General features: G+C 42.8%; 36 protein-coding genes and 1 long non-coding RNA gene across 91 annotated transcripts in view; 20 read left to right on the forward strand and 17 right to left on the reverse strand.

The window, feature by feature from the left end:
• Window positions 1–11081: 11081 nt before the first annotated feature.
• Window positions 11082–12340, forward strand: LOC116655902. The gene is made up of 2 exons (XR_004311004.2): window positions 11082–11415; window positions 12066–12340. It is a non-coding gene; the product is annotated as an uncharacterized LOC116655902 (long non-coding RNA).
• Window positions 12341–20498: 8158 nt separating this feature from the next.
• LOC26515280 lies at window positions 20499–21149 on the forward strand (the record flags this gene model as incomplete). Its single annotated transcript, XM_032454949.1, has 1 exon — window positions 20499–21149. A coding segment is annotated over one exon (525 nt), but the record flags the coding sequence as incomplete, so codon positions are not given.
• A 23-nt stretch (window positions 21150–21172) lies between these two features.
• Window positions 21173–22064, forward strand: LOC6506675 (the record flags this gene model as incomplete). Its single annotated transcript, XM_032454784.2, has 2 exons — window positions 21173–21499; window positions 21553–22064. Coding segments are annotated over 2 exons (732 nt in total), but the record flags the coding sequence as incomplete, so codon positions are not given.
• On the reverse strand, window positions 21961–22980 carry LOC6493284 (ribosome biogenesis protein BOP1 homolog). Its single transcript, XM_001957401.3, has 2 exons — window positions 22835–22980; window positions 21961–22771 (listed from the first exon to the last, which is right to left on the reverse strand). Exons 1-2 carry the CDS (start codon window positions 22860–22862, stop codon window positions 22050–22052), a joined length of 750 nt encoding a protein of 249 aa, XP_001957437.1. The 5' UTR covers window positions 22863–22980; the 3' UTR covers window positions 21961–22049.
• Window positions 22981–24281: 1301 nt separating this feature from the next.
• Window positions 24282–25588, forward strand: LOC6506676. Its single transcript, XM_001957400.4, has 2 exons — window positions 24282–24400; window positions 24478–25588. Exons 1-2 carry the CDS (start codon window positions 24370–24372, stop codon window positions 25515–25517), a joined length of 1071 nt encoding a protein of 356 aa, XP_001957436.1. The 5' UTR covers window positions 24282–24369; the 3' UTR covers window positions 25518–25588.
• A 590-nt stretch (window positions 25589–26178) lies between these two features.
• On the forward strand, window positions 26179–27356 carry LOC6506677. Its single transcript, XM_001957399.3, has 2 exons — window positions 26179–26325; window positions 26383–27356. The coding sequence occupies exons 1-2, from the start codon at window positions 26283–26285 to the stop codon at window positions 27336–27338; spliced, it is 999 nt and encodes a 332-aa protein (XP_001957435.1). The 5' UTR covers window positions 26179–26282; the 3' UTR covers window positions 27339–27356.
• A 286-nt stretch (window positions 27357–27642) lies between these two features.
• LOC6493283 (transmembrane protein 19) lies at window positions 27643–29082 on the reverse strand. The gene is made up of 2 exons (XM_001957398.4): window positions 28841–29082; window positions 27643–28775 (listed from the first exon to the last, which is right to left on the reverse strand). The coding sequence occupies exons 1-2, from the start codon at window positions 28947–28949 to the stop codon at window positions 27892–27894; spliced, it is 993 nt and encodes a 330-aa protein (XP_001957434.1). The 5' UTR covers window positions 28950–29082; the 3' UTR covers window positions 27643–27891.
• A 118-nt stretch (window positions 29083–29200) lies between these two features.
• LOC6493282 (POC1 centriolar protein homolog) lies at window positions 29201–30944 on the reverse strand. Its single transcript, XM_032454042.2, has 2 exons — window positions 29814–30944; window positions 29201–29743 (listed from the first exon to the last, which is right to left on the reverse strand). The coding sequence occupies exons 1-2, from the start codon at window positions 30702–30704 to the stop codon at window positions 29459–29461; spliced, it is 1176 nt and encodes a 391-aa protein (XP_032309933.1). The 5' UTR covers window positions 30705–30944; the 3' UTR covers window positions 29201–29458.
• A 112-nt stretch (window positions 30945–31056) lies between these two features.
• LOC6506678 lies at window positions 31057–32688 on the forward strand. The gene has a single exon (XM_001957396.4). The coding sequence runs from the start codon at window positions 31237–31239 to the stop codon at window positions 32065–32067; it is 831 nt and encodes a 276-aa protein (XP_001957432.1). The 5' UTR covers window positions 31057–31236; the 3' UTR covers window positions 32068–32688.
• A 6015-nt stretch (window positions 32689–38703) lies between these two features.
• LOC6493281 (zinc finger protein sens) lies at window positions 38704–43617 on the reverse strand. Its single transcript, XM_001957395.4, has 4 exons — window positions 43165–43617; window positions 41835–42937; window positions 39769–39919; window positions 38704–39549 (listed from the first exon to the last, which is right to left on the reverse strand). Exons 1-4 carry the CDS (start codon window positions 43322–43324, stop codon window positions 39299–39301), a joined length of 1665 nt encoding a protein of 554 aa, XP_001957431.2. The 5' UTR covers window positions 43325–43617; the 3' UTR covers window positions 38704–39298.
• An 8673-nt stretch (window positions 43618–52290) lies between these two features.
• Window positions 52291–53874, reverse strand: LOC6493280 (tetratricopeptide repeat protein 36 homolog). 3 transcript variants are annotated; one of them, XM_014908819.3, is made up of 4 exons: window positions 53775–53874; window positions 53355–53712; window positions 52785–52960; window positions 52291–52719 (listed from the first exon to the last, which is right to left on the reverse strand). In XM_014908819.3, the coding sequence occupies exons 2-4, from the start codon at window positions 53671–53673 to the stop codon at window positions 52648–52650; spliced, it is 567 nt and encodes a 188-aa protein (XP_014764305.1). In that variant the 5' UTR covers window positions 53674–53712; window positions 53775–53874; the 3' UTR covers window positions 52291–52647. The 3 variants fall into 3 exon arrangements, with proteins under 3 accessions (XP_014764305.1, XP_014764303.1, XP_001957430.1); XM_014908817.3 differs by having other exon boundaries at window positions 53355–53707; window positions 53775–53871; XM_001957394.4 differs by having other exon boundaries at window positions 53355–53869.
• Window positions 53875–55794: 1920 nt separating this feature from the next.
• On the reverse strand, window positions 55795–60197 carry LOC123257105 (putative cyclin-dependent serine/threonine-protein kinase DDB_G0272797/DDB_G0274007). Its single transcript, XM_044714681.1, has one exon. The coding sequence runs from the start codon at window positions 60195–60197 to the stop codon at window positions 59487–59489; it is 711 nt and encodes a 236-aa protein (XP_044570616.1). The 3' UTR covers window positions 55795–59486.
• Window positions 60198–60279: 82 nt separating this feature from the next.
• LOC6493277 (whirlin) lies at window positions 60280–89247 on the reverse strand. 15 transcript variants are annotated; one of them, XM_044714675.1, is made up of 18 exons: window positions 87406–89247; window positions 78181–79048; window positions 77980–78118; window positions 76800–76930; window positions 74735–75012; window positions 73307–73627; window positions 73076–73247; window positions 72906–73016; window positions 72810–72839; window positions 71532–71626; window positions 71076–71391; window positions 70343–70414; window positions 64894–64899; window positions 63603–63683; window positions 61515–61601; window positions 60663–60857; window positions 60506–60598; window positions 60280–60422 (listed from the first exon to the last, which is right to left on the reverse strand). In XM_044714675.1, exons 2-18 carry the CDS (start codon window positions 79033–79035, stop codon window positions 60294–60296), a joined length of 3111 nt encoding a protein of 1036 aa, XP_044570610.1. In that variant the 5' UTR covers window positions 79036–79048; window positions 87406–89247; the 3' UTR covers window positions 60280–60293. The 15 variants fall into 15 exon arrangements, with proteins under 15 accessions (XP_044570610.1, XP_032309672.1, XP_044570615.1 ...); XM_032453781.2 differs by having other exon boundaries at window positions 74735–75024; XM_044714680.1 differs by lacking the exon at window positions 61515–61601.
• On the forward strand, window positions 66201–70233 carry LOC6506680. Its single transcript, XM_001957391.4, has 2 exons — window positions 66201–66367; window positions 69814–70233. Exon 2 carries the CDS (start codon window positions 69826–69828, stop codon window positions 70066–70068), a length of 243 nt encoding a protein of 80 aa, XP_001957427.1. The 5' UTR covers window positions 66201–66367; window positions 69814–69825; the 3' UTR covers window positions 70069–70233.
• A 2887-nt stretch (window positions 89248–92134) lies between the features above and the next one.
• Window positions 92135–109133, reverse strand: LOC6493275 (ral guanine nucleotide dissociation stimulator-like 1). Of its 3 annotated transcripts, none has more exons than XM_032454604.2 (6): window positions 108994–109133; window positions 105926–106304; window positions 95562–95663; window positions 94466–95374; window positions 94255–94407; window positions 92135–94197 (listed from the first exon to the last, which is right to left on the reverse strand). In XM_032454604.2, exons 2-6 carry the CDS (start codon window positions 105950–105952, stop codon window positions 93052–93054), a joined length of 2337 nt encoding a protein of 778 aa, XP_032310495.1. In that variant the 5' UTR covers window positions 105953–106304; window positions 108994–109133; the 3' UTR covers window positions 92135–93051. The 3 variants fall into 3 exon arrangements, with proteins under 3 accessions (XP_032310495.1, XP_032310496.1, XP_001957422.3); XM_032454605.2 differs by having other exon boundaries at window positions 108656–109072; XM_001957386.4 differs by lacking the exons at window positions 105926–106304; window positions 108994–109133 and adding exons at window positions 99388–99927; window positions 102976–103861.
• Window positions 109134–109778: 645 nt separating this feature from the next.
• On the reverse strand, window positions 109779–112951 carry LOC6493274 (G patch domain-containing protein 1 homolog). Of its 2 annotated transcripts, XM_001957385.4 has the most exons (3): window positions 112824–112951; window positions 111362–112768; window positions 109779–111304 (listed from the first exon to the last, which is right to left on the reverse strand). In XM_001957385.4, the coding sequence occupies exons 1-3, from the start codon at window positions 112879–112881 to the stop codon at window positions 109896–109898; spliced, it is 2874 nt and encodes a 957-aa protein (XP_001957421.1). In that variant the 5' UTR covers window positions 112882–112951; the 3' UTR covers window positions 109779–109895. The 2 variants fall into 2 exon arrangements, with proteins under 2 accessions (XP_001957421.1, XP_014764301.1); XM_014908815.3 differs by having other exon boundaries at window positions 109779–112768.
• A 183-nt stretch (window positions 112952–113134) lies between these two features.
• Window positions 113135–118269, forward strand: LOC6506683 (dynactin subunit 1). 2 transcript variants are annotated; one of them, XM_001957384.4, is made up of 3 exons: window positions 113135–113333; window positions 113431–115003; window positions 115412–118269. In XM_001957384.4, the coding sequence occupies exons 2-3, from the start codon at window positions 113645–113647 to the stop codon at window positions 117857–117859; spliced, it is 3807 nt and encodes a 1268-aa protein (XP_001957420.1). In that variant the 5' UTR covers window positions 113135–113333; window positions 113431–113644; the 3' UTR covers window positions 117860–118269. The 2 variants fall into 2 exon arrangements, with proteins under 2 accessions (XP_001957420.1, XP_014764864.1); XM_014909378.3 differs by having other exon boundaries at window positions 113135–113256.
• A 6176-nt stretch (window positions 118270–124445) lies between these two features.
• Window positions 124446–149733, forward strand: LOC6506685 (bicaudal D-related protein homolog). Of its 2 annotated transcripts, none has more exons than XM_014909379.3 (7): window positions 124446–124724; window positions 125757–126545; window positions 146748–147044; window positions 147105–147293; window positions 147723–147788; window positions 147988–148168; window positions 148228–149733. In XM_014909379.3, the coding sequence occupies exons 2-7, from the start codon at window positions 126093–126095 to the stop codon at window positions 148902–148904; spliced, it is 1863 nt and encodes a 620-aa protein (XP_014764865.1). In that variant the 5' UTR covers window positions 124446–124724; window positions 125757–126092; the 3' UTR covers window positions 148905–149733. The 2 variants fall into 2 exon arrangements, with proteins under 2 accessions (XP_014764865.1, XP_001957418.2); XM_001957382.4 differs by having other exon boundaries at window positions 124447–124724; window positions 126361–126545.
• An 8-nt stretch (window positions 149734–149741) lies between these two features.
• On the reverse strand, window positions 149742–151772 carry LOC6493273 (gastrula zinc finger protein XlCGF57.1). Its single transcript, XM_001957381.4, has 2 exons — window positions 151226–151772; window positions 149742–151172 (listed from the first exon to the last, which is right to left on the reverse strand). Exons 1-2 carry the CDS (start codon window positions 151686–151688, stop codon window positions 149899–149901), a joined length of 1737 nt encoding a protein of 578 aa, XP_001957417.1. The 5' UTR covers window positions 151689–151772; the 3' UTR covers window positions 149742–149898.
• Window positions 151773–151806: 34 nt separating this feature from the next.
• On the forward strand, window positions 151807–159694 carry LOC6506686 (ataxin-2 homolog). Of its 2 annotated transcripts, none has more exons than XM_014909380.3 (6): window positions 151807–152016; window positions 152128–152237; window positions 155206–155261; window positions 155319–157655; window positions 157716–157874; window positions 157932–159694. In XM_014909380.3, exons 1-6 carry the CDS (start codon window positions 151970–151972, stop codon window positions 158172–158174), a joined length of 2952 nt encoding a protein of 983 aa, XP_014764866.1. In that variant the 5' UTR covers window positions 151807–151969; the 3' UTR covers window positions 158175–159694. The 2 variants fall into 2 exon arrangements, with proteins under 2 accessions (XP_014764866.1, XP_001957416.1); XM_001957380.4 differs by having other exon boundaries at window positions 155322–157655.
• LOC26514277 (nuclear RNA export factor 1) lies at window positions 152253–155221 on the forward strand. Its single transcript, XM_014910113.3, has one exon. The coding sequence runs from the start codon at window positions 153229–153231 to the stop codon at window positions 155077–155079; it is 1851 nt and encodes a 616-aa protein (XP_014765599.1). The 5' UTR covers window positions 152253–153228; the 3' UTR covers window positions 155080–155221.
• On the reverse strand, window positions 159683–160324 carry LOC6493272. The gene has a single exon (XM_001957379.4). The coding sequence runs from the start codon at window positions 160010–160012 to the stop codon at window positions 159740–159742; it is 273 nt and encodes a 90-aa protein (XP_001957415.1). The 5' UTR covers window positions 160013–160324; the 3' UTR covers window positions 159683–159739.
• A 1370-nt stretch (window positions 160325–161694) lies between these two features.
• On the forward strand, window positions 161695–165732 carry LOC6506687 (heat shock 70 kDa protein cognate 1). 2 transcript variants are annotated; one of them, XM_014909381.3, is made up of 3 exons: window positions 161695–161831; window positions 162007–162222; window positions 163863–165732. In XM_014909381.3, exons 2-3 carry the CDS (start codon window positions 162018–162020, stop codon window positions 165572–165574), a joined length of 1917 nt encoding a protein of 638 aa, XP_014764867.1. In that variant the 5' UTR covers window positions 161695–161831; window positions 162007–162017; the 3' UTR covers window positions 165575–165732. The 2 variants fall into 2 exon arrangements, with proteins under 2 accessions (XP_014764867.1, XP_032309811.1); XM_032453920.2 differs by having other exon boundaries at window positions 162013–162222.
• A 134-nt stretch (window positions 165733–165866) lies between these two features.
• Window positions 165867–180313, reverse strand: LOC6493271. 6 transcript variants are annotated; one of them, XM_032453919.2, is made up of 8 exons: window positions 179796–180311; window positions 173088–174226; window positions 171945–172091; window positions 171723–171884; window positions 171390–171566; window positions 171151–171279; window positions 167368–167660; window positions 165867–167236 (listed from the first exon to the last, which is right to left on the reverse strand). In XM_032453919.2, the coding sequence occupies exons 2-8, from the start codon at window positions 173545–173547 to the stop codon at window positions 167060–167062; spliced, it is 1545 nt and encodes a 514-aa protein (XP_032309810.1). In that variant the 5' UTR covers window positions 173548–174226; window positions 179796–180311; the 3' UTR covers window positions 165867–167059. The 6 variants fall into 6 exon arrangements, with proteins under 6 accessions (XP_032309810.1, XP_032309809.1, XP_014764300.1 ...); XM_032453918.2 differs by having other exon boundaries at window positions 171121–171279; XM_014908814.3 differs by having other exon boundaries at window positions 171061–171279.
• LOC6506688 (nucleolin) lies at window positions 174893–175498 on the forward strand. The gene has a single exon (XM_001957376.1). It carries the CDS (start codon window positions 174893–174895, stop codon window positions 175496–175498), a length of 606 nt encoding a protein of 201 aa, XP_001957412.1.
• Window positions 180314–180769: 456 nt separating the features above from the next.
• LOC6506689 (digestive cysteine proteinase 1) lies at window positions 180770–183134 on the forward strand. The gene is made up of 3 exons (XM_001957375.4): window positions 180770–180948; window positions 181327–182316; window positions 182379–183134. The coding sequence occupies exons 1-3, from the start codon at window positions 180900–180902 to the stop codon at window positions 182987–182989; spliced, it is 1650 nt and encodes a 549-aa protein (XP_001957411.1). The 5' UTR covers window positions 180770–180899; the 3' UTR covers window positions 182990–183134.
• A 1564-nt stretch (window positions 183135–184698) lies between these two features.
• LOC6506691 (zinc finger protein with KRAB and SCAN domains 3) lies at window positions 184699–185295 on the forward strand. The gene has a single exon (XM_001957374.3). The coding sequence runs from the start codon at window positions 184699–184701 to the stop codon at window positions 185293–185295; it is 597 nt and encodes a 198-aa protein (XP_001957410.1).
• Window positions 185296–185495: 200 nt separating this feature from the next.
• On the reverse strand, window positions 185496–186470 carry LOC6502839. The gene is made up of 2 exons (XM_001957373.3): window positions 185864–186470; window positions 185496–185506 (listed from the first exon to the last, which is right to left on the reverse strand). Exons 1-2 carry the CDS (start codon window positions 186468–186470, stop codon window positions 185496–185498), a joined length of 618 nt encoding a protein of 205 aa, XP_001957409.2.
• A 263-nt stretch (window positions 186471–186733) lies between these two features.
• Window positions 186734–188856, reverse strand: LOC6493270 (GATOR complex protein NPRL3). The gene is made up of 2 exons (XM_001957372.4): window positions 188630–188856; window positions 186734–188570 (listed from the first exon to the last, which is right to left on the reverse strand). The coding sequence occupies exons 1-2, from the start codon at window positions 188761–188763 to the stop codon at window positions 186797–186799; spliced, it is 1908 nt and encodes a 635-aa protein (XP_001957408.2). The 5' UTR covers window positions 188764–188856; the 3' UTR covers window positions 186734–186796.
• A 36-nt stretch (window positions 188857–188892) lies between these two features.
• Window positions 188893–206534, forward strand: LOC6506692. Of its 11 annotated transcripts, none has more exons than XM_032454348.2 (8): window positions 188893–188984; window positions 190021–190237; window positions 193534–196151; window positions 196606–197108; window positions 197168–197366; window positions 197434–203957; window positions 204018–204209; window positions 204270–206534. In XM_032454348.2, the coding sequence occupies exons 3-7, from the start codon at window positions 194170–194172 to the stop codon at window positions 204203–204205; spliced, it is 9396 nt and encodes a 3131-aa protein (XP_032310239.1). In that variant the 5' UTR covers window positions 188893–188984; window positions 190021–190237; window positions 193534–194169; the 3' UTR covers window positions 204206–204209; window positions 204270–206534. The 11 variants fall into 11 exon arrangements, with proteins under 11 accessions (XP_032310239.1, XP_032310240.1, XP_032310244.1 ...); XM_032454349.2 differs by having other exon boundaries at window positions 188904–188984; window positions 189998–190237; XM_032454353.2 differs by having other exon boundaries at window positions 188945–188984; window positions 190025–190237.
• A 263-nt stretch (window positions 206535–206797) lies between these two features.
• LOC6493269 (PAX-interacting protein 1) lies at window positions 206798–215353 on the reverse strand. Of its 2 annotated transcripts, XM_044714745.1 has the most exons (8): window positions 214987–215352; window positions 213488–214780; window positions 212315–213427; window positions 211791–212249; window positions 210101–211730; window positions 208750–210039; window positions 208461–208692; window positions 206798–208399 (listed from the first exon to the last, which is right to left on the reverse strand). In XM_044714745.1, exons 1-8 carry the CDS (start codon window positions 215059–215061, stop codon window positions 207796–207798), a joined length of 6696 nt encoding a protein of 2231 aa, XP_044570680.1. In that variant the 5' UTR covers window positions 215062–215352; the 3' UTR covers window positions 206798–207795. The 2 variants fall into 2 exon arrangements, with proteins under 2 accessions (XP_044570680.1, XP_044570679.1); XM_044714744.1 differs by having other exon boundaries at window positions 212315–214780; window positions 214987–215353.
• A 445-nt stretch (window positions 215354–215798) lies between these two features.
• LOC6493268 (CCR4-NOT transcription complex subunit 7) lies at window positions 215799–220661 on the reverse strand. 5 transcript variants are annotated; one of them, XM_014908813.3, is made up of 5 exons: window positions 220270–220648; window positions 219496–219664; window positions 218729–219075; window positions 218177–218594; window positions 215799–216570 (listed from the first exon to the last, which is right to left on the reverse strand). In XM_014908813.3, exons 3-5 carry the CDS (start codon window positions 219070–219072, stop codon window positions 216445–216447), a joined length of 888 nt encoding a protein of 295 aa, XP_014764299.1. In that variant the 5' UTR covers window positions 219073–219075; window positions 219496–219664; window positions 220270–220648; the 3' UTR covers window positions 215799–216444. The 5 variants fall into 5 exon arrangements, with proteins under 5 accessions (XP_014764299.1, XP_001957405.2, XP_032310582.1 ...); XM_032454692.2 differs by lacking the exons at window positions 215799–216570; window positions 219496–219664 and adding exons at window positions 217700–217912; window positions 217944–217958 and having other exon boundaries at window positions 217994–218594; window positions 220270–220661; XM_001957369.4 differs by lacking the exon at window positions 219496–219664.
• Window positions 220662–220872: 211 nt separating this feature from the next.
• LOC6506693 (sodium-independent sulfate anion transporter) lies at window positions 220873–225765 on the forward strand. Of its 5 annotated transcripts, none has more exons than XM_044714890.1 (6): window positions 220873–221018; window positions 222959–223563; window positions 223621–223896; window positions 224079–224751; window positions 224816–225010; window positions 225091–225765. In XM_044714890.1, the coding sequence occupies exons 2-6, from the start codon at window positions 222970–222972 to the stop codon at window positions 225105–225107; spliced, it is 1755 nt and encodes a 584-aa protein (XP_044570825.1). In that variant the 5' UTR covers window positions 220873–221018; window positions 222959–222969; the 3' UTR covers window positions 225108–225765. The 5 variants fall into 5 exon arrangements, with proteins under 5 accessions (XP_044570825.1, XP_014764868.1, XP_044570826.1 ...); XM_014909382.3 differs by having other exon boundaries at window positions 225193–225765; XM_044714891.1 differs by having other exon boundaries at window positions 224816–224995.
• A 233-nt stretch (window positions 225766–225998) lies between these two features.
• The window catches only part of LOC6493267 (protein TANC2), a 52207-nt gene continuing 2083 nt past the window's right edge, over window positions 225999–276122 (reverse strand). The window contains exons 1-8 of one of the 7 annotated variants that reach the window (XM_044714886.1): window positions 270811–270867; window positions 269857–270702; window positions 268788–269441; window positions 244810–244992; window positions 243225–243364; window positions 230651–231116; window positions 226482–229855; window positions 225999–226424 (exon numbers count right to left, since the gene is read on the reverse strand). In XM_044714886.1, coding sequence (XP_044570821.1) covers window positions 226098–226424; window positions 226482–229855; window positions 230651–231116; window positions 243225–243364; window positions 244810–244992; window positions 268788–269040 — 4743 coding nt within the window. In that variant the 5' untranslated portion in view covers window positions 269041–269441; window positions 269857–270702; window positions 270811–270867 and the 3' untranslated portion in view covers window positions 225999–226097. Of the gene's footprint in view, window positions 226425–226481; window positions 229856–230101; window positions 230414–230650; window positions 231117–243224; window positions 243365–244809; window positions 244993–268787; window positions 269442–269856; window positions 270868–274687; window positions 275603–276122 lie in introns of those variants that run through there. The other 6 variants (XM_044714888.1, XM_014908812.3, XM_044714885.1 and 3 more) reach the window with 6 other exon arrangements.
• Window positions 248377–248803, forward strand: LOC26514565. 2 transcript variants are annotated; one of them, XM_014910154.3, is made up of 2 exons: window positions 248377–248480; window positions 248532–248803. In XM_014910154.3, the coding sequence occupies exons 1-2, from the start codon at window positions 248411–248413 to the stop codon at window positions 248690–248692; spliced, it is 231 nt and encodes a 76-aa protein (XP_014765640.1). In that variant the 5' UTR covers window positions 248377–248410; the 3' UTR covers window positions 248693–248803. The 2 variants fall into 2 exon arrangements, with proteins under 2 accessions (XP_014765640.1, XP_032310584.1); XM_032454693.2 differs by having other exon boundaries at window positions 248389–248480; window positions 248536–248803.
• On the forward strand, window positions 256130–258753 carry LOC6506694 (trichohyalin). Its single transcript, XM_001957367.4, has one exon. It carries the CDS (start codon window positions 256936–256938, stop codon window positions 258640–258642), a length of 1707 nt encoding a protein of 568 aa, XP_001957403.1. The 5' UTR covers window positions 256130–256935; the 3' UTR covers window positions 258643–258753.
• On the forward strand, window positions 258940–259845 carry LOC6506695. The gene is made up of 2 exons (XM_001957366.4): window positions 258940–259056; window positions 259137–259845. The coding sequence occupies exon 2, from the start codon at window positions 259151–259153 to the stop codon at window positions 259595–259597; it is 447 nt and encodes a 148-aa protein (XP_001957402.1). The 5' UTR covers window positions 258940–259056; window positions 259137–259150; the 3' UTR covers window positions 259598–259845.

Raw genomic sequence — 276122 nt, forward strand, 5'->3', positions numbered from 1 at the left:
CAACCGTTCTGTAATCAGCAAACCTTCTGCCACTTTTCCTCATTCAAAGATTAGCTTAAATGTGATTTTCAAAATTTTGCATTTTTTTCAGGGGGTCCCTCTATAAAATCGCGAAAAACCTACCCTTCCCCCAAGATGGATACTTTCTCTCCTTCCGATAGGCATAGCTCTGCCAATTTGTATCCGATCAAGAAATAACCAACTGTTCTGTAATCAGCAAACCTTCTGCCACTTTTCCTCATTCAAAGTTTAGCTTAAATGTCATTTTCAAAATGTTGCATTTTTTTCAGGGGGTCCCTCTATAAAATCGCGAAAAACCTACCCTTCCCCCAAGATGGATACTTTCTCTCCTTCCGATAGGCATAGCTCTGCCAATTTGTATCCGATCAAGAAATAACCAACTGTTCTGTAATCAGCAAACCTTCTGCCACTTTTCCTCATTCAAAGTTTAGCTTAAATGTCATTTTCAAAATTTTGCATTTTTTTCAAGGGGTCCCTCTATAAAATAGCGAAAAACCGACCCTTCCCCCAAGATGGATACTTTCTTTCCTTCCGATAGGCATAGCTCTGCCAATTTGTATGCGATCAAGAAACAACCTACCGTTCTGTAATCAGCGAACCTTCTGCCACTTTTCCTCATTCAAAGTTTAGCTTAAATGCCATTTTTAAAATTTTCAATATTTTTCAAGGGGTCCCCCTAAAAAATGGCGAAAAACCGACCCTTCCCCCAAGATGGATACTTTCTCTCCTTCCGATAGGCATAGCTCTGCCAATTTGTATCCGATCAAGAAATAACCAACTGTTCTGTAATCAGCAAACCTTCTGCCACTTTTCCTTATTCAAAGTTTAGCTTAAATGTCATTTTCAAAATTTTGCATTTTTTTCAAGGGGTCCCTCTATAAAATAGCGAAAAACCGACCCTTCCCCCAAGATGGATACTTTCTTTCCTTCCGATAGGCATAGCTCTGCCAATTTGTATGCGATCAAGAAACAACCTACCGTTCTGTAATCAGCGAACCTTTTGCCACTTTTCCTCATTCAAAAATTAGCTTAAATGCCATTTATAAAATTTTCAATATTTTTCAAGGGGTCCCCCTAAAAAATGGCGAAAAACTGACCCTTCCCCCAAGATGGATACTTTCTCTCCTTCCGATAGGCATAGCTCTGCCAATTTGTATCCGATCAAGAAACAACCAACTGTTCTGTAATCAGCAAACCTTCTGCCACTTTTCATCATTCAAAGTTTAGCTTAAATGCCATTTTTAAAATTTTCAATATTTTTCAAGGGGTCCCCCTAAAAAATGGCGAAAAACTGACCTTTCTCCCATGATGGATACTTTCTCTCCTTCCGATAAGCATAGCTCTGCCAATTTGTATCCGATCAAGAAAAATCCAACCGTTCTGTAATCAGCAAACCTTCTGCCACTTTTCCTCATTCAAAGATTAGCTTAAATGTCATTTTCAAAATTTTGCATTTTTTTCAGGGGGTCCCTCTATAAAATCGCGAAAAACCTACCCTTCCCCCAAGATGGATACTTTCTCTCCTTCCGATAGGCATAGCTCTGCCAATTTGTATCCGATCAAGAAATAACCAACTGTTCTGTAATCAGCAAACCTTCTGCCACTTTTCCTCATTCAAAGTTTAGCTTAAATGCCATTTTCAAAATTTTCAATATTTTTCAAGGGGTCCCCCTATAAAATGGCGAAAAACCGACCTCTCTCCCAGGATGGATACTTTCTCTCCTTCCGATAAGCATAGCTCTGCCAATTTGTATCCGATCAAGAAACAACCAGCCGTTCTGTAATCAGCAAACCTTCTGCCACTTTTCCTCATTCAAAGTTTAGCTTAAATGCCATTTTTAAAATTTTCAATATTTTTCAAGGGGTTCCCCTATGGTGACACAGCATCCTCTATGTTGGATAGTTGCCCTTGTTCCGATAGGCATAACTCTGCCAATTTGTATCCGATCAGGAAATAATGTATTATTTAGTAATACTTATATTTTAGTTATTCAAGAAATATTCCTTTCTTAATAAATTTTTCTGAGTGCCGTTTTTGAAAGCGCCACTGTTCCGTGATGTTCCAAACAATTCTCAAAGCAACAATATGGTTGCCATGTCACGCAGCGAGTTGGAGTGTGCGAATGTATGCATTGTAATGCTAATTTAAATAACGATAAGCTCAACAACAGCAGCCACTGCAACTTCAACTACAACTGCAACTAAAGCTGCAACTGCAACTACAACAATGCCAATGATGGCAGCGACAACAATGGCAACAATAATAGGAAAACAATTTGGCATTCTGTGATTTTGCCATCCTTTACAGGCTGATGTTGTCGCTTTCCAAATTACCCTTACATTCAATGGAAATTTTTACAAATTGTTACAAAATAATTGCGATCTTAATTCAATTATTCATAATTTATTAAATTAAATAAAAAGCTTACTATTTTGATCATTTAATTTTATTTAACATTTATTTGTGGTAGATTTTAAATGTAAGTATTAACAAAGTTAAGTTATTGAAATATAATTATATTATTTATAATGATTCTTTTTCAGTTTTTTCTTGTATTTTGAAAAATCATGTCCCTAACTTGATCGATAGATTTTATGGTGAATAGAGTAATCATAGTTCTTTGAATGAAAAACTATAAGTTTGTCTTACTTTCCTCGGTGTTGCAGAATCCCAACCCACACACACACATACGAAAAAACATGGACGACACACATACGTGCCCCACCATGATGCAGCATTAGCGTGCGAGCGAGAAAAACAAATAATAAAGCCACTTTTGCATAAAGAAGCAAAAACAACGGGAAAAGAATAAGTTTTGCATGGGGAATACTCGGCGCGGTTGTTGGGGCGGTGGAGGGTGGCACCATGGTGGCATTATCCTTTCTATCACTTGTCACATTTTCCCATAATGGCGTCACCATTGTTGTTGTCGTTTTGCTGCCTGTTGCCGCTGTCGGCGCTGCAGTTGCAAACAATGAATACATTTGTAATGTTAATGGAATGCAACGGGAGCAGTGCGGAAACCGAAACGAGAACAACGCCAACCATTTTCCGTTGCCTATTCGCGTTTTTGTCGCCCATATTTGTTTGTGTTTATCAGCCAGTTGCCTTACCTCATAAAAGCCGTTCATAGCCGCACCACCCACAACCTACATTCCTGCTAGATCCTTCCTAGATTTCCAGCAAGTCACGCTCACACGCACTCTGACAAGATTTCGTTTTGATACGAAAAACTGTTTCATTTTTCAAGTCATTGAAAGATGGCAACTTGATGACTCTAGAAAGCAATACAATTTTTAAACTATATTACCATTTCAATTATATTTATCAAAAGAGTTATTAAATTTAATAAATTTTAGATTCCGGAATAAATAGTATATCCTCACGCAAACATCACTATCCGCCGTATTGAATCTCCTCCTAGTAAAGTGCATCGAAGCATAAAATAACGTACAATTTTTATTAGAAATATAAACAGAAAAAATATTCTAAATGCAACTCACTTGCACACATACATAGCTGCATAGACGCACAATGTGGCAGCCACAATAAAGAAATAAAAGGCCCAGTTGCAACAACATCAGCACAAAACAGCAACAGCAGTAACATAAGCCTCATAGTCGTCGTTGTCGCAGCAACATCAACAAAAAGCACAAAAGAATTTGCATTGCAAATGCAACATAATGCGCAACAACAACACAACACAACGCAACACACACTCAGAGGCACGCTGACAGACACATTTGCTTGCCACTTCCGAAGGATGTTGCTCCTTGCTTGTTGCCGTTGCCCGGCAGCGGCAACAGCAGCAACAACATGAAAGTATTTGCCTTGACAAGTATTTAAGTTCCTCGACTGCTTCTTCGCAGGACTCTGTATGAATGCATACATAAATTTTTATATGCATTTTAATGCATTCGAAATGCAGGAATGAAAAAATGCATATCAAGATGATATAGAGGTGCAACTAAGCTTCAATTTTATTGAAACCAGAAAGAGTCTAGTAAATAAAGTACATAGTTCAAGTCCAATATAAAAGAAAATTTAAACAGTTAAAAAAAATCATTTTAAATGTAAAGTCAGAGATAGCATTCAAATGTAAAATATATATAAGAATATTAATTATGAACTTTTCGTTCTCTGCGACATCCTCTCAAGCACTCTCAGGTATTTGGAGAGCTCTTGCATCTACTCAGCGACAGCTTTGGACCATTGATTGCCTTCTGTGAAGGACCTGCCGAAGCCAAAAGCCAGACCGCATCCTTTTGTCTCATCAAGTGAGTTAGTTGAGTTGGAGTCGCGACTCGCAGTGGCCTTTTGCATATTCATGCATTTCTACAACGGCAACTGAAAACTGATGGCAACAGCTGCCTTAACGCTAAGACCGCGGCAGACAGTGGTGGCCAGGAAGTACTCCACGGCACAGCACAGGCCCCGACATCGACATGGACATGGTTTGGGGCAACACTCGACTCTGGCCGCGTTGATTTGCAGGCAGAGATGCGAAGGCTGCGGCAATCCCAATGGTTCGTTTGCCTGGCTGCAGTTTGGCATGAATATGCATGAGTAGTTGAGCAGTTACAAGCCATCAAAACATACCACACACTCCACCGTGCCACCGAAGTGGCACAGTAGCAGGAGTGCGAGCTTTAAAACTAAAAACTAAAAAGATGCGCGGCATTTGCCTTCGCTTGCTATGAGAAATTTAACCGCGCGACTAACGAGTATATCGTTAGAGCCAGATCCATTCCAATGGCTTGGCCAATGCCTTCACACTTAAAAAATATTTTAAGTAAAAATTATACATATATAATTAAGAAAAAATACTTTGCCATTATTTTCAATCCTGGTTTATGTTTTTATTCTTTTTTGTTAAAATTCTAAAGTAACTTTGTCTTAAATTTTATTATTTTCTCATTTTCTTCAATAATTTCTTGTCTTAATTTTTATTTCTAAACCAGAAAACGATACATTTTAATAAAAATACATTTTTGTGGTCGTGGAACCACACAACGTGGCGTATACTTGATGACCGCCTCTGTTGTTTGACGTGTTGAGTTTAATTGGAACACTCCACGACGTTGCTGGTTCGGTCTGTTGATGTATCCATCGTCGCTTTTGACGTTGCAACCATACCACCCACCCTTCACCCACTCACCCCTCGTCTGTGGCATTAATTCATTCAGTTTCAAAGCTGCTGCCAGTGCAAGCAACACATATTCATTTAGTTGATTCTTTTTTGTTGCACCTTCTTTTGCACAAAGGATACGCCGTACAGTGTTAGTTAGCGCCCAGACTGCGTTTTCGGTTTTGGCCATCCTTTTTTCCATCATTAAAGCGAGTGAATGTCAGGACACGCAGAAAGGACGCAGGAACAGAGGGGCCAGCACTTTATTAAAATCTAAAGTTCATTGCTGAGCTTAATGGGCGTTGGCGGGTAAAAATGTGTTGGGAAAAAACCCCGCGTTGTCTGGGATCCTAAAGTGGAAGTTTACTTTAATGAAGATCATGATATTGAAATTTTATCCCAAGTTGAGAATCTTAATTTATTTCTGACACTCTCACAATTGGTGTTAACCCCTTTTGTAAAGAGGTTTCATTTCAGCAACTAGAACTGCAATTTTTCACTCTGGCTCTGTGGCATCCCCCATAATCCTCAACTATCATTCGATACTCCAGGATAAATTGTCCCGCCATTACGCAAATCGTTTTTGAGTAAAAGCCCAGACACAAATAATATTCATATTATTATGACAGCCAGGATTTTAGGGCTTCTACCCCCTTGTCGCTCCCGACAAATAAAAATATTGTATTTCAATTGTCAATTGAACTGCAGCCATCGAAAAGCTTGAGCCATCGAAATAAAAAAGATGAAATGTAATCAAATCATATGAAAAAGCCACGAAAGTTGAGAGCCATAAGCAAAATAATATGACTTCGATTTCGACGATGTCTACGTCGGCGATTTGCAATCTGAGAGGGAGTCTGAGGAAGTTTGAGGATGAATTTTTCGCATACTTTCGGGGTCTGACGGATCTCAGAACTAAATATCCCGTCGTTATTGTCGATGTTTGTGGCTTGTCAATGGTTATTGATTGTCTGGGTGTCATGCGAGTGTAATCCGAATGGGTCGGAAGCTTTTAGGACTCACCCCATACGGGCTGGAAGCATTTGAAATACGAGGCCGTCGTACTGATCTGAGCTCCTTGGCATTTGCATTACACACAACAGGAGCAGGCAAAATAAAAGATTTTGCCTCCTTCACTGAGAAATCAGAGCACATAAAAAGTAAAACGCGTTTTCACATATTCCAAACACAAAAGCGGCTTGGCAAATCCTTGAGAGCTAAGCAGCATATCACAAACGGCTCAGCAAGAAAGCTTCCTGCAGGACACGGCTCAGTCTGACATTGCAATGGAATCGGAAGAGCGGGACAGGGTCGAGGAGTGGAAAAACGCTGGGGATAGCTGGGAAAAATGGGAAAAACGGAAAAGCAGAAAGACTGGGATTTGGGGGTTGGGATCGGGATTGGGAGAAAAACGGTGACAGTTGAACATGCAGGCGCTGAACGAAAACTTTGTCATAACTTTGCTGAATTAAATTCTGGCGAAAGTCAACGCAACGATTCATCTTCTGTTCGTTCATTGTTTCCCGCATTGATTGCACTTTTTGAAAAATGCAGCAAGGCTTTCACTTTGTCTTCAGTTTCAGGGATGGGCCTTACTTTCGGGCTGATGAGGCAAAAACTTTGCTTGGAAACTTCAAATGGGGACAAAGTTAAGCGACTGCAATTTATATTGAAGTATAAACATCAAGTAATTATTTTAAAAATTAAACTATAATTTATTTCAGATAGCACACATTATCAGACATAACCAGTAACCAGTAATATCACTTCACATAGAAACTAACTTATTTCCAGCTTATCAAAATAAAAATAGAGCCAAATACTTTCAGAGATAAAACCCTTTTCACCCCATTTATCCCTAAAAAATGTAAAAGATTTTTATTCAAGAATCGTATTGGAATAACTCCACTCGTAAAATGAATGACAGGCCTCTTTTGGCGTTAAAGTCTTAAATCCTTTGACTTTGGCTTCAACTAAGCCCGCCCTGTCATATTAAAGCTAATTCCCCGATTTCTGGTTTGCCATTTAAATGCTGGTTCGAAATGTGATGCGTATCATGAGCACCCGCATGTCAATCACCGAGATTGAACGGAACTCCTCGCCCCACTACCACCACTCGCCAGGATAATGTGGGGAAAGGAAGCCGGCCTCGGCTTGGGTTTGATTGGGTTTGGTTTTCGTGGTGGTTGGTTTGATGGCGGTGGCTTTGGTGGATGCTAAGCAGCTGCACGTGACTCCCAAAGTGCCGGCCCACTCCACTATCGGAAACGAAATCTGTCTGCGTTTTGTGGCACTATCTTTACGGCTCGCCTCACACATGATAGAACCGTCGAGACCACAGTACAACTTTCCCACTCCAGGTGAAAGTTTGGCACACTTAAAGTTGCCTCATTAGAGTTCAAGTGTTTGTCCAAGAACCCAATACACAGAGAACAAAATTGTAGGGCTTTTCATTTTGTTAATATACAATACAATTAGAACATACAATAAAGATAATATTTAATGTAATCTTGAGGAAAAAACCTCCTGTTTTCTATTTATAATACTAATTTTTCCTTGTGCATCTTCAATTCTTTTCATCGTTCTGTCTGCCACTGATTGTCGAGTGCGTGCCAATCGGGTTTTATGCTTTTTTGGGGGCGAGAACACACAATCAAAGGTGTTGAGAATTAGCACAAGTTTAATGAAGTATCCATCCCAGGGTCGGCGATTGTCTGACTCTGTGGGGCTCTGTCTGTTTTTGTTTCTGGCTCTCTAAGTAGCTGCTAACCCAGCAGAGCACTCTTGCCTTTCACTACCATTGCCTTCTAAGTGGATAATGCATTTCCTCAGCCAAAAAGGAAACAGCAATGCCGAAGCTGGCTTGCAGGCAGGCAGGCAGGGCCAAAAAGACGACGAGGAGTCCTTCCAAAGGAGTCGCACGCACTCAAAGTGACTGGCAGACAAACTCACTTAGACACTCGGATTTGCCCAGACAATTGCCAGACAGGCGACAAAGGTGTCAACATCGATACACGAAGCCAAGAAAGGTGTGGGAGGATGTATTCTAGAGGATACTCTTATAAAAGTGGCAAGTAAAAAAATCAGCCTATCTTTCTCATCATTTCTTGAAACTTGCCACTATAAAAAATAATTAAAATTTAACAAATCTAAAGATATAATGAAAGCTTCTCTTCAAATCATCTTTCAACATTTAGTTGCCTGTCTGTGGGCACAGCAAAAACTGCAACACGCCTCGCTGCACAAACCATCCAGCAACAATAACGAAACACTTAATTCGTCGTCGTCTAGCGACGTCATCAGTGGCATGCCTCAGCTCTCCGACACCTTTGCCGCCCAACGCCCATCACACAAGATCTCCCGCCCACTCACATACACTCACATCGTTAGCAACTGTAAAAGCACCCGCAAGGTATGCTCTATAAAATTTTACTTAAAATGCCACAGCATCAGTCTGCCACGCCCTCGCCACTCGGTGACACCCATTCTCATTCCCATAGCCCATAGCCCGTGCCAGCTTGCCGACTTGCCGGCTTGCTTAGCCGAAAGTTTTGTAACGAAAATTGTTGTAGTCAGTTTTTTGGGGAAAGAGTCAGGTCGGGTTTCCATTCTTCTACCAGTTTGCCGCTGCCTGTGCACTTGACTTATAAGCTGCCATATATATTGGCCACGAAGGGATTCAGGGGTGAGGACACGGCATCGTCTTAGCCACGCCCATGCCTCGGCTACCGCCCACAATACGTTTGCAATTTCGTACACATACGTGAGGTAATTTTAAATTGTTTTGGACAAGTTTCGATGGCACTCTTGCACCCTGCTGCTACCCCTTCCCATGCCCCAGAAAGTATGCAACGATTTCTGTTTCTGTTTCAGCTTCTGCTTCAGCATCCTTCGCTTTGTGCTCTTCCTGTTTCTTTCCATTTACGCATTGGCGAGCAATGAGCGCAAATTAAGCGCAGCTGACGGAGTTGGAAAAGAGCAAGAAGCAGAAGCATATAGGACCCAAAATGGATGCCACACACACATACACCCATACCATTAGACAGCCGCTGATTTCTCCTCCAGTCCCGAGTCCTTTGTTGTCGTTGTCGTCGTCGTCTGCTGTTACATCAGCTTGAAAATTAGTTGCTACTTATATGCTTCACTTAGTTTTTCTTAAGTAGCAGGGATCAGCTCGCCATGTGTGTGTTTGTCAGCCAGGTGTGTGTCCTTTCAGAGATGAGAATGTGAATTCACAACTTGAGATGTCCTTGAGAGAAAGAAACTTTGCTATTTTGATATTATATTTAATTTTTACGAAAATATCTATTATTTGTCTGCAAGTTTTTTTCTTTTAAAAAGATTTCATAGCTATTATCTCACCACCAGCAGCTGGAGGATACCCGCTCACATTTCCTTCGTCCTCGTCGACTGGGGGATTATTTTCTTTCTCCGGCTGCATTTTGCACCCGAGCATTTTCTACTTAAGAGAGTCTGTCAACGTGATTGCACGTTAGCTCTACTCTACTTCAACTCTGGCCGGCTTAAAGGGGAGCACAGGATTTGCGGCAACAGTTGCACTTAAGATGGCAGCAAGTGTTGCACTCGCATTTTTCCATTGACTTTAAGCCACTTTGTCTCTCCGCTTTGATTTATTAATTAAAAAGCCCGAAGAAACAACACAATATAATCAGGTTTCTACCTCATAATAAATGTACACCCATTCGTATTTTCACAATTAGACTGATATGTATGAGCGAACGTGAGGAATGCCACTGCACACTCGAATGTTCAGAGGCTGTGTTTGTCACTCTCTAAGTTCATTAGTTTTGTGGCACGTCACTCGTTATTTTATTTATCGAATTATATGGCAGAAGCAGACACAAACAAACAGTGGAATAATTCCTCCTTCAATTTGCCTTTCCTCGCCGCCACCCACTCTGGGAAATATTGCGTTTTGGTTTATTAAGCATACGCCCCGTGCAACACACAAGCCTTTTAAATGTAATTAAATCGCCGCGGCGTGGGGTAGGGCGGCCATTTCACCCACTTGCCGCCTGCCTTTGATGGCGAATATTTTCAGTAAGTTTCGCCGCAGTTTTGTCATATTTGTATTATTCCGATTGCAGAATCACTTTGTTTTGTTTGCACGCTTAATAGCAGGTGCATAGGTGGGGGAGTGCAGAACACCGCCTATCCTGGGGCCTTTTCAACTACGAGTTTAATCCAATTACAAGGGGCTGCCACAGGACTTTGGGGATAGTTGTGGTGCCGGCATACGTACATAGGTGTGGTCCTCTAATTACATTAGATAATGAATTGAAATAGAATGAAATATTTATTATTTATTTGCTTAGATTTGCACTTTGTTGCAATTCATTTTACTCATTGTTGCCTAAGCTCTGTAAATAATTGTTTAATGGCATTTTCCATTTCCCATTCAACGAAAATAAACACCAACATGTAAAACGAAATGTGCTTAAATTGAAACATTTTCGTTTATCGTTTATATTTATTTTATTTATTAGATTGCCATTTTTTGAAGTTGGGCATTTTGTGGCAACTTAAATTGAGCTCATTTTGTGGTTGCCCATAGATGGGTATTTAGCAATAGGTTATCGGTTATAGTTCGCATCTAAATGCTTAGTTGCCAGAATGTGTGATGGGAGATTAGCAAGCAGTAAAATCAACAAGCTTAGCCGCAATCTCAATGGCCTTAATAGTGTTTATTTATGCGCCAGCAAAAAATAACCTAATGGCAATAAATTGCAAACTAAACCAAAAATAAACAATGAAAAAAGGGGGTAAGCTTTAAACTTTCAAAGATCCTAATTAATATCTTTGTTATTGGGGAACAAATCAAAGCCAAATAAATGAATTGACATGCTTTGACAGTAATGCCTCAATTGGCTTCAATCACATTATCCGCAGTCACCGCAACATTTAAATTTTACGGCACGCCTCACTTTCCACCACACTGCACCGCCGAGCGGATCGCTTTACAATACCACTCACACCCACCCAGAAGACTTGAAGAGCAAAAGGGCTCGGATTGAGGTCAGCGGCTGGTGGCTTTTATCATTCAGCATTCGCCATGTAATGACTTTGGTCAACAGAACTCATCAAGGATATGTCAGCTTACCCGTGAACCACCACACCCACACCAAAACGCTCATCACCCACCCAGTGTCCTTCGACCTCGGGAGGGGTGCCTGGGAGGTTGCTTGCGGTTGGAGCTCAGCGAGCATACAAAGCACTTAACTCGTTAGCGGTTAACGGCATATTGGTAAGCCAACGGTAACGCGAACAATAATTAAACAAGACCAGTTTGCCAAACGACTTGCTTACAAACATGTCATGTGACTTGTCAACTGGGGCCAACCGGGCCAAGGTCCAGGTGACAGGTGGCAGGACGCACAACGTGCAAATGATTGTTGGCCTGGCTGATTGATTGATTGACCCGCCTCCGAGGCAGAGCCACAAATCTTAGCCAGAGCATCACAACCAGATTGTAGCATCAATTAAGTGCAATTAATGTGATTAACAGAAATTCCTCAAAAAAAAAATGAAATGCTCTCCCATTGTCTGCAGTTGGCTGATTAAGGGCTAAGCCGGTAGGATTGGTTTCTGGGAATGCTGAATGGTCATGTGAATCAGCCTGGTCGAAAGCTGGCAAGGGGCCAGTCGAACCACAATAAACAGTTTTGAGGCAGCCAGTAGAAAAATTCGAAGTTCTTTTGATAGACTATGAGATACCTATGACACAATATCAAATCTATAACTAATGATATGAGAAAACATAGCAGGAAAAGTATTAAAAAGGGACTCACTTGTATTTATAATTAAAATTATTAAATAAAAATCTCATTCAGCATTTTATGTGTTCTCTAATACCCCATCTTTTGGCTAATGGACTCCGCTTAATGGGATATTAAGCCACGATGCTGTGAAGAACCAAAAACAACGATCTAGATAAAGGGAAAAACTTGCCAGCCAATAGCACACATGACTCAACACACAAAATACTTGGCCAAAAAATGCTACAGCCCAGACCAGGACTCGGGACGCAGGACCCAGGAGCCGGACGAGGACAAGGACGAGTACCAGGACCAGGACCAAGAGCAGGCATCCCCGGAATAAAAATAACAAATATCCACAGTTAATTGAAATTCCTTAACTTTCTCAATTAAACTTTCGTGCAATGCTCTCAACTTTTGTGGGGCCCGAGACGAGGGCGAGACTTGGCTCAGTCTTTTATTCAGTAGCATCAGCAACAAAAAAAAAACAGACTATATATAGTATATATATTTAAGTTTCCTTTAGACCCCGGCGTGCAACACGGCGTATGAGGAATGGCTGCTAAGACGAGCGCTGAACGTGGCCAACCTGTGGGCGTTTTTCGTCGCAACTTTATGAACTTTCCGCGTCGGATGATAGTGTGCAACTTTTGTAAGACTATTTGAAGTATGTGCAAGTAGCGACAACAACAATAACTGTCTGCTTAGCGCAGAAACGGTAAAAAAAGGAGCGGCAAGTGGATGCTGCAGCAAGAACAACATCTATAAACAAGATGAGGCTGCAACAAACTGCAACAAAGTATGCTTTAGAGATGGTAAAAACAAATGTAATATCAAACATTTCCAACAATAGGTAATCAAACTATTTATTTTAGGAAGATTAAATAAATTATAATTAATATTTTGTAAGTAGACTCACGCTTCCATCAATAGATGCTTTCAACTGACTCCATTTCCTGTCGCGTTTTGGGGCGTTAGTTTATAAAAAATGCACAAAGCTTGGCCGTGTTAAGAGCCATCCCCCATTGCTCCGTCGTTTCCTCTTCTTGGCCAAACTAAGTTCCCACCCCCCCTCTCAGACGATCCCCAGCCAAAAGTGGCTGCCTTACGACGTCTATGGCTCATTCTTATCAACTTTTGGCCGTGCTTATAACTTTTGCCAGAAGGCGACGGCAACAAGGAGCCTGGCAGAAGGACTTTGTTAGCTGCACGCGACAGAAGCGAGTCCTGGAAACCAGAATCCTCCCACAAATCCACCCGGGTAGCCCATTCAGACAACTTCAGCTAACAACAATAATTGATAATAATGTTTATGAAAAGTTGCCCCGCATCGTGGCCCCCCGCCATCGCATCCGCCATCCGCCATCGTTTCCCTGCCCTGTTGTTGCCACTTTGGCTATATAGTTTGGCATATCTTTTGGTCTTGTTCAGTCGACTGTTGCTGGTCGAGCAATTGGCCTCAATGGCGGCGAACAGGAGCCGGCTACTCGCCTAAGTTTAATGATATTTGTTTATTTATGGCCAGTTATTGTTAAGTTTCCGCACAAACCAGATTGCTCAGAGGCCACTTTGGCCATGATTTTGTCCAGCTCAGTCCAGGACAAAGGAATACGGCATTTCATTGGCCGTAAAGTAGAAAGGAGAACTCTTTGCGTCGCAGATCAGAGTCCCATCTATCAACCCCATGTTGAGATAGATCAAATACTCAAGGAGCTGACGCACAGCCTCCAGGATGCTGCGCTCAAAGGAGCAACTGAGTCCTGTGCACTTCAATTTAAACTATAAGCCAGCTCTCAGACTGCAATCGGGCTAGTGGGGCGCTCGGGGTGGCTGGGAGAGCTTTCACCTTTGTCACAACATTTGACATGACTGCCCTCCACCCTCGACTTTTGCGACCATTCACTGGAAATGCTTCGGTCAATGTCTGCCAGCTGGCGCGCATTTCCTTCTAAGCTCGAGCAAAAAACTTAAGACTAAGCTATTTTTGAAATATGATAAAAAATAATGTAACAATTCTAAATAGTCATATCTATTTTTATAAAAATAGTCTATTATCGAAATGTAATAGGCTCTAGACATATCTTTTTTTTATAATTTTTCTAAGTGTATAAACACCACGAATTGTAGGTGTAAAGAAAAACTGGAAAACAGGACGAACGCCAGGATACCCAAAGACTGTTGCTTAAGCTGGGCGCCAAGTGTTCAATATATCAATCAAAGGTGTTGAAAATAAATGAAAAATGTGTCGAAAGTTTATCATTGGACACGGGGGAGGGTCGCCTAACGGATTTTTCATTTTCTGAATTTTTCCTGGAGGGTCTGGTGGAGGTTTTTGAACCAAATGGTGCGTGAAAATAAAGTGGCATGGCAAGGGTAGCTCGGAACATGGCAGCTTTTTCCAAATCGATTAAGCTGCGACAACTTACCTGTTCCAAGGAGAACAGTTCCAGGTTCCCCAATCTCCTCATCATCCACACAGTCACTCCATTTTCATCGCCCTTCGAAACTGTTTAAAGGTTAGCGTTTGAAAAGTGAAAAGAAATTCTCCAACTCGGTTGTTTCCCCTGACTGGCTTTGGACCCGGTCCAAAAGCTCCCACAAGGCTAACCACAAAAGCGGAGCGCCGGGAGCCATGCATTTTACCTTCTGCATTCGGCAACTATTTTCCGAAAAATCTGTCGAAAATTGTTCACTTTTGCCCCCCTAGGCAATAAGCCCCAGAACAGAAATAAGTAGGACGGGGCCTCCAGACCAGAAGAAAAAAAAAACAAATACCATTTGAAAGTCTAAAGTTGCAAGTAACCTGGAAATTCTAAAGGAAGCTAGCATTGCAAAATGTTGAACTTAAAATGCCCTTTCACAAGGACTTTCATCAACTGGTTTGTTTAGTTTTAATACTTGAATTAAATATTTTCGGAAGATCTTCGTTTCCGGATTGCTGAAAACCTCTCAGGTTCAAAGGGTATAAAAGGCAAGGGCAGCATTAAGAAGCGGCAAGTTATTGGCCAAACTGTAGCACAAATTTCTGCTGACTGCTGGCAATAGAAGGGCTCACAGTGGGTTGAGACTAGATTAGTTTAACAAAAATATTTAAGTCAATTATAATCTTAATAAAAAATTATAATTATATGTCTGAAATTTCCGAGACTTGTTCTTCATTTCCCTTTTAAAGAAACTTTTTCTTCGTACAACTGAATAATAAACTAGAACCTCTATAAGTCCCTTATCCGTTCCACTCACATATTGGCTAAACGCCCCACTTCACTTAACTTTATTTTTCCCTTTTCCTGTTGCTTTTCAGAGCTTTTGACGTAGAAATTCTCCAGTGTTTTGCTTTCGGTCAAGTATGATTGGAATTTTATATGGCCAAAAGGTTCGACATGGACCACCAAGCCAAAATGCCGTCAAAATGGCCAACACGTATTGAAGAGCAGCAGCGGGTGGCGGTGCAGCTCGTGAAATGTTTGGCTTTTAGCTCTAGCCCTGGTATGGGTATTAGCTTTGGCATTGGCGTTGGCGTTGGCGTTGGCGGAGTGCTTCATCTGGCTTTTGCAGAGCAAAGCAAATTGTTACCGACTCGCTAGCGATATTATTATTAATTTATGTACCGGCGACCGAGGCGGCGAAAGTTCAATCGAAATCAATAAACTAGTCACGTTTGTGGCACCCCGGCCAATTCAATCCCATCGGTGGCCGGAAATGAGCAGCAAGCGAAAATATCCATTTGCAATTTGTTGCTGCCGATTAATGAAGCCGACCGAACCAACAGGGAACTGGACGGGACTTGGCCGATCCGAGGACGAAAGAAAGTGGCTAATTTATGTTCACTTATCAAAATGGCGCTAATTGAAAATTAGCCTGTTATCGCGCAATTATCTGTAAGCGTCCCTTCTGCACATGTGACTCCATTCACGATTCAGCTCTCATCTGTCAGGGGAAATTCAATTTCCATAGCCGATAGATAAGCGGCCCAAACCCGCAAAGATGCCCGAATGAACCGGATGCGACTGGAAGGCCTTGACTGGGCTTCAGGGTTCGAATATATACTCGGATATTTTGATTTGTGCGAACAGAGATTTCCCCCGACTCTGTAGATAAACGTGGCTAAATTAAGAGACACCCCCATCTCTCCCCTGATCCAGATCTGGCCGGAGTTAATAGACCATGGACTCGTTAAATTTATGGCCAATAAGCCGGGAATCGAAACTGCGGCTACAGTTCCAGCGCGTGGCTTGTTTTCAAAATGGTAGGGCGATGATATTGCAATTGCCAGAACAATGTTGAAAAGGATATGGCAGATTGCTGGCATAGATATGTCTAGTTAATGGGTATCGTACAGAGAGAGGACTCTAATTTAATGGTCTTGGAGTTACGCTTGATTAAGTGCATACAAAAAACATGTAATTAAATGCTTTGTAACCTCCTCATCAATTTCCGCTTCGATTATTTTAAGGACTATCCCATTTAAAATTTAAATAACCGCAGTGATGAATAGAAAATTATAGTGTCTCCTTGTTTAAAATTCTTGAATAATATTTTAAAAAAAAATATATAAGTTTAATGGGTGTGGTCTCTGTCGGCAAACAAGAAGGTATAGAGACTATGCTTTCGAGATATGAAGTAGAATCTCCTTACTAGAAATGTTTCCTATTTTCCCATATCCTGATATCCTGCATTTTTCACCCATCAGGGGGGTGTGAGTGTGCGTGTTGCTGTGTGTTTAGAAAGCCCATTTCAATTCCTTTTCTGGTCTACCAACAACAAATTGGACAACTTAAAGAGCCCATCAAATTAACTACACGCATCTGTAAAACTTTCGGTCATTTTCACTTGTTCTACATACATATTTATTATTATTTCCCCTGGTTCCTTCTATGTGTGGGCTTCTGTGAGTGCCATTTTTTCTTATTTTTTGGTTTGTTTGTTCTTGTCCATCTTCTCAATTTCATTTTGTCAGTTTTTGTTGAACTGGCACTACTGACATGACATGAACTGTAGTTTATTTATTATTTCTCTGTGCCTCGGTCTCCATCTTGCTTCCCTCCATTTTATTTATATCCTTAACGCATGCAAACATTTGTATGTCTGCGAATCAGGTCATACATATATGTATGGCGCTGTTAGTACGTCGTCTTGTAGTTTATTGTCAATTGTATGTGGCATTTATTTCGCAATTGTTTTCCTTTATTTTGTCACTTTATTTGCCTTTGCCCGCAGCCTCCCAGTGTCTTTTTCTGTTCATTTATTTATTTATTTTATTAGTTTTTATTGCTTGACAATTTTTCGTGCATATGATAGACAGAACCACAAGTTCTTTCTTATTCCCATTTTGTTTGATAAATGTGTACAAGGAATGCTAGAATTGAAATTAGTTTTTAGTGAAACAATAAAATGCAATTATTTTATTTTTTATAACAAAAGAAATAGTTTCCAGAGGCTATTTTGGATGTATGATAACCAATACTTCGCTTTAACTATCTTGAAAATGCATTCGTTCATTTTTTTTTTCTCCTTCTATCCTACCTACTATTGCATTACTAAAGACTACTATTCCATAATTGTCTTCGTCTAAGAGATTTTGGGATAATTCATTCATCGTTTGAACATCATTTAACATCATTCAAAGTCACTTGTCATTTCAAAGACTCCATCATATGGTCTGCGCAAACACAATAAGGGTCTTTCCACAGGGATCTCCAGCCATAAACTTCCATTGGTTGCAATGGGATTGGAATCCCCTTTCACCCGGGGAGGCATTACTTTGACTACAGCATCCAGAGGACTCGGTGGAATGAGGGGGCTGTGAGGGAATGGACGTGGACGTATCAGTACAGCCATCCATCTGATGGTATTTGGTTGCCCAGTTGACTCCTTGCCCCATAGTCGATTGAGTTGCCATGCGGCACGTGCAACATGAATGGACTGGGCGCAATCGGTCGATGCATATAAAAGGAGGCCTCTGTCCCTCTGTCGGCCAAAGCTCTTGGTGATTGGAACTGCCAAAGGGATACACCGAGAAAAACGTCTATTTTAGCTCGAGAGCTATGAGATCTAATCTTCAGGAGCTTGTTATCCTGACTGCCGACTAAGTAGAGATTTAAAGAACTCATATTTTAAGTTCCTAATTTTTTTTTAAACTGTAACTGTTTTTAAACTGTTTTTTTTAAACTGGAAATGGTTTGATGTGAAAATGGGTGCAACTTCTACGCGGGGCTTCAACTCAATTATCAAACTTTTGGCTGGCAATTCTGCCGGATTCCGCGGAGCACCTGCAGTTGAACCCGGAGACCTCACTCTCCGGCCGGACAGGCGGACGGAGCGACGACACGTGTTGGTTCGAAACAAACGGAAATGGATTTTTGATTGAGTGCACAATAAAATGTGAAATGCATTTTACACGCCAAAACAAGAGAAATACATAAAATGGAAGCGTATAATACTCCGCGCTGGGAGTGGAGTTTAGTTGTGTGTATTTTAATAAATTTCTTTGGTTCAAAAAAAAGATTGTAACTTCCCATCTCACACCAGGAAAAATCCGTTTCAATTTGGAGCGAAAAGTTGGCTTTTATTTGCCAGCCCGTCCATCATGAAAGTCAATTTATTTCATTATTAAGTGCATAGGTTTGGGCGTATCCCTTCCTGCATTTTGCCCTACTATCTGGCGGATGTATCTTCACTCCGTTAGCTCCTTTTGCTCCTCACTTTATGGCGCATATTTGGCCAATTTATTGGCCTCATGGCCAGCAACAAATTGCAAACACACAATGGCGATGGAAAATTATTGCGCCGTTCATTCGATTGGATGCAATGAAAAAGTTTCTTCGACGTCCTTCGACGGTTTGACTTTTTCTGCATTTATAATTGGAAATCCATAAAGGGCGGATCGTAAACTCGCCCCCCAGACTGAAGGGTCAGCCATAAAAACCAGAAACATTTAAGCAGAATTAAACGATGCCCTATCCGGGGTATAAAATCGATGGCAATGCATAAAAAAAACTTAATTTTTCTAAGTGGTCAAATAAAATGACTACTTATTCGGTTTTTACGTTTAGAATTCATTCGGCATAATAACAAATAAACCAAATAAATGAATATCTTACAAAGTAAGAGAAAACTAGAGCATAAGTTGCATCAAAAGATTCTGCCAAATAATATTGGTAGATATATAATAGTTCTGCTTGACACAAAATCAAATCGAATAAACCAAAAAGGACCTCAAAAGGAACTGGAAAGGAAGCCAAAGACAAATGCCTTCGGGACTAGCTGGCTCAGTCATGAGGAATCAGAAAACGTTGCCAATTTTCGACGATTTCCCTATGGCGAAATTTGTGTAGCCAACTTCTTGGGGCAAACGCCGGCATATCGATGTCGATGGCCTGTCCTGGCATGGCCTGGCTGGGCTGACTGAGTCCTGGTCTAGACATTGTCTAATGACAAACGCAAACCACAAAAGATGAAGGACATTGAGGGAAACGTTATGCAAGTCAGTCGGAGCCAAGTCAAATGGAAATGTCCTGACGCTCCGTCTGGCAGCTAGATAAATAAACGGAACTTTAAATGGAAGCCAGGACAGAGTTTCATCGATGAGTTTTTCCCGAGTCTCGGGTCTCAGCACCCGGAGTCCGGGGCTAATTCCCATCTACCAGAAATCGAAAGCGGAGCAAGGGAATTTCTCCGGATGAGCACTGGAGCGAAAGAATATCTTGATTCGAATTTCGAAATTCATAAAATGCATGCAAAATAAACCGAAAAAGTGGCGCATCATCATCATTTATTCGATTTCCCCCTCATCAATCTGACCCCCTTCATCCGAGGGCACAATCAATGACGACATCGACGTTTAAATTTGAAGGGGCATAGCCATTTGAAGCCAACATTTGCATAGACCAAGAGCAGAGAAAGATAAAAGTCGAGCCAGACTATTGAGGAATTAATATGCAAATTTCAGCCGGGAGAACTTGGCATTTCGCTTCCATTCAAGTGAAATTTCTCTAGCTTCTCTAGAAACTTTGTCTTCTCAGGTATAAAATTGAAATCTCTAGCCTAAAGAAGTTTTAGTATTATTTTTAAACACGAATCATGAAGACATCGTGGAGCTTGAAGTGTGGAGGTTTGTTCTCGGCAATATTTTTCCTATATGGTTTCGGTTTAGAAAGTAAAGGAATCGTTAAAATCTACCTAAGTGAAAATACACTGATAATGCCTCGAAATGTTAGCCAGAATTTTCTAGGGGGATAATTTAGGGTCGGGATTCCTAGTTCTCTGAAAGTGTATCTCTGAAAGATTCTAGAACTATCCACCAATTCCGCGAAAGGTAGCCCCTGTATCCCCTGCTGGGTTCAGATGGAAAATCTCCACAAAACCAAAAGGATCTGGCGATCGGCGCTAAGTTGGCAGCCATAATTGAGGATTAAGCGAGGACCTCTAGAACGCTGGCGGGTCATAAAGCCATAAATCGGGACGGGGAAATCCCGGCGACCCGCCGCGACGGGCGCTGAAATCCCGAATGAAAATTAAAAGTCTGGGAACGGATAAGTTTATGACATGCACACGCGCGACCAGCACCCACTAATTACGCCCGCTACCTGCGCAGGACATACCTGTCTGGGTGGTCCCTTTAAAAGGACCCGCCCGGAAGCATACATCACCATTGACTCCCGAGACGTCACACATACTAGACCATCGCAAAATGAGCCACAAGTCGGAGAAAAGACGATCCGGATCGGAGAAGCTGCACAAGGTGAAAACCTACGATTCAATGAAGAAACAAAAGAAACGGGCCCTAAAAAAGCTTCGCCGGAAAGAAGCTGGACCAAACTTCAGCTACCAGCTCTTCCTATACCGCCAGGAACTGCGTCGATCCCACTCGGACTTCTCCTACCTCCGCCTCTCGAAAGCCAAGATCAATCTCACCTCGGAACTGATTGCCAGGCATCTCGTGTCCGGAAAACCACTGAGAACCGTGGAAGAACTAAAGGAACTCAGTCGGGAGGTGCAGTTCAAAAAGCGCCTCGCCCACCAGGTGGAGCGTCTTCAGCAATTCCGCCAGCTGGGACTCACCGAGATGATCCTCAATGGCAAACGGACGACTCTATAATCGGATCGGATAACGTGGGAGGGACTACAGGGCGCATTAGACTTAGAGCCGGGCATTACCTTAAGTTAGTTTCTAGAACTTAGACTGTAATATTTTATCAAATAAAATATCGCATCAAAATTTAAATAGATACAATTTTATGATTCAATATTTCTGAAACATTTTCAGCTTTGCTTCTTTGTTTCATTTTGTGCTCTGGCCAAAATGTAACCCACTCCAATGACAGCCAAGAAGCCATCAAAGTAAAGGTCCTGCTTCAGGCTTCAGCTAGTTCCACTACCACAACAACGGAAAAGCCAAAGGTCAGTCCCACTGCCAAGACATTTAAGCAGGGCCAGGAAATCGAAGAAGAGGAGTACAATTTCCTCACCGATCGCCTGCCCGAGCTGAGTGAAGATGAGTTCAATAACTTGAGCGAAGATGCCAACCCGTTGCACTTCCTCAAGCAGCTACCTATGGAGAGAGATAATCACCAGGTGAGAAACTCCAAAAAAAAGTTCAATGATTTCAAGAATTAAAGTCTCCTAAGCTGCAGGAACCAGAAGTCCAAGTTCAGCCTAAGCCAGAAGTCCAGGTCCAGCCAAAACCAGAAGTAGAAGCTGATCCTAAGCCGCAAACCACTGCCCCTGTGATCTCATCACAGCCAAGTGGCTCCCCTATTTACATCACTATTCCCATTTACATCAGCACCGCGGGAAAACTGCCATTGACCCTGACCATTGGCGACCAGGAGCTGTCCTTGAACAAGGTACGAAGGAATGGAAACTCAGCTCTAGGCAGGAAACCACCGTCCACCAAGGCACCCAATTCACACTACAACCGTCTGCTTGAACCGCCCAAGAGGCGGACCACAAATCGTCATCGCAGTCAGCTCAAGAGCCACATTTATGCCATCAAGGATCGCCAGGATTCCATGTTCAAACCGAAGCAATGAGGATTTTGAATTATAAATTATGGCATTTAATTTTTTCTAATTAATAATAAATAAATGAAAATAAATAGATGTTATGGAACTTTGTGAACAGACTAGACAGCATTGCTGAGAGGGGCGGACGTGGAAGCCGTCTGCTCTGGAACCTTGACAGGCTCCGGAGTTTCCTTCTCAGGACTGGCCATAGCTTCTGTATTCTTTTCTGGCATGGTCTCAGAAGCGATCTCTTCCTCTGGCTTCTTAATGTCTTCGCCTTCGGTTTCGGACCCTGGAATGACCGTTACCGGAGTTTCCTCCTCATCATCATCATCGCCGATTACTTCCTCAATGGCCTGCTGGATGAAGTGCTCGAACTGCTGGAAGTACTGCAGCGCATTGTTGGCCACCTGGGCGGTGGGCAGGTCGGTGGTAACCTTTTTCAGAGCATCCCGGATGAGGACGAGCACAGGCTTGCGGACCGGAGCAGCTGCAGTGGTGGCGTCTCCCTTCTGGTCCTTATCTGCCTCGGCGGGGGTCTCGGTGCCAGTCTCCTCCTCTGGTGCTTCAGTGGTATCCGCCTCGCGACGCCTGCGAATCAGCGATTCATCCTCGTCATCGTCATCGTCCTCCTCATCATCATCATCATCCTTAGACTCCTCGGCCACCTTGTGGGAATCCACCGATTCGTCATCGTCGTCCGTCTCCTCGCTGGTAACAGCACTAGAGTTTTGGGAGTCCTCCTCCTGAACGGCCTGCCTAAATGCTGGGAAGTCGAGACTGGAGCCCGATTCCGCCACCGGAGCTGAGCTCACGGCACAGGCAAGGTAGAGCAGAGCAGCTGTTGAGAAAACCCAGATTAGGGAATATATTTTCAAGCCTGGGGAGATTTAGCTCGGCTCACCTAAAGTCAGGTAGATGGGTCTAACCATGGTGCTAATCCTTGATTTCTCGCTCTCGACTCCGTAGTGGACTTTTGCAGTTTTGCGGTCTTTATGAGCGAATCCAGCGCTCAGCTTTCGCTTTTTATAGGCCCCCCCAAAAATGAAAGTAAATGCGCGGGTAAACAAGGCGCTGTGGGCTGGCTCCGATCCCAGCGATCTCAAAGATGAGGTCTCTGGAGCGGACTGACTGCAACTCAAGCTCTCTTTCTAGGGTTTCTTTCTCCGCCCTCTCAGCCCATCTCGTTTCATTTCTTTCTTTCGTTTGACTTTAACTTCTTTGGTTTACTCGAGTCTCAAGACACCATACGCAGATCCCCAAAAGAAACCGAAATCATTTATTTAAATTTTCGGTCTGTCTGCTTTCTGGCAACTTCTTTCATAAATTGGATAATTTGTGTCCAAAGACCCGGGTCTGGGTCTCGCTCGGATCTGTTTGCCAGAAATATTAGCGAAGCCCGAGCTCAACTCCGGGTCTGAGATGCAAAACCGCTTACAAGATCACTTGGTATTCCTCGTTGGGGGACCGGGTCGGTCGGCCAAAAGCCCAATTATGTAATTGGACATGCTCCGGCAGAGACGATCTAATCGAACGCCCCCCACCATCTGGCAATGCATCACAGATCGGCTAACTTTCTAATGCTAATGGGAAATTTGAAAACTTTTCCATGGAACTACATTTTAAAATCAACAAGAAGTGATAACGAGGAAGATGATTCATCAAAACCATGGTGGTAATAATAAATGCAATTATGGATGATTTTAAATGGCTGATACCCCTAACCTTCAACACTCCGTAGTTTTTGGCTTATGGTAGAAAAAATTTAGAAATTCTGCGGTTAAGATCATCTAGAAAGAAGGGTCTTCGCTTCAATAGAAACCACAATTACAATTGATGGAAACTTCTGTAGACTGAAGCAGATCAGAGATCAGCATCGTATATCGTCAGAAGAAGAACACTTAATTGGACGCGGATTTCCTGCAAGCGATCGCCAGCAGAAGAACCTCATAAAATAACAACCAGATCTCCGAACCTTTCCAGATTGACCCAATTTCAGAGAACCGGATCGCTTGGACTGTCAAGCTTGGGCGACTGGGAATGGGATTGGGTCTCGAATGGAGGGCAGCAAAGGTGTTAAACACACAACCAGTTCCATGTCCCAGACATTCTAGATGGCTATTTCGAGTGTGAGTGGACAGACGCGAAGGGCAGGCCACAACACATGAGTTTGCATAAAATTTCACCAAACCGATATGATACCAAAACTTTGCGTACTTTCGTTTCGGGGGAATCCGAGGGGTATCGACATCTCGAAGCTGCGCGAAGTGTAAACAAATCCGGAGATGAACGGGCTGGCCAAGAAGAGAGTTGCAGTACCAAGAAAACCGGTAAGAGCGAAAAGAATTCCCCGTCGAGAGGAGAAGACTGGTACTTAAGTCGGTGCCTGCCACAAGATGTGATCAGTTGTTTTGGAAACCAGCAGCTGACCAAAGCAATATGCGACCATTCCCAGCTTTCTGTATCATAGGTAAGGCATCAAAATCAGGTCAAATCGGCGATCAGAACCATATATCCTATTATACCTATTGTTTTTCCTTTCTCCAGTGGCTGCTTGCCTGATTTTGGGAGCAGCTCCCGCAGAGGCCAAGCGCCGCAAGCACAAGGGCTCTGACCACCACCACCATCACGATCATGAGAAGTCCGATCCCCACAAGACTAAGACCAAGACCAAGTGGTCTACTTCCACGGATCTGGCTGGCAATAGCCAGGTGTCCACCGAGGAGCACGGCTACTATGTAAAGCGCACTTATGCGCCCTCGGAGGAGACTCAAGGCCGAAAGCGCCTGAGTCCTCCGTTCCTGGCCATTCCCATAGCCTGGTTCAGCTGCGACTCCTCCAGCCAGAAGCAGTGTCAAACCTCCAACTCCGCGGCCATTAACAGCGCCGCCCAATCCCTCAACGAGGGCTATCTCTGCGACGACGACTGCGAGGACCTGTACGAGCCCATTTGTGGCAAGACCAATACCGAGGTGGCCGTTTTCTACAGCCAGTGCAAGTTGAACGTGGCCAAGTGCCGATCCCACGGCCTCTGGACGGAGTTGCCCTTCGCCGAGTGCCAGGCGAAGTACCCTACGGAGACGGCCTATGCTGACAAGAAGTTCCGGGCATCCCCCTACTTCCGCGACCTTGCCCTGGTGGAACAACAAAAGCTGCTGGAGGAGCAGCGACGTGCCGAGGAGGAGAAGCAGAAGCTGGAGAAGGAGCAAAAGAAGCGCGAGAAGGCTGAGAAAAAGAAGATGGAGAAGGACTGCAGAGAAAGCAGCGAGGAGAAGGAGGATGAAAAGGGTGACAAGCCATTGAAGGATGAGCTCCCAGTCCTTCCATTGTTGCAGAATCATAAGCCCTTCGAAGCTCCTTTGAACGTGCCAGTGGCAGTGGCAGTACCAACTCCAGTTGCTGCTCCAGTTCCTGTTCCCGCGGTGGTAGAGAAAAAGCCCGAGCCCATTGCCCTGCCCCCCATGCCCATTAAGGAAGTGCCTACCCCCAAGCCCATAGCCATTGCCATGGTCGAAGCTATTCCACCGAAAGTGCAGACCCCGTCCAAGGGCAAGGACGATGACAGGCTGAAGTACACGGTGGCATAAACTAGCAATAAGATCTCATCTAAGAAAATTATTTATTTTAATTTATTTAAATAAAAAAGTAAAAGTATAAACATTTTTTCTTTTAATTATTTATGTTAAAAGTCTATATTTTAATATCTTTCTAATATGACGCACAAAGTAATGCTTACTCAGGGATAGTATTTGTTTTTCGGAGAAAGTAGCATTATTATTTCTGCAAATAAAAGTTTAATGCAAACTTTAATGCTTTTACTGGCTAAACAAATAAACAAGATGTTCTGAAAATACTTCTTCAGAATATTCTTCTCCATGAACCTGTACTATTCTTATGATAATAAGGAATATTATCTTAAAGGCTTAATTTTATTAGGAAATTGGAACTGGAATTTTTTCAAGAAATTAAAAAACTTTAATTCTGCGATAGTATCATTAGATATATCATTAAAAAATAGAATAGAAATCAGATTTCTTGCAATTAGAAGAGACTATTTTTTAGGGTTTTCTAGGCCTATGATCATCTCCCTTCAGAATTTTACGATTCTTGGGTTGATGCAGCTTCTGCCAGGTGCAATGCCCTTTGAAACAAGTTCTATAAACTGATTGACAGCGATATTCAAGCTTGAAAGGGCCATCATCCGGAGGCCAGAGCACTAAACCCAAAAACTAAGTGGGCGTGGGATGGATGGACAGTGCAACAGGTGGCAGCCGGCTGCCTATAAAAGCTGCAAGGTATGTGTCAGTAAATCACAGAAGTGACCCAACTGCAAAGGGTTCCGGAGTGCAGACATGTGGTTCTTAAAGCTCCAGCTATTGATCTTACTAAGTGCAGGTGAGTTTCAAAAAAATCCTTAAGCTTAAAACCATTTTCTAAGCATTATATTTTCAGGATTGCTAGCCATCCAAGCAGCTCCTGCTGAAGTAACTGATGAAGTTACACATCCTCCTGCCGAGCAGCTACAGACAGAGTCTCGATCTCGCAAGGACGATGTCCTGGACGTCGAGGATGACCTGGATGGACGCAGTGCCTATGTCAATAACCAGTTTGTGCCAAGCGAACCGGTGGAAGTGGTGGACGATGAGCAGAATGCACCGCTCTATGAGATTCTTCAGAAGCAGATGGAACAGGTCCTGGCCTCCACTGGTCCCAACGATCCAATCTACGAGCAGCGCGAAAAACAGGAGCGTCGCGATCAGCAGCAGCCACCCCACCAGCCTCCGCTTTTTTCCGGAGGAAATCGGGGAGAAAACGATCTGCAGGACGACTACGATGACGAGGAGGATCAAACAGACCAGGGATATCCGGAGGACCCGGAGAAACCAGACGCAGTGCCATCTTCTGAGGAGGAGGATCAGCCAGAGTCTGGTTACCAGGCACCACAGCTGAGCAAACCCACCAGTACCACTCGTAGGCCCAGCAAAAGACTTACCACGTCTCATCCAAGAACCTCGAGGCCAAAGTCCTCCGTTTCGTCCAGGACTACTGCTGTTCCGTTGAACCAAACCAGCACCACTGAGGCATCAATAACGAGCAGTACCACCACCACCCACCGCCCGAAGACCACCACGACTACCAGGCCCAACAGCCTGCCCCATGATCCTCAGGTGTACCAGCACAAGCGGCGCATCATCTTCAAGACCATTTCCACGGGCTCCCAGTTTGTAAACTCGCCCATTGGTGACCTCATGATCAAGTTCTCCATCGGTTTCGCCAAGCCAAGCACTAGCACTCCGGGAGCAGTGCCTAATCCCTCAAACGAGGCACTTCGGGCTCTATCCAATAATATTTTAAGAAATCTGGAACTTCAGAAGCTAAAGCGAGCCAATAAACTGCAAAAGGAATAAATGGAAAATTGTATAAAATATTTTTGTTTATTTTTGCGAGGTACAAACGTATATTTTCAAAATATTTTGTGGTTTGTAATGAAAATTTCTACAAAATGCAACCGAATATCGATGGGTACTTGGAAATATTTTCGCATTTATGGAAAAATCACCAAAACTTTCGACCTATTTTTAGAATTGATATTTAGTTTATTATTTTTGGAGAAATCAAAGCACCACTATTTGAAATCTGCAATTCATACTTTCCGTGCAGTAGCCATTTTTCATCTAAAGAAAAATAATAAAGTAGCTTTAACGATATATGTATGATGTCAACATGCGGGGTCGTTTAATGGAATTCTTAATCTATAAACTAAATGGACAGTCGTTAAGGCTTTTATGTATAGATATGAGTTTTAGCATTCCGAGCCAATCTGTGCCATATTATAAATATGTTCTTTTCGAGTCTTTTAGTATGTTAGTTCGCTTGGCGTTGTGGAAGCTTTACAAAAATATATATGTACTCCTATTCCGAGACTCTAGGAGCTAGAGCATAACAGTCAACGAGATAACATCAGCGCACAGGCCAGAATTTCTGGGCTAAAAGGGGAATGGTGACGCCGGTGACGATGCTGGATATTAGGTTCACACTATGGTTGTCCAGGATTCGTAATCCGCTGATGTGCCGCACGCCCTTTCTAGGTGCATCCACAATCTTTCCGTCAGCATTAATGCCCGAAAACTGCAGCAGGCCGCCTAAGAATGAATCGAGAAGCGATCCAAAGAGCCCGGCAATGCCGCCGAATAGGATAATGGGCCATTGTGGTGGGCTCACCAGTAGCATCTTCGACTCTACCGTGTAACGAACGGTGACAAAGTAACCGAAGCCAACAAGTAATCCGCCTAGAAGGCTCACCACGATCCCAGGCAATGAGACGCCACCATTGGTTCCGCGTGGCACTCTTCTCCATGTAATGATAGACACGGGATCTCGTCGAGAGAGAACACTTCCCAGCTCGCTGGACCAGGTGTCACCGTTGCAGCAGGCAAAAGCGCTCATCACAGCCACACCCAGCCAACTCGACCTATATTCCCGAGCAAAGTCAATGGCTCTCTCACCACTGCCGCAGTCGAGGAGGTAAAGAAGTGCCAGTTGGGCGGCCATGCCACCGTTACACAGCACCTGGACCCAGTTACGCTGGCCTTCGCCCTCGCGGAAGTCACTTTCAAAGCGCCGCTTCATGTTCGACCGGAACTTGGTGGCTCGGGAAGAGCTGAAGAAGAACACCACCAGGCTGGCGAAGAACGGATGACTGGCCACAGACAGGATGAAAGCAACCAAAATGCCGAGAGCTGCACCGGATCGGTTTACGGAGCCTCTCTTCAAAGCCACGGTCATCAGGGCAAGTGGAGAAAGTATGGAGAAGAGCCATCGCGCCGGAGAAATCACCCGCGACTCTGTGGGGCAATTAGATAACCTTTAGCTGGAATACACCTGGACATTAATTGGATTTTGATCTCACCTTCGAACTCGCCGCTCCAGAATTTTGATAACGCCACGTTTCCCAGCCACATGAACAGCGAGAGGGGCACGGAGAGGCCGCAGAAGAGTATGGGCATCCAGTCCCGCATTGTAATTTGGTTCTCCGGTCTCTGGTTGGGAATGCAATCTGTTGTTTAATGCCCTCCAGCGGGCACTTTCACCGCTGGCATTTGTTTATTTTATTATGTGCGCAACCTAGTGATGGCCCTGCCGGCGTATAAGGTTTCCTACGTCTATCGGTTAAAATCCATCACTAACTTTTTGACATTTTACAGCCCTAAAATATTGCCAACCTATTTTTGGTTTTTGTTTTACAGGACTTTGGCGGAAAATTCATACATTTTTGTCATATATGTATGTCATAAATTATATTTATAGAAGGTAAAAATATTTAAAAGGCGCTTAACTATTACAAAGTGTAAATGCCCTCCAAACGCCGCACTCGCTCGTCTAGTAACTTTAGCATCTCACTCATCTCCTCCAGTTGGGCCTCGCAAGAGCAGGTTTCCGAGGCGGATTCAAGGGACACGTCCACCACCTGTGGAAGGTTCATCAAGTTATGTGCGGCAAGGCTACTCAGGTATTGTTTTTGTGTTGGTTAAAATAGGCGCGGACTGGCGCTTCGAGGATTGAGGTCCAGTTCCTGGGCGGTTGGTGTCATGTGTCTGCTGTCAAGCACCTGGAAATCCTCGTCCAAGGTCTGGTAGGCCAAAGATTGGCGTGGATCAATGCGGATACTCAGGTCATTGGACTTGGCGTCGCTAACATTGCTCTGCTTGGACGAAGATGCGGTACTGGTGTCGCAGCCCGACGAAGCCAAGGCAGCCTTCGTCTCGAATTGGGATGCGTCGTAGGTGTGCAAGTTGGACTGCCACACCAGCAGCTGCAGGAGTAGATGATGATAAAAATTACCTCATATTAGGCGGCCCAAAGGCTAAAAGTTCAACACTCACCTGTCTATCGTTCCCAGCTGTGGCAAATTGTGCACCATCCTTTGTAAAAGCTACCGCATTTATTGCGTCAGTGTGTCCGGTAAGCGTATAAATTGGTCGGCCCTCCAACAAATCCAGAATGCGGATGGTGTGGTCATCACTGCCCGACAGTAAAAAGTGTCCGCCCGGATGGAAGGCCACATCGTTCACAGGCGCCGAGTGCACCACGTACAGTTGCAGTAGCTGGCTGGCGCTAACGTCAAAGATTTTGATGCGGTTACAGCCGAGGGCCACGGCCACCATGTTGCCCCACGGGTGCCAAGCAACTTGCCGAGGTGCCGCCCTCTCCTCTGTGAATGTGCGGACGCACTCGCCACTCCCCACGTCGTAGATGCGGAGTGATTTGTCGTCGCTGACAGTGGCTACCAACTTTCCGTTGGGGCTGAACTTTGCGGAGCGCACCCAATTGCACTGCTGGGCGAAGGAGGCGATGAACTGACGCCTGGCCACACGCCATAGTTTGGCGCTTTTATCGTCGGAAGCGGTCAGCAGCTGGTGACCCGTCGGATCGAAATCCACACTGCGCACTGGCTTGCTGTGAGCCACAAACTCTCCGGAGACGCCACGCACTTTAGGCTCCCATATCTTCACAGTTCGATCATGGCCAGCAGAGGCTATCAAGTTGCCCTTTGGAGACCAGGCCACCCCGTTCACCGCACCGGTGTGTGATGCAAAGCGGATGCAGCGAGCCGCCTGCTTCAGGTTCCACAGGATCACGGATGAATCCGTTGAAGAAGTCGCTATCTGACTCCCGTCCGGGCTAAAGCGAAGTTGTGTGATACCGCCCGAGTGTCCCGTGAAGTGGCGCTCCAACGCCGGGTCGCTGAAAAGGCCTTGCATGTCGGTCCTCATTGCTTTGCCAAATAAAATTTAATTTTTCACACAAAACTGGTTGAATTTGCCGCTGGAGTTTGAAAATTGAAATTGCGTCGCCAAGCCAACCCTGCAGTGTGACCGAAGCACGAAACGATTACGCCCGATTGGCATGCATTACTAAATTCGGTCGATAATCAGTCGATCAAAATTAACGACAGAGAAAATCTCGTTCCAATTTTTTGTTAGCCTATTTTTTCAATGCTATATGTACTTTGAAATAAATAATATATATCAATAATAATAATATTTTTAGTCCGCCAGTTGTCCAACACTAAAAACGGCTTTGATTGCAAATCAGCTGGTAGCTGCAATATCGATTTATTTTAGTATTGTTTTATTTGAATTATTAACTACCACCACTAAAGTTTCTGAGATCACTTCACGTATAAGAGCAAATTGCGTGGCAAATTACTTGTGTTTATATATACACCGACGTCAGAGCGCTGCTCCGATCAAATAAAGTGCCATAATTGTGTAATAACTAATTATATTTATTTTATTCTTCACCATGCGAAGACAATGGCTCGGGGTACTGGGACAACTTGGCAGACACAGCCAAACATTCGTAACGACTGCTTCAAGGAGAACACCATTTGCATACGACCTGCATTTGAAGTCCGGCGCCTTCACATGCCGAAGCTATTCCAAAGTCAATACTCCTCACCTCAGCTCGGAGCGGGCCACGGAACTGCTTGGCAACCTGGATGATGAGGAGCTGAAAAATCTGCGCGGTGCCTTGGGAAAATTAGATTCTGACAAGGAGAAGAAACATTTTGAAAGCCAGCTGGCCGTTGGCAGTTGGCGTACTCGGTTTGGACGCCTCTCGAACAAGCCTACCTTGGGCCAGGTGGATCCATCCGGCACCTTTTGTGCCGTCCCAGACGACTGGATGCGCAAAAAACTGTTGGAAACGGCACCCTCCCCTACATTTGGACAATTGTCCAGCATTTTATTCGTAAATGCTGTGCCCTTCATAGCCTTCGGATTCCTAGACAACTTCATCATGATAACGGCAGGAGAATCCATTGAATTTTATTTAGGCCACTTTGTTGTTTTGTCCACAATGGCAGCCGCCGGTCTGGGCAACACCATCAGTGATGTAATAGGAATAATGACCGCGACCTATGTCGAGAGCGGATGTGAAATATTAGGCCTAAAACCGCCTAAGCTAACGCCCGCCCAATTCGAGTTGAAGTCTACTAAACGAGCCGCCAGTTATGGACGCGTTATAGGAATCACTCTCGGCTGTCTTCTGGGCATGTGCCCGTTGTGGTTTACGGACGAAAAAAAGGAGAATGAGGACTCTGATAGTACTGTGGCTGTGACTGTTACTGATTGAAGTGCCTTAGCGTAGTAACGCGATCCAGGGTATTGGTCTACAGGAATATGGATAAGGAAAATTGCAAGCCTACAGGGACAAAAAATAAAGGATAAATCGAAAGTAATGACGCGGAAAAGTACTTAGCTGAATGCGTTTGGGCAAGTCAGGATATCGTGCGCCTGCGATGAACAACAAAAAGGATGCTGCCAACTAATCAGGACTTAAAGTTGAAGGAAATCCTTGCAAAGGAATTCAGGGAATCCCGGTACCCCCAACGGGAATATTTTTTTCAATTCCGTTCAGAGGCTAAAAATAGAGTCGAACGAGTCTGACCTATCTCAATGCTGTGCAAATCGCTTAACAATAGATCAGTATTCAATTAACAAGTGTTCCATTATTTTTACTTAGTTATTTTTACACCACTTGAATATTCTCTGTTGAAACTTATACCTTAAATCACATCTAAGACTCACAATTGACCAAAATTTTAAACTTTGTAAAGGACTACTAATAACTTGAGCTTTGTCGCTTCCGGTTCCCGGTTGGCACACAGCCCTAGATTTTTAACTGTATATACCGCATAGCCTGATTAAATTATTTTAAAATAAATGTTAAATAAATAAAACGAAAAATTGTCGAGAATTTGAATTTATTCTTCATTAATCTGCATCAAAACTTCAAAAATTCCTGGGGGATCCCCATCAAAAATTATTAAAATGCCAGGAGGGCCTTTATGAGCCTCTTCGAAGGCTATATCTTGACTAATAATGATCCGATTCTTGAGCGGGATACCTTAAACGATTTGTGGATCGATTCTCCGTAAATCTGCATCAAAATCTGAAAGAAAAATATTTTTTAGATTTTTTGTAAAAATTCCTGGGGGATCCCCTTCAAAAATTATAAAAGTGCATGGAGGGCCATTATAAGCCACTGCGAAGGCTATATCTTGGCTAATAATGATCTGATTCATGAGTGGGATACCTTAAACGATTAAAAGATCTATTTTCCGATCGATAGAAAACTATTTAGGTTTTCTCTCAATTTGTATCGCTTGCTGTGTTTGAAAGATTCACTCCAATAATATTTTTTAAAAAGCTATACCATAAAAAATACTTTTAATTCATGACAGACTTGCAGTTCGGCAAACATGATCAATAGAATGATTCATAATCTATCTGAGATCATGTTTAATTCGTTGGAATGCAACGAATTTTACACATTTGTTCTTTTAGCGCCCCAACGGTGACGTTTTCAAGTCGATGTAAATATGTATATATGTAGAATGTATATTTACAGTAACGGTTACATGTGTAGATAGAATGTATAAAAAAATTTTAAAAATAGTTTTTAAAAACAGAGACAGCGGTTTCATGATTCTCCATGATTCGGAAATTTGGTGGTAAAAAATGCAGAATTTTTTTTGTAAATCGCGGGCTAGCTCTTGATCCTTACCGCCTGATCCTCTGTTGGCCAGGAGGAGCACATAATCGTTGGAAGTAGTACCACCATCTAGGATCTTGGCTATCTAGGATCTTGGGTAGGAGGAATTGGTCCAGGATGACCAAATCGCCACTGAACATTATTTCCGCATCCTTTTTGGCAAGGCACTCGTAATATCCTTCTTTCTGCCATCGAACTCCTTGATGGTTCATTCAACCTTCTGTTTGGTGCTGTGTCCCTCTAATGATCCTTTTTTCTGACTTTTTTTTGGCCAAGTTCATTGCCTCTCTCGGCTGCTATCTCTATCGACTAATTATGCGTTCTCCAGAGTGCCGGGCAAACGACCCTAGAAGCCGTTCTGGCCAAAGGCTGACATCAAATTAAACAACGAAAAGTGACAGGAGTGCAACTGTGAAAGTGCAGCAGAAACGGCAAATGGCAAAAAGCCTAACAAACAAGGGCTACAAACAAAAGCCACCGACGAACATTGAACTCTAACTTTGGGAAATTATTGTGACAAGCACACGATTTCCACCTGTGGCTATGCACCTCTCGCTCGTGCCCCGTGCCTCATGCCCCATGCCTCGTAACTCGTAACTGTTCTTTGCCAAAATGCAGTTATGCCCGAAGCTTGGTAGTTGGGACTGGACTTTTAGCAACCCCTGGCCGTGTTTATAACTCTCCAGATCGCATAGACAAAAGGTCGTTGTCGTTCCTCAGAGGGGGAACCCAAAGGATTCCGTTCGCTCGGTTAAGTTCAACAAACTGTTTTATCAAAAAACTGTTGCACTTTCAAATAAACTAAGCTAATTTGCCCAAGGACCAAAAGGACTAAGTGGAGACGACCACAAGCTGATCAAAAATCCTTGGTGATACGAAAGTGGTTGATATTTTTATGAGAATAATAAAGACACTTTTTTAAATAAATATGTTATATAATATGACTTAAGTTTACAAGAGGAGAAAGTTAAGGCTCAGACATTAGGTGTTGATCTTTAATATTTTTTTTAAATATTTGAAAACCTTTCTTATATGCAAAGTAGCCTTTGGAAAGGTATCTATAAAGCCGCTCTGTTAAGGGTCCTGGATGCATGGCATGTGGCTTGCGCCACAAACGAGCCCAAGAACCAGGATTGCCGAGAAGACCCCAAAGGCACCGACCAATCAAGCTTCGGACCCTCGTGCCGCATCGTGGTCCCTGCCGCTTGGCTCGTGTCATCTGTTGAATTATAAAATATGGCAAGGAATTAATTTGGCCAGCCCCTGTAGGCCGGCAGAATCTGGCACAGCAGCAGCAGCAGCCAACAAAGAGGGAGTTGCAGGACCAGTGGAGCGGCAGGATAACGATCCGAACCGATCCGAATCATCTACCGCTATCTGCCGAGCACCTGTCGCCCAAAATTCGAATACGAATACAAATTCGAATCTGGACTCGAATCCCGGTCCCAGTCTGAAAAAAACCAAAACGAAAGGTGCGCTTAAATTCTTATAATGACTTGACTCGCTCGCGTCTTCAACCTGCTGATCCTTGCCCCGCCACCAGGAGCGTGCAACCTGCCCCTAATGTTGCATCTTCGGCCGCAATTTGTTGCCCATTGTGTGCCTGCCTCCGTCCACTTCTTCTGCATCAAAATCTGTCTATAATCTGTATTTCTTTTTTTCTGGTCTGGTTTTTGGACGCAGTCGAGGCTAAAAACACCTTGTGATCTTTTTATTTCTCGTGTCTCCTTCAAGGGTCGGAGGAAGGGTCCTGACGTCCCGTTTCCCTGCCCCTTTCGACTTTGCACCTTTTCTGACAAAATCCGTACGAAATTTCGTGTTTAGATTTTGTCATTTTAATTGCGGAGGATCGGCTTTTGTTTGGGTTGCCTTCTGCCTTTGTTTTGACCATTGCCTTCGCCTCGCTTTGGCATTATTTGGCTAAGCTCTCCGGATTGGACAGAGGCTCTTGCCTTCTGGTTTGCCAATTAAGCTGTTGGAATAGATTTCACAATTCGCCTTCTGGCCGAGGGTTGATTTGCATATCTGACTTGGATTTGTCACTGCCCTCTGTCCTCTGCCCTCCGAACTCAAATCGAAACAGCTTAAGATTTTCCAAGGGGGTGATGAAGACTAATCTGCAACTTGCAGACTAGTCGTTGACATGGCACTCTCATGGCTTCCGATTTGGCCAGCGAACTTGGCCAAACTGATGATGTCTTGGGCACTGAGTCATGTCTGAAGCAGGTCTTTTGTATCAACTCTTAATGAAGCCTGGAACCAATCAAAATATGACTTCTGTAGACACTCTTGAATGACTTTCCTCCTAAAAGGACATTTAATATTTTTATTGCAGCATATGCAGTCGTCACCTGTCCCTTAATGTCTATTAAGAATACCCCTTGAAATCATTCGAAACGCAGTTATATCGATATTACAAGATCGCCAGGTGACAATGCTCAATCAAACAAAAGCAAAGCAATCATAACTTATCAGCTCGAGCTCAAAAAAATAGTAGGGGGAAAAGGGACTTCGGCTTGGAAATGGATGGTAGCCGAAGGCAGCTTGTTGAAATTGGGTCACTTTTGGCCAGGCCAGGCAGTGGCAACAAAAGGCCAAAAGATCTTGTAATATCGATCGAGCGTGACAGGTGCAGTGGTGCATTTGCGATTGTTGTTGCTGCACCTTCGCCTCTGGATTTTGAGCGACAGCTTGTGGCCCAAAAGGCAGTGGCAGCGACTCCCCTGAGGGCCTAGATTAGATGCAGATCCATATCCAGATATCTCTTCTCATATCGGTCGTATTTTTTTGCGGTCTGACCCGGTCGGAGGGGAGAGATTTTTACGACTGTTGCATCTTTTGGCTTCTGCCGTTGTTGTAATTGCAAGTGCTGTTGGTGTTGCTGTTGCTGGTGTCGTGTGGCCCATGTCAACTGGTTGCAGGTCGCCGTTGTAATTTGCCTCTTGGCATATGGCTTTTTGCCGCAAACCGGCTTTGAGCACGCGTCTTGTCTCGTCCTGGCTCAATAATTGCGCGACAGGTTCCAGGATTCCAGCAGCAGCAGCAGCAGCAGCAGCAGCAGCAGCAGCAGCAGCAGCAGCAACATCAGCAACAGCAGGTGCTCAATGCGGCTAAAGGGAATCGGGAATCAGCGCCAGGCTGCTTACAACGAAAGGACATAAACATAAATGAGCCGATGTAATATTGAGCCGCTGCTCCTGCTGCTGTTGCTCCTTTTTCTTGAGCCTCTTCCTCGTCCTTGCCGCATCCCTTTTTGTCTGCCATCTCCCTCTATCTGTGCGTTACAGGTGCCTTTTCGAAGGCATCCCCTCCGCATTTTAATTGTGAGCCAAGTTCGCTTCACCTGCAACACACAGCAACTGACCTAAGACATCTTTTTTGCTCTTGCTCTTGGCTCGGCCCGGCTCTTCACCTTTTTCTTCTTATATGTTGTTTTTTTTTTTAGCCACAACTATTATTTTTATTAATAGCCAAAGTCAAAAGTCACCTGCTTGGCACCAAAAAGAAGTCGAGCTAAGGGTAGCCGGAAAACGGAACCGAGGGGAAAAGGATACAGCATGTTGCGGGTTTGGAGTTTTGGGTTTGGACCTTCTGACCATTTCTAAGATCAGTTTCCTCTTCTCTATTATTCCCGCACGGGTTTTCCATTGTTTGCGTTTTGGGGTTGCAGCTTTCGAGTGATAGCCATTCTTTGTTATCGAAGGGGTCTGACTCTCTTTTTCTTTCCTTTTTTCCATGTGGGCTTGGCTCGAGTGGGGCTGGCTGGCGGACTGGCTGTTGAATAAATTCCAAACGGCATGACAAATTATGTGGGCTCAGGTGTTATGCGGCAAAAAAAGGGGTTAATAAACCGAGAGTCACCGCTGCGGAGAAACTCCAGCATATGGCTGCAAACGCATGCCACTTATCGCTATATCTGGGTCTGCATTATGGTGGGGAAACTGACGATATTGGAACTATATATTTTGCTATTAAAAGATCTACAAGTAATACACAGTATTGTAAGTCCTCTGGGACTTTTCAAACCATCAAATAGTCTCCCCTTTTATCCTTCATATTCATTTAAATAACCTACTAATATTTCAATTTTGAATAAGATATTCCTTCCTTTCCAATTATCCTCAAAAATTTCCCTTCGACCTTGAATTATCTTGGAGAATTCTTCAACTTCATTGATCACCTGCTATCAAATATGCAACAATTTCATCTATGGTATCAAGCATCCCCGTTGCATCTACATTCTTTGACTTTTAGCTCTTACTTTACTTTGTCGGCACTTGTCGGAAAGTCCTTGAACTGCATTTTTTTTGAAGCGGCAACAATTGAACGGCATACTTCTTGATCTCCTTCCCCGGTTTTTGTTCAATATTTTGTCAATTTCGATCAATTTGTGGCGTGCCAAAGTGAAAAGAACCACTCCGTCTCCGACTCTGAAGCCGACTGCAGAAAGTGGCCCCTTTTTGGTTAAAATCCTGCGGCCAGGTTTCGCGATTTCTGATTGCGGCCAGCGATGAATGGCGATAATGAGGGAAGTCGGTGATTTGTAAACTGCCAAACTTCATTTCGGGCGTTTTAAAGTGCCGCAAAATGCATTCGGACATTTCGATTACCGAAAATTGCGATCAGCAGCAGCAGCAGCAGTCCTCAATGACCATTGCACTGGATCCCTCCAGCCACCATCCTCCTCATACATCCGCCTCCCTCCTCGCACTTCTCACTTTATTTTTCGTCAGCAATTAGTTCGAACTTCGAACACTTATTGGCGTTTTCCCCCGGGAGGGAGGGGGATGGGCGGTGCCGGTGTACCTGCTGTAACGCGGCGGTGTACAAAGGACATTCCCCACATGCCACATTGGCCACAGATCAAAGATCACCGCGTCACCCGAACCAGGAGCGGGAGCTGCAACAGGAGCAACTTATTCCCCAACAATTGAGGACGTGCTGGAATTTGTCTATAAAATCAGGTTATGAGCCAAATCCCCCCAAAAAATAAATATTTGGAGCGCTTTGGACAATTTTGGGGCAAGGAGGAGGCTGTGGTGTCCTTGATGCCCAAGAATGTCTCATTTTCATCAGAATAATGAGATATTTGGCCCCTCTTTGGTAAAAATGGTAATTGAATGCCATACATTTAATATTTAGCATTTAAATATTAATAAATTATAGCTTTAAAATAGTATAGCTTTTAAATTAAAAAAATCTTGTGAGTTCCTTGTTCTTTAACTTTCCATTTTATTTTCCAAAATATCATATTTAATCTACTAATAACTAAAATACAAATCATTGGGTAAATTATAAAATTATAATAATAAGCTAGAGAAAATTCACAATAATTGTATAAATAAATGAGGATGGTAATCGAACTAAACTTAAATAAATTAAAATGCTTAAATTTTGACAAGTTTTTGGTCGCCAAGTGGTGGTTGTGTTCCTTGTTGATGTTGTTCTTTGGTACTTTTAGCTGCCAATTTTGGGTTACGTTTAAACCAAATCGATATAGGTTAATGCAATAAATTAATATTAGTCATTAGGCTAGGGTCCTTTAACAACTACAGAAAAGTCTTGTTTTCTATATATACTATATACAGGCTTACAGAGCTACCGGGTTGAGCAGTATCTTAACAATAGTCATCCTAATCCTAGTTAAATCTTTGCGGAGGCCTAAACAAAACAAACTTTGGCTTCATAGCAACGACTTAGACGGGGATGAGCTCCTTATTCTGGACTGGTTTGGATGTGTGTCTACTTGGTGGTGCTTGGGGGCTTGGTGGTGGAGGATAAGGAGGTTTCCTAGTTAAATCCTGGCCGGTCAACAGCTGCTGCTGCTCACCTCCATCTTGAGCAAGGTCTGGGGCATGTCCAGGGGCTTGAGATCCTCGTTGGAGGCCTCCTCGTGGCGGCTTTCGCGATGCCTCCGCAGATCCACTTTGCGCTGGAAGGACTGATCGCAAAGACCGCAGCCGAAGGGCTTGTATCCCGTGTGCTTCCTCATGTGCGTGATCAGGTTGGAGCTCTGGCTGAAGGCCTTCAGACACACCGTGCACTTGTGCGGCTTCTCGCCTGGAAAACGGAGTCAAGGAAATCGATAAACACAATTAGTTAAATGCAGGTTCAAAGTTTATTAATTGTGCGGTTCGGCAGCTTTACAGCAATTAGGGAAATTGAAAGGCGATAGGGATCAGGCAGGGGGTGAGATTGTTTGCGTTAACACATTTGCTTGCCGCAGGACGAGGAGTCCATGGGACTGACTCTGATTTCCCCGTGGAACTTGCAACTTACCGGTGTGTATGTAGGTGTGCTTCTTCATGTCGGACTTCTGGTGGAAACGCTTGCCACAATACTGGCAGGGATATGGCCGGGTATCGCTGTGGATGAGCAGATGCGTGGACAGGGTGGATGAACGCTTGAAGCTCTTGCCACATTGTTTGCACTGAAAGAAACAAAATGGAAAGCAATGTTAAACACATGACACAAACAGAACGAGTCACGATTAGGAATCGCAAAATGCCCCATATTTGTACAGCCTGGTTTGTTTCGCTTCGAAAGCCCAAAAAGCTAAATAAAATCTGAATAGAAATGCCAAGAATATACTTGGCGTTATTTTTTGTGTGTGTCTGAACCAAATTCTCAGTGGCAACATGAATTAAACTAGATTTGTGAGTGCACAAATATTTGTTAGACAGGTGACGACAACACCCCAGCTACAGAGGGAAAACCCAAAGCCAAACTTTGTAGCTCCACATCATCCAGATAGGTTATTTTTGCATTTCTGTCTCACTCTTTGTGTGAGATACAAAACAGCTAAGTAAACAGGACGAGGAGCCTAGAGACTAGAGACTAGAGGAGACCCAATGCTAAATCTCAAGTCAAGCGACGATGTGTTTGTGGGCCAAACACAGCTGGGCCAAGTGGATCGATCGCGGATTGGGCGACACTCGAAAGATCCAATCCCCCAAGCTCTGTAACATCTTCTGGCCAACTGACTGTCTCTCAGTCTGTCTTTTTGTCAGATTAAATGTTTAAACAGTTTGCGTGTTGCAGCAACATCCAGCAAGTCTCTAAACATTGACACACTGACTGTCCCCCCACAACGCGGCTCAAATCGTTCATCAGCTCGGCCTACGTGGGCGACATTTATTAAATACTGGAGGAAGACTATGTATTTTTTGTTTCCAAAAAAAATGCGTAATTGTAAATTGACACAAGTGTCTCATATTTTGTCTCATATTTTGAATTTCTACCATTTTATTTATTTTTTGATGGTTTTTGTTTTTTTGGGATTTTCTATTTGCGCATTGCATTGGAGTGGACCATATCCAGGTAGCCGCAGAAGTAGCTCCACATTGGCTAGACCCGGGCCCAATTAGTTGGCCTATTGTTAAGCTGCGCTCTGAGCCGCAATGTCAATTTGCTTAGCTTCGACAAGGGAGCGGAAGTTGGCGAAACTCGAACAAAAAAGTCGAAAACTCGCTAAGACATAAAGAGCTAAGGAGAAACCCCAAAGTCTGAGTCAGCCGGGTGGCCCGCCGCCTACAGGGAACAGATGTAAAGTACGAATTACAGAAAAAAAAACAAATTCGAATTTATCCATAAAACAAGGAAAACTGTGCCCGAGCCTGAGCCAGAGCCTAAGCCCGCGCCTGCGCTTGCCACTTAACCCCTGACCATATGGTCCTGGAAACCTTTCTCGCTGCTGGCCTATCGCATTTCACTCGAATGTGTGAAAAAAACTGAGGAGAAAAAAAACAAAAAATTAAGGACTTGGTGCAGCGGGTGTTGATGGATATAAACGCAAAATGACATCGGGGGTAGGCATAACCCATAAGGGTTCGTTCGATCAGGACACCCGGGTGATGCCATCTCGAATTCCAAGAGGGTCGGTCGGTCGGTCGGTCGTGTGCCTCCGTTCAATCCAATAACAAAATGACAATTATGATTGTAATTTGTACATAAATCTTCCAGGGGGGGCACCTAGTGCCCAGTGCCCCCATACTGCCGCTAATCAAAATTATTTGATTAACTAATTGCGTGATTTCGATGGGACTTAATTGAATTTCCATAGAGCTCTATCACTATTTTATTACAGTATTTGCTGTGCCACTTTTCCAAATTGAAAGCGGGCGGACAATTAAAACACTCGAGGACAAAATATGAAACAATTAACACAGGGGAATACGGCTAAGGACACGCAACCTTACGCAAGGATATTACACCACGCGAAAAGGGTTGGACAAGAGGACTCTACTGGGGGCACGTGATAGCCCCATTAGAGACAGATCAGAGATTTGGCCTCGATTTCGTATTTGCCCCAAAATGATATATCCTGTTTGACTTTCGTTTCTTACCTGGAAATTCCTGCCGCTGCGCTTCTCCTCGCCCTCACCTTGGTACGAGGACGAAGAGGATGAGCGACGTGCAACATCTGTGGCCGTTGAGTCAGGATGTTGCTGCTGCTGTTGCTGTTGCTGCTGCTGATGATGATGATGATGCAACTGTTGCTGGTGCGTCTGCTGGTGTGGATTACGCATGTAGCCGAACTCGGCGGCAGCCACCAAGCCCATCAGAGCGGCTGCCGAACGGTTTTCCTGCTGCTCGTCCTTGATGTGTGGCTGCTGCTGCTGCTGTTTCTGTTGCTGTTGCTGCTGCGACTTCAAGTGCTGGGTTAGCAATTCCAGATTGCTGCCCGTTAGCCCGGCCATAAAGGCACTGCGATGGGCGTACAATTGCTGCTGGGCCACCTCAAAGTCCAGATCCTGGCCAGAAGTCGAAGGCGGCGCGGAGAGCGAGGAGATCGGCGATTGCAGCGACGAGACAGAGGCTGCAGTCCTTCGCTCATACTTAAATTTCCGTACAATGGGGTCCACCTGGTGCTCCTCTTCTCTCGCATCTCCCTCCAGCTCTGCATCTTCCTCCATTTTCAGAGCCAGTTGCTCCCTTCGTGCCGATCGCTCACACATCGAAGCCGGCGACCAAATGGGATTGCCCTGCGACCTCTGCCTCTGATGTTGCTGCTGCGGTGTTCCCGAGCTCTTCAGGTTCACCGCCCTCAAGGGGGGTGGGGTCACGTTCAGGGCTGCCACCGGATGCAGTGGCTCCACGTCGCTGCTGGAGCTGCTTCGGCTGCTGTTGTTGCTGCTGCTGCTACTGCTGGTGATGTGCAGGTGATGCTGGACGTAGTTCTCCTGATCGGAGATACGCTCTTTGGTGCTTAGGTTCAGTGGCATGTCCTCGTCCTGCTCTAGCTCCTGCTTGCTGATCTGCTGCATCTCGTGCTCCTTCTCCGGAGTTAGAGCATAGTCCCGATCCCGATGACCAGCAACTAAGCCAGCCGGCGACTTGGGGGTCATGGGGGTCAGGGGCGTGCCCAGAGCCGTGGCCGAAGACAGGAGGAATTGGGGCCACAGCAGAGCACTGGAGTAGAGCAATGGGTTGTACAAAAAGGGCAGATCTGTGGGATAAAAGGTGGGTTTTAAGAAAGTTTTAATAAAATATACTGGTAGTAGCAGATCTGCCCAATAAGAAAAGTTAGGAATTGCAAGTTTATTCTTGAAACTCCTTCAAAACCAAACTATTTAACTTTAATATTTCTTTATAGAATGACTAAATATTCATCTTTTATCAAAATGAAATATTTGATCCCCAAACTCCTACGAAACTCCATCTTCCAGGACTCACCTCTTCCATTAAGCTTCTGGGCAGCGGCTGAGGCTATCACGGTGTTGAAGGCGGATGCTCGCTGCATCCACTGTTTGTCCAAGGAGGCTCCACTGTAGCCCATGCCCGCCGGACTCGGCTGCTGGGAGTGGGGTGATGGCGGCGGCGATAGATGATTCATATTGAGTCTTGTCTGTTTTTTTTTACTTTTCACTGGCTTCAGTATATAATTTTTTAAATATTTTGGGGTATTCTTTTGGTAATACTACAGGGACACTCGGATGACACAAATCTCACTGTTTCACTCTCGAACTGATCTTCGAATTTTGTGCGGATTCTAGACTCGAAGGAGGCGAACACGTCCGTATCGCTCGGTGCTTCGCACCTGACTGAATCTTTGGCCGATTGCTCGGTTCTAAATTGAGCCAACGGTGAAGCGGCAGCGACTGGGCTCGACTTGGCCCGAAAAAAGGTAAAAATCGAGGTGAGTGTGCTGGTGTGTGTCTCGGTGTGTAAGAGTGGCAGCAAGCCGAATCAAAACGAGCCCTCTGTGGTGGTGGTGTCTCTTTTGGCCCTAACCTGTGTATGTTTGTGTGAGTGTGTTGCCAACTCTGGTTTTTCACCTTTGGCAGCAGTTGGCGGCTGTTGCAGTTGCTGTTGCTGATACTGATGGTGCTGCAGTTGTCCTGCACAGTTAGGAGCTGACTCCCCTCTCCACTGCCCTTGTCCTATCAGTGACTTTGATCGTGCCTCTCATTGTTGTTGGCAGCACGCGTTTCCTACTAATTGGTATGCAGTTAAAACTTCGGCGGGCGTTTGTTTTCTTGTCCTTTTCCTGCTGCATTGTAACTGTTACAGTTGATGTTGCTGCCGCACTGCCCCTGCCACTGCCACTGCTGTTTGTTGCTGCCACCAACTGTTGTTGGCTGGGAATCGGTTGGAGAGTAGGAGAAAGGGCCATCGATCTACGGAGGATTTCGTTGCCGATCGCTAATAATGGAATGCCGCAGGACGCGCCAAGCAAGGACGAGGGCGGCTACCGGGAGGGGTGACTTACAAATATTTATGTCGAAGGATCTGCAGATTCAACATCTGTTGTTTTTAAACCCAAAATACATCAACCAAGAAATTGATTCCCGAAAAATGCTAACTTTCGTTTGGAAATTTTCATAAAATTCAAATAAAAATCATCTTGAAAGTTTATTTGAGTTTCATTATTTAAACACTAGTTCGTCAACAAGTTTTCTAAAATTTAAAGGAGGATGGAACTAAGAGAAACTAGGAGAATATTTAGAAAGTGTTGTTGAATCCATTTTGTTGTTTTTTCATGTTTTTTAAAAACATTTCTTAAAGGATGAGACATTTTCTAATTGCCTCTTCTTGTATTTTAACAATAAGAACAAATGTTCACTATTTTGTTTCTTTTTAACATTTAAGAATTCTGTTTTTAAATAGTTTTGATTCAAAAATTAATCCCTTATATCTCCATGATTTTTTAATCAAATTTTAGCAGAAACTACTTTAAAATATTCAACTAATTCGGTCTAAATTCGCTCTTCTATTTTGCAGCATAGCTACAGCCTTGTTTCTTAAACTGTTTAAATCCTTTTAGACTTAAATATTCATTACAGGATTAGCTACATTATTAAAAAATAAAGTATCAATTTCTAATTTATTTCTGAATTTTTTTCAACAGACTTTTCTGTGGAAGATTATTTTATTCTCCCAAGTTCCCAAGTCACAAGTTTAATATTAAAAACACAATCTAATCATTAAATTTAGTTCCACTCTAGGATAATCACGAAATTAGAGGTTTTTGGAAGAGACTCCAGCCCCTTTCGATGCCTCGAATGGAAACGCTGCACGGGCTAGCACCTGCCACTTTCTCAATTTTTTTGTAGCGTCCTGGCGGCTGCACCTTTTTTCCTAGCCCAAGCTTATCCTTCCGCTCGTCTTCGCCCTCTTCCTGGTCCTTCGCCACGCTTGGCCACCTCGTCTTGGCCGCCTCAATTCCAGTTTATCTATCCTTGGCGCGGGCCGGGCCTACACCTGCCTAGAAAATGAAGAAGTGCCTGGCGCACTCTTACACATTTAACGATCCTTTTTCCATCGGGTGCGCGTCAGCAATTTTTATTCCCCCCCCCCACACTCACTTCAGTTTTTGGCGCAATTTCCTTGAGAAGGACATGTGCAGAGGACGACATTCCAGCGGACACGAGAGCGCCACGGGTCCGAGCTCGATGCGGAGTCTAAATTTGAGTATGTCGAGCTATCGGAGCGTGCGAATGCAGCACGAGGCTCGAAAGCGGGCCAAAACGGGGGAATTTTGTGGCACGATGAGGGCTGGCCACGTTTCGCTTGGCAGAGTTCTTGCCCCTGGCGGGCTAGGGCGCGTGCCCCTACCCGCTCACTAGCTCATCCCCTATGGCTTTGTAACGGATTCCCCTTATGCCACTGACATCTACATATCATCGTTTGATATGCGCAGTCGCAACACTACACTGAAAAGTAATTTTAAAATTATTTATTTAAAGAAAGAGGATATCCAAAAGGGCATAAAATAGGCTAAAAATTTGTTAAGTATTTAACTAAAATACAAATAAATTCAATACAAAAAAAAAGCTTAGGCAAAACCTTATTTCCTTTAAAATTTTTAAAACTAGTAACCCCCTTTTTTCTCCCAGTGTAGCACAAGTAAAACAGATCAAGAGTTGCCACCGATTTCCCTCCTTTCCATCGGGCGACATTTTATTTACGACACCCTCGGAGCGAGCCTTTGTTTGCTTTTTTCGCTCCCGGTCGAGCAAATCCCACGGAAATGCCGGTGCACTTGGACTCTTGGCTGGTGGCTGGTAGCTCGTGGCTCTCGGCCTGCTAATCGCTGATTGGCCAAAACCCTGACAAGAGGGTCGGGCGACGCTTACACACATACACGTTAGCTAGCTGTGTCTGTGTGTCTTTCAGCTCACCTGGTGAGGTGAGTTTCTGGCCCGCTTGGCAGTCTGTGTGGGCTGCGTGGACCGTTAGATGTTGGATTGGTTGACTGGAAATTCATCTCCTGATGAATTGTTAACTTGGCCAAGTGAATGGTGGATATGAAGAGTAGTAATGGGACAAGATCTTCATGATTTTGAGAGGTGGGTTCTATTGGTTTTGGGGATACTTGGCAGGAAGCTTTGTTATTTTCTTCAGATATTTCATTGTATTTTAAGCTTTTTATTAGTCATTTAAGAGATATAGTTTTTTTTTTTTTAATTTGAGCATATTGCTTATAATTTAAATACATATTCTAGAGCTTATAACTTATAAGTTATAAGTTTAAATAGCCAATACAAACATTTACTAAAAAATACAATTCAAACTATCTTCAAACCGTACGTAAAATATGGTTCTATAACTATTAAGTAAATAATTTACACATAAAAATATATTGTATTAATTGAACAAATATGTATCCTTCAAGCAATGAGCCTTCTTGGCAAACTAAATTATCTCCAATCGTGCCATTCATAATCCAATCTATGCTAATAAGTTTAGCTTCCGAAATACTTAACCGCTGAGATTCTTTACCTCTAGTTATTCCCCTCTTCCCGGCCCAGAGATCTTAACTGATTTATCGTAGTATCTGCCGACATCGTTTAAAGCACCGAGATGCCATTTAAGTATTCCCTATTTGTCTCCCAGTGGGTGCTGGCCAAGTGGCTTCTGCTGCTGCTACTGCTGCCGGTTGAACAAATTCCTTAAAACAAATCAGACGGAAATCTGTAATAAATTTATTATTATGTAGCCTGGTAGCCATGCGGATTATAATTGTCTTGGCAACAAATGTTGGCCGGAGCGGATGCCCACGGCGAGGCGACTGTGGCCACCGCCCCGGCTACTGGTTATGAGCACGACCAGGAGGAGTACTCCCCAGTCTCCAATCCTCAGGCTGCAGTCCCCAGTCGGAGTCGCTGTCGTCGGTTCATATCGTGCAGATTGTTGGCAATTATTAAAATGATAATTGCACAAATCTGGCTATCAATTGACGACCATCGAAGACCTTAGACCAGCCGCGAGCAGCGGCCAAAACGAGCGAAAGCCGCGCACAAGAAGCCCAAACCAAACCAGGCCCAAAACGCATGCGCAGATGCAGTCAACGGTTTCGGGTTTTGGCTTGGTTTCGACTCCGTTTCCCAGTCAGTGCCAACTTCCCAGTAGGTTTTAGCCCAGTCTGGTCTTATCATGCGGCGCGGCGAGCGCTGTGCAGCTTTTCGCCAGCGTTGACAATTTGGTATTAATTTAAGACAACAGCAGCAGCGAACCGGGCCCAGTCGTCCAGTACTCCGGGCCAGCAGAAAGTTGGCCGCTGCAGTGGCCACATGGTTGCTGGCCAAACAAAAGACGGACATTTACATGCTGCCATCGAGGCTAACAATGAAATCTGCGTAGTTTCTTGTGGCCCCCAAAGAGGGGGCGTAAAGGTGAAGTTGGAGGAAACGGGTCAAGATGCTTAGTCAGGCTTAAAAGTGTGACCAGGACTGTTAGTTTCTTAATTTTTATAATATTTTTAAAGTTTAGACTTAACTCAAAACTCAAGTTTGTAAATCAATTAGTTTGGAAACGACTAATAACTTCAAGAAGGGTGTTTGTAGCAAAAAATTCTTCCAAAAAATAAAGTAAAATTAAAATTTTACCTTATATTCTTAGTATAGGTTAAATTAATTTTAAATATTTTTAAAAATTTATTTTCAAATCTCTGGCCACTCTGCTTAGTTTTGGTTAGTTTTCTTTTGTTTTAGGCCAAGTTGTGTCCCTCCACTGCGTCTGGGCACAATTATAAAACAAAATTGATAAAATTATTGTTGGTGGCTACTGCTGCTGCTGGTACTGCTACTGGAACTCTTTGTGGTCCTCTTGTAGAAGCCACGATGGGCGATTAGGCCCAAAGCCAAAAGGTTGCAGTTTCCCCCAACTGACCAACAAAGATTCCGTGGCTGCCAGGAAGGAAGGCTCTGCTCTTCCGACCTCGTTCGCATGATGAAAATCAGCAAACAGCAGTCTATGGTAATAGGGATAGTATTCTTGTTCTGTCTGCTAGGTGGCCGACGAAAATTTATTTCAATTTCATTTGATATTAATTGCAAATGGCCTTAAGATTGAATTCCAGTTGCTTGCCTTATTTGGTGATCGAGTTGTGGAGGCTCAACAAATCGGGCTAGCAGCTTCTCACTGGGGTCTATAGAGGGCTTGTTAAGATTGTGTTTGTTTCCTTTTTTATTTTTTTTTATTGGGGTTCCAAGGCACACCGGCCTCCTCCTGGCCCAGAAAGGCTACTGGCGCCACTACAACCATTCCTGGGCTACAAATAAGGCAGCGACCCGAGGTCTCGCCCGCACAAATCTCTGACAGTTGAGCGCTGTTTGTCCATTGTCGTTTGTCCGTTGTCGGTTGTCGTTTGTCGTAATTAGCAGCCAAATAGTTGCCCAACCCCTGCCACCCAACCCCCAAAAGTACCAGAGACCAAGACCCAACTACCAATTGCCCCCACCTAGGGCTGTTTTGACCATTTCTGGTCGGGCTGTGCGAAAGTTCGGAAATCGGCTAGGTTAGGGAATCGGCTGACTTTCCAAACGGCAACCCACACGCTGACACAATTAAGCCAAACACATGTCGGCTTTGGCGGAGATAAGCCATTTATTAACTTTTCACAAGAACCTCCAAATGATGCCATAATCTCCGCTTACGGTTAGACATATGGAAGAGAAGAGACGGCTATCTGCATTGGCCCAAGATCCAAACGGATAGAATGGAACGGAAGAGTAATCACTGGAGAGGATACTTACAGGATATGGAATACTCTATGGTGATAGGGTTCTCAACTTTTAGTCAATGGTATTAGTTAATCAAAGTCTAAAGTTGAATAAAAAAAAACCATACCCTTCCCTTGAAATAATATTATATTTAAATCATAGCACTCGAAAAAGTTGTAATGCCCTAAGGGAGAACTATAACTTAGTGCTGGATGGGACACTGCGGCTACTGTTTGGTTTCGGGGACCTCCAACGAGCGCCGCTTGACAAGATCCCAGGCAGCAAACAAGCCCAAAGAAGTGGAACCTGAAGCTCGAGTAACAATTGAACTGCAATAAAACAATTTACCCAAAATAGCGTTTGGCCCAAGAGCAATCTGCTGGTTAACCCAGCATCAGCACTGATGCCGATGCACTGAAAGAATCCAATCATAATAAGCCTATAACAACAAATTCTATAAAGTTTTGAAGATATAGGAAGTGGAAGTATAGTATATAATTTATTCATTATGATTGAAAGTCCCTTAAAAACATTAATGTTTAAAACCTTTAATGGCTATTTCCTACTGTTTCCTACCCTAATTAAAAAATCCTGGAAAATAAGACCATTTTTTCTCAGTGCTCAACTACCACTGGGTCTGGACTCTGGGCAACATTTATCATTGAAATGTGGCGTGCGGTTCCTACGCAGCCGAGGAGGCTTTGCGGCACCAAAACGAGCTCCCAAAACTCTCTTTTGACTTTGGCGGTTGCTTTGCATATAAGCCCGGCTCGCAGAGGGACTACCAGAGGTGGCGGAGGGCGGCGTGGTAGTTGGCCGATAAACTAGCCTGACTGGCAAGTCATCGCGTAAGTCAGAGGCGGCAGTCGAATGGGCCCGCAGGAAAATCAATTCATTGGCCTGAACAGATTTCCCTTTATCTGTGCCTCCAGCCTGTCTGTCTTTCTGTCGGTCGGTGTGGCTGCCTGTTTTCCTTTGGACTACTGATTTGCATATGTTTGGCTTCGGTTTTGCGGGGAACTTGCGACAAAGGCTCTCATAATTGCTTGATTTAGAGTTCCATTCAAAAGGCAGAGTCGGCGCCAGTCGCCGCATCCCGGTGTCTTTGGGCCATCTTCGGCTCTGGCCCCGCTGGTGTAAATTGTCGCCCGAGAATGCTACGTGTGGAGCTGCGTCCTAGCTGTCCGCAAGTTGCACCAATGCGATTTCTTATTGTGGGTGTCTTGGCAGTGTGTGTCGCGTAAATTGCCAAGTAATTCATAAATGTCAGCTACCCAGGCGATGGGGGGAGATTTATGAGTTTACTTGGCCAGCCTGGAGGACGGAGTACAATTAGAAGTCTTTAACAAAGGTTATCTCAGGATTATCTCAGAGGAATATCTACCTTTGTAGTTATTATAGTTTAAGGCTAATAACTCCTTAAAAAACCTTTCCCAATCTTGTTGATTTTCACGTTTCAGCTTTCGATCAAAATATTTGCATATGCAGAAGCCTGAATTACGGTTTGGGCCAGAAACCTCAACGGCAGTGCGAAAGGTGAAGCAAAAAAATAAAAACAAAAAAAATACACAAAAACGGAAAGGTGAGCAGGAACGTCATGTGTTGGCCAAGGAGCTCAGCTCCCTTCAGATACAGATACAGATACAAAGACAAGCTACAGATACAAATGCATTACTGAAGCCCAAGCAAGACGACGACAACAGCAGGCACGCGCCCCGATCCCGAAACTCAAGGGCTCAGGTACGAGAACATAAGACTCTGGCCAACAGGGAAAAGGGCGCAAAAAAGCAAAAAGCCAAGAGAGTTCAACACAAAAAAAGGACTAAAATGCACAACTGCTGGGCATTCGCACACGGGTGAATAACCCGGAGAGACGATCCTCGACCAAAGAATCTCGATCTAGCCGGTGAAGCTATATGAGCTTATAGCACATATAGTTTATAATTTGTGGCAGGAAAAAGTCGAGATGGAAGATTTTATCGTATCTAATATCTGTGCCCGGTCCTCGATCAAATTACAGTTCCGGTCAAGATTGAGCATTTGGTTCCGCTTTTGTTTCGGGGATGATGTGGGCCCCCGATCACCGATCCCCGATTCCTCAGATGGAGATCCAACCGTTAACCTTAACTTAATGATTTGCCGGCAGCCTGCGCTTCAAGTGCAACATATGGCATGTTGCCCCTCCACTCACTCTCTGTTTGCTGTGGCTTCAGCACAACTGACGCAGGATACGCAGGATTGCAGGAGTGCAGCGGCCTACCTAAGATCGAAATCCATAGTCCATAGTCCTTAGTTTTTGGGTTTTGGGCTCACTTCCTATCATCCTTTCATCATCTTCTGTTGTATCCTGCGGAATATTTTTGTAAAAAGATCAATCAAAAATATTGAATCGCCCTCCTATCCAATCATCAGCTTCCTTAGAAGAATTTCCTAATTCCACTTGACTTGGCTTGTAGTTTTTTTCTGCCGTTTATACCATGTAATCATAGAAATTGGATGAAATCAGGCAGCAGGTGTCTTGAGGGAGAGAAAAAGGTTATGATTTTATTTTGAAATTTAAAAAAAAAAGTAAGTCGCTCTACTTTCATATTCATCTAAATATTTAAGAAATTTAAACAACTACTATTTATTTAGATAATTTTCCGTACCATTTTGGGTCACATAGGGTCCTCCGTTACCAAAATCCATTGTATTTTCTTTGTTTAAGCCTGTAGTTTTTTTTTAGGACTACTGCTGCTGATGGTCCTGTTGCCTGGCACCTGCACCTGCTCCTTGGGCGCAGGACGCGCTTCTTTTGACCGCAATCGTTGCCAGATCCCTGTTCGAAAATGTAAGACATGAAAAAAGCAAACACCGCTCTTACAAGCTAACAGAAGGAAGGCTGAAAATCGTGGCTCAGGAGGTCGCTTAACTGTTAAACTTGGCGCGCTTACAACGCAGGGGGACTTGGCTTGATAAATGGGGTTTCAGGGGCTGGGGGGACAGGGGCAGCAAGCAAGGATCCTGCAAAGCGTGTGCCAAAAACCACAATCAAAAAAAAAAAATCCGAAAAGCCCAACAACCAATCCGAGCCAGAAGTGCGGATTCCGGGTTCGGCTGCGACTTCGTCCTGGCCGAAACCACTTTCGTTTATTTTAATTTGCCTTGCGGTCAAGGGGAATTCGCAGCCAGCCTGCTGCAATCTGACAAGAGCCTGCTGCATTTAATAACTGTTTTCGTTTTTGCCGCTGCTCCTTTCAATACACTTTCAGAGGGTATTTCAGATTTATGAAGTATTTTGCCAAATGAGACATGAAGATCAATTACTAAAGGCTTGTGGGAATAGAAGGATAATAGTATTAAATTTTTATAATAATTAAAATTATGATTCTACTTTATTCTATTAGTGAAATATTTTTATATCCAATATTATGTGTATTAACATCTTCGGTTTAATAAATCGATTGGGAGCTCATCTGCTCCTTGTGTGTAAAACTGCCCCCCCGAGTGCTCACGACCTGGGGCCTAAAGCCCAGTTAAAACGGGGACCACTTGCGCTGCACGTGCCACTTTTTGCAGCTTGCCACATGATGCTCCCCACCGCAACCAGCAGACGATCCACCTCACTCGCCTTATCGCAGACAACAACGCGTCTCGGACTTAATTAATTTTTATTTATGTTAACGAGCCCTTTGGCTTTTATCCAAATCAGAGCATAGGTCCTCGAACTGGACTACTTTAGTTGATCGAAGGCTTGACGAAGCATTTGATTGCACAGAGCAGCGTAAGGATTTATCTCCACCAACTGGATAATATAAACAAATATTAACAAAATATTAACAATATTAAAGTAATATTTAGGAGACTTACCTGTTCTCTGGCAAATTTGCTGCCCAACTTAGCAGCTGCCTCAAAGTCGGACCGTGCAGCATCCAAATTGTCCAGCTTGCGATATAGAATCCCTCGCTGGCAATGGGCGTGGCACTTGGTGCGAGCCTCTACCTCCTTGGCCAGGCTTAAAGCGCGGTTCAAGTCATTCATGGCTTCTACAAAATTATATTTTTATGAAGAATTTTGAAAATGTAGAAAGAACGTATTTCGTAAAATGGTGGCGCCATCTATAGGAGAGAGGTTGTGAAATTGGCTAACGGGACTTGTAGAAAATTTTTGGAGCGGGCTTGTGGAGCCCGCCAATTTGAAATTTATATGAAAATTTGTTTTAATATGGTCATAAACTTTTTTGAACAGCACTGGTTGATTTTAAAGCGGAAAACATTTAATCGAATCGGCCTTTTTGCCGAAGAAAAAAACTGGCACCTGAACCCAGTTTCAAAACTATTCAACTTTTTAATTCTTTTAACAGGTTGATACAGAACAGAATCTTACCCAAAACAATTATAATTTTTATGATTCAAATAAATTATTTAAAATGCAACTTACCCTGATCCCTTTTCGCCAGCCGAAAAGTTTGGGCTCTGTTATTCAATACTGAAGCCCTTTCGGAAAGACTCAGAGCTTTTTGGAACAGATCCAGCGCTTCTTGTACATCTCCTTTTTCAGACGAGCAAATAGCCCGGTGCTCAAGGTCCTTGGAAGCTTTGACGGCATTGGTTTCAGGCTCTACACATCCATCCTTCAGATCTGATTCACATGGCACGAAGCTATTCGCCCCTTGAAAACCGCTCAGCTCAAGGGGATTGAAAATGGACTCCAGCACCTGCTGATCGTGTTTACTTAGTTTGAGATTTGATTGCGGCATTATACGATGTGGTCTGATGGCAGATTCGAGCAAACTAATCTTGAAAGCAACGTTGTTAAAAACAAAACACGGGGAACTTCATGCAAATCAAGCCAACTAACCAGTTCACATTGCTAGTCGCGTGCTTTAGACATCAGATCAGAATTATTTGATTAAATATGCAAGGCATGCTCGATCTTAAATTTAAATTTACAGTGTTGCTTGACAAGTTTATATGAACTGACCAGAGTCTGGAGAAAGATATACACTCCATCAGTATGACCACAAAAATAAAGAATTATGAAACAATTAGCACATTTCCTCCAAAGTTTTATATATAAAAGGCAGTCCCGACTCAACATATAATCATTTCTACTTCGAACGAAGTTAAGAAATCATTTTTGTGTTCTGATTTTCTTTTATTTATTTTTAAATTTGATTTTCCATAAATCAAATTTTTATATTTATTATTATTTATATTTATATATATTATATTTATTTATATTTATATTATATTTTATATTTATATTATTTATATATATTTAAATGTATGTCAAAAAAGAAAAAGGAATCAAGCCAATCTAAAAGCACGCCCTGATGATTTCCATTTAAAATTAATATAATAATTATTTATGAATAATTATTTAAGAATAATTATATGATATGCCAAATACCCATATATTGCGATTTTCTTCTTTTTTTTTTTGACTATATATTTTACCCTGGATTCTGCAATTTCATAAGTCCCTCAGCCCTATTGGCTATAATTCTGATTTCCATCTTTTTTCTTATTGATTTATTAATTTGATATTCCACAAGCCACATATTTATTTATATTTAAATACATGGTGCTTATTGATTGAATTAAATCTATGTATTCTGATTTCCTTATATTTTATTTATTTTTCAATTTGATTTTTCATTTGCCAAACATTTATATTTATTTATATAGATACTCTTTATACGAATAACTTCTTAAATGGGCTGTTGTTTGACGGGCTTTATCGTACTGTCCTGCTTTCTCCTGCTATTTTTTCATATTTTTCATTTCATTTTTTTTTTATTTTTATTTATTCTTTTTTTTTAATTAAAAAATTAACCATGAACCTAACGATTACATATAAAGAAACCCCCATAATGGATATTTGCATCGAAATAGTCCTAAAAGTGCTCTCGAACTCTTCTTATAAAAAATGTATGGTCTTTAAAATAAAATTCATACTTACTGCTGGTCCAAAATTGTACTGTTTAATAAAAACTAAGCCATATGTATATAAAAAAACGTTTTGTTTTTATTTTTCATATTTTTTTTTTGCTGTTTTCTTTATGTATACGTAAATACCAAGGACAATATCATTTTTTTTCACTTTTTTTTTGCAATAATATAATTAATAATTAATAAATCAGCGCTTTTGTGTTCATTTCCATTTTAATTTATATATATCATTATCATTGCTATGCTAATGCGTTAGATTTCTTCTTTTTAATTCCGATAAATACAATTATTTTGTAATGGTTTAATAAATTTTTGGTTTTTGCTTTAAATGTTTAACTTTATGTTTGTTCTTTTATAATTGTTCTTTACAATATACACAACTGAAAAGCCTTTTATTCGAATGTTTTATATTTAAATATTATGCACTAGTTTAGCTCGATCTTTTGCGTTAATGCCTGGTGTTATCTTTCCTAATTCTCACTTTGAATTTAAAGACTGGGATCAGGGGATCTGAAAAAGAAATTAATAATATGAGGTCTGGTCTTTGGGGAATTTCGTCTCGCAAGCAAAGCAAATTGGCCCTAAAAAGCGATTGAACCCAAAGCTAGAATAAAGAACTTGTATACTATATATAAATATATGTTCTTTGGGTATATGAGGACTTTTCTATGTTTCTTCAGTTGTTTATTTTTTTCAGTGGTGCTTCGTGTTTGTGTTCTAGTTTTCTTTCCTTCTTGATTTTTGGATATATGTATGTATGATAAAAAATATAAAAGTGAGCATTGAATGTTTTCCTTTTTCTATATAATATGTATATATAGGTATATATATATATATATTTTACAAGTTCGTGTCAAGATTTATGTGTTAATTTTTCTTTCTATAGCAGATATATAACCTTTCTTGTTATGTACTAGGTGGCACAGTTTGTTTTTTGTTTTTGTAGTTGGTTGCTTTTGTGGTCTGGTCTGAATGCATAAAATATACTTGATATATATCAGTTGGGGTTTTCGAAAGATAAACTCAAAAGCGAGACCTAGAAATTAGTATAGTTCTTGTCTATCCGGTAATATACACAATCATATATTTTTATATGTGATATATTGAAATATCTACAAGTTGGATTATCTCTGGTTAAAAGTCTAACTCGATCTTAACCATACAACAAGTTTGCTTCTGCTGAGGCTTAGCTATCATTATAAACTATATCTAGGTATATTCTATTGCTATTTACGATACGATATTTACGTGGTATATGGGCTTTGAGTTTCTGTAGTATGGTACATAATCAGATTTATATGATATTTATAAGCTTTAATTTTAATTGCGTTTGATGTGGTTTTTTCTTGTATTTTGTTATTTTTTTTTTTTTTGGTTGGTTGAATGAATTTAAATGCCGTTTACCCTTTTATTAGCATAACATATAGATAGCCTTTTTCGCTCTGGTATTCATTAGATATATATAGTTCTATACATTTTCTTTCACATTTATGGTTTAACTCTTTTGTGTAGGTATGTGTGTGGGGTTATTGAAGTGGAAATTGAAGTTGTTTCCTTGATTTTGCTTAAAATTGCTTTTCATTGTCGTTTACAATTTAGATATAGTTTAGTATACGATCTATATGCGGTATTTGTTTACGTTTTATTTGTATATTATATTAAATAGATATTCGTCTCGTAGATATCAAAGTTTGAGTTTTAAGCATTCTCAATAAAATCTATAGCAATATACAAAGGCGTAAGTGCGTTCACAAGGCGATCCTATTCAGGATGCCCCTTCCACGCATAAACATTGCAAAATGATTTTTATTTTCATAATTTTGAAAAATTTAACTTGAGTTTAATTTTCTTAGAGTTTCATTTTCTTGTATGTTTTGGTTTAATTTTTTTTTTTCTTTTTGGTAAATTCACTAACAATAAGTAACAGCATAAGCTTTTTGCTTGATTTTGGTTTACAATTTCCATTTTTAGCTAAATAATGTACATAACTGATATTCAGTAAAGCGTTTAATTACATAATAGTCAACAAAAGTACAAGTGAAATATCTCATATAACGATTCAATTTCAATATCAATTTCACAATTTTTTAATTAATTTTGTTTAATTACTTTTCACAGAGACATATATGTATGTACGTAAAAGGATTTATTAATAGAGAGAGAGAGAGATCTAAGCAGAGAATTATCCTTGTAGTTAAGAAAACAAGCCCGGCATGGGGTTCGAACTTCGAACCCGATATGCCACTATAGATATCATTAGACACAAAGTTAACTTCTCGTGGACTTATGGTGAACAAATTGCTCATATGACATGCGAAAATTTCATTTTATTCCAAACACTATCACACACAACAAACGAAATCAACAAATTCGCCGAACGATTGATTAAACATTGACCGATTGAGTGAAAGAGATATATATTTGTGATAGAGAGAGATAGATCGAGAGATTTGGAAAGAGAGCGAAAAATATGTTGGATTTTTTGTTTTTTGTTTGATCTATAAAAAGGATATTCTTTTTTACACAATACATATGAAGAGTTGCACTTGTTGTTGTTTGCCGTGCTCTTGTTAAAGTTGTTTCATTTTTTTATTTTTATTTAATATTTGCTCGTGATCGCGCCCTGTCGGCCTGGCTCTTCCTGCTTCAACATCGTTTAACTTTTTACTTAATGCCAATCAACCTCAAATTTTAAGCGTTCCATTTTTCTGGATTTTCTCTACAGCGTTTAATGTTATTTTTTGCATTTTACAATGGTAGAGTTAGCATAGATGCTTCCTTTCCTTTAGCAGATTCATAATTCGTTTACCGTTTTTGTTTTCGGGATAATATTGTAGTGGAATATTTGGCTGGGGATTTAGGCTTTAATTTTTCAGAGGATATCGTTGGTGTTGGTTTTGCTCTTAAAAACATTTAACAAACATTCAAAAATTGTGCAGCGTGCAGTTTAAGTTGTACTAATAACAAGGACATGCCTAGAGTGTTGCCAGATTGATCAAGGATATTTGAAATATAATTTTGAAAAAACAGTTTTCTAAAATACTGGAACTTGAATTGGAGCTTAAACTTTTGATTAATCTCACAACACTCCAAGAATTAAATTTAATATTTTGGCTAGAATTTTGAATAATGCGCTTTTCGGGCTAGATATTTTTTTTCGAGTGACTGCTGATGTGAGTGTGTGTTTGTGTGGGTGTGTGTATCTATGTGGCCGTAGCTACTGCATTTATTTATAATTTTTACATGGCTTGTGATTTAATTTTACGATTATTTTTTAATTTATACAAATTATCATTTGCTTAGGTGGGCTTCATATTTGTTTGTTGTTGATTTCATTTATCAATTTATCAATTAGCTGCTGTAAATACAATCAATTTGGCAATGCGCATGTGTGTGTGTGTGAATATGCCGTGCGTATGTGTTAGTGCCTGTGTGTGTTAGTGTGTTTTTGTTCTTGTTTTTGTATCTAACAAAAGCAACAATTCAATTGCTAATTCGCTGATTATTTTGCATTGTACAGTGTCTGTGCCGGTTTTTTTTGTTTTATTAACTTTTTTTGTGTTTTTAACTTTTCTTAATTTTTTTTTTTTCATCTCTGCATCATCTCCGTCTTGCTTACTGTATATAGGGGACTTTTAGATATTTTACTTGATAATTTTAAACATTTTTAAGCTCTTGTTTTTCTTAATGTATGCCTTATTCGGTTGTGGTTGCATTCTTCTCATGGGGATTTCGTGGGTTTATCATCATCAAATATAACATTGCTCTTACAGTAATCTCGTGAAACTAAACACTTTGTCTCGCCATTATTTTAAACAAGTAATGACTAACTGTCTAAACTACATTGTTCGATTTATAATCAATAGTATAATCATAATCATACAATAATATTTTATAGAGTTTTACACAGATTTACACATTTTGACTAGCATGTGTGGTTCGTGGTTCGATAGAGGATAAAGGATCTTAGGACTCCTAAGGTCTGATTAGGTCTTGGCTTTGGTTTTGTTTCTAGTTGAGGACTTCAGTATTTTAATTTTTGGTTTCTGGTTTGGTTCTACGTGTTGCCAAGCTGGAGAGATGCTCTTTTTTCTGAATGGTTTCTTCTGGTTGGCAGTGTTTTAATTTTGCATTTGATATTTCTGGAAAACCAAACAAATAATATAAGAATCTCCGGTAAAATATTGTCTTTACATTAGACATCGCTTTAGTTTCTTGTTTTTGAGCATCTCGTTGACATTTTTTTTGTTATTTTTATTTTTTGAAAACACAACACAATTCTACGGGTTCTAGTTAAGCTGGGGTGGCTCCTTCAAAATACATTTATCATTTTATTTATTTTTTGTTCTAAAATAAAATTTTACTATAATTTTCTGTCAAGCGCGTTTTTTTTGTTCAGTGTGAAAATAGGCGTGCATGTTGGAAAGGACTTTACTTCATAGGCTTCTTTTCTGTTTTATATTTGATTTGATTTTTATATATATTTTTCTGATTTTTTTTTTGGTTTTTGGAAAAGTTAGCACAATTAAACTGTTTACTGATTGAATTGCTGTTGCAGTTTGAAAGAATTTTTCCCAAATATAGCGACTCCAATAGTTAAAATTTGGTTTAAGTTTGTTTACTGGTAAACGGAATTATTATGAGATTTGTAGCTGCTGCTGCTGTAGCGTTGGTGTTGCTGCTGTGATGCCGATGAATGATGATGGTGGTGGTGATCGTGTTGGTGTCCGTGTTGGTGTCCTTGGTGGTGTCCTTGGTGGTGATCGTGGTGGTGGTGGTGTTCGTGTCCGTGTCCTTGGTGTTCCCGTTCGCGTTGTTCTCGTTGCTCACGCAAATTTTGCTGTCGATCGCGATGATATTCGCGTTGATCGCGTTGTTCACGCTGATCGCGATGTTCACTTTGATCGCGTTGTTCACGTTGATCACGTTGTTCACGTTGATCGCGTTGTTCACGTTGCTCGCGTTGCTGTTGAATGAGTTGCTGGCGGGTCGGTGTTTGTTGCTGCTGTTGCTCCCTCGTTGGCGTGGCGTGCTGCTGCTCCCTTGTGGGAGTTGCCTCACGAGATGCTTTTGTTGGAGTATTAGTGTTTAGAGTTTGTTGTTTATTTGCACCCGATGTTGCTGTTGTTGGTGCTTCTTGTGTGTTGGTGTTGTTTGTTGGTGTATTTGGATGATACTGCTGTTGTTGTTGGTGGTGGTGTTGCTGATGATGTGGATGATGGTTGCTGAGCGCGGCACTGCTGCCATAATGGCTGTTGATGTTGTTATGCAGCTCATGGGGCAGTGGCGGTGGATTCTTGGCTTTTGTTAGCGGTATTGGTGTTGGCATTGGTTTTGGCGTCTCCGTTAAATCGATGCCCCATTCGTAAAGGAACTCGAGTTTTTGTCGTTCCAATGGGTCACTGGCCGGCAGGGCAAGCAAATGTTAGGCTTCTAAAAATATCAAAGCTGTTGGCTTCGGTTCCAAATTTGATTTTTTTGCTTCGACAACTAAGAATGTTATTTCAGCCTTTTCACGATTAGCAAAGCATTCGGCTATCAGTCGAGCAACCTCCTACAAAAGAAAGTATTAGTTTAATTGCAAAGGATTCTGTCATGGAAGGCCCTAAAAAGTAGGCAACACTTTTTTTGTCATACCTGATGATGTAGGCCTTCCACTTTGGTTCCATCCACCTCCAGTATCAGTTGTCCGACTTCTAAGCCGCCCGCTTCAAATGCTGCACCATTTTCCTATTCGAAAATTATCAAAATTTTAAATGAAATTTTAAAAATAAATATCAGACAAGAAACTTACATGGATATTGATTATCCTAGGGAGCGGGTGTTTTGTGTTAGCACCACCTTCGATAGCAATACCTAAAATTGGTTTGGTTTTCTTAACTGTAATGTGTAAGTTGCCTCTATGATCAGGTACGACGTTTGGATTGTGTTCATGTGTTTGTTCAGTCGTTGAACCACCATTCTGCTCCGCTGACAGACGCTGCATGGACTGGAAATAGAAAATTCGTAATTATTAAACTGTGAATTAGCATATTGCAGGACACATAACTCCATGGGTAATCCTTTTTATCTGTCAATCGAAACCAAGTCAAGAACTACTGTTTCAAATCTAAGATTAGCTTACAATTCAAATTCAAGTTGTGTTTTGGTTTGATCAAAGCTGATAAAATAGATTTAGTGATTTGGTAAAGGCAAGCAATTTAACGTTTTGTTGAATCTGAGGATTTGGTTAAATATCTGGTATTCTGGTATTACGTGTGGGGCAAACAATACGAAAAGGTTCAAGCTATTAAAAGGTAGACCAATTTTAATTTACATATAGTATATAGGTTTGCTATTTTCAAATATTTGTCATAATTGTTGTTTATTTTTGAATTGAGGTTGAAATAGATAGAGAAAAAGAAGGGAGTATTTGTGTGATTTGTTGGGAATGAATCATGAAATGTTCTTGGAGTGACCAATAATTGTAATAATTTCAAATAGAATCCGATGGGTATTGTTTTAGTTTTTATAATTAATTAAATCTCATAGATATATTCTTAGTTTTAGTTGAAGTTGTTGTCGGCATTCAAGTGCTGTATTCTGCTATTAGTTGTAGATATCGAATATTGTTGTGTGCTTGCACTGGATTTCGAGTAGCACTCACCTGATGCCTTCGTACACCTTTATCGCCCAGCAATGTGCCGCCTTCTTCCTTCATATCGAAACTTCGTGAGAGTTTTGTGGCCAACTCCTATTTTTTGTGTGTTTTTTTTCAGATTTGGCCACATTTGATTTTGGCAATGTATTGGTTTTTTTTTTTTTTTTTGTATTTTGCACAGTGAGCAACATTTTTTGATTGATTTTTGAATGTAAAATGAAAATAGTAGAAATATTTGCATAAGAATTCGTTGTAGTTGCTTGTAGTAGAGATAAAAACGTTACAGGTTTCTTTTGTAGTTTGTTGTATTAGTTTAGTGAACTATGATAATAAGAGTTATTTGATTTTTTGAACGTGTTTGCTGTTGGTTTGAGTTTCGCTTTCACTTGCAAACATACATATAGAAATTTAATTGAATAAAGTATGACAAGAAGTCTATACGGTAGTAGGGTAGTGGGTGGTTGGTAAGTCTGTGGGTCTTGGATGGATTCTTGTGGGGACAGCAAAGTGCCAAAGCGTGCTTCAGAAAGAGATTTTCAATAGAATAGCTTAGTCTTTAATCACATTTATTTTTCTCACTTTAGAGTTTAGAGACTCTGACTTAAATCGTCAAAGTACTCAAGCACACTGTTTAAATAATTTCTCGTCATATTTTCTAATTCGTATTAAATATTTATGGTTTTATTCTGGAGCTAAGCTGAATGTCAAAAGTGCAAGGATATGAATATGCGAGTGCTTGTGTATCTGTAAGATACTTATGGTCAGTATCCGTGTATCTGTCGGTGTATACTAGTATCTGGTATCTGGATGTGTGTTTGTGCATTTTAAGGCTTTGCAACTATACAATATTTATACGTTCTATTTATAAAAGCTAATTGCAAGAGTTTGGCAGCTAAGACACTCAGATTTGATTCGCTAGACTAATTCGGACTAAGTAGGTTTTGAAATGTAGCGCTAACTAAAACTTCAGTAACTCCAACTTATTTTACAGGGCTAAGAGCTGCTAACTACGACTAACAAAGGATAGGAGTGCGTGTGTGGATGTATTCATTTTTTTCTTTTTATTATTATTTGATTGTGTGGAGGGCAGCAGCAGCTAAAATGCCAAATAAAAATCGGGAGTTTACACTAATTACAGGGCAAAGTATAAAGTAAATGGAAACGTACTACAAATCGATATATGAATGTAAGTGATTGGGTGACTTATGACTGGCTGGCGGTGAACCGAGACCAATTCATTTGAATATTGATACAGATATATTGATATTTTGCGTGTGTTTTTTTGAGAAATCGGGGTGACTCATGCGTAAATGTGCAAATGTATTTTTCAAGCTTTTTTTCTTTGTTGGCTTTTATTCGGTTGGCTCGTCTTTTTGACCTTTCGCTTTTAAATGAATTGCTGACTTTTAGTCTTGTGTCTTGTTTAACTTTTAGTTTAAATACTTACATTGACAATTACTTTACAAAGATACTAAAGAATCTATATGAAAAGTTTCAAGTGCGCCACATAAAATCATAAAAACAGAACTCCAATAAAGAAACAATCATTTTGGTTTAAGTTGGTGGGGCAAGCAAAATTTTATTTTTAATGAGAGCACAAAAACTAAAACACAATTCCTACAAATACAACATAAAACGCTGGAAATGCAATTTTTAATTTTTTATTTTTGGTTTTGAAAATTTATTTTTTGAGTTTAGTTTTTAGTTAGTTGTTTAAAAAATATTTAAAATATTGCACTTGCAGTGGCTGCGTGGCAATGCACATTCAAAACAATTAAATTGTTATTTGAGTTAATAGAAAGAGACAGAGTTACAGAGAGATAGAGATAGAGAGAGAGCGAGTGAGAGAGTGATAGCAATAATACTAAGTAGTTCAGGCTAAATCGAATGCAACGAGATGCAAATTGAAAGGTCTTCTCCAAAAGAAAACAAAATGCAGACTGTGAAAACACACTTCGCAGACAAAAATTTATTCCACTCAAGTTGCGAACACAATTTCTAATATTTTTTTTGTGGTTGCTGGTGTCATTGCTTTATTATTAGGTATTTGTTTGTTTTCGTTTAACGATTAACGAAAAATACATTGGCACTTACTAGAGGTCGTCCCCAATACCATGATTTGACACGTTGTGTTAAACCACCCAAATGTGAACGCAGTCCATCTAAGTAGCCGCCCTGAAATGCACACAAATGAACAAACAAGAACAATTTTGGGGGGAGTACGGGATCACAATATCCTGGGATCACGGCCATCATCCAACTCAATGGAGTCCGTGGATCGCATGGATCAACAACAGAAATGGTTGAAAAGTGAACGTGAAAGTGCCAAAAGTGAAATGAGAGATTCGATTCAAACTAAATGGGAGAGATCTGGTGTTCTAGGGATAACTGAAAAAATAGTTTTTAAAAAAATAGGAATTTGTAGGGAATATTTGTAGTTGGGTTCCTAAGATGTTTGTTAAAACTATTCAATCTACAATTTAGTTTATTACTGGTTATATATAATTGAAGATTCAATTTAATCTACAGGTTTTTACTTTTCTATATGAGCTATAATTGTTTTTAATACATTTTTCTTAAAGATTTTTACCTAAAACTAAGTTCTTAATCATTTTGGAGATGGGCTTTTACCTTTTCTAAGGCTACAAAACTAAAAACTAAAATATATTTGTATTTATTTTAAAAAATTTAAGAACTTTTACTTATTATTTACTATATTTTATAATATGAGAATCAGATTTGATATTTTTTTAGGATTTGTGTTGTTGACCATATTTGTTGCTAAAGTATATGATGTTGCCAGCCAGAGCAACAATGTTGCTGGCATCTTTTGCTGCCTACTTTCGGGCATCGCCTCTAATTAAACCGAATATCTGACTAATCTTCAATTTCTAAGCCTCTTCTACCGCGAAACCAAACGCGTTCATTGGCTAATTAGCTCTGGTTATGTCAAAACTTTTGTGTTTGGTAATCTTCCCCCAAAAGCTTTGTTGCATGAACGTGTAATCCGCCTCGGCCGGCGCCTTCTACTCCGCCCCCGCCATGTTGCATTCGAAAATTATGCACACGAATCCCCGCCAGCGGGGAAAATGAGTTTTAAAAAAACCAACACGAGTAGCTCTAGCTAAATATTTACAACAACGAGGCGTAAAAGATTTATTTTCCTTTTCGGTTTTGGGGTGTTTTCTTTTGTTACGATTACGATTGCTTCCTTATTGGACTTTTCTTTAATTTTTTTTTGTTTGTTATGTATGCACGTATATGTTTTTGTATTTAAATGTGTATGTGTAGTGTTGTTGTGTGTTGGTATGCTTTGAAAATATATAGTTTCGAAAACGGTGCTTAAAGTGTATCAAACGGCAAATGCAGCAAACTTAAACCTTACCTGTTCCTGTTTCCAGTTAATGCGATTCCATCAGATTGCGTATACGCAGCGTGAAACGAAAGGGAGATAGGGAGAAAGAGATGGAGATCCAAAAATCATATATTAATTATCACGGCGCAACTGCTAATGAGATATTATCTAAATTCAATGCCAAATGCCAACCGCCTTCTGGCCAGGCCATCGAACATCAACTCCCGCCTCCCAAATCCGTCAGAGTAGTCTCTAAAGGTTTCTGTTTACGTCATTCCCAAGCAAAACAAACTAAACTCAATGGAGACCATAAATATAAAAAAAAGAAAAGAAAAATGTAGAGCCAGAAGGAAACAAAAAACCCCGCACAGCTGCAGAAACTGTCAGCTGCATTTTCCAGCGCAGTCCCACGAATACATTTTATTTATTTGTCACTCCAGTTCGAGCATTGCGTAAATCGGACACTTACTATATGGTTATAGGTTGCCATATACTCACAGCAGTGGCCAGTAAATCTTTCCGATATAATTGCAGTATAATTTTTAGTCATAAATATTGACAATCTTTGTTTATCAAATTGTTTGCCATTGTCGTCGCTCTGGGTAATTTTTTACATTACTAGGCCATAAAAAGTAGCTTGGAAAAACGTTCGGTGGCAAAACGTCAAAGAAAGCAAAACTCAACGCCACAACAAGAGTCCCATGATGTATTTAGTTTATTGTTTTATGTAAACTATAAAATGCTCTAACTTTAGGGGATTATTTTTGGAAAAGTATGCATTTTTGGAGAGTGTTTTAGCAAAGATTTTAATGTATTTCGGGTTTTTTTTCCGTTGACGTGCTTTCTTGTTCAGTTTTGTATTTCACTTACAAGTATTAGTTTTAAAATAAATATTATTTCTAAATTATGTACTTATAAGCTACTTATGGTATTTATAAATAAATTATATTTATTTGTCAGTAATATTAGTTATTACGGGGTCAGTGTATCTTAAGTATTTATTTTAAAGCTTGAAGAGACTAAGGACTTTTAAAATCTAATAATAAATAAATAACCAGCTTCTTTATAGAATCTGCTTATAGCTTTTATTGTTTTTAAAAATAAATTTAAATTTAAGCATTCTCAACACATATTCTTTTTTTGGCCAAGGTCTCTGGCTTTTGACCAAATCCAATACCATCTGCCCACGACCCGGCGGAACAAAGAGTACTCCATGGTAGACTGCTGCGGCTGGCTGGGCATCGTCAACTTGGTCGGTGGCTTTTGGCAGCAGCCCCACATACAACAACAACAAAAGCAATAAAACGCTAAAAAACAAGATACAACAACAAGAGGCAAGAGGCAACAAGAGCAGCAACATGAGCAGCTCCGGCTTTGGATCTACTACTACCTTCAGCAAAGTCTGCAGTTTCAGTCGCGCGTCGTCGCTTCGAGCGTGAGGTTGTAAGCCAGATTTGAAAGACGGAATAACAGGGCTTTGTGCCGCCAAAAGCATCAGCTAAAAGTGCGTATACAAGGCTTAAATTGAACGAAAACAAGTTGCCAGTGGAGTTGACAAGTCTCGCGTTTCGTTACATTTCGCGCTCTGTTTGCCAGCAAATTGTTGCATCAAAAAATAATAATAATAATCGTGCCAGCAGAAGTTTTGTCTGATTCAGATGCTTTTGCTTTTCTGCACTTGATGGTTATATCATCGAAGTAGTAGTTGTTTTTCGTTGCTTTGGGATTTTGCCACAGATTTGTCGGAAATGTGTCGGCAACTTTATTGCTTTGCATTTTGCATTCAATTAACTTCTACTTCTCGACTTTTTCGGAGTTAATTTTCTTTGTTTTGATTTTTTTAATTGCCCAAGAGATGTTAAAACACGAGACAGGGAAGAGTTTCTTTTCTCCAATTAACTTGCTGACGGAAACGGGAGATTCTAAGTGTTAGGACTGCGAAATAGTTGCTAAACATTTCGACCCATAAAAAAGCCATTGGCTGTCAGTTCCTCAGTTTTTTGGTTGTTGGGAAAAGACAAAAAGTATCAGAGAGAAAAGAAATGCGCAGAAAACCAATGAAAGAACAAAGTATTTTTAATGGATTTTGGACAGACTTTCAGTCGTTCAGCCTTTCAGCCGCTCAGCCTTTCAGAAAGGGCCTACGGAGCTTGACAGCCTGGAAAGTCATAGCAATTGGAAGAGAAACTTAATAAAGTTTTTCCGCTGACTGATTTCATTGTCTCAAATTGAGAGTCTCAATCATCCAATCCAGGCCCTACTGTGACCCACTTCTTGTCACTTCTGATCGAGAAAATCCGATCCCAAAATATGATAAATGATTTAAAAGTGGAGAATGAGTTTGTAGGTCAATGAGCTGGGCCGGCCTGGCCGGCCAAATGTGAATCAGAATTATTCATAGTCAGTGTCACAATAGAACACAAAGCCAAGTTGCGATCGCAGGCGACTGCCTTCTCAACAATAGTGTGAATTAGAGAACAAATTAAATGCTCACCTTTTGTTTAACTTTAGAATAATTATAAAAAAAGACTCTGGCTGGCAGAACCTGAAAAAAATTTCACCACAACGAAAGGAACAGCAACCAGAAACTTGGACAAAAAAAAGTCACAACTTAGAAAAACGGGAAGCACAACTTTCACAAACTCACAAAAAAAAAAACTAAAAAGTGGAAAAACTGACAGAGTGCGGCTGAGGAAAAAAGAATTTTCCAAACAATAATGAATTTTTCCAGTCAATTGTCTGCTGACAGCCCATTTAACTGTGTTTTCCCTACGCACATCATTTTCAAACAATTTTTCTCACAAATTATTGAACAATTTTTTTCGCTTCCTTCTCAGTTAAGCTGCTCAGGGCAACCATTTCAAAATCAATCAAATTTATGACTTTGCAAACTTTTGCAGTCAACTCTTGGTGATTTTTTTTTATAATATTTTTCATTTTTTTTTTTGCTTTTAGCCGCAGCTCTAGTCGTAGCTGAAAATTTGTAACTCGAATCGAAAAGCTGGCAATCATCATTCAAAGCACATGCCATTGACCTCGTTGCGTATTCGGAGGCTGGGGAGCAGAAATGGGGGAATCGGGGGCAGCTTTTTGTCATTAGATGCGAAGGGAGACAGTGAGGGGAATGTGACAGAGTTCACGATTGCCCCACCAATTCGATATTCGAGTTGACAAATGGCTTAAGTCCCAAAAGTGGTATTTCATTAATCGCCTTTCAAGGCCAAGCTGGATTATGCACTCATAGTTGTGTAATTAAATAATGTTTTTAAAGGTTAAATTAAATTACAGAATATAATACCATCTACTCTATAATAATAATTATTATTATAATAGAAAATCTGTGAAAAGCAATCTTCTCCCCTTTGGAATCAAGTCGAGTATAATTAATGATGTCAAAAGATGACAAGCTGTCCAAATTGCTAACACAGAGCCTCGTGATAGACGAGAAAGAGTTTGGTATAACGGTTAATCAACTGCCAAGAATTCACACCTCTTGGACAAGACCTCTCGGCCCTCTGGCCCCCCTTGCCTCAATTAAGGTTCTCATTATGAGTGTTTTCTTCACACAGAAAAAAAAAGAATTAGCTAACAAGACAAGCAAATAAATCATAAAAATGAAGTATTTCTTATAGAATATACATATATATTTTTTTTTTGATGGGGCTTTCAGCTCAATCTCATAATTTCATTTTACACTCATTGACTTTTTAGACCGGATTTGGGGTTCGAAACTCCAAGTTATTTTTTTCCATTTTTTTTTTTTTGCTACGCATCCAAATGGTTTATTTACATTATAAACAACTTTTCTCCGTCTCTGTTGCTCTGAAATGCTAGTTTTTGTTTCTTTCACGCTGTCAGAGCCTGCTCGGAGCTACAACAATTTACTTTCCATTTATGTTTGCTCTTGACAAAGTTTTGTACCTTATTTAGTACATTTCTCTAATGACCCACTTTAAGTTTTTGGTCTTGGCCGGCTCCGTTCGCCTCTCGCTCTGTTGCTGCCACAATCTCTGCCCCTCCGGTATCTGCATCTCTGTCTGCGTAATTTCAGAAAAGTGAGTGTCCCATAAGCCAGACAAGCGACATCCCAAGTAACAGCAACACAACAGCCAACGGCAGAGGCAACGGCAACGGCAACAAAAAGTTGTTTGTCAGTTTTAGTTGAAATCAAACTGGTTACTCAGGCTGGCCGGGCAGTCTGGCTCCGTTCATCGACCATCCGACGACCATCGAGTGCATCTGTACATCGGTCAAGTCGGCCCAAATGGTGTCAGCTGTGTAAACAGGGCTAAGCAAGCGGATCGCAAGCCGTTTAGCTCCTCATTTACCCTGCCCCCCCCCCCCCACTATATAGCCACCACATAGCCTCCTCTACTGCCATTACCTCTCCCATGTCCAAATCAATTTCGTGCGAGCCGAATGAAAATCCTGCCCTGAACTTGACTGAATGCATGTGATATGGTTGAACGCCTTTTGCGGAAATTATTGCAATTTTCTTGTCTTCTAGCCAGGCACACATACACGCCAGTAGTCTGTGGCGGCGGGGGACTGGCGAATGGGGACCGAAGTTTTGTCGGTGAATTTACTTTCACTTTTGCGGCACTCACTCCTTGGCTCAACAAGTTGCAAGGGGGAGGTGTTGTGGGGGAGGGACTCCTCCAGGAAGTTTTGGATCAGAAAGGAAACATTCATCACCAAATGAAGTGCCCGAGTTCGAGTAGAGTTTTCCCTCCAAATCAAACAAAAACTCCAAAAGTGAATTAAAAAAGTTTAAGCCGTTTAGGAAAACCATTCTAAGTCAATAAGAATTAGTCTTTAAACCATTTAAAATTGCTTAGACTCATTAGTCATTCCTTTTCCAATTGATTGCAATGGCAAGCTCCGAAACTGATTGCAACTTGGCCAAAGAAAAACAAATCAAATCATTTAAACAAATCAAACATCCAACAGGCAGCCGACAAAATGGAAACCTATCTGACGGAGATCAAACAATTGCGCATACCACGCCCGAAATTCGAGCCCAACAGTTGCCATCAGCAGCACCAACATGCGGTGGTTAGCTCATCCTCTTCCTCGACCACGCCCACCCAGCCACCACCGCCCCTGCACCACCGGCAGTGGCGGCACTTTGTGCGACCCTTTACGCCGCCCCGCGATTACCATTTGCCGATGGTGGCCGAGGGTTCCATTCACGACAAGATGTGAGGCGAACTGGAAGACTTCTAAACCATACATAACCCTATATACGATACTTACATAAAATCTCTCTATAACATAAGATAGTGCTTAAGATTAAGTTTAGCTAACTCTAGATACAAATACAGATACAAATACAGTTTACAGATGCAAAGAATAAAGTATTGAATTGAGTTTGCTGTGAGAGTTATGTGGTATTTACGATGTGCTGATCATGAAATGGCTTTCGAGATGGTAAGTTTATGACCTATTTTAGGAGCACCCCGGAATAAATCCTACTCACCGTGTCTTGTTCGTATTCCGGTAAAAGGGTTTCGCTGCCCCGGCGAGTTCTGTGCTCATCACAGCCGTATTCCTACGAATTTTTGCAATAAACAAAAGCATATATATGGTATTCAGTTTCTTGAAGGCATTTTGGCTTGGCTCGCGACTTAATTCGACTTAAATGTATTACAACACCCAATAGCCAATTGGACAACATTTATAAAAGGAAGTAACAACATAACCGGAAACAGAGAGTCAGAGACGATAAGGCAAACAAAAACCACATGGAGCAGTTGGACAAACATGGGAATAAAAACGCAAACATATCAACACGACACAAAATACGACACTTACACAAAAAAAAAAAAAAACAAAACAAACAAAACGAAAGACAAAGTTACAAAAAGAGATAGATAAAGATAGAGAGTTACAGACACTAAAGACAATTAAAAAATATTCGATTTTAAACGAGTTTGAGTTTAAAATGACAGACCGAAATGTTCCATTTTTTGAGCCGAATGTCAATTTTTTCGTTTTCCAAGACAAGAAGAGAAAGGTCTGAGAAATCAAAATCTTAGAGCTTTATGTACAAGGAGAAGATTTATGAAGAAGAGGTAGACTTTATAGAGTCTGCGAGATATCCAAGACAGTCAGAAGACAGAAAAGAAATTCAGAAAGATTTTGGGCTTGCTAGTACACTTTTTGGAACTTTTTTTGTTTTTTTCTTTTTAGCGATTCGCGACAATCCTGACCTGTTGCTGATTGTCTTTGGCCTGCTTGAATTTCAATTGAGCTGGTCCCAACTGATGGTGGAGGTGATGATGACGACCGGATCCCACGTTGCCGCCTCCACCGCCCAGATGACGCAATGAGGCATGATGGGGTGGATAATGTTGCTGCTGTTGATGTTGCTTCTGTTGTTGTGGCAGTGGCTGTTGCTGTTGCTGTTGTGGTGGCGATAATGATGATGAGGACTGGTTGCTGGCTGTCTGATAATGGGATGCTGGCTGTGAGCGATGCAGTATGGGTCCCGCCGACATGGGCCTATGTGGCAATTGTAGAGCGGGTCTACGATTCCACCCACACATAATCAGAGATTTAAAGTAATACATATGAAACAAGGACAAATGATAGGGAAGAAGGATAAAGGATATCAGGATACAGGGGAAGGGTATATGAGGTTTTCAGGAAACTATTTCTCTTAGTACCGTTTGTGTATATCCGTTACGGTCATGCCCAGGCCCGAGTCCGATGAAGGACTCCGTCCGGTGGCGGCTATAATTTCCAAATCGTCGGCAGTTACCTGTTGAACGGAACGGAATGGATCGAAGTGGAACGAAACGAAACGAACGATTTGGTTTTTGCTTGAGACTGTGAGTGCTCCTGTGAGGAGCAGTGAGTGAGCTGGTGAATAGGATTCTAAGGATCTAAGCTTTCGCAGACAGAGACAGATAGGCGAGAGCGAAAAAGAGGTAGTGACTAATAGACAGAGTCAGATATAGAGAGAAAGAGCGACAGAGTGAAGTGCATTCCTACTACTTCGATATTGAATGATATATAATGTTATATAGTGCTGATTCTGGGTGACTGTTTTGGTTTCTTGGAGTATCCTTTTTGGTGCACTATCGGTGTCGATTACATAGGCTTTACAAAAACTCTTTTGATACTTAAAACTAAATCTAAACTAAATATTTTACAAGTACAGTTGGCACTCTTTTTAATGCAACTGTGGATTGTAAGCTTCTTAGATCGATTGTATTCCCCATTTGCCTTATAAATATGATTCGAAAATCCCCCTTTTTAAAAATATATATTTGTTTTTATGTACAAAGGTTTGGGCACTACAATTAAATAAAACTGTAATTGTTTTGTGTAATTTTTGTTTTGGAAAAATTGACATTCGATCGGATTGTTTTCTGTTTTTCGGAAAACAATTGTCTGTAATTTGCAAAAGGGCCGAATCGGAAGGTAAGATAATTTCGGATAGCAGTTTATGAAAATAAACAAAAATGACATGCAACTGTTTAGAAGTAAAAGAAAAAAGCAATAACTTGGTTTATACTTGGGTGGCTAAAAGAAAGTATCAAGTGTGTCTCGTTCAACAATTAAACTACAAGTTTTGTTTAGATTTCTTTTCATATTTCGAGTGTTATTTGTATTTGTTACTACAAGTTGAAAACAGATAATTTAAAGTAAAAGTTACAAACATATATAAGTGTGACAACAATCATCAACGACAACAACAGCAAGAGAGGAAATAAACACTTTGTAGAATAGATAAATAAATATGTATAAGTAGTATTTTAGACGAATAGTAGACAGTAGACAGTAGACTGTATTAGGTTGAACAGTATTCATGGTTTAGTTAGAGTTTACTTGGCTTAACATGCTCAGTTAGTTTCTTATTTCTTGCGGCAGAGAAGTATCTCTCCGAACTAAGTATATATTGTGTCTGTGTCGTAGAATAAATCTTCTAAAAAGCTTACCGGCAAATCACGAGTGGGGTCTCCCTTACGCTGCAAGGAAATCAATTTTAAGTTTACAGAACAATTTCAAGAGAGATGGAATATCCTTAAACTTACCCTATGCCTATCCACGCTGTAAGGATCGCGTTCCCGTCGATACACCAACTCGTCGTATCGCGTGCGATCCTCGGGGAACACAAGTTCCCGGATTTCCGTCACCAGCGTGTGCTGGAAACCGAAAAGATTTATGGAATTTCAATTGATTTGAAATAGGCTATAACGCTCACCTTCTCGTACGTGTCTAGCATCTCTAATAAGACGGCAACAAAGGCATCTATGGTCATTGCTTTCGCACTATATTCGGCAATGTAGTACGAAAGGCTTGCAAAGTGATGACGTGGCAGCAGCGAGCGAGCCTTCTCCTCCACCATGGTCGCAATTTGACCTTTTCGTCGAGCTCTATTATTTAATTGAAAGACATTAAATGGCGGTATTGAAAGGGTGAAAAGTTTGCCCACCTCGTTCCCGTCGGGCTGTAAGCATCCCAGGGCTCCATCTCGATGGAGGTGCATGAGTGCGGCACCTTGCCTACGTCACGTATCACCAAGGACATGCGCTTGTGGTACTTCAGCTGGCCCACAGCCTCGTCGTGCGTCACATCGAGAAAGGACTGCCCGTTGACCTCAAGGATCTCGTCGCCGATCATCAGTCCGGCCCGGTCGGCCACACTATCCTTGTCCACGCCGGTCACAAATATCCCCAGACCGTACTCCACTCCGCCGCGAATCATCAGGCCCAGCGACTGGCCCGGTTCGATGAGCAACTCCACACGTCGTATCCTGTGGGTGTACAAATTTATTTTTATTCATGGAAAAAGATGAAAAATCCAACAACGAGCTATAAATTCGAATCAAAGATATTTTTTGTGAATTATTTCAAATTTTTGTCTTAGTAATGACGTCAACTAAACATCACTATGATTAACTAAATGACATTTCTTAATTTGTGGCATATCGATACACACATCATTTAAGATATTAAGATTAATAATCGGATGACTGCCATTCACAGTTTTTGAAGTGGGTCGCCTCCAGGAATTTTTACAAAAAATCGAAAAAAAAATTTCTCCTCCAGATTTTGATTCAGATTTGTGGAGAATCGATCTAGAAATCGAATAAGGTATCCCGCTTAAGAATCGGACGAATATTGGCAAAGATATAGCCTTCGCAGTGGCTCAGAGTGGCCCTCCTGGCATTTTTATAATTTTTGAAGGGGGTCCCCAGGATTTTTTACAAAAAATCGAAAAAATAATTCGTTTCCAGATTTTGATGCAGATTTGTGGAGAATCGATCTAGAAATCGATTAAGGTATCCCGCTTAAGAATCGGACGAATATTGGCAAAGAAATAGCCTTCGCAGTGGCTCAGAGTGGCCCTCCTGGCATTTTTATAATTTTTGAAGGTGATCCCCAGGAATTTTTACAAAAAATCGAAAAAATAATTTGTTTCCAGATTTTGATGCAGATTTGTGGAGAATCGATCTAGAAATCGATTAAGGTATCCCGCTTAAGAATCGGAAGATTATTGGCCAAGATATAGCCTTCGCAGTGGCTCAGAATGGCCCTCCTGACATTTTTATAATTTTTGAAGGGGATCCCCAGGATTTTTTACAAAAAATCAAAAAAAATAATTTGTTTCCAGATTTTGATGCAGATTTGTGGAAAATCGATCTAGAAATCGAGTAAGGTTTCCCGCTTAAGAATAGGATGATTATTGGCCAAGATATAGCTTTCATAGTGGCGTCAATTGGGGCTTCTTTAATAATTTAAATCCTGCGAGTCCTTTGATTACAATATATCAAGGTTATACACTCTTAGGCACATAAAACATTTCAAAAATAATATTTTGAAGAAAAAGTTGATAAAATTAGTTGTTTTTAAAGACTTACCGATCCCTTCGATCGCTGCGCCTGCCCCCGTACTCCATGGGCGGGGAGGCGGGCCGGCCGTGGCGGTCCATCCAGGAGCAGGTCTGGCGAAAGGGCAGCCCCGCCCCGGAGGCGGCCGCCGCCGCTGCTGCCGCCTGGTTCTGTGGGTGCAGGGGGGGTGCCATCGACGCGTACATGGGGTCCCGCGAAGGCGGCCCGAACCCGTGGAGCGGGGCGGTCGAGTTCAGCGTGGGCGGTGCGCGCACCGTCATACTGATTTGGCGTGACGATTTCAATATCTGCACACATCTCTGCGTTAAGAAAAAATGTGGCAATAGAAGAGACACAAAAGAGGATACGGAAGATGCGAGCAGAAACGGAACGAACCAACAATAACAAAGATAGATAGATAGATAGAAACAGAGACAGAGAGAGAGAGAGCGACAAAAAGGAGCAAAATACTAACTAAAATTAAATAATTAAAATAATTAACAATACAATAGTATTTAAAAGTGGCTTGGACAATACTGTGTGGGCAGAGTGGTGGCAGAAATGCGACGAAATAATTATTTTATTAAAGTTTAATTGTGGGCGTGTCCGTTGTTGCCAAATGAAAGCCACCAACCGACCGACCATTGCCTCCTGACCTCTGACCGGCTGCCGGTTGCTGTGGCCACTTTCGCGTTAGCTGTCATTATTTTAATAGTTCTAGCCAAATAAACTAATGTGAGAATGTGTGCAAGTTTGTGTTTCTGGCCAAAAAGCATGAAGGTGGCCAGGTGGTGCAGGTGCTGAGTGGAAATTAGCTCTGTGAGTCCTCACACATGTTCGAAATTTGTTGCATTTTTAGGTTTAGTTATCTTTTGGAATTTATTCAGCAAACTAAGTAAAGCTTTTGTAGTTAAGTTCTACTTGAATAAAATATTTAAAAGTCAGCTTCTGTTTCGAGCAATTAGTTGAGAGCAATTACTTATAGAGGATTACTTTTGAATTTCACTTTGTAGAGGCTGTCATGTCCGTCCAAACAATCAAAACTTAAAATAATTGAAAAAAATATATCAAAAGTACAAAAATTATATATTAAAAATGTTCAAAAATGCGACTAATCTATTGCCAATTTTTTCTCAGTGTTCAATTGTATTAGTGTGTTATTGATTTTATATTCATATATATTCATGTCGAATGTATCGTATTTGGTTCAGTAATATCCATACAAAAATTTACCAAGTGCATAAAGATTTAACAACTACGAAAAAGTCGTTCAAAGCAGACAGCAATCGATATGGGGAGGGAGTAGCTGGAGGATATCAATCTATACTATATAGAATCTATATGCTTGTATATATATTTGCATTTCCGTTTATCGTGGTTGCCCAAACAAGTTGTGTCGAAAATGGTTAAAGTTTAAATTGCTAGAAAGCGTGAGAAATGGCACAACACGTTCTATGGCACCAAGACCTCGTCGTCCTTCCGCCCGGCTAGTAATCTATATGAAGAAGAATTGTATTGACTATCATAACGTGTCACATAAAATATTCCACAATAAATTGACTTTCGTTGTTGGGCAGGCCAGAAACGGAGCAGGGAGCAGGCTGACTAAAGGCAGAAATTCTTTTCTTTTGGTTACTCTGTCAAGTGTCGGCCATAAAAGACGACGATGGTGGCCCAGTCTACAGTTCTGGCCATGCCAGCAGGGTACACATGTTTGTGGCTGTGTACATGTTTGATGGATAGGGCCCTATAATGGGCAACTATTAAGGACCAGCGATTGACAAAATGAAGCTGCCAGGCCCAGAAGCAGCCAGGCTCGAGAATCGCATTAAAAATCAATAATGTGTACAATAAAATCAGATAATATTCTGTGATGGCAGAAAAAATAAAAAAAAAATGTGACATGACTGTCACAGGAGCCCTCATCCTGACAGCTTCCATTTAAATTATTTAAGGCATCTATTAATTGAAATTACTGTATGCTTTAATCGATTTTTGTCTAAGAATAACATATTCTACTACAAAATATTGAGGAAGAGTATAAAAGAGATATAAATATATGCGATTCAGTGTATATATTTCGAGAGATGCTCACCTTCAACGCCTCCTCGTGATTGATGGAGGTGAATGGGGTGCCGTTCACCTCTAGGATTGTATCACCGGGTCGCAGTCCGGCGCGCTCGGCCACCGAGTTCTCCTCAATGCGCGAGATGTAAACGCCTAAGCCTACGCGATGGCAGCGATTCAAAATAAAAACAAAGACAAAATCAATTAGCAAGCCCGCACTCAAACATTCAATTTTTAATAAAAAGTTCTCACACCTCACACTGCCCCCATCCTTCCGACATCCGTCCTCAATTACACCGATCCCCCTTTCCAAGGGCTTTTCACTTTGTTTTTCATTAAGCTCAGCCGGGAGGACTTGGAGAACGGCATGACTGGAGGTCTGGAGGATGGAGTGCGGCAGCCATTTTATGTTTAATTTATAAAGCACGGCCATGTGTGTGTGAGTGTGAGTGTGCGGCAGCCAGCACAATGCCAGAAGGGCGGACAATGGAGAAGGAGGGGCGGCCAGAGGCGGAAGCCTGCATACGGGGCCAACTTAAATAGATTTTTATCGATTTTAAAGCCGTCCGCATATTGCAAACTAAAAATAAATTCTATAGCAGGAAATGGGAAATAAGGGAAGGCTGAAAGGCAGGGGGGATGGTTGGATGGCTGGATGGATGGATGGATGGATGGATGGATGGCTGGACGGGAATGAAGGAAGGAAGGAAGAGCTGGTTAGCCAAAAAGCTAGTCAGGTGCAAAATGCACTTGGAAATGTCAAAGCTGCTGGCGGTTTGTCACACAGACACAGACACTCACTAGGTGGTACACGTGGAAACATGGACATAAGACTCAGAGCGACCCCGACAATAAAATGAAATTGAAAACTAAATTGCACGTAAGAGCTTCCCAAGCCAAAATAGGAAACCAAAACCCTCCAGACCCAACCGACTGGGCGTGACGTGGAATCAAACGGCAAGGGGGGCGTGGCTCAGGTGCCTCAGATGGTTCAGGTGGCTCAGGTGAGAAAATGCCGGTAAATTTCACCTGCAATGGCATTTAATCGAAAGTAGGATTTTCTACTTTTATCTTTCTAGTTTTATTTTTGTATTTAGACAACAAAAAGTTTATGGTGCTTGAGGATACTACATTTTCCAGAGATTGAGACCCAGATTTTGAAGATTTATTCCCTCAATCTAACCAACATATCATATCATAATAGTTACCTGAGTCTTTTCCTCCTTTAACGCAGATTCCAAAGCCATGATCTATTTGCTGGTCACGGGACATGGAAACAGTTCGGGTGGTGAGCTCATGAATATTCGGAACACTGCGATCCCTTTCCCGCTCTCGATCCCGATAGATCTTTAAATAAAGATATATTACTATTATATTATATATAATAATAAAAAATAATATCCATTTACCTGGTGGGTTGTGGAGGGCGGACTGCTGGCCGGACTACGCCTGCCCGTGCGATCCCGCGTCCCGCCGTTGCTGTAGTGATAGCTACTCGTAGGAACTGATGACGACTGCGTGGCACTTGCCCCGAACATGCGCAGCACCTGCTCCGGCGATATGGGTCGCTTCTTGTTGCCGTTGCTTCCCGAGTGCTGGCCCATCGACCGCCCGCTGGCGGCCGTCGAAGTGGGCAGGGTTCCCGCCGTACCGGCGGCCATATGGCTGGCGGGTGAGGAGCTGAGGTAGGCGCTGCCGCGTCCAGGCAGGGATCCGCCCTTCGTCGGCACGCCCGCCGAGTTGTAGTAGTAGTGCGGTGAGTGGGGGCGTTCGATGATGGTGTAAGAGGTGCCCGGCGGCGAGTAGTACAGCCCAGAGCGTCCACCCCCACCTCGCAGCGAGCTGGTGCTGTTGCCGACACGTGCTCCCCCCGCTGCCGCCGCTGCTGCTGATCCGCCGTAGGGTCCGCTGCCCGGCGGCGGACTTATCATGCCGAAGGCCAGCCCAATGTCCTCCGCCTCATAGCTGCTGGCGACTGCCGCTCCACTTCCGCGCAGATGGTGCGCACTGAGGCCCGCCGAACCGCCCGTCGGCACACTCGACGACGACTGCGTGGCGCCCGCAATGAGACCGCCCAAGCTTCCGGCTCCGGCCGAGGGTCCGAGCCCCAGGCCAGCGGCCGCTGCAGCGTTGGCGTGGTATCCATAGGATCGGGCGCTCCAGCGCGAGGGTCCAAGATCACAGAGTTCGGCATAATCGTTGCCAGCTGCGCTCATTGTCAGGGGGTCGCCGTCGTATGGAATGCCACTGCCCCCAAGGCGCATTACACTGCTGGAGCTGGAAAATATAAAAAAAGATAATTAGTTGTCTGTCAAAATGCAATTGCTTCTTGGTTCCCCTTCAATGATTTTTAATATTACTCATACGTAGAATTTTTTATTACTCATACGCCATGTTTCCTCATTAATGGGGGATTACTCATACGCAGAGTTGGCTCATTAAAGGAAATATTATACAAATTTCAGTTGTTTATTTTAGTCGTTATGGTATTAACACAAAGTAGTAAGTACCCTTTAGTTTTCCAAACTTTCATACGGGGCGTATGAGTAATTATAACTACATCACTCATACGCAACGTGGGACGCCTAGAGGTATTATTTTGAAATAATAATTCTATAAAAATTTTTAAAAATAAAATATATATTCCACAACTAACCCATAAATTTTATTTAACCATAAATATATTTTAAAAGCAATTTCATGAGAACTTTGTTTACAAGACATTAAGACATATATTTCATGAGTTTTGGACTGATGCACTCCTGCACTTTATGGCAGGTATATCCAACCAGAATTGGGTTAAAGTACCTCCCTCCTAGCTACCCCCTCCTCCCTGCTCCATTCAATCTGCAATCCCATGGACAACTTTTGTTGGCGAACGCAACCCGCTAAGCCGCAGTTCAGACTGAGCACCATATTCAGAGCAAACAATAGCTTAATCTCCAGAGTCATATGGTGTACAGCCCCGCCTATTCCCTACCCCATCCCATCCCACATATACATATTCATTTCCACACACTACCGATTCAATGGAAACTCATGGCCCATGCTTCATTATTTATGAGCCAACTTTGGTTGGGAAAACAAAAACAGGTTAACACAAAGGCAGAAGCTCCATGTGCTCCGCCTCTCAAGGGGCTGGATGCCATTCCCTCAGTATCCTTCCCCATATTTTCACACCGTTCACCGTTAAAAGGATGCGGCACTGGCGGAGATGGGGGTGTACTCTGTGCTCATACATAAATAGTTGAAAATTGCCGTGCTCACTCATAGCCACTCGGTGTTCCAGGGCCATGGCATGACGGCAGTCCTGAGAGCTCCACGGCATTGGTTAGGAAATTTGAGCTGTTATTATCCGCAAATATAAAAATTGAGCCAGACTGGTATGCATTTATCGACCAATTGATGGAGGGAGGTGGACTCATCAATGATTTAAGAGCACTGATAGATATAGAATTGATTTAAAGCTGGCATGAATAAGAGTGTCTGCTATCAGTAGTAGTTTCAGTTAAATAAATTTTTAAAAAATAAAACTCTTCTCTTGTAAAACTCTTAAAAAAAAGAATTCAATTATACCAATAAAAGTTGCATCAAAGCCATAAATAAAACGCTCTCGATTAATCGAGTGTGAATAGCAAATAAGTTTCGAGTTCTCAAATACTCGTTACTGTGTGGGTGTGAGTTGGGAAGTTGAGTAAGTGTGTGAGTGTAAGTGTGTGTGTGTGTGGCAATGGTCATAAAGGGAGCAGGGGGTGGTGGGGAGGATAAAAGTGCACTTTCTGCTAAGCGCTGAAGAACAAAGCGCCGGCCAATTTGGTTTGACGCTTAAGCGCACTTAGCGGTCGACCATTGGCAAACACAAACACAATGAGGACACGCACACAGTTACAGACAGACACTCACACATTGACAGAAATACACATATACAGAGACACCTACGTAATGGTTGGCAATTGTGCTTACGTCTAACAAGCAGCCAATAATGTCCTTTTTGATTTACCGATACACATTTGCATTTCTTTCTGCCACACAACAAATTGGCAAGCAGACGCCATTACAAATGAGCCACACACACACATATACTAAGATAGAGAGGAAGAGGAAGCGAAAGGATATGTGTGAGTGAGTATTTTATATAAATATCAATAGAAGCATCAGCCAAAGCTTGCCCATATTATATACATATGACAATATATTTCTTCCCTGCACTCTTTCTGTGTATTTTTTTTCATCTATGTCATTTTGTTTCTACCATTTATTCCTTTTTGTACTTTATTTTATTTATTTTGTTATATTTTTTGTGGCGTTTGTTCTTGTTCTTCGGCAGCAACTGCCTTGGCTTTGTTAGAGAATAAACGGCAAAAACAGCATGCTCCAAACGTATTTACTCATGACCTTGCTAAAGCAAAGCCAGCTCACACACACACACTTGCCCACACACACACATGTGCGTTGCTCGTCCTGTGGCAGTGCCAGCGAATTGTTGTTGTCCCCGCTTGGCGTTGGCGCTTGTCACAAGGACATTTTTCATGTGCGGAATGTGACATTTGTTAGTCTGACTCTGGTTTGTGCCAGCCAGTCGAGTCGAGGCGAGTTGAGTTCAGTTGAGAGTGCATAGAGATGCACTGTGTCATGAATTGTATTAAAAATAAGACAATTTTTAAGTTTTTTTTGTTTTAAGGAATGTAAAAAAATAATATTCGACTGCTTTCCCTATAGAGTATATATTTTAAAACAATTATTAAATAAGCTACTTAGTTCTAAGAACAGAAATTTCTCATGTACCTTCTCTTGAAATGTCTTAAATAAATATTTAAAATATTATTTCCTATAGCCTCAATTATATAAACATTTTTTAAATCTCTAACCACTGTCTTGGACTACCAGCAGCTGGCACTTGGTTGTAACTATTCCGATGTTGCCACTGTCCTGACCCCCAAAACCTGCCTCTTATCTCTGGACTGCTGCTGCCGCTGTTGTTTGATTTGAAAATAAGTTTTGTATGTTGTTCACTCCAGTTTTTATGGCACTCGAGCCTATTCGGTGCATGTTGCATTTAGGCCTGGTGGTGGGGGTGTATGGCTGGGTGTTGTGTATCGTCCTTTTTGGTCGAATGCCCGCCAGCCCGACTGTGTATTTGAAATGTTTGCATTTTTCAAATAATTGCTAAACATTTCGATGTTTGAGTATTTGCATACCGAGAAGTGAACAAAGAAATGGTTGAAATTCAGGAGAGAGGATGTAGGGCCCATACTATAGAACCCTTTTTCGTCAGGCATAAATAATTGATGCTTAATATGCGGCGGGTATTTAACATTCAGCTTTTCGAGAGGGCTTAATAGTTGCCGGAGGCATATTAAAACATTAACCAAAGCTGCAGACTTTCGCCTGTAAAAGCCCCGAGCATTCATCAACGTTCATCATCATCAGTGATTTTTTCCTCCCTTTTTTTTCAGACTGAGCTCGTTGTTATTTTTTTTTTGGCGGTAAATTTTCTGGGGAAGTAATTATGATAAATGCAGGATATATGTATGCGGACGAGTGTGGGGGCGCATGAGTTTGCCTCTGCGGCATGTCGAACTTGTAACTGGGTTAATTGCGCGTAAATATAAAGAAGGTAACACTCACACACCCCCACGGAGAAGAAGGAGGAACATGTTTACCATTTCCTGTTTCCGGTGCCACTGCCACTGGGGCTGCTGCTGTCAATAAATCTTGAAGAAGATCTCAGAGAATTCCGATAAGCGTCAGCCAAACAAGCTGCAAAGCAAATTCTCGAGTTACGTGACTTTCTTTTGTTTGCTTTTGCATGAAAATTTGCAATATCTTTTTGGCCCAGAAATGTTGTATAGACTTTACTGCTCTAATGATAAGCAGAGAATAAAAACTGCAACGTGACAATTACAGATCTCATTTATTTATGACTTATGACTCACGAGTAATTTGTTTCTTTCGAAATTTGATTCCCCCAAATAATTGTTCAAGCCCTAGTTCGGAATAGCTTTTATGTAAGTAATTGTGTAACCAGCAAGTAAATTCAATTTTCCTCTGGAGGATATTGATTACCCGCAGATGAATGAAGATAATCCAAGGACACTACCATCCACTCGACTCCGAACAATGGCTCAGGTCTGCTCTTTACCCCCAAGGATTCGAGAACAATACATAATGCAGTATGCACATACATCTTCATGTATTAATCAGTTTTCGGGAGGTTGTAGCTCAATTAAGAGGTCCTTTTGGCTATTTGAGAGTCTTGTCGGAGTGTGTTAGGCAAAGGATATAATTTAACAAAGGAACTTGCTCTAAATTTAAGAGGAAAAAAGGTTCTTCCTTTGGCAAACTTTTCACTTTTCTTCTAGACAGAGTTGAGGGTGTGGTTCCCCAATGATATTCTTCCGAGAGCGGTCACGTAAACGACAAACGAAGCCAGAAGAAAATCTGTTATAATAAGATATGCACAAATGCACATGCATAAGTTAGAATGGAAAGGAAAGCCAGTCAGCAAAAGAAGAGCCAACCAAGCTGACTTACATGTCAACTATTGATTTTTTAATTAAATATTAATGAAGCACGAAGAACGGCAACAACACCAATAGGAACAGCGGCAAAAAATGGCACAGAACACGCTCGACAGAACCGGAGAAACGTTGAACAAGGAAGTAGAACGCCTCAGGTATGCTACAAAAAAATACAGAAAAAAACATGACACAGAAAGAAGGGTAGCCAGGTGAACCAGGTAGGGGACAGGTATACGAAATATACGGGAAAATTACGAATTTTTAATCACACGTCGCGTTTGTTATATAAGAAAAAGTATAAGGACTGGGGACCAACCTATAGAATATATATAATAACGTTGGAAGAAGGCGAACAGAAATCAAATAAAATAAATATTCAAAGCGTCGTCTCGCTGGCCCGCCAACCTCCCGGTTTTCCGCTTTTCCGCCCTTTATCCCATTTTCCTGCTGCCTATTTCCCTTCTTTTGAGTAGGTCGTCTATGCACAGACACGCAATAGCACTGAGAAAAAATCTATCAAGTTTATACATATCTAAAATATAAGAATATACAATAGTTCTTACTGTATTCAAACTATTTTTTTCCCTTTTAAGCATAAAATTAAATTTAAACCTTCTACTTATTATCCTTCATATCTTCTTATAACAATTTCTCTCTGTGTTCTAGGACAAAACCAAAAAAGTAGGAAATATGTGGAAATGTAAAAGGCAAATGAAACTAACTTGGAGCACAAGGAGCCCCCTTAAAAGGGGGAGTGGTCGCCTGTGTGTGTGTGTGCCAACGAGAGACAGGACAGCCAGGACAGGCTGGCATTTCCTACAAAACACACTGAGCCGCATTTTGTCCAGTCACGAAAACTTTTTGGCCTAAGCCCTAAAAAACAAAAAATACAAAAAAACACTAACAAAGATATACACACGTAGGTACATCGGAATGGAGGGGAGAGAGTTCAGGTTAGCAAGAAGCACTCGAGTCGACAAAGTCTCAAGTTGAATGAAGAACTCACGCAACTTACACACAAGCAGGACGACCAGGTGGCAGGACGAAAAGCCTAACTAACATGTTATGCAGAGCAGGAATACCAGTGGTGTCCCCCTATGTCCTTTGCCGTGTTTACATTGTGTCTCTGTGTACTGGGAATGCAAAGTTGACGCATTTGAAAATTGAAATTTATGACGTTAATAAATAATGGTGCATAGTTCCATAAGAAAAATAGAGCCTCTGTTAAGTCGATGACATGTGTATATATTTCAATCATAATCTAAATCAATTGAGAGTGGGACATGTCCTGGCATACTTTTCATTTGACAATTTATGACGCCGCGTTTAAGTATTTTCCATAAATCTTCGAGAGAATATTTCACATAATTCGGGTTGCCAAACTGCAGCCCATAAGCCCCTTAATTATTGTGTCAGCTAACTGAACATTAATAAACCACCCATTGTCATGAAAATAAAATCCAAAAATAGCCGCCAGACCGAATGGGGCTCGAGCCAAAATCAATAATAAATACATAAAGGGCCCAACAAATAATAAAAACAAGGGCAAAAAAAAAGGGACACCATCTGAATAAAAGATACACTTTGAAAATTATAGAAAATATATTCAAATTGATATTTTTAACTATATTTTAAGAATTCTCCAAGCTCTTATAATAAAAATATTAATAATTCTTCAGCTATAAACTAAATTGTGTCAGACTCATCGTAATTGTTGAATTGCGTGGAGCCTTCGTGGTCCTGGCTCTGCCACAAATAAGGATAATAAGCCAGCAATTAGTGTCACCGATAGACTTGCTGATGCCACGAAACGAAAAAGAGCCAACGGCAAGCCATTTAAAGCCATTTTCTCAAAACCAGAAAAAAAGGGAAAAAGGCGAGTAACAAATAAAAGGTTAAGCGAGGCACTCACCCCTGACACAAATCTATTATCCTACATCCCTTTTAGAGAAACAGTTGCAGAAAACTTGCAAGGACAAATCGCACCATTTTTATTAATATTTTTTTTCCTATTTGCCTATTTGGGAAACTACTGACTGAATGGTCCTTCCTTTATCCTTAGTCCTACCTATTCTCCCCCACTTCTGGCACAAGTCCTAGAATCAATTCAATGGCGAGAGCTGGAGGAAACTTTCTTAATACAAGATACTTAAAGGACTCGTGCACGCTCACAACTATTCCGGAGGCTTTCAATTGCCACCTCCTGGGCTGGGGATTTTCCATTTATTAGGTGTGCCAGAGTGTGTCCTGAATACTTGTGTCCTGGCAGAAGAAGAAGAACTCAAACCAAAAGTCTTAACTGAATTAAGAGAAAAACTTGCAACATTTCTAAGGCTCCGCCCTCCATCAAGGTCAGCTTACTTAATGAGCTCCTGCAGTGCTCGAGTTTAACAAAAAGGATTATTTGATATGGCAGCTACGCCCCCCTTTTAACGATTTACTTCCAGCTGGACACCTGTGTGTGTCACTTACCCCTACTCCGTCGTTTCGGACTTCAAGATTGATTATTATGCCACCAAAAACTAAACGCAGAAGGGGCTCGGCCTTTCAGGTCAGCTTTGGTTTGGTCACTTTCGGGCCACCTAATGATTGCTGGCCGAAAAAAACCAGCCGGATAGTGCCAGGTCAGGGTGCGTTCAGGGAATGTTGTGGGGTGTCACCCACACCTTGGAATAGCATAAAACAATTATTGGCATTTCTTTCTTTCACCTTCCACTTACAGTGGCGAGGGTTGGGTTTTTGGCTTGGTTTATGATGGTTGTAATTAAGCTGGGAATGAGGAAACGAACAGGGAAACCCTAAATCGATAAAAATTCCACTTGAATTATGAGAGCTGCTTTAAAACGAGATCCATCACAACAAAGGATATTCTCACCTATCCTCACCTTGAACCAACCATTATTAACGATGGAGTGTCAACAATATAATAAGAGCAAGATATTAATAGCCTAAAAAACACATTCGTGGCTGACACTCGCCATGAAACATGGTCTGAGTAATAACTATTTAATGAGTTTATGTCACAGCCGGCCGAACACAGGAGGCTAAAACTACTTGGCTGCGAACCAAGTGGCAAGTGGCAAGCGGCAAGTGGCAACTGCCGTCACCGGGAGAACATTTCCATCCACTGACGCCATTTAATTAAAATTTGCGCCTAATTAATTGCCGAAAACGGAAGCGCACAGCCTGACAGGACATTGCCAGGGCACACTAGGCGTATGAGTGATTTTGCTTGTTTTTGGGCGTACGGGGGCAGTGGCACACTAATTGAAAATGAAATTTTGATTTTTGGCCTTTATGTGGTCGGGCGTTTTATTGTTCAGTTTGCATGATTGATTTCGATAGCTAAATATTTCCCAATTATGCATAAATTATAATGCTACCACTCCCGCCCAGCGGCCATCGCCCATCACCCATCGCCCAAAAGTAGGCAACACCTTTGTTGTTTCCCGTTTTTGTGTTTTTTCGGTTCGCTGGCATCATTTTTGCCCTGCATATTTGATGGCTGAGCTTTTAATTGAAACTGAGTTGTGGTTATTACGATTGTAAGTGGCGTTCCCAAGCGAGGGATGCTGGGGAGGGGAGTGGAAAAAATTTATGCAAATTAAGACTGCACTGAGAGGGCGTTCGCAATTAAAGGGAAATTGCAGCACGAAGCGGAACAAGAGGAAAAGAATAAAAACGCTGTAATTGAAGGGCATTTGAAGAGGGCGAGAGTTCTGAACACTGCTTGAGATAGGGATTGACGAGGTGTCCTTGAAGGCGTTAAGGATGGAGGATTTTTACAAATGGGAAATGGAATCTTAAGGAATCTTAACCTCTCGAAGTAGAAATTTAATTTATTTAATTATTTATAATGTTTAAATTATTAGATAGCTCCAACTATCACATTTATTATCATAATTATCATATAAGGATACCTCCTAGCAACATCCTTGATGCGAAATCCCTTTTTTGTAGCATACTTTTAAGGGCACTGGCATACAAACTTCCCCATCCATTCAAAAACCATCAACACAGCCATTTATTATACAAGTTATATACAATTCACATTCAGTCCCTTATCTATGTCCTTTTTGTGTGTTCATTTCACTTTTTGGGTTGCATGCTCACCTGTTTGAAATTCTAAGGATACATTAAAACTGCCGTTGCTTGCCGTTTGCTCTGGTTTGTGTGCGAGTGTGTGGCTATTGGAGGATACTGGCTGAGGCTCTGTGTGCTGGCCAGTGCTCGTGGTGGTGGTGGCGGCTTTGGGCTTCCTATTGAATTGATTGTGACAGGACCGGACGCTGGTCCTGTCCGCACCACTGTTGTCCTGCTGACAGGCTTCCTGCAACAGTCAGCTGGTCGATGCTGCTGCTGCTGCTGCTTGTGGCATGCAAAGAGTTTGCCTTTGAGTTCCACAGATCCTGTCACTTTATGCGCTTCCTGCCCCTCGATGCCGCCACGTTGTGGCGAGAGTGAAAGTATTTTTTTGCTTTTCGCCTCCTCCTTTGTTGTATTTTATCGTGGTGAGTTTCGGTTCGGTTTCAGGACTCTCTCCCTCTCATTCCCTCTCTGTCCCTCGCTCTCAAGCTCTCCTCTCCCGCTCTCTTTTTGGAGAGCAAATTTTTCGGTTGAGTAAATTTTTAAATTATTTTTTATTTCGATTTCTGGTGCAGTATTTTAATATTTAATATTTTTTCTATTTGATTTTATTAATTTTCTTAAATTTTTTGTAATATTTTTGTAGACTCTTCAGGGAAGCTGCAGGACATGCTGGATTAACGGATTTCGTTCTCTGCTCTCCGCCGAGCTGCACGCCTATAATCTGGCAAACTTGCGTACTCCGTGCCCTTATTCGTATTTCGTACACCCGTACCCGTGTACCCGTAACCGTAACCGTATCCCGAGCAAGGACTCCGAAACCGAATTTCGGACTACTGGCTACTGGCTACTGGCCCGACTCCGAAATCTCTGTCGTACGTGGCGAATTTGACGTTTTGTGTAATTTAACCTTCCTGCCCTACTCTCCTCGAATGCGTCATCGGGAATCGGACTTTGAATGCGAGCAGGAGCATAGACAGTAGCAGAGTCCAGGAGCCCAGTTGTATAGTCGAGTGGCTTATTTATTTGCTTAATATTTTATTTGGCACTCACACTCGCGCACACGCACACACACACACACACACACTATACACTTTGTTGCACATGTTTTCGTACTATTTTGCCCCGTTTATTTGGCTTGTTTTTCCTTCCCCGCGTTAACCATACGCCATGTTGTACGCCAGCCCCAGTTGAGGCTCAGTTGCGAGCCAGAAGGCCAAAAGGCTTCAAGGTTATTATTTCCTTGCTGTTTTTCCTTCTTAGCAGAAAAAACCGAAGATGAAACTCTCTTTCATCTGCAATTGTTATCCTTGTTCTTGATTTTTTTCGTTTTTTTTTTTTGCCAATTTAATGGTGGAGGTTCATTGGAGGCCCATTTGCAGGCCGTTCTTGGCTGTATCTATGGCCTGTGCATATTTGTGCACAAAAATCCCGAAAAAAAAAACAAGCAAAAGGACATCATCGAAGGAGGAAAATCGTTTCGCACATTACACACAACAACAGGGAAGAGCCAGAGTTGTCCTGTCTCTCTCCTTCTTGCGCCTCAGGCTGCCCATAATTGGCATTTTTGTTTAACTCGAAACATTTTTTTTTTTTAAACACTTTTTTTGGAAACTTTTTATATTTTTTGCTCTGTTGCTTTGTCGTTTTTACGCGTTTATATGGTTTTGGGCCAACGCTGAGCCCTCTGCAATTATTTTATGGTAATTTCTTTTTTTTTTTTGTTGCTTTTCTTTTCCACGAAGCGCGATTCGGGCTGCGATTTGTAGTCCCCTCGCCCCCTGCTATCAGAATTTTTTCGGCGGAGCTCCGCGTCTTGACCGTTTGGCTCCACTTCTCCGACTACTTTGGGGGCTTCGCTATATATCGCTAACCAGAGGCCTCGGCCCGAAAGCTTTTCCCCCGATTTTGGCGACATCCTGGCGAGCTTGGCGCCTCTCTCTGTCTCTCTCTCTTGTTGGTCTTGCACTCAAAGTTTGCGTTGTTTGGATTTTGTTATTTTAATGTTCACTGAGCAGTCCCCGAGCGACCAGGATAAGAGAGGCGGCGATATGGGGGTGCAGTCTCAGTCTCGTTTTTCGTGTGCTTTTGAGGATTTCTTTCGTGTAATTGTTTTCGTTACGTTTGTTACGTTTGTTATGGGCACCAGGTCCACATGCACCTAAAATGTAGACGTAATTGTGCACTCGGATAAATTTCGGGGGTACTATTGGGGATAATATTCAATTTTATTATCATATGCCACATCATAGTAAGTTGGTTATTGAAAGTAGATACAGTTTTTATATGAAAATAATTTTATTTTATTACCCTGTTTGGTCATAAAACTCTTTAGCCTTGATATTTATGTTTATAAAACCTTTTCTATCTATTCTCTCTAAGAAATTTTTATTCATAGAACTTAAATATAACAATTTATAAACTCTATTTATTTTTTTGTAATTTAAAAAAGTAAAAAACCAAATATTTAATCTCAATACCCCATTATAGAACTCTCTGTAGCGTTTTTTTCAATAAAGCTGCATTGAAACCATCTTCCAATTAAGTGTCTTGGTGTAACCATAAAAGCCATCCAACAAAACCCGCGCCCATCAAGAGCCTCCCTCCAGTTGCCTCTGCCTCTGCTCCTGCCTCCCAGCCGCCCCTGGCGGGACCCTGATGAGCAGTACTAGTATCAAAAGCAAAAACAACTCACTCAATAGTCCGCAAAACGAAATGAAGCCCCATCCAAAGCCGAGAGGCCCAAAAAGAAACAGGTAATGCGAAAGCTGCTGGAAAAGCTCTACTTTCTCTCTGGCTCTCCCTTTTCACTTTCTCTCTTTTGACGTTTCTCCCACACAAGGAAGGAATTCAACACAGCTGGCAAAGAAACGTCAAAATATGTGACAGGAGCAGAGCAGAGCAGAGAAGGCCAGTCGCAGAAGAAGAAGAACTTGGCAAACACCAGGAGGTCTATCAGGTAACAGAGCTCCTTTGCTTTCTCTTAGCCACTCTGGGGATGCTGTCCGTAGTGTTTTTTTTCGTTCGTTTTTTTGTGGAGAGAGAGAAAGTGGAGAGGTGTGGGTGATGGCACGACACGTTGTTGCATTTTCGCCTGTCGGAGAGAAGGCGCTTAAAAGCAGGCAACTGAAAATAAGGGGTTGAGTCCTTTGGATGGGTTTTATGCATTTCTGGAAGGTGTTCGAAACACCAGTCAGAACTGTTTCAAAACTTTTTTTTAGGTTAAAAAAATATATATTATTAATATATATATATCTTTTATTTCAATCAAATAATCTTCTATTCTTCTAAATATTTTAAACAAAAATAAGTTCAAAAACTATATTTTCTAAGAAAAAGGAAATAGAACACCATTCAAGAATACTCTAAACTTGTATGCTTTTTAGTAGAGTATAGAGTATTTAATACTTCGTCTTTGGAATATTTAACCAAGTTTTTGCATTTTTTATGTTTGGCTGCTTTTTGTTTGAAGGTTTCGACCTGGTGTCGATGGAAATGTACACGTGCTCTATATGGTCGAGGGAATCGTTAAGGATGAGGGTGCAGCCCTCTGTGAGAAGGAAGGTGGCGTGTGAGCCGAGGAGAAGGCCAAACTAGACTGTCGTCACTGCTTGGCTGTCGTCCTCCCCCTCTGACTTTTCAAACTTTCTAATTGAATTTCTTGCTTTGACCTGCAGCTCTGACCCTGTCTTATCAATTGTATCGTGTGGGTGGCGGCGAGAGTGTATTGGAAATTATGTCATACTGGCTGCGTCATTGTGTCTGCTTGAGGTTATTGATTATTCCTTGTCGGTTATGACGAAATGCGTTTGTAAGCTAAAAAATATCCCCCTCATCCTTCATAATGTGGTCCTTCCTGTTCTGCTCTTGACTTGCACAACTATGACGTCATTGTTAACCCCGGAGCTTTCACGATAGTGGCCCCGGCGCGCCCCCTTTTTAATGCCGCCCCTGTCCCTGTCGCTGTCCAACCATTCTGCAGCGCCCCTTCGAGCCCCCAGCCTCAACGTCAGGCCAAGTCAGCTCATTTCCATTTCCATTTGATGCCTGATGCGGATTTTCACTGACTAGTTTTGGGAAAGTTTGTTTTTGGAGAGCTTTACAAGTTTTCCCCAACCCCAACCACTCAAAACCACCCACTCAACCACCCACACGACCTTTTCCTTTTCCATCTCAATTTGTTTGCCTCTGTGGCTTTTATTATTGCCGCACGAGATTTATTTTTTGTCATTGAAGTGATCTAATTAAAGTTTGTGTGGACCCAACATTAAAAGCGTCAAAACAGTGAGACGGGCGATGGAGAGGGAGGACAGGAAAAAGGATAACGAAATTTGTTTTCAGCGAAAGTTGTGGGCGGTCGAGGCATGTCGGAGGTGCAACTTGTTTTCGTTTCCAAGCGAAAGTTGTTAAAAAGACAAAAAAAAAGTAATTTATTTCAGTTTACTGCCACCACGTAATGAGATGTTTTGACCCGCTAACTTGGTGCTTTCTTCTAACCCCTTCCTCGCAGGCTGGCAGGCCTTGAGGATGCTGATTTGGTTTGAATCCTTGGCCAAGTTGTCTTGGCATCAGCTGCCTGATAATCAGATTTCTCCACTTTCCTTTCCAAATGGGTTCAACTTTTTCCTTTGACTCGTTTGGGGGTTAAGTTTCAAGCCAGACTAATCAAAGTTTTGTTCCATTACTAATGCCTACTTTTAATTTAATTCTAGACATTCTACATCCTTTATCCTTTCTCCCTTAAAAGATTTCCAAGTTTATTTTTCATTTTGGTACAATTTATTTCGCAGAAGAACACAAGCTATCGCTGCCAATCAATGTATTTACAATATTATTCCGTTTTTCTTCTCATTTACTTCACTTTGCAATTAAATATATATCGTATTTAAGATTTAAATATCTGTATAGAGTCTTAACTCATTACTTTGCAATGTATGTAGGTTACTTACAAAAACGCAATTACAACTTCATTCTTAATAATCTTAATAGTTATCAACTAAAAGTAATTAGTTTTTGTGCACTCCATTCGGAAACATTCAAAAATGGATATTGTATCTTAAGTATCTTATAGCTAGTGTATATTTGTATTTATAATACACGTACAGTGGGTAAAAACATCTATACAAATATTCCACTTAGTTTTGTGTTTTTGAAAATCCTCAAAATAAAGTACAGATACAAGGCGGAATGCTAATATTCCGCTTTAAGATCCAAAAAATTATTGTACCACATTTAGAATATCAAGTGTTATGTATTACATAATACATATGTGTGTAAATATCAGCAAATATTCCAGTAGAGTCTCTATAAATATATGTTTTGGGTTGGTTTGGGTTTTCCATCGACTTATGCCATCGAGCTCTAGGCCTGGTGAAAAATCAGAGATTACAAAAGTTTCGCTAAACGCTAATTGACAGGGTTAATCGAGAGGAATCTATCGATAAAGTATCGATTCATCGAAACTATCTCTCCGCTTTCAATAAATAACTTAAACGAACTAAATAGAACTTGGTTTTCCCCACTTTTGTCATGTGCGAGTCGAACTCTATTTACAATCCTTCCTCTAGTTCCTTCCTAATCCTTTTTCCGCACTCCATGATCCTTACTCTTTAACGCTTACTCCTCGCCCTCGTATCCCAGACACCATAGCTGGGACAAGGGCACGGCCATCGACTAGCTGCCCGCCACACCCTCGTCCTTGCGGGGTCTTAGTATGAAGTTCAGGTTGTAGTTCGTGTTCACCGCATAGTAGACGTTGGCATTCTTTGGCATCACCAGCTCCTTGTCCGGCAGCACCTGCGCCAGCGTGAACCGATCGGGATCGTCCTCCAGACCCAGCTTCAGCATCGCATTGCGGATCACCTGCGGCGTCCGCTCGTTGTTGCCCAGCATGATGCTCTTGTAGAGCACTATTCCGTCCAGCTCGATGTTGTCCGTCTCGTACGTCACCCGGATGATGTAGAAGTCTGGGGCGGACTGGGGAGTTCCGCCCGCCGGCTGCACCAGCTGGGCGTTGATATGGGGCGATCCACCGTTGGTGGTGCCATTCCCATGCGACTTCAGGCCATTGCCCATGGACTGGGAGTGCGTCAGCTTGCCGGACTGGCGGCCGCCGGAGTTGCTGGAGTCCAGGGACAAGTTGGACACACTGCTCGAGGCGGACATGAGGGAAGCATGCTGATGGTGGGCGTCCCGGTCCAGGGAGTTGTGCCTGGAGCTGGTGCTGCTATTCAGCTCACAGTAGAACTGCGATCCGGCGCCACTGCTCGAGTTCGAGTGGATGGAGTCAGTCTTGCGGTGGCCCATTATGGAGGCAGCCGACGAGGCGGTCGTGTTCGTCAGCGAGGTGTTCGTGCTGACCACGGACTTGCGGGGTGCCGGTGGGGGCGGCTCCAGACGGCAGCTTAGCTCGAAGGCCTCCCGCTCATCAAAGACCGGCATCGAGTTGTACCAGTGATCGAAGAGGGCGTCTGCCTGCAGGTTGTAGGTGTTGGCCGCTCCCTGGAGCAGCTTGATCTGGGCCAGCACTTCGAACTCCTTCCGCTTCTTGTCGAAATTGATGAGCTTGTTCTCGGTGAGGTAGTCGGGATTGGCCGTATGGATCATGGTTAGGTCTGTGAGGAAGGTACCCAAGTAGGGTATCGTACCGTGGGATGTCTGCGTTCCAAGGTTCTGGATGAGTTTGTGCAGGTGACGATCACTCTGATCGCTGGCCGGATCCGGGTTCTTGGCAGTACCCTCTCGCTTCAGCACCTCTCGCAGTGTCCAAGCGTTGTTGTCCTCCGAGCAGATCCGGGCCAGCTCCGTGAAGACTTCCATCTGGAATGGGAAGTAAAATTAGCTATAGCGTTTCTAAGGATTCTTTGGGAAACTCACTCTCTCTTTGGGCAAGACCTCCCAGATCTTGGATAGCCTGTAGATGGAATTGGAGTTCAAAGCAGAAATGATGGCCTTCAGGGAACTAAAGTTCTTGAGCATGCGCAGCTCCTGGGCAATATCAATCCAACGTGAAATATTCAGAGCGCGCTCCTGATAGAAAATAATATATTTAATTAACTCCTTTTAATATTTCCAGTTAGTAACTCACCTGTGGCTTCAGACGATCTATGAGAATACTGGACACCACCCGGAAGAGCACCGCATTGAACTGGTTAATGGTGGCCACCACAGTCTCCGATCCGCCGCTGTCCCGCCGCGCCCACGTATGCCCCAGACACTGGTGGGGAATCAGTCGCTTAAAGAGCTCCGTGTCCATGCGGGTCAGCTGCTCGGCAAAGTGCCGCACGGGCACATGGGGGAAGCGGAATGCTTGCAGGAAGTGAGTCGGTCCTCGGTAGATGGGTCCATGACCCATTGGCGAGAGATACAGCCCGTTGAACTGGTCCGTCAGGTCGTAGGAGGAGCCATAGTGGGTGGGAATCATGAACTGCTGCACCTGCTGCGTTCCAGCAGCCGAGAGCCAAGAAAGTCCATTTTCACCTCCTCCGCCGCCGCCACCGCCTCCGCCACTGCCATTGCCGTAAACAGTCTGCCGGATGAGCCGCTCCAGGCGATTAAGCACCTTGATGTGCAGATCGGAACGCTTCAGTCGCTTGGTGGCGAAGGCCAAGATCTGCTGCAGGTTCTCCTCGTGCCAGTCCTCCGGGAAGCCATCCAGCCACACATGCAGCGCCGAGACTAACGTCTTCTTGTGCTGCTCGTGTATGGAGGCGTGCGGATCGTAGGCGGGGTCCATGGCCTGGCCGCTCTCCTGGGCCTGCTCCACCTCCTCCAGGTGCTTCTCGTGGAGAGTGTCGTAGCGCTGCGTCAGCAGACTGAGCACCTGCTTGGGCGTGGAGAAGGTGCGGTAGGTGGACAGAAACACGTTGATAAACGTCGACTCCAGCTCCCCGTCGTCGGTGGCGAGTGCCTCCACCAGACGGGCCAGTGTCGCCGCCTTAACGAACCGGACTCGCACGGTCTCCCACTCCAAATGAGAAATCTCATCATCAGAGTCCTAAAAAAGTAGTTTATATTAGAGATTGTCTTAAGAACTCTTATTCTTTAAACTTCTTCAAGGCTGCCTTCCTTAATTTCCTAATTGATTTAAACTAAACCCCAATCAATTAGAAAAGCCATTTTCTATTTTCCAACTGAACTGCAGCCGACTAAGTAATTGATTTCGGGAAAGTGGATTTACTTACATTGCTGGCCGTGGGCGTGGGACGGTGGTATCGCACCTTCTTCAGGTAGACCGTGAAAATGGCATTCTTCTCATGCTCTTCGCCCCAAAGGCGCCACGTGGGCTGAAAGTAGATTAGTTCCAAGTTAGAATAATAGTATTAAATGCATTAACTAACTTAATTAATGGATATACTAGTATATATTAGATCATTGTGTGGAAGTATTCCTTTTAAAATGCCAATTCCTATAAATAATCTTTCTCAATAATCCAAAATCAGAGAAAATGTGTGTCAAAGACCAAGATCATTGCTAATTTGCTTTATAATTTATCATATCCTATTAATAGAAACCATTTCCGATGTGTTTTTCATTTATATCCCCTTAATACGACACGAAAAATTCTCAAATATTTCCAATCTAAACACTATGTCTCTCGATTTTTGGCAATTGTTTTGAATATAAAAACTGTTTGTATTTGTGGAAATTGCTGTTTCGGCTGTCTGGCATTTCCATTTTCATTTCCATTTCCGTTTCGAATGGCATCTTTGGCAATGTTAAGGCCCAAACAACATTTGTTCATGTCTAGTCGAGGTATTTTAATTGAAACATAAATTCTTTGCTAATTTCTTGCGTAAAGCAAGCCCCAAAAATGTTAAAAAATATTTCAATAATTGCTCTGGCTAATTAGAAGTGAAAAGTGGGCTTGAGACTGAAGGACTATGATGAAATCGCCACAAATTAATAATATTCAGTAACAGTTTTTGTTCAATTTCTTTCCCAAGACCTCACTTACACCCCTACCCCCTGAAATACTTGAAATTTTTTCGCTTAATCAAAGCCAAGCTATTAAAATTCTAATTAGAAAACCGTGCAAGGCAAGTCTTTTAAAGTCTTTTACAAACTATGTACCTCGAAGTGTTTATGTAAAAACTATGTAAGTGCTAGCACACCCACCCATGCCCCATAAGTATTCAAATTAAAAATTACTCGCAGCCATGCCAAAAGCGTGAAAAAAACATTAAACCCAAAGAGAATGAATAAGCATAATCCAATTGAATAAACGTGCAACAAAAGCAACTACAGCGTGCCACAAGAGAAAGGCACGCAAAAGTTTATTTTAGGTAGGGGTAGGGGTATGGTAGGGGTGTGTGTGTGTCTGATTTGTGTGTCTGATGGGTGCCCGATGTGTGTTTGTTGTGTGTATGAGGGGCAGTATGAGTGGTGGCGCCCACCAATAATAAACAGCAACAAAAAGTTACAACAAAGTCGTTGACTAAGAGAAGCCCATATAAAAAGATTTTAATATCATACACAGGGAGAAAAAAGATGGCAATTTATGGCACTTATCAAAAATGATTTATGTCTTATCTACATATAGTTTTGAACTTCTATGACAATATTTTCCACTTGATAAGCCCTACCTAGGGTAGGTCTAGTTTATTTGATTATAATTTCATAAACTTTTTCTTTTAAATTTATTTATAAATTATAATATAATTAATAATTATAATATATTTTATTATAATTATCTTAAAAAAAGATAAAACATATATAATTTCCCAAATTATTGTCTGAAGTATTCAAAATAAGATTTTAAATCAAAAAATTTGTATTTCTACTAACTACCTTCTAATAGTAACTCCCTTTCTTATCATACCACTTATGCCAGAACCACTTGAGAAGTTTTAAAGAAAGAAATATGATTACTATATTTTATAAACAATTAAATTTTTTTGCAAATAATGCAAAGAATTCTTAAATAACTTTAGAGTAGTTACAAATAACCTTATACTCTTTTCTCATCATTACACTTAAGCCAAAACCACTTGAGAATTTTAAACTAAAAGAAAGGCGAGTGAGACCTGAGTTCAACCCCTCAGTATGTGATTATAATATTTTATAAACAATTAAATTTTAATTTCTGTGCAAACAATGCGACAACAGTAGCAAGGCCCATCTGACCCCAAATGGGAATCCGTGGAGGAATTCGAAAACATAAACATGATTTGATGGGGGGGGCTGTGGGATTGGAAATAAAAAACAACAAAAAATAAAAGAAAAAAAAGAAAAAATAGAGCCGGGGAGGTTAACACACGAATGTGGTGGGGTCATCCATCCATCCAGCCTAGACAGGCCGGGCGGACGTCCCAGACGGACAGACACGAATCTCATGTTGATCCAATTAATTGCCCGCATGCGCTTTAATTATTCCAAACAAAGGCGAGCAGAATTGCTCAAATGTTTAGTTCGTTTCTGGTAGGCATTTCGTAAATTTTTATTGAAGTACTTTAATATTTCGTAAAAAAACATGTAACAACAAAAGAAATACGCACTTTTTGTAGTTTCTCAGAGCGTTAGCACTAAGTGGCAACAGCAGAAAAAAAGGCAACAATTTGTTTTTGTTTTGTGTAATTGTGCATAAATTTTGTTTGCCGCCGAGATGGATCTGGAAACAGCTGAAAAGTTTCCAAACGGCCTTGCAAAAATAGCAGACAAGATGGGGAAACATAAGGGCCCTTGTTTATGTGGAAATCTTGCGTTCCACTTGCACCGAAACAGTCCCCAAAAATATACAACTTAGTAGCATAAGGAAGTAGTTTCCTGCTATCCTTAATTATAACATCTGGGGAGAAGTGTCTTCTTTTTATGGCTATGACTTCCTGGTCAAGTCGCCCCAAAAACTGCAATTATTTTATCTAATTGTAGAGTAGTTCCCATATGTATGTATTTTTTTTGCAATTACATATACAATGTGAAGGCAACATTTAATCAATTCCGATTCCGATTCACGATCACCGCTGCCGCCACAGACTTTTTCTCAGCATCGGCATCTGCCAAAAAAAAAAACACTTTCTTCCTCTGTTCTTGATACGTATTGTGGCAAACACACACATCAACTACATATACTTGTATTTATTTAATTTATGTGTTATTTATTTGGCATTTGTGTGTTTTTTTTTTGTTTCTGAAAACGCTGATGCCTTATAGCGCCGTTTCCATACTTGGTTCAGTTGTTTTTGCTGTTTAATTAATGACGCATTATGGCATCTCGGTTCAATTCTCATTTGCGTCAAAAGCGAGGCAAGTGCTACAACTGCTGCTTAAAAATGACTTAAGAGCACATCTTGGATAGCAAATCGAGTATAAATTATTGAATTTAAATAACCACCTGACTCATTGTTGCGAAACTCAAGAGCAAAGGTCTTTTAATTCGATTTTAATTGTTGGTATCAGTGACAATGCTAAGGGGAGTACGAGGAAGTGCTTTGAAAGAAAGAAATCTTAAAACATCTTTCCTTAAATTCGCAATCTGAGCATCTATGGCCTCAATGCCTAGCCGTACGCTATGCGGCAGCGCCTCTTAGGCTGTCTGTAGCGATTATATTCATCGATTTCCGCCTTTTTATCAATCTTGTTTTATTATTTATTAAGAGTATAGTCACTATACTCTTAAGAGTTATAGTCACTCTTATTAAAGACATTTTATTGTCAAAAACAACAAAGAAATCAATGAAATAAAAGAAGTATTCAGGTCAAGTCGGAAATAAAAGGAAAATGATTTTGAGAAAACCCGATAGACAAGCAACTGAATGCTACAATTATTGCGCCTTAATTGGCACTCTAATGCCTTACCTCACCGCCTCGAATTCTTGCATGCAACTCAAGCAATTAATTAGTGTCATTTAACAATCAATTGGGCAAACATAATTAAGCCGGATGTGACTCAGGCCAACACGACTGCTATTAGCCAATTCATTGGAAACAAACAGAAGCCGAAAAGAAATAAAACGTTAATAATTTCACTTATTTATTTATTATTTAGTAGACCCTGTTAGTCATTATTACCTTCGTATAGGTGTAGTTCTTGGCATGCAGGTCCTTGGTCTTCTTGGAGAGATTCCTCAGAGTGGCTCCTGTGCAGGCGCACAGGTACTTCAGGCTGGCCACCACCTTGCGCTCCGCGTTGAGGACCGCCGACCTGGAGTCGAGGTCATCGTAGGAGTGGTAGGAGCTGTTCCTTCGCGGCTTGGCCGATGCCGAACGGGATCGTCTCTGCTGCTGCTGCTGGCACATTTGCGGAGGTGGTGGTGCCGGAGTGGAGGACTTTTTCCTCTGACGGGGGCAGGTGTGGCAGTGGAACTGCTTCTTCGGCTCCAGATCCTGTTCCGACTGGTGGTAGGCGCAGGACTGGCTGGACGTGTTGTTGTTCACCTGACGCCAGGCGCTGCTGAAGTCGGTGTTGTCCAGGGGCGGCATGAGGGCGCGATTGTAGCCGGCCAGGTCCTGCAGCTGATAGGCGCAGGTGTGACTCTTGATGAGCGCGGGCTTCTGATGGCTATGCTTTTGGCTGTGCGGGCATTTGCAGGAGGAGCGACTTGTGAAATTCTGAAATGTTTGAGTGTCTGGTATAGAGGCTGTTTCTAGAGGGTTTCTCAACCCCTGCTTTGTACTTGATCTTGGGCTGTGGTTCATTGATTGACGACGTCCCTCAACCCACTTGAGCTGTCGTCTCAGTTCGTTCACAGAGCCCCTGACCTTGGCTACAATTTTGACTCCAAATACCCGTCATCACACACAACGCCATCGCATTGTTCAGCTGTGTTTTGGATTTTTCGTTTGGTTTTTTTTTATGTTTATGAGCGGCAAATGGCCAAAAATAGACAAAAAACAATCGAGCAATCCGACAAACAAATAAGTGAAGAAAAACAAGCCAAACAGTGACTCTGTCTGCCTCAAGTGGCGCTCACTCACTCACTCGGGAGTCTCCTCCAAATTTGGCCAAATGGGAAGTGCCGGGCCTGGAGGGGGATTTCATACTGTGCCTAGGCACGTCGTTCATCCCGGCCTATAATCGTAAACAACATCCCATCGGAGATGTGTTCAACTTTTACCAGGAAGTTATTATAGTTGCCTGTTGGCCAATATTGTTTCTGGGCCTTAATATTTCACGCCCGTTGACAGCTGCGCACAGGTCTGGCCATGGGAGGATACTCTACTCGATAAGGAAGCTCTCATCTTTTTCAATAATTATTTTTGTTGCCTGAGTAATATTTCCCTCAAAGAGCATTTCCAGTTCGACCCGACCATCCAACCGAAAGCCACAAACAATCTTTTCAATATTTTGCCTTGCTAAATATTTTCTTGTCTTTGGCGTGAAAATTGCGTTGCGTTTTCCTAGCTTTATGGCAGCGGCCGAGATGAAACGGCCCAGCCCATTCCGTGGCCATAAATTCCAGGCCAGGTCGGGCCATCTCTGGCTATTTCGCAGTTTCGCTAAATTACTGCTCGACCTGGAAATTACATAACTTGTTTCTGGCCAGAGGCTGATGGGAAGAGAGATGTCATTCAGTTGGTTAATCTCGGTTAGGAAAGCCCATCATTTTTGAAAGAGAGGTCAGACGTGCGTGAGGAACCTCGAGAAAGGTCTCGAACTGGAACGTGCCTCGCGTGGCCAAATGGATCAAATGATGGCCAGAAACTAAATTACCAGAAAATGCAACAAAGGCCAAACAATTAGAAATCATTTCCTTAATTTCAGGCACGTCCTTCCAGAACATGCGTCATATAGTCTAGGAATGGGTCTAAGATTTCCAGACAATCGGAACAAAGCTCTCAAGTCGAGCATGAATAATAAAATATATCTGAGAGAGAATGTTTCTCTGAAGCATTATAATGTTTATTATTTTTTTCTAAACAAATTGCAGTAGCTCTAACCCTGAAAATTGCATTTAAATGATTAAGAATTCTTGAAACAACCCTGATATCCACGAGATAAGAGACAACCTAGACTGATATTATGAAATCCTTGAAGAACACTCGACTTTGTAATAGTTTCGTTCGAGATGCCTTCCTCTAATCAATATGCACATTCATTGCACTCACTTTGTACTTAATTTCATTCACGTTTATTATTACAACGAATGCCAAACGAGAATTCTCATTCTCATTCTCAGACTCGGTCTCGGTCTCTCGAAACAGAACACGACTCTGGCGCGGAATTAGCATATATATAGGGGCTCTACCTTTCGGGGGAAATGATTCATCAGAAAATACCCGCCCAGAAAACAGCGTCCGAAATAAAAAGCTCATTAAATGCGATGAAACATTATATTATTATAATAATTCGAGGCAAGTAATTGTCAAACATACTCGTGTTTGTGTATACAACCGCTCCAATTATAAAGAAATAGCATCCGATGAGGGGGGATTTGGAAGAGCCCACATCATCTGGCTATATATAGAGCAGGTGACCTTTCCTCCAGAGAAGGAAAACCGTGTGGGCGGTGGGGGATTTTCTCAATTACAGAGCATTTGCAAAAATAGCCAAAAAAGTCAAAACAAAGGAAATTGAAGGAAAAATCAAAGGGGATTCTGTTTGTGGGGGTTTCTTTCTAGATAAGATCATGATAGTCCCTAGTACTACCCTCCAACACATAGTATCTGTGGGATATCTATTTATGGATCGGCAATCCCTGGCACGAGTTGTGGGGGAATTGCAACAAAACGGCAATAAAAACAACAAGAGTGCGCAGCAAAATTGAAAAACGCCAAAGAAACAGAGGCCACAGAGACTGAAACTAGACCCATACCTGAGGGGGGGGGGACCCACACCCTCCCCAGCCTGACATCCAACTGACTGACTGACTAAATGACTCTGACGGACGGACGGACGGACGGACTGTCTGTCAGTTACATGTGACTGCATCCGACAAACATTTGTTGCTCCCCTCGCTCGCTGCTCAGCTGCTATTATCAAACCACATCCGCTGAGAAGCAGCAGCAGCAGCAGATGATGATGTAGGGGGGTACTACGGGTGCAAACAATACAAAAAAAAATACAAAAAATATATATCAACTTGAACTAAAGCTTGAGCCACTGAGCACCACAGAGCATAGCTGGTATTTATTTTTATGCGTTCTCCACTATCCACTCGCAACTCTCCAATCTCCAATCTCCACTGCAGAGTGGAACGCAGGGAGGAAGAGGTGGAGCTTTTGTTTTGCATACAATGGGGGGGAGGGGTCAGGCCCTCCTCCTCATAAACCACCAAAAACTGCATGACCCCTGGGCTGAAATTATGACAGGTTCTCCATATGATTCATTCCTAGTCCTGCTCCAGAGTGGGGTTTTATTTCTGGATTCCAGCAAAGTGGCGTGGCGTAGAGTTTCCATGCCATTGCCTTTTGTTCATAATTTTTGTTGACATTTCTTGTGATTCGAGCCCAAGACAGTACCTGAGTACAGTAGTCACTCTCTACAGTTAACCCGATCAAGTACAAAGCTATGGAACTTAAAAGAGAGATGCACATTGGTTCGTTATAGGCTATCTTTGCTGTTGGGTAGTTAGTGCTTAGTACCACTGTACTGTACACTGAGAGAGATAGCTAATCTTCATGTGCACCTCCTTTTATCCTGTAGTCTGTAGTCTTTACCATTTGAGATTGGCTTTTGTTCCTTGAGAAGTTTCTTGAGCTGAGATTTCCGTTGTTCCTACTCTGTTGCTTTAGTTCTCACGCCTCCTTTAATGGCCTAACTGTTATTTATATCCCTCGGCACAGAGTGCAGTTCAATGGGGACTGTTTGGAGGAGGAGGAAAATCGATATTCCTACTGCTCTTTTTTTCCTGAGCTGCTATGCCGTGGCGGTTGTTCAGCTTCCTGAAACAAGCTTCCAGCGATGAGTCAACGGGACGTCGCGGAACACACCCAGGAGCGGGTCAGTTTGGTGGGTGGTTAGTAATGGTTACTGGCTACTGGTAGTCCTTGGTCCGTTCGGAAAAGTTCGTTGCACTACGTCGATAAGTCGGCGTCTGCTTTTCTGCTCTATCCTCGTCGTACTCCGAGTATCCTTGTACTCCTTTTCTGTTTGTTTTCACTTTATTTGAATATTTTTGTGTATATATCTATTCCTTTTGATATTGTTGCTTCTGTGGCGGCTGCCGATGTTGCACTTTCACACGCACTTGCACCAATTTTCGGTATCCCGGGTGCATTTTCAAAGCGAATGCCTTGCCGAAAATCTCAACATGAGATATATCCGTGTAATTACAAAAACACTATACAAAATTCACACATTTTTTTGGGTTTTAGACGCTGTAGACGCCCGGGTTCGGGTCGGTATCGGTGGTCGGGGTCAAGGGGGTGGCAAGGCAAGGCAGGAGGCGGCGCAGAACGTAAAACGCGCGCGCGACACACACACAAAGAGTCTGGGCAGACACACGCGACACAACCGCCGCCAACAACAGTTTTTAACAACAGTACTCGGAACTAATCAACATTCGCATTGTAGACCTGCTCACTCCGACTCTGAATGCGATCCACAACATCCACATGTTCCTCTGCTCGGCCAAGCGCCAGAACGAAGCCCCCACGAATGGGGCTCTCCCGCTCTCACTCAGAACTTTGAGGTAGGGCACAGTGGGGTGGTAGACTAATTGTATTTTTATTGTTTTTCTCTGAACTCTGTTACTATTTTGGGTTTATTTTTAAACTTCAGCAGCCAAAAAGGTTAATAAATAAAGATTATAATAAAGCTTTAACTTTTACTAATAATAATCTTCTCTTGCTTTGTTAAATTAAAGAAAAAACCACCTATTTCGCTCCACTGTGCCGGGGTGGTTTTTGGTAGCATCCCCACTTTAGCTGCGCTGCTCTCTCTGCGTCTAAGGTAATCTCACCTCGGATCGTGGGAACTTCGAACACCCACTCTCATGTAATTCGTTAATTTTTGATTACGAGAATGTATTTTTGAATAAAAGATGAGTATATTTCCCATTATTTGAGATGAAATGCACTTTTTAATCGAATTAAACATAAAAACTATAAGGAACAAAGAAAGTCCATCATTTTCAGCTACTAAGTATGCTATAGAAAAATTTTAATATATACTACTAATTTTTTTTAATATTTAGTATAATTCTGGAGTTATTATGTGAAAAATATTAGAAATATTATACTCTCCTCCCCCGTATAGAGGGTATCCCATAATCTATATAAGAATTTTTGTCGGTTCACCTCTTCTAGCTCTGTTTATGTTATTTTCTTATAAACAAATTAATTTTTGTATTCTCATCACAAGCACTCTCGCGCCCTACTGTATTTAAATTTTTGAGAATATTTTTGGTATTTTTACTGACAACCTCACACTGACCGGCACAATGGGCATTTGTTATCATTATCTTCACGCATTTATCAATGGAATTTATGACCCTTCTTAAACTCTAAGACTTCAGAGTTCTTTTTTTAAATTTTGATTAATGTTGAGAGAAAAAAATTCAAATTTTCTGGTTTGTTTGGGCCTATCCGAAGACCGCTTTAACAAGCTTTTGAACTCCAATGACATAATATTATGGTAATGGGGAATACCTTAAAAATACAGGTATTGTCTGTGGTTTGGTAACGACCCAAAAGAAAGCTGGCGGGAAATCAATAAACTAAAATATTAATAAAGCGTTTATTTACGCAAGCGCCAATAAAATTTGTGTTGCTCTGTAGGCTGCTGGTTGTGTCTGTTGAGCAAACATTAGACCCCAAAACAAGTCAATTGATCAATTAGCGAATGCAGCAAGTTACAAGACAAAGGCCAGTGATAAGGCCACGTGAGGGTGGGGGATACTGATGTTTGTAATGCACTTAGGGATGCTGATAACGTCTATTGGATAACGGTAAAAAGGTCAAATGGGAAGTGATTTTCAAAATACATTTAAGGAAATTATAAGGAATCAAGAGAAGATATCTTTTAGCCCATATAATCTCTTATATTTCTTTTAGAAGACGATCTTAAGTGATATTATTGAAATATAAAAATCAGTTTTTAAAGAAACTTTTTGTTAAACTATTTGATAGTACTTATGCGTACTTTTTTAAGGGTTTCGGATTTAAAAACCAAAATATTATCAAATCTGAAGATATAATGTTAAGGTTTTCTTAAAAAGTCACCATAAGTAATTATGATGCATAATAATTATGATCCATATAATCTCTTATATTTCTTATTTCCTAAACATACTTATTTGAGGAAAAATATATAAACAAAAAAAGATAAAAATATATATCTTTTAGGTTTTCTTTTGGTTTAAGATACTCATGTATAGCGAATTAAAAACCAATCATACTGATTAGCCCCATATGGTCATATTTTCTGGTTCACGTCGACTTGCGTCACTAAATATTTAAAAGAGCAATTAGCAGATATGGGAAAAAGCTTCCACACAAAGTTTCAGGCCCTGAGAGCTACTTTCAAAATGACTTTCTATGCATTTCCACATTACTTTCTACGCATTGGCTATGCTTCACTATATACTATACATCATCATACTATGTACTATATACTATATAGATATATAATACTAGATATATAATATATAATGTCGGAGCTACTCACCAAACTGTCGGCCACATTTTGACTCATTATAGTCTGGAGCTTGGATGATGGCCAGATGCTGCTGCAATTACTTCAAGGTGCGTGTCGCTCGGACTCTGGTACGATGCAATTGCTGATGGTGGCGACGATGATGACTGGTATCTGTATCTGTCGGATACGCGCATTTTGGCTTGGCACAGCTAACGATGAACAAAGACTCGAATAGACACACACTGGCACTGTGACTGTGACACGTGTAAGGCGATTTATTTCTTTATTTTTATTTTTTTTTGGGTTGTGCAATTCGCAGCAACAAGCGGATGTATCTGCAAGATACGCGACCAAACTTGCAATCGGATCGACACAAATTTCAAGTTTTCTTTTCCATTTCGTTACCAAACTGAAAGAAAGCGACAAAACACTCGAGTGAAAATCATTTCAGCTCAATGGAAAGTGCGACAGCAGCAGCGGCGCGTAAATGAAACGGTCAATAAAAAAGTTAACGAAAAAAAAAAAAACTAAATAAATGAAAACCAGGCCCGAACGCACACATTTCTGGCATTCCAGAGGCTTAGAAGCCGCAAGACCACGGAGACCAGGTTACCGCCAGTGCCAGAGACTGCCAAGCAACAACTAACCTAACGCCGTGGAGCACTTCGCTACCGGAATGGAATAAATGCGGTTTGAACGTGGCGCGCAACAGATTTACGGTATTCAGTCGCGATTTTTACAGTGGGAGAGATTGTAAAGGTTTCTGACACAAAATATTTATGAATTTTATTGTATATTAATGCTTTTATATGCTTTTGTACTATACATTTCAATCTTATTAATTAGCATTACTTGATGTAAGATATTATACTCGGTATTCGAAGATAAATGCCGAACTATTCCAATATCTAATTTATATTTAAAAAACAAAATCGGATGATTCTTCTTCTTTTTTTTTAAATTTTTTTGTTTTTAAATTTATACGTTAAGAGTTAATTAGAGTGTGGGTGGAAAAAATGAGTAGCGGGTATTATATTATCGGGAAACTCAACTCGATAGACGTCCTCTTTTGTTTATAATTGCTTGACAAATTATAATGATTTCTTTTTGAAATCATTATTTAATCTTTTTTTTTATTATCCCATTTTAGAAACTCTATGCTATAGAGCCTATTTATGAATAAGAATATATATTTCACCCACTGTAACGATCTACACAAGTGACAGTGTCTGCGACGCTGACAGCACCTAATGATGGATTTCTTTTTTACGACTCGTAATCGCAGTATCCCCTCTCTGTGGGGCCAACCCCCAGATAGCGGTTTGTCTCGAAATATTTTGCAAACGCAAACCATTAATGAAAGTTTTTCTTGGGTTGGTTGGGTCTCTGTTTGTTTTTTCGTATTTCTTTACCTGTTCGCATTCAATTGGTATGTGTTCTGAATAGCCCTCTTAGGCAAAACATGAAAAAATGCGGAAAATGTTTGGGCAGACAATGCCTGGCCTGGCCCTGGCTCAAGAACAAAAACAAACCCAAGAACAGGTACGCAGAATATCGTTAGTTTTAAAAGGAGAGAATTCTGCAGAGCTGATTCTGAGAGCACATGGCCGATCAGGTGTTTATGAATATCGTAAAAAGTATATTGTTTATTAGAATTTCAATTTTAAAGAAATTTTAAAACAAAAACTGATTAAAGAAAACTAGGTCTCATAAAGAATGATTTCTGATTCTAAAAACTGGTACAAGCCAGTACTTAATGCCTAATTTGGCTTCACTTGGAAAGCTTTATCATTAGGGCCAGATCTGTTTGGGCAAACAGCAAACAAAACCTGAACAATCATCCACGTTGATTACCTTGAGCCGGCCAAGTGACTGACCCTTCTCCAAGCCTCCTCATAAACCGAAGAAGCGGTCGAGTGCTTAATTAATCTTGGCGGTCTCCTCCCTCTCGATTTCTACGCCCATTTGTGGTCATGTTACCCCCTCAATGTGTCTATAGTTAGTCGCTTCTTAGAACCATAAGAACATCGCCATTAAATTAGCATTTTAAATTTAAATAAAAAAGTTGATACAAGTCGATCTACCCGTCTCTGGGGAGAGCTTCTGGGGAGCTTTTTGTTTTTTTGCGAAATTTGTATACTGCTTGGCTTTTTTGCATTTTATTTTTTATTTCTTACACCTCCACACAGCTGAGCTGGGGTCCATAATTGATATAAAAATATTTATATATGTCACAGTGATATATGGAATGAAAATGCTCAATTTGTTGATATTTTTGGTCACTTGGCCTGGCTTAAAACTGGCGGAACTCTCTCCGCCGAACTGTTGCTCTCTGTTAACTGAATTCTCTCTTGCAATAAATGATCTCACTTCTGTTGTAGTTCTCACTTTTTTTGTTTTTTGTTACTTTACGATATCAAAAATTGCTTTATTAGGCAAAAAAAGTTTAATCTTTTTATATTCTTAGTTTTTTTTGTTTTTGCTTCCTATTTTTGTCGATTTCATTTCTGTGATTTCTACTCTTTGTCACTCTTAACACACGTAACGGACGTGTTTTTTCGGCGGTAACACGCAAGCAGTTCTATAAAATGCTATAGCTTTTTGGTATCAATTTTTGTATCTTTTAAATCATTTTGGCATGTTGTAGTGGAAAATTTTGATTCGTTTTTTTTTCCTATAATAGTTTATTTTTATATGTATATATAAGATTATATTTTAAATATATATTTTTTAAAAACATGATTTATGATCTGAAACTACCGTTGACAACTTCACATTTTTCTAGATATTTTTGTACTGGCCGTCTCTAGGGCCAACAACTCGAAAACACGTTGCAATTGGCAACTGGTTTACAGCTATGCAACGGCAAACACACACACAGGAAGATGCTCACACACACACTGACAGTACCAGCTCAGGTAGACAACCACAAAATTGCAGGTGTGTAAATGCCAATTTTTTTAGGTATTTTTTGTTTTTTTTTTTGTACAAAAATTTACTTTTCACCATTTGAACATTGTTATTTTTTTTGTGTAATTTGAGCAATTAATTGTAATTATTTTGAGTGATTATTTTAGGATAAAGCAGACTTGGTATACCTTTTAGATTTTCATGCTTTTTTTCGGATTTTTGATTTTTTCTTTTTTTGTTATTGCCACTTGAGGTGCACTTTTTATTTTCACACACAAACTCGAAACTGAAAATGCCATTAATGATATGATGGTGCTGTGCTGCTGTTGCTCTTTTTGTCTTGGCCTGGCTGGGATGGCTGGGAGCACACTGGAAATTTTCGTTACGCTTTGGCAGACATTACGAGCCAAGCTCCGCATCCGCGAGCCCCCTATCCGCGTCCGTATCCGCACGACTAGATGATGGCTATATTGCTTTTGTTGTTATTGTTTGTTGGAACTTCGAGCGGACTGGGATCTCGGAAACTCGGACCGAACTCGTCTATCTTTGGCAACACGTACTTTGCGACTGAGAGAAATTCACAAACCGTGGGCCAAAATCAACCTGAAGCTGGCCTGGTCTGGTCTTCTGGGGCCCAAAGAGTGAGAGCGGGAGAGGCCAGGTGAGAGAGAGAGAGATGTGGCTTATGGGAGAGCCAGGTGATCGTCAAGGCTCTGATTTTTTTTTCCCAACCAAGCCATCTACCTGGCCGAGCCTCAGAGGCCACAAAATGGATTGGCAGCAGCTCTAAAGCGAATATCGTAAAAGTAGCCATAAATATAAAATACTATAATTATATCTCTATATTTTATATATATTTTTTTAATTTAATAATCATAACTATTAAGATATCTGTCTAAGATTTTTTTAAGAATTCAAATTTTTAAAAGTAAATAATCTTATACTTTTCCCGCCCTTTGTTAAATACCAACAATTTTCAGTCAAACAGAAATAAAATCTAATATTTAATAAGCTAGTATCCATTAGCCATTAGAATCTTAATGATTAAATACTATTTTTTATCAATATTTATTTTTTAAGCTATTTACACTCAATGCTTGCTTTTTTTCTTCTTGGTCTTGTGTTTGGGTTTTTCGCTCTTTTTCGATTTCTTCTTCGACTTAGATTTCGATTTCGACTTTGATTTCTTCGACTTTTTCGAACTAGAGCTCTTGTGCGACTTCTTGGCTTTCTTGGCCTTACTGGAGGAGGATACATCGGATGAGGAGGAGTCATCACTGGAACTATCATCGCTGTCCTCACTGCTGGAGGGGCTCTTCTTCTCCACCCACTTCTCCGCCTTGCGTTTCTGCGGAGCATGTTGCTGCCAAAGTTGCTGGAGTTTCGCATCAATACTCGCCTCGGCCTTATCTTCGGGAGCCACTGGCTTTGCGGGCACTGATCCCGGGAGTTTTGGTCCGTAGACATCCTCGACAGGCACCTCAGCCATGGCCAGCTCCCTGTCGTTTTTTAATCTTTCTTCTCGCGATTTGTAGGATATTTTCAACTTATTTCCTTCGATGGGGGCAAACTTAGGTGGTACTGGTTCCTTGGGCACCTGCTCCTCAATCGGCTTGAATAGGGAAGCGAAGATGCCCCGGGGTGGTGATGTATTCCGCAGGACATTCAGGGACGCTGCTGAAGATGATGAAGTGGAGGGCAAGCCCAAGGCTTCTTGTAAGGCAGCTAGTTTGTCCTGCGGGTTTGATGAGGGCTTCTCAGCCGGCTTGGGCTCATCTTCCTCATCGCTGTCTTCGAAGATGCTCCTAAAAAGATCCTTCTTCTCCGAAATGGGCTTATCGCGCGACTCGTCCACAGCCTTCTCTAGAGGAGTTTTCGGCACAAAAGTGGACTTGGGAGGCTCTTCTTGTGGTGGTTTTTCCGGCTGTTGTGGTTCGGGAGACTTCAAACGCTCCACGACTGGTGGCTCCACTTCCTTTGGAGTCGGTTTCGGCTTCTCGATGTGCTGGGGGATAATCGTGGGTGTCTGGAAATTAGCTTTGGTGTTCACGGAGGTCTCCAGGTAATCGAAAACAGATATTTTCGACTTCGCCTTGAGCTCCTTCTCCGGCTCCAGCATGGCGCCCCCAAAAGGTTCTGGAATATTGTACCGCTTGCAGAGTAGGGATGCCGGTTTCCACATGGTCTTCGAGCGCTCCATGACGATCTTGCCTTCCTCGGGGGACTTTTTCTTTTCCTTTTCCTGCTCGGCCTGGACTGTGGTCTCCGAAACGAATCTATCGTTCATGAGGCCATCCAGAGGGCGATAGATTTTCGCGGCCTGGATGAACTCTTTCTTTTCCATTTCGCGATCCCACAGGGACAAAGTAACTGGCTGCAGATCGGCGAGGAACTTGGAAATCTCCGCTTCATCCTTGAGCTTCGCTGCCACGAACTGTTCATACCGCTGCTGCTTGGCCTCATCTTGGAGGAAGGGTTTGAAGGTGCCGTTGGACGGGCCTGAAAGGAAACAAGTAGGATTAGGAAGAGAATTGGAAAGACTAGTCTTATACTCACCCAATTCCGCAGTCTTCGCTGCAGCTTTCTCTTGAATTGCCGCATTGCTTGTCTTCACCTCCTTGGAGACTGCTGTTTCCAGCTCTTCTCCACTTTCTGTGATGACCCCACCTTTGGTGAAGCCTTCCGTCCTCGCATTGATCCTTTCCAGCAGCGACTTGCCGGGATCCTTGAAGGGATTACGCTTGGGAGACTCCACTTTCTCCCCGCTTTTCTCTTTCTTCTTCTCGCCCAGCAACTGCGCCCGCTGGTCGGGATTCAGGTCGTGCCTGCCCAGCCCGGAGCGCTTGTACTCCGTGGCAGCTTCTAGTTCCCTTGCCCGTGCTCTGTCCAGAGGAGCAAAGCGGCTCTTGCGTTGCAGCCAGTTTCTGGGAGTAAAGTCCCTGGGAAGATCTATAGCGAAGGGAGCTTGCAGAGCCACTCCCGATTTGTCTTCGCTGAATCCCTCAATGACGTTTTGCTGCTGAACAAACTGTTGCTTCTTTTTCTTGGTCTTTTTGTCCGCCAGTGAGAAGTCATAGCGCGTCAGGTCGTCTCGGGCATAGATGTCCTCGTCTTCCTCCTCAAAGGCGCCAACCCCAAAGGCCTGTCCCCGAATAGACAGCTGCTTGCCCTTGGCCTGTTTCTCCAGCTGGCCGAAGAGATTGATGTGCTGCATGGGTGTCCCAGAGCTGGAGGAGGACTTTGACAGGATGGGATCCCGACTCAAGCCCGAGTAGCTCATGCCGAAGCGATTTTCCTTCGGCGTAAAGAACATGGGCTCGTAGTCGTCAGGAGCAAAGGTTATCTCTTCATCTTCTTCTTCATCCTCATCTTCTGTGTCGACTTTATCTGCGTGATTTTCCTTCTGGGCTGGTAGTCCCTCTGCACCGTAGTGCTCCAGCAGATACTGTTCCCTTTTGTTTCGGGCGGTGGCCTGGCGCTTCTCCTTTTTCGTCTGACGTGGTCCCACGCCCTGGCCCGGTTTCCATCCCATGCTCTTTAATACCCGCACCGCAATCTTGTCGCGCACCGGGCGCAACAGCTTCTCCAGGACTGGCACCCCTGGAATAGGTCCCGTGCTCATCTCCGGCTGCATCAGCTTTCGCCGCCTCTGTCCGGAGCGCTTCTCCTGCTCATCCTCCTTGGCAAACTCATCGCGAGTCCGGATTCCTTGCGGAGCAATGCCGAACTCCCCCAGATCCTCCTGGTCCATGAAGTCCTCCGGCCGCTGCTGGGCACGTGGCGTGGCCTTCTCCGCCCGCGAGCTCTTGAAGGTCTGGGGCGTCCATCCCTCCAGGGAACCGACCGTGTTCCAGAAGCCGGCACTGAAGCCGCCAGTGAAGGCACCATGGAAGCGCCGCTTTCCGTTCTCATCCTTGACTACTTGGTCCTCGATGGCCAGAGGTTTCTTTGCGGGCACGGCATCTGTTAGGGAAGATCAGGGTTTTAGTGAATGATAAGATGCTACCAATAGCCTTACCCTTCTGTATGGGTTCCAGGGGAGTTCCAAAACGGTGCAGGTGTTCCTCCTCATCCATTTTGTCATAAAGATTCCATTTGCTTGCGAAACAATGTTTTTGTTTTGGTTTAGAGGCCAGTGAGTACACACCAGAGAAAAATACCAACAAAAAAATACTGCATGTAGACTATTTTTGCAAATCCTCTAAAAATAATAACAAAGAAACTAGAAGATCTTTTATAAATAAAGAATTGATTTATTTTTTTATAGTTTATCATTATTTTAAATATTCCTTTTAAAAATATACTTAAAAAATAGCGCAATTAGGGGGACCATTTTTGGTATTTTCGAAAATACCATCATCACCAGATTTTTAAGGGGGTGCCCTCCCACAAAAGAAAACACCGTAATTGCAATTTTTTAAGAAGCCTGCAACAGGAGTTCGGGGCAAATGGTAAGTTTTAAACGGAATCCGGAGACAAAGAACGCCACATCAGACTCTGGAACTGGGGACTGAACCAAGGGGAACAGGTACTGAGTCCAATTGCCAACCGAATAGTCGGGGGCTACCTGTGGGCCGTCTGTAGTGGTGACTAATGATGTCAACATTTTCTGTTTTCTCCCCAAGCCCATTGCCATTTTCGCTAGCACGACGTGACAAGAGTGAGAAGAGCCTGACAGGTTTTAGCCAAGGAGCACTACCAACCAGGAGAACCACTTACACGTCTTCCGCCACACAGGAGACACACATCTTCAAGCTTACATCCTGGCCACCTGACACGCACACACTAACAACCAAGAACCAAGAGAGATCCCCGACAGAGAGAGAGAGAGAGAGCGAGATGTCCGAGAAGAACCTGAAAGTGGGCGCCCGCGTCGAGCTGACCGGCAAGGATCTGCTCGGCACGGTCGCCTACGTCGGCATGACCAGCTTCGCCGTCGGCAAGTGGGTGGGCGTCGTGCTGGACGAGCCCAAGGGCAAGAACAGCGGCTCCATCAAGGGCCAGCAGTACTTCCAGTGCGATGAGAACTGCGGCATGTTCGTGCGGCCCACGCAGCTGCGTTTGCTGGAGCCAGCTCCAGGTTCCGCATCTGGCAGCCGGCGCAGCACCGAGGACGTTAGCGGGGCCACGCCCACGACCGCCCAGCCCACAAAGGCGCGGCTTAGTGGGTCGCGCACCTCGCTCTCCTCCAGCCGGCAATCGCTCCTGGGCTCCCGCACCCAACTGGCCACGTCCCTGAGCGAGCGCACTGCCTCCAGCAGCAGCATCGGACCGAGGAAGAGCCTGGCGCCGCAGAACAGCAAAGACAAGGAGGCATCCAGCACTTCCTTGGCCGAGGGTGCCGCCGGCGGCAACGGATCCGGTTCGCACGCCTCCTCGAAGAGGGCCTCGTTCGTGGAGACGGGTTTCCTGGAGATCCTGAAGCCACAGTTCACGCCCTCGCAGCCGATGCGATCGCCCTCCTTCACCACACCGCCCAACTCCGGGGCCGAGGACAAGACCGCCCTGCTGGAGGCGCAGAAAACCAGCGCGGAGCTCCAGACGCAGGTGGCCGATCTCACCGAGAAACTGGAGACACTCAAGCAGCGCCGGAACGAGGACAAGGAGCGGCTGCGCGAGTTCGACAAGATGAAGATCCAGTTCGAGCAGCTGCAGGAGTTCCGCACCAAGATCATGGCAGCGCAGGCCTCGCTGCAGAAGGAACTGCAGCGCGCCAAGCAGGAGGCCAAGGATGCCATCGAGGCCAAGGAGCAGCACGCCCAGGAGATGTCCGAGCTGGCCGACAACGTGGAAATGATCACCCTGGACAAGGAAATGGCCGAGGAGAAGGCCGATACTCTCCAGCTGGAGCTGGAGTCGTCCAAGGAGCGCATCGAGGAGCTGGAGGTGGACCTGGAACTGCTCCGCTCCGAGATGCAAAACAAAGCGGAGGCCACCCTCAGCAACATCTCCAGCGAGGGTGGTGGCGATGCAGTGGGTCTCTCCACCTACGAGTTCAAACAGCTGGAGCAGCAGAACATCCGTCTGAAGGACACTCTGGTGCGGCTGAGGGATCTGTCCGCCCACGACAAGCACGACATCCAGAAGCTCAGCAAGGAGCTGGAGATGAAGCGATCCGAGGTGACCGAACTGGAGCGCACCAAGGAGAAGCTGAGCGCCAAAATCGACGAATTGGAAGCCACAGTCGCCGACTTGCAGGTAGGCTTTCCAGGATTCGAGTCCAGCTCAGATTCCTCTCACCCTCCGCTTACGATCGGCTTTCCGTGCACCTCTGTATTGGCTTACCTCTGAGTTGCTTCCCTTTCCTGGCTATCTTTTGCCTTTTTTTTGCTAATTATGTTATGGAAGAAGGAGACATCGGCTCAAGAGCAAGCCTCTTCGATGTCTCCACCAGATCAGTCATATTCTTTGCCCAAGTTCTAAAGCGAATCTTTTCCATTGCCTTTCTTTTTGCTGGCCCGCCTTAATCCATATTATATATCGGTCTCCCAAGGAGGTAAATTTTGTACAATTGTCCATTTCCCCAAAAACTAAAAATCAAAACTTTCAACCTCTTTCTTGAAACATTTTTTGAAAATCATAAAATAATGAATAATTTTGCGACAGGAACAAGTCGATGCTGCACTCGGGGCTGAAGAGATGGTCGAGCAACTGGCTGAGAAGAAAATGGAACTGGAGGACAAGGTGAAGCTGCTCGAGGAAGAGATCTCGCAGTTGGAGGCTCTGGAGGAGGTCCACGAACAGTTGGTGGAGAGCAATCACGAACTGGAACTGGATCTGCGCGAGGAACTGGATCTGGCCAATGCCGCCAAGAAGGATGTGCTGCGGGAGCGGGATGCGGCCATAGAGACCATCTATGATCGCGACCAGACCATCACCAAGTTCAGGGAACTGGTGCAGAAGCTGAACGACCAGTTGACCGAACTGAGGGAGCGCAGCTCCAGCAACGACAAGGAGTCGCTGCAGGACCCGAGCCTCAAGCTGGCCACAGAGACCATCGACTACAAGCAGATGTTTGCCGAGTCCAAGGCCTACACTCGCGCCATCGACGTCCAACTGCGCCAGATCGAACTCAGTCAGGCCAACGAGCACGTCCAGATGCTGACTGCCTTCATGCCGGAGTCGTTCATGAGCCGTGGCGGTGACCACGACTCTATTCTGGTGGTGCTGCTGATCTCCCGCATCGTGTTCAAGTGCGGCATTGTGGTGTCGCATACACGTGAGCGTTTCCCGGCTGTGGATGCCATCACCAGGGAGGCGGTCACACAGGGCCATGCCGTGCAGCAGTACGCCTTCAAGTGCCGGCTGCTGCACTACGTCCATAGCCTGCAGTGCGCCCTGCACCAGATCCTGTACGGCCTGAACAGCTGCCAGCCGGATACGCTCCTGAGAGCCGGCAGCTCCCTGCCAGAGATGGTGGCCCAGGAGAAGATCGTAGACGGGATCATAGAGCTGCTGAAGTCGAATCAGTTGGACGAGAACAGCACCACGGACAACATCGAGAAGTGTGTGGCGTTCTTCAATGCCATGAACTCGGTGCTGCTGGCCGGCGAGGAGCTGCTGAACGAAATCCAGATGATTCGCGACTGCGTGGCCTCGCTGGGAGCCGCCTGCGAGAGCATACTGAGTGACACGGCCACCGCGAAGGTGATCATCCAGGAGGCGGGCGCCACCAGCGACTCGGTGCTGCTGATTCAGTTCCTGAACGAGAGCATGGAGAGCGTGCGGCAGCAGGTGAAGCTGATCAAGCGCCGGCTCCCCAACGACCAGCACGTCATCAAGAGCGGCCTGTCGCAGCACAAGGTGGAGGCGATGCGGGGCATGGCCCAGAACATCAGCCGCATCATGTCGGCCATGAACCAGGCCACACGGCATTCCTTGGCCGCCATCGTGTCCACCATCGAGAGCGACAATGCGGCGGAGCATACGATACCGCAGGACAAGTACTGGTCCCTGCTCTCCGCCGCCTGCGAGCGGATCTACGAGCAGGACGATCGCGGACCCACCCACAACTTCAAGACGCTGCTGACGCAGGCCAACTCCGACCTGCAGCACATTGCCCAGCACCTGCTGGACAAAGAGTACGAGATTATGTCGGCGGCCAATGCGACCAATGCCGCACAGCCACGCTCGGCCGCCCAGAGCACACCCATCGTGCAGCGGGCCCAGCTCATCAAGAAGCAGCTGGAGCAGAAGAACGTACTGGCCGCCACGCTGGAGAACCGCGAGGCGGACATCAAGTCACTGAAACTGGCGGCAAAGATGAAGCAGAACGAGCTGAGCGAGATGCAGATCCGCAAGGACCTCGCCGAGAAGAAGCTGAGTGTCCTGCAGAACGAGTTCGAGAGCACGGTGTCCAAGTGGAAGCAGCAGTACGAGGAGACGCGCCAGCAGCTCCAGCTCAAGGAGAAGGAGTTCGAGGAGACGATGGACCACCTGCAGAGCGACATCGACGCCCTGGAGAGCGAGAAGAGCGATCTGCGCGACAAACTGAAACTGAACACCAGTGCGGGCAAGAACCAGTCCGTCTCCGACACCCACTCGCCGCACAATCTCTCCGCCGCTGGATCCGGCCATGGGGCTGCTGGTAGCACCAACATCAGCTACTCGGCGCCGGCGGGCACTGCTCCCGTGGTGGCCGAGGAGGTGCTTCTCCTCAAGAACGCCTTCAATCAGGAGCGCAGCGAGCGAATGCGCCTGCAGGCGCAGGACATGCGCGCCAAACTGTCCCAGTTCGAACCTCTCTACGTGCCGCAGCCACAGGATCAGCGCATCAATGCCCTGGAATCGGAACTGACCCGGATGAAGCACGCCTGGGTGCTGTCCCTGCTGCAGGTGCGCTCCCAGGATGCCGTGGGTGCGGGCAACATCAATTCGGTGGCGCTCCAACGGCGGCACCAGCCACTGCCACCCAAGGGCGAGATCAGTTCGAAGGCCTCCCAGCTGGCCTCGGACATCCTGACGGAGTACCTGCACCGGAAACCACATCGCGCTACTCACGGCCAGTTCGCCTCCTTTCCCACCGTCGACGTGAAGCGTGTGCTGCAGATCTGAGCGGGTGATGGACCGTGGCAATGGGAACGGGGCATAGAATAGAATTCGTATCTGTATTTTTAGCACAAAATCGTTTCGGGAGCAATATACTCTACAAATCACAAGCTGCTTTTCCCAAAAAGGCCAAAAAAAAAAAACTTGTAACCTTTAACTCCTCAAGACTCCCTGCTCCTGTGATGAGGCCTAAACATGATTGAGAAATTATAATTCTATACTTAATTTATGTTTTTTTTTGTAAAAAATATTATATATATACTCTGTTTTTTAACTCTCCAGCGAAGCCTAATTCTGAAACTAAACTCAAGCGATCTAGTACCGGTATTATTATCTATGAAGTCTAAGCCAGGGCAGAAATTTACGTGACAGACACAACTAACCAGAGAAACAAATCTAATTTGCATAAAAGAGAATATGTTATAAATAAAATAAAGTATATATTTTGCTGATGTTGTATAACATGAAATGGAAAAAAGGTTTTTATTTCAAGGGTTATCGGAAGATTTTTGTAATCTATGAAGTACTAGGTATCATATAGCTCTCTTTCAGGCCTAATTTGCTTATGGACATGAACCTCTTCTATTACTACCTAGCTACTAACCATTTTATGTTCTCAGTTTCCATAATTTAGACTAATTTCCCCATTTAATTTAATCACAAATTCGTCAAGCTCTCTGTAACTTTCTAGATTTCAGAGTGGAGGAGTGGATGGCATTTAAGCCAAGCACAGAACCATAACATGCGATCCACATACAATCCAATTAAGAGAAAATATTACTCTCTAGTTGCTTTGTCTTTGAGCTTCTCTTTTAACTTTATTTCCGTTTGGCCAACAGAAAATTTAACAAAAGCAACAACAGCAGCTCAGGTAATGACAACAACAGCTGCAATGGCAAGAAACTATTACATTAGACCGACCAGGCAACGACAACCATAAACCATGATGGCCAAAATAGCCCCTACCTTCCCTCACACTCCCTTCATAGCCATGAAAAGCAACAGCAACAACCCCCCCTCTAGCTTGAAAATGTAAATTGAAAATAATTTTCTTTTTACTGGGTTTTTCCTTGGCAGCGCGCCACTGCCCTTTCGACTGACCAGACCAGAAACGGCTGCCTCTTTTGACCCCATTCTGCGGCTTGGCCCCTTGAACTCGTGCACTTCCTCTGGAACAGCCTGCGATGGGAAAGCTACTTGCAACATTCCTATTTCCCAACTGAAGATAGATCTCCTTCTTCTGGGTTTATGGTGGAAATAATCTAAACATTTTAGTATTATTAAGACATTAAACTTTTCTTTTTTTGGGATAAATATTAATGTTAATAAGTGCAGTAAGATTTTAAAGATTAACTAAGCTTTCTACAAACCTAAGCCTTAAAAAATAATATTTTCAAATTATTAATAATTTAAGTAATAGAACCTATAGGATTGTACTTTTTTTAATAAACATATATGTACATTTATAATTCTAATCTAACATAATCTAATGTTTTTACTTCAGAAGAAAATAAATTGAATAAATATGCAAAGCATGCTTAGTCGGAAACTTTACTTTTTTAAAAACTTTTGAAAAGTTTACCTAAAGTGACCAAAGTCCTGTGAAAGGCTTTCCACCTTTCCACCTTTCCACCTTTTAGTGTTCAATAATTAGGACTATTCCTATAACATTTTCTATATAAATACCAGTTCATCTCCCTAAAATTTCATTGCAAACTGAAACGTTGTGAAGCAATCATTAACATTTAAAATTTTTTCCTTATTTTCTTATTTATTTTTAATGATTATTTTATTTTATTAATTGTATTGATTTGGAGCTATCCTACTTCTTTAAAGGCTAAGTTTATTCTTATTCAAATTATTCCAATTCTATTTAATACCTTAAAATGGACTATTTTTTATTTTTGAATATTGGGTTACCTTTTCTGATTTTTTCCTTATTTTCTTATATTATTGGTTTATTATGAATTAAACTTTTAAGGGGTATGGCTTATCTTACTGGAGCTACGTATGGAAACCTTTGATGATCTTCCCATTCTGATTCTTCAGATTTCTTATTTTCTTCTAATTTTGAACACACTCTTAAAATGGCCTATCTTATTGAAGCAACGTACACTGACTTCTTGTATACATTATTATTTAATTTTTATTTTGTTTTAATATTTTGTTTAAACTTCTCTTTCTTTAAACATCGATCGGTTTCCCTGATAACTTCTTTGTTTCTTTTTATATTCAAAATGTATTTTATCTTCATATTTTATTAACATATACTTATCCAATCGTTGATTTTTCTTGTTTTTCTTTTTGAGTTCTGGTGATCGCTTAGTTGAAATCTTGGGAGGTTTCTTGGTTTCCAGTTCATCCTTAGGTTTTATTTAAAAAGTGATCTTTTATTTATTTCGAATAAGCATACTAGATGATTGGTTTCCAAGTGTCCATGCTTCTCCATTTTTGTTGTTAAATTCAAAACTACAGTTCAAAGAATTATATTTTTATACCCTTGCAGAGGGTATTATAATTTTGGTCAAAAGTGTGCAACGCAGTGAAGGAGACATCTCCGACCCTATAAAGTATATATATTCTTGATCAGGATCACCTCCTGAGTCGATATGAGCATGTCCGTCTGTCCGTCTGTCTGTCTGTCTGTCTGTCTGTCTGTCTGTCTGTCTGTCTGTCTGTCTGTTTCTACGCAAACTAGTCTCTCAGTTGTAAAGCTATCGAGTTGAAACTTTTCACACACCCTTCTTTCTGTTGCAGGCAGTACATAAGTCGGAACGGTCGGGATCGGTCGACTATATCCTATAGCTGCCATATAACTGATTGATCGGAAATCCCATAACTTCGTTGTTTTTTAAGATAGAGGGTTGGGACTTTCCACACATGTTATATTTGATCAACATATCTTATGTACAAAATTTCATAAGGATCGGCCGACTATATCCAATAGCTGTCATACAACGATCGGAATTGGCATAACTTTGGTGTTTTTTAAGTTAGAAAGATGGGACTTGGTACAGATTCTATTTTGGATAAAATAATCTGATTTGCCAAATTTCATAAGGATCGGCCGCCTATATACGATCCGCTATATATCTAATAATATAAGATGCGTGGCGCCACCTAGCGGACTGCGACTGAACTGCAAGGGTATTTTAACTTCGGCTCCGCCCGAAGTTAGCTTTCCTTTCTTGTTTATATTTTATTTATTTGTTTTGTATTATTTTGATTCATTTGCTCATTTTTTTTTAAATATGTTGGATTCTATGATATCTGGGTATAAAATCCTCTATTAAAGAACAGAGAATTTTTCATTTTAAGTCCTTAAAAAAGCACTTCTGTTTCATATACTTCAGGGAAAATTATTTGTATGATGCTCTAAAAATATAAAATAATATATGGATGGAATAACCAAAATAGCAAAAAAAAAAAAAGACTAAAAACGTACACCTAACTAATGTCCCCCCAAAAGACCTCAAAGACATTTAAAAGTGGACAGAATTACATATAAATTTTCTCAGTTCTGGGCTTGTGATCTGTTTGCTGTACATTTATAGAGCGGCTTCGGATGTGTGTCGCCTTGGTTCCGGAACCCAGACCGGATCGGATCGGATCGGGCCGGGCCGAAACCCCTTGGAGCCAAGCGTCATTCTCACGCCCAGCTTTGAGCCGGTGGCTGACCTTTTTACGGTTGTTTTGTTCGCCTGCCTTTTTCGTTTATGGTCTGGCACTGGCACTGGGTTTTGTAATACGGTTTACTGTTTACTTTTTTTCGGCTTGAACACTTTGAGGGAGAGTGGTTTATGACCGGCCTGCTGGGCAGGCTTGGGCTTCAATTCGGCCAAAAGAGACTTGACTTACGCGCTCTGCTTGCAACGACCGCCAAAGTGACAGATCCTTCACAGAGCCCTCATGTCACTGACACACATCTCTCATAACCATAGAGTTCTCCAGTTCCAGATTCAGTTGCACTTCCAGTTCTTTGCCAGCCAGCCGAGGAGACAATGGAAGCGGCAACAACTTTTGGCCAGAAAGCGTCCGGTAATGCCCCAACTTGTTGCTGTTGACTCATGCCCGAGTGCTATAAACAACATAATTATGGTACATATTAAAAAATAAGGTATATATGTGTGTGAGAGGTATAGGTTTTTAAGACGAAGAGGGAATACTCTAAGAAATGAAGAGCTTTAGTGGCAATATATTCGATAAATAATAGACTCTCTTTAAGTCTTTCAAGTGGAACTATCTTCATGGCTAAGAAGTTCTTCAATTCGAAGTTCTCGAAAAGTAAACCAACCCCTTATACCAGTAGAGTAGAATAAAAAACAGAAATAATTAAAGAAAAAACTGCGATACAATGCAGAGCAAGAGCAGACCGAAACCAGTTTAGGTGGGGTGTACAGTGTACATGGGCACTTTTTAGCCCCAAGATGGATGACTTGGACGGATGGATGGATGGAGCTCGGACCCCAACAAGAGCGAGAGTGTAAGACAATAAAGCAGCTCAAGAACACTCGATTGCAAGTGGAAACCGGAGATGAAGCGGCCATCAGGGAATTCCATGCAGATGCCCCACAAATGTGGTAGGAAGGCGGACCCCCAAACCCTTCCTCATTAGACAAGGTGGATGGCAAAAAAATTTGGAAAACAAAGATCGATCTTCAGCGGAAGTGTACGGAAGTTTCCCTTGTGGCTAGGAGGTAAACCAGGTAAATTACAAAAAGTTAGTTACGCCTGGTTAGGCCACCATCCGAAAGCACAATTTGGTAAATGGCCAGCCAAACAGTAGCCACCTAGTCAGTGTCGGACATAAACAATTGGCCACGCAGCATCGGCATTATGGATCGTCTAGGAGGCGGAATCGGAGGCAGATACAGGGGCAGTGGCAGAGGCAGAGGCGGAGGCGGATTCGTCGATGCCCACCTAGAACAATGGTCTGGTGTCGGTCTGCAGCTCATCTTCATCTCCATCTTCACTTGGCCCGACCACTTGAGGCGTCTATTGTGCATGTTTTGTGCTTTCCGGGGTCCGCCAGAAGGGGCAGCCTGGGGAGGTACCATCATAGTTGGCAAGACTCTACTGTGGCTTAGTACCACGCACTAGACACTCTGACCATGTTTGTCTTAGCCATCTTTTTCGCATGATGCACGGAAAAAAGTGATCTTGCTATTATTGTTAATTAAACATCATGTTCCGTATTAGTTTGTTTATTTTTTTGTAAGAGAGAGAGTTTATAATATTTGTTTTAAAGAAGAAACAAAGAAGGTCGATATAAAGATGAGATAAGTTTGAAAAACACGGGTTTTTAGAAAAAATGTTTTCAAAAATGTTTTATTTTGAAGTTTAAATTACCTTTGACCTTAACTCTTTAACATTTAAGATATTATTACTTCACAAAACCTTTTAAAGTTTAATAAGTGGAATAGAATCCAATTGAAATAGAATGAATTGAATCTTGGTATCAAGATGTTTGGAAACTCTTCCTTAAATTTCCAGAACTTTGAGATAAAATTTATAATATTCTTTATTATATAGTATTCTTGATTACTTTTTTATATTGCTTATCTTTATTTAATATTCATAATTTAATATTCAAAATACAGATTGTTCATAGAATTCTTTTTATTCCATTCTATATGAAAAGTAAAACAGGCTTTTGAACAGAGGATCTCAGAGGTTTAAACCTAAAAATGTGTTCAATTCTCTCAAAATGCCAAAAATTTTTATATATTTTTCAAACATTCAACACTCTAATTATAGATTATTTTTGAAGTTCTGAAACCTGGCTTTAAGCATAAATGGCTAAAAGAAAGCCTTTAAGATTTTTGGCCAGTGCAGATCCCTTTGTATTGCCTTCGTTCTTGTGTGTGCTCATTGTTTCTGTTGTTGTTTGAGTTCTTGTCGTATGTAAATTTTGCATTGAAATATGTTCGTGTTAGTATGTTTATGGGGGTTTTTGGAGGTCCAGGTCTCCGGCTGCCCCTTCACCCGCCGCCCACATCGACGTCACTCCGATTCATTGTTGTTCACTTGGCCGCTTTCGTAAGTCAGTCTCAATGCAAAACAAATGGCTAAGAGCAAGCACACCGAGCATATGTTGGCTAAGAGAAAGCTGGTGCGAGGCCGCATCAAACATATGGCGGCTAAAAGGAAATTGAAGCCAAAGAGCGCCACAGAGGGGGGCTCTCACCTTTTGGAGTTCGGAGAGGGTTGTCAGGAGGCTTGGAGGGGTTTTATTAATAAATTTAAGCTTTTTATTCTTTTGTTTTTAATAAATATCTGATCAATAAACTTTTATCTTTCGAACCATATTGCATTTTTTTCATTTGGACCTTATCTCGGTTACCTTGTAACCAATATTACTCCACACATTACCGTAATCTAATCAGATAGGTTCAGACTCGCCCGACTCGACAACCCTGTCGCTACTCTCTTTGGAGCCTTAAGAGAGGCAGCTGCTACCGTGGTTGGTTGTTGTTGCCAAGATACGAATGGGTCTTGACCAAGCGGGGGAGCTTCCACTTCGGGCCGACATCGTCGCTTGGTTACTCATTTGTTTTGCCAATTTTCGTAGCACGGTGCTGTTCAGTTCGCTTCACTTCAGTTAGTAACGAACGTTCGCGCCATTCAGACGTATATGCCACGCCCCCGCGCCGCCCCCCTTTACACAAACAAAAAGCCTGGTGGGGAAAGCCACAAAAAAAATCGTAACTAGAGATTCCGAGATTCGAGCCGAACTTAAACGAAGCGAGTCGGGACGGGAACTCGAACACGGTTCAGACACGGCAATCAGAGAATCAGAGAATCGGAGAATCCGAGAATCAGAGAATCGGAAGTTGGTGCTTTGGAGTGGAGCAGCGTCGTCGTGACCGAGGTTTCTGCCCTCTTTCATTTATGGATAATATATAGCTCTATATATATTTTGAACAGAAAAATCCAAAACCCAAACTTGCGAAAGTGGAAAGTATCTGATGGATACTTTCCGTTTGGGGGAATTAATTAGACCAAAAATCCATGCAAAGCGCGCGTTTATTTTTTTGTTGTTTTGTCAATAATGCCAATAAGACTGTGGCCTAAACTGACAAACTATTAGCGGAAATGCAAAATAATAATAACAATACTACCAAAAAAAAAACAAAACAATGTTGTGTCAGTGCATTTGTGAACTGTGTCTGTGTTGCTCCAAAAAATAAAATTAAATAAAATAAATGTTAGCCAAAAAAAAAGCGTAGCTTAAAGCATATTATATATATTGGCCTAAACAACAGTGGCTTTTGGCTACCAAAACGCGCAGCAGAGCGTGAAGTGCTTGCCAAATGAATTTTCTATATAACAAATGCCGAAACTACCAAAAAATATATATACATATTATATATATAAATCGGTTACAAATTTAAACTGAAATATAAACTCGAAAAGTGCGGCTTGTGTGGGACTTTAGACCCTGGGGGTTTGCGTTAATTTCGGTTCCATTTCAACACCCATTGAATCACTAATTGGTAGACCCTAAGATAGCTTCAAATTCTCAATCATCTAAGACAAAATTTACCAAAATTAACACCCATTTGGAAACCCCAAACCCATCGGCTACTTAAACCGCATGAAGCTTAACTAAAGACGAACTAAAGACGGGCTAAAGACAAATTCCATTTTATATTAACCCTCTTGCTTAACCCTGTAGTTGTATGTCATCCCTCCCTCGCCCCTTTCTGGCCAAAACCCCCCCAAAAACAAGTAACTGAAAACGTGCTCGCAAATGCTCAACGTGACCCAAGCTCCTTTTTGGCCAATTCGCTTTGAGCCCTGAGATTAGGCCCTGTATATAGTATATCTTTCTCATTTAATGCTAATTCCCATTACGGATGTGTACTTACTATCTATATATCTAACCCACTATCGAATGCAGTCCTAACCCACGACCCATCGCCTGCTCTTTCGGGGGCAGATCGGCCCATGGAACTATGCTCGGATATATCATCGTCTTGTCGTCGCCCCAACTGCAAATACAACATCAGCTAATACTCCAAATACAAACCGATCATCATCTGAATACCTAACCTGCCTGTCTCAGCCTAAAAAAAGCGATTAATAAAATTGCATCTAACTTAAAAAAATTACTTGACCAAGTAGAGTGTGTGTGCCCGTGTGTGTGTTATGTCTGTAAATTTGGTTCGTTGTCTTTGCCCGTAATACACCACAAACACCACAAACACACAACACACCCTGCCTGAAGCTAACGATCATGCATAAACCAAAGCTAGCGAATGCTATAACCGCTGCTGCCATTGCCTCATCCATATCCACCAACAAAAACAACAACAACAGCCGCATCAGCAGCAGCAGCAACAGCAGCAACAGTAGTAGCAACAGCGGCATCAATATTGGCGGAAAGTCGAAGCGGGCACGTCAGTTCGATAAGCCCGGAGGAGGCATTCTCCGGCCGGACGACTCCGGCTTCGACCATCTCGACCTCGACCACTCGTCACTAATTGGAGATTCGATTGATTTAGAGCACTACATCAGCGCCATGGAGGCCCGACGGCATGACCAGGAACCGGATGTCTGGGCCCAGCTGCAGCAGAAGGAGTCGGACATCCTGCTGGCCGCCGAACTGGGCAAGGCCCTGCTGGAGAAGAACGAGGAGCTGGTCAAGCAGCAGGAGAAGCTAATCGAGGACTATTCATCCAAAATTGAGGTAAGTCACGGGATGAAATTATATATTATTTTTTTTTTTGGCGGCTATCAAGACTTGAACAAATAGATGGACTTATGGCAAGGGTATTATATTTCAATTAAAAGCTTATTACTTTTATATTTCATACACTTGAGTCCAACCCAGTCATTCGAGAGGTTTGTTACACCCCAACGCCCCACCAAATTGTTAAATTTAAATGTTTTAAATTCTTCTTTTAAAAGAAATTTCATTAAAATTCCTGCTCATTGGTTTTGTTTTATAAATGAACACAACTCTGCAATTATTTATAGCAAGAAAGAAAGGAAATTGATAAAATTGTATAATCTTAAACAACAAATAAATACTGTTTCTATAAAGACACAAAATTCTGTTTAATCATTTCATAATTTCGCCATTTATCAGGATTATACATATAATATATGAAGGTATTATCAAAGAAATCACAGAACCGATAAGGTAAACCTTTGATTTTTTTATTTAAAGAAAATGTTGGGCTATGTTAACAATACAATAATGATAAGGTCTTTGTTTGTGAAAAATACATAAACTTAAAGGTAAAAATATACAGAGTATATATCTGATATCGAATTGGCTATCAAAAATTCCACCTTTTAAAAATTCCACTGACTCACCCGATAGTTTTCCTTGATTAATGCCGACATGTGTGTTGCTACGTACATATGACCTCCTATAGGAGAAGCGTTGCTTTCATTCCCAGAGGAACTATTAAATAATATATACAGGATATTGATTTTTTTTCGACAAATACCACACCTGGCGATGCAGCTTTGAAAACTCTACTTTTCCACAACTGTCCACTGCAATTGCCACAAAAAAGGGGGGTATGTATATAGAGGGCATTAACTATTTAGACAAACAAAATGGAAAACAGAAAAACGGTCGAGACATGTCATTTTTCGTTGCGCAGTAAGCCAGGGAACTATATCTAGTATATCACGTAAGGCTATTGATTTTTTTAAGTTCCCTTTTAAAAACTATAGTTTCAAAAATTATGAAATACACAACCATTTCTTTCCCTATTTTAAATTATTATTATCAAGCACTTGGCTGATAAGACTGGAGAGAGAAAAAACAAAGTCTATGCATTACTTTTGAAAAACAGAAACCAAAGTTTATGTCTGCGCCTCGACCTTGAACCGCTCGAATGGCTGAGGTGGGCTGTGGTGGGTGGAGTGTAGTTCGTTCGCCTGTCACCTGTTCATACACACTACCACACACACCTGTGAGCAGGTATATGACAATAGAAATTGTTTCCGATAGGCAAACAACCCAATCGCTCCACCAAACTCTACCAGGGAAGTTCAAGCCACAGCTCAAGTTCGTGGCCGTTCATTAGCATATTACTGGCACGCCGATTCCGATATTCCCATCCCGGTTTCCCTTCCAATTTCCTTCCACCACCATAGTGATAGTTAGGCTAATGTACTTTTGTTGACCGAACCCAACCACCAGACCCATAGAACATTGTATTCTTATCAATTACGCCCCCGCCGACCGATTAATGGCATTTCAATGGACGGAACCAGGAAATGCTGGATGGTTTGGGAACACCACCTGACGGTGTCAGTAACCCAAACAGAGGACATGGCGATGCGTTGAACTTGAATATTGTCGTCGGCGCTCAAGCCCAGTGGGTTTTGGGCCATATTTACGTAGTTGGCTTAGTCACTCAAACTTGGCTGAAGGTGTGCAAGTATTTTCGTTTTGTTGCTTTTTTTAAAACACTGCATGACTTCATCTTCATTTCGAAATGAAAGTGCGAAGGCCAACTGCCACGCTCCGGGTATATCCTGCTAGCGGCACCCAATGATGTCATGGGGGATTCGATGTGATAATTTTAGCCAGCTGAATATTGTAATGAATAAATAAAATAATACAAGAGTATAGATAATACAAGAGTATGAAAAAGTCTTCTACGTTCTAGATTAGTCTTCTAAATTGCACACTATTCCAGACACAACACTACACTATTTCCAGATCGGATAAACGTTGGCAGAGCTATGGCTATGTGAAGGGGCGATTTTATAGGGATACCCCTTAAAAAATTTCGAAAAATTTTAAAATGATATTCAAGCAACATTTTAAATGGGGAATAGAGCTACTTGCAGCGCTGATCTCAGAATGGTATACTTATTCCAGATCGGATATATATCGGCAGAGCTATGGCTATCCGAAGGGGGCCAACTGGGGAAACATGGAAACCCCACTTTTTTATAGGGGTACCCCTTGAAAAATTTCGGAAAATTTTAAAATGATATTTAAGCAATATTTTAAATAAGGAATAGAGTTACTTGCAGCGCTGATCTCAGAATGGTATACTTTTTCCAGATCGGATATAAATTGGCAGAGCTATGGCTATCCGAAGGGGGCCAACTGGGGAAACATGGAAACCCCACTTTTTTAAAGTGGTACCCCTTGAAAAATTTCGGAAAATTTTAAAATGATATTTAAGCAATATTTTAAATAAGGAATAGAGTTACTTGCAGCGCTGATCTCAGAATGGTATACTTTTTCCAAATCGGATATAAATTGGCAGAGATATGGCTATCCGAAGGGGGCCAACTGGGGAAACATGGAAACCCCACTTTTTTATAGGGGTACCCCTTGAAAAATTTCGGAAAATTTTAAAATTATATTTAAGCAATATTTTAAATAAGGAATAGAGCTACTTGCAGCGCTGATCTCAGAATGGTACACTTTTTCCAGATCGGATATATATCGGCAGAGCTATGGCTATCCGAAGGGGACCAACTGGGGAAACATGGAAACCCCACTTTTTTATAGGGGTACCCCTTGAAAAATTTCGGAAAATTTTAAAATGATATTTAAGCAATATTTTAAATAAGGAATAGAGCTACTTGCAGCGCTGATCTCAGAATGGTACACTTTTTCCAAATCGGATATAAATTGGCAGAGATATGGCTATCCGAAGGGGGCCAACTGGGGAAACATGGAAACCCCACTTTTTTATAGGGGTACCCCTTGAAAAATTTCGGAAAATTTTAAAATTATATTTAAGCAATATTTTAAATAAGGAATAGAGCTACTTGCAGCGCTGATCTCAGAATGGTACACTTTTTCCAGATCGGATATATATCGGCAGAGCTATGGCTATCCGAAGGGGACCAACTGGAGAAACATGGAAACCCCACTTTTTTATAGGGGTACCCCTTGAAAAATTTCGGAAAATTTTAAAATGATATTTAAGCAATATTTTAAATAAGGAATAGAGCTACTTGCAGCGCTGATCTCAGAATGGTACACTTTTTCCAAATCGGATATAAATTGGCAGAGATATGGCTATCCGAAGGGGGCCAACTGGGGAAACATGGAAACCCCACTTTTTTATAGGGGTACCCCTTGAAAAATTTCGGAAAATTTTAAAATGATATTTAAGCAATATTTTAAATTAGGAATAGAGCTACTTGCAGCGCTGATCTCAGAGTGGTATACTTTTTTCCAGATCGGATATAAATTGGCAGAGCTATGGCTATCCGAGTATACTCAGAGTATACTTTTTCCAAATCGGATATAAATTGGCAGAGCTATGGCTATCTGAAGGGAGCCGAGTGGTGACATTTGGAAACCTCAATATTTCATAGGGGTACCCCTTGAAAATTTAAAAAAAAATCTAAAAAAAATCGGATTATAGATTTTGAAGCAGTTTGATGGAGAATCGATCTGGAAATAGTTTGAGGTATTTTACTTAATAATCGGATTATTAGTGGCAAAGATATGGACTCTGCTCTGAACCATAATTTCGCTTGTATGCTTTTCCCGATTTTAATCAAATTTTAAAGAAAAATAGATTTAAACAGGAACATAAAAACCAACGATAATTACGATTTATTCCCGGCTGTTCAGATCAACTTTTGCTTTTACATATTTAAGCGAAAACCATTTACAATTTGAAATCGAATTCATATGCCACCTCGAAAACCATTTACTTTATTACGCCAAGTCCAAGTCCAATTAAAAGCCAAAACTGAATTCCCATGTTCCATTTTCCATTAGTCATTAAATGAAAATGGCTTTGGAGTAATTAAATTGGGTCAGTTGAAAAGGTTAACCGAGCCCTGGGCGGTTGGCTCGGACACTGCCAATTGTCATTTAAATTTTGGTTTTTTGTTTGTTTGTTTAATTTTTTAGTCATGGTGATTGCCCAACTAGTTCTGCCGTGCGGCTACGGCATAAATCTCTTGATTTTTGTCACCTTGACGCTACCTTTGGAGTATCTTTATGTATATCAAGTGACGTGAAGCGTCTGCCAAAAGCCACCTCTTTTGGCCAAATTCACTTTTATTTGCGTGTTTTCAGTTTTGGCAATATGCAAAATTGTTGTTTCTGCGTATCTAATTAATTTCGTGGCTCAAAATGTCGTTTCGAGTGACCACTCAGCTCCCAGACCAGGCCCATCCTATTCTTTTCCAGAGCTCGACTACATACTATATATGGGACTGACGTAATTAGACGGCCCGAGCCGATTGTAGGTGTTTCGACCAAAGGCTATATATGTGGCTTAGTTGGTGTTTTAGCCGTTTGTTATTGCTTTGGTCCGAATCTGTTGGCTTTTTTTGCGGTCTGTTGAAGCGTGTGTGCCAATTTACGAGCATTGGCTTTTATTTTTAGCTCAAATTTTGTTTCTGCATTTACTTTTATATGCCCCATAATAATATTGTTCTGTGCTCAATTCTCAAATGCTAATGAGCAGGAGACCTTGGTCACCCAAAATGGTCATTTGAAGGGCTCTTACAGGTCCCTCAGTCGGTTTAGTTAAGTCTCCTTGGTGGGCGATAAAAAGATTTTGGCCAAAATACTGAACAGAAAAGTGAGTAACACCTGGGACATGGCATTTACAATTTATGGTATGTGGAAATACCTTTATTCTCAATATTTCCCATGCCAACTCCATTAATATCTAGTGCACAGACTATACCAAATAGTTGACCATTGTCTGAACTAATCAAAACGTGTTTGCTACGCCCAGATTCGGGTCCAAGCCAACTTTTCACAAAAAATAAAATAACTCTCGTCTGAGGAGAACAATTGAGTGAGTGGAAATCAATTGGTATCTGGCCGGGTATTGTAGTTGGCTGTAAGTCGCTCGTTTATCACGATCTGCTGGCAATTGTTGCTATTACTGGTTAGGAAATTTAAGCCCAGCTTTGGTCGCCAGCTTGGGACAATGAAGTGTTGCAAATGGCAGCCGAAAGTAAACTATATAATTTGAAAACGTAGGCGTCTTTAACGGTTAGGCATTTAAATAATTCAAATTGCTTTCAGTCTTTTTATTTTGTATCTTTAATTTATCGTATACCCCTTTGGCCTTATCGATAGTCTACGCCCCTGAATGAACGCTTTAATAACTTTTGTTGTTTGCTTTTTAGCCATTTCTGACATTGGCCAACTGGTTTCAGTAATTTATTTAAGCGCTCTTAGTAGAACGGCAAGCCACAAATGATGGCAATTCGTTCTTTGATCAATTACGATATTAAATTGAAACTTTCCGCTCTTTCCAGCCGATCAAAGAACACTAATGAAAAGGTAATTCCGTTTAAACGTTCTTTGATTGGCCTTGATTGTAAATGAATTCTATTCGAATTCGAAAACAGGATATGAGTAACTGAAGAAAATATAAGGTTTCGTTCTTAATGAAAGGAAGTTCCTCGAGGCATTTACAGATTACTTATAAGTGATGGAAATTTGCATAAATTCCTTACTGTTTTAAGTTCGCATAAGTTAGAGAAGAATCGAAGGTATTAATCATACATTTCTATATTTAAATATACTTATAAAAAGCATTATTTGAGTCTTTCTTCCGCCATTCGTTGGAGTCTCACGCCCACTATGCCCCTTCTAGCACTCAACTGACCATGCCAAGTGGGCGGATTTCTCAAAGCTCTCAAGACCAAGAACACTCAATTCCCATAATGGTTACCTCTCAATCCGAACACCTACTGGACACCTACTGTATCTAAGGTTAGATAACCAAAACGCGTTCTACATGCGAATGCGCACCAGGTGCCCAAAAATATAAAAGAACAAGAAAGGAAAGCTAACTTCGGGCGGAGCCGAAGTTTATATACCCTTGCAGTTGAGTTGCAGTCCGCTAGGTGGCGCCACGCATCTTATATTATTAGATATATAGCGGATCGTATATAGTCGGCCGATCCTTATGAAATTTGGCATATCGAATTATTTTGCCAAAAGAGGAATCCATTGAAACTCCCATCCTTCTAACTAGAAAAACAACGAAGTTATAGCATTTCCGATCAATCAGTTATATGACAGCTATAGGATATAGTTGGCCGATCCTTATGAAATTCGACAAATCAGATTGTTTTTCCCAAAATGAAATCTGTACCAAATCCCATCTTTCTAACTTAAAAAACAACAAAGTTATGCCAATTTCGATCGTTCTATGACAGCTATAGGATATAGTCGGCCGATCCTTATGAAATTTTGTACACAAGATATTTCGGTCAAATATAACATGTGTGGAAAGTCTCAACCCTCCAACTTAAAAAACACCAAAGTTATGGCATTTCCGATCAATCAGTTATATGGCAGCTATAGGATATAGTCGACCGATCCCGGCCGTTCCGACTTATATACTGCCTGCAAAGGAAAGAAGGATGTGTGCAAAGTTTCAACTCGATAGCTTTAAAACTGAGAGACTAGTTTGCGTAGAAACAGACAGACGGACAGACGGACCGACGGACAGACGGACAGACGGACAGACGGACATGCTCATATCGACTCAGGAGGTGATCCTGATCAAGAATATATATACTTTATAGGGTCGGAGATGTCTCCTTCACTGCGTTGCACACTTTTGACCAAAATTATAATACCCTCTGCAAGGGTATAAAAATACAAATTTTCGAAAATAAAACTCTCCTCACGTTCGCCAGACAACTTTTTTTTTCGTATATTTTGAGGTTTGGGGTGAAGTCATCAACACATTGTTGTTGTTCGAACGATTTATTGACGCTTTTTTTGCAAAAAAAAAATTAAATTTCAAAATCAACTAATTTGCATGCGAATAATACGGGTTTATAAACACACTTATGTATATACATATATATAGATCGTGTCCATCTTATTTACTGAACAAAACCAGTTTGATCTTCAACCACAAAAATTGCTTTATTTTTGTAAGCTTCTTTAACCCCTCGATGAGTCAGAAATCTGAGACTTAGACTGAGACTGAGTGGAGCTCATTTACCTGCTAAGTATTTAGTACTTCAAGTACCCCCTCTGAGGAAGTATGCAAATGTACCCTTAAACGAAAGAATTTTTGGTTTAATTTTTGGTTTGGTTTCTCGTGATTGGGGGTGAACTGAAAAAGGGGCGAATGGAGCCGGGGGTATACCCATAAATCTGAGGTTTGGCCCCCATTGAGGTGGGAAATTGAGGTCGTTCGACATAGTTCGCCACGATTATTATTGGACATTAGTCGTCAGCGTCACCCTATTCGCATTCGCATTGGCTCTTTTCCAGTAATAGCATTTCTTTAGTCATGTTCCGCCATGGATGGGCCTGAAAACTGTCATGGTGAGTGCTTTGTTTTCCTCTCTCCACCTCTTTTTCTTTAACATGTCAAGTTACTTTCCTTATGGCAGCTCTACTCGTTTTTCGTGTCATCGGGAAAAACTTTTAGTTTTTAATGCGGATTTTCCGGGGGCGGCAGAGGTGGTCTTTTGATTTTCCAGCTCTTCCCGGTAATGAGCTTTATGACAATTCCAGAAAGCGAAAGGATCTTAAGTGGGTCTTGAACTGTTCCTTATTTTTCTAAGAATTTAAAAAAAAATCTTAAGATGTTCTAAATGATTTTAAATCTTAGTTCATTGTTTCAAAAATATTCTGTAAATAAGACATGGCCAAGATGGTCTAGAGGTTAGAGTATTGGCTTTAAAACTTTGGTTTAGAGACTTGGGGTGGAGGGTTCGACTCCCCCGAAAGGAACATATTTTTAAAATATATTCTTTAGTATTTTTCATTATTTTTTAGAAGCTTTTCTTTCCTTAATTTTACTTACATATTTAATTGGATTGGAACAATCCATATTCTATTGTATAATCTTTAACATTAATTTAACTTCCTTGGCTTATAAAAATAAATGTTAAGCCTCTTAGCTTATATTGCAGATCTATATCTCTAGATCTACATCTATATATAGCTTATATAGATGTTACAGGCTGCCACCCGAACCACATAGCCCTTGGACTGAAGGCTTGTGAGTTCGATCCCGCCTTGGGGCAATGGATAAAGAAGTTGAACCGACTATATTCTTCCTATAATCCCAGGCACACTCTTGTGGTACAGCAAGAGTTGGAAAACTATGAATACTGGTTTCTCCGATATATAAAAAGTGCTAAAAAAAATTAACAAAAAAATTGTAAAACTATGTGAAATCAATAAAAAAATATAAACAAATTTTTGTCATACAATTTATTTATATTTTTTGAGGTAGGAAGTATATTTATATTAATAAAGGAGAAGGGGCGGCGGCCTTCAACCCGATTCACGATCAACTAACTGTGGCAGTAATCATGAATCCGTTTCCATGTTGGCCAATAATGGCCAGGAAGCAAAGACCGTGGTGCAAATTATAGTCTGATATTGATTTAAGCTTTACATAATCGTTCCGCTCTGTCCTGGCCATCATCATCATTAATTGCGGCAAAGTCCGTGAGCCAACTGTACCGCCTCACTGTCAAAGTCTATTGATGTGCAAATTACGGCCAACAACTGAAAATTAATAACTGGAGGGAAATTAATTTATCTCGTAGCGTCGCGAGACAACTAAATTGCGATTATAAGCCACGGTAAACCCGGCTTTGACTTTGGTTAGAGTTTTCGGAGCAAGATAGTGCCTAGTCTGTGACCTGAAGATCCGACTCCGAAGACTCCCAAGACTCTCGAGATTGAAACCATTGTTGTTGTCACATCTTTACCTGTGTACCTACAATGTTGCATGTGTATAATATTATAAAAAAAATTATTTTTTACCTTCTCTCCTACACATATTCAGAGGCATATACGTATGTTTTTAATGAATAGCAGAAGGTGAAAGCATTTTCACTTTCCAAAAAGCAATTTTTGGTGTCAAAGCGATGCTTGGGAACAATAGAAGTCTGACTATCATGGGCCACACGAAAAAATTACATATTTTGATAGAAAATCAATGTTTCATTTTTATCAGATAGGTGAGGAGAACTTATCCAATACTCGAAAGCCCCAAAACATGCCCTTTTGCTTGCCAGCTGACTCATTGACAATTAATTAACAATATCTCCCTGAACTCGAGCTCACTCCCCACCCTGTCATATATCTGCTATATACGTACATGGCTAATTGGCCAGCTTTCATTGCAATAATAAATACACACACATATATATTTATATATATATATTTTTTTTGTGTGACTAAGAGCCGAGCCATTGAATCGGCCAATTGGCAAATTTCAAATTCCAATACAAATGCAAATAAATATGTATACAAATAGCATTCATATGTATATATGGCCATCGAACGTTAGCATGATGACAATAATAGACGATTTCACAAAATACGATATAGCCGCCAAACCCCCAGACCAGAGAAGCCAAAGCCAAAGGCCAAAAAGCCTCTGGGCTAAACTTTTTCAGAGACTCACGCAAATCAGATAACGAATTCGAGTGTCAAGCCAAGTGGCATAAACAATGTGCCTCATCTTGTAACTATGTATGGGTGTTGTAAGGACCAGAAAGGGGGCCAGGACTTGTGCCAATGACAGTAATTTATGCACCGAACGTTCAATTCAAATGACTAAACCATAACTGGGGTGGGAGATCTGTTAATTGCGAAACTGTCGGATATATCTGATATGGATGTGTTATAATACCAAAACTTATTTCTTGATTAGATTGGAATACATTTGTGGGATACATACATACTTTATATTTAATATTAAACTTATCTATTAACATCATTAACAAATCTTAAACAGAAATCAGATATACATAAATGGCTTGTAAGCTTCGACTTACAAGGTCAGCATTGGCAGCCACTATTAAAGGTTTTAATTTAAAACACGAATTTAATGGCCAATTATCATGTCATCACTCCTCAAACCCGAGCCAAAAGGTAACTCCAAATGTATCTAGCGGACATGTATTGTATCTCATGGATGTATTACAAAATCGAATTAAAATTACTTGAGCATCCGCACAAATCGAATTCGTCTTATTTGGGGAATGACTCAGATTGGGGCTCACAACCAAAAAAAAAAGAGAAACATAAACACAAGTCGTAAGATTGCTCTACTAGACATCAGCAACAACAATCAGATACAGATACAGATACAGCTAGAAACAAAGATACAGATACTTTTGCAGAAAGAAAATCAAAGGGGTTTCTTGGAGGGGGAGGAGCAGAAATAGAAATAGAAAAGCTTTAAGCCGTAATCGAAACAGTTTTTGTGTGTAAGGTGTATGTGTGTGTGCCAATGTTGGTGTTATGTAACGGCTCTTTCGTCTAACAGGCCTTATTTTTGCGAATTTGTATCTTTTTTCAGAGTATCTGCTAATTTTTAAGGGGGATTTTTAGAGTACTCTACCATGAGGTTTTTTTGAGAAAAGGTTTTATAGGTTAGGTAAGGTTTAAAGGGTTAAAGGAAAAATATAAAAAGATACTTTTCACAGATAGATCATTAAATACCATTTAGATTGAAATTCTACATATTTTTTAATATGATTTCTTTAGATGATGTTTAGATAGATGTCTTAGATAAATGTTTCACAGACTTATTTTTGGTATTTTTAATAGTTCATTTATTGAAAGAGTTCTTGAAAAATATTTTTAAATTAAAAATAAATAAAAGACAAAGAAATCTCGGCCAAAAGCAAGTCTCTTGTTTAAAATACCCCCGATTTGGTAGAGCATCGCCGTTTCTGTTTTTGACTTGCACCTTGCAATGCTTTTGCAATTAGCGCTCGACTCGCTTCTTTCCGCCATTGTTTGCGTAAATGTTTCACCTACAAAACTCAGGTGCCCAGGTGAGTTTCTGCTGCAGACACACAAACACACATACAGTATATCAGTAAGTGAGTCCCAGGAAACCATTTAGCATTGCAGCCTGAGAACTAAGTCGCTTGTCACTTTGTCTTGTTGCACTCCAATTTGGCTTTAACCGGGTAAAAGGTGGCAGCTCCCCATGTTATTGCCGCCTTTTTCTCCGTCGTCTGATGACACTGCCACTTTTACACTATCATGTTAGCTCAGTAGTTTGAATTATGGACAGATTGCCACATTCATTTCTTCAACTGTAATTGGAGCTTTGGGTCTCTTTCCCTGGAGTGAAGTTTTTAAAGTGTCGGCTGAAAGGCTGACAAAAAATTGCACCATAAAGTTGGTTTTTAATGGAGAAGACCCTCTAAAAAGAAAACGTTTATCCAGCCTGGGAAATGCGGAAAATAGTTTGAGACAATTGGCACAGAAGACAGGTGTCTTATCATCAAAAAGATTACTCTTCTCCGGAAAGTAGGAAGACTATCCAACATAAATCACTGACAAAACTCCCTTAGCTCCCTGATAAATTAATCAATATTTACTTGCGAAATAAGCTCAGTTACCAACAACAAACTTTGCCATAGCTACCACAAAACTAAACCAAAAAAGCCAAGAAAAAATATTTATTTATTTGTATTTATGACGAACAAAACATAAACAAAGAAAGAGTAATAAAACATGTCTTCGCCGTACATAATTGGGCCATAAATTTAAAGATTTTCCTTCAGTGCTAAACAAGCGGAATTATATGGAAATAATCTTTGGCAAATGTTCGGGCCATTGTTCTTGGTCTGAGCTCATCATCAACAGTAGCCGGACTAGCCGGGGAGTCGTAATCTTAAATCTTCAACTAGTTACCCTCGGCGAGGCACTCATCATGGCGTATACTTAATTTTTCTGTGGCCCTGAGATGACCGCTTCGATGGTTTCAACTTCTTTTCTGGCTTCAAGTAGATTTTTGTTTCTTTTTTTTTAGCATTTTCTGTGTCATAGTATTATTTTCGTATGTTTCTTTCTTGTTAACAATGCCCCCCTGCCTGCAAGATTAATGACATTTTCAAAAAAAGAAACATCTGTCATACAACTAGGAAGTAGGCATCTTCGTTTATTTTTAAACGTTTCATTTTTGGCATTTATTGACTCTCCCATTTATTGAATGTAACTTTCACACATTTCACTCCGTTGGCTTAAAAGTGTTAATTTTATCTTGTTGGTCAAGGAGTGTCTTTTGGCCAATTTACATCCAAATCGGAAGCTGTCGGAGCTCCTATATCATTTCCCCTTTTGCGGTTAACGAGGAAATGCAAAGCACGTGCTAATTTCATTCACAACTATTACTGACATAAATTAATTATTAATTATAAAGTATTTAAAGAAGAAGATTTTTTTGGTCATTGAATAATACGATTTTTTATATTTTGTTTTAACAACTGTTTAAATAAAACTTCTCCTTTGTCTGACTTGGGGGTTCATTTACTCGGGCACTTGTGCCGCAATGATAATTGTTTTTATATAGCCATGTACTTTTTTATACATTTTCGGTTAATACTTTTTTCGCAATCTGTTTTGGCCAAGTCCGCGTCATTAGCAGAGGCAGCATAATTAAAAAACTCTTAGCCGACAGAGCTCTCTAGACAAAAGAATTGTTATTGAAAAACAAGAGACTTAAAATTGTGTAAACACCTCGAGAACACCTAGAGAACAAATGAAAAACACCAGTTGTATATTATTTTGAAATATTTAATGAGTTGGTTAGAATGACTGTGGCATTATAAATATTTTTATGGTTTTTTTTAACTATTTGTTTTGAAGGATAGGTGTTTTTTTTAACAAGGAGTTTAAATACATTAGTTTTTAAAGTTTATAAATGGAAGGCAACTAGTTGCTTTGAGTTTTATTTGAAGAGAAATCATAGCATAAGAAATACATTATATCTTTCTCAAAAAAAAGCCTAAATTTGTTAGCTGTTTTATAGAAATTTTATATCCAACGGTGACTAATTGTTAAAGCCTCTTCTTTCAGATCCAAGCCCTTGCTGGCCATTTCTTTTTTATTTTTGTTTAGTTTGTTGACTCCAAGTAGTTTGTTGGCCAAGAGCCGAAAAGTAAATGAGACCCACGCGCTGTCATAGCCAAAAATAATGAAAGAAATGTGGCCCAAACGTAATCCTACCCCCTTTCCCCCGGCAGCCACCTTTCGTTTCAGCCTGCCCCATTTCATCGTCTCAGATGTGTGCGCATGCGCAGTGGGCGTCACATTTTGCCGTAAGTATTTATGGCCTAATAATTTTTGACTTGCTTTTCGGTGGCAAGCACTATCTGATCTAGAAGTCAGTTAATTTTCGGTGCATTTCTCTAACTGCTTACCTCATTCCATGTGCAGAACTTTGTGTCATTCCGCCGGCAATCAGAAAATTCTTTATCAGCCAGCAGGTGATAAGTTTCCACTTCATTTTGGCCATGTTTCGCGTGTGGCCGAGATAAGATAAAAGCCAAAAGCGGAGACAACTGCACCGATTTCATTTCTCCCATGAATCACCACAGTTTTGGGGAATATTTTGTAAACAAGCCTCACCCACGCTTACTTTTACTTTGTATTTATCTGTCTGAAGAGCCGCTAATTAATCATAATTACCGTTTCCGACTTTTCTTCCATTTCGAGTTTAAAGCGCCGCCGAAAATTGCGACATTGAAAGTTTGTGGAAATCAAAATAAACCCACAAAAATAGCAATCACCTGAGGGGTCTGCACATCACCCCCTCATCACATAAAATTCACCAAAAATTTCAGTTTAATTAGTTTCTGTCTTCGAGGCATCCAAAATTCAAGTCAAACACATAAATAAATATTAGCTTGCCCAATGTTTTCACAATTTTCCCAACAATGGCTCGGAGAGGAGAGTCTGGAAATCGGCATGAAAAATTGTCAATGCCAGGCACTTGAAATTAAAGTGAATGAGTGATGATATCTGGGCTAGATATTTGCAATTCAAGAGGTACCTTACCGGGAATGAACTTCCAAAATTACAAAAAAATGGAGCATGAAATAGGTAATGAAATTAGGGTTATAATATAAAAAGCAAGTAATAATTATTAGGTGTCAAAATACCATGGATAATCCTCTGATTGGTTCCATGAAATAATTTATTGAAGATCTTAATATTAATATATCATATTTTTGGCCAAGGTAGCAATTAAAATCATGAATTTCCTAAGAAATATCCTGAGAGCGACCTTTAATCTATTTTTAATAATATTGTTCACTCATTGTATTGGTTCATCATTTTACTTTTCGATGAAGACAATTGTGTGAGGCAATAATCTGCAACTAAATCCCCCAATTGTTGTCATCCACTGCAACTCACCATGACCAAGTTGGCAGAGGTCTGGGGCCCGGTGGTTTACACTCATCTACTCGTACTCCCTACCCTCCCTTCCAAGGGCAACCGAAATTGCATTGCCTTCCGACCAAAACCAAACCAAAGCAAACCGAACAATGGCAATCTGCCATTTTGCCTCATTGTGGTATTATTTTTATTATTATACTTATTAGCTGTTGGTTGCTTCTTTTTTTTTTGTTAGCGGCTAAATCTGAAAGGCCTGGAGTCAGTCAAGTCAGCCAGTCAACTGTGGAGGAGGCCTGAAGAGCGGCCACGCCCACCGTGCGACTGCGGCATGACCTTAGGCGCATAAACAAACTTTTGGCGCAAGCCCCAAAACCCCTACCTCTTTGGACTTGGTCTATAACTTTTTATGACTTCAAAGTTGAAAATCAGTTTATTGCCTGTCTTGGGCCATAAAACGGGGTTGGGGGTCAATGCTGCATTTTGGTGCATTGTCAACGAGTGAGGAATATAAAAATATTTTTTAATAAAACACATAGTTATGATTTTTATAGGTAAGATTCTGGGAACTATGGAATAAGGTTTTAATTTGGGGTTTTTGTTTTAGGTTTAGGAAATATATATTTTATATAAATTTTTCTTCAAAGACATATTATTTCTACTACCAACATTAGTATATTTTTTCTTATTTTTTCTTTTTTAAAAAAGGTTCATAAATAGGGTTCTTCAAAAAAGAATTACTTTTAAAATAAAATATCTCCCAATATATCCTCTAAAAATCTCCAGAAACCCTTACTCTCTTTAAGAAATCCATAAAATTTTTGTAAGTGCACTTTAATAGCCTCCTTGAAAGCCTCCTTGTGTGTTTGACAATTGAATTGCAAACTGGCCAGCAGAGATTTGTAAGCCAATTGATTTATGGCCGATGTGCAATTCCACTGCACAGTGGAGCAATTCTGGCTAATTGCTGAGTTTCACACTCCACTCCAAATGGCTGATCTCGCTTCTTGGCCAACAAAAGGCTAAAATCAGACTGTAAATTGGTCGAAGAGAGAGGGGACACCTTTTTCACAAGACTTCCCCTATGTTATCAACGATCGTTAATCGGTTTTCATTTAAATGAGCTGAAATTAGTCAAAATGCCTGGATGGCTAAACGTGCAATTTGCATAATTTGTGCGCTACATTTCGTAGTGCATGGCAATAAAATGCATTATGGCATTTGCATTTGCATTTGCAATTATGTGCGAGTGCTGCTAATTAAATCGTAATTGTGGAAAAGTCTTGTGAAAACGGAAAGTTTTTGCAGTTTTCCTGGCGGCCGGACTACTTTTCCATCCGCACCACCCTCTCAGTCTCAGACAGCGAGATCTCTCTGGGCTTTCTTAATGATTTGCTGTTCAACGAAGTGAGGTTGATTTATCTATGAACCGGGCTAAAATACGCACAGCGAAGAAAAATTCATGGCAAGGCATGTGGAAAATGGCCAGGCATTTGGTAATGTTGCATCTATGCTGTTACCAATGCTGTTTGGGCCATTGACTCACAGTTAGCCCAAAAGATCCAATCCCAACCTATCCGATCGGATCCAAGCTGAGCTCATCCACCGCCTGAGTCATTGCAATGTTTAGCAATTTAAATGCTTTAAGCCAGCCAGCCGAAGGTTTATTAATACCCGCTGAAGTAATTCCCATTCATTTGACATTCGGAACTGCAGCTTACCTGCCAAGTTGCATCCACAAGAATAGAGCCTTGTCAACTCATCGCTTTGGTAAAAAACAAAATGCAACAAAAAAAAAAAAAATAAAAACTCATTCAAGCGAATCACCCCTTTTGGCCCCAAACCGCCCCTTCTTCTGGCACGTATCTATCCTACGTATCTAGCGTGACTTTGCTGGCAATTTAGTTAATTATTTTAAAGCAATTATCGAATGCATTTTTAGAGCTTTGGCGGCGGCATGCCGCTTTCAACACTCAACGACTCATCAGTAATGTTATTGGACTCGATGACGGCCCATCATGAGTGTCTCTTAAGGGCCTGAAAAAGACATGATTTACCAATCCAAAAATTAGCAACCCCAAACCTGATTGTTAAGTGCAAATACTCAGTCATCTATCTCATTGTTTAAGTTATTGAAAGCCTATGGTAATGGGGTTTTTGTAAGTAGGATTTAAAAAAAGTAGGAGCTATAATTTTTCAGCTTATGCCTTAAAGTACAGATTATTAAAAGAACTATAATAGGCAATGTCTTTAAAAGGTTTCCAAGGTTTATTTCAACTTACATCTGTGGATTAAAAGTAGGATATAGTTTCAGAAGGGCTTAGAGAAATAAAGCTAATAGTATTATTAGTTTATATTTATCTATCTATATATACAAATCTATATCTATAGGAATCTATAGTTTATATAATTCATCCCTAAAATTCCATTATTTTTTAAGCAACTCCCCATAACGGACAGAGTCCTCTCATGTTAAGTTTCAAGTGTGAAATTAAACAAACCGCCAACACTTCACATCGAGCACAAATAAATTTTCCCCATTTACCTGAATCGCTGTAACCAATAATAGACCGTTGGAGGGGAGATTGAGAGGTATTTGCATAAGTGCACACTTTTGCCCGCAAGTACTTGTGGCCCATTCATTGATGAGTCATTGGCAGCGCACCTGTCGCTTGCTACCTCTGGCTTGTTGCTACCTCTTCTATATACTATTTTTGTGTTGTTTTTGTGTCGCTAAGCGTGTCAATTGCTTCGACATTTCCTGCACAAAATTTCGCTGCACAAATATTTATAATTTTCATAGCTCGAAAATGGCGACGAATCGACAACAATTTCGAGTGAGCGCCGCTTTAGTTGGAAAGTGGGTCGAGTTACGTCGCATTTGAATAAGACAAGCAGCAGCAGCAGCAGCCGTATATTGGTGGCAACAAAAAGAAATAAAAATACCTGGCAACATGTTGCCGGTGTTGCAGAGGGGCGTGTTTGTTTACCTGTGCTGCGAGATATCCCATTTCAGGTGATCATGCAATGCAATTAGCTTTGGATGAAAAAGAGATCCGAAATACAAATACGTAATAAAATTAACGCAAAAAACAAAACTGCTGGCATGACCATCATGAAATTTGAGGCTGATTTTGTTTGTTGAGTGTTGCGTCTTCAGTTTTCCTACAATTAAAGCCTGCCACATGATTTTACTTTTGAATATGTGAACTCATTTTTTCTTTTTTGTGACGGCTGCTGTGGTGGCTGTGGTGCACATAGAAAAATTTTGGAGTTTTTATACAATTTTTGAAAAGAAATCTATTCGACAGAAGGCAGTTTTCATTTTGAATTTTCTGGTACACTTTTCCATCATTTATTGGGAATATTGTTTATACTTTTAAATACGATGGCCCTTTTATTTGAAACACTTTTCCCTAAAATACAGAACAATATAATAGAAACTACATTAAGAGCTATAAGATTAACGTTAAATGACTTTTGAAAGGGACGACAGGGCGTATGCGCTATTTTGGACGAAACCTGCAATAATTTTGCATCCTTCAAAGTTGAAATTTATCCATATAGGGCGTAAAATTATTAAAATGATATTAAAGAGCTTTAATTTAACATTTCACAAAAACTAAAAACAGTACTTATTGATTTTTTAAAATATATTTAAAAGAAAATATTTTTGATTGTGATTTTCATCAAATCCCTTACAATAGAAATACTAGGTTTGTGTAAAAAATAAAAAAATATATCTAACTTAAAAAACAGAAAAACAATAAGCTATATCGCAAAATATAATAACCTACTTATCTGATTCAAAATACACAAAATTAATGAAATTTTTTGCCATGTATTGCTGATTTGGTGGCAACTTCCGCTGTTGGTGTTGCTGTTGGTGGTGCTAGTGGCTTGTGGCTCTTTGTGGTGGTTGTGGTGCTACTGCTGCTGCTGCTGGCTGCCATCATCAACACATTTCATTGAGCGTGAAATAGAAACAGAGAAAGTACCATATGTACAATCATTTTATTTCTGTTTTGTTTTTTATTTTTTATATACATATATAATTTTTTTGTTTTTTCATTTCCATCTCTGGCTGCGCAGTCTCCCCAGACTCAAAAGTCTGTCTCTGATTGCAATTGTATGTTTTGTTATTAAAGTTTTCCATTGTTGCTAGTTGCAGCAGTTTTCCTATTTTTTTCCTTATTTTTTTCTGTTTGGTGCTTTGGTAGTGCAGCGACAACGACTTTGTGGTTTTTTCGGCATCGTTGGCGTCTTTTGCATTTTATGCAAATTACCAGTAAAATTATTTAAGCTTTTCATTTACAGTTTTGTCGCTCCAATTTATTGGGCTGTTGTTTATTTCTTCTGGCGGTTTCTTCTGCACTTCCACTTGTTTTGCTGATAGGCCGAAACAATCGCGTTGACTTCTCAGATTTATTGCCAACTCGTGATTTTCTCTAGCTCATTATACGTGGTCGCATTAGCTTTTCCGCCTTCCGATAAACCTACAAGAGAAAAAAAAAATAGAAAAAAGAAGCTGCATTGGTTACAAGGCTGGCTTAGAGGTTCTATCGGAGGGGATTTTATTATTTGGCAGGCCTTTTTATTTTTTGCTGTACATATAGTGCTAGCCAGTGTTTGTCGATTGAAGGTCCAATTATCGATTAAACTTTGCATGCAATTTTCAATGTCTCCGCAAGCCTTGATCCAAAAAGGTCGGGCCACAAAAACACAAATAGCCCCCAGCCAGTAGTGGGGGCTTACTCATACCTGGCGAAGACTGACAGACACACGCCTGTCAATTATGCAAATTAATTGCTGCCGTTTCTCGTGCCAATACCTCTCGGATTGGTAGTCGAAAGCCGGGCTTAGATCACTTTTTAAACAGGATCTATAAATCTTAAAGAGTTTTGGGGGGATTGTGAGGTGTAATAAATCACGAAGAAGACAGATATGATATAATATATAGCTAGAGAGCTAACTAAAGATTGGAAAATATTATGATTTTTTAAGAATGAAGATAATGATATACTTTAAAAGTATAGATTAGAAAGATCTTAAGACTTAAAAATTATTTCTTAAATTCTCTAAAAGAATCAGAGAAAAAAAGCTTTGTAATCTCATGAAATACCTTTGAAAACTTCTTTAAAATAATTACTTAATCAATTTCCATGTTCATAAAAACCATAAAAGCCTCATAAATCAGCTGAATATTTGCAACCCAAATTAAAATCAAATAATTCAAAAAATTGACTGAAAACTCTCCAGCAACTGAAAACTCTTCAGACTGATGCGCTTTTAATTTTCGTATTTTTTTCGCCAGCCATTTGTCTGCAAACCGCATCTTGGCACAGAAAAGTGAAAATTCAATTGCATTTTAATTTGAATAATGGGAATTTGTTTCTTTTGATGGCTGAGTCTGCCTCTGAGTTGGTGTCAAAAGTCGTTGGCATTGTTTTTTTCTCTTTTTTTGTGGCTGGGAGTCTTTTGGCCGCCAGCACAGTGGGCCAAATCGGTGCAAAAAAACAAACAGCGAGTGAGAGGGAGTTTTCGGCCAACCTGCAGCCAATTGAAAATGCAAATAACTAAACAATTAGCCGTTCCGAGAGCTGAGAGCCAAGTTAACCTTGCGGTTTGCCTGCCAACTACATTGTTGCTGTTGCACATTGTTTGGCTTTACTTTCATTGTCTTGAGTGCCGTATAATTGACAACACGTCATAGAACAAACAATACACTGCCGGCACAGCACACTCATAATTAACTTTCCATTTTCCACCTTTATCGTTGTGCAGAAACTCGAGCAGGAGAAGCATGTGCTGCGCCAGAAACTGGCCATCGCCGAGGACGAGAGCGATCAGCGTGTCCTCGAGCTGCAATCGGATCTCAATGAGCTCAAGGAGAAGCTGCAGACCCAGGACACGGCCATCCGGCAGGCGGAGAAGGAGAAGACCATCCTCATCGATGAGCTGCAGCACCAGAACACACGGCTCACCGAGCAAATCCAGGAGGCCCATGCCACGGAGCTCAAGCTCAGCGCACAGATCCAGGAGCTGAAGGACCAATACCACTACAGAAACAGCAGTCTACAGGTGGGATTTCTTATCTATTATCCTGGCAGTTATCTCAATATCCAGTTGAATCCTCTCCAGGAACACGTCAACAGTCTGGAGTCCATCAAGACAGAGCTCAATCTCACCACGGGCAAAAGGCAGGAGCTGGAGCGTCGGCTGCAGCATGCCCAGGAGGAGAAGGAGAGTCTGACCTCCTCCCTGGAGGAAGCCTCCGACCGAATCCACATGCTGGAGCGCCATGCCCGCGAGCAGGAAACAAAACTAGAGGTAAATTATAAAGAAATCTATTAAATTATTCTTAGAACCGTAGTGGAGAAATGGCAAGAGGAGAAAATCAGAATTGTCTTTATCACGTCGCGACATCGAAATCGTGATTTAGAAACCAAATGGAGATTATTTATGGGTTTCGCTAAAAAAAGGCAACTGCGCAGTTTTTCGAGTGCCGCTCCCCAGGTCTATGTAGTATATCTCCCCGGCAACAACTTTCTTTTTGCTCCATTTGGAGCAAAGATTAAACTCCAAACCAAAAATATTTATGGACTTGGATTCGCCAAAGATAATAAAAAATAAACTACAAAAAAAATGAAATCTAATCAACAATATACGTTAAAAATTAAACATCTGCAGAGATTTTAAAAAAGAGATTTTTTGAAAACTAATCGTGTAATTTAATAAATTAATTTCTCAAATTCACAGACCACCTTACAGGCATTGGAACGCTCTCAGCGGGAAAATAATGTACTCAGTGAACGATTGGGTGCCGTAAGTTAAATTTTTAATTTAAAATATTATTTCAATAACTAACCAAATCATCTAACGCCTCACAAGGACTACTAATTGGGTTTAATACGAAAATTAATCAATATTTTCTTCCAAAATCAACTTAGTCTTTCCCCAAACATCAAAAATTCCAAGCCCAGATTCAGGAACTAATAATTTATCTTTGAATCCCTACCTGCAGGACACCAACTCGAGCACTCCGGGCAAAAAGAGTCTGCAGTTCGAAATGGAATGCGACGAGGATGATGGCAGCTATACGGAGACGGGGAAGCCCAACCACATGTGGATAGAGGCTAGGTCCGTCTACATTCAGCTCAAGTCCCTGGTAGACTCCTTGAAAGTTAGCCATGACGATGACTCAGGTTGGTGTTATAAAATATTATAAATACAATATAAATCCATTAATTAATAATACTTTCAGGTCTCAACTCGGACATATCCCTTGAACTGGAGTCGATGGACAACACTATTTCGAGCTCGGAGCGCAATGAGGACGGTCATCCGGCCATTGAGTTCCGCCAGGGCATGCTCTCGTCCATGTCCGACGAGCTGACCAGGCTGCTGCTCAACCTGGACGCCGGAAACTTCAAGAAGATGCTCGACCAGACCCGCAACCTTGTCCTGGAGCAGGAGGATGAGATCAAACGCAGCCACCAGCTCATTCAGCAACTGGAGGCGAAGGTAACAGTGACGGATGTGGAGCTGCAGAACGTAAAGGAGGAGCGGGACCAGGCCCGGGGCGATCTGGAGGACAACACCGACCGGGATGAGCTGCTGTCCAAGGCGCAGACGGAGCGGGATGCGGCCAACGAGCGCCGCACCAAAGCGGAGGTGGAGCTGGCCAAAACGCGGGTGGAGCTGATGCAGGCCAACAGCCAGTTGCTGGAGTCGATTCAGCAGAAGGTGGAACTGTCGCAGCAGCTGGAGCAGTGGCAGATGGACATGCAGGAGCTGATCGACGAGCAGATGCGCTCCAAGCTGATCAACAACCGGCGAGCCCTGGCCACCGAGTCGACCAACCCTCCGCCCAGCAGTGCCGCCGCCAATCTGGCCAAGCGCGTCTCCAGCTACAAGCTCTGGAGCTTATTTCAGCGGTAATTGGACGAACCTGACACCGCGCTGGAAGGTGTACGCCACCCTCCTGTTCTTGATGTAGGAAAGGGAAGCTACAATACGAGTATATATTTTTAATATTTATACACCCAGACACACACAAACACAAAAAATCAGCGAGAGCCTAGGCTAAGGATTGTACTTAATTGTTATTTGTATACTGAAGCATCGCCCTTATTCTGTTCGTAGTGAAATCTATCTAATTACGCTTTATTAATTTTAAACACTTACCGCATATTCGATATGATTATTGTACCTATTGTAATTAATGTATCTGTAACCGTACTTGTACCTATTTTTAAACACAAATTTTCTAAGATCGCGGTTATGCCCCTTAAACATATATTTCTAATTTAAGTTTGTCTAAAATTTTCTCTTCACATCCCTCTATGGACTCGATAAGTAACCAGAAATCAGTCGAGAAATCAGACTAGTTACTTATTGTGTCCGTTTTGGATAATAATTGTTAATTGATAATTAAAAAAACAAAAAAATATAAACATATCGCGCCTTTTTGTTGGCGGCTTCAAAAGCCTCCACTTCTCGTAAAAAAAAACTGTTGCGATTCATCAAAATCAAAATCAAAATGAAAATAAAAATCAAAATCTGTACGTAAGCAAGTGTAATGTTTAAGCAAAGCATTTATGTTATAGAAAATAAAAAAAAAGATATATATTTCATCATGCTGGCAATCGAAAGGAGCGCAGCATATGTTGGAAACTGTGCAACAGACAAAACTTGCCTTAATGAACGGACAATGAAATTTTAGATTGTTTAAACAACATAACATACCAATAAAATATTAAAAACTTCACACATGACTTCTGGGTAAAATTATTCATATTAAAATTTATAAAACATTTCAAATATTTCGAACTATATGAGCGTTAAGAACTTTTTCTTACTTTTAACTTATGAATTAAGTAATTATTAGATCTTGACAATAATAGATACAGTTGCGTTATAGTTTAAGAAATCGTTAAGATGTTCCCCTCTTCAGGTTGTGCACTCTGACGTGCTTTTTGTAGCTCTTCAGGGAGAAGAATCCCTCCGGGCAGTGCGGACACGGGTGTGGTCGAATCTTATGAGTGGACATATGTTTGTCGTAGGTCTTTTTCAAAGCAAACCTCACTTCACAGTGCGTGCATTGGTATGTCTGCTTTGGTTGCGCCGTTTTGTGCGTCTTTTGGTGGCTTTTTAGGCCGTGATTTGTGTCGAAACCTTTCGGGCACTCCGGGCACATGAACTCACGTACGCGGTTGCCCTCGTGCCAAAGGATGTGCTTCACCAGGGACTGGCTAGCGGCAAAGGATTTTTCACACTGAGTGCATTTATACGGTTTCTCTCCGGTGTGGACCCGCATATGATTCTTAAGATGATGAGCGTGCGAGAATTCGTGACCACACTCTTCACATTTGTAGGGTTTAACTCCGGAGTGGGTGCGTTGATGCTTCTTCATGTTGGACTTCTCGAAGAAGGACTTATCGCAGTCGGGGCACTTGAACGGACGGTCCTCGTTGTGGACCCGCAAATGGGTGACCAAATGTTGGTTTTGAATAAATCCTTGGCCACAGATCTCGCACTTGTACGGTCGCTCCCCAGTATGCAGGCGGCTGTGCATCTTAAGTCCGGCGTTCTTGCTAAAAGCCATCGGGCAGTCGGGGCATTTGAAGGGCCGGTCTCCCGAGTGCAACAGCATATGTGATCGCAAAGCAGAAACCTTATAGAAAGTCTTCTGGCACTCCGGACAATTTTGAGCCTTATCCGCATCATGGGTGAGCATATGCATCTTGAGGGTGGGACGATGGGTGTACGCTTTGGGGCAGAGCTCGCATTTGAAGGGTCGCTCGCCCGTGTGACGGCGATAATGGATGACAAGTTTGGCATTTGTCCTAAACCCTGTCCCGCAAAGATCACACAAATGCGGGAGCCCCGGATTCTTGCCCTGATTCTTGTGTCGCTGCATATGCTTGGCCAGACCCCTTCGTGTTGTGGACTGGGCTCCGCAATCGGGACATAGAAGAGAAGCAGATTTACCGTCCTTGGTGTTCGGTGGGATCTCGATCTTGATATCATCCTCCACCTCCTCGCTGGATATCGATGACGTCTCCTCGGGGGCCCAGGCATCGGAGAAACCATCCTCTTCATTGTCCTCATCCGATCGACATCCATCTCGCTGGTCTATTCCATTTTGCGATTCTTCCCCCGTAGCCTTCAGTTTTACGTCTACCTTCAGATCACTGGGGGTGATTTCTGAAAAGTAGATGATATGAAATAAGGTTTTCGGGGTTTCCATTTGGACATACCACATAACAAAGTGTCCTCCTCCCCTTCAAGGCAGCATTCTAGCTCAACGGGGCACACTTTTGTTTCGGAATCGTCCAGTCTGTCCTCTCCAGACTCCAGCACAACCTCGGTGCTCAGGGGATCCCCACATCCAACCATCTCGAAGGCAATTTCTCCGGGCTCCAGTTCCGCTTTCTGGTCCTCCTTGTTGCCAGTCGCGGTTAATTGTGTGAAGTATTGGAAACTCAGCTCGCACTTCTCCTTGAATTGGAAGGCGCTTTGTGCGGCCACCAAACATGTGGGACAAACCTTTTGAGGCAGTGCATCCTTTTTTACGCGGCAATCCTCTTTTAAAAACGAGTTCATCATTTCGGAGACCGGCGGATTGGAGATATCTTTGGAGAACAGGTCCACCAGTATCGAGGAGGGCACGGCGCATAAGCGACAGTACTTGACCATGCCGGCGTCCGGTGTTTTCCGCATTTTTAATTTTTATTTGCCAAATAGACAATCCAAATAAACTGCGTAGGGTCGCCAAGTGGCGGCGTGGTGCCGTTGTCGGCCGATAGTTTCATCTCTAGTGGAGTAGTGTTGGAAAACGCGCGACCGCCGTCAGTTCCCAGCACTCGACAAGCAAAATTGGTATCTTGTATTGGTCAAACAGACAAAACGAAGGCCCTTTTGTTGCCGTTTATCGCAATGATTTAGGGCTGTATTGCAGTGTTTTAAGCTAAGCGTAAAGTTTCCCCTTGTCATCGCTGGACATGGATATCCTGGACATCGATGAGGCTCTCAAGGATGATTCATATATGTGAGTGATGTGGATGCACCCTTGTTGTTGTTGTTGGTGCTATTTCTTCGGGTGCTGTTTTCGTTGGCTAATGGCTAAAAATACTTATGAACGCTTGGTACTTCTTGGCAGATTTCAAGCGGACAAGACCCACGACGATGTGTCCAACATACTGCAGCAGTGGAAGACGAACAACCAGCCGCAGCTGCAGATGCAGATGCACTTGCAGTGCAACAACGAAGGTAAGAGCCTTACGCATACCGATGCACCCACCGACATGGAAACATATTGTTTGTAGTGTGTACGCTATGCAGTTGCGCTTTCTAAAACAAATTTGGGTTAAACTGACGGCGTCGGCTACGTTGACACAGTCCCCAGACGTGGGCAGGAGACGGCGACCCGTCATGTACTTAACGTTTCCATAACTGGCAAGCGCCAATCGCCAATGTTATTGTTACGGCAATTAATCAACCCCCCACGCACGGTCCTCCATATACCTATGGATAAGTATGTTTGTATGTCGGCCCCATTGGCCAGGGGACAAACAGCTGTGCGTGGTCTGCTGCTGGCAAGAAACTGGCTATGCAAATATGGCAAGAATCTCGCGTAATAAGTGGATATTATATAAATCCAATTTACTTCCTGCCCAACGGGCGAAAGCCAATCATGCGATTCGCGATTTAAAGCACACATTTGTAGCATAAAGATGCCGTTGGGGATTAAAAATCGATTGAACAATTAAATATTCCTATAAATGGGTTTATAATAGAAGGCATTTCATAAAAATTTAAAACATTTTGGCTTAAAATGAGGGCATCTAAACAATAAGTATTAGGTCGGTCCTGTTTATTTTTACTCTTATATTATATTCTTCGACTGTTATAAAAGGTTAATTTAGAATAATATAATTATAATCAATAACTTATGTGACCCCTATCCACCCCACACATTTGGCAGTCACATTTTGAATTAATTACCTAAAACTTAGATCTATTATCTATTGGCATCTTTGCCCAATTAACTTTTAAAAGAAAGTTCAAATGCATTTTGAATAACTTTCAATCGATCAACGACAATCGATAAGCGCGGCCAGTGTTGCATGGTCGTTGCAAAAAAAAGCGTCCATCGGTCAAAAGTCAACACTGCTGCAACGGTACATTTTGACAGCTAGCACTCTTCTAACTTTTACTGCGAAGTCCGGACGCCAAAACGAAAAGAAAAGAAAAAATCGAAATGCGATTTCTAAACACCGGAAAATCAAATTCTTCGGGCCCTCGCTTAAGCGTTACGCTTAAAACGCAAAACAACCAGGCACTGCAGCCACTGAGCGATCTGCGCAAGAATCTGCAGGACAAAACTCAATTTCAGGGCTATGTGCGTCGTTTGATGAACAATTCGGAGAATATAACTGCCTCCGATGTGGACCCCTTGCTGGACACCATCTCGATTCGCGAAGCCGAGATTCGCTTCGCCACCGTTACTGGCTGGGCCACGGTGAATATTTCCAACTGCGCCGGCGTCTCGGACGAGTCCATCAGGCTGGCCCTGAAGTGGCTCCTGATGCCCATCAAGGTGGAGATTTTCAACTTTCAGCGCAGCGGGGAAGAGGACGATGGGGCGCGCGGACAATTTCAGGTGGACAGCCTCTTGTGCGCCAATCGTATGAAGCGCTTGCAAAGCGACTTCGCCGTGCTCTACACGTGCCAGAAAATCGGGATGAGGGTGTCCATTGGCCTGCCGATCGAGGTATGTAAGACCGAATTCAGCGGACCCTTTGCTGATGCGGTGCAGGAAGCTATAATGTCCCGCTACGATTACACCACTCGCACCTTGGACCTCACCCGGTTCCATGCCAGCCCGGAGCTGGCCGAGCACTTCTGCCCGTTGCACGTGGAGAAGTTGCTGGAAAATGTTCTTTTCACGGTTAGCAAGTCCCTGCCGCAGGTTTCCAGCTTGGTGCTGGCCAACAACTATCTGTGCAGCCTGAAGGCGTTCGAATTTGTCGGTGGTCGATTCGAAAACCTGGAGCGCTTAGATATCAGCGCCAACAAGATCATAGAGCTGGTGGAACTGAAGCACCTTCGTCAACACCGCTTGCAACAACTATTCCTAGCGGGAAACGGTGTGACCAAGTACGACACCGACCAGGTGCGAGAGGTGCTGCCCACGCTGAAGGACATCCACGGCTGTGTGCTGCCCAAGGCTAAGAAATGTCCGTTGCCCAGTCCCCAGAGACTGCAGAGTGCAGGGACCTCCAGAATGGACTTTTGCCTCTCCTTTGTAGCTGCCTACTACAGCTTCTTCGATGATCCGGAGACGCGGTCGGAGTTGGTGCAGTACTACAATGAAGATGCCATGTTTTCGCTGAGTGTTTCCGAGAAACTGAACTGTGCCCCCTACAGGATGTACAATCGCAATCACAAGAACTCCCAATCCACCTTCGCCCGCAGCTCCAAGCTGCAGTTGAACAATTCGGGCATTCTACTGGCTCTCAGTCGGCTTCCCAGGATGGAGACCGATTATAAGAACGCCTCCATAGACGTACAGGTGTCCGAGAAAAACCTGTGCATCTTCACTGTCACTGGGAACTTCCTAGAGAAGACTGACTCGGGCAACGAATTGCGCTACTTTCAGCGCATGTTTGGTCTCCGCCCAATCGGATGCCCCGGGTGGCTACTAACCAATGATATGCTCTGTATCATAACCACCAAGCCTGTCCGAAAGGAGCCTGACGGGCCATTGGTTAGTCTCGTTGGGATCGACGATTGTGAGCCGATGCTGGACGACGCTGAAGAAACATTCACTGAGCCAGCTGCCAAGAATGCGAAGGCCAATAATCAAGTTGTTTTCGAAGATGAAATGGACCCTCCAGACCCTGTTATGGAGCTGTCCATGTCCATGCCAAAGATGGCACTCTCATCGAACGAGGCATTCGATGATATGCCTCCTCTAGTACCAATAGATAAGTTGGTAGTCAACAATGAGGCGGTTTTGGAGAATGAGATCGACGACACGGTCGTATCCGATGATGAGAGCTACGACCTGGTCATCGACGAGGATGTCCTCATCGGAGAGGACTTCTGATTAGTTTTAAAAGACAAGAAAATAGGCTAAGATCGTTTATCTATTACTTAGACTAAGATCGTTCATAAGTCACCAAGCTCATGCTCAACAATATAATCATTAACCAACTAATGTTTTTTCGCAAAGCCTACAAACACAACACGAAGACCTTCACTCGACCCAAGCGTCGCAACCTCGATTTCGTGAGTATGGAGCATAGTATCCTATAGAACCTGTCCTAATCGAATTAATTATTTCAGCAGACCCACAATGGAGCGGGAAATGATAGCGGAGTGGGTACACCGGCGATGCTCCAACTGGAAATCGGTGGCCTCGTCACCACGAACATGCACAAATCCTTCCTGCAGGACACCTCGCCGCCGTCTTCCATCTGCTCGTCCATGAACACGGAGCGGATGAACAACTCTCTGATCACCTCGGCAGACTTTACCAACTTGAACTTCCTCCAGTCGACCATCAGCCTGGAACAGGAGCCCAGCCTCACCACCACACTCACCAACCAGACAACCGATAACATGGTAGCGGGCATGGGCGTGGGCGGTGGACTGGCTGGCTACACTCTCAGTGATATGATCCGGGATAGGAAGGCGCTGGAGTCGCTGACGCTGTGCGAGGAGGACGGGACGTTGACCAAGGACTCGCACATTGGTCAAATCGATGAGATATCTCTGACACTGAGCAAGACCGCCTCGGGATGCAGCACCATGGACAACAGCACGGACAGCATGTCGAACCCCCTGGCTCCGGAGAGGCCGATGCCCGCCGCTTTTCCAATTCTGCAGCGTACAATGATCCTTGGCGAGGAGTTGATCGGCGACACCACCTTCAATTTAGTTGACAGCCTGACCACATCGGTCCTGCATTCGGACGCCGAATCGATTCCCATGGATGGAAATGCCACCTTCAAGCGGCCATCAGCGAGTTCTGCAGCTCCGCCAGCGGCGGATGAGACTCTGCTGCTGGCTGGACGTCAGATGAACACAACCTACACCGAGGGATGCAACACACCGGAAGCTCGCTGTGAAACGCCCGAAAACATCGACCGGAAACTGGCATTGCTCACCATGGAATCCACGCCACTGACCACCAACATTCGACCCCATTACTATCACAACAACAACAACAAGCAAGGATATACGCCCACGCTAAAGGGTCGTGGTGACATGAACCTATCCCCGATAGTCAGTGTCACGCCGCAGAAGCCAGCTGGAGCTCCGGGACGACTCAATAACACCTTTGAGCCAGCAACGAAAGCAGCTCCGTTCGACGGCGAAAAGTTCGTGCTGGACACAATGGAGCTGCTGGAGCAGATCGAACAGCCACTGGATGGCACCTACAGCCTGCAAATGTCCGAGCAACATAAGCAGATGCAGTGCGTCATGGATCTGGCCGAGGCCGAGGTGGAGTTGCTAGCCCAGCAAGGCGACGAGGAGCAGTTCGAGCACATGCTGGCCGAACTGGGCAAGGTCAACACTCTAAACGAGGACCAGCTAAAGATGCAAAAATCTCTGGACACGATAAAGCGACGCTTCCATCGCGACGAACCCGAAGCGGAGCCAGAGCGGGAGGAGGAGGAACAGCAGCTACCCACTCCAGTCGACAAGGTGGAGACTCCGACCCTCAATCAAAGTCACTCGAGCAGCAATAACAGCAGCAGTGGCACAGGGGAGCGACTGCTAAGCCGACGAAGTCGCCTCTACGACGATGTCAACCTGAGCGTCATGCACGGCAGCAACGGCAGCTCTGCCAGCTGTAATTCCGCGTCCTTCATTGTCCAGCGACGAGATGCACCCCAGGAGGAGCAGCCGGCACCGGAACCAGAGCCCGAACCCGCGGAGGACCAACGCCGCTCGCAGGTGGCAGCAGCAGAGACGGATCCGTCCAGCTATAAGCTGGCGGAGCGCCGGGAGAGAGATCGGGAACGCTTCAAGACCATCAAGATTTCCAGGGATATGCGCCTGCAGCAGGAGATTATAGTGCCTTGTATAGACGATGAGCCGCAGCAGCTGGAAGAGCCACCGCAGCAAGCGGTTGAGGACGAGGAGCAGTTCCAGGATGCGGAGCTGCAGTCACAGCGACAGGCTTCCCCACCAAGTCGCTTGTCTCGCCGGGATCAGAACTTTGCCTCCAACAACAACAACAATTACAAGGCCGAAGGTAGCGCCAGCAACTACTTGACCTACAAGAAGCCCAAGGAGAAGAGCCTACTGCAGCGCCAAATGAATGCCCATCCCTCGGCGGAGTCCACTCTTCCACAACCTCGCTCCCTGTCCCGACCGCGCTACATTAGCGGCCTGCAGAAGTTCACCACGGTGAGCAAGGCCACTTCGGCCGGAGCAGGTCTGAACTCCACAACCGCCGCGGTGCCCGTCGCAGTTCCAGTTCCTTCCAGCACCGAATTGAAGAGTCCCATGGGCATCAAGTCCAAATCTTTCCACAACTTGTCCTCCACGATGAGCGGCATCGCCGGGGCAGGGGCTTTACCTCGACCCAGTTTGGGAGGTGGACTGAGAAGACCTGGAGGGCAGCCCAGCAAGTTGACCAGCGGACTTCGAGTGGCATCACAGAGTCAAGAGGTGAGAAAGATCTTTATTTCAAAATTTAAGAAAATTTATTGATTTGTAAACCTTTTACAGGATGACTCGGCTGTTTTTAAAGTCCCCAAATTGGTCAGTGGTCTGCGGGGACCCGGCCTGGCTGGGGCAAAGCGTGCAGGTGGCAATGGACTCGCTCGTCCGTCTTCGGGTTACTACAGCTTGAGTACTAAGACTGCCGCAGAGGCGGATACCCCAGAGGTTGGTGGTTTCGTACCTTAATTAAACTATAAACTAATTTATTGTAATCCCCTGCAGAGTCTTTCGTCGGCCTCTTCCCGTGGCAGTCTCTATGGTCACAAGGACAGCGGCAGGACGGCAAACGGCGGAAATGTTCCTCAGCAACATCCATCACAACCCTTTGACACACAGGCGCTAACCTCGAAACTGACCCAGGTCACAACGGGAGCCACCGGCATTCCGAAACCATCCGGGCTGCGACCCCCATCGCAAATGAAGCGCAGCGGCCTGCCCCGTCCATCCAGCATTGTCAGACGTTGAGAGCTGCTTCCGATTGCATCTTGATATCACAGCCCCCCCCTCCCCGCCTGATTTAAGATTTCATGTTATCCGTAAATTAGACTGTTACCCTGCCTTTGTATTCTGAGTTCAGATCGCTCTCTTATGTGTTTTGGCCACCTTCCGACCGCAATCCCCACCCCCACTCCCGGACTTCATTCAAGCTCAACTTGCCTAGTGATTTCGAGACACTAGCATTTATGTTAATGGATTATATTTACGAAAATTGTGCATTTAGTTGAACAGGACAAACAGAAACAGAGAACTTGGTGACTTGTAAAAGAAACGAACACACTCATAATACAACCCATACATATACGACAAATACACACACTCATACACGAACTTTGCCTTACGAATCTTTATAAAAAAAATAAATAATAATAATAATGCGATTTGAGGAAAGAGACTAGGTAGACGATGATATAAGAATTGATGATGATAATTGATAGTAGCTGTATATTTTTGTAAAAGCAATGCAAAAATTCTACGAATGTTATTTGTTGTGCATATGTGGAGTGCTGCAGCAAAGCGAGACAAGCAAGCGAATCGAATAAAAACTATAATTAACATTTTACAATAAGCTCTGCTCAGTGGTTTAAAAGACCATTAAAACGGAAACCCCATAAACAAAATAAATAACAAAAACCAGGAAAACCAAACTACAGTTGATGTGAACAACTGACAAAAGTATTGATAGAAACGTTGAAAAATCGAACTTACATTATTATCTAATATTATCGCATATATATATATATATATACAACTACGGAATCTAAATGATAGCAATATATACAATGTCTCATCTGATATTTATCCTGTCGATAGGTCTTCTGCCTGTTGATACTTTTCTTTCAAGCTTCAAATTATATTTTTTAGAGGTACTACACTTCCAACATAAATCCTTCGGCTCTAATCGTGTGCTATAATTACTTTTGTTTACCAATCAGAAATTTTCAATTTAAATTTTAGACTTTAGTTGCCAAATTAAAATTGATACATTTTATTAGTTACATACCGATTATTTAATAATAAAACCGCTGCGAAATGCAAAAAGTATAAACCTCGTCTGAGAATCAACTGAAGCTATTACTTCATCACATGCATATCCTTAGTTAAGTTTAGACCACATTGTTTAACCCTAGGATTAGCCTAAGCTGTAGTTTAATCTGTGGCCTCCTTAGTATCATCACGACTAATAATCATATGCCTAACCCCAAGCCATGCCTGTACTTTGTATGCCTAGCCCTAACACCCATTAAGCTTTAATCCCGATTAGGTGATCATTTGCTTGGATCGAATTTAGTTAGTCCCTAAGATTAGTATGGATTATTTTTGCTAACGCTTTCCTACAAACCTTATATCGCAGCGGATCTAGTTCTCGGATGTTTTCCCCGTTCTGGAACTCTATCCCCCAGTCTAGTTAAGAATGAAACCGTTCCAGCAAGTCTTTTTTGACCAAGCCAGACTTTCAAATAAAAATCAACAAATTTGTGCTACAATATCACTTTTTTATTATTTAACGAAAGGGAGGAGATGGTTTTTGTTTATCCAGTGAACTTGCAGAAGCCCCACTTACAGTTGCCGGCGGACTGTGAGATGGGTCGACACCAGTTGTTCTTCCAGGTGCAGTAGACAATCTGCTGGATCACCGGAGTTGGTGTCGTCGTGGTGGTTGTGGTTGTTGTGTTGCTGCTTGTTGGTGGGCTGGCAGTGGTTGTGGTGGCTGGCACTACATAGATAACTCGTCTAATCTTAAAAGCCGATGGAGCCTGGCACAGGCAGAGTGCGGCAAGGACACAAGCAACAAGGAACTTCATTCTGTCTGAGGTGTAAGTGGGTGCAACTACAGTTCACTTATAATTAACCCATGATCCGACTGGGTATTTATATTGCTTATCTGCTGGTGTTTCAGTTTCTTTAGTATTTTAAATATTTGTTTAAAACAACTGCCTGCACGAAGAATTCAATTACGAAGGCGCTACCTTGACATTGGTAAGATTGTTTGGTCTTTTCCATGTTTATTTTTCGGCAGGTGGCTTCAACTTTAACTTCAAGAACAAATGAGTTTATCTTTACTATTTTATAGACAATTATTATATTTTATTTGTCTTATATAATATTACATATATCTCATTTTTAAAAGAACGAAATATTTTTTAGATTTTTGATGAAATTTTCAAGGGGACCCCCTTCAAAAGTTGTTATAAGCCATGAAAGGACACTATGGCTCCCCGCGATGGCCATATCTTGGCCAATTTCCATTCGATTCTTAAGCGGAATATCTTAAACGATTCTTGGATCCATTCTCCACAATTCTGCATTAAAACCTAATAACGAAATATTTTTTAGATTTTTGATGAAATTTTCAAGGGGACCCCCTTCAAAAGTTGTTATAAGCCATGAAAGGACACTATGGCTCCCCGCGATGGCCATATCTTGGCCAATTTCTATTCAATTCTTAAGCGGAATATCTGAAACCATTCGTGGATTCATTCTCCACAATTCTGCATCAAAACCTAGGAGCGAAATATTTTTAAGATTTTTGATGAAAATTTCAATGGGACCCCCTTCAAAAGTTGTTATAGGCCTTGGAAGAACGCTATCGCTCCCCGCGATGGCCATATCTTGGCCAATTTCCATTCGATTCTTAAGCGGAATATCTTAAACGATTCGTGGATCCATTCTCCACAATTCTGCATCAAAACTTAGGAACGAAATATTTTTAAGATTATTGATGAAAATTTCAATGGGACCCCCTTCAAAAGTTGTTATAAGCCATGAAAGGACACTATGGCTCCCCGCGACGGCCATATCTTGGCCAATTTCTATTCAATTCTTAAGCGGAATATCTGAAACCATTCGTGGATTCATTCTCCACAATTCTGCATCAAAACCTAGGAACGAAATATTTGTTAGATGTTTGATGAAAATTTCAAGGGGACCTCTCTATCATCTTTTAATGATTTTAGTTTATATATCTCTACAGATAGAAGACTCAGAATCAATCATATATATCCTCTAAATAATTTAATTTCAGGAACACTCAATAAATAATACAAAAATAACATTTCTGACTTAAAATATATATACAAAAAATAACCATAGCAAATCTAAACAATGTTGTTAATAGATGCACATTTAAATCACTTTTTTGGGTTTCATTTTCTATTACAGGGTCATAGAGCAATCGCCTTGTGTTCTGTAATTGTCGTTACTAGACCAGGTGAGACCTCCGAGTCCCATAGCCCCCCCAAATCCTCTCCCTGTGTCCATTTTCTGGGACTCTTTTGGCACCACAGCTGGTTATGTTGCCGTCGTCCGAGTGTCGTGGTCGAAGATCGATCGTTTCTGGCTAGGGATCGGCTGTGTGGCAGCTCTCGTAATGCCGCCAGTTTTCTGGTGGCACTCGTGGCGCGAACATCTCCCAATCTAGCAGGATTCAGATTTTTCAGATTGGTTTTCATTGTGGCAACGTGAGGACAAACGGTAGACGCTGTGGAGCTGCAAAGAGAAAAGGCACTCGAATTCTTCCGAGTCTTGACCTTCGTACTGCTCTTCCTGATCATATCCCTATACCTGTATCGGTTCGCCTTCTAAAGGACGAGGACATCAGAGGCGGCTCTGTGGATTATTGTGGTGAGGATTACACAACATTGATTTTAATTTCAATTTCGATTTAGATTTCGATTCGTTTCGTTTCGCCTCGTCTCGTATCATTCTCATTCTCGTTCTCGATCTCTGGGGGCCTTGGATCGTACACCACACACTCACCCTGCATCGCGGCGGCATCATCGTCTTGGTCTAATTAAAGCCGCAGCAAAGATGCCCAAATTACCAGCAGTTGGCATTGATCTTGGTACCACGTACTCGTGTGTCGGTGTCTTCCAACATGGCAAGGTGGAGATCATCGCCAACGACCAGGGCAACCGCACCACGCCCAGCTATGTGGCTTTCACGGAGACGGAGCGTCTGATCGGTGATGCGGCCAAGAACCAAGTGGCCATGAATCCCAACAACACGATCTTTGGTGAGTCGCCACTAGCCACTAGTCCCTCTCACTGTCCTAGTTTCTGTCTGGGGTCCTTGTGAGCAATCTGGTTCAATTACTGGCAATCTTTTCATGAATGAACTGCGCCCACATTTTGTTTATTATATCGCATTGCATTTATTTTAAGAAATTTTCACTCGCTGGCGCCAAACTGCAGTTGCATCTCTGCCACATTTTGATGCACAGAGAGAAATAGGGGGACTTTTTATAGGAAGTACTTAATAGACACGAATTAGAGTCTCATTCAAAGAGGGTCTTAAAGCCTTAAATGAGTTAAAAAGTCTTAAAAATGCTTAGTGACTTAAACATATTTTTTTTTAATTATAAATATTTATTTCTGTGTATATCCTAGCCAGAGATCACCCCTCATCCATTGACATTCTCCCCGTAATTTTTTTTGTAGTGACACTTCCACTTGTTGTGTCAGCTCATTTGGTTTGCTTTTCTGCCAGTGGTGAGGCTTTCTCTCCTGGGGTGAGGTTGATGATGCGGCTCCACCATCTCCCACTGGCCACCTCCACCTCCTCCTTGCCAGCAGAAACTGTTTGCCATGTTTATTGGCATCATTTGTGGCGACTAAATATATGAAAATAAGCCTCACTGCAACCTATGTTATGGACTGTCAGTGGTATTTGTTTTTACAAAAAATATCTTTCGTGTTCGCTGTGGAATGCTGCTGAATATTCTAGCGAATTTCCTAGGGCACTGAAATATGTGGACTTTCTATATGTTTTTTCTTTGAAAGGATTAATATTTATTCTATATGATGGCTAGAAAAACATGAAGTATATTTTTAGAAAGATGGAGTGTTTAGAAAGATGTGTATAAAGCATAAAAATGAAAAATATATTAACAGATAATTTAGATTCATAAAAACAAAATTATTAGGAGGAAATTTACATTTAAATTAGCAGTGTTTATACATAGAATTTAATGCTTAGGAATGCTTTTCATTTTAAAATCTTCTATCAGTCAAAGGAGAGGAACTTGAGTATTTTTAGAATAATGTTAAAATTACATAAATAATATTTAATTCCTTTAAAGGATATTTTATCCTTAAGAAAATAAAGTCTTATATATTTTTTCTATCACTCATTGTTCTTAATAATTGAAATTTTGAAGTAATATATTTATGAAATTCAATTCAATTATATCCATTCATTGTATGGATATACGGGTCGTATGAGTGATTTTCCTTAAAGTCGAACTCTTAGGCATTATTATTAGAATAGCATTGAATAGTATTTCAATTTGTAATTAAAAGTTGTAATATTTTAACGTACATGGAATAAATATAAAAATATATTGAAATTTCTTCATTTTATTTTTCAAAACATACTCATATTCCCCTCCTTTCTGAAGATTTCTGGAGAAGATCTAATAGAAGTCTTCTTTCTCTTTTTGTATTTTCAGTCTACGGGGCTGCATAGATAACGTCCCCCATAGCCTAGAAAGCAGATAGGTCAACCCATAAAACACACACACAGCTACAAATGCCAGATATACACCCCAAACACCCACATAACCCGTAAATGTTAGCCAATAAAGCGAATCTGTTGTCCAAATGCTCCTAGATTGTGTTTCAATTGGATTCTGACCGGTGTGATTCTGACTTGCAGATGCCAAGCGGTTGATTGGGCGCCGGTTCGACGATGCCACCGTCCAGTCGGACATGAAGCACTGGCCCTTCGAGGTTGTCTCCGAGAACGGGAAGCCGCGCATCCGGGTGGAGTACAAGGGCGAGCGGAAGAGCTTCTATCCGGAGGAGGTCTCTTCGATGGTGCTGACCAAGATGCGTGAAACGGCGGAGGCCTATCTGGGTGGCACTGTGACCGATGCGGTGGTGACCGTGCCCGCCTACTTCAACGACTCCCAGCGCCAGGCCACCAAGGACGCGGGTGCCATTGCCGGGCTGAATGTGCTCCGGATCATCAATGAGCCGACGGCAGCTGCGATAGCCTATGGATTGGACAAGCAAGGCACCAGTGAAAGAAATGTCCTGATTTTCGATCTGGGTGGCGGCACCTTCGACGTCTCCGTGCTGACCATCGAGGATGGCATCTTCGAGGTCAAGGCCACCGCCGGCGATACCCACCTTGGCGGGGAGGACTTCGACAACCGACTGGTCACTCATTTTGTGCAGGAGTTCCAGCGGAAGCACAAGCGGGATCTGGCTCAGAACAAGAGGGCCCTGAGACGCCTGCGGACGGCCTGCGAGCGGGCCAAAAGGACACTCTCCTCCTCCACTCAGGCCAGCATCGAGATCGACTCCCTGTTCGAAGGTGTCGACTTCTACACCTCGGTGACCCGGGCCCGGTTCGAGGAACTGAACGGAGACCTGTTCCGGGGAACGATGGATCCGGTGGCGAAGGCCCTGCGGGATGCCAAAATGGACAAGGGCCAGATCCACGACATCGTGCTCGTGGGAGGGTCAACTCGGATCCCCAAAGTGCAGCGCCTGCTGCAGGATTTCTTCAACGGCAAGGAGCTGAACAAGTCCATCAACCCGGACGAGGCTGTGGCCTACGGAGCTGCCGTCCAAGCAGCTATTCTTCATGGCGACAAGTCGGAGGCCGTGCAGGACCTGCTCCTGCTGGATGTCACTCCCCTATCCTTGGGCATTGAGACTGCCGGCGGGGTTATGACGACGCTGATCAAGCGGAATACCACCATACCCACCAAGCAGACCCAGATCTTCACCACCTACGCGGACAACCAGCCGGGCGTGCTCATCCAGGTGTTCGAAGGCGAGCGGGCCATGACGCGGGACAACAACATCCTGGGAAAGTTCGAGCTAACGGCCATACCGCCGGCTCCGCGGGGTGTGCCCCAGGTGGAGGTAACCTTCGACATCGACGCCAATGGCATCCTCAATGTGACGGCTCTGGAGAAGTCGACGGGCAAGGAGAACCGCATCACGATTACCAACGACAAGGGTCGCCTCTCCAAGGACGACATCGAGCGGATGGTGAACGACGCCGAGTCCTATCGGCAGGCGGACGAGGAGCAGCGGGACCGGGTCAATGCCAAGAACCAGCTGGAGTCCTATTGCTTCCATCTCCGCTCCACCCTGGACGATGAGCAGCTTCGTACGCGTATCAGCGACACCGACCGGGAGACAATCCTTCAGCGCTGCAACGAGACCATATCCTGGTTGGACTCTAACCAGTTGGCGGAGAAGCAGGAGTTCGAGCACAAGCAGCAGGAGTTGGAGCGCATCTGCAGTCCCATCATGACCAGGTTGTACCAGAGCGCCGGCATGCAACAGCCTCCGCCTGCGCAATCGGGAAACTCTAGTGCTGGTGGACCCACCATAGAGGAAGTGGACTAGGTCCTCCCAGGCTTCTCCACCGCGTGATTTCAAATATTTTGTTCAACAAGCCCCCAAAGTACATCGAATCCAATACATACATTGAATTCAACATTTTTATATTTCAAAATTGTTTGTTTTGCCTAGAAATTGCAGAAATATAAAGACCAGAAAATTAATATTAAATTATATATTTTGGGAGTGAATTTTTCAGAGTAAGAACGAAAGAATATTTCATGGGGTGATAGGGTTTTAAAGATAGGAGACTACTGTCTCTAAATCTGAAATAATTTATATATTGTAATTAAATCAAAAACATCACTTTTTCAAAACACAAAATTGCATTTATTTGTATTTACTCCCAATATCAACCAACACTGAACTTCAGATATGTGCCTACTCGTCGGATGTACCATATAGTAGCTTAGTTAAGTACAAATATACATAGAGTTATGCATATGGCTTTGTATAGGTGTGTAGGTTTGTGTTTTACATAACGCTCATACTCTATATAGAACGGATCAGTAGTAGATAGGATACAACAAATTATGGAACCAAACAAGGTACGGTAGATAGAACATCAACACTACGATCAACAACCTTGGTATCAAATATTAAATTATGTTACAATCGCGGGGATTAGTAATTTACAATTTCAGCTACGCCTATTCGATTATTGTTTTCGGTTGAAACGCCTCTGTAGAAAAATTCGTAAATCGTAAACTAAAATTGACTAACATTTCCATAATTATTCCTAAAAGTAAACATAATTATTTCTCCTTCTAGGGGACTTAGACTACCCATACATATCTTTTGATCTTCGAACGTGGCGATGGTTTAGCATAATTATTGATTTTTTATCTAGAACGAACTGGCATATATCCCCATAGAAGAAACTACTGTTGTATAAACCGATTTTCCATATATATAAATTCATCTTGTGTATATTATATCAGTACTATCTCATACTAACGATAAACTGTAGACTAAGTTACTCTAATCAATTCATCTCGATCTAAGTGAAAAGCCAAGCTTACGGACTCAAAGGCTTAACTTATACTTATTCCCCCTCACTTGGCTCTCATTATTTATCAATCATTTATTATCATTTAGGTTTATTTTTTATTGGAATTATCGCTTGTATAACTTCTACAAAAAACTGTATGACAATACACACACACGTATAAAATGTTTCGATTAACTAGAGCTCCCTACCGCAATATGATACACACAAAAGGCTTCCTATTTTGAGAACTCGTATGTGAATTTTTCCTAAGACTTACGCCCTAATATTTACGCCTATTTTTTGGGGCTACTTACTATGTTACACATAATCTATAGTCTAGACCCTAGACTAATTAGCACACACACGTTTCACGTTCACCGTTCAATTTGCATTCAATTTAATTAGCAATTACCGCCCATTTCCTAGTTTGCAAATTAAATGAGAAATCTTCGATTAACTTACAAACTAATTACAACTCGGGCCTAACTTTAGCATTTATTTTAGAGGGCCTCAGTCGAGGAGCTGCAGGGACCGTGGTATCCGTTCGTGCTAGCGGGGGAGCAGTTCGACTGGGCGGCACTACCTCGCAGAACAGCTCCCGGAGATCCAGTGGATCCTGCCCCCGTTATCTGAGGCTGTACTAGCTGCTTGAATGTAGTCTCCAGCCTGGGGGGATACTAGAATATAAAATAGTATATATATTACAGAGAGGTTGAAAATCTTTCAACGAATCCCATGTGTTAGTTCCCATTAATTTTTCCCTCGTGTGAATTATAGCCGGCATTTATCATCCGGTGCCATAACTCACCTCCTGATTCTCATCCAGCGATGGCAGCAGCTCGTCCAGCGAGTTGGGCGTTAGGGGACTGGGCGTGGCCATGGTGACGCGACTGAGGGCGCCATGCTGGAGCAGTGCCTCCCCAATTATGATCTGCGGCTTGTTCTGGGTGAGATGCTGCTGCTGCTGGAGCCGCGCCAGGCGCAACTTCATCTCCTGCCGGATCTCCTTCTGCTGGACCTCCTTCTCGAAGCGCATCATACTGTAACTGCGCACCGAGGAGCTCGTACTGTGGACCGATGCTAGACTTGGTCTTCGAGAACCTGCAATTCAGAAGTGGAAGAGACAACACCAGGAGAGTCAGCACCAAGAACATCTTTATGTATTTCTAGGATATGGGGTTGCTGTATTCAAATCAAATATGTATTAAAAGCAGTTTGTTGGAGTAAACGGCGTGTCAGAGTAAAATAGTAAGAGTTGTACATGAAGGAGCGGAGGAGCAGAGATGCAAAGCCACAGCGAAAGTTCAATCCAAAGCGTTCTTATTGGAAAGTATAGTATAAAGCGAGTGCAAACAGATTTATAAAAAATAGAAGCTTTTTAAGATTTACAGCTTTACTGAAAATATTTCCTATTCTGATCTTTAGTATTTTTGTTTTTTAAATAGACATTAAATTTAAAAGGCTTTCTTTTAAAAAGAATAATATATATTTTTATGGCAGAATTTATAAAGAAGTTCTTAAGAATAGAACCAAATTGAATTCTTATATTCATTTTCGAAAAATCGCCATCAAAACAAACTAACTAACTATCAAAAATTTCATTACAAACCAAATTACCTAGTGGAGTGAAAAATTTGATTCCTAATTTCCTTAATCCTAAGTTATTTAAAGGAAAAAACTATTATCACTTTTTTGAAAAAATGTAGAAGAACCTCTCCTTAAAAGTAATTTCGATTAAAGTTTATTTCAAAACTGATTTTCTCAAAAAGGATGCTGATGGATATCTAAATCTCTCAAATTTATTATTATTTTAAAAGATTTTCAAACTTTATGAATAACGTTACTCATACGCCCTGTTGTTCAACTACTTGACCTTCTCCCTGAAGGCTTAAGTCTAATTTCCAAATTCTATTGTTGTTCAACTACTTGACCTGCTCCCTAAAGCCTGAGGTCTAATTTCTAAATTATATTTACAAAACAGGAAAAGCTGTCCCCCCAAATGCCTTAAAAGATAGTACCCTTTTATTTTTGGAGGAAAAGCAGATAAACATGAGTTTCAAACAGGCAAAGTTTGTTTGCTATTTCAACTTTAAAAATTCAAGGCTCATAAGAAGAAGAAGAAGAAGAGGAGGAGGAAGAAGAAAAGTAGATGAAGAAGAAGAAGAAGCAAAGGACATTCACATATAAAGTTGCGGGGTTAACATACATACTATATAGACATATATATATGTATATAGAGAAGGAAAATTTTCATATTGTTTATCGATTCGTATTTGTGTGTGTGTGTCCAGGGTGTGTGTGTGGGGGGTGGGAGGTGTTAGTGTGTTTGTGAAAACTTTGGGGACTCATCCAAATAAGTTCAGGCAAAGGTCAGCCGTATGGTTGAGTGGCTCGGAGAATCCTGCCAGCAGACAAGTGTCCTTAGCCAGCTGCCAGGATGCATGCATTTTCAATTATGTGGGTTAGTGGGATTCCTGTGTGCTTGTCAAATTTTTTTTTGGAGTTTTTTGAATATTATATTATATATTTGCTTAAAAAAATCGGTGTACGGCTAAGAATATTGTGTGGGGGTGTGTTGGAAAAAGTTGGAAAAATACGATTTCCTATGGACATAGTAACCGCCATATTGCTTCAATATCATCTTGTCGAAATCTTTATCTGCGGGTCTTACATTTCATTTCAGGCATTTCTGGAATTCTCTGTTGAATTGTCATTTAATCACTCTCCATATTTATTTATTTATTTATTTATTTTGCTCTTGGTGCTTGTGTGTTTATGTGTGTAGCTGTATTGGTATGTTTGTGGTGTGTGTTGTGGGTGTGTGTGGGTAAGTAAAAACAATTGAACAATTTGGTAACTGGAAACAAAGGGAGCTCGGAAGCACATTTAACATCGATCATCAAAAGTAAACACAAAATTCAGTTCTGTGGTCTGTTGTCTTCAACTAGAAATAAATCTCAATGTAGTACTATGTATACAAGCAGAGGAGATGGGGGTCTACCAACGCCAATAATGTACAGAAATCAAATGTCTCACAGTGAACAAACACAATTAATTCGAGAATGAATGAAGAGCCTAATTTACGAGTTTGTAATGAGTGTCCATCCACTGATATTTATGCAATGAGGTAACTGGATACTGAAGAAGTTCTATCATACATCGCATATATGCATGAAGAAATTTTAGATAAAGAATTTTAGATGTCTTAGAGGAGGGGTTCTTGGTTATTGATTTAGTTGGGAATGAAAAGGATATTAAATACTAAATAAGGATATTAAAAACAGAGCTTCTTGAAGGATATACATATAAGAAATATTTTCAATTATATAATTAAGAAATACTTTCTAACTCAAAATAATCAAACCATAAAAAGGTAATTTAATAAAATACAATAATATAATACATAAAAGTATACATATATAATAAAAATAAAATATTAAATACTAGATTTAAATATTAAATCAATATTTCAGAACAATCAGAATAGAGAAATAATATTCTTTTTTTCAAAAATAAAAATATTTTTCAGATTTTAAGATTAGAGTTAAGATTATAGAGATCTATAATCAAACCTATAATTTTATTAAAATAAATAATAAAAAATCCAAAAGAAACTCTAAACTATAAAGGACTTTATGACATTTGCCTTAAACAAGAATGGATGCAATAACGGAACAATTAGGATTAGCATAAAATGTTATTTCTGTTCTGTCACTGTGGGTAGTGTCACTGTTTCTTTGCTTCGAGTGAAGACATCGAGGAGGATGCGAATGTGGATGCAGATGACCAGGCAACACTCTTGAACAATGGATGCTGGATGAGAAAATGGACGTGGTGGATGAGAGGTGATGAGGTCTCGGCGACTGAGTTGGATGATTGAGTTGATTTACCGCAAATCGGGGCGTTTCACTCGCCGGCGTGGGCAGTGCGCCAATTTGCAGATGCTGCAGCTCGGCGCCAGTGGCATAGCAGCCGCTGGAGTCGCCGCCAATGGTGTCAGCATCGCCGACGCCATAACCACCGCCACCAACCACACCGACATAGCCAACACCACCACCACCCAGACGGGCATGTGCATGAGGGACTGTGCTGCTGGGTTCTGTGCTATGCGGTGGAGGACCGTACTCATCGTCCTCCTCATCCTCATGGCTACCACTATTATCAATGCCATTCATGCCCAACAGGGTCCTAAATCTATCCTGATTCTTCGACCGTCCCGGCGACAGCTCGAAGCTGAGCAGGTACCGCTGGTGGTTAAGTTGCTTCTGCAGGTGGCGGTTCATTGAGATAGTGCTCTCGCAGCTGCGGCACCCGCTCCCGCTTCCGCCGCCACCCCCGATACCGCCACCGCCACCGCCACTGCCATTCTCGTCGAGATCGTCCCGGGAATGCTGACTGCATCCAGCTCCGGATGTATGCCGAGACGAGGCACGCGAATTCTGTTTGGACACGGCCGCTATGTGACACGATATGAGCAATATGGCGGCCGATCTAGCCGCACCTGTACGAGACGTCGACACGAGGATGCCCTTCGAGCCACCGCCGGCTCCTGCGACGCTACCTGCTCCTCCGCCGCCGACTCCAGCCCCACCTCCGGCCGCTCCTCCACCCAGTCCGCCGGACGAAGCTCGCCGCCCGTGGCCATAGGAGCCGATGGATCCCGTCGACCGAATGCTGGACCGCGAAGACGGACGCGCCGAGTGAACGGTGAGCGGTATCCCTAAAAGTAAGATTAAGAGATATAAGATTTAAGCTTAGAAAACTTTTATAGAAAGAGAGAAATCCTTATAATAATAGGAATAAGTACAAGATAGAGACTCCTCCTCTTACCCGTATCGCTGGAGTAGAGAATGGGCGGTGCAATGCTGGCATCTCCGTAGTTTCGACTCCGCGGATACTTTGTTTTGCTAAACAGATGCAACACCATGCAGATTAGTCCTGCCAGGACAGCAATTCCCGTGGATACACCCAGCAGAGTGGGCAAATCCGAGCTCAATTCACTGAGGTCTGTAAAGGATTAGAGGCAGAAGAAATATATATAATCCTGAAGGATTTCCATTTATTATGAAAATAACAAGGAAAAAAACAAATCAAAAAGGGTTTGTAAGAAGTGATAATCCCCTTGGAAGGATATTGAATTTAAAGAGATATCCTTGGCCTCACCTGGCGTACAAAAGACGCGTCGCGTTGGCTTCACATAACTGACCGAGTGGAAGCCACTGACGCACTGGCACATCGCATTGTGACGCACCTGAACACAAAGGGAGTTCTCGTCGTTGTAGATGCACGTCTCATCGTAGAAACACTGATCGCCTAGTTTTTTAGCTAAAAAATAACCAAAATTCTATTCAAATTGAATGTATAATTTAAGAGAAATGTACTTACGTTTGGCGCAACCCTTAATCAGTCCTAGCTGCACGGGATAGTTGCGCTCACAGGTGCAGGTGTGGGTCTCCTTGTCGCAGGACACATGCAGCAACTTGACGTCACATTTCAACTCGTTGCACGGAGCTCCAATGTATTTACCCTTTGCTGCAATGCGCCATGAGAAATTTGCATGAGAAATTAAGCCCGGCAAGTGAGAATGTAAGGCAATTAAAATGTTCAAGTCCCCAATAAATTAGAGCTCGTTGAGCTTTTGGGTTGAATTTGTCCTTAAACGAATTGGTTATGTAAGGTTATTAGCCAGCCATCCAGTCAGTTTTCCAAAATATATCAGCAGATATTATTTGCAATTTTGGCAATCTATTTATTTGTTTATTTGGTATTTGGAATTTGCATTTTTGTGCAAATTAAATCAGCTCATTTGTTGCCCAAACATGCAATGCAATTCCATTAAAATCCAATAATATCCGCTGCCACTGAGCCACGAACAGGACCTGGTTCTGTGCACCAACCAACACCACCATCTATTACAGAGAAGGCACGGAGCCGTTGCCTTGTGGTATTTTGTAATTCCCGCATCATGGCCATAATAAAATGGATGAACCATGAATCATATCGCACAGCAGCCAAGTGCAGCTGCATTTGCGGCAGATGCAGTGCCAGGTGGACGGCGAGTGCCAAAAATAAAAGTTAAACAACAACAAGGATGAGGACGTGGACGACTGGACGACTGAACGAGGACCAGCATGGCCAGTGGATGTTGTGCAATTTATGGCTTCCATGATCTCAGAGGAGCAGGAGGAGGAGGACACCGCAAAAGGTCGATGCGATGCGAAACTCTCACCAAGAGTATTATCAACAAAATTTTTATATATTTTTCCACAGCAACCAAAAATATTAATTTTTAAAAGTGGATAAAAGGTAGAACAGATGGGATTAGAGAAAATTTAAAAGCTAAAATGAAATTTGCATTCAATAGGTATATTTTTGTTACCTTTTTTCTATAGAATATAAAATAGAAGCCCCTTCCGGATGGGCAAGTTGCAAAAAATAGGTCAACTAAATATCACTCATACGCCATGTTGCCGTTAATAATATTTTTTGAAACTTGTTTGTTGGGAACTTTAAATCCCAAAAACTCACCCGACTTATTATTAAGCAAGGCCTCCAAATCATCGACTTCATCCGGATAACTGGCATCGTAGTCATCTTCAGGCACATTGGCAGCTTCACGTTTCCAAGCACGTTTCTCCACCAGGTTCTCCCGCAGCTTTTGGCCCTGTTCGTATCCCAAATGCTTAGCCGATGAAAGGTTTACCATCGCGGGCATAACCACAGTTCCCAAATCCGAAGCCGAAGCCGTGGCAGATACGGAGACCGAGACGGAGGCGTGGAGCAGCAGGAGGCAGCCGTAGAGGAGCATGACCTGACCCAGCTGCATGACCATCAACTGGCAGCCGTGCTGCTTCTGGGCGTGCTCAGGTTCGGCCTTTTGTTGGTTGGTGTTTGGTTGGTGTTGTGGTTGCTGTTGATTTTGGGGCATCAGTTGCAGCGCCATCAGCTGCAGTCGCTGCAGTAGAAAGGGCAACGTTAACTTCGCCATTCTGTCATTTTCGCACCGGCTTCTCAACAGACTCGCAATTGTTTAACAACTTTCGCCATTTGGCCACAAACTTTCCTAGCAGCAGTAGCAGTTCCCAGCAGTTCCAGTTTTGTCTCGTTGGTTTTTGGCTCGAGTTTCTGTGTACACTTCCGTTTGCTCAGCGGCAGAGTGGTTGAGTGGTTCAGTGGCTGTTTTGGACAAATTGGCCGACTCCCGGTGCACATTACGTATACGTCATGCGACCCGTTCTTGCCTTTGCCGTTGCCTTTGGTTTTGATTTTGATTTTTCTGCTGCTGGTGCTGGTGGTAGTACTGCTGGTAGTAGTGTTTAGAGGCCTTGTCCCGCCTGCCGCTGTCAAGTGGCAAGCCTGCCAGCTGCCTGCCCTGCATGATAATTTTATATAATTTTCGTTAGCTGCTGCAAAATTGTGGTCGTTCCTGCAGTTTCTGCCGTTCCTACCGTTGCGGTCATCAGCGTCATCATCTTCGAGTGACCCACTAATGTGTGTTGCATGTGCAACACACACCCGCCTCCTCCTCCTTCTCCACCTCCTCACCGCCTACTGCTCTCACTAATGCCTCTGCTCCAAGTTGGGTATTAATTCCATGCAAGTTTAGGATTTATGGCACGAACTTTTCAAATCTGGGTCTGGGTGGGTCTTCGGCTCGTTATCCCAATCTGAAATTGCACGGAAAACGGGTCAAACATATAAATTTGAGCTTCTATTAAAATAATCATAAATAATTTAAGCACTGCGTGCCATAATACTCGTGTATTACCAGCATTTTAAAAACGTATTTAAATGTGAAACAATTTTTGCAAGTTTCTGAATATTTTTGTAGGTGAAGAAACGTTTATTTTTAAACAATCTCATATTTAATTATTAAGAAACGGCTTATTAAATAAAGTCTGCAATGAAGCCTGCAAAGATAATGTTATTAACCCAAAATGCCCCCAAAAGTATTCCATAAAATGTGACTAGAATAATTCTAAATGGTGGAACTCTGTTTCCAATCATTTTTAAAATTGTTTACAAGAATATTTCTACCAGGAAGCGATTAATATCTCAAGATTTATACTTTTATGTTGAACTGCTTTCGTTGTATTTATTTTGTAATACTGAGATGGCCAAAAAGAGACAATAAATAGCACACACAGGTGTTCTATACCTCTGGCATGAAATTATAAAATTACTAACCAAATATTTACTTCACAAATAAATAAATACTCAAACAAAAAAGTTAATTTATTCTTCTCACTTTTTGATGCCGAAAAAAGCTATAAATACTCCGAATTACTCTCATTTCTATTCAGTAGTCTATTAAACCTGAAGTCTGAATTAAAATGAAGGTCCTTTGGGTGCTGGCATTGGCTTTTGTAATTGTCGCCGTGGCTGGTGATGATGCTGATTCGGAATACGATTCGGATGAGTACGACGATGACTATTACTACGACGATGACACCACTGAAGCTGGATCTGTAGCTGCCACAACCACAGAGGCAAGCGCCGCTGTCCCCGCAACCACCGTGGCAAGTGCCGTTGTCCCCGCAACCACCGTGGCAAATGACGATGCCTCCGAGGACTACTCTGGAGAAGGTGATTCTGATGGCGATGAATCCGACTATTATGACTATGAAACCTCCAGCGAAGCCGAGGATGATTCCAGCGATGCTACTACTCCAACAAAATCCACCAAATCGGGAGCGAAAAAGGCTAAGAATGGCAGGAGAAACGGCGGAAAACGGCTTCGTCGCCGCACCACTGCTGCCCCAAGACGTCGCACCACAGCGGCTCCAGCACGTCGTCAAGCAGCTGCCTCCCCAGCCGCCAAGAAGCAAACGGCTGCGGCCAAAAGGACCCCAGCAGCTGCAGCCAAGAAAAGGCAAACAAACGCGGCCCAAACCAAGAAGGCCAACACCGCCACCAACAAGCGCAAGCGTTCAGGATAATAGAAAGGATTCAGTTCAAAAGGATTACGTTAATGATCCGCGATAATGTCAGTAAAATGTAGTTTCCAAAAGGGCAATAAAAATAAATAATAAAATAAAGTCACTTAGAATTGTCTTAAAGAACTAAGAGAATCCATGTTTGTTTCTAAAAGATTCTAACATAAAAAATTAAGAGAGTATCTGAATTTTTATTTTATTTATTTACCTCTTATTTGTCTTTTTTAAATAAATACAATACTATAAAGTATAAAGAAATAGAACACACACAGGTGTTCTAAGACTCTGGCACTTAATTAAAGAATTGAAAATTAAATATGTACTTTGCAAAAAATTGACAAAATTTCTCTTAATTTTAATGCTTTGGACTTATATTGTTACTATTTAGAAATTCATTCCTATATGGAAGCCTAAATTCCCTTTTGATATCCCTATTTATGTATTTTTAAAAGGATTATCATAAAATGCCCCTAAAAAAAGGTATCTATCATAAATTTCATAATTTAGGTAAAGATGAGTAACTAACTAGTTAAACACAGATGATTTCCACCAGCAGATGTTAGAAATTTTTAGTGAATAAATACAATCCCCTTTTATTTGTCAAAGATGATTAATGTCAGGTCACTGGATAACAAACAGGACTAAGTAGGACAACATTTACTCAAGAGCGTGTGTTTCACATTAACATATTCATTCTGTTCCGATACTCTGGTCCTTTTCTGTTTCTACTTAAATAAACGCCAATAGAATCTATAAATAATAATTACGTTCCTTTCGACATACAAACATAGTCGGATAAATGCACAGAGACACTTAATTACTGATGTGCACAGGCGGGGCGACAATTGTTTAATGAAAACAATGGGGGGCATATAGAAGGGATAGCAAGAGAACGCCATCGACTGCCGCAATGGATCCTTTGTTTTCAAATTCAAAGCCAGTATCCTGACAGTGGCATTGCCAACTAAAATCCCGTGTATCTAGTGCAGCATGCCTCACATAAAAGCCACTTCGCATCCAAGTGTTTGTAAGCCCGAGAGAGAGATACCAGCCTGCCACACACCCATACTCTCATACCACCCGCTGCGGCAGCTTAGTGAGGCAAGTGTGGCAGCAATCTGAATCATCGTTTTAGTTTTTCATTGCTAACTCATGGCAGCAATTCCCAGGATCAAATGGGGTACATAAGGTCATGGGGAGCAAGTCCTTTTAAGATAGAAATTATAAGTCTTTGTAGGCCTATATAGTTCTATAGCTCGATCTTCGTGTTATATATTTTAGAGTATTTCTTATTAGTAAGTAAAAAGAATATCCTTAACAGGTAACCCAAAAAGTCTTAACCATGATATCCTGCCATCCTTACATACACAAATGCATGCCGTGGGCTGACGGAAAAATGGATCTGGGATCAGAATGGAAAACAGGAGGAGGTGGCTGTGGCTGCTGTAATTTCTGCTGGTGATGCCTTAAGAGGATAATGTGATAATGTGCGCTAAACAATGAACAATGCAGAAATGGCATAAAAATAGCCAGAAGTGCTATATGAAGTGGGTCGGAGCAGGAGCAGGAGCAGTAGCTGGGGCAGTAGCTGGGCGCCGACAAGCAAAAGAAATAATAATGGAAAGATGTGTTTGGCTATGAGCATGATAACGACGTGGATGATGGCGGTCTGTTGGTGGTGTTGGTCTTGTTAGTACTTACGATGAGGCAAGTGCCAGATAGTATATGCAGATTGTAGGTGTGGCCGCTGACGTTGATGAGCACATCATCAGATTCGAAGACATTTACATGTTTTCAATGAAAGCTTCGAGTGTGGAAAGATTGTGCCACAATCTAGATTCATATTTAATGATTTTGTGACGCTAAACAAATTATTACAGTGGATTTCACTTAAATAATCCCAATTTTCATCAAAATTTTGCATAAAACAATGAAAGGCATAGAAACACCATTCATAGTTGGTCCCACGTGGCGTATGATTAATATCAATCATACGCCATGTAAGCCACTGCTCTCTTCACTTCAAAACAGCTAAACTGCAATTAAAGTTAAGTTGTTCATAACTTTATTTAATTATTCACTTTAATGAAGCAGCAACCACTTCTCCATCTGTCAAATAATTCTATAAAGTTTTCCTTGTGGGCTGCATAATTTGGAAAACAATTTGCATTTCCTTTACAGCAATTTATTTCTATTCTTCTCGGGCTGAAGTAGAGAGAAACTAAAAGTTTCCGCACTCAAAAGAAATTTTCTTATACCAGGCATTTTAGTCGACAAACAGAAATACCTGCATATTTTTCAATCCGGACAGGTGGGGGGGTAAGGAGAGTGTTTATGTAATTACTGGCACGTTTAAAAGCGGAAACTTTTCGGTAAGTAAGTGTGGAAAAGGGATGGGAGGCAAAAGGATGTAAATAGCAAAGAGCAGAGCAATTTATGTAAGTGCGAGATATTTTTATGTCTCGGCGAACCATTAAATGTACATAATGCAATTTTTGCCCAGCACTTTGCATATAAATTTCCACCGGCTGAGCCGTAAACTGGAATAACGGAAACGCAAGTCCAATAACAAGGGTTCCGCATTGGCTTTGGCAGGGGGACTGAGACGGATAGATGGTAGCGGCTTAGTGGACACTACACTGAGACAAATAAAATTCACAAACATTTTATTATTTTAAATGAAAAACAAACCACTTAAAATTTTAGTTGCCTACTTTTAAGAGTATATTTTTTTGTCGCAAAAACTAATTAAAAATTAATGACTTGGAAAACCCATTTACCCACCCATTATTACTTCGAGTGTAATCCTTTTATAATCCAATCACCATTTTAATGAGCTTTGCGCTGCGTTCCGCAAATTACACTATTTTCGAATAGGATCAAGTACTTCCTTATAGCATGCATATTAGCATTCTCCCAACGGCACTCACCTAGCATTATGGCTATCAAAATATTGGATTGTTCGTGAGTGATTTGCGAACAGAGTACTTGATATTTTCCGAGTGCACACTACTGCAGCGGCGATGTGAATGAACGCAATTCTGGATGCATTTGTATGGCCGAAGGGCGAAGCAAGGGCGGGCGGGAGGAGGTCAAAAGAAAGAAATAGGGGGGAGGGCAGTGTTACAGTAACGGTATCGAAAGGAACTAACATCGTCACAACTTGCTCTCTCTCTCGCTCGTTTACCCGCTAACTCTCACTCTCACGAAAGCGGTGCGCCGGCCCCCAGAGAGTGGTTGATAGGACTAGCGGTACATAGGACTATGCGAAACATGCACGTGTTGGTGTATTTAAAGGTACGTGTGTGTGTGTTTCTGTGTTTCTGCTTTTTGGCACTGATAAAGGCGAATCTAACCCCCCTCTCACATGCCCCCTCTACAGTCTACCTAGTTGGGATTCGGCCACGGCTTTTGGCTTCTTATGTGTCGCCGATGCCGTTTTAAATGTAGGTTACACACAGCGACCACAAATCACGTACACACACACAAACGGACACACGGACACACCGACACAAATGCATATATGCAATATATTTTAGCACTTTCCGTTTCCCTTGGCGGGTGTCCTGCACTGGGGTAATAAAAGTTTTTCCCTATTTTCAGCGACTTTATAGCTGTATATTTGCTTTCAAGTGGCCGACTTTCAGTGTAGCTTAAGTCAGCTGGATGAGGTATATTCCATTTTGTCGGAAATCAAAGTTACGTACTATTCAAAAGGACGAAAAATGTTAGGGGTTTTAAACACAAATTTTATTAGTATAAAAATTAAAAAACAATATAATAGATTTATGAATATTTATTAAAGAAATCTTTATAAAAAATAACAATATGTTTAATAAAAATAATAATCGTATAGATTTTTATTAAATTAAATTAATAATTTATATTATGAGTAAAAAATTTAATTTTCTCTGCCTACTTTCTTCAGTTCCTTCTATATCTCTCCACATACATAATTCAAATTGTTTTTGTTGACTTTTTGATGACTGGCTGGGTGGGGGTGGGAGTGTCCTGCAGAGTAGCAGCATAGAGAAAACATAACAACAACTGTGACAGGGGCAGGAAATGCTCCGACATGCCCCTAATATATACATACACACAGCCATGTACTCCGGAGTCGGGACTATAGTATACCTTGTATGTAAAATGAATACACAGATGTAGGTTCGTCTATGATTCCTTGTCAGGAGTGTACGGACCCGCACAACAAAAACAATATTGGCCGCCACCCCAGTCGCCCCCCAGACGACCAATCAGCGGGAAATCAAAGTTTGATTTAATTTTCAGCCAAGCTTTATACCTTTTGTGGGCTCCTTGCTCCTTGCTCCTTGCTCCTCCAGTGCCAATTACCGAAACATTGTAATCGCCCACGAATTAAAAGTTTGAGCTTTAATCATCAAACTTGGGCACTTTAATCATTTAACTTTTTTACCAATTTGCAGTATTGCAAATCCACACCACTCTCACGTCACACACACAATACAATTCTTTAAAATTTTAATGCAATTTTAATTGCGACTTTGCTGGGTTGGTTTACATTAATCCACGTCTTGCACTTGGCCGTTTATACACACTCCCATGTCAGATATCTGTGGGCTAGTGGGCTGTCTAGTCCACGCTACAAAAATCGCCGTGCCAATTAAAACTCGGCCCGTCTGTGACCCGTGCGAACTGCGAACTGAACGGAACCGAACCAAACGGCCAGATACCGTTACCAGCGGCACCAATAACGGTAAAGGACGATGCGTGGACGAAGACGATGCTGCTTCTTCGGTGGTGGAATCACATCTGGCCGTGGCTCTCATTTTAAGCCCCGCTGAGAGGAATAAGTTGGCAAAATTAGGATGCAGAGAAAGGAGCAGCAAGGAGCTCCTGATTTTAAATCAGCTGTTTTTCAATTTGGCTATTACTAGCTTATATTTAAAGAGTTTAAAATAGATCTATAAATATCTCATTTAAAATAAATTACTCATACGCCACGTATTACAGTTTTAAATAACTCTTTTTATTCGAAACTTATTATTTATAAGTATCAAAAAATAGTCCCTTTTCTGGTTTAATTTTAAGAATAATAAATATAACTTTTAAACTAAAACCTTCGAAAGATTTAAAAAGCTTTTTGGCGCCAAAGCGTTATCGATAACATTTAAACCCAAAACCCAAGAAAACCCTAACCGCCACAGGGCGATTCGTGCAATCATTGGGGGAGTAGAAAACGCTTCGGCTGAGCACCACTGATATAAATATATATATAAATATATATATATCTATATAATCTATTAGACGGCCCCTTGAGCCGGCAGAACAGTTTAATTTCTCGAAGAAAAAGCTCAGATTGAAAAGTGATCGCGATTGAGAAAGTCGAGGTTCCAGACATAGTTCTAGTGTTCTAGTTTTCCACATAATGCGAGTGGTGTTAGCCTTAACCCTCCTGGTGGGCCTGATATTATCGGGTAAGTTACATTAGAAGGAAAAAAAAATCATATTTAAGCAAACAAAGAATTATATATATATGTATTTTATTAGATTGTGTGAGTTGCATTTGAAATTAATCAGTTACACACTCAGGTACATATGTATTAAAATGATAGAAGCTTAAAAAATGTTTACTCAAGAATTTATGTTTATTCTAAAATAAATCTGGAATAAAAACAAAACTTTGTACAGTTCTGTTAATAGATCTGTGATTTTAATATGTAAATATGTCAACTATGGCGTGAGCTTGAATCCATAATGTCGACCCTTTACCGTTTAAGCTTTTAAAGATGATCCCGTTCTTTATTTACTGTATTAAATTAAAATATTAATAAATCTTCTTATTGTAATCTTAGGAGATGCCACCAATCCACCAAAATGGGATCCCAACTATATTGTGAAGGGAACTCTGTACATTCCATACGCTGAGATCGCCGAACCCTTCTATGCCTGGTATGACAAGAACACAAGACGCTCCCGCATCGACTACTACGGCGGAATGGTGAAGACGTACCAATTGGCCGGCGAGGGAGACTTCGGTACCATGCTGAAGCTGGCACCCATTACCACCAAAACCGAGACGAACAAGCTGACCTGCCTGCAGGTGAACGGCACTAAGAACGAGGCTGTGCAGATCCAGAGCATTCTGCCGGATGCGAAACCCTTCCAGCTAGTGGGAACCGAAACCTTTTTGGGCTACACCTGCGACAAGTTCCGGCTGGAGTCGGTCATTGGTCAGAAGAAGAATGTGTACACGTTGTGGGTGCGCTACAAGAAGTCGCCACACTATCCGGCCAGCCGAATGCCCATCCCGGTGCGGTACGAAATGCGGGGCTATAACACCCTGTTGGGCTCCCACTACGACCACTACTACCTCGACTATGACAGCTACGAGCACGACGACATTCCCAACGAGGTGTTCGAGATCGATGATAGCCTGCAGTGCGTAGGATTCCCCGGACCGGGCACCGGCCACTTTGCCACCTTCAACCCGATGCAGGAGTTCGTCAGTGGCGTCGATGAGCATGTGGAGAAAGCCTTCCATCACTTCAAGCGCAAACATGGCGTCTCCTACAATAATGATAAGGAGCACGAGCACCGCTTGAATATCTTCCGTCAGAATCTGCGTTACATTCACTCCAAGAACCGTGCCAAGCTCACCTATACGCTGGCCGTTAACCACCTGGCGGACAAGACCGAGGACGAGCTCAAGGCGCGACGTGGCTACCGATCCTCCGGTGTCTACAACACCGGAAAACCCTTCCCTTACGATGTGCCCAAGCACAAGGATGAAATCCCGACGCAGTACGATTGGAGACTCTTTGGAGCCGTCACGCCCGTAAAAGGTAACCTAAAATAAGTCAGTTTACTCCATGAGTTTCTGGATTTAACCGTCACCCCTTCTCAGATCAATCTGTCTGCGGATCCTGCTGGTCGTTTGGAACCATTGGTCACCTGGAGGGTGCCTTCTTCTTGAAAAACGGAGGCAACCTGGTCCGGCTATCGCAACAGGCGCTAATCGATTGCTCCTGGGCGTATGGAAACAATGGCTGTGACGGCGGTGAGGACTTCCGCGTCTACCAGTGGATGCTGCAGGTCGGAGGTGTGCCCACAGAAGAGGAGTACGGTCCCTACCTGGGACAGGATGGCTACTGCCACGTCAACAACGTGACCTTGGTGGCACCCATCAAGGGCTTCGTAAACGTGACCTCCAACGACCCGAACGCCTTCAAGCTGGCTCTACTCAAGCACGGACCACTGTCGGTGGCCATTGACGCCTCACCCAAGACCTTCAGCTTCTACTCCCATGGTGTGTACTACGAGCCGGAGTGCAAGAACGACGTGGATGGACTCGACCATGCCGTGCTGGCCGTCGGCTATGGCACCATCAATGGCGAGGACTACTGGCTGGTGAAGAACTCGTGGTCCACCTACTGGGGCAACGACGGATACATCCTGATGTCCGCCCGGAAGAACAACTGTGGCGTCATGACCATGCCCACATATGTGGAAATGTAGGCGATCCCCTCTCACTCTCATCGTTTCGATTTTCTGTAATCTTACTTATTTTCCCGCCCCGAGGGCGTTAAATACGCAATATATATACATATATAGTGCCGATGTGCACTCTTTTGTAATAAAAACTTGTTTTTCTTATCACTGAGATGGTTGAAATTCTATACATAGCCCCACTAAGTTCGGATTGCACCATTGGCTTCCCTCCATTGCCAAGACGCGATAGTAAAAAGACAATGACCTGCGACAACATGAACTTTGCCTCAGTATTCTGCAAAATAATTCCACTAAAGAATCAAACATTTGTTGGCAAAGATATAGGTTTTATTGAATTATCATGCATTCCTCAACATTTTTATAGGGAATACTCTCAAAGTAATGCACTTTTAACGAGATTTGTTAACAAAATCGTTTGAGCCTTCCCTTAGAAGGATCTTAAACTTAGAAGGCTTTTAAAAATGGGATCAATATTAAATGCTGTGATAATGACCTTTCATGCAAAACAATTTAACAAAAAATCGAAAAAAAAATTAATCTTCAGGTTTTAATGCAGATTTACGGAGAATCGATCCATTGTTTAAGGTATCCCGCTCAAGAATCAGATCATTATTGGCCAAGATATAGCCATCGCAGTGGCTCATAATGGCCCTCCAGACATTTTCATAATTTTTACAAAAAATCGAAAAAATATTTTGCTTCCAGATTTTTATGCAGATTTGTGGAGAATCGATCTAGAAATCGATTAAGGTATCCCGCTTAAGAATCGGATGAATATTGGCAAAGATATAGCCTTCGCAGTGGCTCAGAATGGCCCTCCTGGCATTTTTATAATTTTTGAAGGGGATCCCCCAGGAATTTTTACAAAAAATCGAAAAAATATTTTGCTTTCAGATTTTGACGCAGATTTATGGAGAATCGATCTAGAAATCGATTAAGGTATCCCGCTTAAGAATCGGATGAATATTGGCAAAGATATAGCCTTCGCAGTGGCTCAGAATGGCCCTCCTGGCATTTTTATAATTTTTGAAGGGAATCCCCCAGGAATTTTGACAAAAAATCGAAAAAATATTTTGCTTTCAGATTTTGACGCAGATTTATGGAGAATCGATCTAGAAATCGATTAAGGTATCCCGCTTAAGAATCGGATGAATATTGGCAAAGATATAGCCTTCGCAGTGGCTCAGAATGGCCCTCCTGGCATTTTTATAATTTTTGAAGGGGATCGCCCAGGAATTTTCACAAAAAATCGAAAAAATATTTTGCTTTCAGATTTTTATGCAGATTTGTGGAGAATCGATCTAGAAATCGATTAAGGTATCCCGCCTAAGAATCTGATGAATATTGGCAAAGATATAGCCTTCGCAGTGGCTCAGAATGGCCCTCCTGGCATTTTTATAATTTTTGAAAATCCCCAGGAATTTTCACAAAAAATCGAAAAAATATTTTGCTTTCAGATTTTGACGCAGATTTGTGGAGAATCGCTCCACATTTATATTTAGCCCTTTGAAAGATTATTACATCTTACTATACATTAATATTACATCTAAACGAAGCTATATTTTTAAATAATTTCGCATTCATTGCGATATTTTTAGGATCTTTTTTATATCCTGCCATCTATCCCTGGTTGTGGCCTTTTCACTTACTCCATTACGGTCACACTAATCGGAGGAATTTATTTGTTAACCATTTTTAAATTGGAAATAAACTTAATGACGGACTTGAAGAAAATGTGCCGTGTCTGCATGGCAGAGGCATCGGTCCTTGTAAAACTGGACAAAACCACAAAAATCACCGATAAGCTGTCAGAGGACCTCAAGAACTGCAATGAGGCGGAAGTGTCGCCAGGATTTCTGCTGCAGGAATGCAGTGGTGGTCCCGTGGAAACAGGAGAATTCTTCCCTCAGGTGATGTGTGAGCTGTGCATTAAAAAACTCAGGCAGGCCTATCTGTTTAAGAGGCGCTATAAGAGGAGCATGGAGACCCTAAGAATGATGAAGACGGAGGCGGATGACCACGAAATATGCGACTTATTGGAAAGTGAAGATTGGGAGCTGATCGATCGCATCCAGAGGGAAAACGTGGAGTCCGAGGAGAGCAAGGAAGTAAACGAATGCAAGGAGATAGAAGTCAAGTTGGAGGAGGATCTGGGGGAGGAGTTCATTGAGGAGCCAAAGAAGATGTTTAAATGCCCCGACTGCCCGTGTAGCTTCACCGGAAAAGCCCACCTAACATCCCACAGACGCACTCACAATAAGGCACCAAGAAAAAATCCGACACGTGTTAGACGACGTCCAGTTAAGGACTAAAACATTCTGATGAGACCATGACAATCATTAGTTCTTTAAGAATTTATTGACATTTTTCAAAGTAAACCAAAAAATATTGTATTTTTCAAGACTTAGATTTAAGCATTATTTTAAGTATAAACTAAAGTTGTGTTATAAACAAAAAATTCGATTCTATATTCGGTTTAACAAAAACATGGTTGAAATTAAATTTTAGCATCTTAGGGGAAGGCTTGCGATTAAGTCTATATTTAATCATATAAGGCACACAAGTTTAATTTCATTTTTATTCTTAATTATTTTTCATTCTTAAATTTATAACATTTACTATGCCTTTTCGGGACATACGGTATTCCGGTGTGAAAGGCCATATGCTTGTTAAGTTCTATCTTCTGTCTACACTTTTTGTTGCATAAAGAACACTTGAATGGCAACTCTTTGGTGTGGGTGAGATTGTGGCGCTTGAGGTGGCCCAGCTGCTTGAAGGCTTTCGGGCATAAATGGCACTTATACGGTCGATCTCCGTTGTGCGTCCGCTCGTGAATTTCCAGGCTACATTTGTATTCATAGGATCGCGGGCAACTCTTACATTGGTACATTTGTGGCCGCTTTTCTTTGACTTCTTTCTGGGTGAGAGTCAGTTGCTTCTTTTTGGCGAACTGTTTTTGATCATCTCTTGGAGTTTTGCTTTTGCGGAGTGCACTTGTTTGAGAACGACGGGAATCGTCGGAGTGGGATGTTCTAATCGAGTATTCGGGATTAGATACACTAGAAGACTCGAAGCCGCTTGTGGCCTCTGGAGAACCGGCGTAGGGTGAGTCTAGATCCTCTGGATCAGGATCTTCCACCTCTTGTTTTGGAATCATTTCATTTTTATCTTCTAATTTCCAATTAAAATCGTCAAAATCTTTCATGGCAATATCGAAATCTTTTTGTATGCGTAGCGCCTCGGTGAAGTACATGTGGCTGTCCTGGTATTGGCGCCTCAACCGGTGGGCGTTCCTCGTAGCCGCCGCGCAATCCAGGCACACGAACTGCGGCATGCCGTCCGAGCGGGTCACTTCGCAGCCGCTGCACAGCATCAGCATTTGGGCCAAACATGGCTCTGGCTTATGTTCAGGCAGCAGGGCGGTCTTCGCACTTGGTGCGAAGATATCCACCTGGCAGTCGGACTCTGCACGACAAACTCGGCACATTTGCGTGAAGCTCATCGGCAAGGATTTAAACTCAAAACCTTCAAGAGTTTACGTTTATGAATGTAGTTTAAGTGTGACCGCGAAATTATTGATAAATTACAACGATAACGATAAAGTGACCGATAAAATACCGAAAATACTAATATTCGGCATCCAAATATACCAACAAAGGCGCTAAATTCAAAATTCACAATAAATGAAATTGTTTGAATTTATAGCAGATAACTTCTTTCAATTTAAATGAATTTTATTCCACAGCTAACTATAACAAACAATCATTTATTTTATCTGTATAAAACCCTTTGGAATGCTGATTATGAGCCAAGCTACTTGGTATTGTACATGGAGGCTATAGCCGGATCTTCAGTCTCGTAAATAATCAAAACGTCGCGGAACTTGTCGAGTAGCTGCAGCAGCTGGGAGCGACGTAGATTTTCAAAGTACATGATCTCCTCCAAGTGGTGTTCGCTCTTAAAGTACCCCATCTGGTAGAGCTTGACCAGCAGCGAGAGATCATCGACGTTGGAGGAAGCTGGAATACGCCGAATGGCAGCACGATCTGGCTCACTAAACACCTGCAGCAGCTCCTTGAGCTTCTGTTCGTCTTCTATCGAGTCTAGGCTGTCGCAGTTGTCCGTGCTCATGGAGGCGGTAATGCTAAAGTTAGACTTGTGGCTGGATGATGGCTGAACGGCAATGTTGTCAGAGGCCAGCGAAGATTGCTCCTCAGAGGCTTCTCGCCGATGGAGTCCACCGATTGAAATCGATACAGAGGACACGGGCACGGGCAGCGGTTGACTGTACATGCTTAGCATGGAGCCATCGTGAAGTTCGTCCTGGTCTACGTCTGCATCTTGTTCCTGCTCCTCGTCGCTGGGCCCATCCCGCAACTGTTGGCTGCAGGAAGCGGAAGCAGAGTCCCCGAACTCGTCCTCGCTGGGCATAAACTGCACATACGTGTGCAGCTGCATGAGAAGGTGGTGCTGCAGCATCCAAATTACCATCTGGGCGAGGATGCCTTGGCGGGCCGGCTGCTGTAATGGTGTAGTTAGATGACCAATGCTGGTGGGCAGCGAAAAGTCCGAGATAACTTCAAAGAGCGACATGCCGGCGAATCGGGTCGAGAACTTCTCCACCAGATGAGATTTTGTGTGGAGTGGCGCATCTGGCGCAATGACGTACACATTAGTTTCGCACAACGGATAGATTATAGTGGCCTTGGCCCAGTACACAAGGTGCGAGACCAACTTGTAGACATGTTCGATGCTTAGATCTGCCTTAGAAGCCATACTTTGCAGGCTAATCAGTGGATTATAGGCATCGACCAGTTGCCACAGCATTCGAGCACCTGTCGGAGGGACGCAGTCCAGCAACTCAGCAAAGTCTACCAGTAACAGCATGCCGTGATAAGGTTTTAGGGCACGAAGACAGCGGTCTATAGTCTCCGGATCCACCATGCTGCCCTTCTTGTGCAGTTGGTGCGCCTTGGCCGGCAGGCAGAAGCAGAGCGTAAGGTTGTGGTTTAAGGATGTGCTCAGCAAGCCCGTGTTGCTCAGGTCGTGAAAGATTGAGCGCAGCGATTGGGCTAAAGTACAGCGCTCCGCTATCAGTGCGAGCGTATCCTCCAGTGGCTGCTGCTGCTGCTCGTCGTGGGTGCGCGCCATTTGTGCCGTCTGCTCGGTGAGGTAGCCGCTACTCTGCTCCTCGAACTTCAGCGCCAAACCTAAGCGCTTACTCAGCTCATGATAGCACTTAACTATTGAATAGCTGGCCTGTGCGTTCAACGCAAACACAATATTTATCAGCATCTGCTGCTTTTTAGAGGGATTCGCAGCTATCGTCGAACTTGTCCCAGTCCCTGCTCCAGTCCTGGAGCCTTGCTCCTTATGAGGAATTAGGGTGGGGTGGCTGACGAAACGCACGTCGTTCAGCTTGAGCTCGAACTTTTGGTTGCACAACTGCGGCTTGACAGCGAACAGTGCGGAGAGCACATCGTCCGCAAAGCCCTGGAGCTGGCCCTGTCCAGACTGGGAGGCAACCACCTGAGATGGGGTCTGCAGCAAGTCATCCACATGCGTCACAGCGAAGGGATTGCGTTTTCTGAATGAATAAGCATTGGATTGATTCAGTTGAGACTCCCTAAAGCACCCAATCCGCACCTGGACTTGCGCTGATCCTCGCTGGCCGTTTTTGCCTGTCCCAACGTCTGATACGGATACCTATAAAGTAGGCGGTCTCCTTTGCTGTCAAAATATACCAGAATGACAGCCAAGGGATTGACGTTTGCCTCCATTTTAGAACGTTACGTTCCCAAAATAAAATATTTTCATTTGTCGAAGAAAGATCAGTGCTGTAAAAAACATAAGTTTTGTGCAAGTGTTGATTAATTGTCAGTGTTGCCAGAAATGGTAAATATCGAAAGTCGAATACCTATCGATATATCGCCAAAAAGACTTTTGTTGCCTAGAGATGAACATGGCTCGTATCACCATCTGGCAACACTCATTGTAAATCGTAAGCGGAAAGTTGTGTTGTGTTGCGAAGAAAACGCGTGGAAATCAAGCTCTAAGACAGGAAAAAATTGTAAAAAATAACTTGAAACGTTGCATGCGAGCCCGGCAGCCGCAGCACTATGAAATTCACCCGTGAAACGTGTTAGTTTGGCCGCAAAGGCACTTTAAACCTACTATTTCTTATTAGCGTGTTGAAAAAGAGGGAAACATATAATGCGAGAGGCACAATACGTGTGAGGCGTAAGTGCGAGCGGGATGACGCTTAACGTGTACTAGCAGCGGGCTATATATACATATTAATATATATTATTTGTATGAGTGTAGGATAAAGAATTGTTCAAAAATGTTAGTTTTTAAATCTGCCATTCTAGTGAATTAGCTTTTAAGTATTTCGCCGATAGGCAGCCAATAAGTTTCACATAAAACATTGCCACCTCTCGAGCTCATGTCTTTTAAACATTTTGCATGTGTATCTGGAATTTGGTTTTCAATGAATGTGGTTGAATTTCTGGGGGACATCTTAAAAGCAACATTTTGTGCTAGAATAAATATAGTTAATAACATTTAACTATTTTCTTTTTTGTGTATATGTGCGCCAACATCCGTATGTAGGAGAGTATAGATTTACACATACCTACATAGAGGCATGCACAGAAATACGTATGTGTGGGTATCAACGAATAGGCGGAAAGGCGAAATCGGAATATGTACGTACAGCATTTCAGAATGGTCGGAGGCAGAGTAATAGGCTAAAGCAAGGGTATAGTGCAACACGAAAATCAAGAAGAAGCAGACATCTCTGCGAACAAAATAAAATAGCCGATAATAGGTAGTTGGCAGGCCCACGCCATAAGTAAAAACGGCAACACTAGATATGCGCCAGGCCGGACACCATAGCCATCCCGCTCCCACATACGCTGTGTCCCCCCACAAGAGTCTGTGTTTTCCTTCGCGTTTTATTCCCCATTTCTTGTGCCATACGGTATTATTAATAATAAAATTGATTAATCAAAGTGGAAACATTTGCCTTTTCGCAGGTAGTAAACGTATAAGACTGCGTAGCTACATCTTCTAAGTGCAGTTATTTAAAAATGTGCAAAAGAACAAAAATTAAGTGCGAATGTGAAAAAATACAAACTATATTTGTTTCATATAATCATAATTAAAAGTGATTCAAAAACAAACGAAAGAGCCGTGAAACTCATCAAACAATTGTGCAAAAATGAAGTAAATCACGAATAAAGAGAATAAGCGGTGAGTTAAAAAAAAAAAAAAGTGCGCGCGCGCAAGCCTAAACCGCGAAACTTCTGTGAATTGACTTGTATTTGCCAACGAAACGATCGAAGGACATTCTTTGCGGTTAGGTTGGGCCCTGCTAGCCTTAATTTTGGTTCAATGTTAGTCAAAGCGATTTCAATATTGCATTTGTTGATGCTTTGATTCGTTTTTTTTTAAACCCTTTTTATTTTTTTTGCATGCTGTGTCGCCATGTTTGATTGTATCGATAATATAGTGTACTCGCTCGCACACATTCGTTTGTTTTGCTTTCGATTCCGTTTTGTGCAACGTGAAGTTAGACGTAATAGAGCACCTCGGCCCAGAGTTGCCAGCCCAAGGCGAATGTTTTGTTGAATTTAGGAAATAAAATATGTTTTGATGTGCGAATTAGAAGTTAATTTTGGCTGTGAATACAAAGCCGACACTCCCATAGAAAATTTTCCTCCGAATGTGTATGCCGAGGCGTATTGTCATCTCCTAGGTTTTGACATGCGCATCAACTTTCGTTTTAGGCGTGCAATGAAAATTGACAACAAACAAGTCACATATGTGCACCTTTATAATTTTAATTCGTTTTTGCACAGTTGACGCCATTTTGGAATCACCTTGGTCCAATATCCAGATTGTTAGAACAGCGCAACGTTAATCGCATAGACTTTATTCCCTTTTTTCTTTTGTCTTGTTTTCGTCAAACTTTTTATTGCGTGTTCTCGCTGTTTGCCCGCTTGTACGCCTTGAAGTTGGCCGCAGTTGTGGCAACGCGCATGTGTGTGTGTGTGTGTGTGTGTGTTTAGTCCATTTGTCTCGCTCCTGCGCACTGGGGCTAACTGTCCTAAGTTTTCCTGTGCTACTCTTTACGCATACGTGATTTTTGCAATTGTTTGCCCGTTCCCTGTGCCTGGCTCTCTGTACGCGCGAATTTTCGCCACAAAATGAAAGCAAAAGTTGATAGACAACTTTTTGTGGTGCGCTCTTTTTATATTCTGCGCAGCGCAGGCCAAACTAATGCAGAAATCGCGAAAGCAAAGGGACCCAAATCGAGCCCTCCCGATAATATGTCTTAACCCCCCCTTTGCCCACTGCTCACTGTCCACTGCCACCCCTAGAATATAGAGACTATCGGAAAGGGGGTGGTCCTGTTCCCCCCATTTATGTGTTGATAATCTCACTAAACGAAAATCTCATGTACACTGCGAATTGATCGAATTAGGCACACTCTATAGTTAGCCAAAGCAGAACAAATGAATAAAGTAAGACGCAATTAGTTGACACCGCAAGCAGCGCAAAAACTAACAAATGCCAGCCACCCGCCATCTGTATGCAAAAGCCAAAGTGCCAACCCGCCGCCAGTACATAAAAAAAAGCAATGCCAATGCTGCTGCTGCTCTTCCTACCAAGTCACGTAGTCCCCAAACTGTTAATAATCTAAACAATGGCCTGCCACAACTAATATAAGCCCCAAACCTATTTTTAATTGTTCACTTTGATTGAAAAAGATCGGAATAGAATTATTTCAAGACTTTAGGTATGTGTGCATGTGTGAGTGCGTGACGATAAGCTTTCGTGTTCGTGTTCGCTTTACTCCCACCACCACCTCCACCACCACATCCCCCCCCCACTTTCGACCCCCTTTTATTGGGTTCTACCTTCTCTAGCGATGCAACAAAAGTGATGGCAACGTGCATTACAGATGACCGTCCGGCCATCCTGCTCTCACTAATAGCCCCACCATTGGGGACTGTGGGGCTCACTTCGTGTGCTAGTGGTGTGTAATTTGTTTATGGCGCGCATTTTACGTGCTTTTTGTTGTTGGGGTTGGGGTAGGGTTGGCATTTGCTTGTGTGTGTGTCAGTTTATTTCACCTTCTGGTGGGTTGGTGGGAGGAGGAGGAGGTGGAGGATGTGTGAAATTCATCTCTGTCCCACCCATGTATATTTATAACTAGCAGCACCGATAGAATGCTCAGATATGATTTTCGTGAGTGTGTGCGTGTGTAACCTAAATCAAAAATTACTGCAGCCACCGATCTCTGCCTCTGCCTCCTCCCACATCCATATCATTATCTTGCCCCCTCTCTTGCTTTTTTTTTTGTTTCCATTGAGAAATTTGTAAAGAAACATGGAACGGAAACGAGTATATAGTACTGTTATCTTCAAGGAAGGTTTAGAGATTTTGAAAACTGGGAGATTTACATAATTGGATAGGTGCAGGATTACATAAGAACGTTTGCAGCACCTATCCGTTCTCCCCAGCAGCCAATTTAATTGGGGGAATCAATTGCGTTGCTGTTCTGTCCCTGCCAGTGGATCTGTTTCAATTAGAAATTGTATCTACACACAAGTGCAGTGGTAGGCGCTGACACAGACACAGACAGACTCACTGTCTGCTGCGGCTTGATGGTGTGTAGCCTGGGGTGTCCAAGTGCAGGACAGGCGACTTGTAATAGATACAAGAAACATGAAAAACAGAAAATCAGAAAAAAACTAGCAACTGAGCGACAGCGACAACGACAACGACAACGACAACGAACGCTATGCGCCGCCGGATGCCAAGGCGAAATTAGTGCATTCACTTTTCGCTCCGCTTTGCTTTGGCTAGCTGATTTGCAATGCGAATGGCGTGACAAAGCGGAATGGCCGCTAAAAATCTAATTGGAAATGCACGGAGCAAAACATAGAGAAATAGGTTGCATTACTTATGCATTTTTATAAAAAAAAATATAATATTTTTTAAATAGTTACAAATATTATTATTTTAATGAGCTGGTAAACAATAAAACAGGTTTTCATAAAAATGCACAAGTGCTTAAACGCACACATCTCTATGAAGTCTTTAGACAAGCCCTTGCTTGCTTTGGCGCACCTTTGGCTCTGTTTGGTTTTCCCCTGCCCCTGCCCCTGCCACTGCCCCTCCCCCTTATCGCTTTCCGCTTCAAGATGCTGCGTTCAAGTTTACAGCAAGTGCAGCCAGCTAACCACGAATCACATTCCAAAGCGCAGGCGAAAATACATACGCGGCATAAACGCGGATATTGATATTTAAAATTGCAGTGCGCAGGCGCATTATTGGCGCCCGTTGGCAGCGCTGTGCTTTTTACAACATTACATAACTTGAATATAACTTGCTGCTGGCAATGCCGCTCCTGTGCGCTAGAGATGGGTGTCTAAGCTTTATCGATAATCTGCTCTAGAGTTGCGAAAACAATAAACTTTCGAAATGTAAACATGATTCGATTAAAATATTAATGTCCTATTTCTATTATCTCTTTGTAGGAACAACGAAAAATCGTTTATGTGAAAATTATACCGAAGAGTCTTCAACATACAACGAGCAATAATATACAACGTAAAAAGGAAGATCGGAAGAAGGATAATCGAAGAACATTAAGGATAAAGATCAGAAACGGAAACAGAAAAGGAGAAGGCGTGCGCAGCGAAGCCAGAAGCTGAGTAGCAGAGGAGGAGGAGGAGGAGGAGCACGCCGAGAGGAATCAATCGAATCACTCGCACCGTTATGTTTGTGATGGCTGACAATGTGATGTGGCACAGTGTCGGACACCGTCATTGCAAATCATCGAGCAGCTTACTCCTACCACAGAGAGTCTCAGCGTCCGTCCTCCGTGCCAGAGCCAGAGGTTATGCATTGGGCCCCCAATGTTTTGGGGGCACGCCCACGACCAACACCAACACCAACAAGCTACATAAGGAGCAACTGCATCATCAGTGGCAGCAATATGACGGCCTTGCCATTAAAGTAGTGTTGTGAAATCAAAACTGAAACCGAAGAACTTTTACCGAGCGAGTGAACGAGCACCAGAACACCTCTTTCTCTCTCAATCCACGTTTAATATTAGTTCATTACAATATACCTAACCAGACTTCGCCATCGCCATCGCCGCCACCACCACCATGCCCATGTCCACCCATGACACGGTCTTCGTGGAGCCGGCCGTTAGCAGCAGCAGCGGTGGCAGCAGCTCCAGTATAAATCGCGTTGGAGTCGGCGGTGGTCCCCAGCCGCCGCCCCCTCACATCGTCATCGATGGCAGCAGCCTGTCCACACAGGCGCAACTGCAGCGCATTATGCAGCGCCGCATGTCGATCAGCACCCGGCAGATCCTTAGCGCCAGCCAGGGCCAGCCCCAGACGGTGATGAACTCGACCCAGAAATACGCAGTGCGTACCGCGACCGGGACCACGACGGCAGCTACGGCGCCTGGACCCAGCCAGGAGCTGATCAATCCCCAAATCTACAAGATAGTCACCACCGACGGCAGCACCAGCAACGTCATCATTGATGCCTCGGCGGCGACACCGCCGCACAACTCTAAGCTGCTGCTCAGCAATCTCACGGTGCTATCGAAGCAGGCGCCCGGTGTTCCAGGCGGTGGTGCTCAGCAACAACAGCAGCAGCAGCTCAACTACCTGACTGCCAAGGGCCTACCGTACGTGACAGCCTCGCCGGCCAAGCAGTCGGCTCAGCAGCAGCCCCAGAAGTTCGGGAGCATTGGAGCCTTCAAGGCGCAGCAGCAACAGCAGCAGCAGCAGCAGGGGCATCCCCAGCACGCCACCCTACAGAAAGTGACACTGGGCTCCAGGGTGGCCACCAGGTTGCAGTCGTATGTCCCGGCTACACCGCCCCAGATAATCGTCCAGCCGGCGCAGCCGAAGTATGTGAATGCCACGGCCACCGCGGTGGCTGGGAACACGGCGTTGCTGAAGAAGGCCAACCAGAAGATAATGGTCAAGAGCGTGGGCAACATGTTGCAGCACCAACAGCAGCACCAGCAGCAGCATCAGATACAGACGCAGCAGCTGAAGACGTTCATCACCCAGCAACAACAACAACAACAACAGCAGCAGCAACAACAACAACAACAGGCCTATAAGACGGTTGGTGGCCCGAAGGCAAAGTTTGTGAAACAAACGGCAGCCCTGTCGATCGCCGCCATGCCCCAGCAGCAGCACCAGCAACTGCAGCCGGCAACATACATCAAACAATCCATGGTCACGGCCACACCCACTCCCGCCAAGGTCACCAAGCTGAACAGCAAGTACGTCCAGCAGCAGATCAGCTTGCCGCAGGGAACGCAACTCCAACATAAGACGTCGCCTGGGGGCGGTACCACTGGTTACGTGCTCCAGCAGGGACAGGCCACCTCCTCGGCGGGCAGTGGCACCATCAAGTTCGTCAACTCCCATGGCACTGTCATCCAGCAGCATCCGCAGCACCAGCCGGCCACCAAGCGCATCCACTACAACAGTGGCGGCAGCAGTGACAACGACTCCCATGCGGGTGCGGCCGCCAATTCGTCCTCACTGATCACCGACGATGTCATGATCGTGAACGGCACCCAGATGACGGACGAGGTGTCGGCGCGCATTCTCCAGAGCATGGCCCAGAAGTCGTTCAGTCAGCAGCAGCAACGATACCAGCCGCCGCAGCCAGCCTCCGCGAACAGCCACATGCCGCCCCCCACTCAGATCCTGTACAGCAGTAACAGTGGCACTGGCAGCACCACCAACGGCATAGTGACCAGTAGTCCGGGAGCTAGTGCTCCTGGGAATCTACTCCTGGCCCACTACCAGTCGGCCGGCTCGAAAGGGTCCTCGCCCTCGTACCTTACTGTTTCGGGCTCTCCAACTGCGCCGGGCGGCACTGTGGCAGCCACGCCCTCGGTGAGCATATCGTCGCATGGCTTTCCCAGTGGCAGCGCCGCCATCTCGTCCTACATGTCGTCGGCGACGGCGGCGCGGCGCCAGTCGGTGAGTGCGCCCAGCAGCCGGGCAGCGTCGCTGGAGCGCAAAAGCCAGACGCTTCAGCAGCAGCACGAGGCCATGAGCGTCGCCAGGAAGGTGCCGACGGTCATAGAGTATTACAACAAGCATGGGTAACTAAATAGTTGACTTAATTGTTTTTTGGGAGAACTTGGTAGGCTTCGGACTTGTGTTTCAGTTTCATTTTTGATTTTGTGATCATTTTGACAGTTTTGTGCCGCATTTAATGGCAAAATTTGTGTCCCAAAAGCTAAATAAATTGGAAAATCGAACAGAAAGATGGGAAAGATCCGAAGGAAGAGAGGTTATGACCCCCATGCTCCATGCCACCAATTGGGAATGAAAGTAAATGGCTCGGAACGAACGCACTCGACCGTTGGTGACAATCAAGTTCAATTATTTTCTTCGATTATTGGATGTTTGAGTTTCGGGGCGATTAACATTTTGGCTGTCAGACACCTGTTCCAATCTAGATTACCGTAGAGATCGATACTTTGTTCTCCCAAATGTCAAAAAGTGCACTACTGGAAGAGCGCAGTTCCTAATCCAAATCCATCTCTATTTTAGTGTCAACAGCAGCAACTTGACCCACAGCAGCAGCCTGAGCAACCTGGGAGCGGTGAGGAACAGCACTACCTTCACCACGAATATAGCGACGCCACCAGCTCCCCTCCATCTGGCGCCCATCAATCCAGTCCACGTGGAGACAGCGCCCCAGTCCTCCCCGGCCGTGGTGAAGGCCACTCCCCAAGCGGCGGCCCAGCAGCTCATCCAACTGAGTGCCCACGACGAGGAGCTGTACATCGAGGAGGTGCGTCCAGTGCCAGTGCTGACGCAGGACTTGCGACTGCAGCAGCTTCACGCCATAATGCAGGATCACACCTACGCCTCCCAGCAGCAGCAGCAGCAACAACAACCACAGCCAACTGTAGCCTCCAGCGGAGCGACCACCCCGGGAGCGGCACAGCAGCCACAGCAGTGGTCGTTGGGCGGCATTGGGGTGACAGTGTCGGGCGCCCAAACGGTTCCCACCGTGGGAGGGACGTACGCAAACTTCTATGGCCAGCAAAGTGAGTGGAAAGATTGCTATTCTGTTGAAATATTATTAATTTTATTGGTCTTTTTGTAGTTCCTCGCCATGCAACGGACGACGATGCCCATTCGGCCATTAGCAGCAGCTCCCGCTTGGGCCTGGCCAGCGCGGACATTGATCCGGGAGAGGAAACGGAAACGGCACCCGAGGCAGAACCAGAGGACGACTCGGTGACGAGGTGCATCTGTGAGCTGACCCACGACGATGGCTACATGATATGCTGCGACAAGTGCTCGTAAGTGTCCAAGATTGCTTCTCATTTTAAATATTTAAATTAAAATTTAAATCCTCATCCACTACAGGGCCTGGCAACATGTGGATTGCATGGGCATCGATCGCCAAAACATCCCCGAGGAGTACATGTGCGAGCTGTGCCAGCCCCGGGCGGTGGACAAGGCGAGAGCTCGGGCCCTGCAGCGGCAGAAGCGCAAGGAGCACATGATGTTGGTGGCCACCCAGGCGGCCAACGGAGTGGCGGCTGTGGCGGCCGGCACGACGTTCGCCAGTGGAGGTGCTATCGGTGGAGGTGCACCGGCCATTTCCGACGAGATGCAACAGCGCCTGGCGTCGGGCCTGAACGGCGGCTATGCGACGGGCACTGGGATGTCCAAGAAGTCGAAGAAGACCAAAGACGGTATCAGCGGGGGAGCCAGCATTAAGAAGAGCAAGAAGAGCGGAGCTGCAGGCGACAAGAGTGGCAACACGTCGCTGCAGTCCAGCGGGAAAACCGGAAAGAAGAACAGCAAGCGGAAGAGCAAGTCCTGTGGCGATGGATCGAGTGGTGGAGGCAGCAGTCCAGCACTGACGGCGGCGGAGAAGCATGCTGCCAACCTCCGCCAGTGGATCGAGAACTACGAATACGCTGTGACCAACCACTACTCGCCGGAGCTGCGTGCTCGCCTCCATGCCATCCAGAAGCAGCCCAGTCTCCTGCAGAGCATACAGAACACGGAGAACAAGGCGCTCCGTCAGATCCAGCAGGCGATGTCGGGCGGCGGCATTGGCGATCAGTTGCCGTTGGAGCAACGAGCGCAGCTCATCCCGTACGCGGGCGCCAAGGTTCTCATCAGCAGTGTCGAGCTAGCCCCGAACGCTCCCATTCACGAGCTGCGCGGCAAGTACATGCTGACCACGCAGTTCCGGACCCAGAACCCCACAGTGAACATGAACACTCCTCCGCCGAACAACTACCTGACCAGCTTCAAGGCCCACAAGACGCCCGGCCAGTTCGTGTTCTTCTACCAGCTGCCGGGCGTGGAGGCGCCGATGCAGACGCTGCGGGCGGACGGAAGTGTGCCTCTGGCTGCCCAGCAGCCGCCTTCCTACCTGAAGGGGCCGGAGGTGTGCGTGGACACGAGAACGTACGGAAACGATGCGAGATTCGTGCGGCGATCATGTCGGCCGAACGCCGAGCTGCAGCATTACTTCGAGAAGGGCACCCTGCACTTGTACATTGTGGCGCTGACGCACATCCGGGCGCAGACGGAGATTACGGTGCGCCACGAGCCGCACGATCTGGCCGCCGTGGAGCAGAAGAAGTCGCACGCCTCTGTGGTGCAGCCGACGAGCACGCGGTGTGCCTGCGATCTGGGCAGCGACTGCCTCTTCGCCTTGCCACTGGCCGTGCAGCAACAGCTTCAGGCTCCGCCCACCCAGCCGAGGAGCAGTCATCGGAACAAGTCCTCAGCGGCCGTCAACAGCGCGGCGGCTATCCAGCTGACCATGGGCTTGGGCGTGGGAGTCGGTGCGGGAGCAGTGCCAGGCGGCCTTCCAGGTTCTAGGAATCGGTCGACCTCCTCCAGCGGCGAGAGCAGCCAGATGGGCCTCAACAGTCCCCAGCTGGGCCAGCTGAATCTGGGCTTCAAGCCGTCCCCGACGGCCGGCACCCTGTCGGCGCCGGTTGCGGGCGTGCTCTGCAACAGTGCCGGGAGCAGCAGCAGCACCGGCAGCAACAACTCGTGCTCGGCCTCCATGTCCAGTGTGCTGCACGACTCGGGCATCTGTACGTCCTCCTCGTCCCCCTCGGTGTCCATACCCTCGCCCACGCCCGCTCAGCTGCAGTCGCCCACCCTGCAGCACCACCAGCAGCCGCAAGTGTCCTTGCTCCAGAGGAGTCCCACGCAACAGCAGCAGCAGCAACAGATCCTGGCTGCCCTGCCCACCCCGATGCTCACCCCCATGCTGTCGCCGCAGCTACCCAAGCAGCTGCAGCAGCATGTGGTGCTGCCCACGCCGCACCAGCCATCCCTCTTGCAGCCCCACCACCACCACCACCCCCAGCAACAGCAACAGAATCAGCTGAAGCAGCAGCAGCAGCACCAGGCGCAACTGCAAGAGCCCCTGGCCGTGATAGCAGCCGCTGCAGCGGCTCAGCAGCCCATGTCCACGTGTATAGTGCGACAGTCTCCGCAGCAGCCATCGCCGAAGGCCCAGCAGCCGCAACAGCAACAAGTGGCACCTCATCCGCAGCCACAGTTTGTCAGCAACGTGCCACAGAGTCCCAATCAGAAGCTACAACTCCAGCAGCAGCAGCAGCAGCAGATGGCGGACGAGGCGAGGATGGCAGTGAGTGCTCTGCAGAGCCTGCATGCCACGCCCACCTCGCATGTGTCGGCGCCCATCAAGGTGACGGTGCAACAGCAGCAGCCGCACCCCCAACCGCCGCTGGGGCAACATCCGCCGCAGTCGCCACAGAAACAGCAGCAGCAGATTCTCTATCCAGCCGGAGTCCAGACCATTCAAGTGGCCACCCAAGCCAAGGTGAGCACTCCCACGAAGGTGAGCTCGCCCACAAAGAGCTCTCCGGTCGTCAACAACAACAACAACAGTGTGGGAGCAGTATCGGCCAAGAAGACGCCGGCCAAGCAGGCCGCTGTGGCGAATGTTACCACGCCGGGATCAGCGGCTTCTTCGCCCGCGGATGCTAAGGATGAGGACTTGTCCAGTGCGGCGACAACGCCCACCACTCGCACCCCCGCCAAGGACAAGCCCAAGCAGTCGCGAGAGGACCGCAAGCTGGAGGCCATCCTGCGGGCCATCGAGAAGATGGAGAAGCAGGAGGCGCGCGGCAAGAAGGAGACCCGCCAGACCAGCTCCTGCAAACGGCAGGCTAGCAACTCGCCCGCATCGCCCAACAAGCGCAGCAACTCCAACTCCATTTCCATTAGCGAGGATGCAGACACTCCAACCAGTTCCACCTCGGCTGCTGCGGCGGCGGCTGCCCAGCGCCGGAACAAGAAGAAGCGGAAGGTGAGCCGCAGCAACAACAACAACAACGGCGGCCTGAACAGTTCCGTGAGCGGGGGAAGCAACAACAAGCGGCGGAAGAGCATTCTGGTGGAGTCCGACGGGGAATCGCACGCTCTGACCAACTCCGAGTCTGAGGACCAGGGGCAGCACCACCACACTGGGTCAGAGGACCAGGCGGCGGGCATGCTGCTGGCCCTGGCCCAGAACACTGTCCCGACGACGACGACTGAGGCCTTTAAGTCGCCATCGTCGCAGTCCCAGGGCACGGCGGTGAGCAGCGCCTGCCTCCTGATCGAAGCTGCCATGGGCCCGCTGGAGCAGCAACCCGAGCCAGTGGAGCAGCCGTCGTCGTTTAAGTTTCCGCCCGGCGGGACGAAGACCAAGAAGACCCTCATGTCCAACTGGTTCCAGCAGACGGAGTGCGAGCAGCAGCCCACCTCCGGGCTGGACAGCCTCGTGCAGGCCGCCATGAGCGAGATCAACGGCGACCGCGAGCAGATGCAGGCGCAGTCCGCGCCGGCTCCAGCCCTGCTCAAAGTGGAGCAGTTCATCCACCAGGCCGAGTCCACCAGCACGGTTACTCCGCGCGAGCAACTGCAGCTGCCGTTGCAGAACAACTCCGTGAAGAAGCGATGGCTGCGACAGGCCATTAGCGAGGAGACCACTCCGGACGAGGGCCAGCAGCAGCAGCACGCGTCGTCGACATCCGCCACGCCCACTCCCACACAGCCGGCGCCAAGTGTCTCCCCGTTGGCCAATGGATTCAGCACGCCCCTGAAGAAGCGCCGCCTGGTCGTGATCAGCAACGGGGCGAGTGCGGAGGCCGAAGATCCCCAGATCGATGTAATTGGGGAGATCAAGGACGAACCGGACGAGGAGATGGTGAAGATCGAAGCGGACGTGGATGCGGACACGGAACTCAACCACCAGGAGCAGGACGACGATGTGGATATCCTCCGGTCGCCAAGTCCGGGCACCCACCAGATCATAGCCGAGGACAACCTGGTGAAGATCGAGCCCGAGGACACGAGTGCGGCGGCCAACGACGTGAAGATCGACGTGGAGCGGGAGGAGAGCCAGGCGTGCGACAAATTCGAGGAGATGGTCAAGGTGAAGCGCGAAGAGGAGGAGCAGCGCGAGCAGCAGGAACAGCAGATGAACTCCCAGCCGGTTCAGCCCAAAGTGGAGTCGGAGCCTCCAGTGGACCTAAAAGTGGAAAGCCCTGACGTTAAAGTGGCTCCCAAAGTGGAGGCAAGTCCGGAGAAAGTGGCTCCCAAAGTGGAAGCTGCGAAGGATGAACCCAAACCGGGTGAATCGCTTCTGCGGGCGACTGCCACGGCGACCGCTGCTGCGGCGGCCACGCTCCTCGATGTGGGCAAGGTGATGTTGAAAACCAGGACGCCGCCATTCAAGGCAGAGGATGAGCCGCAGAAGAAGAAGTCGAAGGTGGAACCAGTTGCTGAGGTGGCTGTGGCATCTACCCCTGAACCAACACCTGCTCCAGCTACTGTTCCGGTTCCTGCTGCTGCTCCAGCTCCTACTCCTGCTCCAGCTCCCGTTCTAGCTCCCGCTCCAGCTCCTGTACCAGCTAGTACGAAAAATCTCAGCGAGCACGACATCCAAGAGCGTCTGCTGTCCTTCCATGCAGCCAACATTTCCTTCCTTCAGTCCCGGAACAAGAAGGCTTCCACCACGGCCTCCTCCAGCCAGAAGACCAGCGTCATTTCCACCAGCGCCAGTGCTGTTGAGCCCAAGAAGGCGTCCAAGGAGAAAGACGAGAAGCGGGAAAAGGAGAAGCAGCTGAAGAAGGCCAAGAAGGACAAGAAAAAGTCAAAGGAGAAGGATAAGGACAAGGAGAAAGAGAAGGAGAAGGAGAAGGACAAGGCCGGGACACCCAGTGTGGTGGAGATCAAGAAAAAGCCATCGCAGCCATCCGCCAAAGCCGACGTGAAATCCCTGCCAGCTCCCAACGCTGTGCCACCGGTGGCCACGGCGAATGGCAAGACCAAGCATGTGGAGCCACCCCAGCAGCAGCAGATGAGACGTCGGACCATGTCCATGTGCGTGACTCCCGTCACCCCCTCGGCACCCGTTTCAATGGCTTCTCCACTGCTGGGCACCCCGCCGACGACGAAGAAGCGCCAGACCAACTTCGAGCAGGAGCTGACCAAGCCGAACAGCCAGATCCTGAGCAGCAGCATCCTCCTCAATAGCAGCAAGACCCAGAACACGCCGCTGACCACGCCGTCCCTGTCCACGGTGCAGCAGCAGCACCAGCACCGGAAGGAGAACAACCACCAGGATGCAAATCCCGGCAGTGGACTGGCGGCAGGGGCAGGAGGACCCATGAGCCTGGCGGCAGCCATAGCCAGCGGCAAGCTGACGGCCATTAGCCGGCGGCGGGAGTCCATGTGCGGCAGTCGCCAGCAGGCGGCGCTCATCGCGGCAGCGCTGAAGAAGGAGAAAAAGGAGAAGAAAAAGAACAAGAAGAAGGACCGGGAGAAGCAGAAGCACGATAAGCAGAAGGGCAAGGACAAGGACCGGGAAAGGGACCGGGACAAGGACAAGGAGAAAGAGAAAGAGAAGGACAAGGAGAAGGAGGGCAAGCAGAAGGCAGTGAATCACGTCCAGAAGCCGCCGACCCTGGCGCCCGTGGCTCCTAATCCGATGCCAGCACCCCCAGCGCCCAGCCCCATCTCGGTGGTGACTCCCAAAGCAGCTCCCATTCCCGTGCTTATCACCCAGCCCACTCCGGCTCCCGCCACCACCCTGCTGAACAACTGCGCGCCCGGGAAGATCTCAACATTGCCCTTCTACAACACCATCTACGGCAAGCTGCAGGATCCCCCGGCAGCCATCAGCAGTGGCAGCAACAACATGCCCAGCTTGGCCGAGTACCTGGAAGCCACCAAGGCCAAGGCAACGACGACGGCTCCACCGGCGATCAAGCTGCCAGGAGCTGTCCAGCCGGTCACCCCAACGCCAACGCCAACGGTGGCGGCTTCTGTGGACATGCCGCCACCCACCACCACTCCCTTGAAGCTGTTCACCCGTACCGCCAGCCACGACCCGCGGCTCAATCCCAAGCTCACGGTGCCGGATCCCATGCCCATGCCCAAGCGGAAGCTATCGATCAGCGAGTACAGGATGCGACATCGGCCTTCGGTTGATACGGCTCCTCCGACAACTCCCACCACCCCCACCACGCCCACCACTCCAACCACACCCACCGGCCCGATTGCGGATCGGTGTTTCGCCAAGCCACAGACCATCAACAAGTGCTCGCTGCAGTCGCCGGAGCGCTACCAGGCGGCCATGCGAGAGCGCCGCAACTCGATCAGTGTCCACCACCAGCCGGCGGGTGGGAGCCTCAGCCTGAACAACAACACGGCTGGCGGCAGCAGCAAGCTGGGCGCCGGCAAGGGCAGTGGCAACCATCTGCAGCAGGCGTTGGGTGTCGCGGGCAGGATGTCGGGGAAGAGTGCTGGGCTGGATAACGCCACCACCACGTTGGACACGGTGAACAGCATACTGAGCACGGCGCAGAAGCTGCACATGTTCGACGACAAGCCGAAGGGTAAGGATGAAGGATCACTTGTAGTTACTTAGTTACTTAATTCCCAACTCTTCCCAACAGGTGGACACTTTAATGCTGCACCCACATTGCTGGAACAGCAGCAGGAGAAGATGAGCGAGCGATCGCGTTGCCTGCAAAGGACAATATCCTGCGACTCGCGGGTGATAGAGCGTTTGGGCGGAGGTGGCGGAGCTGGGGCGGCTTGTGCCCTGGAGAAGGTGACGACGGCTAGACGAGATGGCATATGAGGCAGTGAGTGGTCCAGGACATAGTTAACCAGAAAAGTAGTAACAGTTGTTCTCCATTCCACAGGAATTCAACGACAGATGAACAGAGAAACATAAACCCAGTTAAAAAAAAGAAAAAATAGAAAAGAAACGAATGAGTCAACAATCCAATCCAACATCGACGCTGGAGGGCCTCTGATGGAATCACATTTTCTATATTAGATACTCAATTTCCTTATACCAAACAACATGAAATGAATCTTGCTTTGTGTTGAATATTTTTTATATATTATACTTTTAATTTTAAAACGATTGAGATCAGAGATACTACCTACCTACCTACCTACCTAAAACAGAATCACCAAAACAAAGCCAATCCAATCGAGAATCCAATCCAGAATCCAATTAAATGCAATCCAATCAATGAATATTATGAAACAGAAACTTTGCATAGCAAATATTAATATGGAATAGATGAAAGAATATAGAGAAAAGGTTCTACTAAACTATTTAGTTATGTAATAGTCTCGTTTTTGTCGTAGCAGCAAGCCGCTTAAATTAATTACCAGAAAGAAAACAACATAAATAATTATGTACATATTAGTAGGAGCCTCTACATAGCTCTATATTAACTTACCTAGCTTACCTAGTAGATACGGATTAGGCAGCAAGTCTTGAAGTAATAGAGATGTTGAAACACCAACCTTGAATCATTTAGTAATTAAATACGTATTTTTAGTTATTAAGTTGATTTAAAAGCTAGAACCGTTTCGTTTTAATTCAAAGAAGCCTAAAGTAGTGAACTATATATAATATATTTTGTCAAACACTTTTTGTTTCTACTTTTGAAGCATATAAAAATTATAAATTATACTAAAAAATATTTATAAAAAAAAAAAGAAGAATAGCCAGTCTAAAAAATGCAAGCAATACTAAAAAAAAAACAAAAACCGTAAGCCAGCCCTGGAAAGCTAGAGCTACTGAAACAAATGTATATAATATTTATAAATAGCAAGAAACAACAACCAAATTAAGAGAATAACAAATGCAAGCAACTTGTTAATGTGGTCAGATTGTTAAGCAAGTAAACTGTAAGTTAAACAAAGTACAAATCGAGGGCTAATTGAACAGAATTCAGCCACAAAGACCGCGATTCAAAGTGTAAATACTGACAACACCACAACAATTTTCCGAAGCCATTTTCGTAAATAGAGTTAAGGCCTAACTCTTCCTTAAAAAAAATTCAACTGGTATATGAGTATACATATTATTTTTTAATTTGTAAACTCATCAATTAGTTGCTCTTTCATCTTTGAGTTTTGTACGTATTCGTATTTTAAAAAATGATCCCCAAAGGATGTATGTATCTTTTAGAATACATTCTTTGGAAAATCATTTGAAATCTTGATCGTGAAATTTTTTACATTATTTACAAAATTAAACAAAGGAAACTCATATATAATTTTTTGACCCTGTGAACATATTTGTTGTCCTATGCACTTTTGGATAGGATCTGTCAGCGAGAATAAGCAAAAAACACAATATTAGCCATATAAGTCGTGCAACATTTTTAACGTATGTTTTTAAGGATAATGTAAAGAACTAAGCCTAAGTTTGTACATAAATATTAACTTGTAGTTCGCATAATTACTGTTTAAGCAAAAAGTTGGATTATGGCAAGCCTTTTTTTTTTTAAAAAAAAAGTAATTTTATTTTCTGTAAATATGCAAATAAAAACACTAAAGAATAAGTGTAAAAAATACTTAAATCAAGTGTACTAAGCCGATTTTATAAAACGAAAGCGTATCTTGTTAATTTTTATTAAGAAATGTATATTATATACAGACCCCCCCTATATTAAACATACTTCTAGTTATCTATAAAACTAAAGAAACAAAAACCCATAAATCCGAATGAAAAGTTTGCAGTTTTCGTAATACCATTTTTGATAGAAATAGATTAAAACCGCAACACACAAAAAAACACACGAAATTATTTATAACTTATTTGAAAGAAACAGAAAGAAAAAAAATATCTAATCGTAATAATTTTTACTCTAACCTTAGATTCTTTGTAAGTGCGAATTTGAATTGTAAGCGTAAGCGTAGTGGTTTTAGGCCTAAGTCTAATTTGGTTTAACTGATGTAAATTAAATACGTTAATTGTTTATTAAACAGCAACCAACACACACACACACACACACACACTACACACAACTACGAGCTGGTCCGACAACAAACCGCTGGACAACACCCCTCGTCTGTAAAATACATTACAAATGAATTCGTAAAATTCTTTACCAATAAACAAAAAACCGAAAAACACGAATAAAATTGAAATAAAATTTAAATATTGATTTTTTTACTCTGGGATTTGGTTAGATATTTTTTATAGCTAATAGCTATAGCTTTAACTTTTTAGGAGAAAGTGATTATGGGAACACCACCCTTCAAAATAAAGTAAATATTTTTATTTCGCATATATTTCGTACAACTCCTAACTAATATTAATAAATATTTGAAAATATTGGCTTTACTAATTTAACAAATACTCAAAATACTAATAGAGAAAGGGATTTTGGGAACACCACCCTTTAAAACAAAGCCAGTTGTATTTTTTTTTACAAGTAAATATTTTTATTTCATATATATTTCGCACAACTCCTAACTAATGTTAATATATCTTTGAAAATATTGGCTTTACTAATGTGACAAGTACTTAAAATACTAATAGCCAGCAAATATCATTTGTTTTCTGTGAAACTGTTCGTATACTCCGGGAAATGCATAATTTCGTGTGATTTCCCCATAAGCTAGTGGTTAATGAACCTACAAAAATATACTCGTTTATAAAATTATTGGTCCTTACACTAATTAAGGTAGATATTCTCTTGTTTTTATTATTTTTCTTTCATCATCCTTGCACATGTCGGTCGACTGCTCTAGTAAAATATTTCCACTCCCTAATCATACCATCCTTAAATTCGTATGTTGACTTGTATTTCGCTTCCATGGGATGAAAATGGGGTTATTAGATAAAGGCCTCATCAGATGAAAAAGTACCGGGGATGAAACAGTAACTTAATTAGCGTGCTTATTGGGGCATTTCTTATAGATATACTCTTAAAAAGAAGAATAGTTTATAAGGTTTATGGCTTGTCTATAAAGTTTCATTATTTTCTGACTTTACGGTCCCTTCCTATTATAGTAATTTCATCTAAAATAATGTTCAAAATATGTTATTTGGTTTCAAAAGATGTCCTTTCTTGACAGAGGCAGTGCATTTTATCGTTTCTTGTTTGCAAACGAATACGACAGACACACAGTACGATGAGATAAAGATACAGATGTTGAGCTTAACTTAATATTCTTAGATCCTACAGTACGAGTTTTAAACAAAGAGTGCGAATTATTAAGACTATTTACAATTTACAAAAGGTAATTAGATGAGGCAAGGTTCTATATAAAATGATAAACTAATATATGGAGAATTACATATGTAACCGATATGTATTCAAGAGCCTGGACATCCTGCAAGATCAAGAGTTTCTAAGTAGTATTGGTTCTAGGAACGGTGGTAAGACGCTCCTACAACAACCAAAAAACTCGGCGCTAGGACTTGTTGCTGTTGCAGGCGTTGACATTATTATTATTGTACAGGTAGGGTATCAGGTTGGGCTCAATCTCTAGCTGCTGCTTGAGGATCGAGCTCATGACGAACTCCGTCGACACAATGTGGCACTTGGGATTGCCGTGCCGCGTTAGATCCGCGCACAGGTGCATGTCCGTCGGGCAGGTAACGATGATGTAGGAGTCAGGCGACTGGACATGCGCCTCGGCCACAGCGGCGCCGCTTCTCCGCTTCGCTTCCACCTTGCCGCCGGAGTACTCGATCATCTTGATGATATCTTCGCGGGCCGGGAACACGTCTGGCGTGACGTGGAAGTACTTCCCCGCAAACAAGGTATCACGAGTGGGTGCACAGAGGACAGTGTCCAAGTTGAACTGTAGGTTCTCGTCCACTGGTATGTGCTGGATGCGGTAAGGCTCGGTCGGAACAAATTTGCCAGCCTTGGCGCTCTCCACGATCCAGCTGGACTTGAGGACATAGTCGACGTGGCAGCAGGCCTGAATCAGCTTGCAGGTGCGACTCTCGCGTGTCATTACCAGATGAGTGGCGTCGGCCGGACTATCCACTACGATGCCACCCAAAATTCTGTATAAGATTAGGGAGATTATTTTATATATCATAAAAGGAAGACACTCCAAGTACTTACAGAACTGCTTTCTTGAGAGATTCCACATCGGCCACCTGAGAGAATATAACCTTTGGCGGCTTGGTGGTTGTGGGATATTCGAGGCAGACTATTTGCTCGGGCAGCTGCTCCTGCTGGAACGAGTTCAACTTCTGGCGCTTCAGCTTCTGTTCGCTGCTGTACGGGTCGGAGAGATGACGCTTCACACGTTCATGTGCCTCCTGGGTGAGATTGATGGGCGCTTTCCAAGCAGCTACAATGGAGGACATTAATTACAATTCCAAACAATATTTAAAGACGAAATTATTACTTAGAAGATGTGCCACCAAGTTGCATTCGATGCGGAATGGAGCCACCAGGTTGTACTGCTGGTATTTGGGGCTGTCGTACTGGGACAGTCCACTTAGGTTGCCGATGCACACATCGCTGAGCCAGAGGGCGTTGACCATCGGGATGTTCCACTCCTTGGCGGCATTGAACTTATTCCCCTCCAGCTGCTTGCAGACGACGACCGTGTTCACCTTCGACAGATAGGACGTATAGATGGCGCCGCATTCCTCGGCCATCTGCTGCAGCCGGACCACCTCTTCGCCCTCGAATCCCTCCGAGGTGATGATGTAGCGCTCAAGCGGCTTCCGGTAGCCGAACTGGCTGGGAAACGGGAGATGAAGCGGCTGCCACGGTGGCATCAACTGCCTCTTGAGGCAGATGTCGCTCAGCCAGTAAGCGGTGACGCAACGCTTGGCGTCCCGGAGGGCTTGCATCACCACTCCATGGCGCTGAGTGCGACAGATGACATGGGTAACTCGAGGACAATACGTCCGCTCGATGTCGCCGCCGAACTGCCGAATCGTGTCCAGCCAAATGGGCAGCTCGTCGCCGTCCGTCTCGTCGTACTCCACGATGAAGAAGGTGCAGCCCACCAGGAAGAGATCGGCGGGCAGCTTCAGATTGGGATTGTGGCCGTAAAACTGGGGCATGGGAATGGCCTGCTGACCGGGTCGCGCTTGGATGAAGCCATGTGGCGGCCGCTGTACAGGCACACCCACGCCCACAGTCATCTGTTGCTGCTGTTGCGGCGACTGCGGCGGAGCAACCACTATTTGATGCTGCACCAGGTGCTGCTGCGGCGTCTGCTGCTGTTGCGACACGGCCACCACTCTGCGCAATTGCTGCTGCTGGAGCATCTGTTGCTGTTGTTGCTGCTGCTGCAGCATCAGCAGCTCCTGCTGCGTTCGAGGTGGCCCTGCCACACCTACTCCCACACCAACTGCCGCGTTGTGCTGTTGCCCCATCATCCTCAGAGCCCCGGCCGCCGAAGGTGGCTCATGCTGCTGTGGCGCCAACTGCTGCTGCACCACCATTTGCTGCTGCTGCTGCTGGAGAAGCAATTGCTGCTGCTGCTGCTGCGGTGCGCCGGTCACCACTACTTGCTGGACAATCTGCTGCTGAGGCTGCTGCTGGCCATCGGGGAGCTGGATGAGTTGCTGCTGCGGCTGCACTCCATTGTTTCCCAAGCGACTGCTCAGCATGTTGGCCAGTGCGGTCTTGGTTTTCAAGTTCATCTGCTGCGGAGTCTGCTGCGGCTGTCCATCGGGAGCTGAAAAGGATTCAAAAGATTACTCTTTTTCGATAAAAAAAGGATTCATGTTTAATCTTACTCGTGGATGTCATCACCAATGTCTGAGTCATTATGTTGCCACTGCCTGGGGGACCACCAGGCACCACCACACCTCCCGGGCCCGGGGTAGTGGGAGTGGTGGGTTGCTGCTGCTGCTGGACAATGGTCTGCTGCTCGATGAGCTGGCCATTGGGCCCAGTTATGAGCTGGACCGTCTGCTTTCCCATTTGCTGCGGAGCCTGCTGCTGGATGGGAATCTGCTGGACACGCAACTGCTGGCGTTGCAGCAGCATCTGCTGATTGGGATCGTTGGGATTGAAGGGCTGTTGTTGGGGCGATTGCTGCTGCTGTTGCGGAGGTCCTACCGCCACTCCCGGCTGCTGCTGAATGGGACTCAGTCCGGGAGTACCGCCGGCGCGCACAACCACCTGTCGCTTTCCTTGCTGCTGCAGCCAGAGCATCTGCTGCTGCTGCGTGAGGCCTGGTGGCATCTGGCTCTGGACTATGATGTGGCCGGGCGGCACTGGTCCGGCGGGACGAGTAGCAACCATGCCACCAGGAGCACCGGGTCGCGGCTGGTAGGCCACCTGTTGGCGCAGCATCACCCTCGGCTTGTTCTGCTGGTTGAGCTTGGTGATGTACTCGGCCCGCTTGTGGGCATCCAGGGACATGAAGTGGGCGTGCGTCTTCTCGTCCAGGACGATCTTCTGTTGCTGCGGCTGTTGCAGCACTATCTGTTGCTGTGGCGCCACCTGACCCGGCGCCTGTTGCTGCTGCTGCTGGGGCGGTGGGAGCACAATCTGCTGCTGCTGCTGGACTGTCGGGGGCTGCTGCTGTTGCTGGCCAGGCCATGAGGTCTGAGGACGCAGTCCCCGGGGAACAAACTGCTGCTGGGGCTGCTGTTGTTGCTGCTGCTGAGGGGTGGACGGCCCACCCGGCAGGGGCGACTGCATACCCACACTACTCGTAGGCGTTCCCGGCGTTACGGGTCCCATCTGACCAGATGCCGGACTCTGCGGCGACCAGTGGGGCTGTGGCTGCATTTGCGGATGATGCTGGGGCGATTGTTGCTGCAGCAGAAGCTGTTGTTGCTGCTGCTGCTGCGGGTCGATGGGCAACTTTTGCTGCAATATTTGCTGTTGCTGCTGCTGTGGCTGTTGCTGTTGAATCAAGATCTGTTGCTGCTGCTGCTGCGCTCCCACAAGCTGTTGCTGCTGCTGTTGTTTCTGAATAATCTGCTGCTGCTGCAAATATTGCAGCCGTTGAGGATCGCTTATGATCTGCTGGTTGACAACTATTTGCTGTGGTTGCGGCTGCATTTGCATTCGTTGCTGTTGCTGCGGCATAATCGGTTGCTGCTGTTGTTGTTGCAACATTTGCTGCTGCTGCACAAGCTGTTGTTGTTGCTGCTGCTGCTGCTGTTGTTGTTGCTGCTGAGCGAGGTTTGTCTGATTAACAACATATACGTTTTGGTTTTGTGGATTTTGGGCCAGAATTTGCTGCTGCTGCTGAACGCTGAGCTGATTGAAGTGCTGCTGACTGATAATGAATGTTTTGCCTTGTGGCTGCATCTGCTGCGGCTGTTGCTGTTGTTGTTGTTGTTGCTGCTGCTGCTGGACTCCCAGAATTTGAGGCTGTTGTTGCTGTGGCATCTGTTGCTGCTGGAGTGTCTAAAAAAGTTAAAAATTATTATTTTTGATGGACTATGAATAGAAAATAAAAAACATTACCTGTTGTGGTTGCTGCTGTTGCAGTTGTTGTTGCTGCAATTGCTGCTGCTGCTGCGGAAACTGTCCGATTATCTGCTGTTGTTGCGGAGCTACCTGTTGTTGCTGCTGTGGACGCTGAATTGTCTGCTGAATGATTCGCACCTGACCCCCAGTTCCAAGCGCTATTTGCTGCTGTTGTGTGAATTGTACTTGTTGATGCTGCTGCTGTGGCTGCTGTTGAGGGAGCTGTTGTTGCTGCGCTGGCTGCTGCTGTTGTTGCTGGACATGCAACACTTGCTGCTGCTTCTGCTGCAGGTTCATCATGTGGCTCTGAATGATCTGTTGCCCTTGGGCCGTGGAAGTGTTAATCACATGTCGCTGAGTGATCACCTGTTGTTGTTGAACAGATTGCGGTTGCTGTTGTGCCATTATTTGTTGCTGCTGCTGCTGCTGTTGTTGTTGTTGCTGCTGTTGCATTTGCTGAAATTAGAAGCGATCGAATATAAGCTTTTGAATCTTAATATTTCAACTAATATTTGACTTACTTGTGGAGGCTGTTGCTGCTGCTGCTGAATCGGTTGCTGTTGTTGTTGCTGCTGCTGCTGTAAGGTTGGTGTCGTCGGTTGCTGCAAAGGCGATTGTCGCGGCGAGGGAGTATGCTGCTGCTGCGGCTGTTGCTGCTGCATCTGCTGCTGTTGCTTCAGCTGCTGCTGCCTCATGATCAACGAGTCCTGGTTGCTACTCAACGTGGATCGGCTAAGGACCTGCGCCACTTGCACGGGGTCTGTTGGATCGATGGGCTTCTGCTGCGAAAACGACTGCTGCTGCTGGCCGCCCAAGGTCTGGTTCGGATGCAGTTTGCTCTGCATGGGAGGAGTCTGCGAAATTTGCGGCGACTGAGGTGCCGAAATGTGTTGCGGACTTTGCTGTTGCTGCTGCTGCTGCTGTTGTTGCGCCAATTGCTGCTGTTGCTGCAACTGCATCCGCTGCTGCTGATGAACCGGCTGCTGGAAGGGTTGCATCTGCTGTTGCTGCTGTTGGGGAGACATCATGGAGGGCGGTTGCGGTTGTTGGGGCGATCCCATCATGTGCTGCTGCTGCCGGCTCTGCTGCATTTGCTGTTGTCGCAGATGCTGCTGCTGGGCACTCTGGGGCGAGGGTGGCGGTGGTGGCGTCATCTGGGGAGCTGGCGACTGCAGCTGCCTCGGCGATTGCGGCGGCAGCATGTTGTTGCTGGCATGCTGCAGTTGCTGCTGCTGCTGCAGCGATGGCGAGGGAGTGTTTGGCGGCATTACCGGCGATCTGTTTTGCACCATTCTTGGCGATTGTTGCTGTTGAAGGCTCTGCTGTTGTTGCTGCTGCTGCTGTTGCTGAATCTGCATCTGCAGCTGTTGTTGCTGCTGCATTATTTGCTGCTGCTGCTGTTGGATCTGCCGCTGTTGCTGTTGTTGCTGGGGCGTCAGAGGCTGTCCGCTTTGAATGATTTGCTGAATTTGCATTTGGTTTTGGTTCAGAACCTGCAGTTGCCGCATTAAATGTTGGTGCATGATTTGCGGAGAAACAGGCACAGACTGCTGCTGCTGCTGCTGGACAACTTGTTGCGGCACCATCTGCTGTTGCTGTACCATTTGTTGCGGCTGTTGCACGACTTGCTGTTGCTGGAAAAGTTTAATAGATACTATATTAGAGGAATATTTAATTAAAAAACACAATAATACCTGTTGTTGCTGAATAAGTTGCTGGTGATGTTGTTGAGGCGACTGGATGGGTTGTGGCGTTGTGGACTGCGGTGTACGAGGTGTTTGTCGGCCAGTGGGGGTGGTGGGTAGCCGGGGCGACTGCTGCTGCTGCTGCAGGGGATCTTGTTGCATGATCGGTTGCTGTTGTTGTTGTTGTTGTTGCTGCTGCTGTTGAAGTTGCTGTTGTTGCTGCTGCTGCTGAATCATTTGAATTTGTTGCTGCTGCTGTTGCTGAGCTTGTTGCTGCTGCTGCTGCGTGTTCTTCATCTGACGCTGTTGCTGCAGAATGTTTTTAATCTGCTGCTGACTCTGCGGCTGCTGCTGCAAATTGGCGGGAATGACTTTTTGCTGCTGGATGATCAACTGCTGCTGCTGTTGCTGCGAATGGGGCGGAGCAGGAGCCTGTGGTCCTGCTTGCGGCATTGGGTGTTGCATCGGCTGTTGTTGTGGCTGTGGCTGGGGTCGCACGAAGACCACTTGCTGTTGTGCTGATATAGGCTGTGGTTGATGTTGCTGCTGAATCTGTTCGGCCGAGGCCTGCAGCTGAGATTTTATACTGGCTATGCTCTTGGCAGCAGCAGTATCCTCTCCAAAGCCCAGAATATCCGACAGAGTAGGGGCGGCGCTTTGTTGTATTTGCTGCTGCTGTTGCTGTTGCTGCATCTGTTGCTGCTGCTGCAGTTGTTGTTGCTGTTGTTGCTGCTGCATCTGTTGCTGAATTTGATGCTGTTGCGCCGCTGCCTGCTGCTTCTGGTTCCTCTGCTTCTCAATGGGCTTGAGCAGTCGGGGATGATACGGCTCCGACGGCAGGCAGCTCTTGAACTTAAGGCAGTCGGTCACCCAGTCGGGCGTCACAATGATTATGGCGTTCTTGGGAAGCGCCAGCGCCTTGTTGTAGATGCCTCCGGTGGCCGCTCCGCATACCAGATGCGTGTTGGTGGCCCCGAAGCTGTGTGTCACCACGGCGCCGTGGTAGGTCAGCATGGCATAGAGCCGCCGCCGGTCCCCAGCCACCACGTTTGTTATGGCGGCGCGAATACCTCGCATGAGCCGTAACTGATTGGGACTGGGATCGAAGGCCCGGGTCGAGGCCATCCGGCCCAGCTTGGCGCTGTGCACGATCCATTGCTCGGTCACCGGGATGGCACTGTAAAGGTCCAAGTTCATGGACAGCTCCTCCTCCGAGTAGTTGTTGGCACATATCAGGTGTGTGATTTTGTCCGATAGGTAAAGTTTCGACTGTGCTCCGCCGCTCTTCAGAAAGCGTTCAATCTGCAGAAAGTAAACAAAGATATAAGTGTTTCTTTTCGACAAAAAAAAAACCGGCAACATTTATGGCGGGCATTTGGCAGAGCACCCCACGGCAGCCCGACCGCCACGAGACACCCTGTGTCCGGACGACAGACGCACGTACACAAACACACCCACGCTTGGTAACAATGCAGTACAGCAGTGGAAAAACACTTTTACGGCCATACCTCCTCGTCCAAATTGCCGAGAACGAAATAAATCACGTCCTCAAACAGCTTCTCGCTTATTTTAAGGTTCTCCATGAGGGGTGGCGCCTGGACCGGCGTCAATTTCACTTTTGCTTTGTTATTGTTGCCGCTTTTCCAATTCTGCACATTTCAACGCGGCTTTCTCCGTTTCACGTGCTCCAACTGCATGCAGCCGACTTGGGTGGAGCGCCGGCCGGCTTTTGAGGTTGAAAACTATTTTAATTTGCTATTGATTGTTTAAAAACAATCAAATTGCACTCCGTTTTTCTTTTTCTTTCAGTCGCTTCTAGAGATGGAACAAAACTTCGATAGAAATATCGATAACAGTCCACAAATCTAAGAGAAAATGTGAAATTTGAACAGGGCTGCCAGATTAGCTTATTTCAGGCTAGATGTAACATATATTAAAATGAAATTTTGAAATATTTATTGCAATAAGTTTATTTGCATATTTAAATCCTATTTTATATCAGAATCTAGCTTTTTAGGCAGCTTATCATCTGGCGGCACTAAAAATTGACTACAAAAATAAAACGCAGCGCCATCTGTGAGAAATAAGTGTAAACTGCCGCACTGACCACAGTTTTGGCCGCCAAAATGAAAAATAATTCAAAAAATTGTATCTAAAAACCCAGTTTCTTAAAAAGTAAAGCTAAAAATGGGCAAACTAAGTAATTTTATGATTAAACTTTGTGGTAGTTGAGTCTCAAGTCAAATGTGAACCTGTCAAATGTTTCAAAACAATGCAAAAATAAAAAATTAACAAAACCAATTTGAAAATCGAGGTAATATCCATAAATAAAATAGCATTTAATCTATTAGAGAAAGATTTGCATTGTAGACTAAAAAGTTTTAAATATATTGTTTTGTTTTTGTTGGTTTTTCTTTTTTTGTACAAGTACACAATATTCTATTTTGCCATTCGGCTTACAATATTAGCTTAGTTACCTTAGTTTTGTATTCGTAACACATTTAAGACATGCAGATATTGAAATTGGATCTATTTTGGGTTTACAAGGTTCTCTCATATTTTTTTTTTTTTTTGCGATTTACAATTGGTTTAGCCATGTTTGGGACTTGCTGGCGAACATCGGAAGAGGAGCTCCTCGGGCGGCTAACCGGAGAAGATACATTTATATAAACGGGTAAAAAAAAATAATAATAATAAAGAAAACTGCGGTTTCCGTGGCAAACTCGAAACTTTGAATAAATCTGATCATTTGGCGATTATTGCGATAACGTGGTAGTTGCAGCAGTTCCAGTAAGATGGTTTTGGTTTTGATTTTGATGGCCTTGAGCTGGTGCTGAGCTGGCCGCCTGCACTAATGCCGATACGGATACGGATACGGAAATGGAAGCCGAAGCCAAATCCACTGCACTGCACTGCTCTTGCTCGAACTTCTTGTCGTGCACAACCACGTTGCCCATCAGCACGAATCATGAAGCGCTGTTCGTCTCCCCGTTGCTCTCATGGAAGTTGGTACCGTTCACAATGAACGAGGTGCCGAGGCCGTACAGATGTCCGGAGTATTTGGCATGGTCGATATTGTCCTCGAAGAACATCTGAAATGGGTGAAGAAATGGGATAAGTCCATTAGGCGGCGCAACCAAAATTCGCTACTGGATTCATTTGGGGACTGACTGGATGGGACAGAAAACATTGTTGCGAAAAGCGGTCACTGAAATAAGGTCTATAGGATATAGGATATGTGGATGATAATTAATTGAAAATAATTGTGAGCCAAGCAGAGTAGTAATTTAAATCTAATACATTACGCCGTATGAAGCACATGAATATATATGTATATTTAATATCTACCTTGCAAAGCATCAAATCTATATCCCTCAATTGGGTATAATTTTATTAATTATTGGCTTATATATGTTACATACCGTTACCGATGTGATGGTTAGGTGAAGAAGATTCTACTTTATTACAGATTTCTTAATTTTGTTGGGTTAGGATTCGAAATGGAGATATTGTACATATGTAATTCGGGGATATTCTTGTTTTAGTCAGAACTTTTCGTCAGTTCACTAGAAGTTTAAGCACTTGCTACGCTTATATACACAGTGCAGAGTATGGAAATTTGTTTCAACAAAGAGCTTAAAATTATAAAAGATATATGGGAAACATAATTATTTAATACAAGTCTGGCAAATCAAAAACAATAATATATAACTTAAAACTAAAAAGAATAATAATGATTTTGTATCCACTGCAAACAAATAAATCATGCCACTTGTTGAGTAAATATTAATTATACAAAGTATTAAATGCCCAAATACCAGAAATTAAATAAAAATAATTATTTTAATAAACAAAAAATGAATTTCAATGCATTTAATTTTTCATTCAAATCAATCAAATAGCATCTTTTCATCTCATTTCTTCTCGCAAAACACTTTAAGTAATATAACAAGCATGTTTTCAATAGTCAATAGTAGTTTCGAACTAACTAACACTTCAAATTAGTCAACTTCAGTTACAGATTCGTTCTCACTACTCAGTAGCACTTCGTGTGCTACACACAACTCCAATAATAATGCATAAAAACTAAATAAAAAATAATAATGAATGCCCGCAGGCAATGATCCATGATCCATGATCCATGATCCACACCTTAAGCATAAATGGATAATCGAATAATGGTTACTAGTTTATACTGGATAATGAATAAAGGACAATGAATATGATGGTTATGGTGCTAAAGCCATGATTTATAGTAGATCAGTATCGGTTGCCCTAATAGTCTGATGTGCTGTTGGACAGCGACTCCGACATGACGCGAAAATAGTAGCCCAGCGACGAGCTGTCATCGTCCCCACTCGACGTATTTGGCGAAATGGGTGGCGTGACCGGAAAGGAGCTCGATGTGAGCAGTTCGCTGGATGAGCCGTTGCCGTTATTGCTGGCATTGTCATCCCCCGGGGATAATCCCATTCCCGTTCTCGTTCTCGTTCCCGATACTGATCCCGCCGATACCGACACCGACATTGAAACCGCTGGAGATGATCCTGATCCCTCGACGATCGAGCGACCAGGAGTCAACAGGCTCAGCCGGCCGACGGATGGCTTCACGTGCATTGTGTGCTCAAGCAGGTAGGGAAAGAGTACGATCGGCGCGGCTAGGTCAAAGTGCAAATCAATTGCCAAAGTATGCTGTACCTCACGCATTTTGAAGAAAGCCATGCCCGTTAGTAGGGCATCGGAACCGGCCTGATGCTGGGGGCCAACACGACGCAGCTCCAGCTGGTCGGCCACCTCCTGCAGGCCGCCCTTCAGATTCTTGCACGACTTCATCAGATACTTAATGTCGAATATGTTGGGGAAATAGATATGCAGCAGTTCGAAAAAGTCTCCTTCGTCGGCGGGCAGGTTCTGGTCGGTGAGGAGCTTCAAAAGGTAGCCAAAATCGTAGCCGGAATGGAAGCACAGCCACTTGATATTGTCCACCAGTACGATGCCGGAGCTCATCAGCAGTTCGGCGAACTCAATTGGATCGATGCCGTCTTCTTCGTGTTTTTTAAACTGAATGCCCGAATTCTGCAACAGATCGATGGAGTCCTGGGCATACATGTCCTCGCTGTGGATGAGAAAAAACAGAGAGTAATGTGCATCGAGGATTAAAAACCGATACCACATCATCTTATTAAGAATCTATCAGCATATCTATGCCAAGATCGGCAAGATTGAAAGCCCCCAGATATTAGACCTCACCTTAGATTGAACTTAAAGTTGAACTGCCATGTTGAGTAGCCCGGTGGCGTTTTGCCCTCGTCGTCCATGAAGGTCAGGCCAAGCTGAATGATTCGCAATAGATCCACATTGCAGCGCAGCAGTTGATAGTGATAGTCCGCCGTGGAGCGAAACTCTCCGACTGGACGCGCCACTACTCCCGGGAATTCAGTGTCCATGGCCACATAATGGTATTTTTGTACCACTTTCCGTATGGTGCGGAACTCCTCCTCCAGGTTATGCTTCCACACGTCCCGTATGCCGCACTCCTCATTGCTGGGTATGTGCACCTGGCCGTGGGCCGCGCCACTAATGGCCGATGGCATTGTCTGTGATGGGTATAAGGCATGATTTTAGATATTTTTCTTTAAAAAGTATACTTTTATGTCCTTTTAAGGACGAGTCTAGGTTTCATTTCCAATTAGAACACTAGACATACATAATTTTGAATAAAATAAGAAGAAATATGTTTGGTGTGTGCGTGTTTTTGGGAGGAGGGAGGTTAGCAACATAACAAAATATAGCCGGACCAATTGGTTAAACACGATTTGGCTAAAGAACTAAAGAAGAGTTTGTAAAAAAGAGTTTAGAACGAAGAGTTGCTGGCCAATTCTGCTGGTTAGAAGGTGCTGGTAGGTAGAAATTTTGAGCTGCTGAACTAAAAAACAAATAATAAGTCAATGGCATATTGCTTGGAGGTGGTTGGTTACTGGGTGGTTGGGTGGATTACACGATTGGCCGCTACTTACATCGTCGCCGGTCGTCGCCTGGTGCGCACTCTGCACCGTCGCCTCAGCCACCTCTTCGCACTGACCTATGACCCGAGTCTTAAGCAACAAGATCCCAGTTCCCCTCTCGGTTATTGTTTCTTTCTATTGCTCAGGATTTAATTGCTCAGAGGTCTCGGTTCAGTAGGGCCTGGAACAGAATTGATTTCGAGGCTTTTCTACTTTTAAAATCGTTTTTTTATAAGCAAACCTATTGATTTTTAAGAAAATTACAACTTTACACTTAAATTTTGATTAAGAATTGAATTTTATTTCGAAAGGGTCATTACTCTGAAAATCTTTGCAGTAAAATGGGCAATAAACTGTGTACATACTGTACAGTGTACACCAACGAAGAGTGAAAATCAAATTTAATTCAAATCGTAGCAACCGACACGGCAGAACGGTAGAAAGTGACATTTCTAACCATTCTCCTAGCAGGGAGCAGGGAGCAGGGCTACACTCTCTCCCTACCCACTAATAAGGGAGGGAGTGGAGTTTCGTCGTTGACGGAGTCATGAGTTGGTGGCCCTGACGCCCGACGAGCAGGAAGGAAGGAACCCTTGAATTTTTTTCACTCAGAAACAGTTAGAACGCCCTGCACACTGCACACACACATACGCACACTCACAGCCAGCGATGCACTTGCATTTTTCGCATGGGGGTGGAGGAGACACCGAGCCCACAAAAACAACTACAGGACTAAGCGAAGAGACGGTGACGTCCTCAACTCGAGACGAACATGGCGAAGCTTACCCATTTCATTGCTGTGGCGGACTGTGTAACCTTATGCTACCGCAGGAAAATGTTTCGATGGTCGGCGTCTCTCGCCCGAAAAGGGGACAAATCGGAGGGGAAAATGCCTCGTTTTCGGCGCTTTCGCTTCCTGTGCGGCGATCCCACTGCACGGAATCGGTATTTAGATATAGCACTATCTGCAAGTCCTCGCGAAATAGCTATGGCTGCGGCTTGAACGAATTATTTGGTCAGCGAATAAAGCAATTGGCCATAATAATACAAGAATGGATGATTTGCGAGCCAGTGTGGGCAAGCGCTATGAAACGCTTTTCAGTGCTAGAAAACGTCAGGGCAGAAGAATATCGATAGGTTTGTACGATGAATTATGCCACAATTTTTGAATTTTGAGTTTTTGTACATATGTATGTATGTATAAAATATAAAAATGTTAATCCAATTGGTGAACTGTGTTTTTTTTTGCTCTTTTCTGGAATAACATATAAATATAAATGATACATGACTTTTCCATTGCAATGGAACGAATTTTAAATTATTCATCACTATTCCATCACTGATGTTTTCGATAGACGACTGTCAAGTTTCAGTGCTGTACAATACCAAAGGAGTAGGGATGCCAGACTACAAAAATTTATCGATGTAAGAGCCGATAACCAGGCAATATATTTTGCAAAATTGCACCGGCTAAAAAGATGTGTGTTAAATCTTTTGAAAGTTAGCCCGTCAACAAGTGCGTCGTGTGCATCTGTGTGAGTGCCCCGCTTTCTTCCACGTTGACCTATTTTCAGCAGCTTCCGCCAGTGCTAATTGTAATAGCCACAGCTCGTGTTAAAAATAAACAACCACTAAACAATTGGTATCCCCTGTCCTTTTGATGATTTGTTTACAATTACGAGTTGTCGAAAACTAGTTTTTTTTTTTAGGTATGCGGGGCGAAATTGAGAGACAAGAAAAACGGCACAGATTCCATCACGCTGGCTGTCAACAATCTTCAATTATATACATGTATATACTCTCCAGCGCTTAATTATTTATCTGAGATTGGTTGGATTTCACCAGTTTCTGCAAAGGGTTAACAAACTCTTCAGGTCTTGGACGGTTGCACGTTTATTTTGTTATTGCTTTTGATTAATAATTTCACGACTCAGTTATGTGAGACGAACCTTTCATAAATTGCTGAGTGGTGTTCAAGCAATTCTATGCTGATAAGTACAAACTCTTATCGCGCCCTTGAATATATTGTATAATAAACAGAGTATCTGATTGGCAAGAATTTGAATTAAATTTTCAATTTCTTGCAAAAATTGCAATTTCAAAATCAATAGAAGGTTCTACTTAATAAGTTAAACTGAATGTATTATTTCTAAAACTAACGAGAGTGGTTGAAAGCCCTCCTTAAATAAGTAGCTCTGATATATGTACCTTTACATGCTCTATTGCAGCTTTTAAAAATAAGCAGTTAGTTATTTGGTTAATTTTAGTTAAATTGTGTAAACTGGCTATTAAACTGGGGGCTATTCAGCACCAAATTTTCATCAAATAATATAAGAATAATTGTTCATATTTACCGAATCATTGTTGGTTCGAAATTGTAAATAAATCGCCCGCAAAACAATGCGAAATTCAATATACGTGCGCATATCTCGTGTCCGTATTTGTTTCTATAGAATTGGACAATTTGATCACGTTTCGAGCGATCCGAACCAATACTTTCAAGCCATCCCAGCCACTTGTTGAGCTAATTGAGGCGGTCGTGTGATCACCGATCAGTTATTAAGTTATTCTTCGGGCACGCGATCTGCAGACCCGGTCCGCCGACTCAGTCTTGCCCCAGCTCCCGAAGTAATCAGTACTGCTCCAGAGCCAACTAAAATTTGGCTCAAAGCAGTCAATACCAATTGGGAACTCTGGCCTTTCGAGGACGCTAGAACGTGCCCCTTTCTGCGCCGACATCACCAAAACATTTGCGCAAATATTTACGTGAGTTTTTCGAGAAAACCTACTGGGATCGTTCAAAACTCTAATGTTTCCATTGCCTTGGCCCTCTAGCCTTGATGGGCTCTCTGTTTTTGTTTTGAGTTCTTATCGCAGTTGTCTAGAAAACTAATTGGAAATGTTAAAAAAGTTTATTGGAACTTGTTTCTAGAAGAAAGTTATTTCATCAGTTTGGGAAAAGTTAATAGTATTGTAGAACATCAATCATTTTCACTTTAGATGTGATAGGAGTTATTTAGGGGCTATTTAATCATTTTTTTTTTATTGTTTCTACGGAGTTTAGTAATCGAGAGCTTAAAACCTGAAATATTTCTAAGAATCATGCTTGAAACTTGTAAAATAAACATATCTATTAGGGGGAAGAGGTTTCTTAGGTAATATCATGTCTATTAGAGTGAAGAGTTCTGTTTGTTTACCCAGAAACTCGTATTTTTCTCCATTGTCTTGGATTCTTGAATTTCTTTTCGTCAAACTGGCGAGCCAACTTTTGAATAGGCTTGTCTGTCACGCAGAAGATCCGATTTATAAATATGCAAAGTAAGTCATTGAACCCACCAGAACACTGACTTTATTCTACAATAGGTTTCCAGCTCTTAGGTAATAATAGACCTGTAATAGTTATTCAGATGTCGGCTTCTAGCATCACTATTATTAGCTATAAACAACACTCTTAAACAGTCTCTTCATCTTACAGATATTTAAAACATGACTCTCAGGGATTGGGGATATCGACTGCTGCCGGGCCTTAAGTGGCTGCAAGGATACACAGGCCAGGATGCGGTGGCGGATCTGATAGCAGGCATCACAGTGGGTCTTACGGTGCTGCCCCAGGGACTGGCCTATGCGACATTGGCCGGCTTGGAGCCCCAGTACGGCCTGTACTCGGCCTTTGTGGGCGGAATCGTGTACGCCATGCTCGGCAGCTGCCGCCAGGTAACCATTGGACCCACTGCCTTACTCGCTCTAATGACTAGCCGGCACACGGGCTTCGGTCTGGGATCGGGGCCAGCTTATGCGATACTATTGTGCCTTATATCCGGTATTGTGGAACTTGGAATGGCGGTGCTGAAGCTGGGAGCCCTGGTGGATCTCATCTCACTGCCAGTGACGGTCGGATTCACTTCAGCCACTGCAGTCATCATTGGCACCTCCCAGCTGAAGGGTCTTCTTGGGCTAAAAGGTGGCTCCGGCTCGGACTTCATCAACACCATGCGATCTGTGTTCGGAAATCTACATCAAGTGCGACGGGGTGACTTTACTCTGGGATTGGTCTCTATCACAGTATTATTGTTGCTGCGGGTAAGCTAAGATGCTTTATTTTTGTATCATTTCTATAATATTATTATATTATTTTAGAAACTTAAAGATGTGAAGCTGGATGGTCGAGTGCGAAGTTTGCGGGCACAGCAACTCATCAGCGGCACCATCTGGGTCATAGCCACTGGACGCAACGCTCTGGTTGTGCTGGTAACCAGTGTTCTGGCCTACAGCACCTGCAAGCAGATGGATAGCTGTCCTTATATCCTTACGGGCAAGGTTAAAAGTGGCCTGCCGAAGCTTGCGGTGCCAAAGTTCGAGACAACCATCCTGGACAAGAATGGCACAGAAATATCACAGAACTTTGAGCAAATGGTAAGAGTAGAATGAGACGTAGTTGCTCAGTTTAATTGCTTTGACATTTTATGTAGCTTCTTTTGGTAAAAATCCAGTTTTTTTATAGCCTGCAATCTCTACTCAGCAAGACAATGATTTATTTGAATGATGTCTAGACCGAAGTACCTATTAAAGTATTTCATTTCTCTTTCACTTTTCAGCTTTCGGAATTGGGCCCTTCCATGCTGATATTACCCATTATTGCCGTCCTGGGAAATGTGGCCATTTCGAAGGCTTTTGGAGGAGCAGGACTTAGTCCGACGAGGGAACTGGTAGCCCTCTCGATGAGCAACATTTGCGGCGCCTTTTGCAGTTCCATGCCCGTGACAGGATCCTTCTCGCGCAGTGCAGTGAATCATGCGAGTGGAGTAAGGACGCCTATCGGTGGCTGCTATACAAGTGTGCTGGTTCTCCTAGCCCTGGGCCTGCTGGCTCCCTACTTTCAGTATATCCCAAAGGCAGCCCTGAGTGCGGTCATCATCTCGGCTGTGATATTCATGATTGAATTCGAGGTCATCCGTCCTTTGTGGCGCTGCAGTCGTCGAGAGTTGCTGCCGGGTGCCATTACCTTCGTAATGAGTCTGGCGGTGGGGGTAGAGATTGGCCTACTGCTGGGTGTGGGGGCCGATGTGGCCTTCCTCGTTTATCGAGCCGCCCGACCTGTCCTTAGTGTCTCCAAGCTGCAGACCACCAACGGCATTAACTACATTCTTATTCGTCCAAAGCACAGTTCCCTATACTTCCCAGCCGTGGAATGGGTGCGATCGGGAATCTCCAAGGCGCTGACCACTCATGGAACTGCTCCCGTGGTTCTGGATTGTTCTCATGTTCATGGTAAGCTTTCTAGATTTTTATTTCACAAAGTTTCCCCTAATATCTTATTATTTTCCTTTTGTAGATTTTGATTTTACGGCAGCTCGAGGCATGGGATCACTGCAGAAGGAGCTGGCCAAAGCAAATGTGCCTTTGTTCTTGATGAGCGCCCAGAAGGACATCAGCGTTATTCTGAAAGAGTCAACCAACATTGATTTTCCAACGATAGATAGTCCCGATGACTTGGAAAGCATTCTGGAGCAAAGTGAGACAAGTTTTGGTATTTAAACACATGATAACACTCTTCGAAAACATTTTTTCCGCAAATCCAAAATTCTTATGCTTGGTTTTCATTTGCAGCTTGCTCCTCTGTATGATTTCACGCCACATCTACCACTCTTCACACACCCATTTAGTGTATATTGTTGATTTGTCCAAATACTAAAACTATTACTCTTTCAGCTCCCGATTATGTGCTGCACTTGCAGATTGCAGCTCCACTTGTCGAGTCGCGTTTGAACCACTGCGATGATAGAGAGCCCACAGAACTGTGTAAACTTAATGCAAAATCGATTTGAAAATGTAAACTATAGGATATCGTTAAGTTTATACTTTGTACTTAAGAATATCTGGTGGCACAACGTTTAACTGCCTTGCGCAATTCACAAAAACTGTAAGATTTATTTATTTATCCGCACAAACCTCTGTACTGTTCATCTTCCAGTTCTAAATCATTAATTTTATTTTTAAGAAAATTTTTCATTTCCAACTTGTCCATTCCTTTTAAAAGTGCTCCCTCCTTAGGTTGTCATTTGTGCTCGAATAGCTTAAGCTTATATTGTATATATATTTTATGATTAAGATTCTTTTATAATTGTTTTAAAATTGTTTAATATTTAAAGTGTTTTTATAAATCCAATAAGGCGATGTTTTATTTCCTATAAAAACTGAAAAAATTAAATAGTATTATTCTTTAATCGCAAAGAAATGTAGAAGCCCAAATGTATGCAATAAAATTTTTAAACTTTGTCTTCATATTTAATTTTCATCCCAAAAAGCTTACTGCACAAATTTCCAGTTGAGTTTTCTTTTAAATATTTTTTTTTATTTAAACTTAAAGAAATTCGCATTTATTTAAAACGTACTTTTAAAATGTATTAATAAGAACTGAAGCCTAAAGTAATTATTTGAATACAACTAATTTTTACATGCGTAGATACAATTATAAAGAGCATTATTAAATGAATTAAATGAATTAAATGAGTTTAAAAAAAACATTTGAAGGCAATAAATAGCAAACAGTTAGACCTAAAAGGATATCTCTATATTTAGTATAGCGATTAATTCGAATAAGCAACAATCGACATTTACAAATCGGTGATCTCGTGGTGAGATTCATAAACGGACGAGGAGGAGGCACCACCGCCGATATGCGCCAGCTTCCCGGTCTCCCTATCCTCGCTGCTGATGGTGATGCGGGTGAGCAGCTCGGTCTGAATCCGCTTTAGCACCTCGACCACCTCGCAGAGCACTCCGCTCTGGGCGGCCTGCTGCATGGCATCGTTGGCATCCACCAGGGCCTCGTTCAAGGCACCTAGCTCCATGCGCGCCTTCGCCCGGGCGTAGTATCCTTCGTAGCTGTGTGGCTTCTGGGCAATCGCCTGCGTGGCCAAATCTATCGAGGCATCAAGTTCCTGCAACAAATCAGAAAAGTCAGTGAAGTAACTGATAAAGGATTGATTTTTACTTACATTCAGTTTTCGCTTGCATCGCGACAGATTCAGCAGAAGATTGGTCCGCAGCTGGGCAAAGACCGCGTTCCGTTCGAGAAGCTGCTCCAGGCCGGAGATCTTGCGCAGGGCATACTGATACCGGTGGGCAGCCTCCTGGAAGCGGTTCTTTCGGTACAACACATTGCCATCCTCCAGCAGTTTGTTCAGCAGCACCACCAGAATCTCCGGCTTGCCCATGGCCATGCTCCAGGTGGTGGGTCCCAGCTTGGCGCCCTTGCGTAGGAACACCTGCACCGCCTGGATGTTCCGACAGGCGATGGCGCGGTCCAGCGGTCGCATTCCATGTACATCGATGTGCTCCAGGTTGCCGCCCTGCTCCAGGAGGTAGAGCACCAGACTGGCGGCACCCTGATAGGCAGCCAGATCGAGGGCAGTGCGTCCGTTGTGGTCTTCGTGATGGCGATTGCAGCCGTTTTCGATAAGCGTCTTGGCCGCCGCGAGGTGTCCCCTCAGGCAGGCCCAGCTCAGGGCTGTGAATCCCTCGTGATCTTGCGCCTCTAGGGAGGCCCCTCTAGCCAAGAGTAGTTCCAGCAACTCCAGGTGACCCTCCTCCGCTGCAATCATCAAGGGAGTCTTTCTGGCCTGTCCCAGAGGCTCGTCCAGCAGGGCTCCGCGTTGTAGTAGTTGCTCCACCACGCTCCAGTGCCCTTCCTTGACGGCTAACCACAGCGCCGAGTATCCCTGCCTGTTCCGGGCATCGATCTGGGCGCCGCGGGACAGCAGGATGCCCACCACGTCGACACAGCCATGTCGAGCGGCGGCTGTCAAAGCCAGTTCTCCGCTGCTGGGCTCCATTCCGTTCACGTCCAGGTCAAACTCACTCTCGTTGAGGTCCAGCAGGTCCTCCAAAATCTTACAGTGCGCCTGGGCAGCGGATCCGATCAGAGCCTGCTGCAGGGCCACCGCTCTAGTCACGTCCTGGGAGTGGGGTCGAGGCGTCCAGTCGCAGGCTAGAAGGTATTTAACCACACTCAGGTGTCCCATGCGAGCGGCATGGACCAGAGCACACCGCTGGGTGATGTCCAGCTGTCCCAGGCTGCTGCCCGCGGCCACCAGAGGACGCACCACATCGCAGTGCCCGCGCATGGCGGCCAGGATGAGCGGAGTACAGCCCTGGCTATTGGTCAGACCCACGTCGGCTCCGAATTCCAGCAGCAGGCTCACCATAGGCAGGATTCCCTCGTGGGCGGCTATGCAGAGAATGGGAGCTCCGCCCATGTAGTCGGTGCGGTGATTCGGTGAGGCTCCGGCCAGGAGCACCAGTCGGGAGACCTTCAGATTGGGACTGTAGACATTGCGCAGGGCTCCCAGCGAACCGGAAATGTTGTCCGCTGCGCCGGCCAGCCAGTAAGATTGCAAATCCCTCGGCGAGAGCACCGCCTGACTGCAGCCTCCGTAGAGATGAGCCTTAAGCATGTGGTGGCCCAGCTCCAGGGTGAGTTGGGGCGACAGCGGGGCCTGCAGACGGGACAGCCGGAAGGCGATAGCCGCATGGCCCAGTCTCGCATCGCAGAGGAACTTGCTCGACTCGCCCTCATCCCGGCGCATTAGCCACTCCCTCAGAGAACTGTGGAAGAACATGTATGTGTTGTCCAACCTCTTGATCAGGAATCCGTCCAGCAACTTGAAGCGCTGCATGAACTCCGGCCAGCTGAGCGGCTCCTGGCCGTGACTCAGGGCCTCCATGCTGTAGTAGATCTCGTCCAGCGTCAGGGGATAGAGGGCGGCCAGGCAGATGTTCAGAATGGGAGCCGCTTGTTCGAAGCTGCGGGCGGTGGGGAAACGTAGGTTGAAGTGCAACAGGAAGATCTGGGCCAGGGAAACGGGTAGCACCTTGTAGCTGGAGGACTTGATCACCAACTGGCCCCGGGCAATGAGATCCAGGATGAGCTTGGCATACAGCATGGAGCCCCGGCTCAGGGACTGCAAGTGTGAGACGAACTTCGTCTGCGACTGAGATCCCTGCGACGACTGGGCACCGCCTACTCCTCCACCGCCGATGTTCATCCTGATCTCCGGACTGTCCGCCAGCCGGGCGGCAATATAGTCCAGCATGTCCTGCTGCAGGGCCTGGCTACTGGCCCAGCTGTCCAGGGTAAGTTGGGTGTAGCTCGGAGCCTTCACCAGCTCCAGCATCTGGGTGCGGACTGTGGCCACCAGTTTCAGCCACGCGGGAAAGTGCGGCGTGAGCTGGGCCAGGAAGCTGGCGATGGTGTGTCCGTGATCCGGACGGTGGTACTCAGCCTCGCATAAGGCATCCACCACGATGACAGCCACCTTGGCTGGAATCTTGCCGGCCCGATGCAGCTGAGCAAGTGGCTCCAGAATGGCCAGTTTCATGACGCGCTCCGCATCGGCTATGCACTCGCGAACACTAAGGATGTCCTGGAGATGGGGCTCGGACAGGAGGTAGTCCCTGTAGGCGGTTAGCTGCGGAGCCTGGCACAGTTGGGCGGCCAGAGAGTGGACAAAGTCCGGCACCTGGCAGGTAAGATTGGCGTCCGCCTGGCAGAAGTGATAGCCCACCATGTGGGAGGCCAGGCCCCGCATCCGTTCGCAGTGGGCGCCTAGTTGCAGCTGGCTGTAGATTCCATCAGGATCGTCCTGCATCTGGCGGCGACCGAAACAGGAGTACTCCACCAGCTGGAGGCAGAAGGCGGTCTTGCCGGTGCCCGGCTGTCCATTGATCAGCACCACCCGGGTCTCGGTTCCCAGAAGAATGTTGGAAAGCTGCTGCACCAGCCATTGACGCCCTAAGTACGGAGGATCCGGCTCCTGCAGGGGCACCTCAAAGAAGAGTGGCTTGAGGGCCAACTGGACAGCCGCCAGAGTAGAGGCTGTAAGTCCCCTGGATCCTCCCGCTGCTGCTGCTGCCGCTGCCGTTGAGGAGCTAGAGGATCCTTGTTGACCTCGAGTGGATCTCCGAGCTGCTCCCTTGCGGCCCTTGCTCGGCAGCGGCTCGTATACATGCAACATGGAGCAGCCTGCCTTGAACTTGCCGCACAAACTCAATGCGTCCTCCTTTACATGGCTGGTGGCCACCGACAGTTGACTGCCACTGAACAGCCCTCCGCCGATGGTCAGCGTCTGCTCCGGACTGGTGTTCTGTGAGGAGCCGCTGGTGGTGGTGCTGGCCGCTCCCACGCCACTGCTGCTGGTGGTGCTGGCGGTGGAGTGCACGGAGATGGGATCGCAACCACTGCCGCTGCTGCTGGTGTTGCCATTGCTTCCCGGATCGTTAAGGAGGAGTCCCAAGCGGGCATGGAGCTGATCCTTTTGGAGCTTCTCGTTCAGAAACGAGGAGTGCTGAGAATGATCCAGGGCGTCGCTTCCTGTGGAATGATAAGTAAGGATTAGGTTTAAGGATTTCTTCTCAATCATAATTTTTAAAGACAACCTTGCAAGAACATCTTAAATTAGTTTTAAACTATAATTAAAATTTTAAAGATAAGTTATTAGGACAACATGCAACAAGTAAGAGTCCATAAAAATAAGGATAACAAGATTGGGATAATGAGATGCAATCAACGAGGATGCAGCATGCAGAATGAAGGATGCGAGTGTCGAAATGTCCGTGCCTGATAGTTGATTCAATCCCGTCTCGCTCGAGTTGGAGGAGTTGACGCTCCACAGGGACTTGATCTTTCCGAAGACCAGCGACGACAGATGTCCGGCATAGACGGAGGTCCCGGCCAGGCTGAGCCTGTTCAGGCGGTTCTCACTACTGGCCCCGTGCTGGGCGGAGGTGGTCTTCAGGTTATGGTTGCTCACGTTCTTGCGACGCCGCCGGGTGACCGCCGAATCCGAGCAGGTGGATGTGTTCAGGGCATTCGATTCCTTGCCCGTGACCTGCTGCTCTGGGTCATGTTGGTGCTGATTGTGATGGTGATCTAATGATTGGATGCTGGGTGAGATTTCTTTTCGAGGAAAGGATGTTTTCTAAAGGTTTTGGGCTTTATGCTTAAGGTTCTGTACTAAACTTCTACTAAGTCTTTTCCTTTTAATTTAAAAAGCATAAAAAATTAAGAAAATATAAAATCCTTCACCAAAAATAAATAAAATCTCTTCTCTAAGAAAAGTCTCTGCTAACCCCTGACCCCGACACCTTGAACACATTCTGAACTTACCGCCGGATAGGATCGATGCCGTGTCAATGGGACAACCTCCGTTGGAGGCAGTGCGTCTGTGACCGCCACCTCCTCCAGTACCACCTACTCCACCGCCCGATCCACCTCCATTGGAGCCGGTGAGAGCGCTGCGAAGATTCTTGTGGTTGAAGAACCGCCTACGCGTGGGCGGAGTGGCAAAGGCCGGTGGTGCGGCACTCAGTTCGCTGTATGCCACCGCATGGATGTTGTGGCTCAGACTGCTGCTGCGACTGTGGTTGATGCTGCCAATGTGGTTGTTGTTTATGTTGTTGGCGTTGCTGGCCATGAACTGCTTGGTGGCTCCACCATTCTGGTGATGGTGCACATCGACTGTGACGGTTTGTGTGGTGCCATTGCCATTGGTGGAGGCCGCCGCCCGGGGCAATTTTCCATTGCTGGCATAGCGGTGGTGGTAATCCGGCGACTGCGACTCCTGGCGGTGCTGCTAAAAAAAAGCCAAAGAAAAACATTTTAGAGGTGAGAACAACTTTCGGGGAGTTATCAATGATGAAAGTCACTAAAAGTTAGACCCAAAGGCCCCAAAGGAAAGGCGTTCCATCATCGATTGGTCACATGTGAGCCCGCTTCAGGGTGTGGGCCAACACTGCCTGGCAAACTGGCTATGAAAGCGTTTAGGCCAACAAGCTTGTAGACACACCTAATCCCACCTTGCTCAACCCACTTAGCTAGTCCCTAATCCATAATATTTCCAGGCATATCCAGAAGTCTGCCCACCCAGTCCAGACAGTATTATCTTGGTGGGTCCTAGTTGGGCCAAACACTTGGAGAAAATAGCCTTTTCATACTTAGTAAAAATTAAATTACACAATTATAACATACTTCTTTTAAGAAAATCGTAAATCAAGGGTTTAAAAATATTCATAAATTATTAAAATAATGTTTTCTGTGATATTTTTATATCTAAGTGCAACTTTATCAACGCCAACTGTGTCTCTGTTGACCGTTGTCCTCTGGTCTGGCGGGGACTCAACTGAATCCAATCTCATGAAGCACATGGAACAGCCCCGATCCGGTGACTTAGTCATCGCCTATTGCTCGCCTCCTTCATGGGGGGATCATGGGGTTCGGTCGTCTTAATGAACTGCAAATCATTTTCTGTCTGCGTTGGCTTTTAGCCTTCTCTTGTTTTTCCCCACATAAAAATTTATATATATAGTGTTTTTTTTTTTTGGTTAGGCCCAGACTGGACATGGCACAGAAAAGAGCTCCAAAACGTGATTGCCGGTCCAGAACAACGAGAACCAGAAACTGAAGCTGAGAACCCGTTTCTGGGTTCTGTGTGGGATAATAAGATGAAATTGGTTAGTTTCCCCAGACGGAGTCCATTTAATTGACGGGCCGGAGGAGTGTGTGTGTGTGCGTTGAAAGGCAGGTGGTTGTGCTCCAAAAGGATCTTTGGACTTTGGAATCGGTCAAAAGTTATGAAGGGATTGTTAGGAAATTAATTGAACCTCAAAAAGGGATCGAACTTAGATATCGATCGATTTAACAAAAAAAGTTGTTGAAATAATAGGAGGGTTCGGGAAGCTTTTCAATTTGAGCCAGCTTGATGATTGTATTTTGGCCAGAGAACCTCTTTGACAGGTTGAACACCTCCAGCGGATGTCTGGATACCCCGTTCTGGACTGGCAGTCACGACCACCAGTCGCCCACTTCCGCTGGAGGATGTGCGACTAAGCCCGTCTGCCTACAGATTGTCAACTGTCTGGCTGTGATTATAAATACATACAGTTTTTGAGGGGGTTTCTGCTAAAAAAGATGTTATCTATCCATTCCTAAAAGTAATCTATTCTACTGACTGTTTCACAACTCGATAAGGTGGCCACTTTCGAGGTCTTTGTCTGATTTGTGATCTGTGAACCACTGGGATTAGTGGGGGGAATGCCATCAGACTGATCTCCTATCCATCTGCGGATCAAGCCATTGGCATCTGTGGGCCGAGTTCCGCCTTTATCTGGTCGTAATTAAGCTGCGGTTCGCTTTGGTCCGTTTCGATGCGCCATCGAACTCAGAGCAATCTCCTCCAGCTCTGGCCTGCCCCTCCCATTTCGGTATCGATCGGTAGAAAGGCTTTCTTTGGGATTTTAAAACTAGTTCGTAGCCCCTCACATCTTATCGATGTCGGCTTCCCGCGGTGGCGTTTTAATTGGCCCCATCACTTTGATTAAGTTGTACGGACACGCGGACAAATGGACACGCGGACACACGGACACGGCGCACGAGTGCCTTGCTTCGGAAAATAATTAACAAATTATGGCTGCCATACATGGGGGCCGTGGAAAATTTGAAAATTGAAAAAAAATCACATCTCCAAAGGTGATTTTCACTTTTCCCGCTTTGTGCAATTTGTCGGCGTGTCTCGGGCTCTACTCTTGGAAGAGAAAGAAAGGGGAGTGTTGCATTGGCTACCGTAAAAAATAAAGTTTACAACAAAAAGTGCAATAAAATTTGCACTATGCTATTGGAGATGATCGAAGATATAAAGAGGCTGAAAACAGGATGCCATTTAATAGCGTCATTTGTTAAGGAGCACGGGTCTTTGACCATTACATGTTACTTACTATTATGAGATACTTATTATTATAAGATTAAAGCTACCTATAATATTGTAGATACTTTTGTACCCAACCCTTTGTTTGGCGGTAAACCCATTTTAAATTCCTGACAAATTATAATCGTGAGAACACACCGAAATACTTTTGCAACAGAAAACAAATCATTTTTTGAAAACTTATAAACTGTCAACTATACCGGCTGAACTTTAACCGCTCCCCCAGCTCTACAGTGGAAAAAACAAATGAGCAGAACGAGCCAATTGACCGAATAGTCGGTGCCGAAACTATATCGGTCATAAAACTGCAAAATCCGAACCGGATCGGAACGGAACGGTGCCCCAAGGGGAGTCTCGTTGCATATTGGAGGCGCAGGTGTAATAAAGCCAGCTGCCAAAAGGCAGTGAACAAAAAAGAGCTCAGTATAGTAATTGTAATATGACAAACCCGCATTAATTTGCTCACAAAAACTGAAACGAAACCGAAAACTGAGAAGCTGGAATAAAAAAAACAAAAAGCCAAGAGACCGAAAATGTTCCGAGACGCAGGCAATGAATGCAATTACTGCACCAGAATTTAATGACCAACCGAAGCTGGCAACAAGATTAATGGTTCATTCAAGAATTCGATTTTCGGCCAACAACAACAGCAGGTTCCTATCAAAGCCCAGGTATTTTTTTGTTTTTGGTTCTTTTTTAAATTATGAAAAATAAAATATACATCTCATGTTTGGCTGCGGGGCGTTTGAAAGAACAGCAACGATAACAACTGCGTCACAGATATTTGCCGTCCCAGACATTGTGACACCAGCAACTTCAATAGCAACACGGCAACAGCAACACAGCAACACAGCAACAGCAACCGAAATTGCAACTCGACTCGTTTTGGCCATTTCCATTAGGGTGTGGGCCTAGACAACTGGCTGGTTGGCTTACTGGCTAGCTGGCTGGTTAAATCAAATGATATTTCAACAACAGTTGCCTGTGTTGAAAAATAATTGTTTAAATGTCATAAAATAAACAACATAACCCAGCGGAGGGTCAGCAAGTGTGCGGGATTAGAGGCCTGAGAAAATTGCATTAGAAAATCAGGTATATTGAAATGAAATTTAATTAAAATATGAAAAGTCATTAACTCAAACGGTAAGTTATTGAAAGGCTTTAGAACCTAATAACATTAAGAATTGCATGATCACCATTGCTACTCTTAGCTCTTGGCTTACTTTGCAATAGAATATTTAGAACTATATGATACCCGTTACTACCCCCACTTCACAAGTGCATTTTTTAGATATTTCTCTCTGACTTTTTGAGAAAATAAATATACCTTTAAAACCAAGTTCTCAAAGAATTCGATGATAAACCTTGAAACAATTACAAAAGTACACTCACATACATCCATTCATCCACGACAAATGTCTATGATCACGAATTGCAGAATATTTTCAAGTATCATTTTAGTTTGAATCATTAGCAAATCGCATGCAAATGCTTTTGTGCTGGCATTTCAAAAGCCGCCACTAAAAATCGCCCACTTTGCGTCTAATGGATATCGTCGCGCTCGTTGGCGGTTCAAAAATGGCCCATAAACTCAAGTAATCCTAGCCCATGGAGAATACAAAAATCTTGAGTTGGTTTTTTGGGAGCATTTGGCTAATGCCTGCTCCAGCTCAAACGATTACCAGATTGCCAAATTTCGTGGCTTGCCTCGGCTTCAATTCAAAACATATTTCTTGTATTGTAATCATGGCAGAATGTTCGGCTCAGACCGAGGTGTTGCCTTAAATGGGTTTTCATTGTCCGGGCCGGGTCACTTGAGTGGAGTGCATTGAAATCCGAGCCAAAGCAAACAACTTAATGCAAAGTTATTTCGGCTCTTAAATTGTTTAATTAAGATTTTGCATAAGACTGTGTACTGGGCATACAACATTATAATATGAACACTCGGATCTACAATTTGGTCGACGGTAGCTCTCGAATTTCTTTACTTAACTTTGATCAACAAAAAGGTAAAGACAAAAAATTAATCAATTGAATAAACAAATCAAAAGCCGAGACCGAGAGCCGATAGCCGAGATAAAGTTGTTGGGTGGAAAACATGTCAGCATGTGACTGGAAAATTCCGACAATTGCCGCCGAATTGAGTGAGAAATTAAAGACTGCAACTGCAACTCTACATGACCATAATTAATTGACAAGCTGGGGGGATTTGCGGTTAACCAGTGCCAATATAAATCAATGCCCGGAGCTCGGCATTGGAATAGGAAAATTCACGCAGAGTTTTCTCTAGTGAGAAAAATTAATGCATTTACTTAACGATCGATAAATCGAGTGGAAAAAAAGCCGCCCGACGACAACCGAATTGCGCAAAAATATTATGACCATCGCCATGTGGCATATATCAAAGGCCTCCGCTTTTGGCGGACTCTGGGCCACGATAATCCAGTCAGTAGTCCCCACTCCATAGTCAGCAAGATCAACAAGGCCCGAACACAAGACCTGAGAAATTGTTTCTCAACATGCAAATGCCGTGCGGTTTATTTGAGGAAGCGGCTCGCATGCCAAAAACCAAAGAGCCACAGAGCTAAATCCAAAAAACCGAAAAAAAAACTAAAAATCCCCAGATAGACCCCGGGTAAGATAGAGATATAGATGGACAGGGAGGGAGATAAGCGTGTGAGATATAGAGAGACACAACAGAGTTAGCCAGCCAGCCACCTGAGTCGGTGAAATGGGTGAGAAAATATATTCATATGCCAGTATGGTAAAAATGCAAATGCATTTGCCAAGCTCGGCCAGGCGAAATTAAGTTGTTATTTGCCCGGCTCATTTATTTATGGCATTTCGAAAGTTGACAATCCTTTCGCTATCTGTCATCCGACCCATCCGATACTCTCATCCAGCTACCCGTCTTGGACTATGGATTGCAAATTGAGTTTCCCATTAGCTTATTGTAGCCTGGCTTTCATGTGAAACGACTCAGAATAAGATAATGGTCCCAAGTCGATGGTCTCCCATCCCACAGCGAAAACGATTCTCTCCCTAGGTGCCAAACTCATTACCTGGAGAGCTGGCTGACTTTCCACAAAAGCCCATAAAACTGATAACTGCCTGGGAGAAGGCATTCACAAATCATAAAAGTAAATAAAAGTAGAGTTAAAGCTCGGACAAGAGCACATAATAAAGAATTCCCAAAAATGTGTATGCTGAAAAAATCAACAAACGATTTTAATGGTGGTTTTTGAAACTATAAAAATTGTTTTTTTAACTGCTTTGGGTTTGAAATTTAATGCATTTATGGGGTATTTACGAAAAAGTGATTCTTGTGTGTAAATAGTTAAAATATTTTGATGAGTACCGGTTATGAGTATTGAGAAAATACTTTTCAAAACAACATTTTGAAACATTATTTTTTGGATAACATTTAAAATAATAAATAGCATAAGAAAAATGTATTGAAACAAAAATGTTGTTACATACTTAGTCTTGACATTTCCAGAATAATTTATTTTAATCACAAAAATCATACTTCAACTTTCTTTCAGTGCCTGATTCAATAATTTTCTATCGTCTGGGAAAAGCTCGAAACAGGGGCTCTCTTAATTAAGTTAGAGTTCGGCTTAGAGTGCCATCGCCTGGGATTGGATTGATTGGGGCATGAAGGTGTTTGTCGAGACCCCAACACCTCACGCATCTTCAATTTGGCGGTCGGTTATTGATTTCTGGGAAAGTGAAATGCACTTTTGTGCGGTTCAGTTGGGTTTGGCGCGGCCACTCGAAGAAGACGACGAGGCGACGTTAACGTAACGAGAACCAGAGCTGGACGATCATAAAATGCAATGCACTTGGCTTTCTAATAATGCCATGGCCAATAGCTCAGGTCGGTACATTTATGACCCGGCTGAGTGACTGCATTTCCCATCCCCAGCCCCATCAGAGTGTGAAACGTGCTCGGCATGCTGAATGGTAATGGAAATGCAGATGAAAATGCATGTGTACCAAGCAGGCACTACGGCAAACATGGGAGTACTATCCACCTCCATTTTCCTCCACCAGGCGGTTAAATACTTGACTTGAGCCGCGACTTAGTTGAGCGTAAATAATCTGGAGGAGATGCCGTGGAGCTGTTGACTTGTAGGTCAGGTGGAATGAAGCTTTCGTCACGCTCAAGTCGAGTAAAAGTCAACTTATGCTACATTTAGGAGAAGGTGTGTAAGGTTAATAAATTTATGGGAAAATAGAATTGAGTAAAAATTTCAAGACTTGTGTTACACTTATGCAACTTAACACCGCATTTTCAAAAATATAATTAGCAGTATTTTGGGTAAACAAACCACGGAAACTTTTACACCTCTGTGCCAGAAAAATCCGGAAATGAATAATACCAAAGCCCTTGGATTTTTGGATTTTATTTACTTTTGGCCCGAGCTTAGAAAGTGAAAACTGAGTGCCATGATCCAAGCCAAATTATCCAATTGAAAGGGCCAAGTCGATGGGGAGCGTTAATTTCAGTTCGTGCCTCACACTTTTGAAAGCTATTTTTCGGTAGAAAAGTGTTTTTATTGTCGACATATTTGAAATCAATTAAATATTATAATATTTGTTGGCTTAATGAGCAGAAAATGAGGAAGTATTATCTTTGATTCCCCTGGATTTCTTTCTGTGTAACTCTCATAAAACTCTCATGTAATGTTTCGTCTTTATTTTCTCTGCATATTATGCAAATTTTGTGGCTCTTGTGGCCATTTCTCCATCGTTTCATCTGCTTTCAGCCAAAAGTGTCTGCATGTTTTATCACTTTTCGCACAGTCCCTGCCATCTTGGCCATAATCTGCCAAGCCACTCAAATTAATTTCAGTCAAAAGCATTGCCCTGCCCTGCCCTTGGGTTCATTGAGTTGGGTTTTGGATTTTGGCTTGATTTTTGGCTCTTGGCGTTGGCTTTGGGTAGAGGTGTGTTTTATCTGCCAAGCTCTTTCTTCGCCGCGGCTTAATGATTAATTTGGATACATGTATGTTTTATATTTCGCATTTATTGTGCTTCTCTTTCAAGACATCTTGTAAGGGACAATGTAGCTCATATTTCTGCTGACAAGCCAGCTCATGTCCCCCCCACCCAATCCCTTTTTTGGGATGGCAACTTTCTTTCCATTTATCATGGTAACAGAAATCCAACTCGGGCTTTTGTTTTAAGCCCGTTAATTGCACTCTCCTGGCAGGCCTTAATTTACTCGTTGGCCAAATTGAAATTTGGGCCAATAACGATAAGCCGTGTAATTTGTTTTAATCTCGAATATGTCTAGTGATGTGGGTACTTTTGATTTTTAGTTTATTCGGACTTTAATTATAAGCCAGCTGAAGTCGAAACTGAGTTAATTTGATGTGGGTGTGTTTGGATTTTTATCAGAATTGGTTCATAAGTTATGATTTACCATTAATTTAAAATGGCATGTGAACGGTTTCTTTTCATTTATTTTAATTTCAGTTTTAATAACTGGCTTGCTTAAACTATTATGCCACACACAGAGGAATGAGGAATTTATTTATGAAGTACTCTGTATATAAGGAAGATCTTGAACCTTCCAGTGAACTATACCATGTCGTTTAAATGTCACAGAGGCGGCTAATGAACATTTTCTCAGTATTTATTAAATAATTCACGTTTATTAGCTAGCAGCCCACAAATAACTCCAGAGACTCATTTGCATTTTGCAAGCTAAAGTGGTCAGTATTCAGTGTTTGTACACACTAGTAGCTCGACTTGAAGGCAATTAGCAAGTCATAGAAGTGGCCTTTGCATTGCCCCTTCGGCCATTTTCCATTACTCCACTCGAAAAAATGGAAAATTCTCCTTTTCAGACAGACAGCCTTAATTATAGTCTAATTTTGATGAAAGATATATTGAGAAAATTGATAAATCGTCGGTGGTTGTGCTAATGAGAGGGCTCCACCGGCAGGTGGCGCTCCAAGTGTGCGAGTGTGCGCTGTTTTTGTCGCCCGCGAGTTCAATGACGCGTTTGTTGCTTTGTTTGTTGCAATCGTGATCAATAGACAAAGTGAATGGTCAGAGACGAGGAGGAGGCACATAATCAGTCGCTTGTTCAACATCGGATTATGATACTAAATGATATGTTGGCTATGGCCATTTTCAATGTGCATTTAAGCCTGATTGCAGTTATTGTGTTTGTGGCTGTGGCAATTAAGTCAATGATTGTTAAGTGAGCGAAAGTCTAAATGAGTGGCAACTAATTGTATAATTCTAGCAAAGCATATTGATTAAGGCAAGAACTTTGTTGGCTTGATTGGGTTTCAGTTATAAATAACAATTAATAACTTCCGGGAAGGAAGTTTAGAAAAGTTTCCAAGAACTGAACTAACAGAACTATGGATACCCGGTACTACAGCCCCTTTTGAATTCTACAACTACTGGGTATGAATATTTTTCTATAAAGCTTCAGAATAAATCAGACTAAACTTCCTGGGTCACACCTTCTTCAAAGTTGAACCCATGAATATTCGCACACATGTCGTTTATAAATTAATGCCAATCGAAAGTCACCACAATCGGTAATGAATAATTGCACAGCAGGCAGCCAAGTCAGCCCAGTCAGTCGTACAGAAAAAACAAACCCAAAGATGTCTCACAATCGGAATCAGTTCGAGATACTTATACGAGATGCAAGCAAGGTTTCTGGGCAGGTGTCGCACTCACCTGGTCGCATAAATCGCTTGTGAAATCGTTAAAAAAAAAAACGAAAAAGCGAAAACGAGTGGCAGAGCTAATGATACACGGCAACTGCCACACATCCATCCAATCGAATACCAATTACAATGCTTGACATTCCTCAGAGTAAGAGATACATACTCCAAGGTGCTCTATTGCTCCATTTGATTGATTACCTTCCGCGACATATCTGCTTGGCTTTTATTTAATTTTTTTTTCGTAGCTTTTAGCTAATCATTAATACGTGATGCTATCGAAATAGTGGATAATTAACGCCATATTTGTTGCAAGCACTGGACAATTAGACGAGGCACAGACCAAAAGCAACAAAATAAATTGCATGATAGATAAAAATCGCGCCTTGCATTTGGTTAATGGTTGCAGAAAAAATAGCTTGCAAGTCGCTTGTCGGTCTCAGCTTTATTTGGCGCTTTTAATGCAAACTATTTCGCATTTGAATCAAAGGCATTTTCCAACTTGATTTGTCGCCTGTGCATGTCAATCACAAATCTTTACACAAACAACTATGAGCAACATAATAGTTACAATTAAAAAAAATGGTAACCCTTATAAAAACTCCTATAAATCTACCCAGATCTGTATTGTTTTTTGTGCAACTTGTAACACGATTTCCAAACGATAATTAGACGTAGACCCCTCTACCAGCCTGCCACTTAATCTAATGACAGTTCTCGCCAATATCCAAGCTCCATCCCGGACCGATCAACTCCAGTCGGCAATTGCCTAAACGACTTCTGGTTTGGCTCAGATAGATAGATAGTTATGTAAAGTGCTCCTTGGCTACCACACGAGCAACTGACACACTTCCGACATATCGCAGCCATAACCATATCCATATAACCATATCCACGATAGAGAGAAATGGAAAATCAAGGCGGCTCTGCCACTTTTGCTCCAATTGTCGTTCAGAGATGGCCAAAAACAGAGTCGTCGATTCTTTTAGCCATAAACTCGATCCACAACAATTGTCGGCCATTGAGGAGCAAGTTTTCCAAATGCATCCAGCCAGTCAATCAACTGGCCATCTCGACTCATCCCAAAATCAAATCAAAACCATTCGAATCATATTAATCAGCCAGCGATTGTAAAAGGAAACTTTCTTTCTATGGCGTCTGTTGGAGAGCTTCGAGGTGTCGAACATTTTATGCTTTTACGATCGTTGGGTGTTTTATGGATTTCTTGTTGATTTAATCAGAGCCGATACAAATAAGGGCTTTGTTTAATAAATAGTAGAGGAGAGCTAAATCAATTTGAATGTTTTAAGCACATAATCCTATTTCAAGCTAATAACATAGAGAAATTCAAATAAGCTTTCTATTACTTTCGCGAAAACTGCAATTCACATATTTTGACAATAATTATACATCAATTTACACGTCGGATTCGGGAGATCTCTCCCAGGGTATTGTTTGTCTAGCCTGTCCTTTTTGACTGTCGGATCAGAGTCCGCTAGTCCAAAATTTACATTCATGTCCATGTCATGTGTCCGAGTCACTTGGCACGTTTATGTTTCTTGTATGTACGTTTGCTTATGCTCGAGTATTAAAAACTCTTAAGTGAAATCCCATGTCACGTGTCAAAGAGCTGGCCAAAAAATACGACGAGTATCCGAGTACAAACTCAGCAAATCCGAAACCGAAAAACTGAAGCTCGTATAGAAATCAATTGAGAATCGCTATGAAATAAATACTTGAACGTTTGTAAATGTTTATAATAATGCTGCTGGAAATAAATTGATACACTGGGGGCAAAAATGTTTTTATTAACTTGAAAATAAAACTCAATATTCATAAATGTTTTCTCCGTTTTTAGAGTAAATCGCTTTCGGCCTGACTTAGAAAGCAGAAGACCCTGGACGTTGGCCGAGAGGCCTGAGGCGCTGTTCAGCCGCCTGAATGACCCAGTTTCCCTCCATCGCCATCGCATCGCCATCTCTCCATCTCCCCAGTCGGATCTCCATTTGGATCTCCATTCGCATCTCCAGTTCCAAGCTGGTCGTTCCCCTCCCAACTTGCAACTGTGGTATGCTGCCTGCTACCCGACTTCTTATGGTGGAAAAACAAACTGTCAGTTTAACCATTTGACAGTCGCTTTGAGATACACAATATGAGATACGGCCACGGTTCGAGTATCTCCAGCTACCAGAGACTATGGACTGCCTCCGCTGATGCGACTGCATCCTGCCAGACAAGCTATCTGGCACCGGCGATCTGCTCTAGCCTTCTTCCTCTTGATAGTCCCCCCTTGGATCCGTACAGATACCCCCTAGACTCCCCCTAGATACCCACTATTTTTTGGCTCCCAACGGCGCCCGACAATTGAAACTTTTGCGCCGTTTTGGCGTATTTAAAGTGACATTTGCTGACAGTCTGACGGCGATGATCCCGATGGATTCGAAAATGTTTGGTGAAGGAGGAGAGCAGGAGCTGGAGATGGAGTTGGAGCTGGAGCTGGAGCTGGAGGAGTATCAGTCTGAGATTCCTGTTGCAGTTGCTGATCGGATCAGTTTGGTTGAAAGAGTTATTGTCGTCATTGTTAAAGATAAATCAAATTAAATTAATTAAGAGGAAAGTGATGGTTAAGACTGAAGGTACTGTGACATAAAAGGTCACAATTCAGACATTTTTATTCCATTTATATTCAATTTAGTTTAAAAATTGTAACCTTTATAATATTTATTTTATCTAAGACTCTAAGCCTCTAAAAAGCATGGCCATACCTCCCAGAAAGAACATAACTTTTATTACCAAACCGATTCCCTATGCTAAGTAGAACAAATTGGTTCACACTCTGTGATGGCTTGATTAAAAGTAAATTAAACCGTTTTACGATCAAATTTTGGGAACTAATACTGGAGAGGTGTTCTGCCCACGGGTTTTCCCGCTTTCGAACGGGAACCCATCAGAAAATGTGTTGATAACCCAAAAATGTGGACAAAAGAGGCGCTTGGAAAGATGAGCGGAAATGGGAGTCGATTGAAGATGTCTAACAAAGCGTCGTTTTGGCCGAAAGTTACAAGAAAAAAAATAAAAAGATTTCTTTCTCTTTTCCATTCTTCTGCGGTGATTTCTTTCAGTCTTTTTTTCTCAAAGACCGCTCGCCACTTCCATTTCTTTGATGGCGTCGAGTCTCATCGTAATCAAGAGGCCATTAAGGTAAACACACTAAAGACGACGCCGAACCTAAACCGGAGGTGTGTGTATCCATGAGTACGAGTATCTTAGAGTACGCACTCACCTGCATGTAGCGCGCCAGTGCCGCGTTCCGCTGCGCATGCGATCTGAGCTGCGGCTGTGGCGATCCAAGCGGACTTACAATCGTCGACGTGGAGCCACCGATCCCGGTGTCATACCCCTGAGCGTTGGCGCCATCCACATCTGTGCCAAATAAAAAAAAAATATATAAATATATATGATAGCTGGAGAAAAAATATAAAAAAACGATGTAAGTAATCAAGTCAAGATGTGTTTACACAAACGCACTCGAGGAAAACGCAAAGCTTAATTGTGAAAAAAGAAAAGCATGTGTGTGTTTTTTGCAAAAAGTGGCACACATGCATGGCCCTTAGGGAAAAAGTTTTTCTAGATTTTCTCAATGGGTTAAAGGTTGTTGTTTTAGGCCAAGAAGTCACTGGGATATCTATAGAAATTTTTGACTTTGTTACTTGGTTTTTGTGAATAACAAAAGCTAGAAATTCAAAACCTTGTTTGCAATACTTTTATTAACTTTTAGTATCAGTTGACCTCTTTTATTTGACTGTAAAAGGTTGCCAAAATTTATCCAAGTGTATTGCATATATAACAAAGTCCGTGTCGTCCAAAAATCTCACATAATTATCCTATCTAAATACCGTAAAGCCAACTGGTTGAGGCAATTTCCATTCCACGAACCGTATCACTTAATTAGGTATGCAAATAAAGCAGAGCCCTGATCATAAATAAAGAGCCACCAGTCCCCTAGACTCCTCAGCCCCCTAGTGTCTTCTTGGCCAGCTCGTAAATTTCCCACAAAAGCCTAAAGGCCTACACAAGCAGGTGACACGATCGTGTACAATCGGCAGCTAATAAATCCAGTAGGCTGTTGGGCTTCTGGAATCGTGTCAGCAATGGGCTAAAGAGGTACATAACTTTCGGTTTTCATGGGCAAGTCCACAAAGTGACAGTGGGAGGGTTTCCTTGGCCGAATGCCCAAGCTCGATGATGATACCTTTGATTTTAAAAAGTTAACCGACAATACGAATTCTGAATGCAAAGCAATTTGTACCCAATTTGAATAATAATATTTTTTATATGTACATATATACATATGTATATATATATAATTTTTTTTTAATAAAAGAAGGTGAGTATGCCAGGAGCCAGGTATCATTTGCATTTGCAACTCGAAACGTCATTTGAGGAGGCTTAAGAAAGTGCTGGACTTGGCAAATGCTTGAGGATTTATTATTAGAGCCAAGAAGGAGGGTTCTTTAGGTTTTTTCTTAAAAATGTATGTTATGAGTACTATTTTAAGCCTTTGTTTTAAATTTTTCTATAGACATTACAATAAAAATTGTCTTTGGCTTTAATGGAATTTATGTGGCATTTTTGGCAGTCTGCATGTAACAAAATATCTGCCTCATATGGAATATCCGCAAGATATGCGAAAAAAGTGTGGAGATACAAAACATAACACAACTAAAATATTTGCAATAAGACTACAGTTTCCTTTCTCGACTAGGTGATACCTGGTACTCCCAAAAAGCTTATACTCTTAAACAAATATAAACTACAGAGTACTAAAAGATACTGAGAGAAAGAAAGATACAGATACTGGTACTCACCTTTCAGCGAACTGTTCATGCACATGGGACACTGATCGTTGCGGAACATACAGGAATAGCACCGTTCGTGGCCACAGGTGTCGATCAGTTTCCGTCTTTTGCCCTTGTCGAAGGATATGCGGCAGGAGGGGCAGACCGAGCCAGAGGCATCGTGTTCCAGGAGACGTCGAATGGACTGGAGATCTGCGAATGGAGATAGCCAAGGGGATACGAATGAATTAAGAGTCTGTAAACGGGTTAAGAAAAAAGCTAATGACTTGCAGCGTTTCGAAATGTTAATAAGAAAATTGCAAGCAGGTGTGGTTTTTAAGTTTAAATAGTTTTGTAATTCAAGAGAATTTTTATTGCAACTTTTCTTGCCCTTAAAAACTATTTTAATGAGCTGCATTTTGAGAGCAAAAATACTATTAATTTGAATGCCTTTCATGGCCTAATCTGATTGATTTAAAACTCCAAACGTTAAAAAAATAAAACGGTAACAGACTCAAATCTAAATACACAAATCTCGTTGCACTTGTTTTATGGCCACCGTTTGCATAAATTGTCTCTGTCAATTAAATCTCGTTTGTGCAACTGTCAATTGTCTTGGCATAAAAAGAGCTATCTGTTTAGATTTCTTTTCGTATTTGTTTGAATTTTTTGTTTGTATCTGAATGCCCCACCACCTGCTCTCCTCCTTTTGACTTTTTTTCCCTCCGAAACTCTGACCATTTAGTCGTCCAATCAGCGGAATTCTTGGCTCGAATGCACTTGGCTGGCCGGTAATTGATTTAATCTGTGCCGCCTGCCTCGTTGGTTTATTATTTCTATTAGCACTTTGTCTTTCTGTGTCAATATTATGTAAAAATGCTTGCCACCAATCGTCAGCATTTCCAATGGCCATTGCTTATTTATTTTTGTTTACAAATTTGCAACGAAAAATTGCTGACAACTGAAAGCTAATGGGTAAAAGCAAAAATCAATGGAAAAATGTATATACCTTATGATTCCAAGAAGTTGTGTTTTGCGTTTTAAATTCCCAAGAACTTATAACCTTTTAAGAGAAGCTAAAATTGCGGTTTACAATGAAATTTTACTCTTTTTGATCTGGAAGCAACATTTTTGCATATGACGAACCCTAATTAAGTGTGCAGTTTGTGGATGTCAGTTGCAGTTTGCCACAAGCAACCCCTACATCAATTTCGCCATCCCAGAGCAATGTTTCCCTCGCTTTTTGTGGCATCTGCTGCTGTTGCTGCTGCTGCGCCTGCGCACACGACATGCCACCGGCAATTTCTGCCGGCAGTTGACATTTTCTGCAATATGTAAATTGCCTTTTGTCTTTTTTTTGTTTTTTAAACAAATGTCAGGCCGGCGCACTTGTTGATTGTCCGTCCCGTCCAGAGCAGAAAACAGAAAACAGTTGTTCACAAATTATGCCATGTGCTGTTCCAGAAAGGGTAGAAAAATGTGGATGGTCAGGTCTAGGGATGGCCTAGGGATTATTAAGTTTTTATTTTATTTCTTCCAAGAATAGCTACAGTTTCCGGTAAAAGGAAGTACTAGTCAGAATATGCAAATATATGCTAAACATCTTTCAGAAAAACAAATACAAAGGTAACCGCCTAACACTTGAAGCCAAGAAAGCTAGCAAAGAATTCTCATCTCTGGAAGAGATTCCCTATCCGGTTGCATCATCCAACGCAAAACTTAAGCCATGAAGTTCAAAGATAATCCATGTGGGCTGGAAACATTGGAGGGTAAGTCCTCCACCTCCTTATTCCTTTGCCACTCCAGACTCTGGCAGCTGCTCCGACCCACGCGGCTGAAATATCAAACTGCAGTTTTTGATTTGCAATAAATAAGCGGGCAAATGTTTGCCTATGTGTTTGTCAAGTGGGCATGAATGGCTCTGGCTTTACCTTTCGATATGGTAATGGAATTGGAAATGGAAGTTGGAGTTGGCTTCGAAGTCGAAGCCCATGCGCTTGTAATCCACTTTACCCAACCAACCGGACGTGATTCTCGTTGGTGGTTTGTCGTTCTCTTCCATTTGAAATCCCCCTTGAAAAAGGAATTGGCTGGCTTTGGCTTTCCTGGCATTTGTACTTATGCAATATCGATAAAGTGTTATCGCAAAGTTCGAGCCAAGTCACCTGCTGAACATAATGATTTGTTGGCTGTCCTCCCAGGTAACCATTTTTGATGTGGGCACTGGGACAGCGACATCTCAGAGATGTTTTGGGAATCATCGATAAAAGAATGCATGCGACTCTTAAAGCTTGTAGGCTTTGATGTGATATGGAAGTACATAACATTGAGAATGGCCATCATAAATGTATTTTTAATTGTGGTGGGAAAAAGGTGTAACTTCTTTATCTTTCTCTCAATTGTTCTTTTTTTTTAATATAATTTATATATATTTTTCCTGTTGCTCTCCAGGAATTAATGACTTCCTGTGCAGAATAAGAACAAGTTAACAATTCCCACCAGCTGCAATTTCCTAGACTTCCTGCGTCCTTCAAAGCCGGTTCGCTGAATGTACTTTAATCTAATAAACAAGCGTGGGCTGACACAAAGTACTTAATTATATTAACATTTACATTTTTATGTGCATGTAAGGAGCTTAGACACGCACCTTGTTTTATGGAGCGTGGAAATTTACTTAATTTCATGGATCTTAAGCCAATTAATTGCGTGGATGCGATATTGCAGTTCTTGGTTCATGAATTATGGCCAAACTTATAGAAGCAGCTCTATGAATTCAATAAAATGAATAAAACTAACGTAAAGCTACTAAATTTAAATTGTAAAATTATCCAAGGGTTTGCTTCTTTTTTAGTTTTCCCCCGTTTTTTGACGCATTTGCCGAGGCTCAATTTTGTGTTTTCTGTTCATTAGATTTATTCAACTTGCGGTCTGCGTTAAATTGATTTGAATTTTCCACTGCATTTTCCTCTCGGTCTCTCGCCTTCGATGGTTTAATGCCAGTTTGTTGGGTTGCAAGTTTGCTGGGTTGTTGTGTTGCTGGGTTGTCAGTTGCCGGTTGCCAGTTGCCGGTTTGCCCCCTCAAAAAGCTTCCAAGTCGCCACCGGTTGCATGTGGGCGTTTTATTTCAGTTAAATTGGCAAACCACACTGCGGTCGCTTGGATCGTACTACTATATACATTTATATTCCTACAAATATCCCCAAACATACATACACATATGTAATTTGTGTGGGCGAGTATCTGCGTGACTGCATCTGTCGGCGCATATGTGTTTGGCACTTGTTTTCCTTTATGTAATTTCTTTGCAAATTATTTTCTTAATACCCCAACATGGGTCTAATTCAATTTGTGGCTTTCCCTCTAACTTCCCAGAAGAATTCCCAGAGGAATGCGGAATGATGATGATAGACCCATGGAGACCTAAGCCACAAATTCAAATTTCTTAAATTGGTTTGAGGAATGCACAAAAAAGTTCTCAGGGAAATGTGGGAAACAAAGGGTCGAGGAACAATGTAAGTGACATTAAAATTATAATTAAACTAATCACCTTATCAAATTCTATTAGTAACTATTAGTTACACTTGTTTATTTTAGTTTAGACTTGTTAGTTCCTTGGGTGGAACCTAAAAACATGATTGATAAATGTGTTTTATTTGTATTCATAGTTTTTCTTATCACCGCAGACTTTTACTTTCTCCAAGGTATGTCCATAAATTTTACAAAAATATTTTTCTAAAAACTATCCTATTAAGATAGTGGTGGTATTTGTGTTGATGAAAACTGGAAAAATGACACAGTCTGGAATGTAAATTGCATCGAATGGATGTTAATCAAAGATGGCGAAAAAGATGTCTGCGTGTTGCCTTGGAGATGCTGCCCCACCGCGCATTATGAGAAGAGTATATCATACTAAGGGTTAAGCTCTAAATAATAGACCCTTTATCTAATCTTTGCAAAGTGTGAATAATTAAAAAAACTAGTTTCAAATTTTATGATCAATAAAAGATAATATAGTCAAAACAAAGACACGAGCTGATCTCACACTCGAATCAAAGTTACAAACTTGGCAAGGGCATAAAGTTTTAGTGTTGAACTAGAAAAAATATACATATATCCATGAAATGAATACAAATTAAATAAACTCTAAAAATAGATTCAACAAGTAGTTGGGGAAAGAGTAACACAATTTAAAAATAAAAGCAAAAGTACTTTTTCTATTTCAAATACTTTTTGGATCACTTTTTAAGGGTAGGTCATGGCTATTCTAAATAGGTTTTTTTCTCTTTTTTTGGATTTTGATTGGACAGCTCAGGGTTAAATGGACAAATGATTGACCCACCGGGTGGTGCTGGTCAGGGAATAACGCTCCCATCGAACTCTTATAAAAGTGCGTATTCATTACATTTGATTGACAGTCGAGTGAGTTCCAGGCCCAGACAGAACCAATTCATGGCACCCAACGGACCATGGACCATTTACCAGCACCACCGCCACAATCGACAGCTATTTCTAGCCACAATTACACTTACAAAAAAAAAGAATTTTTTATACAAAAATCCATCCATTGCAAAATGAACTCCACTGACATGGAACATTTCCTCTCCATTGCTGCCATTTTCCATTGTTAACAAAAATGGCTTTGACTTTGGCTTTGTTTTTGTTTTCGATTTTTGTTTTGTTTATGTTTAATTGCTTTTTAACATAAATTTTATATTGTTGCATTTGAAATTTTGATTATTTTGAAGGGCTTTATTCCGATAAAATATTTTCAAGTTCACTGAGTGGGCGAAAAGTTTAGTTTTTTGTAGTTTATTACACGATTTTTTGGCTTTTGTTGTTTATAAATTTTTTGCGTGGGTCATGGTTGGTATTGTTGCTATAATTCGAGTCTGAGTATAGTGTTTGTCATCGTGGTTTTTTAGTGAGTCAGCTTCCCGACGAATCGGAAGTGATTATGCAGGTATTTCCATGCAATGAAATTTGCATTATGTGTCACTTTTTTCAGGAATGAACCAATTAGAAAGTCTCAGTTTGGGGTTAAAAAAACAGGGGTTTTGTGTTCAGTTCTTTTCAAAATAATATGAGGTCAAACCATCCAAAGAACACAAAAAAGGGCTGTGAAGAAAAGTAGGCAGGTGTCTTTCCAAAAAAACCAAGAATAACAAATCAAATTAAGCGCGAAATTGGTTTTTGTGTTACTTTTTCTCAACTTTGTTTTTTTTCGAAAGGCTGGGCCACAAAATTGTTAAGAAATCTCTGAAACAAACTGTTAAATGTGTCATAAAACCGCGAGAGCTGTCCGGCTGAATGAGTGGCCAACAAATCGGAGACCATAAATAACCCAAATGGCCATTCGAATGGCAAATTTCGTGAGATTCTGCACTTTGATGCGCTCTCCTGCAGTTCGTGAAAACGTGAGCCAAGAAGAGTTACCTAAGCGTAGCCTATGGCCATCTTTTTTTTTTTTGCATTTTGGCAATAGTAGAGGGCCTACATCAGAGGGCCAGGAAGGGGGTACGAAAAATCTGGCTAAGAAACGCCTGGAATATGCGAGGCGTTTCCAACAAGACCGCATTGGATCACTGCACCGATAGTTTGGCTCACTTTTCTGCGAAAAAAGCTTACAGGAAGTAACATACATAAATATTTAAATAAATGTTACTACAACTACCAATATAAAACGTTTTATTAATGTAAAGAATCCTATCGATTTCTGTCGAGGACCCACTTGACCCCCTTTTAAAATCAAAATCAATCCTTGAAACTTTAATCCTTGAAGGCCCCTTGAGATGGCTATATCTTTGCCAATAATGATCAGATTCTTGTGCGGAATACCTTAAACGATTTGTAGATAGATTCTCCACCAATCTGCATCAAAATCTAGGAACGAATTATTTTTTAGATTTTTTCGAAATTTTCCTAGGGGGTCCCCTTACAACTTTAGGAACCTGCAGGATGTGACAGTATGGCCCCTAGAGAAGGTTATACCTTCGCCAATAATGATCAGATTCTTGAGCGGAATACGTTAAACGATTTGTAGGTAGTTTCTCCATCAATCTGCATCAAAATGTGGAAACGAATTATTTTTTAGATTTTTTCGAAATTTTCCTAGGGGGTCGCCTTAAAACTTTGCGAAACTGCAGGATGTGACAGTATGGCCAAAGGAGAAGGCTATATCTTCGCCAATAATGATGAGATTCTTGAGGGGATACCTGTAACGATGTGCTGATTAAACAAACAGCTAAATTTTAACTTGTTTTTTCTTTATAAACTTTTTTGTTTTGGCACCATGGCAATAAAATAATTTTATGTAATAAATATGCACATATAAAGTTTGTCAAAATTTATGGCTCAAAAGAAACCGATATATGGTTTTATTATAGACATCTTTTCCATATTACATTTTTTTTATTTTATCTCAATTTTAACATTGACCCATTTTCCCGGAAAGGCAACAAGTTAAGGCCATATGTGTGATGTACGGTATTAAAAAAAACACCAACTCAAAGAGATCGCCGATTTCGTCGGTGAAATGTCTCCATTAGTCAAAAGCAAATCAAATACATTAATTAATATTTATGGCACTTCACAGAAAATTGTGCGACACATGCAAATGTGTGTCAAGCCGGCTTGTGATTTGGCTCTCGGCCGGAAATTTGCCAACACACGCGGCACGCAAAATCACGCAGAAAAAAATGGCAAATAAAAAACTGAAAAAAAATATCACCCAAAACGAATAAATCAAATGCCACTTCCGCTGGATGTGTGGGCAGTAAGTAGTATTTCCATGGCGAGCCGAATGAAAAGTGACAATTTCATTGTGGAAGACGACGGCCCCCAGAAAAAATGAACAAAAAATTGCAGACAAGTCACCCAATGCCGCGGGATTTCGATATTTCGTACTTGTAAACAATTTTTGCTCATTTCGTGATTTTTTTGTGGGTTTCTTTGAGTGCAATTTGGGTGGAATGCCCACGCATTACTATTGGCCCAGACATGCTGGCCACCTCTCGAGTATTCGAGTATATTCATTCACTTCGAATACGCCCAAGCTGCAGTCACAGCTGATTCATTCACGCCGATCATTCATTCAAGTTTCTCATTCACGAGACACTTTTGACAAACTGTTTCTTGTTTTTTTCTTTCTTTGGAAGTTTTGTTAGATTTTGTGGGTCGTCTTGGTCCATAAGATCAGTGACCATAATTGGCAGCAACCATCGATCAGTCGCCTTAATAATGCGGGCTTGTAGGTTGCATTCGGCCAGAAAAGTTACCAAAGATTTAGTGCATTTAGCTTTTTATGCTTTTTTCGGCTGAGACACAATTTGTTAAGGCTATAATCACTTTTATTATGCGGGTTTCAACGACCCGGAACAGGTGAGAAAAATCAAATAAATCTTTCATTATTCAAAGGAAAAATTATGAAGAATATATCGAGTATCTAAAGTTAAAACTTTTTCATAAATCCCAAAAAAATCAAATAAATTAAAGCTTACTTTCCATAAACAAAATACCTCAACACCGAAGCGACCTTGGATCATTAGTTTTAAACTTAATCAGTTGACTAAAATGCATAATTATGCATTTGAATTCCTATATGCCTTTAAGCTTTTTTCCCATTGGGTTGAAATTAATTAATAGAAATTAATTGGTTAATTTGGAAACGAATTTCTTTGCTACAAAAACAAAAGCCGCCCAAATTAGCATCCCATTTTTATCGAAAACGTATTAATTTTCTAGTTTTACGAAATAGAAAAAACTTCTTCAAGTTTTAACAGGTAAAAATAGGAAAAATGTATTAAATACAATTCGTTGAACTTCTTCAGACTCCCTTTGTTTATCTATAAATCTTTTAGAAATTTGCCTTGCTAATGTGTTTTGCAACATAAATTCACGATGCTATCTTAATTGTTTATAGAAGCTCTTAATGTGCTAAAATTAATTTTGGGTATGACACAACAAAAAAAGGTTCAAAAGTTTGTCAATATTTGCTTGACTATTTTAGATAAAATCTTTTTTCTAATGAAATTATGGCAAAAGTTTGTAGGCAAATTAATTTTTTTCCTCGGAAGTTAAAATATTTTGATGTCTTTAGAAATGAAGTAGCATTTTCTTATCCTCTCCATCTATATTCATCAATATTATTATATTTAATTTTATGGTTATTTTATCTAAAGTGCCCTTCGGCACAAGCCATATTTGGCTTCCATAATTTGTTAAAACAATATTTCTGTTTTGGTTGTCAAATATTGTTGGCGACATTAGCACATCATTAGTGGGGGATTTGCTGTTGGTTCTTGAGAAGATTTTTCATGGGATTCTGGTTATAGCCACTGATCTTAGATCAGCCAGACCAGCAGTGGCTTTTTGGCCACCTTTGGTCCATTATGCTAATGGGCCAAAAGCGGCTTAGCGGTCCCCTTGGCAGTGGCAGTTGTGGCAGAAGTTGAAAACAAATTATAAAATATTTCTCTTGGGCATAAATCTGCATAAATTATGGGAATGGATTGACAAGTTTTCAGCATTTGTCTGGCGCGTTACGCGACGCCATCGATGGCTATCTTGCCCCAAAAAGAAAAAAACAAAAAGCAGGCTTTTACAAATGAGGATGATGGCCAGCTCGTGTGGGCGCCACATAAAGGGGCAAGATGATGATGATGACGATAAAACTTGATGCCCCTTCCCTGATTCCCTCTCTGGTGTTTATAATGTGTGTAAGATTTAATTTCCACTTCGATCTATTGCCGTTTAGGGCACTTTCTCAGCCCCGTTCTGACCATCATTAATCATTAATTTCTATCCATGGGCGTGGCTGGTAAATATTTTGACCAATATTTTGTACCAGTTTTTCATTTTTGTTTTCGGCTTTTAAGTTTTTTTTTTGTAGTTTCTGAATTTTTAATTTGGTGTAAATAGAGCGTGTGATTGGCGTCGGAATGGGTTTCAAGTTTTTGTTTTACTTCTGTGTGCGTTTGGCTTCAAATTAAATTTTTAATGCCTTTTGATTGATTGATTTCGTTTTTTATTATTTAAAAGAATCTCGAAAGAATCCGCCGGCAACAGGGGTGTGTGGAACGGAATATTCCTTTTGTGAAATCAATACCCCATCTGGTGTATTCGGTTACAGAGTTTGTAATTGTTTGATTGGCAGATTGAATTGGTCTCGTTGGCGAAAAAAATAAAAGTCAAATTGATAAAGTCAATAAAAATAATTTGGAGAAGTATTCTTAGCTGTCATTGTTTTAAATGAGTCATCAATTGGGCAATGAACTTGGCTTGGAGATCAATCAGTTTGCTTCTAAGGAGACTCAATAGAATTTTGTAATATTATAACCACAACCTATTTGATTAATGGAGCAGCAAGTGAACAAGTTCTATGAATCCAACACCCAAACCCAGCAAGCAGATTAACTTCAGATTATAGACAAACATGATCAGTAAGTATGCGAAGAGGCAGAAGAAGAGGCCCCATATCAAGTGCCTAGTGTTACTCAATAGGTCGCAGGTATTTATGACTCTGAATGGATGACAAAACCAGTGTAAGCTCCATGTGGGGTAGGCCCCGCCCTGTCCCAGCCCCCCAACCGCTTAGATACTTGGGCAATTTGCCATGCTCTTTAGAGTGTATCAAATTCAGAAAAAATCAACTTAAACCAAGCTACAAATTGCCGTCAAAAACGTGATCGAGTTGACATTGAAATGTTGTTTTGTTGGGCAAACAGACATGGAAAACTTAATACACAATCGCACTCCACGAAATCAACTATTCCATAATGAACTAAACAGAATTGAGAACAATTTCAATTGATAATGAAAATACACAATTATGAGTTCAAATGATTTAACCCCACGAAAAAAATATGCGTCTCACAATTGGATTTAGTTTCTTATTTTTTGGAGGGGAGACAAAGTATTACATTTACATTTCAGCTTATTTCTAACGATGACATAAGACTCTCAAGTATTTGGCACTTATTGTTCTTAACTTGAGCGACAGTCCCATAAATCAAGTCGACAATCTGGTATTAAGTCTCAAGATCATAGACAAGAAATGGCAATGTTCCTTCAACTAAAACTTGGAAGTTATGATCTAACTTATGATCTCAAAATTCCAAGGTGTGCCCTGATTGATGAGTGAATAAATATGCAATCAATTTCCTGTCTAAACTTTCTCTGGAAGCCCTCTGGGACGATTGGAACTTTATAATTAGAACCTTTGTGTATCGGCACTTCTGAAGATGTTAACCTAAAGTGTTTACGACTATGGCTCGTTGGATTGAAACGTCTCTTAATTGCATGTTAATTGCTCTCTAACCAGAAACCAAGCAGCCAAGAAAACTTGCGGATCGGCGGAAGATTCAGAGAGATTCTCAGAGAAGTCATTGGGGATTGTTGGCCCTGTTCTTGTGTTCTGTTTCAGTCTATATGGGTTGCTCTTTTTTCTGTTTTTGCTGCAGGTTGAGTCTAAAACAGTTGCACTAATTTGTTGGCTCTTGATCACCCATTCTACACAGAGAGAAAAGTGTTACAAATTTAGAGTTTATAAAGAATATATGTTTGATAACTTTTCTCTAAGTGTCCGTGTTCTGAAAGTACCTACTAAAGTACGTGTGGTTATGGCCATGCTTGTGCTGCAGCCTCTGGAAACGGAGACAAAGACTAGTTTTTCAAGTTTTCCGACCAGGGGACCCTGATCCGGGGGTACTTGGAGTCATTCAAGTGGAAGCAACGAACTGGACGGTAGTCATCGTGCCGGACAGGCGAAAGGCTTGCTGGTCTCTTGTCTTTCCTACTCGGAGCTGTCATTCGCACTTGAAGATCAAGTGATATATGTCTGTCCCGGCACTGGGCTTCTATATAATATAAATATACCTACACACACTTATTCCTATGTGCTGTACTTGGAGGAGAACAGATAGCACTGACAGTCGTATATTTACATGGTATCAGACAAAGTCTATGGGGAGCCAATAAGTTTCGATTAGATAAGAATCGGAGTACTTAACACAGTCTCCAATGAGGTGTTCTCTTGGTGGTGTAAGCTGGCAACTTAAAGACACAGAGACACCACTTCATGTCATAGATATTGGCAAGGGGGGCCTTCAAGACCTTTTTAGAGAATCTGAGAGGCTAAGGGGTTGAGTTCTAATTTTTACAAGTTTTAAAGAAGTATTCATTTCTTAGCCCTTACAGCCTTTGAAGGAATTTAAAATATAATCAAATAACCTGAATTCTAGGGCTCGTTGGAACCCCCTTTTATCGCCACCGCATTGAGTTTGTACATTTCTTTGTATTTTTTGTCAGATATTCCTACAAAAGCAAAGCCACTGACCCAATTCAAAATGGAAATAAATATTCTCTAGAGACATTCTGATTTTTTTTTGGATTCAGATTCATAGCCAGGTGCTAATTAAATTTATTTAAGCCCTCTTGAATTAAATCTAAGATGTGAATGCCTCGATACGAGGGCCAAATGAAGCGTGCCCAATAGATTTGCCGTTTAGGGCATGGTTTTGGGTTTGGGCATTCGGGGAAATGAGTTGACAGTTCGAGTTAAAAAACCAGAAAACCTAACCACACCAGATTGGATCGGTTCGGCTTCACTAAACACTTCAAAATGAAAACGAAACAAACACACGCACCAGCCACAAAAATTGTGGTTTTAACTTAAAAGTAATTGGCAAAAGCATCAACAATTTTTATCACAAAACCCGTCACTTGAACGGCGGACTATGCCAAATGGCTTGGACATAACTTTTGGACATAATTAAGCCATCAAGCCAAAATCTTGGCCATTTGCGTTGACAGTAAATAGTCGCTGTGTTGGACAACAACCCCTGCCATACAGTAAACAGTCATATGAAGCTAATTAATTAAAATAAAATGGAAAAAAGTGTTGACGTGCCTTGACAATCTCTGTTTGGTTTGTTTGATTGCAACATTTAAGAGATGATCGAGTCAGGTATTTGATCAGACTTGGAGAAGTTTAATCATTTAATTTTTGTAAGTGACAAAGCCTTGTGAAAATTCTAGAAGCCACCCTTGAGGAAGACCTGAATCCCTGGCAACGTCTCCACCATGGAAACCAACAAACTACTTTAAGTGAAACCCTAGATCGAAACCTTTGATGAATAGTTTTTGGCCAAACATTCTAGAATGCAGTATTCCTGGCTGCCACAAGAGCGGAGGGAGCCCATTATCCGAGAGAAGCCTCCAGTGGTCATATCCTCTAGTAGATTTGCTCGCATCCAGCGGAATGCCTGCCAGGCAGCCAAGCAGGAGAAGCTCCAGCTTCAAAGTCTTCGCGATGAGGAGCAGGAGAGACTACGCATTGGGGGCGAGGAGCTGCTCAAGAAGTTCAATGGCCAGAATCTGTGCATCACCCAAGAGGAGGAGTGTGCCCGGGAGCTGAAGCAGCATGAGGAGCAGATCCTGCAAGCCAAACGGCAGGCGGAGAAGGAGACTGAGGCTGCTCGGCTGGAGCAACGGGCGACCAGACAGGAAAGAATCAAGGCTGCCCAAAAGCTGTTGGAGCAACTGCGTCCAGGACCCCGGGAACTGCAATGTGCCAGGCTGCAGAGTGAGGTCCTGCGGAGCGTGAATGCCCAGCGGGAGGTGCAGGAGGAATATTCCAAAGCCAGGCAACGGCAGGCAGATATGGATAGGAAGGTGTACCAGGAGCAGGTGCTTCGGGGCTATGAGGAGGCTAAGAAACGGCACATGGAACGCTGCCAGCAGCTGGAGGAGCACAAAAGGGAACTCCTGGAGTCTATTGTCGAGAGGGAAAAGCAACGTAAAGCCACTCAGGCCGAGGAGATGGAGCAGGCTCGCCAGGAGCGGGATCGAAACGCAAAACAATTAAAGGATCATCAGGAGAAGGAGAAGGAACTGATGGCCTCTAAGCAGCGTCAGAGGAAAGAGGAGGCTCTCGCCTCTCTGGCCATGTCAGAGCAATGCCATAAGCGCCTCCAAATGCTCGAGGAGGTGGAGCAGGTCCAGTGCGATGTCCACAATGAAGCCAAGAGGCGGTTGGAGGGCATGAAACGAGATCGGGCCAAGGAGCGAGTGCAGCAGCGAATTCGGCGAAACGAAAAACTTGCCAAAGAGCTGGCACCCCGACTCCATTACAGTGCTGACGAGGACCTGGCCCGACACAGCCGCCAGCTGGAGGAGATGCGCAAAGCCCACAGTGCCGAGCAAGCCAAGAAGAGACAAGTCCGGGAGCAGGTCATAAACGCCCGATTGGCCATTCAGAAGCAGGAGGCGGAGCAGGCCAGGATCAGTCGGAAGCAGGCAGAGGAGGAGCGCCTGAAGGCAGTGGAGCTGCGACTGCAGAACGACCTCACGAATGTCAAGTTCCAGCGGCAGCAGCGCCAGGAGCAACTAGAGAGGATGCGGGACTTGCGCCGCCAGCTGGATGAGCAGGTGAAGCGCCGACACGAGGACGAAACCCGACCGGAAACCAACTACAATCGGGAGGCCCAGCTGGAGGAGCTGCGCGAGGACGCCTTCTTCTTCGATTATGCCCGCCAGTTGATGGACGAGGCCAGTTCGAAGGGCTGCCCGCTGAAGCCCCTCATCCGGGCGGTGGGTCAGTACAAGAACGATAACCGCATTGGGGCTGAGGTGCGGGTGCCCCGTCACCTGGTTACCCGACTTCCCATGGGAAGACGCACTCAGGGCGATAGCCAGGCGGAGGGGAAGACCAAACCTCCGAAGGAACTGGAGCCGAATGCCGAGAAACTCAGCCAAGAGGAGCAACAGCACAGGCTAACCATAGAGGAGAACCTCAAGAAAATTGAAGCCCTGGTGCTGGAGGAGGCCAAAGCCAATGTGGCGGGAAAGGTGGCGTCTAAAAAATGAATATTTCTTGCACTTGTAACTTGTAATCATAATGCCTCTCAAGTAACAGACTTTATTTGATGAAACCTCAAAACAAAACTGTTGAAAATAAAACCCACCACTTGACTCCGATGGCGGTTAGGCTTATATAGGTGGCAATACCCTAAAGTATCCATTACATTGGCAACTCATAAATTCTCATCGAATGTATTGAATTGCAATTACGAATTGCGAAATGTTACTCCTCGAAGATCCACTTTCAATGCCATTACTCACACACCTTAAACGCAGTAACCCACTTTGGAACCCCATTTGAACCCGTAATGTCAGTAGGCTGACATTAAAGATTCGGCACAGACTCGGCTCTAAATTCAATATAAAAGCGAACGCCCCGTAAAGCAAACGAATTTTTTAGAGCATCCAGAATAAAAGAAAGTAAAAAATTTGAAAAAAATTATATTACGATTCTTCTCTTAACATTTTTCGAATATTCCAAATTCTAAAATTCCCAAAAGCATAATACCTAAAAATGGCAGTAAGGGTTAGGTCTGGCTCTGCAAACGGCACCGTCATCACCATGACCCTCGATGACTTCCGAAGGGTCGTTCCTCCAGAGAGGGTGGAAAGGCTGGAGTTGAAGAAACAGGACGAACTGAGGCTCCGGAACGAGAGGGAGGTGGTCCAAGAGAGACTCAATCGCCTGCTGCAACGGATCAGTCAACTGGACAAGTCTGTGGACGAGGACGACATGACCGATGCGGAGTTCCGCAACCTGGAGGACCTCAGGATCACGGAGAATCTGCGACACCAGCAACTGGCGGAGCGACTTGTCCGTGTGGGCGCACAATTGTCCAGGAACAAGAGAGAGCTCAAGCGCATGGTAGGGGCCGTCTACAAGGACTTCTTAGCCAATGGCATGGGAAGAACAACAAATTCGGTCCCGGATCAATCTAGAAATCAAAATTCTCAGTCCTGAAGCCCAACATTTTCGGTTTACATGTCAGGTGGTTATAGGGTTGGACGTGACAACAGCTGGATAACTATTTAAAGTGCTATAGGGATGAAGGGAATTTATTTTTGATAAATTTTATATGTATTTACTATTGTAATGGGTTAATCAAAACAATTCTATTTTGGAGAAAGGAGCGTTACACGAGCAAGCCAACACATACAATTACACATACATCAAATCTATAGATTAAATATACACATTATTAAATGGAAGGCCCCGAAGTCCTAGAAGTTTGGGAAATTTGTGGAATATTTTTAAATACAAAATAGTCAAAGGCATTGCGATTTTAAAGCTCCACCCGAAAACTTATCTGTTTCGAGTTGTCACTCAAGTAGGTTCTATTTACCTTCCAAGCAAAGGTCTGGCAATGAATGGGTAACATTTGTGTCGCTCTATTACTGGTGGTGTTGGTGGTTTCTGGTGTTTGGGTATCTTTATTTTTTTTATTTGCCCGACGCTTAAAAGTTTTTATCTTTTTTCTGTGTTTTGGCTGTGCTTGCGATGTCGTCGTGAACTTGTTGATTTAAGATACAAAACCCAGAGTCGTTGTCAGCGTGGCGTGGTTGTCATCGTTGTTTCTAAACAACGTTGTTGTATTTGCTTACGAACCAAAACGAAAAATACATTTCTGAAAAAAACCTTAACTTGAAGGTTAATGTAGCTTCTTCCATGCTTTGTGCATTTTGTGTTTGATTGCAAATAAAGCCCGAAAAAAAGGAGGTGGATATCGGTCGGAGCTTAGGTTTCAGTTGCCAGACAGTATTTATGAAATATTGTGTCCACACTCGTTTCCCGGAATTGATGCTTGAATTATGAATTGAGTCTGACACAGGTAGAGCTGTGAGCCTTTGTTCTTGCCACAGTTTGCCAATTAGCTGAAGGATTTCGGACTGAGAAACAGGTTCTGAGATCACATCATGTTTGCCGGCTAATTACGTTAAATGATTTGGCAAATGGAGCGTTTAAACGGAGTCTGGGGTGTACAATGGAGTGTGCTTAATCCAAATACATTGAGAGTACAATGACATCATAGTCCATATATTTCTTTAACTTAACTATAACTATTTACTCACAGTTTTGTTAATCAAAGTTGTTAATTCAAAAACCAAACTTACCTAAAAAGATAGAAGAGAAAACAAACATTACATATTGGATTAAAAAACTTATAAATAGACTTGATCTCATCATCGTTTTAGGAAGAAGCATCTCCCATAAAACACAATCCTCTTCATAAAAATGAACTTTTTTTAGACTCTGTTGCGTGTTGATCTTACATGGCAATTTGCCTTTACATTTGTACTACTAGTGTTTCCCCAAACATTTTAATAGCTCATTAAAACAGACATAACAAAAAACAAAGAACAAAAACCGAGACAGTTCTTGGGATTTTAAGTAGCACACAGAATCGTTAAAAAGCAAACACACATGTGACATCGAAAGCGTTGTGTCCCAACAATAATGACAACAAACCGATGGAGGGGGCAACAAATTTGTATCTGTTGCAAGTCGATTGGAATTAATTGCTTTGACATTTCTCTAGATATCTCTTGGATAGTAGCCGCCTTTTTCTCCCATTATTTTCGCAAAACACTTGACAGCAATTAAGAAGAAAAGGCGCCATGTAGGCAGTATAAACTATACATTTTCCACACATTTTTCAACACATTTCTGGCTAGGGTCAGTAGTGTCAGTGTCAGTGTTCTACATAAACCTGAAACCTTCAGATCAACAATAAATATAATCAAAATAATCATGGAATCGTGGCCATAAAAGCTCACCCTATGTAACTCTTATAAAATGGAAATAATACAGAAAATTAAGCTTGAAAAATGAACCCAACAGTGTAGTATGTAATCATAACAAAAAGTGTGGTCTTAGCCTGGCCGGGATCAGCAGCAGCTCTTCCGCTTTGTAATTAATCAATTTCAGCCTCGCAATGCATACAAAATAAATCGCGCTTATTGTGTGAGAAATCAGCAGCAGCAGCTTACTTGGTTTTATAATAAAAATGTTTAAATTTACGAGACAAAGGCGAAAACTTGACGGCGGTAACATGTATCTCGAGACTGTCGATCGAAAAATAAAAGCCAAAGACCCTCTCAACATCCGCAGTACAGGGAAATTTTTCCATTACATGGCCGGCCAAGTTGGCTGAGAATGTATTTGGTTTGGCTTGGCTTTAAGTTTTTTAAACGTTAGCCAAACATTATGAAAGTTTAGGGTGAGAAGGTGTAACAAAAAACTTGGCAAAAAGCTTATGGGAAAATATTAAAAGTTGGTAAGTACTGTATACAGTTTAATAACTCCTTTAAATTGTGACCAACTAGAGCACATTTTTAAACGTATAATCCCTTTTTCAAAAATCCATCTCTACCACTGTGCCCAGCCAAAAGCCCAACGTTTTTCCTACTTAGCCATGGTCTATAATTTATGTTTTGGCCACATTTAACCGCCAGGCAGAGAGCCAAGTTAGAGCCGGCGAGCGCATTTGGTAGTCGTGCCGTTTGCCGTTTGGGCCTGGAAATTTGACTGCGCTTTTAGGAGTTTTTTTTTTTAGAAATACTTCCTTGAGGTTCGTCTGGAGTATCTCCTGGTCTACCGGTATCGCCCATTGAGCATCGCAACGCATAAATCAAACTTTGGTTTTTCTTTCTTCAACAGAAATGGCGGGGTATTCAGAAAAATGTTTATATTTTTTTTTTTTGGCTATATCAAGTTGCGGCAGTTGTCGGGGCTTCTTGGAAGTCCCAGATGCTCCAGAGCCAGGCCAGTTGTCCGACAAATTTATTGCCTTTTAATGCTGCCTCTTGGCTGGCCAGTAGTGGCGTTGACATTGTAGCGGTAAACGTTGATAAATTAATACATTGCAATGCTGCAACACGTTGCATGAGGCAAAGGTCTCCGAGTGATTCACTTTGGCCTCAAAAAGGCCTCAAAATCATGTCAAAATAACGGCAAGGGACTTGTGAAAGCTGCGAAGGATTTATATAAAAAGGTTACAAGTGTTTATTTTATACAAAAAAAACATTTCCTTCTAAGAATTATTTACATCCATCAATGCCAGAAAGCCAACCAAAATATAAACCTGATTTAATCCGCTTTGAAGGTCTCACATCTCACGTGTCGGATCATTTTCCTTGATTGCAAAATTATTTTCGGTAATGAGCCAAGATCAGATAAGAGATTTCAGAGTTGAACAAACTTTCCGGTTTGGCCCTTTTTTTATTATTATTGCTTTGGATCTTCTAATTAAAAGAAATGTTTAGTCATTAGGCCGTAATTTCACTTTGGCGAGGTGAAAGTCATAAGCAAAGACAAGAGGAAAGGCTGAAAGTAAAGGCACTAAATCATCTGAGCGGCAATTAAACAGAGTGAGAAAAAATACGAAAAAACACTTCATAAATTACCGCAATGGGCAACACGCCCACTTTGTAAAAACCAAGCAAAAAAATTTTTTTTTTGCAAAACGAGGAAACAATAAGTGAATGACAACGACAACACTTATAACGCAGGCTCATTTGCCAAAAAATTAGTCAGCCAAGAGCCAAAAAAATAATCATCTTTTTTATGACAGCAGGGAGCTTTGTGAGTAAATGCGGAAAAAACACGAGTGCACTTAATATTTGCTTTTTTTTAGGTTCGAAGGTATTGCTTTTTGGAATCTTATTCAAATATTTGAAACAAGATTTACAAGAGATTTTTTATTGAATTTGTGGTGGGAAAATTTTAATATTTAGAAATTTGAATACCCTGTGATTGAAAAATATTATCTCCCTTGGAATTTGTTAATAACAGAAATCCATAACTCTTTCATAATTTTCATTTTAAGAGAAAGGCGTTAGTCTGGTGAATGCTTATAACGATCAACTGCCTATATCCTTCAGCTTTGGAAGTAAAAACACAACCCTATACCTTTTTGAACGGGGACTTACAGGCTTCTTCAAATCTAATCTAATACTTAATAACCTGTCACCTAAAGACGATTAAATATTACTAATACCATGAATAACCCCCCGTTCAGTGACTTTATAACTTCTATTACGTATTGCTAACTCGAATGGAATTTGGCACGCGAAGAGTGGAGGAGACCCTCTTCAGATTAGATATGGCGGTGACATATAAATACAAACATGGAAAGGTTAGGCTTGTCGGGGGTTCGGTTCGCACCTGATCTGTTGCCGGGGTTGTGTTGCCAAAATACTAGACTCGTAACGATAAGGTTTGGTCGTTGAATTGTTTTTGTTTTTGCATTTAGGCGCCAAGCCGCAAAAGTCCAGCCGACTTTTTCAATATTTACAAATAATTAAAAAACGGTAATTGGCTTTGCTTGTTTGTTGCCAATGCCTTGCTCCACTCGGCGGGGAACTTTGGCGACCGGGTCTAAACAAACAATTGTCACCATCGCCATCGCTATCTGAACTGAACCGAAAAAGTCGCGCAGATATGGAGAGAACTGTGGAAATAGTTTCCATGGGCCTCGGCCTGGGCCTGAGCCTGGGTTTGTAGTGCAAATATTAAAGGTAAATTTGCATATGTAAACAAAAGTCAACAAATGTTAGTTAAGCGCTTTTTTGCACGTTCGTTTCATTTTTTTTTCTGCCGATCTATCGCATGTTGATCTTAACTTTTTTTTATGCAGGCGGAGGAAACGTGACTTTTTGGCAAATATTCGGTTCGGATTCGAGAGTTTTTTTAATGAGGAAGATGCCCCAACTCTAATGGAGATCTTTGTGTCCGATAGGGCTCTCTATACTAGATGCACAACACAGATATTCAGATCAAGGGAATTATGACCTAAAATCGCTTTTAAACTCCTCAATGAGCTTGGAATCGCTACCCATAAATCATATGCATCCGCTTTTGTTCCTTTCAAATACACATTGTCTCCAGATGGTTAATTCATTCAAGGTTTTTTCCCATCGCCAATTAAATTTCATGAATGTAATTGCAAATCCATTGAACAGATCCGCGAGATATACAATTTTGTATCTGATTCGCTACTTCTTTTCATTCGCTTGCCACTCCATTTGATTTCGGCGGCCATGTCCTCGGCTACTTGTTCACATTATTTTTAACTCTTATTTTTTAACACATCACAAAAAGCTACCGACAGCGCGAAAGACATCGGCAAACTACTCACGCCTACAACTTGACACCGACTTCCACAATTACACGCAGATACACTCCAAATACAGTGGTAATAGGTTAAAGGAAACTTAGATAGTTTCTTAAAAAAATAGTTATTAAAAAATTTATTCAAATTCTTTTTATAATAATGCCTAATATTTTAAAAGCGGGTTGTCTTGAGCTTAATATAAAAAAACCATAAATAAATCCTTAATCTTTAAAATTCTAGAAGTATCGAGTATAAATAACTTCATATACTTTCGTTTTTATCATAAGTCTTTAACCTTCTTCTTTGTTTTTAACAAAACTTTTTTAATTCTTTAAGCTTTTTGACATTAAAATCTATCAAACTATATACAAAAGTACTTGCTCCAAATTAGTTTTTAAATTTGATTGATTCATTTTTCAATTTAATTGAAAATTGATGGACTTGGACATTTATTCATTTTTAATGTGCTCTTTAAGACTTTTTTACTGTATGGCACAATAAAAAGATATGACTAGTTTTTTTGGAAGTGCGTTTTTTATCTCCAAGTTGGTCTTTTGGCTCCAGCAACAAAATGTTAGGTTTAAGTTTTGCAATAGCCAAAAATACAAGAAAAAAAAAAACTAAATAAAAAAGCCACAGCCGCAGTTAAATGTTTAAATAATTAATTGGTTTTGTGTTATTTTGTGAATGATTTTTTCGGCATTTGAGATAAAAGTTTTAGAGGCTTAACCTTAGAGCCGAATAAGTGGCGATTCAAAAATTAGTTTTGTTTGAACATTTGATGCGAAAAGCTGCCGGAGACTACTGAATTTTTTTATGAATTTACTAATTTTATGGCTATGGCTATAGGTGCAAATTGGATTGGAAATGTGTATCCTTGATAATAAGAGACCCATGCGAGAGGCAACATTGATGGCAATTAAAGATATCCCACAATTATTGATTGCCTTAATTAAAAGGAGGACCCCAGACTTCTTGTTTTGCCCCCAAAATGCGGTCACCAGAGGATGAATAATATTCAGTGGCTAATGGGAGAAAGAGTGCCGAAGTACTTAATCATAAAAAGAAAAAAAACAGCCAAGAAAAGTTGTGCAAGACACTTGCCACCAGCCAGAGAAAATGAAAACCAGCAGAGGCATGATCAGCAGCAGCAGCGGCAACAGCAGCAACATATGCATGATGTTGCTGGTGTGTGCAGTCAACTTGTCAGGCAGAAACTTCTGCAACACGTTTTGCCTGCCAAGTTGATTTCAAAATAATGAGTTAATAAACTGCAAGAAGAAAGACCCGGAAAGGGGAAAGATGATATGCGCTTGCAAAGTGTCAAATAACTCAAAATGTCTCAGCAAATGCACAAACAAATCGAAAGTCATTTTTCCTTCACGAGCTGAGGACATATTTATGTTGTTAGCAAACTTGCCACTTAGTCAGTCTTTTTTCTCCAATAAAAAATTATTATTTTAAAGCAAATCTTTTGGTTTTTGGCCTAAACTTTAACAAAGTTTGCCATTTGCTCACCTGGCTGCTCAGCTCAGTCCATTTTTCATGCTCATCGGCCCTGACAAGCTGCAACAATCTTAAACACTTTAGGCCGGCAACCCGCCGAGCGGCTGCCGTTCATAAAACACCTCCTACCACCCCAGATACTCCTCGTCCCTTGGCTGTGTTTTTTGACCCCCAGGGTTTTTGCATTTCCAACTAAGTTGCCTATAAATCTCACTCAGAGTGCAGGCTAATGAGGCCCGAGGGTGTGTTTTGGCAGCAAATTAACTCATTGCCACTCACATCCCGCAGATCGTCGTCATCTTCTCCGCGGATCACCCTTTCTAATTTGAGTTCCAGTCTGAATTCGAGTCTGACATTGAATGCAAAACGGCCAGCTGGGGGTTCTAAAAATATGCAGCTCGTATGCAGACATCGCCTTAATTAGACTCGTTATGACTGGTCAGTTTTGAAACTTGCAATTAAAACTATGCACACGAATGCTTCGACTTGGAATTGAAATTGGAGGCCTTAAGCCCCACACGCGTCTACATTTTATTTATGTGTATAATATCTGGATTCGATGTGGTATGAATTATTGGCAAGTAATATTCTGTGAAGAGTGGCTCGAGTTTTTTCCACTGAACTGGTTCGATCGGTTTCTTAAATCTGGGATTTGTGCAAAGCTGGGATTTGAAGTTTTCATTATATTGGCTGGATGTCTTGAAATGTTTCCACGCTTTTTTAAAGAATATTTCGGAGCTCAAGAATCTCTTGAAAATATTTTATTATTATTACTTAATTAGTCCGACATCAAGCCTAAGTAAATTGAAATTTAAAGCCGTCTTTTATCTCAATTTCTTCCCACATTCTTTAGGTTTTAAAATCCTTTACTTCTCGCCTGTCAACCTGATGGATACTCATAAAACGTTTTGGACTTAAAGCAGGATCCTGTCTGGGCCATCCACTTCAATAAAACAAAACAAAACTTTTCTAATTCAATCGAAAGGCTCAAACGGATCAACTTTAACCTTCATCTTGAAGTCTCGGGCGGTAAACAAAGCCTTCAAAAAAGAAAGGAAGCTCTAACCCAGCAAACACTTGATACAAACAACAAACAAAACAACAAAACAACAATGTTCCTTGTGTGTTTGAATCGCTGCTGCTGTTGCTATTGCTGTGTTGTCTGCTTGTTAACAAATTTCGAAGTAAAATATTTCTGGGAATTCTTGCACACACAGATACATACATACATATAGACGGTGAACCCACAAGCAACGGGCAAACAAAGCGCATGTGCCGACATCCCCAAACCTCGGCTTTAGCCCTCACCTCCCCAGCTATCCTGTCTTTTCTTTATAGTTTTTTATTTTATACTTTTATTTTTTATTTTTTTTGGCATGCGCAATGAAAAGAGCCCAGAAACGTAGCAAAGAAGCTTTTTGGAATTGCGCAAGCGCAACTAAACGAAGCTCAAGAACTTCAAGCAAGAAGTTCCAGGCAAAAATTAATGAACTGTGAGATACCCTTTAGGTAGATACTTCTGTATCTTTTTTTATAGAGAGGATGAGATCATAGAAAATTAATATTATTTGATTCAAGGATACCAAAATGATCTCATAGGGCAGACTTTAGATATACTTAGATCAGGTCTTAGGGATAAGAGATGTTTCTATATTTAAACACATAATTGAAAATTGGTTCTTTATTTTTTAACCCTCACTCATAAGAGTTTCTCTAAAAGTCTTGATCAAAAAATGGAAACCCCCTTGATACAATTCGCAATACCCTATAGAACAAAGAGGAGGAAGGAGTTTAGTCTGGAATTTTTATGGCATTTCACATGGTTGAAGCTCACACTTACACTTCCTATAAGCCCCCCCACTCACACAGATACTAACCCACACAAAGACACACTCTCACACACACACCGATGCACAGAGAGATGTCGTGTTCATCACAAAAGACTGCCATTGTCTCTTCGGGCGATTGTGGTCGAAGGAAATTAAGGAAAGGGGAACGAACATTTTCCACAGCAATCGTCGGCGACGGCGCGACATGTAAATTAGTGCAAAGTATTTGCATTTTAATGTAAATACAGAAACAGCAAGATCTCCCCAACAACAACTTCAATTTGAACAGAAAATTGCAATTAATGCAATTTGCATTGTAAATTGTTGTTGCCAAAAACAAAACAAAAAAAAAAAACAGAAAAGGGTTTCCTTTAAATGGCTTTCAGTTGGCGACAAGAGACATTCCGGAAAAAAGGTAAATGCGATTTGTGAAATTGAAGTCATTTCGATGAGAGAGATGCGATGGCCAAGAGATAAGGCCAACCAGATCAAAGAAGCCGCATTCAGTGAAATTATAAGAAAAAGCTTTTAGCCAAGTTTATTCATGGCATTGCCAAAATCGCAAAAGATACTTGTATATATATTGTAATGCTTTCAAGTAACAAGGGTTAAGATTGGGCGTTAATATTAATAGGGATTACAGTACAGTATTTTATATCTTAAACCTTAAATCTTAAACTGTCTTAGAGTAACAAAAATTCACCTAAAAAACTGCAACTATTTCCATTTCCAGATCGACGACCTGTTGTCTTATTGCAGCTCCAATTATTTTCAAAATTTCCCTTATCCTTTGGAATATTGCCACCGATATTGTTGTTGTTGTTGTTGTTGGTGTGGCTGCTGCTGCTGGTGTTGCCGATTATGAAGCTTGTTGTCTGACTGTTGTTGTTGTTGTTACTTATGTTGCTTATGTTGGTGCCTTTGCCACTCGAAGAGCGGTTGGTTAGTGGGAACATGGCATGTATCTTTTGTAGATTGTCTGCCTCATGTATATATGTATCTTTCTTTCGTATATAGAGTGCAGTATCTGCAGTTGTATCTGTATCTGGCTGGATACAGTTCCAGCTGCGAATCCTTTCAAGTCGTTGCCCGGTGCCGGGCGCCTGATTTGTCTCAGCTTCTTGCCCCGAATTCCTTATTCGTTCGAGCTTCTTCCCCTCTTCCTTTTACACTTTTTGCAGCACGTACTTATTTCTATGTATCTTTTTCGCTTTTTTCGTTAAATTCGTTTTCGAAATGCATCTGCCGAGCCGGCATTGGAAGCTTTGGAAAAAATACAACACTTTTATTTTTTACTTTTCTTACTTTTTGTTAATTTTAATTTGTTTGACACAATAAATGCTTATTGTTTGGTTTTCTGTTTTTTGTGCAAAGTATTTTATTGGGGAATATACAAGAGTAAATATTTGAAAAGTATTTTAAGAATTTTCTATAGAATTTTAATTTTAAAGAAGTTTATTTTAAAAATGTTAAGCACAAAAGAAATTAGAAATCGCAAAAAAGTATTTAACTGACAAGGGTAAAGAAATCTTTATTCTTTGTCATATTATTTTTAAGAATATTGTTTATAAAAATTTCAAAACCCTACGAAATTAGCCAAAAACATTAGTTAGCTGGTCAAAGAGGCTATCTTATCATTAGTCTTAGCCTCGACTCATGACTCAATTAAATGTCTTCGTATTTCCTATTTCGTAAATTAAACAATAAAAAACTTTGCACAATTTCGCAGAAAAAATTACAAATTCCTAGACAATGATGCACAAAACACACACCGTTTAAAAACTTTCAGGTGAGTCTGATTACATTCTTATCCGCACTGTGGTCACATTACGGATACGCCATGGCACTTTGTTGGCTTTGTTTTAAATATTTTTTGAGCGATTCAAACACACGCTTTCCAAAGAACTTGGCTTGTTTTGTGTTAATTTTGTTGCTATTTGGTTAAAACCGTATCCAATGTGTCGATTTGTGCCGGCCGAAAGATCGCAGAGTTGAAGATTTTCCGATTAAATCCGCGTTTATGCGATCCGCGTGCGGTACGCTTGCGCGAGCTTTGAGATACTTTTCGAAAATGAGTGGAGAGTGGATAGGAGGTCTCGCCAAAGCCAGACAAGTGCCGGAGAGCGGCATGGGCCAGCTCGGGTCTCCACTCGAAGCCAGCTGAGAGTGGAACTCTCCACACATACCGGTTTTCCATCCAGAGCTCTCCGCCTGCCTCTCTCTCGCTGGTTGTGTTTTTGTGATATGCGATCTCAGCACGGCGCTCCGTTCTTATCAGTTCCACTATCACTCTTTTTTTTTTCAATTTACGCCGAGGAATTCATTCACGCTTCGTTGTCGTTGTTGTTGCTCTCCATATTTGTATTTATTTGTATTTGCTCTTCTTGGGTTTTGACTGATTGAGGTGCTGACTTCAGGAACTGTCCCCTTATCGCCTTTGTCAGTCCGAAATAGCAAACATAGAAAGTGAGGAAAGGGTCCGTCCGCCGGTGTTGGGTGTCTCTGTCTTTCTGACTGGTCGTTTTAACCGTTGTTTTCGAGCTATGACGCAAGCAAACGTGCCACTGGCACTCATGCTGCATTAACCCGTCAGATACTCGCCGCTCAGCGGGGGCTATCTGTGGGATACGCAGGGCATTTGTTGGGAGAGGTTAGCCCAAAAGGATGTGTCAGGATGGGTGTCAGTGATTTGAGGGTTTATATTGTTTTCTGAGTGTTTTTTTTACCTGAGTTTTGAAACTAAATATCTAAATTACTGAACAAATTGAAGGAACTCTCAAGGGGAATACGAAACAATTTCCAGTCAGACTTTTAAACTTAATAATCCTTCGTTTCCTTATTTGTTTCTTGGCGTCTTGGTGTCTAAGTTTCACCCAAATTTGAAGAACCATGCAACCCTATATAATCACAAGAAACTCTTGTAACTTTCCGGGCCATTAGCAATAAAGCAAAAAGCCTAAAACCCTAAGAAACATTTCGATAAGCAAAAGTCAGACCAAGTTTCAATTACATTAGGATTAATCTACTCAAGAGAAGGAAACAAAAGTAAAAACCAGGGGCTCAAGCAATGAAATGTTACCACAGGCAGTTGACAACAATAATTGTTTGTAATCACTGGAAATGTTCGAATGTCGGTCTGGAGTCCACTGGATCCCTATCCCCTCAGACACTCAGACCATGTTGAGCTCCCCAAATGAGCTAATACCTTTGACACAATCTTGATTAATGGGCCACGATAAGAGGCCCGAATTGGAACTGCAACCCAAAACCATGTCCCATGTGCCTTAGTTTTCCTTTCGAGTTGATCGAGAAAATCTGGGCTAGCCAAAAATCTAAAAATGACGTTTAATTGCTGGCATCTAGTTGATAAGAAAACTATGAAATACTAGAACAGATTAGATTGCCAAGAACCCAAGAAGTAATAGAAATAGACTTTGATAAGAAACTGATCTTACCATTATAATTGGGACAGTGATATACGTTGAATTATTTTAAAGATAAGATATGGGTGTTTTAAAGAATTGTTAATTAAAGTAAAGAGACTGACTTCTTGAAGTCTTTCAACATAAAGTTCTGGGTTAAAAGTGCCATTAAAATTGCAACGTCTGGCTTCAACAATCGCAGTACTTTCATTATCGCCGTACCAAGAAACTAACTATGGAGTTCAACTCATAAATATTCAGAGAGCAATTGCGAATTCAAATTCAAGTGCAACTGCCTTCGATTGTGGGAATCGCCGGCCGAAGAGCTTATCGAACACACAAAATGCATTCGCCTGTGCGTGCGCGGGAATTTTATGAGGATCCTATCTGAATTTTCTGGTCGGAGTCGGAGTCGGAGTCGGAGACTGGGTCGGAGTCGGAGATCCATTCCAATAAATAGTCGGTTGTCGGGGGAGTCCATGCTGTGCCCACGGGCAACAAAGTTGCAATGCCACAACGTCCCAGACGGAATTGCATTGGGAGTTCGAATGGAGTGGTGGGGCCTGCATCCCGCAGTATCCGTCAGATATTAATTACAGGGAAATATTAGTACAAAAGATTTTTGTTAATATTTTCTTACATTCTAAGATTTACTTTCATGATCAATTGTACCTAGTTTTCCTTAATAATACCTGCCCTAATAGTTTTCCTTAATACTGTTACCTCCTAATTGGTTCTAGCTAAGCAGGAATAAAAAACAAAGGCAGCTACTTCTTGAAACAAATGTTTCCGAAATTTTAAAAATTTCATAGAGTAGAGTCTTCATAGTCATCTTTACGAACTACCACTGTAGTTCCCAGCCGGTTTGGCTCTGTGGTCCATTCATGGCAACTACCGTTTGGGTCTTTTGTTTGGCTTTGTTTTGCTGCCGTCAGTCCGCCGCGTCTATTTGTAGATACAAGCCACCAACAACAACTCCGAAACTCCGTACTCAAAACTCCATCCATCCTCCAAGTCAGTGGATCTCTTTCTTCGGTCTTCTACCTGTTCGTAGACGCGTCTTTTCGAGCGCTCTTCGGCGGAGCGCCTGCTGGTGCGGCCACCGAGCTCGTTCTCGGCACAATCTCAAGTGTTTTTAAAAGTTTTCCAGCGATAAGCCATGTAACTTTATGGCCTCCACTGGCCCCTCCGTTCGCATCGTGCCTCCACAGCAGCTTCATCATCATCATCATCCATCCTAGTTCGCCATGGTCGGGTGGTGTGGTTTGGTTCGGATTGTGGTGTGATCATGATGAATATGATTCATGACTTTTCACTTTTCCGCACACACTCACAGGCTCACACTCAGAATAACACACGCATCACAGCCAAAAAGACTCAAATAACCGCCAGGCGCAAAATTGCAGCACAATGGGTGCGAATTTAAAATTTTGGTGGAGTCTTACTAGGAAAAAGGGTTACCCAAGGGTCTGGGATAGGATTTTATTTAAAAAAGGGATATTTCTGAATTTAAAAATTATAATATGATTTGAAAAGTAGTTTGTTTAAATCCATTTTATTTAGATATACTTTTAAAAACTCAGAAAAACCCTCAAAAATAATGTCTAATTTATTATTCATATTTCTGCTTCTGTTGAATGTTTATTTCAACAAATGTGTTAATATTTTGTATTAAATAAACTTAAAACTAGCCAGTGATGAGCTCATTGCAGAGAAAAATGCAAAACAAATTTTAATGACAGCAGTTGGCGTAACCACCCACTATGCATATATTGACGTGGCTCGGAGGCTGACACTTAACCCTTAACATAAATTCTCATCAGCTTTGTGGTTGAGTTTAGGCCTTGTTGTGGTTTCGTGTGTGTGCGGGGAGTGTGTGGCACGTAAATTACTGTGACATTGCACTTTGCAGCATCATTTGGCAATTTGTTGAACACTTTTTGCTGGAGCTCCTCTGCTCCACAGCTGCGGCTGTGCTAGTTTATTGATTAGTTTTAAATTGAAAAGGAAGTCAGCAGCCGGAGCATAAATCTTTGCCAATTTTCTTATTAGAAACTGTCAATGTCAGCAAGTTTTCACCCCCCAGGATCGACTTGGTCAATATGCTAAGCACCAGGCCGGGCCAAGAGAGATGGATCAATGCGGTGAATATATCCATTTTGGATGATTTATGACCCCGACTACGACTTCAACTCCGACTCCTCGTCCACGTCCGCGTCCGACTGGCTTGTTAAACATCTGTGTGAAATGGGCAAAGTCGGGCCACTTGTTTGGCTTTCACTGGCTTTGTTTACTCTATTGCCTATTGCCATTTGCCAATCGAATCGAATACACTGATATTACATTTCTAATAAAAGCCAAAATAAATATATAATATCGGCCATCAAATGAAAGAATTAATTACATAAAAGGCCACGAGCTCTTCGCAAACGTAGATTCCACATATCTGAGTAATTGGATCAAGTTTCTTAATATTTTTTCAATTCTTAAAATATTTGCTTCCAAAAAAGTATACTCTATGTTTTAGAGGTACAAGTCTAGGTTTATTTATCTATCTAGGTATCTAGGAATGAAAAAACCTTATTTGTTGGGAACATATTTTCAATAACCCTTAAGTTTTGACATTTTTCAAAGTGCACACCCAAAGTCAATGGCAGTTTATTTGTTTGCTTTTTAACTTTTGGCTGAGGATACTATACGGTTGATGATGTTGCAGTTGCAGATGCAATTGGTACTAAACATGCACCATGGAAGTGGATTGGGATGTGGATGTGGAAGTGCCGGGGGTCAGCCGCCGCCTTGCGGGCTGCCTTTCTAATGGCGAGCGAAATGGGTCCGGTGCGAGTGGGTCATTAAAACGGGGATCGACTGTTTGTATGCCCGGTAATGAAGGATTGTAAATGAGTTTAATACCCTCCTCGCTCTGATCCAGCATTGATGGATTGCCATTCGACAGCCGTCACAGCGACTGGCCCAGGCTTCAAATGGAGGGACTCGGACGAATAGAAATGACGGAGAAATCGCCGAAATGGGCAACATAAAGAGTCTGACTACAATTCGCAATTAATGAAGTTATCTATTTTTTTATAGATCCTTCTGGAAACTAGAGACGGATCTTAAATTTATGATATTTTTTTGTTGGAAAGACTTGTTAAGTAGAAAAGTGATATAAAGCACTCACCACTCTCTGCGGCACTCAGGCACTTGGCAGCCATTTCCTCTGTCAACTCCTCGGCGGGATTTCCATCGCCCGTGTCCAGGACACAGTTAACACTCGCCGATCCCCAGTCAAGGGCACTCACTCCGTCGCAGCTGGACATCATGGATATGTCCATCGGGGGCACTGAGTTACCTCGCAGGGTGCTAGTTCCACTGATGCCACCGCTGCCGCCCAAGTCGCCGTTCAAGGAAGCGTACTTCAGATCCAAAGAAGAGTTCATCGAGCCGCCATAGAGAGAACTAGTCATCGAGGCGCAGGTGGAGTCAAAACTGCGATTGCTGGCCCGGCGCTTCTCCGGTGTGGCATAAACCGGCTCCGGTTCCTTTCGGGGCGTGGCACACTCTGCGTAGGCAGGCGGAGCGTTGGAGGATGTTTCGGGATTCAGAGTCCCATAGACAGAGGTCATCATTGGGTCGTTCCTGTTGAAGCTCGGCTGCCAGAAGTCTTCCTCCACATTGCCAGAGTCGGCCAGCTCGGAAGACTCCTCCAGCTCCAGCTGCTCCTCGGCCACCAACTCATCCAGATAGTCTGCCTCATACAGACGCGACTCGTCGATCATGGCAATGGTGTCATCCAGATTTCCTTCATCCTCGCTGCCGGACTCTCCGTCGACGTCGTCCTCCTCCTCCTTGTTGGTGTTCAGTTTCTGGAAAGTCTCATCCGCCTGCTGCATCAGATCGTAGGCATGTGGAATGGACGATCCGTGCAAGGAGTCCGAGTCATTTTCTTCGATGCAGGATAGGTGGCGCGTTCGAAATCCGTAGACAATTCCACTGGCCATCACCTTGGGCGGTGGATTGATGGGCAGCGGCGGGGTCTGGAGCTCTGTTTGGTCTGCATCCAGTGGGAGTTGCATCTGTTGCATGTTTGCCATTGCTGTAAGGATAATGAATCATTAAGGATAATTTCTTGAAAAACTTAATCTTTCTTCAGAGTCAGTTCACTGTACAGTAGCTCCTTCTAACATTACTTTCCCCAACTAATGCTCCACATTAAACATAATTTGAAAAATGTAATTGCAGGGCTGGCTTGACATTAACGATCCGCCATAAAGTCACAGTCAGATGGATGGATTTCCAGCGGAAATGATGGAAAAGATGGTCTCAGTACACTTTCGGTGGGCACTGTGAGGTGTGAGCTTAAGTATTAGGGGAGGGGAGCAGGCAGTGAGGTGCGGGGGAGCGATAAGCCCGGACAACTTTAATGCCACTTAATGCCCAGCTAACAGTGCAACTCGAAATTGTCCCAACATCAATCTCCAGTTGCAACAGAAGCATCAGCAGCAGCAGCAGTTCACACATGCCAGAGGGGGGACATGCTGCCCCAGATGAGGGGGAGGGGGAGTGGGGAGACGGAAGTGTCCCCCAAGCGATAGACAACAACACGACTTCCCCTC

The sequence above is a fragment of the Drosophila ananassae genome, chromosome 2R, assembly GCF_017639315.1.
Source record: "Drosophila ananassae strain 14024-0371.13 chromosome 2R, ASM1763931v2, whole genome shotgun sequence".
NCBI classification, from domain to species: Eukaryota; Metazoa; Arthropoda; class Insecta; order Diptera; family Drosophilidae; genus Drosophila; species Drosophila ananassae.

What these genes read in the sequence shown, in the direction of transcription:
- LOC6493284 (XM_001957401.3), bottom strand. Translation starts at nt 22,862, where the DNA reads ATGGTTAGACCCATCTACCTGACTTTAG. An exon ending in ACCCATCTACCTGACTTTAG is followed by an intron (nt 22,772 to 22,834) that starts GTGAGCCGAGCT and finishes TTTTCTCAACAG; the next exon opens with CTGCTCTGCTCTACCTTGCC.
- LOC6506676 (XM_001957400.4), top strand. Translation starts at nt 24,370, where the DNA reads ATGCGACCATTCCCAGCTTTCTGTATCATAG. An exon ending in CCCAGCTTTCTGTATCATAG is followed by an intron (nt 24,401 to 24,477) that starts GTAAGGCATCAA and finishes TCCTTTCTCCAG; the next exon opens with TGGCTGCTTGCCTGATTTTG.
- LOC6506677 (XM_001957399.3), top strand. Translation starts at nt 26,283, where the DNA reads ATGTGGTTCTTAAAGCTCCAGCTATTGATCTTACTAAGTGCAG. An exon ending in ATTGATCTTACTAAGTGCAG is followed by an intron (nt 26,326 to 26,382) that starts GTGAGTTTCAAA and finishes TTATATTTTCAG; the next exon opens with GATTGCTAGCCATCCAAGCA.
- LOC6493283 (XM_001957398.4), bottom strand. Translation starts at nt 28,949, where the DNA reads ATGCGGGACTGGATGCCCATACTCTTCTGCGGCCTCTCCGTGCCCCTC. An exon ending in CTGGAGCGGCGAGTTCGAAG is followed by an intron (nt 28,776 to 28,840) that starts GTGAGATCAAAA and finishes ATTGCCCCACAG; the next exon opens with AGTCGCGGGTGATTTCTCCG.
- LOC6493282 (XM_032454042.2), bottom strand. Translation starts at nt 30,704, where the DNA reads ATGAGGACCGACATGCAAGGCCTTTTCAGCGACCCGGCGTTGGAGCGC. An exon ending in CAGCTGGGAACGATAGACAG is followed by an intron (nt 29,744 to 29,813) that starts GTGAGTGTTGAA and finishes CTACTCCTGCAG; the next exon opens with CTGCTGGTGTGGCAGTCCAA.
- LOC6506678 (XM_001957396.4), top strand. Translation starts at nt 31,237, where the DNA reads ATGCGAAGACAATGGCTCGGGGTACTGGGACAACTTGGCAGACACAGC.
- LOC6493281 (XM_001957395.4), bottom strand. Translation starts at nt 43,324, where the DNA reads ATGAATCATCTATCGCCGCCGCCATCACCCCACTCCCAGCAGCCGAGT. An exon ending in GCAGCGGCAGGAATTTCCAG is followed by an intron (nt 39,920 to 41,834) that starts GTAAGAAACGAA and finishes TGTTTCTTTCAG; the next exon opens with TGCAAACAATGTGGCAAGAG. An exon ending in GCACACCTACATACACACCG is followed by an intron (nt 39,550 to 39,768) that starts GTAAGTTGCAAG and finishes TCCGTTTTCCAG; the next exon opens with GCGAGAAGCCGCACAAGTGC.
- LOC6493280 (XM_014908819.3), bottom strand. Translation starts at nt 53,673, where the DNA reads ATGCCGCAATCAAATCTCAAACTAAGTAAACACGATCAGCAGGTGCTG. An exon ending in GCTGGCGAAAAGGGATCAGG is followed by an intron (nt 52,961 to 53,354) that starts GTAAGTTGCATT and finishes ATAATTTTGTAG; the next exon opens with AAGCCATGAATGACTTGAAC. An exon ending in GCAAATTTGCCAGAGAACAG is followed by an intron (nt 52,720 to 52,784) that starts GTAAGTCTCCTA and finishes TATATTATCCAG; the next exon opens with TTGGTGGAGATAAATCCTTA.
- LOC123257105 (XM_044714681.1), bottom strand. Translation starts at nt 60,197, where the DNA reads ATGCCAACACCAATACCGCTAACAAAAGCCAAGAATCCACCGCCACTG.
- LOC6506680 (XM_001957391.4), top strand. Translation starts at nt 69,826, where the DNA reads ATGGAAACCTATCTGACGGAGATCAAACAATTGCGCATACCACGCCCG.
- LOC6493277 (XM_032453781.2), bottom strand. Translation starts at nt 79,035, where the DNA reads ATGCGCCTTGGGGGCAGTGGCATTCCATACGACGGCGACCCCCTGACA. An exon ending in TAAAGGAGGAAAAGACTCAG is followed by an intron (nt 76,931 to 77,979) that starts GTAACTATTATG and finishes GCCATCGCGTAG; the next exon opens with GCTTAGGCGTTTACATCTCG. An exon ending in CTAGGATAATCAATATCCAT is followed by an intron (nt 60,599 to 60,662) that starts GTAAGTTTCTTG and finishes ATTTTCGAATAG; the next exon opens with GAAAATGGTGCAGCATTTGA.
- LOC6493275 (XM_001957386.4), bottom strand. An exon ending in TAGATCGTCTGAAGCCACAG is followed by an intron (nt 94,408 to 94,465) that starts GTGAGTTACTAA and finishes ATTTTCTATCAG; the next exon opens with GAGCGCGCTCTGAATATTTC. An exon ending in AGGTCTTGCCCAAAGAGAGA is followed by an intron (nt 94,198 to 94,254) that starts GTGAGTTTCCCA and finishes TTCCCATTCCAG; the next exon opens with ATGGAAGTCTTCACGGAGCT.
- LOC6493274 (XM_014908815.3), bottom strand. Translation starts at nt 112,881, where the DNA reads ATGGATGAGGAGGAACACCTGCACCGTTTTGGAACTCCCCTGGAACCC. An exon ending in CCTGGAACCCATACAGAAGG is followed by an intron (nt 112,769 to 112,823) that starts GTAAGGCTATTG and finishes CTTCCCTAACAG; the next exon opens with ATGCCGTGCCCGCAAAGAAA.
- LOC6506683 (XM_001957384.4), top strand. Translation starts at nt 113,645, where the DNA reads ATGTCCGAGAAGAACCTGAAAGTGGGCGCCCGCGTCGAGCTGACCGGC. An exon ending in CCACAGTCGCCGACTTGCAG is followed by an intron (nt 115,004 to 115,411) that starts GTAGGCTTTCCA and finishes ATTTTGCGACAG; the next exon opens with GAACAAGTCGATGCTGCACT.
- LOC6506685 (XM_014909379.3), top strand. Translation starts at nt 126,093, where the DNA reads ATGCATAAACCAAAGCTAGCGAATGCTATAACCGCTGCTGCCATTGCC. An exon ending in ACTATTCATCCAAAATTGAG is followed by an intron (nt 126,546 to 146,747) that starts GTAAGTCACGGG and finishes ATCGTTGTGCAG; the next exon opens with AAACTCGAGCAGGAGAAGCA. An exon ending in ACAGAAACAGCAGTCTACAG is followed by an intron (nt 147,045 to 147,104) that starts GTGGGATTTCTT and finishes AATCCTCTCCAG; the next exon opens with GAACACGTCAACAGTCTGGA.
- LOC6493273 (XM_001957381.4), bottom strand. Translation starts at nt 151,688, where the DNA reads ATGCGGAAAACACCGGACGCCGGCATGGTCAAGTACTGTCGCTTATGC. An exon ending in GGAGGACACTTTGTTATGTG is followed by an intron (nt 151,173 to 151,225) that starts GTATGTCCAAAT and finishes TCTACTTTTCAG; the next exon opens with AAATCACCCCCAGTGATCTG.
- LOC6506686 (XM_014909380.3), top strand. Translation starts at nt 151,970, where the DNA reads ATGGATATCCTGGACATCGATGAGGCTCTCAAGGATGATTCATATAT. An exon ending in TGGCATCACAGAGTCAAGAG is followed by an intron (nt 157,656 to 157,715) that starts GTGAGAAAGATC and finishes AACCTTTTACAG; the next exon opens with GATGACTCGGCTGTTTTTAA. An exon ending in CAGAGGCGGATACCCCAGAG is followed by an intron (nt 157,875 to 157,931) that starts GTTGGTGGTTTC and finishes AATCCCCTGCAG; the next exon opens with AGTCTTTCGTCGGCCTCTTC.
- LOC26514277 (XM_014910113.3), top strand. Translation starts at nt 153,229, where the DNA reads ATGCGATTTCTAAACACCGGAAAATCAAATTCTTCGGGCCCTCGCTTA.
- LOC6493272 (XM_001957379.4), bottom strand. Translation starts at nt 160,012, where the DNA reads ATGAAGTTCCTTGTTGCTTGTGTCCTTGCCGCACTCTGCCTGTGCCAG.
- LOC6506687 (XM_014909381.3), top strand. Translation starts at nt 162,018, where the DNA reads ATGCCCAAATTACCAGCAGTTGGCATTGATCTTGGTACCACGTACTCG. An exon ending in TCCCAACAACACGATCTTTG is followed by an intron (nt 162,223 to 163,862) that starts GTGAGTCGCCAC and finishes TCTGACTTGCAG; the next exon opens with ATGCCAAGCGGTTGATTGGG.
- LOC6493271 (XM_032453916.2), bottom strand. Translation starts at nt 173,547, where the DNA reads ATGGCGAAGTTAACGTTGCCCTTTCTACTGCAGCGACTGCAGCTGATG. An exon ending in GATTAAGGGTTGCGCCAAAC is followed by an intron (nt 171,885 to 171,944) that starts GTAAGTACATTT and finishes GTTATTTTTTAG; the next exon opens with CTAAAAAACTAGGCGATCAG. An exon ending in TCTCTACTCCAGCGATACGG is followed by an intron (nt 171,280 to 171,389) that starts GTAAGAGGAGGA and finishes TCTTACTTTTAG; the next exon opens with GGATACCGCTCACCGTTCAC.
- LOC6506688 (XM_001957376.1), top strand. Translation starts at nt 174,893, where the DNA reads ATGAAGGTCCTTTGGGTGCTGGCATTGGCTTTTGTAATTGTCGCCGTG.
- LOC6506689 (XM_001957375.4), top strand. Translation starts at nt 180,900, where the DNA reads ATGCGAGTGGTGTTAGCCTTAACCCTCCTGGTGGGCCTGATATTATCG. An exon ending in GGTGGGCCTGATATTATCGG is followed by an intron (nt 180,949 to 181,326) that starts GTAAGTTACATT and finishes TTGTAATCTTAG; the next exon opens with GAGATGCCACCAATCCACCA. An exon ending in AGCCGTCACGCCCGTAAAAG is followed by an intron (nt 182,317 to 182,378) that starts GTAACCTAAAAT and finishes ACCCCTTCTCAG; the next exon opens with ATCAATCTGTCTGCGGATCC.
- LOC6506691 (XM_001957374.3), top strand. Translation starts at nt 184,699, where the DNA reads ATGACGGACTTGAAGAAAATGTGCCGTGTCTGCATGGCAGAGGCATCG.
- LOC6502839 (XM_001957373.3), bottom strand. Translation starts at nt 186,470, where the DNA reads ATGTGCCGAGTTTGTCGTGCAGAGTCCGACTGCCAGGTGGATATCTTC.
- LOC6493270 (XM_001957372.4), bottom strand. Translation starts at nt 188,763, where the DNA reads ATGGAGGCAAACGTCAATCCCTTGGCTGTCATTCTGGTATATTTTGAC. An exon ending in GAGGATCAGCGCAAGTCCAG is followed by an intron (nt 188,571 to 188,629) that starts GTGCGGATTGGG and finishes TTATTCATTCAG; the next exon opens with AAAACGCAATCCCTTCGCTG.
- LOC6506692 (XM_032454348.2), top strand. Translation starts at nt 194,170, where the DNA reads ATGCCCATGTCCACCCATGACACGGTCTTCGTGGAGCCGGCCGTTAGC. An exon ending in GAGTATTACAACAAGCATGG is followed by an intron (nt 196,152 to 196,605) that starts GTAACTAAATAG and finishes TCTCTATTTTAG; the next exon opens with TGTCAACAGCAGCAACTTGA. An exon ending in GTTCGACGACAAGCCGAAGG is followed by an intron (nt 203,958 to 204,017) that starts GTAAGGATGAAG and finishes TCTTCCCAACAG; the next exon opens with GTGGACACTTTAATGCTGCA.
- LOC6493269 (XM_044714744.1), bottom strand. Translation starts at nt 215,061, where the DNA reads ATGGAGAACCTTAAAATAAGCGAGAAGCTGTTTGAGGACGTGATTTAT. An exon ending in AGCAGCAACAGCCTCCACAA is followed by an intron (nt 212,250 to 212,314) that starts GTAAGTCAAATA and finishes TTCTAATTTCAG; the next exon opens with CAAATGCAACAGCAGCAACA. An exon ending in AACAGCAGCAACCACAACAG is followed by an intron (nt 211,731 to 211,790) that starts GTAATGTTTTTT and finishes TAACTTTTTTAG; the next exon opens with ACACTCCAGCAGCAACAGAT.
- LOC6493268 (XM_032454692.2), bottom strand. An exon ending in AACTTTAAGTTCAATCTAAG is followed by an intron (nt 218,595 to 218,728) that starts GTGAGGTCTAAT and finishes TCTCATCCACAG; the next exon opens with CGAGGACATGTATGCCCAGG.
- LOC6506693 (XM_014909382.3), top strand. Translation starts at nt 222,970, where the DNA reads ATGACTCTCAGGGATTGGGGATATCGACTGCTGCCGGGCCTTAAGTGG. An exon ending in GGATTGTTCTCATGTTCATG is followed by an intron (nt 224,752 to 224,815) that starts GTAAGCTTTCTA and finishes TTCCTTTTGTAG; the next exon opens with ATTTTGATTTTACGGCAGCT. An exon ending in GCAAAGTGAGACAAGTTTTG is followed by an intron (nt 225,011 to 225,192) that starts GTATTTAAACAC and finishes TTACTCTTTCAG; the next exon opens with CTCCCGATTATGTGCTGCAC.
- LOC26514565 (XM_014910154.3), top strand. Translation starts at nt 248,411, where the DNA reads ATGATTGATAAATGTGTTTTATTTGTATTCATAGTTTTTCTTATCACC. An exon ending in AGACTTTTACTTTCTCCAAG is followed by an intron (nt 248,481 to 248,531) that starts GTATGTCCATAA and finishes TATCCTATTAAG; the next exon opens with ATAGTGGTGGTATTTGTGTT.
- LOC6506694 (XM_001957367.4), top strand. Translation starts at nt 256,936, where the DNA reads ATGCAGTATTCCTGGCTGCCACAAGAGCGGAGGGAGCCCATTATCCGA.
- LOC6506695 (XM_001957366.4), top strand. Translation starts at nt 259,151, where the DNA reads ATGGCAGTAAGGGTTAGGTCTGGCTCTGCAAACGGCACCGTCATCACC.